Genomic DNA, 245,949 nt, shown 5'->3' with positions numbered 1-245,949 from the left:
TTAGCTCACACCTGAGAACCAGCACATCGTCCTCACCTCCTTCTCCTCACCTTGTGGGGAACATCAGGCCTTGCACTGGTTAGCATTGATATGCTACAGGCTGCTAACGGCTGATTTCACATGTAAACAATGCAGCCAGTTTGGTGTCCATGCCCGACAAATTAACCATACAAAGTAATGACCCACTCCAAATACAAAGATGATCAGAAGACAACATTTTTTTTACAATGAACATATAAAGAAGACAGAGCAACTAATTAATGAACCAATAGTAAATTTGTGTGTAAAGCAACAGTAATGTCTTCTTTCTTTGTTACACAGGGTGAGATAAATGAACACCTTTACATAACTGAAAGATTTATCTGCCCCACAGTACGTCCACAGCTCGTAACTTACGCTCTGCTGTGACACAGGTGTCTCAAAGTGATGCAGACTGGAGTCTGCAGGATGAACTACTGATCAACATTTATCAGTGACAATCTGTATGGTTCTTGAGACTTGAATGATGCAAAAAGCTCAAAGTTCTTCTATCAGAACTTGAGGTTTAGTGTTAACTTCATGGAATAAGCAGTGAGTCATGGACCCTCACTATGTGTGTATATTTATGGCTCCAAGACATACATAACTGTCTCTGCCCACGTCAGCAATCATCAACACATCATGGTCTGACATCAGGTGTGTGTGAAGGTATGTTTCATCACTGCACTGCACATAACACCCAAACTCCTACTGATGCTTCTCACCATGAGGAGAGAAAGATCAGACGTCTGTCCTTCAGTATTATCACACTTCTCACTTTCTCCTGTTTGCTCCACTCAGTGTTACAAACAAACTGAAAAAAACTCTCAGTCAAACAAACTGCAGCAGAGTGATTAAAGGAAAAACTCCATCTCTTTTTACTCCTTCCACTTTTGCTGACAAGACAGACAGCTCTATTCATGCACAGTAAATAACTGTAATAGTGTTTGGACGTTTAAAACGGCAAACTGAATTACCAGTTATCAGTCTCTGACAGGAAATCAATAAAGAAAAAAGACTCATGGGTCTTAAAGGAGAAAAAGCCAAATCCTGACTCATTCTGCTCTTAGCTCTGTCAGATTTTTGTGGCTGTTATTATAAAAGTTTAAAGATAACATCCACCAAGAGGAGTATGTGTAGTGAAGACATTCAGAATTCATGTGACATCAATAGATTAAGTGTCACATTGAATCCTGTTGATGTTTTAGTCCTTGCTTTAACTGGACTGAGCCCCCGAGCCGGGCATCAGCTGGCCTCCGCAAACACAAGAGTCTCTGACTGATCTGGTTATTTGGCTGCTTTGGAACATCTGACAGCTGCTGTTGTTGAGAAAAGAGCCACAAACAAACCTGGAGAGATCTCTATGTGAGAAAATAAAAAATACAGAGGCTGTTTGAAGTTTCAGCGGGAAATGAAAGGTGAGTCGACGGCCTTGGGGTGAGGGTGTTGAGAGAGGAGTCAGACTCAAACTGAATTCTGTTTTCATTTTTACATGGGTTGATGAAAAATGAGAAACTCACGGGAATCATGCCTTCACTGTCCCCAAGTGTTTCTTTCAAATTCTCATTGCAGCAGCAAGGATGCAAGAATATGTGATATCATATAGCCTACATGTGAAGGACAAAAGTGAAGGATACAAGTGGAGGGTACAAGAAAATAATGGAAGTGAAGGATACAAAGGAATGGTGCAAGAAAACAATATGAAAAGGATTCAAGGAAACAATGCAAGTAAAGGGTGCAAGGAAACAATTTATGCAAAGGGAAAAATACAAGGAAATGATGCATGTGAAGAATGCAAGGAAAGAAAGCAAATGCAGGATGCAAGGACACAATGCAAGTGAAGGATGTAAAGAGAAAATGTTAGTGAAGCTTTCAAGGAAACGATGCAAGTAAAGGGTGTAAGGAAATGATTTATGCAAAGGATGCATGTGAAGGATAGAAGAAAACAATGCAAGTGCGAAAAACAAGGTAATGATGCATGCGAAGGGTGCAAGGAACTTATGTAAGGGAAAGATGCAAGGGAAGGATACAAATGTGGGATGCAAGGAATTGATGCATGTAAAGGGTGCAAGGGCATGAAGCAAGGACACAATGCATGTAAAATACAGTGCAAGAAAATGATGCAACTGAAGTACGCAAGGAGGAGATGTAAGTGAAGCTTACAAGGAAACAATGCAAGTAAAGGGTGCAAGGGAACAATTTATGCAAAGGATGCATGTGAAGGATAGAAGAAAACAATGCAAGTGACAAATACAAGGAAATGATGCATGTGGAGGATACAAGGAAAGAAAAACAAATGCGGGGTGCAAGGAAATGATGCAAGTGAAGGATGCAAGGAGGAGATGTAAGTAAGCGTACAAGAAAACCATATAAGCGAAAGATGCATTGAAACAATTTATGTAAAGGATCCAAGTGAAGAAGAAAAAAAAACAATTCAAGTGGAAAACAGGAGGAAATGATGCATGGGGGGATACAAGAAGATTCGACACCGGATTGAGACGTAATGCTTATTTTTTGTATTCTAAGGAAGTTTAATAGTAATTTTATTGCCTTTGTTTTCACTGCTTGAGATGCCCCATATCCTGCTTCCTTGAGACAACCCATCTTCTAGCCTCCTGATTCTTCAATAAGCCTCCAGACCCTTATGTCATCACATCTTCTGCCCAGCTTTAAGGCCCTATTGTGTAACTGCAAATTCATTGCTTTTGTTTTCACCATTTGAGAACCTTGTCTGCCCATTTCCTCAATAAGCTTCCTGATTCTTTTGTCATCACACCTTCTGCCCAACTTCTAGGCCTCTGTCTCAATGTGGATTCCTGCAACAGACAGAGGGGCGTTAAGAGTACCTGTTGGGGCGTTTCTCTCAAGCATAAATGTTAAGCTCGAACTATGTTCGAGGTCTTTTCTTCACTTTGACCGTTCGCGTGTTGACTGACCTTTTTCTTTGCAAAGGAAAATAAAACCTTGCTGGCCGGCAGAAGTCTCTATTTCATTCTTCACCAGAAATAGAAAAATTTCCACAACAGGAGAAATCTACTTTTTTAAACAGTCATGCATTCATACACTGCTTTATTCTAATTTATGTATATTTTTCATTTTAGCAGGTCTGTTTGACCTGATTCTGCTTCAAACCACACCCTGCAACCATAACGCGAGGGGCTTATTGTATAGGATCATCAAACCTTCTCTAAATGCAACCTTAACCATAATAACGTCACTTTCTGCATGTATTTGAAGTATATCAATGCAGCCTAGCAGCAGATAACTGCAGTTAAAGAGCTACAAATGGATATTTTCATTAAATATTCATCCTGCTGGTCTAGAAAAGAAAAGACTTCATTGAGGATAATGACCTATCTGTCAGTCTGTCAGGTGGATTTGCATGGATGTGAGGTAAAAAGTGAAGATAATTTCCTCCTCTTTTGGCTCATAAGTGAGGCTCTGGGACCGCTCTTTTGAGCTGGGTTATTAAAATGGATGAAACTGTATCAAAAGATATTTACATTTCCCTGGAAAGCATTTGCATTTTATCTGTGAGTTATCTGTTGAGGCCTTTTTCACATTAATTCAATTCAGATTCATGCAGAGACTGGGAAACTGAGCTACCACGTGTCTGTGTTTTTCATCCTGCTGATCCATGTGGAGAAACTTTACCTGGAAATTGGAAAAAAATGTCACTTCTTAAAGAGCAGATAAGGAAGTTAACAGCATTAAACTTGTAGCATGAAGCCAAACGTGAAGTAACTCTGGCCTCAGCAGTTGTATTATCTGTTCCAATGAACCAGGGATCATGTGCTGATCATCTGAGACTGGGCGCCCCTCATGCTGTGATTATAACAGCTGAGCCTCAACTTGAACCCGCAGAGTCACATGTGGGTGATGGAGCAGACATTATCTGTTCAAGTGGTGAACAAATGTGGACCTGCAGCAAGAGATCAGATCAATCCCGCAGCCGTGTGACAGCGCTGAGGCGGGCAGGAGTTCAAACAGAGATGCTGGCAGACTAAACAGACAGAAGAAAGTCAGGGACCCTTCAGAGAGAGGCGTACAAATGGGAAAGGAAAGAAAGGAAACTGAGGGGCAGAGGGGTCTAATGGGAAACTGTGAAGACATATGAGGAGAAGGAGGAGTGTCAAGTGATGGTGGAGATGGGACAGCTCTAGAGACAGCTGGTGAACAGGTTGTGAATGAAAGGAGCAGAATGTTAGCTCACCGGCAGAGACAGGCGGGTGAGACCAAAGCTTTGATGGTACTGTGTGAGCTGCAATGTATCGACACAAGGTGTCAGAACTTCTCTGTGACTAAAAAAAAAAAAAAAAAATGATGGTGATGTCTCAAGCTAAGCAAAGTTATTGGTGCTTTCTGCAGTTATTAGTCCAGACCAGGGGTGGGCAACCTAGGGCACAGGTGCCAAAGCTGGCATGTGAGGCTATTAATGATGGCACGCAGAGAAAACTTACAATGAGGGGGAGGACAAAATAAATAAATAAAATGAATAACAACAGAATTATTGTATTTTACTGTATCACATTTAACACTTTATAAGGAAATAAGCACACTATAAATGTTCTTGCTCAAGAATATAGCAAATTACATTTAGTGCACAAATGCACAAATATGACTTGCAAGTGCGTCACCACAAATCTCTTGGTAGTTCAGTCTGCTAGTGCGGATCAAGAGGAGACCGGGCAATATGAATCCTTTGCTGTCAAAGTGTGAAATGTAGGACAACAAGTGTGCAGCATCTTTTTGAGACCACACCCGAAAAAAACCTTCAGAGTTGAGACAGATAAACTGGAGTCAGTAAAAATAGATTAAGCAAAGTACGCTAAACAAAGCAGCACTTTTCACATTTTATATTCTGTACTGTTATACACCAGGCAACAGAAGGAAGTTAAAGCATTTCTCACAGCACAGCCAAGCATGGAAAACCATTCATTGACTGGAAATACATAAAGGAGACTTTCCTATCGAGGCTACAACAACAGGCCAACCGCAGCTAACATTAGCATCCTGAAGCTAACACAGAGACAAGAGGGACACTGAGGAAAAGCTCTTACATCTGCTCCACAGCACACAGCATTTTAATACTCACATTTCCAGGGTCCGAGGTTTGTTGGCGGATGGTTGGTAATGCGCCTGGATTCAGGACCAGTCTGTTTGCTAGCCCTCTGTTGTACTGTCCAAAGTTGGAAAAGCAGTCGGCCGTGAAGTGACTAGCACACACATGCACAGTTTTACTGAGTGTAGCTGGCACATTTCCTTGATAAATTAACTCTAGCCACTTAGTCTTATCTTCTTCCGAGATGGGAAGATTCTGTATGGGAGTGGGCAGGGAGGGGGTTTGGGGGTACCTGCTCCGGTGGACCAATCAGGTCGAACTGATTGGTCAAAAAAGGGAATCGCTGAAGTCAGCACGAGTCACGGGAAAGGTTGCCTACCCCTTGTCTAGACTTCAATGTACCTGAGCCCCGTACTCCCCCGTATGTAATAAGGGAAGGTGAGGTAAGGAACCTGCTGCAAAGACAAAATAGCAGAAAGGTATCTGGCCCAGATCAGAACTCACCTGCTTGTTTTACACTGCAAAAACTGAAATCTTATTAATTTTTTTTGTCTTATTTTGAGGAAAAACTGTCTTATCATACTTAATATAAGCCACACTAAACTAGAATAACGTCTTAATACAAGTTTCTTTTCTCTTGTTCCATTGGCAATATTTTTTTAAATTGTTACAAGCAATTCAGAACTATTTTTTGTCCTTAAGTAACTTAAAATAAGACACTTTTCTGGACTTGTCAGATGAATGTGGCTCATAGTAAGTATAAAAAGACATTTTCAACCAAAAATTAGACAAAAACACTTTATAACATATACATTTTTTTTTGTGTGAAAATACTGTGCATGTGAACTGGCCCCTATTCTAATTGTGATTTTTAGCTTCTTTCATACCTCTGCTCTTTACCTTAAGTATATTTTGCCAAAGATTGAATATATACTGCAATGTATCAGAACAAATGCTGATGTTTTCATTCATAACAGATATATATATATATATATATATATATATATATGTATATATATATATATATATATATATATATATATATATATATATATATATATATATATATATATATATTTTTTTTTTTTTTAAACTTTTCCATGTCGTAAAACTTTAAATAACAGTTATAAGCAGTGATGTTATGAGTTGCGAAAGCCACCAGATGTCGCTGTGTTTGCTGAGTTCATGTGTTGAGCCTTTTTTGGCAAAAAAAGAAAAAAACGCTCCAGAGTTTGATGAGACGTTATGTTAATAACTTTGATTTGTTCAAGTCATCTTCTTCGAGACAGTTATCCATACCTCAGAGTAAAAATAAACTTCTTTTGTCTTCTCTGTGTCACGTTTTGGTGAAAACAAGTTTAAATGATTATTCAATTAAGTTTGTAGGGTTGTGTTTAGGCCAGCTGAGTTTGACAGTTTGAGGTTTTGGCAAAAACATGCAACCAGAGAGAAGAATTCAAATACCAAATCACTGCTTTCAAGGGTGTTTTTTCCTCTCTCATGCAAACCTCACTTTTGGTTAATCCACTGTCACCAAAAAGTACAAAAGTTGACTTTTTCCTCCAAACAACTTTGATTGTCCAGTCAGTCTTTCTTGCGCTCACTGTCTTCCTCTCCTGAGGATGAAGACGTCTAACTGTTGCAGTGTACCTTCTCCACAGCTCGGAGGTAAAGGTCAGCGGACTCCCCATGGAAACAATAAAGACATCAGCCTATTGAGGTGGAACATTACCTGAGGGAGTGATGAGAGGAGAGCGTTCACATCCTACTGTGTCTCAGTTACACACTCAGATACACACTCATAAAAGTGAAGGAAAAAACACAGATGGGTCAAGAGGTGATGGTACAGAGTGAGAGCGTATCATCATGCTGAGATTCTGGTGATCAAAAACAAGAAGATGTTTTCACTTTGTCCACACCTGAAACATCCGCCTGAGTGATGTGTTGGTGAAGTCTGAAAGCTGGTGTACAAAATGTTCTTTTCACACATTTACACCTCCATCCACCTCTCTCCTCTTTGTCCCCTGTAACATTCAGTGCTTTTTAGGACACCACTTCAGATTTCATGTCATTATCGCCTTAGAGCTGGACATTTTTTTCCAAAATGATGCATTAATTGAAGAAACCTTTGTCAAAACCTCACAGGGCTTTCTCAGGTGTGCTGAAAACTCTGCGTCTGTCCTCCTGACAGTTTGTCACTGTGACTGACGAGCAGCCGTCCTCAATCTGTAACCACATTAAACCCTCGTCAGGAAGGATTTACTCCGTCTAATTGAATTGACTGGATGTGTGGGCTGACTGCTCCGCTAACTTCTCTCCCCGCTTGTCTTGTCTTTATGTCTCTCTTTAGATTGTGTTTACCCAGCTTGTTTCTGGTAATGTCTCTTTTCCTTTTAACCTGCGGGTGCTTTGTTGGCGTGGATTTTAGATACCTTCGAAGAGTTTATACAACAAAGGGAGGACCGTTAAGCCTGCAAAAACAACAGATTGAACATTAGAGGAGAAAGATTCAGTATCAAAGAGATTAAAAGTGACTTGTACTTCATTTAAAAACATATAACAACTATTTTATTTGCCAAATATTCCCTAGAAATAGAAGGATCCCCTCTATTATCTTAGCTATGTTGAAGACCCTGTGAGGACTTAACTTTTATATATTTTCCAGTTTATAACCCATGATTTATAAAGAGATTATGAGTGCCAAAGTCTGGTATTTCTAAACGCTGTTTCTCCAGGGTTAGGGTTAGTATCCAGGGTAAGGCCGGACACTCCTGGGAGAACACAAATCCATTTCCTGCATGTACACCAAAAGTCCTTTTGACAAAAACACAACAGTTGGCAAAGTGTAGTAGTGGGAATCAAGATTTCTCTTGAAGAAAAGGATTTCTAGGAAGAATTTTGTAGTAATGACTGACCTCACATCACCTTTAAACAATAACGCCATATGATACGTGAAAAACTATGTTACAAGAACTCTTGTTATCAGACCCAGCAGGACTGATCAGAAAATCTGACTGGCATAGAAACAAACTGCCCTCTAATGTTTGCTTCTAAAGACTGTCAAATATCAAACCATTCTTAGGAAACAACGGGACAAAGTTAAGACACTGCATCCTATCTCTGTCCTTCTAAAAAATTCAGCTTGACATGAAAACTCTTTTTCTTAGAATATTTATCCTCAAGGTTTTCATCGCCTCAACGCTCTGCAGAAATCACCCTCTGGAGATGAAAGAGTCAGAGATGAATCCAAAACTTGCTGCCGGAGCAAAGTCAAGCTTAACACTGAACCATGACGTTAAAGCCCAGTTTCCACTAAGCAGACTGGTTTAGCAGTTAACCCTGATCCTGTTTGAGTTTCCACCAAGCAGAGCGTGCCCTCTAGTGGTAGGGGGCGTGTAAGCCGGATGCCAATAGCCACGCCAGTAAAGTAACAGCGTGACCACATAACAGCGCGACATAGTGTACCTTGCAAATAAATCAAAGGGAGAAGAAACAAGCAACACGGCAAACAAAGATCATAGGAGACATCCAGCAATTAGTCCTTTTTGTGATTGGCATGTGGCTCTTTGTTTCAAAGTGCAATCAAGCTTTGTTTCAGCAAAGACTGTGTGCTGCAAGGAGAAATACAGCTACTGTTGCACAAGCGACGATTCTTTCGATCAATCAATGGACTGTAGTGCTGTAGCTCCACCCTCTGGGGGTTGTATCAGTTTAGTCTAGCCCTCCAACAGGAGAGTCCCAGAAAGTGTGATGTCTCGACTCAGTCATTTGGGGATCTGTTCTGGGATTAGAATCACCACAAAATGTGTGCTGTATCGATACAAACCAATTTAACCTGCTGGGTGGAAACGAGGCTTAAAACTCAAGATTTTCTGCCAGGGATTCTCCAGCAGTCAGCTCAGGAGACATGTGATCCTGTGTATTCAAATATTGGCTGTTTGACATTGCATTAAACTCACTATAGGATAAGTTTGGTTTATACAGCTTTTACATTGTTTATAGAATGAAGTAGAACAAAATACTCACCCAGAAGGCTTTCCTGATTCAAGCAGTGCTTCGGGAGATATTTAGATCCAAAATCGTGCAGCGGACGTCCGTATAATGGGATCCATCGGGGCAAAGACAGCGCCGCTCCTAAAACTGCATTAATCGTTGAAAAAACTCATGTTTTTCACCCATATTCTATCATGGTCCGCTCCGGGTCAGTCCTCTGCTGCAGTCTGTGTCACTCCAGACAGCGCTGTGTGGCTGTTATGATCACTGAACTGACGAAGACTTTGTTTACGTTTGCCCCTCCGCGCATGCGCAATACTCTCTGAAGAGCTGACTCCATTTCCTCCTTTCTTTGAGGGGCAGCAGAGGACTAACCCGGAGCGGACCATGATGGAATATTGGTGAAAAACATGAGTTTTTGGACGATTAATGCAGTTTTAGGAGCGGCGCTGTCTATGCCCCGATGGATCCCATTATACGGACGTACGCTGCACGATTTTGGATCTAAATATCTCCCGAAGCACTGCTTGGATCAGGAAAGCCTTCTGGGTGAGTATTTTGTTCTACTTCATTCTATAAACAATGTAAAAGCTGTATAAACCGAACTTATCCTTTAAGGGGCTTGTAAGTTAAGGCATGTGTTTGGTATTTCTCTGTATTGATGCACCACATTGCAGCCCGAGAGGCCCCAAATTCTGACACTCTACAGGAGCAGGCTGGCCAATCAAACCCTGTGCACTTACCATATTTTTAGCAGCAGCTTTAAATGAATGTTTCTGTTCAATACATTAATGTTCTGCTTGGACTTATGCATTTTTTTGTTTGGGTACGGAGGCCGTAGTACCTGAAGTTCATCTTGATTTGCATCCCTCTCTTGAGTCTCCCACTCTCAGATACTCTAACAGATCTTTGTGTTGTGAGGTAACTACTGTTCACTGGCAGAGCTCTCATGAATTTCATACCTCCCACTGTCAGGACCTCCTGGTGGTGTTTCCCTTCAAACCTGTAAATCTCATCAGCGTTCTCAGAGCTTGATGATCGCACACTGAGACGGGAGCTGAAGCCGTCATACACAGTCATAAATTTGTGAGTTGTGTTTTCCTAAAAGATCTGTTCAAGAGATATTTCTGCTTTGCTTTGGAGGCTTTTCCTTATTGTACTAAAACTTAGTGGACGCTTATTTTAAGAGAGTGTCAAGGAAGAGCAAAACTTATTGCACCAAAATATATAAATCTAGAGCTTGTTTTCTGAGACTTCTTTGTGGTATTTCAAAGACATTTTTACTAAGATTTCTTGGCTAAAAGGGTTGCTGAATAAAAACATCTGCAGGATTTTTTGATTTTGTGTCACAGCAAGAAGTTTTCTTTACCCCTGTTCTTGTTTTCCTTTTCATGTAGTTCATTACCTCCAATGTGTCAGACAGTAAAAGAAGGCAGAATGTTAAATGACTATCCTGAAAAAAAATCTGCTTTTATTTAACTGAAAAAACAAAAAACAGAAATAGAAAGTTTTTGATCAGTACAGGAGCTGAATAACTTTTCATTTTCGGTGTCAGTAGAAGAAGAAAACCTGCTCGAAGTCACCTGGCCTTAAAAGCGATAAACACAGAGAGTGAACTTCTGGCCCTGACAAATCTGTTTGTGTTTCTAAACACTTCTTCCATTCGTCACTTTGCAGCATCTCAGCTTGAAGGGGCCTCTTTATGTGCTTTATCTTTATGACTTTTTCTTCTCCAGCTGCCATCTAAACCCTCCTGAGAGGGGGTCTCACTCTGAAGAGAAAAGAGACGAGGCCTCGGGTGAGCTCTGTGAGGACGCTGACATCCTTTGAGTAAAGTGAAGAGTGAGCTTCATGACACAAAGACATCAACAGCTGGATTATCAACATCTCTTTAATCTTTAATTAGCCTTTATCAGAACTGTCACATAGCAACAGAAAAGTCATACACATCTCAGCTCCCGGAAAGAGAAGCCTTTTTATGTTCTTTAATACATGAAAATACTGTTCTGTCAAAATAAATACTGAAGAGTTTTATCAAAGTTTGTCTCTCATCTCCTTTGGACAGTCTGTGGGAGTTTTTGTCTTTATGTACACATTCATGCCGTAAGCTGCAAACATAAATGAATAAATTAGAATAAGAAATGAAGGAATGATGAGGAGGGAGCAGCTGATGTTGAAATCCTGCATTTTGCAACACGATAATGATTTAACTCTAAACTAATCATAAATCCCTATAAATCAAATAAATATCCTCTCTGTTGAGATACCAAACCTCTACAGGCTAGAAATGTGTTGACATTGTTTCTGCAAAACTTGTAATTCACAACAAGACTTTAGGGTCACTTTCATTTTGAGAATACGACAGGTAAAGAGGCTGCGCTGAGAACATCAGTACCAAATATTACCTCTGAGGTTACACGACGTTCATAATCCAGCATCATGTGCAAAAAAAGACAGATTATTTCTCTGCATAAACTTAAATTTCTGTGACGTAGTGTTGAAGCAGGGACAGCCTCTTTCCCAGGAAACAATATGGATTTAGAGATGATCCAGACTTGTGTACAGTTTGTGGGACACTTGAGAGGCTTTTGAACGCTACAGATTCTGCTTAGAGAGACGACTCTTGGTTGAATTGAAAACACTGTTTACATACATACATGTCTCATAACCATCTGACAACCCTCACCAATCACCACTTCCTTTACCCATGAGAGAAACCTCTCTTCTGTAGTCTGAGGACTTACAAATTGTTCTGTGTTGGTCTGTAGAAGAGGCTGCTGTTGGACTCAGAAACACTTTCCAAGGTCAACTTGAACACTCTGGAAAAGTGGTAGCGTAATATCTCACAGTAATCGCTGAAATCTGTTCTACGGTGAGGCTAACAATAAATACATCAAATAAAACTTAATCAGAAGATTAATGATTTCTTTTGTAGTTGGACTCCTGTTTTAAATCTCAGTTTCTGTTTGCTTGCATGGTTTAGGTGTCATGTTTCCAGCTCTTCTCATACAGTGCTTAACAGATTTATTAGACCGAAACTGTGATTTGTCAGTTGAAAAATAATGAAGTGCTTCATCATTTTTTCCTGCTGTTTTTTTTAAAACAGTACATTTGAAAATGCCTGAATAGGAACAGAAATATATGTTTAAAGATACTCTGAGGAGGATCTGTTTTAATTGCACTCCCTCGCCACCTTGTGGCCTGGAGTCTCCGCACACTGTCATAAATTACTTTCAGTGCAGTGTGTGTTTGTTTTGGGACTTAAAAGGAGATCAGATCAAAGCAAATTTTCTTTTTCAAAACAACATTTTACTGGATACAACACGCTGAGGTAAGGGACTTAACAGTAGAGTTACGTACCGCTATGATTTGAAACGTGACATCAAGCCAGCTATATGTTAGCACTATAGCCAGCCCGTTCCTCCGACGTATCAACAAGTAAACACTGTCAGTTTGTAAGTAGTTGAGTAGCCGTTTACATTTAGCGCAGCTGGCAGTCCGGTGCTCTAAGACATGTCCGTAATGTGTAACGTTAGTAAATCCTGGTTAACTATGTCCTGCCAGTCATCTACCAAGCAGAGCTAACGTTACCTCATTCTTCATTTTATTGATAGACTCAAGTTTGACAGACCACTGCAGAATAACTGCTGACTGTGGGTTGGAATGAACATTATCACAAACAGTTTAGCTCCTGTGTTATAGAGTGATACAGCCTGAGCTAAAGGCTAATTAGCCTTTAGCTCAGGCTGTATCACCCTTCCGATAATCTTTCTTCTGCCCTTCTGTCCTTTTACTGTCTGACATTACGCTTCTGTGTCCACCATCACTACAAAATTAGTCACAGAAATAGTTTTCAGCAGAGAAAAAAACAGAAACTGTGTTTATCTCTTCTCACTACTAATCTTTGTCAGCCAGCGTGATGTTGTCATAGAGACCTAGACGTGCTTTAAGTCAATCTGGTCCTGGTCGACCTGAACTGGAAGCTAAGAAGTAGCAATTTAAAAAAAAGCTGTAGCCAGCACTATTGGCGTTGATATCATTTTAAAGTGTGGATTACGATCAGGCATATACCGATAAGGGAGACTTTTTCAAGATCACTTTCAAACCCCTCACAGCCCCTTTAAACTTTAAAGATATCATTTTGATCAAAGAGCTTGCACATCCTGGTGGATTAACCATCACAGGAATGGTCTAATAGATTTGTTAAGCACTGTACTTGAGCCTTAAAACCTTTGTAAGTAAAGCTGAAATGTGATCAAAGAGTCACAGAAAAAAGCAGCTGGTACTGTGAGCTTTAATGCTATCTTGTAAAAGAGGGTCTGTCCAGGTAATTGACCTTATTCAAAACTCTTGGTTTGGCTCAGCTGTTGATCCCTTTGTAAGCTTCCCTTTGTGAAAACCTTCATAAAGTTTTTGCTAACCTAACTGAGAAATAAAAAGTGAGCACTGGTTAAAAAGAGCTTGAACTTTCTTGGACTGTTTCTCGCTTTGATGCCTGAGAGGATTCTGGAAAGCCAAACCGGATGGCACAGGACGCAGACAGCAGAGGTCTTCTTTCCTCTGACTCTGGCAGATAAATTATCACACTCTTCCAGGTGACCACAGCTCACCTCCAGCACCCTGAGCTCACTCTATTTTTAGCTCTGACTCTGTGCATCATACACCGCTGATGATCTCATGGAAACATCACGCTCAGATAACGCAAATGAAGCGAGGAGTCTGAGGACTCACAAACACAACTGGATTCCAAGTTGCTCCACAGGTGGACGGCTGCTCTGAGACTTTCTGAAGAGGAGAAATAAAGGTTACTCAAACTAAAAAATATTTTGTTTTAGGGCAGAAGAGTTTCCATCTGGATTCTTTTAGTTTCATTTTACTCTGGCTGGATGTGTCACCCTTTGTTTTTTTCACAAAAGGAAAGGTGAGCTCAGGTTTGCTTATTCAAGACAGTTGAGGAGCATCCCACGCAAACACACACACATCCACACACAGGAGTGGACACACACATGGGGTGACATTAAGCCAGCACAGATGTGGGCGCTTAATGACCAGCAAAGCAAGGAAACAATAGACTCAACGTAGAAAAACAAAAACCATAACACTCCACAAACACGTTCATTTGACAGATGCTGAAAGCAGGGATGTTATTGTTTGCACAAAAAGGTTAATTTGCAGTCAAACAAAGGTGAAAATGTTGAAGTTATCTCTTTTCAAATTGTTTTGAAGGTCTAAAAAAGCCACATTTAACATTTTGTGCCTAAAATAACTGACAAAAAACAATCTATAAATTTGTTTCGACTCCTCTTCTAACAGAAAAGCCCCAAACTCTGCCCACTCCACGAGATAAATGTCGGAACATTTCGTCTTTTGTTCCTAAGTCCAATTTAAAGCCTCGAGTCCAGCATCATCCATCACGCTGAAGTGTCCTTGAGAAAAATACTAAATCTCCGAGAGCTCTGAAAGGATTCTCAGTCCTCAATAATAACACGAAGATAGCTTTTAGAGGAGTTAAAGAAGAGGGAGAAATCAGCTGTCAGGTCACCAAAACCAAATTCAAAACTGTTCACCAGAAAACTTTTCAAACAGCCTCAACAGACTCTTTCATTTCTCTACTGTTGAGTTGTTAAGTTGTCTGAATCAACTGCTCGCATGTCAGCCTCAGCTCGCCAGGATGAACTACACAAACTTGTTGAGATTTAGTGAAAGCTGATAAAACTGAATCTGAACACAACAGCAGAACTTGTTAAAAAATGAATCATACATTAAACAAACAGTTCAGATTTTAGGATTACTCATTTCGAGCACTTCATCATGATAACACATACAGGTCAGCAGGATCGCTCCTGTGTTAACACTGTTTTCTTTGGACAGGGACTGAGGCTAATTGATTTTTTCATATTTTGAGGCAGATATATTTTTTTTTAATCTACTCTTATAAATCTGACAAAAATAAGCTCAGTTTCAAAATAAAGTCAGACATCTTGAATTCTAGTCAGAATTTTGAAATTGAAGTTAGAAAATTTGAGATAAAAGTTAGGACTCTGACGGTAAAGTTTAAGATCTGAGCTCAAAGGCAGTGTTGTGAAATAAAAATCAGAGGTTTTCAGGAAAAAAGGGCAAAACTTTGAAATTTAATTATGAGAAAAGGTTGAAATTTTAAAATTTAACCTCTAAACATCAGAGCTTTTGTCTGGTGTGCATTTTTTTTATTTCTCCTTGCTATTTGGGAAAAGTAAGACCTAGTAAGTATAATAACTAAAGTTGGTCTTTATACTAGAAGTTTTCTAATTTGTGTTACGAGTTGTTTGCTATTGGTGTTATTTAACTCAAATGTGTTGTTTTTTTTTCCCACTAAATGGGTGTAATGTTGTGATTTCACTGAAAAATGATGAGAGCAGTGTCCCTAAATGTGGCTAATCTGTCAGAGTTTAAAAAAAAAAAGAAGTATCATGGGTCTGAAAGGCAGAAAGTGGACGCTGGGTCTTAAGAGGTTAAGTCAGAGTTTATCAAGAATAAATAAATAAATAAATAAAAAAATTAAAAAAAAATGTCCTGATTCTGAAATAGTGTGAATTTCAAAAGCAGACTGAAATCTAGTAAGTAATTAAAATCTAAATTTTTAGATTAAAGTTTGAAGTCTAGGAAAAAAAAGTGAAACCTGAGATTATCTTGTTTCCGGGAGTCTAAATTTAAAGCCTGAAATCTGAATTTGAAGAGTTCTGACTTTAATCTCAAAATTCTGAGTGTTTTGGCCCAAAGATGGTTATGTTTCAACACCTCACCCCAAGTGGACTTATTACTCCTGAAAGTGGTGTTTCAATAACCTCAGTCTGTTCAAACCTGCGTGTCTCCTGGTGTCAGATTACACTGAGACACGCTGGGTCAAGTTTGAGGTCACAGGTTTTTCCAGGAGAAGAGAAACCTCACAGTGTTTTTCTTCATTCTGTTCGTTTATCATTTCTTCACAGCTGAGTTTTACATAAAGATGTTCTCAGTATGTTAATCTTCTTTTTTGAAGCTGGGTGAACTGAAAAATCTGGATGGAATATCTTTGATATTCTCATACATGGGTGAATAAATGAAGAGCAGTGAGGTCGTCTTCCTGTCTGACGGCCTCATTCAACCTCCTGACCTCCCTCCCCTCTCGCCGTGCTGTGCTGTAATATTAGACGCTCATATTTATGAATCTGGAGTAACATGAGAGATGGTGTCAGTGATGAAGTTTCAGTCTGGATTAGAGATTTCCTCTGAACTGTGACTTTTCAAACTGGGTCAATGGGTTTGGCTCAGTGGGGATTTGTAATTACCTCGCCTGGGCCAAGCTTTCCGGATTTTCTTTGTGCCAGTGAATCGATGCTTGACAGTGTTTTCATCTGATTATCTGATTTTTGGAGGGCTTTGTTTGTTTGTATGCAAATATTTTTAGAACGTCTGTCTCTCTTTCTCTGCTTGCTTTGGCTCTGGAGGACACGGTGTTCACTGTTTGTCTATATTTCATGGCAGAGCTCGGAAAACCAAAGCTTGTGTTTCCAAATGTCAGATTTAATCGACTTAAGAAAAGCCACAAGCATTGAAGTATTTTATAACTCATAAGTAATCAAAATGATCAATTTACAGGAAATTCAATTCAGTCAATTTGGAGAAGCAGGGTGGTCATGTGCTTAAAAAATACTTCAAACTAAAAAAGAGAGAAATTAGTCTCATTGCACATCCTGATACTGCAAGAAACTGTTGTTCCATCTTTTTCTTAATTCAATGTTAAACATGCGCAGTGCGTCTATTGTTTAACCTTCTTCCTGACCTCCTGTAACTTCATAAAAACAGCATCTTTCAGAGGGGAAACTTCACAATGCTGAGATGCCCCTGCATTAAAAGGGTCTGCAATGAGTTTTTTTTACACTAAAAAACAGGAGCACCAGGGCACACAGAGCAACATGATCCTGTTTATGCTGCGTTTGTTATCCACTCTTCTTTTAGCTCTGGTTTGATCACCACGACCCATGTAGTTGTAGGAAAACTCTTCTTTTAGAGGATTTTCTGCCTGAAAAACTCTATGTCACTCAATCAAATACTGATTGATTTCTCATAAATGAAAGGGAATCACTATTTTGACACTTTTAGTTAAGTTTGGTCCCATTTGTTTTGTTTCCATAACTTTGCACATTATTCCACTTTTTAAAACTTAAATTAAGTTTTATTTACTTTCTTTTAGTGCATATTTATTTGAACTGATATTGAGTGGTTTTACATAATTGTTTTCCAAATTTTGTTTTCTTGTATTAACTTTCGAGAAGGCTTGCAAGCACTTTGCGGAAAACAATGGATATCTAAATAAAGAATAAAGCTGTAGAAACTTGTTGACACAAAGACAATTGTTAATACACTGCAAAAAACTTGAATCTTATCAAGTGTTTTTGTCTTATTTTCAGTAAGAGAAGTGTCTTTTAGACTTGATATGAGCCACATTCCCCTGACCAGTCCAAAAAATGTCTTGTTTCAAATTACTTAAAGACAAAAATGAAAAAGTAAAAAAAAATATAGGAATGGAATTAGACATTGTCCTAGTTTTAAACAAATTTTCTAGCATTTTTTTCTTATTCCATTGGTAGATTTTTTTTTAATTTGACCTCATTTTTGTCTTTATCCATCCATCCATCTTCTGCTGCTTATCCGGGGTCAGGTCGCGGGGGCAGCAGCCTAAGCAGGTAAGCCCAGACTTCCCTCTCCCTAGCTACTTTGTCCAGCTCTTCCCGGGGGATCCCCTAGGCATTCCCAGGCCAACCGAGAGATGTAGCCTCCCCAGCATGTCCTGGGTCTTCCCCGGGGTCTCCTCCCAATGGGACGTGCCCTGAACACCTCACCAGGGAGGCGTCCGGGAGGCATCCTCATCAGATGCCCGAGCCACCTCATCTGGCTCCTCTCAACACGGAGGAGCAGCGGCTCTACTCCAAGCTCCTCCCGGATAGCCGAGCTTCTCACATATCTCTAAGAGAGGGAGCTTGGCAACCCTACTGAGGAAGCTCATTTCAGCCGCTTGTACCCACGATCTTGTTCTTTCGGTCACTGCCCCAAGCTCATGACCATAGTTGAGGGTGGAAAGAAGATCGACCAGTAAACAGAGATCTTTGCCTTGCAGCTCTGCTCCCTCTTCACCACCACAGACCTGTGCAGAGTCTGTCGATCTCTCGCTCCATCCTTCCCTCCCTCAATTTTTGTCCTTAAATAGCTTAAAAAAGACATTTTTCTGGACTGACCAGTTGAATTTGGCTCATATCGAGAATAATAAGACAATTTTTACTTAAAACAAAACACAAATATTTGATAAGATTTCTGTTTTTTGCAGTGTAGGAGAATGAGCAGTGTCTTAAACCAGAGTGATTGGGGAACTGGACTTCATTGTGATCTTACTATTTCTTATTTGTCCAAACAATCCACTGTTGTATTGAGGCTGCAACACAACTCCAGGTGGAGCCTCTGCTATCTTGAAACATAAATATCAAGACATACTTAATACCTATGATTTCAAGCTGGGATGCCTCTGATGGAATATCCACAATAACCAATGAGAAAAGCAGACAGGTGGGTATCAGAAACCGGATGTGGACAAATTCTTTCCTTGTGTTTTGTTGCCATGACAGCCAGCAGATGATGTTGACTGCCCTTCGTGTTAATTTATCTTCTTAAGTTTAACGTTTGATCATAAAAGCTTCCGTGAGACTGTTATGTGCTCTGAGCTGTCTTTATGGTCACCCATTATTTTGAAATTGGTTAAGGTTTAAAAATCACCTAGTGTGTCTGGCCTAAGCTTTCTGATAAAGGTCATGGATAGGCAAAGGTAAACAGCTGGTTTAGTGTTCTCTGTTTCTATGAGCAAATAGAAACAGGGGGTTTACACCGTGAAAGAGCCTTGGCTGTCGGCGGGAAAGCAGAAGCTAATCGGAGTGTCAGGGTTAGCAATGTGTGGGTCAATAGGGAAAGGTTATTTCAAACAACAACACACATAAACACTCAAACACTCACTCACCATACACTGCCTGTCAAATAATTCAGGAGCATCTTTTTTGTGTTTCTGTCCTCGAACATCCTGCTGCATGGAAAACCTCGGGAAGTGATGAACATGAGTGTGAGCTAGCAGCCTCCATAACGCCAATCGGACAGTGTGGGTCAAGGATTAAACGCAGCCTTGCTACCACATTTCAGCTTAGCGGGGATCGAGTGACGCTGTTAAGCTTTGACACCAGGTTATTTCTGTCTGGATCCAAGGCTTTGGAATGTGATGTCAAGTGTGTGATGCTTTGTAAAATAAATATTGTTCTCAACTCTGCCTCTTTTCCTGAAAATAACACTTTGTTTTCACCCAGATTCTCTATTTTATATAACAACTCTCTAAGCTCTATCATCAATCATTCTGATTTTTTAGGAAAACAACAAGGAGATTCATATCATGATCAGAAATAGGTCCTATGTATGTAAAATAGCTTTGGCAAAATAATTCACTTCATAGACTCCCAGTCATTAATCACATCCACAGCTGTGAAACTCTCCTTAAAGAACCACCCAGGCTGCTGGCCCTCGAGATGAGCCGGAGCTCACAGAGCCGCGTTCGGGCTCTGCTTCAGTTCAACCAGGACAGCTCAGCCGAGAGGACCAGCACAACAGACACAGCGTCAGAAAGACAGAGAACTGGTTATGGCTCCAGTCCACTGCGTCCCTGCCGCCTTTAGGGACCGCTTAATGAGTCACATTCCTGGCCCAGGTCTCTAAAGTCCCATCAGGGTTTTGTTTCTGGAGCTGTGTGCTTGCTCTTCAGGTCTGTGGTGACCGTGTTTGAGCTGTGGTCTTTGGAGATGAGACTGAGGAGTCATCGAGGGTCACAAGCAGGACTCGTGGGACTCAATGTAGGTGTGCAGAGACTTCTTCTCCTGCTCCACGTTGTTCCCGTTGTGAAGGACAGAATACCTGAGAGACAGCAGAGGAAGGAGAGAGGTCAATGGTTTGAATCAGGTATAAAGAAGATGGCAAATGTTTTCACTGTCATCTGGATTTCTCTATTGGACTACAAGACAGCTACAGAGTAATCATCTATAATTCAGATTTGTAAATAGTTATTAGAACAGATAAGGAACATGTTTACTTCTTGATATGTTTATGGATACTTTAAACCTTGGGAAAAAAAATAAAGAAAGAAACAGGCTTTAATCTCCTTGGCAAACAGCTACTACACTCCTATCTGTCAGTCAAACTCTAATTGTAAGATGAGATAAGAGCTGCTGATCCCAAATGGGAAATTAGGTGGCTGCAACAACATAGACATGGAGAGATAGTAAGATAAGACGAAAGAGTAAAAACAGGAAAAATACGGGGAAATAAAACAAACAAAAAATAAATAATACATAAATAAATACAAATAAATAATATCAGAGGTTTACACAACTGGAAGGGTAATATGGGGCAGTTAGGATGTGTGCTTTGATGGAGGGACAGTTATACAGTTATACAGTTATACATAAAGCTTCCACTCTAAATTTGACTTTCAAAGAAATATATGGGTGACACATTTATTCACACAATTATTTTTGGTATCCTCAGGCAGTGGTTTTCGAAGTGGGGGCTAGCCCCCTGGGGGGTCCCCAGGGAGCACATGGGGGGGCCTCAGAAAATTGGAGGGAAGGGAAAAATATGATCTATTTTTTTTTAATCCTTTGTATTACCTATATAGATTGTTTTTTTTTTATAACAATTTGTCCTGAACAAACATCACGAAAAGTGCCATAACTGTTGGGTTCACATGATTCCAAATGTACCTAACCACACCTTGTGTGATGGCTGCAACTTTGCCAGTTGCGCCTTTTATTAAGCTATGTAAAAACTGTGCTGAGCTTTGAGACTCTTCTCTTGCCTAACTACTCCCTACATGTAAGAAAGGAGTATCCCACCTTGGTTGACAGAGCCCTGAAATGCCCTCTCCATTTCGCATCAACCTATTTGTGTGAGTCTGGCTTTTATATGTTAACAATGTCCTATTCTAAACAAACGTAAAAATTATTGAAAAAGTAAATAAAAGTTAGAAAATACATTCTCAAGGTTGACATTTCTTTACATATTCTGACGCATTATCTGTTGGTTTCCAAAGGGGGTAAAGTCTGGTACTCTAGCCCTAAGGAGTTTCCTCATCTACAGGAGCATGCCCCAAGTGGACACCTGGGGAACTGCAACTTTTTTTTTTTTTGCACGTCCACATTGCTTTCCATTAAAATTAAATAATAATAAAAAAGCTTCGATTATTTTTTTTAGTTTTATTTTTTTTACACAAAGGGCTTTTGACATGTAACTTTTATGCCGGGAAGAGCAAGTCAGCCCTCAAACTGTGATTAAAATAAACTGAAACTCCCTGTGCAAGCGTGGGTTCTCTCCAGGCACCCCGGCTTCCTCCCATAGTTAAAAAACATGAAGGTTAATTGATCACTCTTAATTGTCCGTAGGTGTGAGTGTGTGTGTGAATGGTTGTCTGTCTCTGTGTCAGCCCTGTGAATGACTGGTGACCAGTCCAGGGTGTATGCCGCCTCTTGCCCAATGACAGATGAGATAGGCTCCAGCCACCCACAACCCTGAACAGGATAAGTGGTTAAGAAAATGGATGGATGAATGATTATTCTTTCCTGGTTGTTGCATTGTAAGATCCAGCCACTGCACTCAAGCTTAAGACCCTTACTTCAACCCCAACAAGCTGTACTTGATCCAGTCTGAGTGGGTCTTTGGTCGATACAAAAGATTCATCCACATGTTAAAAAGCCTGTAATTGTCCAAACCACAGCTCCAGCAGACGTGTACCAGACTGAGAGCAAGAGTAGAAGAAGCATACTCTCCAAGCTTACCCACATTAAAATGAGAAACAGAAATGTACCCCTTCCTCTGGTGTAGTTACTGTCAAAGTCAACCTCCTTTTTTCAAAGAGGTAATATCATTAGTTAAACCCTGAGAACATTCTCCTGATGGTGAGTGAGTCATTTCTCAGCATGGTTTAATTCCTGCTTACTGGAAAGGTGATCAGACAGTCTGGGTTACAGGAGGGTGACGGAGAGCTGTTGTCAAAGCTTGCAGCAGGTTGACTTTATTATGAGATATTACGGGAACTTTAGTGGGAGTGATAGGACACAACAGATACAGGAGGTAGAGACGGTTTGTGCACAGGATAAATCCACGGTCACTCAATAAGCTGTTCTGACTTCTAACTCTAAAACCAAAGATGATCTCTTTTGATTTCACAGAACAAAAGGTTAAAGTTCAGACAACACTAAAAGAGTAAACTTCACCCCTGAGTGTTAATCTGAGTGTTAAAATGTCATATTATAATATGATCAGGACAGTTTTCAGCATAATAAAGCAATCTGAGCCGAAAGATGTGCGTGGGGAAAAGTTAAGTGATTAGAAATCAGAGCTGCCTCATTTTTCATCATCCTCAATTATGTTTTGATGAAAACCAATCAGAGCTGGATCAGCGCTGAATGAACAGAGGGATAAATTGGTCTCTAAGGAAGATTTATGAGTTGGTGGAACGCCACAACGTGCAAGACTTCACAACAGGATCCAAGACCTGATCCGACTAAGGAAACAAAAACACTTTGGTTTGAATAATCTTGAATATCCGTGCTCTAGATCTCTGATCTAATGTGTTTGACTTTTTGCACCAAGTAAGATCCAAACAGTGTTCAGGGTATTTAAGAATCTTTCTAAATCTGAGATCTATAACTTTTACCATTTTTGTCTCTCAGCAGAGATTCTTCCCCAGGATCAGGGGATCTTTTGCCACTAGCTTTGTGTTTGCATGTTGCCTTTTCAGGCACATACAAAGTTTGTTGTAGAGTTCTTAGCAATGGGAAAGTTGCTTTTTACTAGGGCACAGTTTAGATTTTACCCTCACTTGTCCTTATAAACAAATTTAAAGTAACACATCTGTCTCTAAAAGGCTTTTAGTTGAGCAGCTCTGCTGTTTTTGGCTTTTCCTTTCAAGAACTTGAGGCTAATGCTGCATTTATGGGTTTTCTGATGTATCGAGGGGAATATCAGAGTTGGATATCTAATCAAATTGGAAAAACATTTCAGAAACTCAACACAACTGTGACTATAACCTTAAGACTATATATAAATAATCTACGCTGCAAAAAACTGAAATCTTATCAACTGTTTTTGTCTTATTCCAAGTAAAATTTGTCTTGTTATACTTGATATGAGCCACAATTAACTCGTCAGTCCAAAAAAATGTCTTGTTTTAAGTTGTTTAAAGACAAAAATTAGGTCTGAATTGTTTGAAACAAGTAATAAAAATCTGCCAAAATATGAATGAATATGAATACCCAATATGAATATGGAAAAATATGCTTGAAACTAGAATATCTTAGTTCAAGTAACTTGTCTCTTGTTTCATTGGCAGTTTTTTACTTGTTACGAGCAATTCAGACCTCATTTTTGTCTATAAATAACTAAAAACAAGACAATTCTCTGGACTGACCAGGTGAATGTGGCTCATATTCAGTCTAAAAAGATATTTACTACTTAAAATAAGACAAAAACACCCACTACACTCTGCTTGTGAAAGACGCCAGATGCTCCCAGCCCAGTGCGGCTCTAAATCTCTAGCCAGACTTTTCTCCTCTATTGCGCCTAAATGATGGAATGAATTACCCAACTCAATACAATCCACAGAGTCCCCTTCTACTTTCAAAAGATGTCTGAAGACACACAAGAGATGATGATCATGCACAAAAGATGAGCATGACAAACAGTGCTTCATATCTAATGTGTCGCTTTAATTGGTTCTGGCAAACTGTGTTGCAGAAACAAATTTAAATGTGACATTAGTGCACAACAGCAGTCAACACAGCTCTCCTCAAACAGCAAACCTGTTAAAATGAAGCATCAGAGAAACTCATCTGGCAGCTGTAATGAGTCTCAGTTGTATACAGGCTGAAGGCTTTGCTGCATTTCAATGGGAACAATCAAAGTCTGCGGTGCACATGCAGGAATTCACGTATGCATTCATGTGCATTTCATTTGTGTGTGCACAGAGGAATGTGTGTGTGTGTGTGAGCAGTGCAGAGGTCTCTGTGGGCGAAAACCATTACGAGCTGTTTACATAAACACCCTGACCAAAGACACTTCCTGCCGCCAAACTGGCCGTGAAATTTACCGTCCCGACGGCCGAGAACATTAAAAGCTTTTCAAAAGGAAACAAGCAGCAGATCCTCGTCGGAGCAGAACCCAAAATTGCTGCCATGTTGTGGCGTATAAACCCTCAGCTGGTCTCCTCTGAGGGTGTGATGGTATTCCTGCTTACGCTCTTTGGCAGAAACAAAGATGTTTCAGAGATTGTAAGGCAAGCTGAGAGTTACACATGCCTTTTTTGTGTATATCTTCATGAGTAAAGCCAAGCAACACATTAATTCTCATGTCATGTTCATCTCTAACCAGTACAAGCTAATTAAATGACTACATGTTGTGACTGATGGTCTCTGTAGCTCGGTAACAGTGGGCTTCGCTGAATTCATCTCAGAGGGTTAAAAAATGATCCTTTCATGCCTGGATGATAACACATCCACAAAATTAAACCAAATGTTGCCACAATCTGTAATGTGACGCCACAACAAATGGTATTTTTCGGATGGTGGCTGTGGGGAAAATCTCTGCAACTCTGTTAAAAAGCTGACTTTGGTGCAAATTTTGAAGAAGTTGAACAATTCCTCGTCATTTGTCTTCATAAAAAGTAGTTGGATACAAGTACTTGAATTTTGTCAGAAACTGTTTTTTTGTACTGGTGACTTGAAGCCTTTCTTTTGCTCAACTGTTAATTTGCTCTCGTTTTGACTATTGTTTCATTTTTCATGCATTTTTTACATCTGTATTCATGATGCTTATTATGAACACTGGCATGTTTTTTTTGTCTCAAAGACAGTGTGAGGAGTTTTATTGATTTTGGCAATCACTTCGGATGAAAGCAGTTGTTTTTTTTTTTCAGTATGAAGACTACGTTACCCATGAGCACCAACCCCCACTGTGATAAAGATGCACATTTCGTCAGGTATTCAGATTTTCTGATTGATACTACTTTTCTTGACTTATGTGATTATGGATTTGATTGTAGCTGTGAAAAAATACCAACTGTGACCTCACAATGACTCAGGTTTCTATATCATGATTAGTTAGCCTATGGGCAGATGTGGTTGTAGAGTTTCTCAGTCTAAAACTATACTTTGAAAGATAGCTTATCTCTAGTGGCTCCAGTATCGCCTATTGAGGACAAAATATGTCATGAAGTTTTTCATAACTTAGATCTTACTGCAAACTTTACCAGCAGGACACCGAACGGAGACACTTCAGGGTGAGTCATTAACAGTGAGGACAGACCAAAACGCTGATACTACAAATTCAGTCCTGGCTAACGTGTCCCTCTTGGTGTCACGAAGAGGCATCAGTATAAAGGTGGGTACACACTATAAGATAATTGGGCTGATTTCTGTCCCAATCTCCCTCTTACAATCAAAGCCAAGGGGCAACATTCGGTTAGTAAAAATGAAGCCTATGCGGAAGTGTTAAAAGTTGCTGTTTGTCCAGAATCTGCTTGAGGCTGGCTGCAAAAAGACCGGAAGTCACGTACACACCCAGCCATAAAACAGACTTTTACAGCATAAAAAAAAAACACATTTACAGGCTGGTTCAAAAACTGGCTTGGGTCTGAAATGCTGATTTCACTATCAGCACAGACTGTAGAGTGAGTGAATTTTTTTTCTATCTCAGCAGTTTGGAAGTTATTAGGATCGTTTGATTGACGGGTGATGTTGCGAGGCTACGTCCATGTTTTAAACAATCTATGTGGGGTGTTTTAAGAGTGATTTTTTTTCCATCAGGAGTTGCTCCAATTGAGAGATGTTTAATATCTGTGACTAAAAATCCTGTAATGTGTAGGGTGATCTGAGAGGAGCTGAGCAGGTACAACGCGTAATGTCACGTGCACCAAAGCAAAGCCAATCCAGACGCGAGCTGACTCAGCAGACTGACCAAAGAGGAAGTAAGAAATCTATCTGTAATACTTGTGACCACTTTACTCACCTCCAACTCGCATTGTTAATAATACAGCCCATATCCCTGCCATCTCCACAACTTTTCCATCATCATTTTTCTTTTTTTATGTGTGTTTGTTTTTCAAAATTTTGGAGGCTGAAAACATCCATCATTGCGTTTTCCTGTTCGTCCATCATGTTTGTTTACATTGAAGTCACATTTTACTACGCAAGATTTAGAATATTTAGCATGAAGAAGTGAATACTCTGCTGAAGAATCAGTTTTTTAAGATCATTAGAGAGAGATCTTGTGCGATCTGTCAATTGTTATCATCAAGTGTGTGGTCTCTAAATGTGTGAAGGTTTGGAGAATCAGACAGAATCAACAGAAAAAAAATGAAGCATTAAAGGAAGTAAACTATGCAAAAATACATCATTAAGCCCACCTTTGCATGGCCAGGTAAAGACACTAGAACTGAAATCAAATAATGACAAATCTACAAGAGTGTGTTACCAAGTATGTTGTCTTAAACACACGCCTGCACTTGAATTATTTTCACTTTTATTCAACCAGAAAGCAGTTTAGGACCTCACAATTACTAATTCAACATCCCAAACTCTTCAGAGAAATCTAGAAGGTTAAATTATGTGTGCATGTGCAGAATCGTCACATTAAACTCTAAACTCTGAGTGCACTCCTTCGGATCAGATAAATGTTTGGAGCAAACATGTGGTCATGTCCATGCATGTGTTTATGCACAGTGTTGTTTGTACACAGCAGAGCCACCAGGCTAACTGGCAGAGCGGTGTGGAGGTTTGTGTTATGAGACCAAAGGACAGAGCGACAGACGGCTTGGATTACCAGCAGACTAAACATTTCTGCACGTTCTGGGCACAAATGTGGCAAACATTCATCTCTACGAAGTGCTGCTCTGCAGGATTTCACGTGTGAATGTTCTGGTGTGTTCCTGTGGAGGAGTGAGACAGGGAATAGAAGAAAGAAGGGAAAGTTACTTCATGACCAAGCTATCAACAAAAGTGCTCGATAGTTGATAAGAAGTTAAGTTTCAGTAAACTGCCTCATAATGAATTGACACTGAGTCACTCTCGTTGTTGCTCTTATTGGATGCAGAGGTTGTAAGCATTCTGGTCTGCGCCTGCTGATAACGCCACAGTGAAGTCCAAATGAACTGTGAGGTTAATGCGAATTGGTCTGACCATGTATTACACCACTGCATTAACCTGAGAGTTAACCTCTGCAAATGAACACTTCTCTGATAGAGCAGAAACTGTCGTTGCTTTAGCGTGTGAAGGAGATTTTCACTCAAAGTTCTTACAAAAGCTTTTCAGAGGTTAATTTCTGGGCTAACACAGAGGACGGAGAAAAATAAGAAAGAAAACAACCTTCAAGTTTTCAAGCATGCTGGCCTTGTTTTGACTATGATAATTCTGAAAACTGTGATTCATACAAAAAAAAAAAAAACCTCAGAAAAGCAACAAAGTCTACAATTTTTTTAAAACTGAAGTCTCTCTCATGTTACTAAAACTTTTCTTTTTTTTTTTTTTTTTTAATCTTAGCAACTGATGCTGGTCTTTTGATGAGGGACTGATGGATATTAAGTTTCTACAGTGACTGTTTCTGCCCCAACAAATCCAGGGATGTGCTCTCACAAGGCTTTCTCCTGTCACATTTTCCTTCTCCCCTTCTAAGCAATCATGTCTACCTTTAAAGTGAAAGAATATATAGCCTATGGAGACATGTTTTTATGAACAATACTATACAGATGTGCTTTTACTAACTTGGTTGTACTCATTTTCTCATTGTGGTGGTATGAATTGCAGGACACTTGAGGGTGGCTGGGGGTTCCTGGGATTTTATGGAGCACCCAGAGTAGAGAGTGACCACAAGCAAAGTTAATGTTTATACCCAATAATAAAAAGAAGTAACTATGACTTTACTATTACTATAACTATTACTATTACTTTTTTAGTGTCGAGGTGTTTCAGTTGAAATGAAGGAGGTAAATAATTAAAGGAGGAAGTGAGAGACGGATGTGTTTCTAACAGTTTCTCTACACATAAGTGAAGGGGGGCTGTTCACCCACTTGATGAATGCCAGTCACAGACAGAGAAAGAGGACGGCCAGCAGCCAATCAGAGGGGGACAACACCTGGAGAGCCAATATGAAGATGAATCAACCTACATTCTTTGGAAAAACTCTGTTAGTGACTATATATTGGTGCTGAGAGAGAGAGTCGGTGTGAGTCTCATGAACTGTCTCTGCAACATGTAGGGAACAGGGAAATGAAGCTGCACCAGAGATCTCTGTAAATGCATATTCTTGTCTTATTGTTAATAAATTTGTGTTCAACTGAGAACCAGGACGCCTCCTGATCCTTCCCCATCAATGAACTATGCGGAAAGAGGTGAGAGGAGAATGGAGTCAGATTAATAATTTTAAGGTATTTCGGTCAGAAAGATAGCACCACATTTCCAACAAGAAGTAATTTTAATATTTGGGTAATTCAGAACTAAGACATCATTTTGAGTGACAAACTATATCTGTAAGGTACCCTTCATGGTTTGAAAGGCAGCAGCGTGGGAAAAATGGCTGGACCTAAAGTGAGGATAGCAGTGAGGGAAAATGACTGAGCGCACAGTTAAAAGGTACCCTGCAAGGGTGTGGGAAAAGTAGCTGAGTTTACAGTTGCATTGTACCTTGTTCCTTCAAACAGATGTTGAAGTGTGGGAAAACAGTAGAATTGACACTTAGATGTATGTCGTACTTCTCACCTCATTTCCAACAAAAGCCATACTCATTCCTCTTTCATGACATCTTCCTCACTCAGACTGAGATTCATAGTCACAGATAAAACTACATCCCCATGTGCCAGGAACTTTTAGTCTTGGCAACTACTTTGGTACACACTTGTTTCAAAATATGCCCATACTGGGGGAAAATAGGGCCTGAGTCCAACAACAGACTCTTACTTTTGTGCTGGCAGCACCAAAAAAAAGTAAACTTAACCGTGCCTCTGTGTGGTACCTCCGAGAGGTGCAGAATCATACATGTCTGGCCATTTATCAGTGCCAGTCCCAAGCCTTGTTGAATGGGAAGGATTGTGTCAGAAAGGAAGATCAAATGTAAAACTTCAAAATCAAAATGTGAAACATGAACCAGAAATGATTGATACACTGGGCCGACACCTTAAAGACAGAAAAAGCTGAAAGACAAGGAAGATTCTCAAGCCCAGAGACATTAAGATCTTCCTCCCATGTCAAAAATGTGCCAGCAGCTTTGTGGCTTCAAACATCTGACTCACTCAGTGTCACAGCTAAACTGAGATCAGTCTGAGCTTGTGGTGTTTTCATGGAGCAAAAACAAGAATCCAAAGCAGGAGACTGTAGAGCTGGTGCACAATTTCTGTGCTCCATTAAAGTCAACAATTGCTTCACACTTTATAAAAAATGTGTTTGCAAAACACAATCTGCTTCAGGGTAGCTTAAAACCCCTGCTGCACCGGTGTTTGGTAGTGAAATTGTCTGTAATGTCCCAAAAAGCTGATGGTCAGGTCCAGTAATGAGGGAGTTGTGATTTCTTTATTTATAGGAGCACAAAAGAGCAACATTTGTCCCCAAACAATATCCAGGGTTTTTCCAAAAGCATGCACAGCTGAATTTAAACAACTGTATTTGGGCTTTCACCTCCCAAGACAATGAGTGGTGATATGAGGGCAAGGTGAAAACCAGATCCCCCCCCAAAAAAAAAAACTCATGCAAACTCAGAGACAGTTTGCTTTGAGCTGAATGTCAAGATAAATAAATAAGTTTTCCTTACAGAGCAAAAAATATCCATTAATCTGTTGGTGTTTACACTTCTGTAACCTTGGAGGTAGATTTGTTTGCAAGATCTGAAAGTCTGCACAGGTAAGCAAAAGCACCAGGATTTCACTGTAAAACAAATTACAGTAGCTTTGTGTCATCACCTCAATTACTGAGACACTGAGCAATGTTTGCCGTTACAGGTAGGTCGGGGCGAGAAGAGAGGGCAGATAAAGAAGAAGGAGAGAGAAAATTAATTTAAAAAAGGACAAAAGCTTCAATGTTTGGAGGAAAAGTCAAGCCGTCCTCTTCTACTGGTTTAAAAAATTCATTCAGGATGTACATAAAAGAATAGATGACTATAACTTGGGAATTTAGCACATTGGCTTCAGGAAATCGAGTGTTATCAGCTTTAAGTTCGCAGACATTCAGTGCTGACTGACACCAGGTCTGCCAGAGGACTCAGAGTCGCCCTTTCCTGGGATTAAATCTGCAGGTCTGTCTTCTCCTCCCTGTTCGATGAAGCCTGTCTGAAAACGCGTCAGAAATCATTAAGGAGAGCTGTGAGATTTGAGCTGGGGCCAAAGAAACCCAATCTGTACCAAACAAACAGAGAGAGGAGTGAGATGCTGAGGGAACACGGCCACACTGATCCCACTGATGACGCTGCATGAATTCAGAGAAACTCAGGTGGAGGTTTTCTCATTTTCCCCGCCGAGAGGAACATTCAAAAAGTTTCTTATGACTTCCTGGGATGGGTACCTTTCACATTTGAGACGATAAGGTACTGATCCCCGGTACCTGGCAATCCATATCGGTAATTTTCAGTTCTTCAGTGTGTGTTTATGTGGTGATGATTATTAATCAAAGTTTTCCAATTTAACATATTTATTTCTCAGTATATAAGCTTGCAATGCTGAGTTCATGTCCAGTATGGAAGATTGCCTACTCTTCCACTCCCTCACAGTCATAAGGATGTGTTTAAGTATCTAAGTATGGTACCATTGGATTTTAAATGAATTGGTACTTGGTTCTTTAGACAGAATTTGGTTGGTACCTATAAAAGTACTTAATTCATTACCCATCACTAGCTTCTTTTCATCCTTTGTTTTTTTTATAAAGAGTGTTTTGCTCTTTTAACCGGCTGATTGATTCTTCGATAAAGGGAGTTTTTACGTCTCCAGGGTAGATTTCCAAGAAAAAATGTTTTTCTTCTACAAAAAACAATTATTGTATTTGTAAGAGTTAGGTTGAAGAAGCTATGGAAAAAATAACTGTGTCTCAATGATAATATTGTAAAACTTTTTCTGTGTGTTTAAAATTCAAATGTGCAAGAATTTCTCTGTTTTGGGCTTGTTGTCAATCCAGGTACTTTAACATCCACTCAATAATAAAGCAATAAAAGTGCCAATTCATTTAAATCTTCCCTTACATTTCTTCATAACTTAAAAAAGAAATGTGTTCATTTTGTCCAATTTGCCATCCATTTATAGTTAAATATTGCTGTCCCTCATACTTCTGTCATTACCATCACACTCAACATTTTACAAACTAATAAAGTTTTTACAAAAAATTATTGACATTGTTGCATGCTAACTAGATGCTCCAGAGGAACATCCAAGACATGAGGCAGAAGCTTCATTTTTTAATGCCAACATACATGAGTAATTTGATCTTGTTTACACCCTGATGTTTATTAGGTGTCATTACTAAACAAGCTGCTATTTGAATATTTTAACTAATTAGTAGGAAATTTCACTTTATTTTCATATATTTTGTGTACATTGTATGCTAGCTAACCTGTTAGCTTAGCAAGTCTGAAACTGAAACCACATTTTCCACAATAAGTGAAATCTGTCATTACCATCACACAGGCAACAAGCCCAAAGCAGTGAAAATCTTGCACATTTGAATTTTCAACACACAGAAAAAGTATTAAAATATCATCATTGAGACACAGTTACTTTTTTCATAATTTCTTCAACCTAACCCTCTGAATTTTTTTTTTTTTTTGTAAAAAACTTTTCTTCTTTGAAATCCACCCTGGGGACAGAAAAACTCCCATATTTGAAGAATCACCCTTACATATGTACTCATGACTACAATGAGGTGAACGTGAAGATATATTTCGGCCGTTAACTGGAGCTAACTCAGGCATAATTTCCCAGGTTCTGTTGGGAAAGAGCCAGTCTCAGGTGTTGAATAATGAAGCTAACGTGGAGTCGTAAATGGTTGAAGTTCCCTGAGGGTTTACTCAGAGGAATAGTTTGGGATTATCAGTTATGAAGGAACTATTGTTTTAGCAAATCAGTGGCTTCCCATGTCCTGACCAGAGGTTGCTGCTTTAAGTCCATCAGCTGTGCACCAATTAAAGCGTGTTTACATGTGAGCTGGATGGTAGAAAAGAGATTCAAGACTCGATCAAACTGTGACTTCTGCAGCTGAAAAGATGAAAAGAGCAAAGATGAAAAGATATTGAAGTTGGGTCGACTCTCTCAGGACACATCGTCCAACTAACTGAATACAAAATGTTTCTCCAGGAAACAAAGACAGGTGTGATTCTGACGCACTACTGAGAGGACAACTCCTCTGAGCCTGACTTTAACGTCCCAACTCCAGCTGCTCCTCTTTTCCTCGTACAAAGCAGCACAGATTTCAGCGGCTCTCCTTTCAAAGTCCCTCGTTTGGATCTGATGACAGCAGCTCCCCCGCTGAGCCTTGTGGGATTAGACGGCAGAGCCGAGCTCGCTTTGCAAAGAGTCACTCGCTTGCTGCAAACAAAAACTTCCTTCCCTTCTCTGTCACTGTGATGCTATCTGTAACACGGAGCTTAGTTTCACAGATGGAGAAAGACGGAGGCAGGGTGTTGAACATGACCGTATAAGGCCTCCTTAGGTTCGTACCAGGCCACGGCTTCAGAGCACAGAGGTATCAAGATGGACATCTGATATCAGTCTGTTATTTCATGTGTTTTTCTTCCCTTTCTTCCTTTTTGATAAGAGTTTTAGCCCTTTGGCTCAGGAGCTCAATCGGATGCACCAAGGGTGATGGACCTGAGCTGTCTTGGTGAGAAAACAGTTTAATCGGAAATGGTGCTTTCACTGATAACAGGGACAATATTTCAGCAACGTGATTGGCAAAGCAGCTCTTTTCTCATCTCTGGCGCACAAAAGTATATCTGTATTCCGTCTTTAGCTTTCTCCAAACTTGTAGTGGTTAAAAATAGTTTTATATCAAGCATCAATCGAAGGCTTGAAAGGTGGCGATAATTCTTTTATCATGAAACAAGACATCACCATTTTGAATATTAATAAAAAAAAGGGCAAACCACAAATTTATTTAGATCTGCATTAAGAAGTTTGTCAGTTAAGAACACAAGAGCCTGTTGAGGTTGTGATCATACTCATGCAAGAGTGCTACCTTTTTCAACATGGTGGCCCTCTGCTGCTGACCATGCCACTTACTTCAGACTAGAGCAATCATAAAAAAGAAGCCACAGACTAATTACACAACACTGTGAAACACTTAATCAACAATTTCCATGCCCGTTTTGTCGTGTGTTGAGTTCATGCTCTCTCATCTCACATAAGCTGCCTGACCAGTAGCACGTAGCAGGACGGCGAGTAGCTGGACCAAGGAGCTCCTTTTCCTTCACAGGCTGCCTTCAGAACACTTGAATTGAAATCAAGTTCAGATAACTGCAGAACAAACAGAAAGTGAACTCCATATGACAGAAGACAATCTGTATGGAAATTTGAAACTTCTGCAGATCAAACAAAATCAGATTTTCTTTTCCTCTTTGCAACAGAAACAATCTGAAGAACCTTTTATGTCGAGTACGTTTTTTGTTGAGTAAACCCTGTGACCGGCTCGCAGCCGCACTCAGCTGACCTGCACTGCAGAGGTTGAAAACATTGAACTCACTGCTCTGTTTGAGACAGTTTAGCCTTGACACAAGTGTGTGTGTGTGTGTGTACACATTGTTTTCGCAACTGAATCATGATGTCAGCTAACACAGTGGTTCTTTAACTTTTTCCAGCCTTGTACCACCTGTAAAATGTTTTGTTCTGCCAAGTACCCCCTAACAAGCACAAAGCAGTTTTGGTTGGAAAAAAAGAAGTAAAATACAGTGCTATTGTGAGTGTCTGACTTATGGGATATTATTTTTAGCCAATAACATCCTTGTAAACCCTGAGAATCCTCATGGGCACAAAACACTACAACTACTTTAACTATGAAATAAAAAATGACTAAAGACGTTTTAAAAAGGAAGGTTTTGTGCGTAAAGAAATAATTGTCACCTTTAAGTGTCCTCTTCTGGTACCAAAACAAAGAGCTGCTCTCAAACCGAAATTATTTGACCATAGATGAACATTTCTTCAGAAAAAAACCCACATAAAATTAATTTCAGATAAAAGATTTGCTATAAATAAATAAATGATAGTAAAAACAACAACAGAAAAAAAGCTGCTGAAGACTCCTTGGGTGGGTTGCTATTTGTGGATGTAAATTTATTAAGCATATTTTTCCAAATACTGGCAAAATTTAGCTGGTTCTGGTTCTGCCTTCTTCAGCACATCTCTTAGTGTTTTCAATAGCATTCCTGGTCTGAGGGAGACTCTTGCTTTTAGGGGGTATTACGGAATAAAATTACCTACTGGATAAAATATTTGATGTATGGACCTAAACTTATGTTTGATTCAAACACTGATTGAATACATAGGGCTCTAATTTCGTAGACCAGGCGCAAGCGCAGGCGCACCTGCCCTGCGCCGGCCTTCACCGTGCGGCGCACTTTGCAAGTTTCCTGCAGTGCTAAGAGAGGCGCAGTTAAGGCACAGAGGAGTGCAGAGGAGCGCAGAGGAGCGCAGAGGAGCGCAGAGGTTCGCGTCCACGCCTCCCTCTGCGCAAATGGCAAAGAGGGAGGAGAAAAGCCGTGAGTGGGTTTAACACAGCCGAGAGCTGTTTTCACCAATCGAATGAACGCCTCTCCTCCCCTTTAAATTCCCTGCGGCCGAGGCGCAGCATCTGATTGGTCTGAGTGATCCCCAGCACTGTGGAAACTGTGCTGGAAAGAGCCGGCAGCGGAGACGATCAGAGCCGCTGTCCCTGCAGCAGGAGAATGGACAGCGGGGCGCATCGGAGGACACACAGCACATCATCGTGTGGGCCAACTCCCGGAACAGATGTAATCTGTTCCTTTGTCATTAATAGGAGTACAAAATTAAGAGACAGTTACACAGCTGGCTTATCCATTCAGAATACTTTTGATCCACCTGCACTCCTGGTTTGTCATCGCCAAATAGCAGAACCTTTGGTGATATACTGTATACTCTCCTGGTGTCTCCGCCTCATCCCCCTTACAATAATGTACTCCATCTTTTTAGATCACATTAAAAATAAAGACTTAAAACAGAGAAATATGGGAAATCACGGGTAAATCCTGAGTGACATACATTTATTTTGTTTCTTTTTTTGTCATCTTTTCTCTCCCTCTTTTCTTTGAATTAAATGAAATGAGAGAACCAGATATACTCAGTATTAGATGTTAAGGCTGTTTATTGTTTAATCGTAAGATGTGCATCAAACTTCCAGCTGCCGTCAGGTTAACTTTCCATTATGACAAAAGGCTTTAATCTGACATCAGATGCGACGGGACAGTTAATATAGATATAAATGTATATGCTGGTCCAGACAGTTACATTAAATAGTGATTGCTGTGATTGTTTATTGCATTAAAATGTGCCTGAAACTCTGGAAACCTGCCTCTGAGGCTTTGATGACATGTGCGCACATGTGCGCCTGTCACCAAATTACAGCTGCGGAGGGTGTGCCCCGCTTTGCGCCGAGGATAGACCAGGTTGGAGCTGGCGAGCTTTCAGCGCACTTTTTTGGCACAAAATCGTCACTGCGCCAACATGAATCTGCTGACACCTCCCCCTGGTGCGCCGTCAACTCCCCCTGGCGCGCAGTCACACCCATCTCTGCGCAGACAGTCTACCAAATTGTCAAACTGGCAGTGCACTGTGGTGCACCGCACAAAATAAGCACTGCGCAGGGTGCGCCAGGCTGCGCCACAAAATTAGAGCCCATAGTGTTAAAGGAATTTTTGCTTGGTTGCTATTTGTGGATTATATATTTTTTAATCTTGCGTACCCCCTGGAGTGCCCTTGCATACCCCAGAAGCACTGAGCTAACACACTGAATGTCTACTTAAACTGTCGGCTTCACCTTCCACTGTAACAGGTCATTATGTGTGTTTGTGTGTTTGTGTGTCTGTCTGAGAGTGAATTCCAGCTTTGATTATTTCTGGATGACTGACCTCTGATATGCACCCTTCCTCACTTAATAGCTTCTTGACTGTAAGGAGGAGCAATCACCACTAAGTGTCTATTTGTATGCTTGTGTGTGTATGCCCCCCCCCCCCCCCCCGTGTTTGTAGTGTGTATTCAGAATCTGCATTGTTTCAAGGATTGCAAGAGCATCAAACATTTTCTTAGATCCTTTCTGCTTTTTGAAATATGAGTCAGAAGATGTACAGAGAAAATGCTCTGTTTACTCAGAGGTAAATGCCAGGCAGCGCACAGAGGCTTCAGTGTAGGTATGCAAACTCGGGCATATGCAACAGAGATTCAGTGCAGGAATATAAAAACTAACATCAACATGGAAAACATTGATGTGCTAAATAAGATGATTTCTGGCGATCAGATTAGATTGTAAAAATTTTACAAGAGGAACATTTTAAAGATGTGAAATAAAAGATTAAAATTCAACTAAAATCCATAACATGATATATTCTGAGCCTTATGTTAATGTGATGTAAAGGGGACCTTTACGTGGCCACTCCGAGCCACAGCCCCCTCCCTCCAATTAAAACACTTTCTGCAACTAAATCGTTTTATCTTCACATGGCTGCCTGTAACATTCATTATACTGTACCTTGAAGGATAACCAGTCAATCGGCTGTCCTGTTAATGAGCTCCTCGTCCACTACCCAGAGACGGTTTTCTGTCTTCATCTAGTGGGAGAACATCCGCATTGACACCCCTAACTACAGCACCCACAGAGAAGGTTGCACGGGCTGTAAGCAGGAGGCCAGAGGCATCAACAGGAGCACTGGGTCAGGGTTCGAGCAGAGCCGACAGCTCCTTGGAAGGCACTTATAGAATCAATGACAGATTTTCTGTCTCATATGTATTTATAATTCATGTGGGCTTCATTTACAGCGGGAGCGGTTACATATAATGTTTGTCTGTGTGTAGTAACTTCACACTTCTGCACTACTTCTTTCACTTAAAGATGCTATGAGGAGGATCTGTTTTAATTGGAGCGCCTCGCTACCTTCTGGCCTGGAGTCTCATGTGACACGTGTCTACAATCCTGGTTATCTATGTCCTGTCAGTCATCTACCAAGCAGAGCTAACGTAACCTCACTCTTCATTTTATTGATAGACTCTCAAGTTTGAACAGACCACTGCAGAATAACTGCTGACTGTGGGTTGGAATGGACATTATCACAAACAGTTTAACCCTTTTAGCCTTTAGCTTGGGCTGTATCACTCTCTTGTTTTGCTTTCTTCTGCTCTTCTGTCCTTTTTCTGTCTGACAGTTAGGCTCCAGTGTCCACCATCACTAAAAGAAAATAATCACAGAAATCTTTTTTAGCAGAGAAAAACACAGATGTCTCTTCTGGCTACTAAACTTCGTCAGCTGGTGTGGTGTTGTCATAGAGACTTGGATGTGCTGTAAATCAAATTCGGTCTTGCCCGCCCTGATTGGGAAGCTATGAAGAAGCATTTTGAAATAACCTACATTTGCGCTGATAATGCCACTTTAAAATGTGTATTATGATCAGGCAAATATCAAGAAGGGAGAGATTTTCAAGATCATGTTGAAACTCCTCACAAGTACTTATTCATTTTTATGAATATTTGGTACTACTTTTAATTAATTTTATGGTCTCTATGATTAAGTTAAGGAAATATCAAATGTATTTGTGTAAATTCAAAAGAGGACAAAACCACGGCCCACATTTTTACCATCGCTGCTCAATAGCAGTACTAGTATCAGAATCAAGCACCAAGTACATTCGCACATACAAGAAATTAGACTTGGTGTGTTGTTGCTAACACTTAACAAGAAAATAATGAAAATGCAGATAGAATATAAAAAAAGTTAAGATATAAGATATACAAACATGCAGAAATATACAAAAAAAATAATGACAACAAAATAAATCAAAAACATTAAAATAACAATAAAAATTTTTTATAAGGGAAAAATTACAGAAAAATGAAATGAAAATAATTATAATGAGAAACAGAGGATAAAAGGTGCAGCTGGATTTGTGCAATTTTAAGTTCAGTGGGAGTTAATGTAACAAATACTAGTCAGAATTCACAGCTTGGCATGATAGGTGCCAAAGATACTTACTGCAACACCCATCAGCCCCAGAAATAGAAATAGATATAGAAAATACTTTATTTATCCCCGAGGGGAAATTCAGGAGTCACAGCAGCAATCAATAAAACAAAAGTAAGAAAGTGTATTGAAAGTGCAAAAAGGTCCACAAGAAAATAGATGACGACATCCCAGAGCAGAGCAGATGATGTTCTATACTCTAGCTAGTCTTTGACATCAAACTCACAGTTTGACACTCAAACACACAAGATGAAACAGACCTACAAGTGCAAGGAGCTGAGGTTTGCAGAGCCTGCAGAAGCCACCCAGTAATGAGGCATAAAAGAAAAGATCTTAGTGAGAATCAGAGGCTTCAAAGCTTTTCCAGGATTCACTGCTGAGCTCTTTGGGGGTGTCTGGGGTCCAACAGCAAAACATTGAGGAAGGAGGGAGCAAACCTGACAACCTTGAAGATGCAACTCCTTACTCCATCACAACTGCAGAGTTGAAAAATGTCCAACTAACGAGGTATGTTCTGATTTCTTCCCAACAAGTTATTAAACCGCTCACAAACTGTTGCACAGACAACCGTATTGTGCTCCCTACATTCAGTCCTACGCTTCCTTCTGCAGAAACAGTCTTTTTATTTTTCATTGTGACTTCAGAATGCACCAAGAGTTCATATGAGTGCACTAAACTCCACAAACTGTTGTAACTTCAGTTGAGTCAGAATCCTGAGACCATGTGGTCAGACTCATTATCTTTAGCTGTTGTTGAGAAACATGCATCTTTTATCAAAACACCAAAATTGCTGGGTTTTAATCTAATATCACACATCGATGGCATAATGCATTTAAAAACCGATGGCACTTGAGGTCAGCAGTGAAAGCTGTGATTACTCACCAATTTTCAGGCTTTGAAGGAGAACACGACCCACATCAAAATGTGGCACGAATGAAAGAGTTTGTTCGTGTAGGTATTAAAAAGTCATCTGATTTCACTGTAAGCTTTTGTTTTGAAATGTGCCTGTAATCATCCCAATATTTAAAACCAATGTTTGTCCTTGACCAGGAACAAACTGAACCACAATGTAGCAACAATCTTAAAACCTGATGATAGTTTCATAGAGGAGCCTGTCAGCATCAGAACAAAGAGTTATTTGAGTTTGACTGTAAACACTTGTTCTGACATGTTATTGTAAATCTCGCATGTTTGCCAGAGTTTTAAAACCGTTGTTTGGTGATTCTCCTGCATGACTGGAGACAAAATCAGCCATCAGTTCCTCTGTCAAAGTTCAGAACAAACACATGACGAGGGTTTAAATAATAAAACATGTCTGTTGGCAGCGCTGTCCCCACAGACACGCCTGCCAGGACAGGAATCATAATGAGTGGCACACAAGGACACACGTACAACACACCCACATCAGGCAGACACTACCCCAAAGAACACACACAAACACACAGAGGCAGCTGGTGTTTACCTCTGAATCTCGCCAGCAGAAGACTCATCGAACATTTATATCCTGTCAGAGTTTTGTCCTGATGGCCTCGCCAGGTTAAAACTCAGGCCACACATTTATCAGCTCTCTCCTCAGGGTTATTGACCCAACTTCAACCGGGTAGATGTCTGGTCTTGAGGAGGAAAACAGCACTGAATAACAACCAAAGTTTTACTGAAGATACTGAAAGAGCAGCTCTGGACTTATGTTTCATCATGAAGAAGCCTTTGGCAACATGTGGAGGTAGCAACCAGGAAAAAAACTCAATTAAGAGGAAAAAACATTGAACAAAAACAGACTACAGACAGCTGACTGCTATGACTAGATGAACCTAGAAAGTGGGATGAAGGGGGAGACAAAACGCCAGGAATGGGTTGGGTCAAAACAAACAAAAAACAAAATAAACTAGAAAAGCACTCAGAGAGTACAGACCTCCACCAAGCATAATGTGATTGTCACCAACACTTAAGTCCTACTTTAATGTTATACTCCCTTTCAGCACTGTCTGCTACAATTTGGTGTTAGATGCAGGTTTGTAATTTGTTACCTTACAGTGTTGAAAATTATGATGACCCAGTACATATTTCATATTCTGGACCTTGGTATCCAGAATACTGCCAGGATCTAGATCGTACTTTTACATCTGTCAGAAATTATGGTGACCTTGTCTTGTATTGTTTTGCAAAGCAATCCAACCATTTATGGTGGAGTTATATACACATATGGTGAAAACGGCCCTATCTCACAATGATAAAGAATCCTTAAAAAAATTCCAGGATCCAAACGGTGATACGGCTCACCTTCAAAATTTAATCACTTCTTCCTTATCCCATTTTGAACATTTCCTGAAAATTTCATCAAGATTTGTTTGTTACTTTTTGAGTTATGTTGTTCACAGACAAACAAACTCTCCCCAAAACATAACCTCCTTGGCAGAAGTAAATAAAAAACCCAGATGATAATAAGACAGGCTTTTGTGCAAAGTTCTATTGTTGTGATTGAAAATCAATTTGTGTTACTTCCCAAGGATGTCACCACTTATATGTAAAGCAGGGGGCTGAGACCTGCTGCCATTTACAACTACAGCACTAAGAGGATAAAAGATGTTGAGACACAATGAGAGTTCAGAATGAAGTGTCTGATTAACAGGAGAAGTTATTCAACAGCTGAGGAAGTTATGATGCTCTCTTCAAGAAAACAGTAACCAAAGCAGCAGAGATATTATAACAAATTAATGAACGCCTTAAAAACTGTACTACATAAAGGTTGTCCTAAAATGTGCTTGTGAGTGTGTTACATTCAGCTGATGACAGGCTGCTTTGGTTAGCCTTTGAATGCTCATTTTGTAGTGTCCATGTTTTTTTTTTCTAATTTTAGAAGCAATTAAAAACCTGATTTCAGTTATGAAGTTTGAATTTATCTTCAAAAAGCCATGGCCTAAAAATTTGTCAATAAAATATAGGCTGGGTTAGCTAAAAAGCAGCCTGATAAAAATACATGTATCAGAAATCAACAGATCTGTTCAGTGCTTTACTGACTTTGATAACGATATGGGTCAAGATTTACAAAGCATTAAATGTCCACATCACACGTTTTTAAAAACCAAAACGTTACTACAAGGATTATCTCATTAAAAATTGTTAAATGCTCTTGGTTTTTACCGTGGCCTGGTTAAAATACCATACCCCCATCAAACAGTGGCTGTAGCGCCTCCAACAGCTATTTAAGGGAGAAAATTGCAGAGACTGAGCATGTACGGCTTTGACCAATGTGCAAAGCATAGTAAAATAAGCCAAAGTGAAATAGAAAAGAACAAATTGAAAAAAGAGAAGTTTCAGACTTTGACCCATTTTGTTGCTAGTGTGTGAATTTCCCAGACCATGAGCAAACACAATAATTAACATCAAAATCTAAATTCTACACTCTTTATACCTCTCTGTTTTCTGTTATTTCACACACTTCAAGTCTCTGAGTGAGCTGCATTGGTAGCAAAGAGGAGGGGTTGATGTTTTGCTGCCAAAGAAGAGCTTCCTACCTGCAGGGTAAAGAAAATTACACTTTGTAAAAGCAGAGAGTCCCGTGAGACTGGAGGGGAACATCATCATATTTATAGGATGCACAGACAGGAGTATATAAACAGAACTTCTCCATCATAGTCGAGGTAATCATGAAGAAACTTCAGAGAGACTCAGTCTGTGTGTGAGTGTGGATCTGTGTGTTTGTGAGACAGGACAGCCAGGAGAAAGATTCAGCGTGTGTGCTCCACAATGAGAGAAGGAGAAAACAAACAGGTTCTCTTATTTCTGTCTCACATGGAGCAGCCAAGAAGAACGCAGGAAGAAAACTAGTCGTCCTAGTGTCTGCTGGCGATGCCAACCACATCTGCAAGATCATTACCCTTGCACCACCCAACGTCTCCACCAAGACGACATCAGGAAAAGTCTAAATTATTTCTAGCTTCAAAGACGTTGCAGTTGACCTCTTTCACTCGCAGCATATGACGCTGCTGCTGTGGCGGAAAGACGCAGGGGGTCTCTGTGTTTCTCAGTTCTAAAAATAATCATCAGGAAGTGGGAAAAAGTAGAGTGAACAAAACTTTAGCTGTCTAGTTAAGGCAGGAAGGGTGATGCATCGATGCATCTAACACGTAAGAAAGATAAAAGCGTGCTGACGTTCAGGAGGATCTCTCTGCAGAGCTAAATAGTCACAGTTTAAGATCGTCATGGTAAAAGAAGGATCCTAAATTACAGGGTTTGTTTGAAGAAGGCATTAACAATGTGGATTTCATGGCAATTCAAAGCAATTAAATGAAACAGATGTTTTGGGTTTTTGCCCAATTTTCCTCAAACCTTCCTGCGTTTTGAGATAAAATTAAAAGAAACAGAATGAAATCTCTCTTGCATTAACCAATTGAACAATTAGCCCAGGCTCTTTCTACTTTTCTCTCGAAGACTGAAGATCATAATTCAGTCAGACAACTCATGTTGCATTGATCAGAAGTATTTCTTGTGTGTGAAAATCAGAAAAATTTGAACTTTCAGAAACAGAAAAAATGTAATCTGTGATGAAAATAAAGTAGGATAGTAAATATGAAGAATAAATAATGTTATTTATGTAACAGAACAGACATGATTAACTTCATTTGTGTGAGATTATGGACACCTATAAGTCATTTTAATAAGATGTAACTGTTCTGGATAACCAGATGCATGTCTGCAAACAAGGACTGTGCATTAACTTGAATAATAGACAGCAGCTGTGACCCACATATAGATTGTTTATGATAAATTCAAACAGCGTCTCTGTGTAAGCAGATGTTGGCCACATGCATCCTTATTGTTTGTGGTTATTGTCGTCTGATGTCTTGGCAGAGCCGACCGGTATTCTGTGTTTTGGAGAAGGAGGCAGACACAGAAACAAACAGAGGAGTGAGACAGAGCCGCGCAGACCGAGATGGCCAAGTTAGCGTGGCAGAAACCCACAGAGCCGGCCAATTCAATTAGGAAGTGAAAATCCTTCCTGAACAGTTTAGCGTGGTTACTGATTGAGGACAGCTCTCTGGATGCTCGCTGCACATTTGTTTCCCCTGCAGTCCTGCCACCAGTTCTCCTGGGGAAATGGCTGCACAGATACTGGACTGTTGAATTGACAGGAAGGGGTGCTTTGTTATGGAGGCGGAAGGATCTTCACTGTTTAAAGTCAGTTTTACATTAACCAACCTGCCTGGTTCACGATGTCTCAGCCACCAAATCCAGCACTGCTGCTCTGGTTTATTCTCATCATGGGGAATTCTTCAGCTGTTTGGCTCCTTTAACTCTTTCTGGGTGCTTGGGTTATTCGTGACCTGTAGTAACAACCAGTATTGGGCAAATTACTTAAAAGTAATTCATTTTAGTTGCTTGTTACTTTCTAAAAAAAAAGTAATTAAATTAGTAACAGAATTACTCCTTCATAAATGTAATTCGTTACTAGGAAAGGAATTCTTGTGTTACTTTTTTTGGAAAAACCATTGATTTTGCAAAAGAATTCAGTCTTTGAGCAGGTGTTGCTATGAGGCACAATGTAAACAAGTATGTTCTTGCCTTTTACATCTGTTTTGAAGTAGTGTAGTATTTCCAACATGAAAATGATGTTAATGTAATGCCAGTACTTCCATCCTGAAAACGCCAGTTTTAACCCCACAGACCGCTACAGACTCATGCGTTTTTGTGTCTGGCTGAGAGAGCCAGGGTGGATAGACTTGTCAACATTTCTGATTTAGGAGGGATTCCCCTGTTTTTTAAATCTGTCTCGCACTCAACTCCAGATTTGTAATTTCTCCAGATTAACCCCTTACTTTAAAGTGCGGTTCTGTCATCTCTAATATTTTTTCCAATCAAAACAAGTCAGCTTCCTAAAAATCTGGGGACCCTTTATTGAATATATAAAAAAGGAGAAGGAACAGTCTGTTAACTGACAAAGTATGTATATTTTTTGTTGTTCTGTGAGGTTTTGATAATGTGTATAAGTGATGTCATCAGTTATACATTCTCGTTCCATGTATCTTAAACAAGGTCTTCCATTTTGGAATTGATACTTGGACTGTGCGCTTGGATCTTCAATTTCATCTCGGACTTAAGGACTGTACTGTCATCCCTTATAAATATAAATTCTGGACTGGCATGGATTTTGACCTCTCTATCAATGTTGTATTGTCTATGGTACTTTGCTTACATGTTTTCTCCATTTTGTTTGTTTTGTTTTGTTGATGTTTTTTGTCTCCTTTTAGTCTCTAGTTTTTCTTGTATTGTTAAACAAAAAACTATAAATAAAACAAACAAAAAAAAAACCAACAACAAGTTGGCTACTTGTGCCTTACATTTAAACCTAAAAAAAACAATCCACACACGGACACAAACAGGTAGCTGTGGGATATTTGTTGCTCATGCGTTTACTTAATCATCAGCTCTTGGTTAAGATGTGTCAACATGATTGCACTTATTGTTACTTATGTTTCTGCGCGCTATTCCCCACATTTTATTTACATCTCCTCTCTTGTGCCTGACTGAGCGAGCCAGGTTGGATAATGGTAACGGTAACAGCCGTTAGTTCTACCTCCATTATTCCCAAAAATGGTAATAGTCCAAAAAAATTGAGGGTCTGTGGGTTTATGTTAACTTCGTGGGGGAAAAAAAGCAATTTCAGCAATGAATAATGGAAATTATAATTTTACTTCTGAATAAAGTCTAAAACAATTTCTAAGTTTTCACTTTGTTTCAAACTGAGCCGCGTGCTGCTGTTTCACTGTTGTATCCAAGTGAAATGACTACAATAATACAGCCTCCATACAGATTCTGTACCATTACAATAGACCTATAATATTGTCCCTGCATGTTTTTTTGCCAGTAGCAACACACAGCTATAAAAACCAGCATGCGTGGTCAGTGGAAATGAAAAACTGACCATAATTGTTTTGCTGAGCTGTAAAGCTTTTCTCAAAGTCTCCTCCAGGGCTCAGCGAATGCCAAACGGCAGCAGAAACACACACGACTGACAACAGAGAGAACACACACACACACACACATGCGATAAAAAGCTTCAAAATGCACACATTCCCATAAAATGCTCTCATCCTAAACACATGGCTGCTGGCCAGCAAAGCATCCATGTAATAAAAAACTGCAAAACTGCAAACTGTGGTGCAGATGAATCAAAACTCTTAAAATGATGCTCGATGTTTCAGTTTTCAAACCAAACCAGTGTTTCCTCTACTTCTACTACCATTTTTTCTTTTGCATAAATGATAACTTGACCAGATCATCCAAAAAAACTCCAGTTGCAAAAAGAAACTTGGTATAAAACTAAAAGTTCAAAGCCCTTTTGATTAGTTTAAACTGGTTTTGAAACAGATTTTTTATGACATACTGAAGAAAACAGTTGATTAGCAATATCACTGACATTTCCTGTGCCCTAATTCCTGCAATCACAGAAAGATCAAAGGTTTCAGATTGGAAGATTGACACTAAATAAAAATATTTTTTTTACCGTCTCAATTTTGTAACTGTGAATGGCACATTTGACTGTTAAAGCAGCATTAGACCTTTGGGTACAGGGCAAGATCAGGAGAGGGAAAGAGAGCTAATTTAGTCCACAGGGGGCGCCACAGTTGACACAAGTAGGAGCTTTCAGAAAATCCCCCGATGTTGAAGTTAAATGTTACTTCACTGTAACACATTTCAGCTTTTAAATTTACACAAAATAATCCAAATTTGCAGTTTGACATCAGAGAACTTTGCTGTCTTCAGTTGATTTCCCTCAAGTATGAGACTAAAATTATAAAAGACAACATTTCCAGTAAATCCTGACCTCAGCATCCATTCACTGAACTCTGCAGACAAAGTTTGACTTCTGCAACATAAACACTCTGGATTAAGAGTAATCCCAGCATGACAGCATGAGAGTGTCACTGACTGCCCCGGTCTCTGCTGCCAGGGACGATGTCACTTCTCGTTTTTCTGATTCTGCTGGAAAGACTTCCTTTGCATGTTCAGTCTGACGGAGAGGAAGGAGAGGAGCTAAATCCCTCATGAGGACTCCTCCTCAAAGCTGCAGGCCACGGTGGAGTTCAGGTTGTTGGTTAGCTGAGTGCGTACAGCAGTACCATTTAAAGAGCTATGACGACTTACACACTAATAGCTCTGAAAATGGCGCTACCATCTGCAACAAACAACTGTTGTCCACATGTTCTCCATAAAAGCATGAATGGTGTCGGTACACACACATCTGGATGCCTCGGACTGTGATTCCCTGCACACATTTGTCACACACACCAGGTAAACACCTCTCGGACAGTCTGGACCGCATCCGTCAGATGGCACAGTGCGGTTCATCTGTTCTGTGCAGAGGTCTGGAGTCCGTGTCAGGATGAGACAAAATAAAAAATCACAATGGAAAGAAAAACAAGAGCAGAGCAGCGGAAAAGTCAGTGACAGGTTTTTAAACATTGAGACATGTTGTGTCTGTCAGCGAAAAGTCTGCGGGAAAGTAAATACTGTTTGGGAAAATCTGAGCAGGGAAATCTATCGTCTTGATTCACCCACGCACACACAAACTCGACACAGCTCAGTCTTTCTCTTTGCACAATATGACATATACAACACTATGTAGCATCAGTGTACACTCTGGGAGAAGTTCACGTGTATGACTCTTTGTATTTGGACGAAACTGGTGTCTAGTTAAATGTTTCTGATTGGTGCACCTGTTTTTATTTCTCTCTGTCCACAATGACATCACACACAGCTGTGGCTGTCTTGGTTTAATAACTCCTTAACAATGGTTTTCTTTGAGCCTGGTGTGTCTTTGTGACCTTGAAAACTGGAGACCCTGATAATGCCGTCCTCATTTTTGAGTGGTCCTGTGTTTTTCCAGCAAAAACTGTTTCGGGCTTTCTGAAAATGGCTTTAATCTGACTTCGTCACGATCTCCACTTGTCTCCTTCAAAAAATTAACCTGGGTGTGCAGATGGCCTAATGGTTTAGGTTGTGTTTGAGGCCAAAATATCCCCATCACAGGCTCAGCCATTGGCAGCAGTTGTGCAGCTAGAGTCTGCGCAGTAGAGACGATGAGGGATTCTGGGAGAATCTGAGTGGAGCTGGGTGACAAAAATAATATATATTTTTTCTTTTGAGAGTCTAATCACTTTTTGACCCTACCTCCTGACATGTTTTACAATTCTCTCAAAAACATGAGAACGGCAGCTGTCAATCATTGTTAAACCTTACGTAAAGCCTTGTTTTTAACATTGTATAACTAATGAAAACAAAACTTTTCAGAAAAAAGAGGACTTGAATACAAGGCAGCCAAATAATATCTTCAAATCACCACAACAATCGGATGTAAGAAACATTTCTACAAAGTATATTATTTTTTTAAAGTTTAACCACAGCCCATCTGGAGCGACCAGGGAGCTGGATTCTTTTTACCTTTACTGCAGCCAGTCACCAGGGGGAGCAGTTTTTGCAGCCTTCACTAGCCGAGCAAGATGATATTCATTCATTTTTCAGTGTATGAAAATACCTTGAAAAAAAAAAAAAAAAAATCACATGCCGTGCAAAGAAGCACAATCAAAACCAGCAAAGGCTGAATGTCTGCCATGCTAACAAGCCTCTATAGTGTCATTTTTGCTGAACCGCCTTCGTCGATGTCTTACTGCCCCTTACTGTCATAAGCCTACTTTACATGTCCTATCAAGATCTTTAGGTCTTTGCACACTGAGTCTGTTTTTTTTTCTTTGTCCAAAACTTATGCACTTTAAAATATAAATTTGATCCTATGTTATGTCAGTCATGTTTGTACACTCACTCCGAAACTTTTGTCCGTCATTACTTTTTTTGGAACAGGTTTGATTTTTTTGCATTTTTTCGCATCCACCCAGCTCGTTTCCTTGGTAGTTTGACTCTCCAGAGATGCTGTAGATATCTGTGCATGATGTTTTTCTTGGATTACGGATCCAGAAAAAACGGACTGGGTGTGCAAAGACCTTTAGACCTGTGTCGGAAATACACACTAACCATGAACCACAGTGACCATGTAGTACCTCGGAGTGTTGAACCAGGACCTACCTCAGTCTGTAAAAAAAAATGTTCGTCCTCTTGCTCGGCTTGAAGTGAGCTCACTAGAAACAGTGCTCCCCCTGGTGACTGGCTGGAGCACAGGTCAAAAACTCTGTCTCCTCTGTTCATTCTAATGGAGGTGGGGTCAAACTTTAAAATATAAATACCCCCTGTAGAAATGTTTCTCACATCCATATGCTGTGGTGATGAGAAGATTTTATTGGGCTGCATTGTGTTTAAGTCCTCTTTTGTCTAAAAACTTTATTTTTTCATTGATTGTTAAAAACAGGGTTTACGTCACATTTCACAATGATTGACAGCTGCTGTTATTGTGTAATTTTTTTCTGGATAGTAAGATACATTCGAAAAGAGAGCCAAGAAGAGATTAGACTTTCTAAGGAAAGAAAGTAGACTTTTTTCGCAGCTCTATAGGAACTACATAAAGGTTTGAACTTCAGGTTGAAAAAGACCCAGATATTGTAGCTTGAGAGCATTACAATTACAAGTCTCATCACTCTGAACATTTCCATGTTTTTATCTACTGAGGATGTCTCCTAAACCAACGACAACAAACATCAAAACGTCACATTTTATTCTCCAGTAATCCTGAAATGTTCACCTCACAATGACATTCTGAAATGAGTGTTCATCACATCCTCAGCTGTCAGACACGGAGAGAACAGGCAGGGATTTAGAGAAAACACAAGCATTTATATAACAAAATATTACACCCAGAATCAGTGTTGATGAAAAGAAGAGCCGGCATCACCACGTTCAGCCTCAGGGGAAAGGCAGCAGAGACGGCAAAGCAAAGCTCACATTTGTTTTTCTGATCATCTTTTATAAACAGCAACTCTGGCACTTTCAGAGTGATCACATGATCTAATGATGCAAGACACAGAAACTGGGTAAATATATCTGAGTGGTTGTGTGAGTGTGTGTGTGTGTAAACCATTTAGCGTAATGACTTGAGGGAATTACATTTACATGGGATTACATTTAGTCCACGGTCATTTAGAGTCAGCTCCAATTTACAACAAATGAGGATGATTTAAGAACGAGACTCTTTCACTAAAATGCAGATGCTGCAAATAGCAAGCAGGCTGAGATGATCATTACATCCAAAGTGCTCGTATCACAATAAGGTTTGTTCTTTATTTTAGATTACATGGAAATGAGTTAAAGGGAGAGAGGACAGAGAAGAAAGAGGGAGACAGAAACCAAACAATAGCCACGGTTACATGACGAGTTTTTCGTCTTTCCGAATGGAATCTTTCCGAATGACTTTTCTGAAAACAATAGTATACATGGAAAGAAATATTCCAATCTCTGGTCTACATGCGCCGCTGTAATCAAACAGAATAGTCAATGGGGCATGCGCAAACAAACGTAAACAAATTGAGGAACGTCTCTAGATGTGTCCTGCGTCATATCTGAGCATACGCTGAGAGAACACAACCTGACAACTTTCCATTAGAGTGGATACATGATACCTCAATCGGTTTGGGGAAAAGAATATTCCACCCCTGTGAAACTGATTACATGTCCTTTTTGATTGGCACTTTTCTTCCAAAACAAGGTGTATACAAAGGTTAAATTCTCTCCGTTTGAGCAAAGAAACCGAACGCAAGCGGAATATTTGGGTCCTTGTATACGTGGTCAATGACAGGGCCTAGGTTCTGCCCAAGGGGCAACATCCGGCTTAGGAAAATGAAGCCTATGTGAAAGTGCTAAAAGTTACTCGTCATTGAGAATCCACTCAAGGCTGGCTGCTCAAAGACTGGAAGTTACACCCAGCCAAAAAAAACAGACTTTATGGCATTAAAATGGATATTTACAGCCTGGTTCAAAAAACAGTTTGGACCTGAAACGCTGATCTCGCTACTATGGTGGGTGATTTTTTTTCTCAGAAGTTATAAGGATTGTTTGATAGTCCATTTAGAGACACAGCAAAGGTTGCGTGACTGACGGGCACCCTGTAGCTGCTCGAAAGGAAACTCAAAGCCGGCGTCATAACCAACGTGGCTGCGTCCGTGGATCGGCTGTATTTCACAAAATCAGGAACAGACAGGTGTTGTGGTTGAGACTATCTCCATGTTTTATACAGTCTATGGTTCTGCCTGAACTTATGAGCCTGGGTGACTGGTATCACCTATGTCTTGAGCCCAGTCTGAGTATTATTTTTCCGCTATAGCCAATGAAACCTTGCTTTAAAATACGAATGTGCAGGATCAGACAGTAAAGCAGCTTTTAACACAGATTATTTGTGATGGTTTTGAAGCGCCTGACACTCCTTTTGGTCATCCATGAATAAGTGATAAAGTTCTGATGAGCTAAAGAGAAAAGGGTTGATTTGAGACGTGGTTGTAGAAAGGATTCAGGATAGTTAATGATGTATTCGAGGACTGGAAGAGAGGAGTTAATTTAAGCTCGAGCCACTTTCCTCCTCTCTGGTTCACTTGTTGCTACTGGCAGCCTGCTCAGGTCTAATCACATCCCTTCTCTACACAGTATGTCTGCCTGGGGGGTTATTAGACTCTCACATCCCTGCGTCTCCCTAACACACACACCACCAAACACAACTTATGCACACATGAAAACATTTCTGCTTGATTGCAGAAGACTTGAAATTTGATTCAAAGAGGGTCCATCACACTGAAATCACATTTTCCATTCAGAGCACGGAGGAAACAAACAAAGAAACGGCCGCCCTGTTCGTCGCAAAGCAGAGGCTGCTTTCAAATGAAACAGACAATTTTCTACCAGCACTGAAAAGTCCTGGAAAAGAAAGATTTAAAGATTTTATCTCAAAAGAGTGGAGGTTTATCTTGACAATAAGTATATGACAATGAAAAGGATAAACAAAGGAGGTCTTTATTTTTTGAATGTAGATATTGTGCAAGGCATAATAAACTGTTTGGAGCACTATCACCCAGCAATGCAACCAATTACACCTATGCATTGAACTTCACCAATGCCACAAACACCCAGCTATACTAAAAACCACCAAAACAGTAAAGTTGAGGCCATGGTGTAGCCACCTTACAAGCAGCTACAGTATGCTTACCTGTCAATCAAATCAGCATCAACCTTTTGATGCTAAATTACACCAATTTTAGGGTCTATTCACACCTGTGGCTCGTTTGCTTTGTTTCAATTCAGAGACAGAAATGATATAATTGTAGCGGTTGTTACTTGGTTTGTTTGTGTTCACAAGTCAAAAGTCTCTTGCGGTCAAAATTGTAAATTTTTTTCTCTCATTGGACGAAATCATACCCCGAAAGGCCGAGGGTTTCCTTATCTGCATTCATTTTTTGCATCATTCATTTATTCATGTTCTTACCCGCTTTCCAAAGGGAAGAACAGCCATGGAGTATCAAGGTGTGTGGCTAGTTTGCATTAGAGCGTTTATCTGGCTCATGAACAACATATGTAGTTCTTTCAAGAGTACCAACAGCATTTCAGTGAGTCACTTTACTTCTTTACTGCTCCACGTGAGCCCATGACTCATTTTCCTCAGTTTTTCGGTCTTCTCTTCTTCTGCTGCTGTGGTTGATTCTTCTACTCCTTCTTCTTCTACTGTTTGAACTGTTGACAACTGTAGTTGTCAACAGTTCTCGGGCACATCTGAGTGTGATCGCTGCTTTCCAGTGGCGGCTGCTGGTCAGTCAAGGAGGGAAGCTAATTTTTTTCCAGCTTCATCATAAATTTGTTTATTTATCTAAACGTAAATTCTACCCTCCGTTCCTTTTCTAAAGAAAATTATCTGTGACCCTGTTGTACCAACCAGGTGTTTTTTCCAGGGATTTTACCAGTGTTCTCTCAACACTTGTCGTTTTTATGAAAGGTAAACTCGCTAAGGATCGATAAAGCCTCCGGATCAGTCCAGAACAAGTGAGAAGATGCTCCAGTGGAGGGTTACACTTCAAGATCGCTGACTGGCTCATTTCACTGGCAATCAAAAAGGGATTCGGCCTCAGACAGATCATCCAGTCATCATGCAGAAGCCCAGTGTCCAGGCCAGCCCAATCCTCATAGACCCCCATAGACGCTGAGCGTCCGATGGGCGGGACAAAGCCCAGCGTTTATCCAATGACCGTCCAGTTTCCACAGTGGAACAACCCACTCAACGTCCGGCTGTGTTTAAGCGCTGAGACGCTGCGGGGATGAATGAGAAGGAGGTCGAGCCAGTTACCTGTGATAGGTAGCTGATTCTGAACAAAAGATGGAGGAATTCTAGTGCATATTTCATCAATAAAATGTACACAAAGCAGTACATATCACCTCATATTTTTTGGGGACATTTTACGGGAAGCTGAGCTTCCCTTGCAGTCTTAGAGCAATCACCACTGCTGCGTTCACATATGCCAAAACAAATCAGGGTTTCAAGGGGGCTGCTCACTGTTTCAGAACAACTGCCCCAAAAGATCCAGATGTGAATACATCCTTGGAGTGGATTATAGAAAGTAAAGCTCTAATAAAAGACCTAATGGGGGTCAACACTTGGAGTCAACAGGGAGTGTTTAAGTGTTGTTGGAGTGATGACATTTTTGTACAGGCCTTATTTATCATCACTGAAGGTTTCTGCAATGGTCAAAATCTGACCTCTCATCGTACATGTGGAGTTCCTCAGGGTCCACTACTCGAGCCACTTTTCTCTGCATATACATCCTAAAGGATAACATTGAAAAGAATGATGCTGCTCATCATGGCTGTGTAGATGACACTTGGTGATACTATTGGAATCCCAATTTTAATGCCTAGAGCTAGTGAATGGCTGCATTCAGTTACAGTTTTCTCTACTACAAAACAAAGCAGGTATCATAGTATGCAGAACAAAAAATGGAGGACTGAACGTCATCGCTCAGCCTGATTCCAGCTGGGATAATTGTCAGAGCAACATGCAATACACGTTCAGGTTTTGCAGCACCAGCACCAGAATTCCTTCAGAGTGTATTTTGTATTAGTGTCACTGTGTGAGGCTTACAAATGATAACACAGTCACTCCAGTCGATTACACACTTTTCTCTGCACAGAGAAATCTATTGTCAGGGCTGTCTGTTTGAAAAAAAGAGGCTGCCAGGCTTATCTGCACTCCAGCTATCCTCTGTCTGTCTGCATTTCTTTGTCCTTCTCACAGCGACAAGTAACAATCAGAGAGTCATTCACAAACAATTCACCCAAAACATTTAACTTGACCGCTTTTGACAAAGGAGAAAGCTTCTGCAAAGGAGCTGTTCAGATTTAGAGAAATCAGTTGATGATGGCTCAAGCTACATAGAATTGGAAGTTTTTGATTCACGAGTAAACAAAAGATGATTCTTTCAAAGTTGTTGAGGCTTTTTAAGCCGAGAGAGGAAAGAGATCAGGGGCTAAAGGAGCTCAGATGCTTCAGGGTTGTGCTTTGTTTGCCACACGGCTCGATAAAACCAGTCAGATATAATTGGTATCAAGAGAACGGTTGTAAAGTTTCTGTTTTGCAGAAGATTTCTCTCCAGATTCTGTGGGCACTTCCACAAAAAGGGAGTTTGATGTACTATTAGAGTCACACAAAGTAAACTAACAGCTGATGGACTTCTCTATGTCATGTCTTCATTAAGCAGAACATTAACACTTAGTTTGTGCTGCAGTGAAGGGCCAACAGATCTGCAAAATCTGCCCACTGAATCTGTATTACTCCAGGAGTATGAAACTTTAGACTCAACATACCACCCTGGTCTTGCTATGACTATGTTTGGAGGGTAGAGTTTAGGGTATATACTTGCAGAAGTGTCACACAAACACAACAACAGCAAGAGACTTAAATACAAAAGAAATTCTGGTGAGAAAAAAGGGACGAAGACAGAAAATTGAATTAGAAAAGAAGAGAAAGCTAAGGTGGGAACACAAACACACACATACACTCATGCACACACATAGTAGTAATGGAAAACACGCCCAGGAAGAAGATGGAGTGATCCAAACAGTGCCACTTATCTCTAAACCACACAGAGAGACACACAAACCTCAGGCAGCAGGACAAAATCAAACTGTCGCCTACAGTGATGAAAACTGCTCTCACAAATCACAGCTTGAGCCACACTGATGTATCCTTCAGTTCTCAGTTCTATTTATTTACACACAACATATCAAAAGCAGTCATTTATGAGCTCAGAGCGAGGAAACTTAGTGTAACTGTTGAGCTGAAACTCGACTGTTTTCCATGTTTTTTTAATTGAGTTTGGTTTTTGAAATTCAACCCGTACACAATTAAGAAAGGTCGAGAGCTCAGATGTCAGATATCAGGACAAGATGATTTTGAACAATAAGTTACCAACTCTGTGGCTAAATGTTTGCTCCACTCAGACCTTTTCTAGTTGGAAACACAAGCTGGAAAATGGAAAAAACAAAAGGACAGGACAGCTGTTTGCATGAAACGAAATACAGATGTAACCTGTAACCTTAATGTCACCAGAAGTACACATGTTTTGTACTCTTCATCCTGCAGGCATCACTTTTCTACATTTACACACACTTCTGATCATGAACATCTCCAACCATCTGGTGTGTTTGTGCAAATCTGGGTGTGTTTATGTGTGTATGTAAATGTGTGAGGCAGCAGACTCACTTGTTAGAGCCTTGAGGGGCTCAACACACACAGCAGCTAGACAGGCACTGGCCTAGTGTTGCAGAACCAGAGGAGCAGTTTGGAGGCAGAGGAGCAGCCACTGGAGAGTCCGAAGGAGCAGGAGGAGGAGGAGGGAGAGAGCAAAGGGAGGGAGGATACATGGATAAAAAAGTAAAGATTAAGGGTGGATACGGGTGGAAGAAATGGTTAAAGAGGACATATAAGATCAGAAGAGGTGAGGAATGATATAAAAGAAAGTCAGAAAAAGATGCGAGAACATAGAAGAAAAAAAGAAGAGCGAAAGGATGGGGAGGAGGAAATGATGATGGCCAACAAAAGAGAAGATATGAAAGAAATGACAATGAAACAGAAAAAAACATTAATGAGACGAAACGAAAGGTTAAAGTGGGGCAAAGAGGGAGAACACAGTAAGTACGCAGCAACAAACAATTTGATGCACAAGAAAGAGAAAAGTAAAAATAGAAAACAGGAGTTAGAAATAATGAAGGTGACAGACAAGAGAAGAATAAAACAGAAAAAGCAAAGACAGAAATGTAACAAAAAGTGCACTCAAAAGGGAAGATGGTTACAAAAAGGAAATTGGAGGAAGAGGGTATGAAAAGTAAGAAGAAATTTACAAGATTGATAGAAAATTATTAAATACCAACAGAAATGGGAAATGAAAGTAGCGGAAACGCCGTATGGAGTCGAGGAGGGAGGTAGGGAGGTAGGGAGGGGGAGGGAGAGAAAAGGGGAAAAACAAGGTTAGTTCACACCCAGAAGACCCTCAGACAGCCGGCCAGACAAAGACTGTTTTGTTTGTGTGTTTGCAAGTGTGTGTTTGCATGTGCTTGTGATGGTGTCCTGCTGATGTTTGCATTATCATTAGAAAACCAACAGCAAGCATCAACATCAGTCAAAATCTAATTAAATTTTTGTCATAAGAGTCACATTAAAAAACAATTCAGGACACAAACATACACAGTGTGATTATCCTTAATGTTACCCACACACTTAAAAAGACAAGGTGCATGTTGCTTTTATAAGAAGCGAGTCTGTGAGTGAATTTTAGTATTAGAGTGCATATGTTGCTTTAGTCCTATAGAGTAAGATCCTTATGTTGTGGGCACAAAATAACAATGTTGTAACAAGTTGTCATCTTGTGCGCATAAGCTACTTTTCTGTATGAAAAATATACCATTTACTATCTTGTGGGAGCAAGTGTACACAAGATAATAATAACAATAATAATAATAATAACAATAATAATAATAATAACAATATCTTGTGCACACAAGAAATGTATCCTGAGGCCACAAGATTATAACTTGTTCCCAAAAGACAATTTTACTGTGCACACAAAATACTTCACTTGCCTTTGTACGATTACTCACAATGATTACTTGTGCAGAGAAGTTTACCATCCTACACAAAATATAATTATTCAATTGGAAGAAGTTGCTATCTTGTATGCACAAGATAAAAAAGGAACGTGCCCATAAAATGCACTTTCTGCACCAAAAATAGTAAGTTGCAACTAGAAGATATTGGACTTATGGAAACAATCCTTTCGTGAGACATTTTGATTTAAATGTCATGTGTGCACAGTGTAAACTATTTATTTTTGAGACTTTGGGGCTCTGTAAAATATATCATGTCCATAATCATTCTATGAATAATGCTTGTGCAGTGTGTTTTGCATTGTAAGATATTACAGCTTCCACCTACACCTGTTTATTCTGCAGCAAAAAATAGGTAATTGGTCTTGACAAAACAGACTTTTTTGTGAGTATAGAAATAAGCTACAAATGAGCTTCTGGCCAGCAGGAGCCAAGTTTCAGGCCTGTGGGAGAGGAAGGGTTCAGGTTGAGGACAATGCAACACCAGCCTGGGGTAGTTTGAGGACAGGTTACACAAACCTGAGATAACTCTCCTGTTGGATTTATGTTCTGACGTCTGAGGGACTGTTACTGTAACCATGCATTTTTCTCAGTAAATACGGTATTCCTCTTGAGGGTGGCACAACAGAGAAAGGTCATGATGGTCACTTCAATCACAAGGGTTTACCGAATGAGATGAATGAACAAGAGCCTGGTTGTGAAAGATAATCTTGTGTGCAGTGATAGAGAGAGAGAGAGAAGCTCAATGAGAACCAGGAGGTAAAGGTTTTATTCTCTGAGATACTGAAAACAAAACAGTCAACATGGCCAGTAGGTGAGATATTTAATCAAGAGTCATAATCAGCCTCTTTGGATGTTGAATATGAAAATCTAGGTAAAGAAATGAACAACCCCAGGGACATTGGAGGAGAAAGCAACCTTAACATGAATGTTAAAAAGAGATTGAATTGATCATTTATAACCAAGGACTGATTAACCCTGATGACACAGTGTCAAAAAGACTTGTAGCTATGGCAGCATGTAGCTCAAGGGGCAACATCGGGTTTAGAAAAAGGAAGCCTATGAAGAAGTGCTAAAACTTGCTGTTCATCAAGGATCCACAGGATGGCTGGCTTTGGAAAGACAAGAAACCATGTGCACACCAAGCCAAAAAAAAAAACAGAAAAAGACTTTTGCCGCATTAAAAAAAAAACATATTTACAGCCTGGTGTAAAAAAAACGGTTTAGGTCTGATTGGCACACACTGCATGGGGGGATGTTTTTTCTGATTTGGCAGTTTGGAAGATATTAGGATGGTCTCATTGTCCAATCAGAGACACAGCTCAGCTCACGCAACTGACAGGCACCCTGTAGCTGTTAAGATGGAAGCTCAAAGCCTGCGTCATATCCGATATGGCTGTGTCAGCCGATTTGCTTCATTTCTCTGCTTTAGGAACAGACTGATGACATTGCAGAGACTACATCCATATTTTACACAGTCTATAGTGTAGCTGTAAGATTGTTAGCTGACTTCAAATGTACCAAAAGAAACCAGAATGTTTTCCAAACAAGAATCCAAACTGTCAGTTACTTCTTTTTACATCTTCGTATGAAATCTGTGAAGTGGGGATAAGAAATATTGAGCAGCCACAGGCTGTGGTTGAACTAACCCTTCTTTTAAACACAGCACAAAAGAAAGGTGATGTACCCGTCAATAAGATACTAATTCATCCATATAGAGCACACACTTTATTCATATTACCATACACACCAGTAATCTCCTCCAGCTGTGGTCAGACTTCATCTTCTAACTTCATAAAGTCCATCATATAAACTCTGATCCCTTCCACATTAAAACCCCCAGTATTTTGGTGCAAACTGTGAAGTTTTGGACAAATCTGACATTTAATGAGCTCAAACCAGATCTGTCAGCTTTTGATAACGAGGCTGAGAAGCTGTGTGAATGTATTAAGAACAGAGTCCTGCTGGTGGACACAGAACGGGAGAGACAGGCTGACAAATTAGGGACCACATAGTGACCACGAGTCCAGAGAAGCTGTCACAAAGCAGGAAACGCTGGGAGATCAGCCGCCCAAAATGAAAAATACGAGAAAGCCAATCCAGAATTCCTGAAATCCTAACAAAATTTGAGGGTATTTAATATTTTTCTGACATGTAGAGGAAAGAAGCTGGTCTCTTCATGTAGTTTGAGAAACATCTATTTATGAAAATTCTCAGTCTCTGTTCTATACACAACAAGAGTGGTGCACTATCACTCCACCCGAGTCAACTGCTTATCATACACTTACTCATACAGTAAGGATTAAGCCAATTGGAGGCCAAAGATTACCAAACTGAAGATTATACTCGATAAAAAAATATATATTTCTGCATGTACATCATGAATAAAAGTGCTTCCAACAAACTCTAATTCAGTCAGGGCTACTCTCATCAAAAACAATTTATTTTGTGCATGCAATATTACTTTTTGCTGGCAGGGCGAGCATGAGCAAAGACTACAAAGTCAGTGAGTAAATTATCAGATTGAAATGCATTCTTACAGATTTGCGCTTCGTGCCCTTCAGATGTCATTGACAGCTGAGGTTAAGGTTTCAAAACAAAAGTACCCACTTTCAAGGCTTAACGCCATCTTTATACTATAGCCACGTTTCCACCAAGCAGACTGGTTTAGTTCGGTTCGTCTCGGTACGGCGCGCTTTTTGCGGCGTTTCCACTGACTTATCCCATGACAGATCCCTAAAAACCGAGATGAGCCGGCCTACTTTTTTGTGACCCTGGGTGCCAGGCTGAACCAATCTGCTCTCAGAAGGTGGAGCAACAACACTGCAGACCGTTGATTGGTCTAAAAGAATCGTCACTTACCCCGACAGCAGCTGCATTTCTCCTGGAGGTACACAGACTTCTCTGAAACAAAGCTTGATTGCACTTTGTAACAGAGAGCTTCATGCCAATCACAGAGAGGACGAAATTCTACATGTCTTCATCTGTGCTCTTTGTTTACTGTGTCGTGTTTTTCTTCTTTGTTGGATTTAATAGCGGGGTAAGCTGCTACGGCGTCAAGCTATTGTCTAACAGCTGCGGCTTCCGGCATCTGGCTTACACACCGCCTACCACGAGAGGGCACAGTTTGCTGTGCAAACGCAAACGGGATCAGGCTTAACTGTACCAAACCGTACTGAACCGACCCGGACTGCTTGGTGGAAACGTGGCTTATGTTACCCAACTTACCCCTTTGTCACTATTATAAAACATGTTTGCTGAAAGTAGCCATCAAAAACAAAAGAAATGGGTCTTTTAATGCATTAATGGAAACGCATCATTTCCAGATTTCTCTGATAATCCATTTCTTAACACATCTTCTAGTCCTGCGGTTCACACTGTTCTCTGATTTTGCACCCAACAACTCCTGCTGCTATGGAAACAATACAAACCTATATTTAAGTGAACAGCCTTTTCAAGTTACCTGCACACCCTGCTGGAGGTTTCACCTTCACAGGATTTATTTTTCATTACACAGGTGGCAGTGAGAGCAGAGCAATTAAAGTCTACAAGTCTTCGGTAAGCTCTACTCTGACAGGAAAATGTGAAAATATCAGGAGCCCGTAAAACACCAAGGAGAGCATGCTGTCCTTTCGTTACTGGGCTGTTCTCAGTGTTGAATAATGCACTTAATGGATAAGCAATGTGTTAAATTGGAGCTCTGCGCAGCATTATTAGGCACCAAGAGCTCCTGCTCAGACATCCATTGTTTGAGAATTCAGGTGAGGCAGAAAGACAGATTTAATCACTGTGAAAAGGAGAGTGAGGTGGATTGATGAGTCAGAAGACCTTGACAAGGAGACATTAAGGCTTTTGGGAAAAAAATATATGTGAAGTTGTGGTTCAGACAGGGACTTTTAATACACAATATATGAAACAATATGGTACTGATGGCCGTTATCGGTACTCAACCATACCAATTTTCTGTACTTAAGTGTATTTTTACGAGGTAATAAATATTAATTAATATAAAAAAGGATGTTTTTAGGCACAAAACACACCGTTTGACTGTATGTGAATCGGTACCCGGTAGTACAGTCAGAATTCAGACGGTACCCATAAAAGTGCCCATCCCTAAATACTGGTTCCAAAACCAATCTGTTGTTTCATGATCGATAGATAGTAGAACACTAACAACCCCTAACAGGCACAAAAGACGTATCTTGAAACAAACACAGGTTAACTGATGAGTGGTTAAAGGGCCTCAAAACAAACATCATGCATTATAGGTAGAATGCATCCAGAACTAAGTGAATTTCCTTAAAATGCACAAAAATTGTTGTATGAAGATTAACATTTTATTCTGCATTACCAACAATGAGAAGGATTTAGAGTTAATTAGGGCTTTCAGGGCTTCATTTTAACAGATTAATGTTAAACTTTTGATTGATAAAGGAGGAATTTTAAAAAAATGTCCATGCTTAAAACTTTTCCATGCTCTTTTTTGATGCATATGTAGCTGTACGTTTTCTCCTAAACAAAAGAAGCTACAGTTAGTGCATTTCAGACAGGAATTGTGGTGTGTAGGGTTTTCAAAAATAAAAATAGTCCCAAGAACAATTAACCAGTTAAGAAATGTCTCTTGGGGATCCAAACAAGTTTCCAACATCATCCACTGTTGAGAGATGGAAATCACTGTAAATCCAAGATGCCAGGATCCCACTAATCCACTCAAATAAAAAATGCCAAAACAAAACATAAAACTAATACTTGTCAATAACTTGTTTGCTTCGTTCCTACCTGATTCCAAAAACCTGCAGCCTAGGCTTCATGTTAAGCACCCGCCTTTCTACCTCAATGTCTAAACTACATGCAAATATTTGCCACAAAGTATTCCACTGTGTCCCAAGGAGGGATGAAATAAAGTGGGATAAAACACACATTTTTGTACCCCAATATGTGTCAGATAATAAATTCTATCAGTCAGATTTGATGGTTTTTGATGTGGTTCATTTATACTTTTAGTTTGTGGATGGTTTGCTGAGGAAGACTGCCCTGATCTACACCTCATGCAGACTCAGCTGAGCTGTGCACTCCCTGATTTACTAAACTAGAAAAACAAATTTAACTCAGATATATCAGAGTGAAAGTCTTGCAGTTCAGAATAAAGTTTCCCACTGATTCTAAAATCCACTGATTCTTTTTCATGTCAAGATTTCCAATCTGTCACGAGACCAGGTCAACGGACCACTGGTGCGGTCCAGGTCAACGGTGGTGGAGGGGATATCTTTAAGCAGAGCAGACAAAAACAATGGAAAGTTCTTACATAGATTTAAAACCAGAGGATGATGAAATAAACCAGAAATATCTGCAGTAATTGTAGACGAATAACAAATTAAAGTTGGGCTTGGAAAAATGAGCATTTTGAAAACTTTGTTACAGTTCTGGCGTCAGGTCTCTGGGGATTTGTTGCTCAACTCCAGCTGCTGTTAGAGCTGTTTGGGTATTAATCTTTTTTTTAAATTCCTGTCAAATAATAGCTCTATTCTTTCACCTATATTTACCTGTTGTTAAAGATATTCTGAGAGAGAGCTTTCAAGATTTTGCTCTTCCCTCTAAGCTCAGTTTGTCATGACTGAAAGCAGATCCAGACAGCGAGCATGTGTGCGGGGTGAGCTGCAGTTTGTTGTGAGATTGTGGTTTGATGCAGCTGACAGAATCATAACCCGACAGCCTGAGAGCCCCCTGCTTCCTGTTAGGATTTTCACTGTTTGTTTACATCCGCAATACAATGCAGTCCAGACACACACACAAGCAAACACACACAGCACTCCCCATATATGCAGACACATGTACACATGCAGTAACTGATGCAAAAATAAATGTAGCCCGAGGAATGAAAATGCAAAGAAATAAACACACCTTCCTTTCCCTCACAGCCCAACACCTGTTATCTTCTTCTCTTTGTATCCGTCAAACACACACACATTCAGCGCATGTATGCAAATATACACAAACTGACAAACACACTGAAACATGAGCACGAGGGGACAGCGTGTGTGGTACTGCTTCAAGTCAACAAAGAGATGCCACACACACTGAAGACTGCGATAAGAAAGAAAGTTACACAGAAACACAAAAAGAAGAAGGGAGAGTGGAACATTTTGAGGGAACAATTAGAAAGGAAAGAAATAAAGGTTAAAAATGTAAAACCACAAAAAAGGATGAAATAGGAACGACAAAATGGGAGAACATTCTGGTTATCGAAGGAGCAACAAATCTTTACTATAACCCTGAGTGCTTTTTGCATCAATACTGTCTCAGGCCTTTACTGTGAAGCAGTGACAAAACACTGCTTCAAAAGTGAGATAAAATAAGTCAGAAGAAATGCTTTTATTTCTTTTTCATCAAGGCAAACATCTCTGACAACAACAACCTGGGTTCAACTTAGTTTAGTCTTTAAATCTCTTCACAAGTGTGCTGTACTGTGACTTTATGGCAAAATGCACACTTTACATTCTCTGGGTTGTGATAATCTTATGTTTAATGACTGAGTATGCAGAATAAAGAAAATAAAACACAGGAAATAATGATTCTGCAAAGTTAAAGTTTAACAACCAGATTCTACATAATTTTGTACATTTTGGGTGTGTCGCTCATTCCTTTGCTTCTACAAACTGTACAGAAAGGATTAGCTTTGACAAAACCAAATGCTATAAGTTAAAGATACATTTGTTTTATCAGGGGCAAGCTATATTCATTGACGGATTTACCTGCCTCGACCATAAACTGTGGAAAAAAAAGAGGTCTCAAAAACTGCTCCCTCTGGTGGCTGGCTGCAGTGTAGGACAAAAAATCTGAATACACCTTGTAGAAATGTTTCTCACGTCTGATTGTTGTGGTGATTTGAAGATATCTTTTGGCTGCCTTGTATTCAAGTCCTCTTTTTTTCTGAAAAGTTTAGTTTTCATTAGTTATAAGAGGTTAAAAACAAGGTTTTATGCCACATTTAATGATGATTGACAGCTGCCGTTCTTGTGGATTTTTGGGGGGATTGTAAAATGTGACGGAAGGGAGACCAAAAAAGAGATTAGAGTCCCGAAAGAAAAAAAAATGGCACCTGGCTCCACCCAGATCCTCCCAGAATCCCTCACAGTCTTAACTGTGCAGGCTGGCTGCACAACAGCTACCAATGGCTGCACCTGTGATGGGGGTATTGGCTTCAAAACGGTACAATGGTAAATGGCGGCGCCATGCTGTCCACTTTATATACAGTCAATGGTCTCGACCAAGTGACAACTTCCGATCCAGAGGATCAAAGCTGATGGGGAAGTGCTGAACACAGTCTAGAGTCTGTTGCTGGATTTGGAAGTTCTGGATTATGAGTTTATCTGATCAGAGGCACAGCTGACCTGACTGACAACCAGCACCCAGTGATTCGGCTCAAAGCGTGCTTCCTCTTTACTGCACACTTCCTCAACAGAAGCAAGGTTGATTTTAGCATTTCATGTATGGCTTCCATCCACGATGGGCTTCAGAACTCTGTATGAAAAACATATGGGTGACATCAGGGATATCACTGTCATATACAGTCTGTGGTCTAGACTGGATGAACTGTAGGCTGAGTCAGATTTTCCATCATGGTGTCTGCTTTTGTAAGGTTCCAGAAGTTTCCAAGAAGCCATTGGCTGATGTCACAGAGGCTACATGCATGTTTTATACGAACTCTGTAATTTACAGAAACCACTATAGGTAGATGTTGAGCCTTCAGAGCTAATGTGCAGAAAAAAAGCATTACAATAATGATTTTTACAGCTTGTTGTATGAGTACAAACCATATGTTCGTCAGCATGGAGAATCCATTTGGTGGGAAGGACAGCAACTCATAAATATGCAGATCAACCTCTCTAAAGCCACATTATGTTAAATACTTAAAAAATAACTCACTGAAAGCTGTTAGCTTTTTACAGGATTCATGCAACAACTCTTGAACAGTTGTGGGTGAACATCCTGAGATGGCTCTTCTTTGGTCCATGCAACAAAAAGTATGAATAATGCAGTTTATACTAAATCAATCAATCTTTTCTCTCCTCTTCATTTCTACAGAGTCCTATGAGCTGCCACATAAAATTAAAGAAAAAAACATGTCATGCTCTGTTCATGTGTCCCTACAACCTCTACATGCCTGTTTGTATTTATTTGCATCTGGCTGTCTGATCCTCTCTTCCCACTCTCTTCCAGCCTCCTGCATACAGAACAAACAAAACAGCAGGAGTCTGAGCAGCAGCCCTATATTTTCAGCCAAAGGTAATATTCGCAGCTGGAGAGAACTCGGGGAATAATGAAGTGAGGCAGCTATTTGTTCCGCCAGTCAGAACTGGGCCCTGCTGGGCGAGATAACATTTTCACATCTATATCACCTCAGAGTGTCTGAGAACTCCAAACTTTAAGAGTGAAATCATCAGATGCTGATTTTAAACCCATTTCGGTGGGTCGTCTGTGCACTCTAGGTGGAGAGTGTTACTGATGAAACCACTTCTGTTTAGTTTGCATCGTAATACGTCTTTGGTGGCACAGGAGGAACTCTGAGTTCTGGTGCCGCACTGAATTCTAAATAACTTCTGTTCCTGTGGGTGTACTTGGCATCTCTTTGGTGATGGATTTCTTCTGCATAACAAACAAACAGGCACAAAGTGGAAGATTTTTCTGGTTCAGCTAAAAAATATTGCTTAAAAATTGTGCCGTCATGAAAAAAGAAACTGGAGATGAAGGCAGCAAGGTGACTGTTTTACAGATGACTGTCCAAAAAGCTGAGCATTCATTCTCATACATCCCAACCCATACCTATGTAAGGTTTCTATCAACAAAATTTAAAGCTTTCTAAGTGTTCTGCACAGTTGAAAGGTTTTCACAGCCCTGTGTGTTTAACCACCTGTGTGTTTTATTACAAAGCAGCTGAAACAAAAACTTCAGTTTAATAGCGTCACTATGAGTCCATGGTGAAAGACTTCAGCTCTGTGTTTTCTCTGCTCACTGCAGGCGGTGAGAGCGTTCGTACAGAGCAGCAGCACGTCACACATGATGGAAAGTGTCTATTAAGTCAAGGCTTTCAAGCTCGCTGACATAAATCATGTAGGCCGTCAGTTTAAGGAGTGGAGAAAGATCCAGAAATAATATCAGAGTGGAGAAGTTCTGGCATTGTATGCTGATCGCTGCTTTCCTTTTCTTTGGCCATGTCTTTCATTCTCTCCTTTCTTTGTCTTTTCCCTTTCGCTATTTCTCCAGCTCTTCTCTTCTTTTGACCTGTTTGCTCTCCTTCTCTCTTCTTGTTCTACCTCTTTGCTCCTTCTGCACGCTTTTATCATCCACTCTCAGGGAGTATCTCTTTTCATTAATCTTTACTCCGCTCTCCTGTCTGCTCTCTCCTTTATAATCTTGGCCTTCATCTCTCTTTTCCTCATTCTCGCCTTCCTCTGATTTTCCTTTTAACCTTTTCCTCTTCCTTTACTCTTATCCATCAGCCAATCAGGGTTTAGGATTTGGGGCAGCATTGGTGTACTGTATCAATGGGAGGCCTAAAACCTGATTTACACTGGATGTATGCTGAAGCATGTTGATTCATGTATCCCTACACCTGCACAGAAGCCTCAGGTGCATTGACTCAAAAAAAAAAAAAGCTATAATATGGATACAAGGGATGTGATTGGTTCACTGTGTTGCAGCAGTGTAGTTCTTCACTTTAAAAAGGTTACTGTTAAAGTATTTAAAAATGCAATGAGGAGGATCTGTTTTAATTGCACTCCCTCGCCACCTTGTGTCCCGGAGTCTCACGCACACTGTCGTAAATTACTTTTAGTGAGGCGTGTGTTTGTTTTGGAATTAAATGGAGGTCAGATTAAAACAAATTTTCTTTGTTGAAGACAACTTTTTACTGGATACAACCTGCCAAGGTAAGGTATTTATCAGTATACTGTTATGTAGCGCTACGGTTTGAAACGTGACATCAAGCAAATATTGTAGGAACCAGCTATATGTTAGCGCTATCGGTGCTCCAACATATCTGTAGGCTGTAGTGACAACATGATGTAAACACTGTCAGTTTGTCTGTAGTTTGGTAGCTGCCTATATTTAGCGCAGCTAGCAGCCTGGTGCTCTAAGACATGTCCGTAATGTGTAACGTTAGTGAATCCTGAAAAGCTGTGTCCTGCCAATCATCTACCAAGCAGAGCTAACGTAACTTCACTCTTCATTTTATTGATAGACTCTCAAGTTTGAACAGACCACTGCAGAATAACTGCTGACTGTGGGTTGGAATGAACAATAGCACAAACAGTTTAGCTCCTGTGTTATAGAGTGATACAGCCCACGCTAAACGCTAATTAGCCTTTAGCTCAGGCTCTCCACTCTCCCGTTTAGCTACCTTCTGCTCTGCTGTATGTTTTCTGTCTGACAGGTAGACTCTTGTGTCCACCATCACTACAAAATTAGTCAAGTAAGTCATTTTTAGCAGAGAAAATCACAGATCTCTTTGTTTTATCTCTTCTCACTAGTAAACTTTGTCAGCTGGCGTGGTGTCATAGAGACCTAGAAGTGCTGTTACTCAATCCGGTCCTAGACGACCCGTCCTGGAAGCTAAGAGGTAGCAATTTAAAATAACCCGTAACCAGTGATATTGGTGCTGATAATCTCATTTTAAAGTGTGGATTACAATCAGGCATATATCTAGAAAGGAGACTTTTTTCAAGATCACTTTCAAACTCTTCACAGCCCCTTTAAAGTGTCACAATTGTATCTTCATTCACAGTACCATTTCTGTTTTTTTTCCCCTTAATCCTTTGGTGTTTACATTAAAAACAAACAAACAAACTGAAGATATCTTTCCCTGTGAGTTACAGCAGATTTTTGGGTAAAATACTGCTAAGGTTACAAAAAAAACCACAATTACAGTTTTGCTTTGAACAACATTTCTGCTATATGCTATTTCCAGACTCATCCAGAGGTTTTACATTAACTCTCATCACCTTTCCCCTCTTTTCTTCTTCGCTGCTGCTGATCAGCTGCTTCACAACATTTATTAGTTAGAGATCAGATTAACTTGCCGTGGTTTCCTGCATACAGTCAAGCAAAGAATGTAGCAGAACCGGAAACTGGCTAAATTACAAGCATAGAATTCGCTGATGCAAATTAACTAAATATGATGGCATAGTTGATCCAGAAGTATGAATGATACTTTTATTCTTTCACCTCCTAAATTATTTTTTCACTTCCTTAATAGTTATTTTTCATCCCCTTCCCATCATTCTTGTTTCCCTCCTATGCTTCCTCCTGTATCTCATCTTGTTTCCTCTTTACCTCTCTTTTCTTCTCTCTGCATCTCTTTCTTTTCTAGCCTCCCCTGCTTCATCTAACACTTAAAAACTTCCTTTCTATCTCTTCTGAATTTCTATTCCTCATCCCAACCTCCTCATACCTCAAACTCTCCAACTTCATCCTATATATTTTTCAGTTTCCTTTTTTTTTTCCCTCTGAGGTTCTTCTCTGTATTTCTTCCTTTCTTCTTTCTCCTCTCCCTCTCGTCTCCTCTTTTCTCTTTGGGCTGTACAGAACAGTGTCTTGAATACAATTTGTTCTCCCTTCATGGACATCCTTCAGATATACGACTCCTGTGAGACTATAAACACTCTTCAGTCGTTCAGTTGGTGTGTAAATGTGTGTGTGTGTCTGTGTATCGCAGTGTGTTAATATACCCTGGAGGATTGCAGAACTATGTGTGTGCTTGTCTTGGCTGCCTTTATCGGTCTGATCCATCAAATTCAACCTGTGTATTGAATAAACAGCTGCTCTTCACACTCAGTGTCTGAAACAGTCTGATTTATGACACATTACCTTCATGTTACTGTGGCCAGGTCTCCATGGCTCTTTCACAGATGTAGTGTATTAAAATTTACACTCAGCGTCCAAAAAACCTCTGGGCAATCAAACTGTGGAGATGAGATTTTAATTTATGTTTATTTGATTCTTTCACATGTTACCCTCCCCTGGTACATTTCCATTATATTTAAGTGTGTCCTTATCATTGACACCAATCTTAATGTTGTCCTGTATGTGCATGGATTCAAAGATTGGTGCAGTAAAATTCCTGTAAGTGTGACGTAACATCGAAGAGGACAGCTCCCATCAATTGTGCAACCGGCTGTGATGGTGACCATGGGTTTAGGTCAAGGATTCTGGATGTAGGTCTAAAATGAATAGGAGGGTGTGAGTTTAACCTCTGCTTACATAGGGGGTTAGTGGTGTTAACAACAAAGAGAGGCTTGAAAAAATGAAAACAAATGTTCAGTAATGTGGTATGGATTCTACACAACAATTTGTGATAACTTTTAATTCAATTTCATCTCAAACTTTGTTTGGTAATTTAATGTTTCTCAATATGAATAAATATTGTTCACTGCAATTTATTCTGTACTCAATATAAAGTGAAATATTGCAAATATTTTTGTTGTTTTAACTTTGATGTTTTTTGCCTCTGGGTCAGAAAAATCACAAATCCAGCATCTTAAAGGAAATATTAGGTCATATTTTTAAGAATATTTCCAAAAATCAAACAAAGTTTGATTTAAAATCTAAGGTTTTCTTAACTCTGAAAAGTTCATTTGTTTATAAACTTAATGTGACATGTTACTTTTTCAGTGTTGTTTAATTTAACTGTTACTTTGATAGCGACAGTCAGTGATCCGTGTTTTGTATTCAGGTGTTACTCATCTCTCTTTTGTCTCTGCCTTAGTGAGTCTTCACAGGGTTTAGATCAGTCAGGTTGGCCAGTTAGACAAGCACAGTAGTAAAATAGTCAGCTGATGATTGATAGTTGGTGTTGTGGGCAGGTGTTTGGCTCTGCTGGCTCCATTCAAATCAACTGTCACTGTCTTTTTTTATTATCATTATCATTATTTAGGTTGAGTTTTTTTCTTCTGGACAGCTGTCAGGTCAACAGTCAAACATTTGTAGCTGTGTTAAATGAATTAAGGCATTAATATTAAAAGTATCAATTGCTGGGTGCCCTCTTGTTGTGGATGGCTACTACAGCAGCTCTCTCTTCTTTGTTTCTTGTAATTTTTTCATCCCCTTTTCATCATCTTTGTATTTGTATTTTTTGGTCGTGGACAACAAACTGGTTGCGTCTTCAGTGACAGTTTTACTGTTTTTGCCCCTGGAGATCCTACATATAACCATGGCTAAACTGTTTACATGTGAACTCAGCTGTTAGAAGCATGCTAACTGGTGCAAGGCCTGATGTTTCCCCACAAGGTGAGGAGGAGGAGGAGGTGAGGATGAAGTGCTGGTTCTCAGGTGTGAGCTAAGAAGCAACAACATCGACCTGTCCTTCCACCCATCATTATCGGGAACGTAAGATCTATCTCCAATAAGATGGATGAGCTAGCCATGCTAACCCAGCAACAGAAGAAATACCGGAAGGCAGAGTAGAATCATGCTATTCACAGACATGGCTAACAGACCTAACACCCGACACCAACACCACATTGGAAGAGCTTCACCTGCTGTGAGCAGACAGGATCCAGGAGACAGAGATGGAGCATGACTGAAGAGGCTATACACTTTCTTACTTTTGTTTTCTCGATTGCTGCTGTGAATGCTGAATTTGGTTGTACTTGGCAATAAAGTTCTATTGTATTCTATTCTAAATACACAAATGAAGTGTAATTAAATACTTTGATAACTACTGATTATTTGAAAAAAATCTGATTAAGATAGCTCGACAACTGCCTTTGTAATATGTTTTTAAATGTTGAAGAGACTTTACCACATATTTTTTATTCTGATATTTATGTTAAAGCAGCTTAAGTCCATATTCATTGAAATCAAAAATAATGCTTGCAAATTTTTAGTTTTTGTGTAATATGTTGTATAACTCTAAAATACATTACACTTTTTCTCTGTAGAACAACTGATCTACAATATTACACTTTATCGCCTTATACTAATTTAAGTTGCACCTGCAGTTGATTTGATGACACATTCACAACATTTCACATGAAACTGTCTACAATACCAAAGGAAGTGCAAAACATGGAGGGTGTTATTCTTTTTACGGCTTGATTTGGCTCATTCTGAATCAGCCACTATTGTTCTTCTGGCTATTTTTGCATTTCTAAACCTGTTTATTGACAATTAAATTAATCAGAGCCTTTTATTGTATGAAAGTCTTATAATTTCATTTTGTTCAGAAGTATTTCAGAACCCATCATTTTTTTTTCAGATGCCCTCGCAGCCTTCAAAACTTTTCCAACAACAAAAGGCTTCATTACTGTTTGTTTCAGAGAAAATGTCAGTGAAACAAATGAGTCATGACCTTTTTAACTCTTACTCATCCAAAAGCCACAGAGGGTCAAAATGAAACATAAAAAGCTGTGTCGAAAACAAGAATTTTCTTTCTGGATGGTTTCCCAGCATGCATCAGCTATATGTCGTACAGTTATTGTGAGCAGAAGTATTTTTGTCCCTGCCTGGTTGCCCACACACTGACGCATCCCGTCTGAGATCAACGTGACCCTCGTCTTCAAGATCCTCGCTGTGAGACTTTCCTGTTTGACGTCAACAAGTTGAATGATGGGAAAACATCAGATGTGGAGCCCAGCGATAACCTGCGTTTAACACCGTGTGTGGCTCAGACATGCCTTCATCCGGCTTGAGCCTCACTCCTGAGCTTTTCTTGTGATGTGGCAGAGTCTCAGGTCAAGCTGACGCACTCCTGGCATTTTAAAAGCCATTACCCAGCGGTGGGTTTTTCATCAGCACTGAGACCTCCACTTCCACAGTGAGCCTGAATGCCCTTACTGTAATTGCCTGTGGAATAAGGTTTCATGAAGAAGGGTCAAATCCATAAAATTCCCCAGTGGGAAGCAGGATCGCCTGTAAGCGACTGAGGAGAGGATATAATTAAAATGCCCTCTGATACTTCCATGGTGTCCGTCCCTGAGCAAGGCACCTCCACCGAGCGGGGCTTTTTAAAGTAGTGACCTTACAGATCCAAAAACATCCTTTACACTTGTAAAGGACAAAACCAAACACAGAAGAGGCACCACTTTGTCCACGGGGGGCGCCAGATCTCATAGCTTATGGTCTTGTTTACTTTTGCAGATCAAAGAGTCAGCAGTATGATTATCAAAACTGTTTCATAACCATCTTAAACTCCTCACAGGACCTTTGGCCATGACTGAGTTCCACATACACAGACAACACAATACAGTGAGACTCAAAACTCTCATCTATCCTGCAATGACCCCACTGGAATAAACGCAGGTCAGACGGGTTAAAGACAGATTACGACCTCCTCATTTCTGTACGAGCCAAAGATCAATTCATCGTGAGGATTAATGCGCCCCTCACACCAGAGAAACATCCGTCTGACTGCTCAGTGTCTGCAACGAGAGCCTCAATTCACTCCAGTTAATCTCAGACTGCGACCGTCTGTCAAATCATAATTAGCCTCCGCAGAGTTCAGGCTGGGACTCATAATAATTCACTCAACAACTGGAACTGGAAAGGAAAATTATGTAAGCTGTTTTGTTCACAAATCTGTCAGAGGAAGTAGGTTAAACACTGCCACTGTGCTTACAGCAAAACAATGGTTTTTCCTTCAGCAAGGATCACTCGCGCTTAAACAATATTATCATTAATTTTTTCACTTTATTTCTTTGGATCTTAGTTCATTTTGTGGAAAAAAAAGATTAAAACTGAAAAAAAGAAACCACAGTCTGATGATGAATAGTGTAACATAAAATCACAGCATCTCAGTGTTGGGTTGTTGGCTCCTTTTACATTATCTCATCCACTGGTGAAAGATCTTAATCGAGACACGAATTCATTGTGTTTTACTTTCCAAACTTCTTGTTCAATCAGCGACAGAAGGGTAAATGTTTTTTGTATCTGTTCATCTCTATTCTGTAACAGAGTGATGCAAGGAGATGTAAGAAAATTCAAAGGGCCAATGAGATGAAGAACAAGAGAAGGAACTTATTTTGTTGTGCAGAGCTCACTCCAGCTTAGATTTTGTGATCTTGATACACTGTATCAAAAATAATCTGACCCATTTGAAATGATTTATCTTATCAATGAAACATTGATTATTCTTAACACAAACAATTCTATGTGAGGAGGTTACATCATGCATCAGCAAACTGTGGAAAATGATTAAACTAGTATTCAAATCAACAGCTGCTAAGGAAATCTCTCCTTAAGTGATAAAACAGCACATATGAGTTATCTACAATCTTTTTATATGTTTGGTTAAAGGCTCTTAAGTTGGTTTTCTTGTTCAACCTTTACTGGAAAACAACTGAAATCTTAGCGAGTGTTTTTGTCTTATTTTCAGTACAAAATGTCTATTTAGACTTGATACCAGCCACATTCACCTAACCAGTCCAGAGAAATGTCTTGTTTCAAGTTATTTATCAATAAATATGAGGTCTGCTTCCTTGGAACAAGTTAAAAAAATCTGCCAATGGAACCAAAGAAAAGATACCTGTATTCAGACATTGTACATTGTACAATTGACAACAATTGACTACATTTTCATTGTAGTTTCGAGTAAATTTTCAAGCAAATTTCTCTTGTTCCATTGGCAGATTTTTTTTTAACTTGTTACGAGCAATTCAGACCTAATTTTTTGTCTTTAAATAACTCAAAACAAGACATTTTTCTTGACTGGTCAGGTGAATGTGGCTCATATTATAGTTATATATTATATATATAATAATATATAATATATAATATATAATAATAATATATATATATTATAGTATAGCAAGACAAATTTTACTTGTAATAAGACAAAAACACTTAATAAGATTTCAGTTTTTTGCAGTGTTTAAAGTGTGTTTATTAAAAGTGTTTATTAAAAATCTGCTTTGTGAGGTCCGTAATTGGCCTGCAACATCTGCAGACTCTGATCTTGAAAGATAACAACGCAACAATCTGTCAGTTGATTCTTTGAGTTTTTTCCCCTTTGCTATTTCGTCTTTCAGTCATCACAACAAATCAACAGAGAATGAGATGTAAATTAAAAAAACAACAACAAAAAAACAAACAACAAAAATATTTTTATGCAATTTAAGTCAGAGCAGACTTAACTGAACTCATTTCCAGCCAAACTAAACTGTTAAAAAACTTTTCCAGGTATTTGGTTCTACCATTTCATTATTTGTCACAAATAAGCATTTTCAATATGAAAAGCAATTTTCTTTATCCGAGAACTGTCCGTCTCTGCTGTTTCCTGTTGGTCCGTCACATTTAAATCCCCCTGTTATACTTTACATTTTGTTTATTAGAAATACCTCCGCAGTTAGTTTCTCTGCATAAATCAGAGAGGCATTTACAGCCCTGTTGCAAAGATCATGCTGGTATTTTTAAACCATGGTGACTCATACTGTTTCATTACGTGGGGCATATTAACCGTAATTATCACTCACCAGTTTGTGGTTTTATTTTAAGCTCAACAAACCTGATGAGTCTTTGCATGCGTGAGTCCCCAGCTTGATGTAAAAAATGCAAAGCTCTGCAGGTCATCAAATTGTTTAAGCTGTGACATGACAGACATCATGATGATTTATTTAAAACTAAGGACTGAAAATGTTTTTCATTCTGTCAATTAAAGCAACGTACTGTCAAGTGTTTTATTTCAAAGACGCTATTTACAACTACAGCTCTCTCAAGTAGGCACTCAACACTCTATTGTTCTGTGCTGTTTCAATCTAGTCCATGAAACTTAGCGTCATTAACAAGTCATCAGAAGCATCCATCAATATCCTCCACACTACTGCCCACACTTACTTTTCATCCACTGATTTCTGACCCCTGTCAATTTCTATCTACGCCAACAGCAAACGCAACATACTGTTAGCACCCTTTATCTCCTCCTACACTTGTATCTTCACGCACCATTAATCAGTGATCTCTAAATCAGGGATGGAAAATTATAAGCTGTCCTGGTGATAATGAGATTTTTGGTATTGATGCACCATCATGTCAACCGCCCACTGCTGATTATTTTGTCCCAGCGGTCACTGAAAATCTCTCTCATTAAAGCAGAAGACATGGTCTTACTCTCACTGTGACATTAGAGAAGCAGAGGACACATCGGTCACACATTGCACTGACACAGAGTTAAATATGACTTTGATTGCCATCATGTCCAGTTTTCTTTCTCATCTTTGGCTCTAAAATGTCTCTCTATAACCGCAGAAGAAAGGACTAAAAACCTGAACCTGTGACCCCGTCACTGTACCGATATAGCAGATGTTCATGTTTATCATGTGTGTTTTCTGAGTGGCTGTAAAGACAGACACTAAAAGGTTGTGTGATGATGTGAACATTATCCCGTCTAGCCTTTGAACAGTGCACATAATCTGTCTCTGTTCCTCTGAGTCCAAAGTAGACTAATGGATGTCTTCCAGCATTCGGCTGCAGACCTCTGCGGTCCAGAGGTGTCTCTGTGGAGCTCCTATCAATAGCACAACAGGGGATAATGAGCAGGAAGGAACATTATGTGGAGCCTAACACCTGCTCTAAATAAGCACAAACATTATGACTGAATATGCCCAGTGGAAGATTGCCTGTTTCAAAACAGTACGACGTGTCTCTGGGCGGAAAATGTAACTTCTAATGACTTGTTTTATAAACAGAGTTCCTACTTTCTCTGACTAGAATAAAACAGATATCTCTGAACCTTTCAAAAAGCTTTAACAGTGTATTTCTGCAGACTATAAACTGAATTGTCTATGCATATCTTTTTCTTATTTCTGACTGTAATACATCCGACTACTGCATGATTCAGATTATATGCCACAATGCTAAATCAGGCTTTTTCCTTTACACCACTGCAAATATACCAGAACATAGACGTAGGGAGAAATGTGTTTTTTTAACTGTTGAGGAATTTTTGATTTTGATGTCATTTTGGTGTCATTTGACACATATTTTCAATTGGTTAGTCTTTTAAGTGCCTCAACACAAAACAACAAACAAATCGAAACCAATGTCTGAAGAAATATTCATACTAGGGCTGCACAATATATTGTTTAAGTATCATCATCACAATATGTGCTTGTACAATAGAAAAGAATAGAATCGAACTTTATTGTCATTGAAACAAGTACAATGAAATTGAAGTCACAGCAGCAATCAAGAAAACAAAAGTAAGAAAGTGTATAGAAAGTGCAAATAGGTGCATATGAAAACAGATGATGACAGCTTGTCCATCATCCTCCAGTTCAGCCAGCCTCCACCTCCACAGGGTCCAGGACTGAGCTTCTTCAGCAGTCTGTTCAGTCTCTGTCTCCTGTATCCTGTCTGCTCACAGCAGGTGAAGCTCTTCCAATGTGGCGTTGATGTCTGATGTTAGCTCCGTTAGCCATGTCTGTGAATAGCATGATGCTACTCTGCCTTCTGGTATTCCCCCTGTTGCTGGTTTAGCATGGCTAGCTCGTCCATCTTATTGGAGATAGATCTTGCGTTCCCAATAACGATGGACGGAAGGTCCGGTCGATGTCATCACTTCTTAGCTCACACCTGAGAACCAGCACGTTGTCCTCACCTCCTTCTCCTCACCTTGTGGGAAAACATCAGGCCTTACACCAGTTAGCATTGACATGCTACAGGCTGCTAACAGCTGATTTCACATGTAAACAATGCGGCCATGGGGATCTCCAGACAAACACAGGAGAAAAAGTAGTAAACATATCGCTGAAGCCACAAAAAGTTTGGTGTCCATGACCAACAAATGAGCCATACAAGGTAATGACCCACTCCAAATACAAAGATTAAGAAGAAGAGACGAAAAATTACAAGAAACGGACAGAAGAAGAGAGAGCTGCTGCAAAAGGCAGCAATAGCCAACAGGGCGGCGCCTAGCCTACCCTACAATATTTACATCGCAAGGTTATGCGCTACATGCAATATGCTTTTTTTTTGTTAGAAATGTTTTTTTTTTGTTAGAAATGTTTCTAAACGTTAACTTTCATTGATTCATACCTCTGGTAAAATATTCAAGCCTACAAAAAAGGAAAAACACGGGAGGAGGACAAATTTGTGGCCACTACGTGCCTGCTCATTTTTACTAAATTTCTCTGTTATATTATTTGGTCACAAAGGGAAACCTAAAAGACAGAACCTTTGGAGGAGTGAGTTATGAAAAAGTCTGACCTGAAGAGAGGATAGTCACTTGCAGGAAATATTATGGATCAATATCAATAATTAATGAATATCATCATGATTGAAACGCTTTGCTAACATAAATAACGTTCACAAATGCAGAGAGAGACAGAAACAATAAAGTGAGAGTCTCACATCATCATTTCAGGAGGAGCCAGGGAGAAATCAACTTTGCAATACATGTCAAAATATAACAATATGGTTTTTTTTCAAATATTGTGCAGCCCTGATTGATACAACTGAAACACATATGTATCAGATCACACCTGTTTACCGCTACTTATCCATCAGATAATCACTGGTGATAGGATTATGAACACAGACAAACTGACACATGAACCTGATGGTCCACAGGTGTTACCTCCCTCTGTGTTCATAATTATGGTTTCACTGCTGGTGTAATGACCACAGAGTGTGATAACAAACATAAAGACAAGCTCCATATGGACGCGCTGGACTATGGACTATTTATAGCTTCTTTTTTAAGCCTCAGCAAAGACTCACAGGAGGTGGTCCAGAAATACAAAAGAGGAGAAGAAAATGTGTTGCATCAACCAACAGAAGGGAGTTCAATAAAGAAAGGATTAAAAATCATAATACATATCCTCTTTGATGCCTTTCATAAGCTCTGATGGTGAATTTTCTTCCCTTAAAATATAAAAGAATCATAACAACAGTTTTCAGCGCACAGTCAGATCACTTTACCAAACTTTTTTTTTTTCCTGAGCTCAGAGGATCTGTAATGTCAGGATGAAAAAAATAATGCTTCTTGTGTCACGTTAGCTTAAGAGTAGACTTATTAAGTGTGTCTTTGAGCCTTTAGTGTACAAGTGTTCTGATCGTATCTTTCTGTTGAAGGAAATTGCTAAACCAGTTAGTTTTCTCTGAGGGGAAGCTGAATTTAAGATAAAAAGAGTCATTACTTTTCAGACCACAGTAGTTTGACCTTTTCAGTGGCTCTCCCAGTTATTTCTGGACTGCTTCGTAATAAAAAGATAAATCAAATGTTTAAAAATAAAAGTCCTCAACACCCTGCTCCAGTCATGTCATATTGTGTAGGGTTTGCAGGTGTGTTTTGTCTCAGAGGTTTTGTTCCTTCATGAAGAAACTTCTTGGAAACTGGAGAGAAGGAGTATAAAGTCGTCTCTGACCTTTATCAGGTGCACTGGATGGAAAAGGACCTTTGAAGAAAAAAAAAGTACCAGCAGAGCGTGAAAAGGTTACTTACGCTGGAAAGGCTGCTGTAATGAATCTGTTTTGTAGGAAGTAAAGTAAAACCTGTTGCAGCACTGTGCTTGTGTTGGAAAAGTCTCCATATGCTGCGAGAGATGTTCGAGGATCCTGAAATGACACCAACTCTTTGCTCCCTGATGTAATTTCCAAATATTCTTTCAATAAATATTTTCAGATCCAGGCAGAAGTATGTCCAACAGAAGTGAAAAACCCTGGTGATTTAAAGGGCCGTCCCCTGGAGAGCAGTTGATTTATCAGTGCTTTTAACACCTACTTTAGCTAGAGATCTATAATCTGCCTTATTGTACCTCCTTTTTCAGAGAGAAGAGCTCCTGTATCAGCTGCCAGATCCTGGGAGTGTTACACTTAAAAACTTGTCTACATAAACAAAGTGCCTCCTTACTTAAAATAAATCTCCAAAATAACTTAAAATTCCTGAAGAGTGATGAAATTATCTTCAGTGCAAGATGATTGCCTAAACACTTCACCAGTCTCCAGAAAAGGAAAAGCCTGTCTCCAATCTGTGTTTACAGAAACGACACAATCACCCAAGACCATCATCTTTTCTCATGGTTGGGAAATTCAAGCCAAGATCTTCTAAAAATACTGAAAACAAACCAAGGAGTAACTTCAACCTGGCATGAAAATATGCCAGTGTTTGCTGTCCTGAAGTGTAACTAACCAGTTTTGCTATTACAGGCAAAGATACCAACTCAGTCATTAAAATTCATAGCAGGGTCAAAGGACAACGCAGCCTCGTTACTCAACCTGTCACAAATACATGTTGTCAGATAAATGTTTGATTTAACCCATACTCAGGGAGTAACAAGCTGCTGCATGGCATTCATTATTTGTGGATACAGATAAGATCCTCCTCCCAGATATGGAGTCAGACATGGGGGAAATGTGACGATGAAATATGAGTACATGTTAGCATCATTGTTATCTCTGTGAAACACATGTCCTATGTTTAGAAACAGCAAAACGTCGGCAGAATAATGAGGCAGCTCAGAGCGCAGAGTCTGCAGGTTGTTCAGAAACAAGTCCCTAAACACACCTGAAAGCAAACCTTATCAAAATGAGCCTTTACTACTTCTTATTTGACCTTGTGAATGTTATTCTGGAGATATCTGCAGTAATTATTCTGTACGCAGAGCAGAGGACAGATAAACAGCTCCCTCTGTGCTGCTGACGCCAACACAACCATGAAGATTGAGGAGAAGAGGAATATGAAGGCCTTCTCACTCATTAACAGATACAGAGGGACTTACTTGAGTACATGTGTGGATCCGTTGATCTGCGTGGCTGTGCAGGCAGCACCGGACCCCAGGATGGACGGCCTGCGGTACCTCTTCCTCCCACAGCACAGGATGATGAGGAAGGCACGGCGGAAGGACTTGTTGAGGAAGGCGTAGAGGATGGGGTTCAACATGGAGTTAATGTAGCCCAGCCAGAGACACGCGGCCCACAGCTGGTCCGGCACTGTGTAGTCTATAAAGGGGTCCACCACGTTTGTGACGAAGAACGGCGCCCAGCAGAGGCAGAAGCAGCCCATGATGATGCACAGAGTCTTTGCTGCTTTCGTTTCTGTTCTCATGCGGTGGTTACGTTGATGGTCGGCAGAGTCTGAGTTCGAACCAGCTCCGACCCCGGCGCCTGCACCTGCTCCACCTGCTCGCTGCAGCATGCTGATCTGCAGGGCGTGTGCACGGGCTGTGACGTAGATCCTCTGGTAGGCCAGCACCATGAGGACCAGGGGGATGTAGAAGGCTACCACAGAGCAGGTGAGGGCGTATGGCTTGTTGACCATGAAGACACAGGAAGTGGAGTTGCTGCCCTCACTGTGACGCCGCTGTTCAATCTGGTCATGGAAGTCAAATCAGACAGGACGATTAGAGAAGGAAGACTTTACTGTTGTCATTTCTGCACAGCATGACACATAAAAAAACCAAACAGGGCTTAATGTTTTATATCTAGGTTTTGTCTCTTATTTAAAACAGAGAAGTGAGATTAAAGTGATGCAACTACTCGAGTAAGAAAACCATCATAAGGAGATGGTTAAGTCCTATTCAGCCCTCCCTGGATTATTGAATTGGAATAACTTTTGAGATACTTAAAATGAAAAAAAAATTGACCTACCAAACAAAACTACAAATGGACAAATTTTACCAAATTTGGAACAACTGGATTATATTTATTTCCCCTAAGGGAGCAGACTTCATTTGATCTCACTGTTAAAATTGTGTTGTTATAAAGCATTAAATCTTTACTTGATTCTTGTAAATTCCTTTTCCTTATTTTTCTATGACAACAGTGGCAGAAAACCACCCTAGTTTTTTTTCTATAGTTCTATGTAAACTGTTCTATCTTTACTAAAGACGTAATAGAGCTGTCTTTATTTGAGCTTTCAAGCTTTATCAAGAATTAACTAATATTTCTATTGTAAAAAGGTTGAAAAGCATCCACTATTGTTGTTTGCTTTTTTCTTTTTTTGTTTTTGTTTCTTCCGAACTTTTGGTTGAAATTTAACATATCCTGGAAGAGTAAACATCCAATAACATTCTGTCAATGGACTGTGACTCTGCCTCTCTGAACTCTGTCAGAATAATTGATGACGCTTTTTTTTTTTTTCTCTGGACCCCCCAAAAAACTGGAAGGACCCTGATTTCACCTGCAATAATAGTGTAATACTTTTGTTTTAATCTCTCCTTTCCAAACAAAAATAGAATTTAAAAAACTGTAGAAAGTAAACACCTGTGTGGCTGTAACAGATGTTATAGTGTTTTAAGCATGATACCATTTCAATATAGCAGAGGTTATGTGTGTAAATGTTGCTCTGTTTCAGGATTAGATTTTTTTTCTTGGACCTTGGTGTAAAAACAAAATGTGTTGTTTATGTTATTTCATGCTTTGTTGATGGCAAATGAAAACACAACCACCCTGAAAATGATTAGTTTTCCTTTCATGCACAAATAAAGCAGCTTCCCCATGTGGGAATGCATATGCTGGCACAAAAGCTGGGATTCTGAAATTACAGAAATAAACCCTGAAGTAACTACATTCACCAAGCTGCTGCTGGACAGCGCTGCCATGAAACGCCTGCAGACTGCACAACAACCCACTTAAAATCCCTCACTCCCCTCAGTCTGAGTCTCTGTAGTAAATGAAAGAGGAACACAGGTCCTGAGGAAGAAAGGAGGCTGTGCACCTCACCATTAATCACAAAGGAGTCCCAGTCCTGTGCTCCCTCTATCATCTCACCTCTGCTGGGAACTAGAGCTCAGGGCTAACAGATGAATAACACAGGGATCAGTCTGCAGCGCTGCAGGCACACGCTCAGTCGTGTGTGAGCTGGAGTCGTTTTCATGAATGTGTTTGTAATGTTTTCCATTTGAGCTGCTAGGTCACCTGTTCCTCAGCATGAATGCACACACAGATAAGGGTAAAAATATGCAGGATAGGATGAAAAATAGATCACATAGCTCTTTACTGTCATATGTGGAATTATTTAACATAGATTCTTCCCTGAGGGCACCTTGGAAGCTGGTTTGAAATATGGTCAAGATGCTGCTTTAAATGTCTTTGAAGCGTCTCAGTCGGTGCATACATATTTAACTTTACCATATGCTAGTTAACCGGAATAAAAAGTATGCTCTAGAGTCATTTTCACCAAGTCATTAATGCGAACACTACATCAAATACTAAATAAATCACAAGATTATTTAATGATCTGTCTATTTTATCAGACTTCAAATCCATGCATGCTGTAAAAAACACTTTAGAAAATTAATTATTCAACCTTTAATGAGCAGGTTTATTTGACCTGTCCTGTATTCAAATCATGGTGGAATGAAATTTTACCAAAAATAAGGGAGCACGATTCACTTTTATAGGGAACAAGTTTCCTAATTACAAGATAAAGCTCTTTTGATTACTTGTTCCATTTCCTAGTTCATTTTTCAAATGCCAAACCTCTGTGAAAAAAACTCTTTGAGCAGAAATCTCCTGAAAACACATGACCTCTATAATAGCCCTGATCTCTAAATACTGAAATGACTTAAAAAAATGATTCACTTTTTATCGAAAACATGAAAAGAGCTTGTGTCTGAGAGATAAAAAAAATTCTCAAATTCATACACGCATTTCCAGCAGATCTGAGTCGGTTGGAGAAGCATTAAGTTATCTTGAGATCTGAAAAACGAACACAAAGTACCCCACATTAATGGAAAGTTTAATGATTGTTATACACTAGTCCTGTGACTCAAAGAAGTGCATCACTTTCTTTCTGCTTGTTTTGACGGGTCATTGAGGTCCGTTGACCTTAAGCTAAGAAAAAGCTACTGAGTTGAATGTCAGAGTCAAAGGATGATTCAAGCAAACACAAGATTTCATTCACCAACTGGCTACATGACTGACATCTTCGTTAAAGTAAATGTCCATTCAGCCTTTTTTACAGTTTTGTTGTACATTGCTGGTAATGTTACATTTAGAGAAAGACTAATATGTTTTTCTAAGGGCTGATACCAATACCAATTGAAAGTAGTCAAGGAAGCCGATAAGTGACTTTTGGGGGCGATATTCATTTGCAGTAAAAGCGAAAAATATTGGTGTCAAAATTTGGGATGATACACACCCCAATACTTAACTTTGTCTTTAAGCATATGTCCATCAAACAGCCCCCAGGCTAAACAGCTGTCTTATAAAGGTAAATGAAAACTTGTAAAAATAAATAGCTCCCTAAAGTTTTCTACAGTGAATCAGTTTTCCAGAAAATGGCTCTGTGTGTCACCAATCAGATGGTACCATTGGTGGGACAATGCTTGAAACAAAGTAGTGACTGTATCGGGGCCAAGATAACAGTCTTTAATTTAACATCTTATCCGCCACAGGATTAAATCAAAAGGCAGATGCTGATATGCCTCAAAATGCTAAATATTGACGCCAATAATTGGCCTGACAGATAATCAGTCTATCCTTAGTTTCAACTAAAAAGCACTCAGAGAGCACAGACCTCCACCAAGCATATTGTGATTGTCACGCAACAGTTTAGTCCTACTTTAATGTTATACTTCCTTTCAGCAGACTGTCTGCTACAATTTGGTGTTAGTTGCAGGTTTGTACAATAATTTGTTACTTGACAGTGTTGAAAATTATGATGACCCAGTACATATTTTATATTCTAGATCTTAGTATCCAGAATATTGGCAGGATCTGGATCGTACTTTTACATCTGTCAGAAAGTATGGTGACCTTGTCTTGTATTGTTTTGCAAAGCAATCCGACCATTTATCGTGAGGTTATATACACAAATGGTGAAAATGGCCACATCTCACAATGATAAAGAATCCTTTGAAAACATTCAGGATCCAGATGGTGATCTGGATCACCTCCAAAATTTAATCACTTCTGCCTTAGTCTGTTCATACCACACTTCTTCTCTTCCTTTCCTTAACTCCACCTCTTTATCTTAACAGTCAAACAACACCTGGCTTATTCCTCATTTCTCACCTTACAGCAGGAATTTTGAAGTCTTTTGTACTTTGCTTTCTTGTGTCTTTAGATCTGCATGCACAAAACCTAAAACCTCACATTTTGTCTGGCTTTGCCTTCCTTTAGCATTTAGAATTTTGCGTTTTTTATTTACATTGGGCCACCATTTAGTTTTTTCGCAGATATAGACAATACGTTGTCACATAACCTTGTGTAAATAGGGTGATGTCTTTAGCTCATGTCTTATAGATACTAACCTCCAACACCTTTCCTGCCACAGAAACAGGGTTATTGGGTGGAAAACACTGCTGGTGGCGATGAAACTAGCAGAAGGTACCATTAACTCCAGACAGTGGCCTGGTGTGTGTGTGTCTCTGTGGTGTCTGTCAGGTTGTTTTGTTCAATATCGAAGGTTTGGTTCAAGCCAAAACTTCCTCACTGGCAAAACTATTCAGAAGCGCTAATTAGACCCAAAGAGAGATGCAGCTTCCCCTGCTGCATGGTGCAAACATATCATTGTGCTGTACACTCCTCCCTCCATATTAAACATATAAGAAGACACAAGGTGAGCAGTTGTTTATGGCAGACTCAGGATTTATAATTTTAGGCCCACATGTGTGAAAGTGACACAGGAATGGGCGATGCTGCAGAGTAATGTCCTCCAGGGTGCACAAACGACAGCACTCACCAGGTGGTCGATGCCGATGCTGTTCCAGCCCTGCATGATGGGAAGGAAAGAGATGAAGGTGGGAATAACCCAGCAGCCGCCGATCATCAGAGCCACTCGCATCGGAGTCATTTTGTTCCTGTAGACCAGAGGCTGGCAGCAGATAGCGTAATACCTGCAGACAGAAATGGCACACTGATCAACTCATCGGTACAATGAACGACATGATGGACCGACATAATCTCCAATCAAACTCACACAGTTCCTTTCTATTCCGTCATTTCCTCAAATTTCACATTTCCACATGTCTACATTTCTTTTGAAACTTGAACATTTTGGCATATTCTAATTCCTACATCACGACACTCTGCCTCCAGCCAGTAAGTAGGGCTGTAAATGGGCTGTGATTGCACAATGGGACACATTTGGAGTGCATGTTTATTTCTGGTGCTTCCAGTCCCTCTGTTCTGTTCTCCTCGTCATTTTGAATGAGTTCTTTGGCAAGACATGAGGGTGTCTGCTGCCAGAGCATTTGCAAAAATATGCAACAATTAAGCACTACAACATTTTCCAACACATTCTTCTTTTGTCTCTTTGAGGCCCTCCCCCTAAATCCCACCTCGTTGTCTCTGTCTGCCTCTTTTTGCATTGTCATTCCTACATCCTTGTATGCCTCCTATTACTTCTCTTCCTCTAGCAGTATTTCATGTTTTTCGGGTCTTCTACATCTTTCTCTCTGTCCTTCAGCATCTTATCTTTAAAAAACAAAAAAACAGCAGGTCTCCAAAATCTCACCATGTCTGAAACTGAAACGAGGTCTTAAATAAAACCCAAACAGGAGATAAATAACTTTTGTAACACCTTGTTCCATCCGATGCACATTTCCTCCTCTGTTAGTCACTAAATTGTCGGTTGGCCTCGTCTGCTGCAGGAGACAGGATGTTCAGCTGCAGCATCTCATTACTTCTCGCTCATGACAGTTATTAGTCGGAAAAGAGGCTAATGGAGAAGCTGGCCACCAATTAACTCATGTCTTGTGGTGCATCTGTTGTCAGCGTATACTTTTATTGTCACAAACATTTGACTTGCGAGGTAAGACATGCTAGGTTTTCCCTTCACTAGATGCTATTTGTGTTTTGGGGTCATAAAGTTTGTAGGTCAAAATTAAAACCAGAGACACTTTTGAAACTATGAAAAATCTAAAAAATACTCTTTGCCAAAAAGCTTTGAGGGTCCTATATTGTGCAAAAATCAGTTTATTAAGACGCTTAGTGAAATTTGTGGGTCTTTGGCTTTCCTCCTAGGCCACAAAATGTGATATTTAATGACAAAACCTGTACTTAGTAGTGCTTGTGAATGTAAAATCCTGACCTAAAACTAGCGGTTTGGATTTTGGGGATTTGCTGCTGTGCTTGATTATTGGCTTTTTGGACCAAAACATGAGAAATCTCTCCAGCAGCGGGCAGAAGAATGCTGAAGTTAAAGAGCCACCACTGCTCTGTTTTTGGCTGTAAACAGCCACATAGTTCCATGCACAAGCTTCCCATCTCAGAAGAAGACAAGACTAAGTGGCTAGAGTTAATTTATGAGGGAAATGTGCCAGCTACACTCAGTAAAACTGTGCATGTGTGTGCTAGTCATTTCACGACTGACTGCTTTTCCAACTTTGGACAGTACAACAGAGGGCTAGCGAATAAACTGGTCCTGAGTCCAGGCGCATTACCAACCATCCACCAACAAACCTCGGACCCTGGAAATGTGAGTATTTTAAATGCTGTGTGCTGTGGAGCAGATGTAAGATCTTTTCCTCAGTGTCCCCCTGTCTCTGTGTTAGCTTCAGGATGCTAACTGTAGCTGCGGTTAGCCTGTTGTTTTAGCCTGTAATGTTACGATAAACAAGCTTCGCTGTTTTCCAAACATTGTGCACTCAGAGCTAGGTAGTCATAGTTACATGGTGCCGCTCTCAGTGACACGGCGGTATCAGCGGTGGCTCACTTACATATGAAGGCCACGCCCACTAAATCAGACCATTCTGAACAGAGGGGCTATGAGAGCCTGGAAAAAGTGGTGCTGTGCTTGATTATTGGCTTTTTGGACCAAAACATGTTACTACCATTTCATGAAGTCATCAATGATTCATATTAAACTGCAGAAAAGGAGCAGGATATGGGACCTTTAATAGACCTTGACTTGAGAAACAAGAAATGTGATCTTAAAAACTACAAGTCATTGATTTTATTGACTAATTGTCATCTTAAGGCAGCTCACAAAACTTCCATTTTTTGAGTGGAGCCTAATCATTAATATCTGTGTCTCACTTAACTCGTAACTTTCTCCCAGAGTCACACACTCATTCTGACTCTGACACCACAGAGTGTGAGTGCTCTGCACATGTGCACAGAATCACACACTACAGCAGGAACTCCTAGCATGCTGTCAGGCTGTGATATTGCTCCAACGACGCTGGTCCTGAACTGCATGAATGAAATCACACTGATGAGAGGGAAAATGTATGAATGAGCGCTGAGAGAAAAGGGCTGGGAGCAAAAAGGGAGGAGAGAAACGGAAAGGAAGAAAGGACTGAAGGGATGGGAAAGACAGAGCGAAGGGGAAGAGGAAATGCGAGGAAGAAGAAAGTTTAAAAGCGTAGCAGAGGAAAGAAAGAGGACGGGAAACGGGAGAAGGAAAAAGAGGATGACTCAAAAATGAGAGAAAAGATGGATCCATATTTAGAAAAGCTCGAATGACAGATGCATTGCTTACTGTACAAATCCTGCATCTGCAGTTTCACCTGGGTCAATGACTCTTTCTCTCTTTCTGTGTGTGTGTGTGTGTGTGTGTGTGTAGGCACCAAGCACTCAGGTCTGTTCCACTATGATAGAAAACAGATGAAGTCGACCAAGCGAGCCACTCAGACCTCCATTACCCTCTAACCTAATGGGTCCACGCGTGTTTGTGAGTGTGTGTTTGTGAATGTGCTTCATGATGTGTGTGTGTGTGGGTGTGTATGTGTGCGCTTTTTTGGCATATCTGCAGACACTTATGTCATGCTTCAGTGCGTTTATGATTTCCTGTTTGTGTAAGATCAGACGTAGAGATGCGAAAGGTTTGCAGGATACAATTTGTGTGAGTAATTAATGCAGCCTTCTGTGTGTTTGTGTGTGTGTGTTTGAGTGTGTGTGTGTGTGTGTGTGTGTGGTGACTGGATCAGTGTTAGTCATTTGTATACCTCTTAACTGCCGCCGTAATAAAAATGAATATGAATGCCTTTGATTAATTCTCTAGCTTCCTTTCAAACGTTTCGTGTATGTTGATAATTTGCATTATAACGACTTCTCCTTCAGAGTTTCACTGCATGAAGTCAAACACTTTGTGTAACCTTTGCTTATTAAACCAGCAAAATAAAAACAGGTGCCATGCAGTGTGGACCAGAAGATAAAGACTTCTTCGTCATCAAAATGGAAGAAAGAAAACACAATATCTCTTATTTCTATAAAACTATCAAACACATCAACATGAGAAAGCAACACGTCTGTTGACCCTTGACTGGTTTGAGCCATCAGAAAGGTTGAAATTTGCTTCACTGGCTGGATGCACCTTGAGCTAAAATCATTGGCTGCATTTACATGCAGTCAGTATCCCTTTCACATTCACCGGCAGCCATAACCTGGATGCGTACGGCCAAAAACCAACAACCTTTTTGAAAATGCAAAAAACACCCCTGGGCTACTCCTTTTCTAACCTGAATATTTGGTCTTTATGGATATCCCCATCGAAAGGAACATTCATTTGTGTTCTGCGTATGCTCTGTCTGAATCTCGGTCTTTTGAGAACAGGAAGTGTGCCGTGTTCCTGCTGTTGTTGTTGTTGCTATGGATACAGCAAGACGAAGCAAAGATGCGTTCTCCTTGCGTTGAGATGTTGTCCATGTGTTGCAATTTTGATCGGTGTACCACGAAAAAAGGAATATCTTTGATTGCTCAGGCGTGTAACCAGGTTATACCAAATGTTTCAGAAATCAGAATATCAACCTTAACCTAATGAGTGCATGAAAATGTAGCCAGTGTTAAGGGTGTTAACCATCAAGCCACTACAAATGCAAGGGCGACCATTCCTTGAATGAGGCATCATGGGTAAAAAGTAAACACCTGAATATGGATAACTGAGCTTTGCAATACAAAGAAAAAAACTTCAGATCCATCCATATGTTTTACCACTTGGAGCCTATATTAACCATCATTTGGGGAAAATGCAGCTTTACAATCAAAATCAACAAAACTCACACTTGAAAACTCAGCACTGAATTTGTACATTCATGCTGCACAAACATTTGTATCTTTCATCTTACCAAGATGAAAGATACAAATCATCTCTGCGTTTGCTAACTCATCAGCCTGTTTCCTACAGCTTCTGCTCATAAGAGTGCTGTTTTAGCCCATCGGTCTTAATTTTCTCAGTAGATGTTTCAACTTTGTTTTAATTTTTCATGGCTTACGAGGAAGGTGTCCTGAATGAAAATCCTGTCTTCAACATGAGTAAACCCCTCACCAAAGGTGGGAAATCACCCAGTGAAACCTTTTGTATTCAGGCAAGTTCCACTTTTAGCTCACAGGAACTGAAACGTATCAACAGTTGAAAATCTTTCCCTCAGTTTAATCCTTCCTGAGTCAATATCTCACCAGCAGAATGTGACTTTTATAAAACTGACAACTTTTTCCAACCAGACAAATTCATACTGGTTATTCATCAGTGCTAACCATTCTCCAAGTGTGACAACTTACAGCCCACCAGGCCAGTGCACAGGAACCAACTGAAGTACAATACTTGAAATGATGACAAATATTAAGCTGGGGTATATTTTCAACACAAAAGTGTTGATCCTGCCTCATTTCCCTTCAGAGGCTTAGTTTTTAAAGATAAAGATAACGGTCGTCAGGGAAAACAAGTCTATCTTCCTTAAGATTTTTTTTTTCTTTTTTCAGAAGATGGTGGAGACAAAGTCCTCACTTAATATTCACTACTTAAAAAACACACGTCTCCAACTCTGATGCATTCAATGCTTTAATTCTTTGCAGTTTGTTACAAAACATCTCTTTTACTGAATTAATTACCACATCTTTCTTTGGAGGTCATGTCTTATCTTTTGATTCATATTCCGGTTAAATAACAGTTGCATCTTTTCTTTAATTAGGCACATTTTGATGCCTATGCTCAATGAAGTTTAAGAAAAAGTAATCCAAACTGAGATCACTGGTCCTTTCTGTTTTTGTTGCTGCCCTCTCATTGAGTGTCTCATCTCCTCCTCAGGAGCTGAATTTACACTTTTTCTTAACCTTTGCTGATCCTCAGAGGGTTGGCTGAACACTGAGCTCTGCAGCAGCAGTATTAAAGCTAATCCACTTCATCCCATCAGCTGTCACTGTTGGTATTTTGCTGCCTCCCCGGCTTTGGTTCCACATCATTACCTGTTTTCAGTGTGTGGCATTAAACAGGCATCAGTAAATTGGAGTTGCTGTGTATTCTCCGTGTGGTCTGCATGTGCCATGGCATTAATAGAGGTCAACAGGTTCTCTTCATTTGAAAAGCCAAAATGCTTGTGTTCAAAGGTTGCAAATGGATTCTTAAAGAGTGGATGCAAAAGTGTGAAGGACAAAGCTGCCTCCAGTAAGAACGCTGCACAGAGGCACAGCATGGAGACTGAAGCACACACAAAGAACCTATAGTATGCATAGATGCAGATAAGTGTGCACACACACACCCACACACTTTCACACACATTAACCTGGGAAAGATTAGAAGCAGACGGAGCGCGGTTGAACGGCAGTGTGTCCTGACCACAACACTTTAAATGGTCCCTGTATCCTTTTGATCTACAGAACCTCGCTCTGTTTATTTCTGACTTTTTGATTCAAACTTTATTTGTACAACGCTAGTTTCTGAGAAACCCTGAACACTGTGAGCTGGGAATGTTTTCCGACTTGCTTGAGGACATTTGCTTTTGTCTGCACCTCCAAACTTGAGGGAGCAACCGGTTCAAATCTGCAGCACTGAGTGTCAAACTTCAGACAGTCACCAAGTTTTCAAAAAATGAGGTAACAGCGACACACAAAAAGCACACAAGCTTCATGTTAACTCCAGAATCAGATTAAGGTGGATTATTCCAGCCGTCAGACCACAGATCAGACGCTCTGATAGCAGGTTCCCCAGCTCTGCCCCCCAGCCTTCTTTCATGGTGTCCGGATCACAAACACTTGATCCTGCTAAACAGTGAGGGGGATTAAGTCAAATGCAATTACATGTTAGGTTAAGCAGCACCCTTGATTTAAGCGTTGGGTATAAATAACCAGCTTCAGCCTGAAGAACCAGTGTCAGAGCATGATCTGTGGTGACACGTGTCAAAACTCAGCGACACTTTAAAACAACGTTGCCCTATCCTGTCAGTCATCAGCATCTGCTCCTCTTCTCTCAGGGGAAGCTTATTAATGTTGGCAGGTTTGGACATGATGGGGGCACATAAAAGAGAGAGGGGGTATCAGGCAGCAGAGTGGCACAAAGAAGCAGCAAATAAGACATATCAGACATTATCAAAGAAAACAAACAGTAAGACAAAAAGCTGTCATCACTGGAGAGGCTTTTCTAAAGAGGTGTGTGCTGTCACAGCAAAGGTTTAGTTTGTCCTCTGAGTGGAAACAATATCTTTGTCACAGATTGAGCCACTCACTGTCACCGGCCTTTGTTTCTCTTTACTGTCACTCATTCCCCCAACAATTGGTTTCTTGTCTCTCCCTGTGCTGTAGCTGAATCCTTTTCATCCCACAATACACATTTACTTCCTATTTGTGGGTATCTGCAGCTACTTCTTTTGCTGTTAAAGTACACTCACCGGCCACTTTCTTAGGCAGATCTGTCCAACTGCTCATTAACGCAAATTTCTGATCAGCCAATCACATGGCAGCAACTCAATGCATTTAGGCATGAAGACATGGTCAAAGCAATCTGCTGCAGGTCAAACCGAGCATCAGAATGTGGAAGAAAAGTGATTTAAGGGACTTTGAACGTGGCATGGCTGTTGGTGCCAGGCGGGCTGGTCTGAGTGTTTCAGAAACTGTTGATCTACTGGGATTTTCACGCACAACCATCTCTAGGGTTTACAGAGAATGGTCCCAAAAAGAGAAAACATCCAGTGGCCAAATTAGTTGGAGCTGATAGAAAGGCAACAGTAACTCAAATAACCACTGGTTACAACCGAGGTCTGCAGAAGAGCATCTCTGAACACACAACACGTCCAACCTTGAGGCAGATGGGCTACAGCAGCAGAAGACCACACCGGGTGACCCTCCTGTCAGCTAAGAACAGGAAACTGAGGCTACAATTCACACAGGCTCACCAAAACTGGACAATAGAAGACTGGAAAAACGTTGCCTGGTCTGATGAGTCTGGATTTCTGCTACCACATTCAAATGGTAGGGTCAGAATTTGGCATCAACAACATGAAAGCATGGATCCATTTTGCCTTGTATCAGCGGTTCAGGCTGCTACTGGTGGTGTAATGGTGTGGGGGATATTTTCTTGGCTCACTTTGGGCCCCTTAGTACCAACTGAGCATGGTTGAAAGTCCACAGTCTACCTGAGTATTGTTGCTGACCATGTCCATCCCTTTTTGAGCACAGTGTACCCATCTTCTGATGGCTACTTCCAGCAGGATAACTCTCCATGTCATAAAGCTGGAATCATCTCAGACTGGTTTCTTCAACATGACAATGAGTTCCCTGTACTCAAATGTCCTCCACAGTCCCCAGATCTCAATCCAATAGAGCACCTTTGGGATGTGGTGGAACGGGAGATTCTCATCGTGGATGTTCAGCCGACAAATCTGCAGCAACTGTGTGATGTTATCATTTCAATATGGACCAAACTCTCTGAGGAATGTTTCCAGTACATTGTTGAATCTGTGCCACGAAGGATTAAGGCAGTTCTGAGGGCAAAAGAGGGTCCAACCCGTTACTAGCAACGGGTACCTAATAAAGTGGCCAGTGTACGTATGCCTTCTCTGACGTCTAAGAGCATCTTCTGTCCTGCAGAAGTAAAAAATCGAGTTCCCCTATTTATAGTAATACGATTTTACATACTTAATAGCCTGAAATGGTCTTGTATTCAGAAAAAAATATTTTCCAGGGCTGTCATGTTGCTCAAAGTCATGACTGTCTTTCATTAAATGACCAAGCTGAGTATTTAAAATAAAAAAAGACATGATTTCTGTCTTTGAAGCACTAAGAACTCATCACAAAATTAGTTGTCATTGGAGTATAACTGCAGCGTTCTCTATCATACAGCTTTATCCCAGCAGTCAATGAATACTCAACAGGTTGTGTAAACATAAACTCTGTCAAAGGATTGTTTGTTTTAACCTCAGGCGCTCCAATCCTCAATGTTAGCATCATTCAGCGTATCCAGCCATTCAAAAAGTGTGAGCCTGTATTTCCTTTAAATGTCTCTATCTGGTTTACAGTTTCCTGACTGTCACTCCGTCGTACTCCGAGTCTTCCTGTTTCTTTCCTACTCGTAATGCCTCTTCACGATGCTGCATCCTCCTCGTAGCATCTCTTTTGTATTTTCAGTCTGATTCATTCCAGTTCAGCCTTTTTTAAACCGTCTTTAGCGTACAATGAATGAATGAAGAGCTTTTTCCTGCAGCTGTTCGCTTATTTCTCTCTGTTTTCATCCCTGTTTCCCTGTCTTTTCTTGGCATTCCTCTCCTGTCTTTCTCTTCCAGTGCTGTGCACAGAAGCTTGTATTGTCTATCAGCCAAGTTCCTCGAGCAGAAATTAACTGGAGGCAACAGATGTTTCCTTTTATTGCACTATGAGCATCAAGTGAGGTTTCAAGCTGCCTCTTTTCCTCCCGCTTTCAGACCGTGTTGTTGCATTTCAATCAGTTCATTCAGCTCTTCCTTGCTCTTATGTGACCCCTGGGATTGTTTGAGGTCTGTTTAGTTCACATAAGGTGAAAAAAATGAACAAAGGGTTAAGCTTGTGGATACAGCAGCATAAGCACAAGTATGATAAATCGGTGCATTTGCAGATGGAATCATAGTAAGGTTGAGAAGTAATGTGAGCAGAAATCAAGAGGAGATAAAGTACCCAGGTTGCACTGGTCAGGACATCCCAGTGATACCTTTATCTTTACATTAATTTACCTTTTGTTTATAAAATACCCATATTTCTTTGTGCAATCTTTACACAAGTTGAAAACTGACAATCTTAGATGTCCCTTAACAGAATGTGACAGTGAGCACAGGAGACCCTGTTAGTTCTCCCTCCCACGTTTGTCTGAAGTAGGAAAAATTGTGATCGTTTTGCAGGCACTGAAATGACAAATGGAAATAGTTCATGTACATTTTTCAACCCAGTGCATGTTTATGTGCTTTATGCCCATTTTCATCTTGTTTCCCCACTTTGCTAAAGTGACTCTGTGTTGAGTCTTCTGCACTGAGAAAGCGAGAATGACTCAGGTCTGTGTTTTGATGCAGAGAATGAGCACTCATGCTGCTGCTCTTATGGGTAATGGTAGACACTACTGTATTTCATGCAGCGCTTTTTCTGCCATTGAATCAACCACTCAGAGAACTTTTACATTTCATGATACGTTCAGCCGTTTACATATTCTGATTGCAGAGGCTGCCATGGAAGCCCCCTTTTAAAGTTAACTGATCCCATTCACAAAGCCCAGACACAACAAGCAGAGGAAGTTTGTTTTTTTCAGTTTGCTCCTGAACGTTTTGACTGATGATGGACCTACAGCTATGTCTGCATCAGATATGTTTGTCCAGATGGGTGGAAAATGTGGCTTGTAGCTTCAGATAAAAGAACAAAATTCACTCTATTTTGATGTTTCTACTGAATCAAATCTTAGTAAAGTCACAGTGTATCGATCAAAGCTTTATTCAGCTCCTCTACCCCCACGCTCCTGCACGGTGACTCAGATCAGCTGATCTGCTGCTCCTGGAGGTACCCAGGTCAAAGCGTAAGCTCAGAGGGGACAAAGCTTCTTTTGTGGCTGCCTCAAGCCTGCTTTTAACCCAGCTTGAGACTCTGCTCCTGATTTAGTGTTTTATGGTTTGAGTTGAGTTATTCCAGCAGCAGAACAGAGTTTGTGTTTAGCATCCATGCTCCAAACCTCATCACATTTTGCAGATAAACTTTAGATGCAGATATTGAAAAGTGATGAGATCATATCTTAAATCTCCTGCATTTGGAGGTCTAAGGTGGGAGCTGGGGAGGTGATGGGGCTAAGCATATTTGAGCAAAGCAGTGGCAGAGTCCATGATGGTTTGTCATGTAATCTAATGTGAAATCAGTGCAGTCTGAGTTACCCATCTAAAAAAAAAGCAGACACAGGTGGCAGACAAACAACAAGACTTTTGTCAAACGCAGGTCCTAAACACCAAGTTCAAAGTCTTGAACAAATTATCACTAATAGATATTTTACAAGAGTGATAAAATGCAATGCAAAAACTTTTGATTTCATCAGGGAATTTAATGTCCTGACTATCTCTTGATACTTCCAGTGTTGCATCTTTTTGCTATATTAAGCAACTTTTCAGATCCCCTTAGTGACTCTTTAATCAAAAAAGTGGCCAGTGACAAGTCTAGCGACTCTCTTTCTGGTGTCATTGAAAACTTTTTGAGACCCTCAAGCTGCTCCTGGCTGATCAAACCCTGTTTTAAGTTTATTTTGATGGTCTAAACACATTTAGATTTTTTTTTTCAGCTCACTTTTTTGTCTCTCATTACATTATTCCACAATTAGGAACTTTAACCCATTTATGCCCAATTTTTTTCAGAGTTGTAAAGCATATAGTATTATCAGTTGGGTCCCTCTAAATCATGTTATGTATTTATTTTTTCCATTTTGTACTTTGTTTTGAGGAAAATAGGATTTTTGTTGACTGGCAACAATTGTTGCCGGTGGTCACACAGCTTTGTCACTAGGTCACCTAATAATTATAAAGAAATAATGATTATCATAGTACTAATAAAGTTATGAAAAAATAAAGTCATAATAAATAAAAAAGTAAAAAAAAAAAAAAGTACATTATGAGCAATCCTGCAGGCAGTGTTTTCCTTTAGTTAGCGACTAGCTATGTGCCCACCGGCAACTTTTGTTCCCACTCACAGGAATAAGCCCATTAACAAAAGAAAAAAATATTTACCCCAGGTACAAGTTTTGGGTTAATCTAGAGACTTGAATGAATAATTAATTATAAATATCATTGTAAGGAAAATCATAAGAAATTTATGAAAATTTACTTTTTCTAGAACAATTTGCATCCACCATGTCTTCCACCAGAACGAGCAGGAAGCAGATGATGTAATGTGACAGGAATCACAGGGAAACTGTTTTTTTTTTTTTTTTCTTTTTATGAACCAAAATTTTTTGTCTAAGTTGTCTACAAGACTATATGTGGAAAAAGTTGCATTAGTAACTCTAAGATTTTTTATTGCGAGTAGAAAATGACAGTTGTATACTTTAGCAACAATTGTTGCCAGTGGAGCAAAACACGTTAGGGGCCAAAAACTTCTTCTCTTCCTGGAGTTGGCAACACGAGATAATCCTGTCTGGGTATGAGCGACATAATGTACACTGAACTCTGTCCCTCCTTGCTTCATTCTCTGACTACTGTCCTCTCCTCCCCAAATGAAGTCTTAAAATTCTGATAATGTACATTAAATAAAAAAGACAACAGCCTGTCAAATTTATGTCATGAAATTTTCCTCAAGGAAATAACTGAAAGCCTCCTTTCCTGACAGCTGAAAGCATAAATTGTTCTGATAAGAAAAAAAAAAGATATACATTAAATGTTGAGTTAGTGAGCAGGACTTTGGCTGAGGGGATTATATCTCTCAGCTGATGGTGGAATAATGATAAAATTCTGCCTGAAGAAAAAGATGGCTGTGTGTGTGTGTGTGTGTTTATCCCCTCAGATGTTGTTTACTTCGTGCTGTGTCTCTGTCAACAGCTCAGCAGAGAATTCGTTTTGGGTCACAAAATACCCGAGTTCAGTGAGAGTGTTTGACAGTGGTAAAAATAATGAAATAACCTACCAGAATATGAGATGACGTCTGTCTGCAGGTGAAAACGTGAGGAAGAAGTTCTGTTCCTTCTCAGCTCTCGTATTTGCTACCCAGAGGTTTTTATTCTTTCCTTGTGTGTTTACAATCCTTCACCTGCAGGGAGTTTCTCAGCAGATGCTTCTTTTCATAGAAAATACCTCAGAAAAGTGTTTACCTCATTTCACTCTGACCTCATCAAACTGTTTTTGTTTTCTGATGCTGGAAGCTAAAATAAACTTCAACAGTAAGTCCTCTTTTTGATCGATTCCTCATTTTTCAGCCCGTCATCATGAAAGCTCTGTCTGAGTTCCTTTTAAAGAATAAAAACACGTACCAGGCAGTCCAAACCAAATCCCATAATCCTGGTTGGGCTTGAATTGATTGTTTTTAAAGTTTGTAATTCTTAAAATGAAAAAGAGATTGATTTTCTAAAGAACAGCAGAGCCTCTTTCTCACTTGAGGTTGCTAATTTCATCAAATTTAGATGTACAATTGGATGTTTTAGAGAACAACTAATGATCCTCTCTCGGGTCATTGATAGTAGAAACTTTTACATGTATCTCTGGGGTCCAGAAATCAGAGTTGGACTTCTCTGGTATGGGGCTGACAGGATACACACTTCAATTTAGTATCCTATTAAAGACACACTGTATATATAAAGGAACTCACGGTGTCTTTTGATGATTCACATCCAAACCATGATGCAGTGCAAGCTGATTCAACATAGTGCCATCAGCAACAGCAATAAGGTTTTTTAGAGACACTTTGTTTTACCTGCTGTCTCTTTAACTCATTGGCTGCCAGCCATTTTCAGCGCATATTGAATGATCCTCTAAAAGACCCCAATAACATTGTTTTCTATGACCATGTAAACACCAAAACTACCCAAGAAGAGTGGACCTTCTTCTTTTATGTATCTCTTTATGTTTTTGATAAAAAAAACATAGAATTTTTTTTAGATCATGCTCATCTCACATCTTCTCATGTCTATGCTGATCTTTCATCCAAAGAGCGCACAACTCTGACCCACTGATAATGCCTGATATTGATTGACAAGCTCTGCCAGACCCCACCTCCCCCTGCTGAAAAACATAATTCACTTCTATAGACGCAGTAAATGGTTGAAATCAAACTGACGTCTATAGACGTCAAAGACAGGGAATGAGTAAAGGCTACCGTGCAACAAACCCCTGTCCTCTGATTGGCCTGTTGGGGGCAGAGCTAGGGGCAGACCTTGATGTTTGGGGACCACACCTCTTGTGTCATGAACCAGTTAGATCTCTGTTACCCCTTTTCCACCAAGCTGGTTCGGAGCTAGTGCAAGACTTAGCACCAGTTCTTTGGTTTTCCATAGTCTTAGCACCACCAGTTGGCTCTCAAAACTGGTGCTTGGCAAGCACCAACTCTTTGCTGGGCCAGCAGAAAGAACCACGGCTGGGGGCTACGGGCCCACGTCAGGAGGTAGGGGCGGGATTATTGAACAACCAAAGTAGAGTAAAAATATGGAAAAGGAAACCGTTCTTAACTGGTTTGCACTTGAACCAACTGCGAACCAGCTCTAGCACCAGCTCTAGCACCAGCCCTGGAACCAGGTTGGTGGAAAATGGGTATATGTGACCTCTTGACCTCTTGATTTTAGCGAGTCTCCTAACGCTCTGGTGTTATATTTCAAGGCAGGCCAATTTAAATAGTTCACTGTCAGACTAAGGGATTTCTATGACATGTGAATATTTAGCAATTCTCAATTTTTTCAGTATGTTTAGTGGAAACACCCAGTATTGTAACTTAATAATCATGTTTAAAATACAGGAAAGAACAATTAGAGCTCTTTAACCTTTAAAATTCAACACCACATTTGTCCTCCAGTGAAAAAGAAATCAGTCACAGGAACTGTCAGAAAGCCTGGCTCAGACAGGAAATGGATTGTTTTGAATGATTTTTAGATCCATAACAGGTTGGGTTTGTTCTTACAAATATCTGGTGGCCTGCTTTCTTTGAGTTTGCATTAAGAAGGTATCGTTTCACATCAACAGCAGCAGAGGTCAGGTCTCTGCAGATGAGATGTTTCGATTCTTGGGCTGTAACGTGAAAAGCCCAAAGCTTTCTGAAGGCTAAAGCTTTGAACTATAATCCTGAATAAGCCCAGAGGTGAGCAGAGAAATAACTCACCTATGTTTTTTTTTTCTTTAAACATTTTTTACCACCTCTATCTCAAACATTGAACCTTACTTTAGCCAAAAAAGGCTATCTGGAGTTTGGACTGCCAAAGACTGAAATGTTCTCCAACACCCCCACAGGGAGCTGATCAGCACAATGATGAATATTTTTCACTGAAGAAAGCAGTCGGGCTTTACTGTGACTCATGGTGTCTCGAGGGGTTAAAATAAAGAAGAGGAACAAGTCTGTTTTTGCTCCGTACCTCTGACCTTACTTTTCTTAAAAGTCAATCATTAAAACTTAAAGATATCTTCAGGGTTAAAAGGAAGAGTTGGGTCCCCTTTTCAACATCCTGTCTTGGATGCAGACTCTGACGCAGGGAGAAAACACTTTGAGGGTCCATATAGAGCCCAGAATAAAGGTTCCTTTAGAAACCTTTCATGGAGAAATGTATTTCAAACAGAAGTGAAAAGCTTGAGGAACGCCCCCGTTAATGTTTTATGAGGGCTGATGGAAGGACATACACGATGGAGAGGTGACTAACATGCAGAGGTTTGTCAAGGATTTATTTGAGAAAAGACCCAGGAATAGTGAGATGAAGAAACGAAAAATTGCACGAGCAACTCTTTTTTGTAAGTTTCCTCCTGACGTACAAACAGGCAGTGGCGTTTTCTCCCAGAGGCCAAGGGAAGCCATGCTTCCTCTCTTTTTTCAGACTGCAGCTGTGTTTTAATGAAAACCCTCCTTTTAAACAGTTTTGATAATTCTTCTGTGTTTCATCACTATCATCTCTTCCTTATTTCTCTCCTCTAGTTATTGAGCATTTTACGATGTGTAAAACAGCGCCCTCCTAAATGTTATGTGGTGAGTGAGTGGTGAAAATACGATAGTGCACACTGTTGTCTGCAAGAAGGCCAGGCCGAGTTGGCGTCCCTTGGTGAAAAAAAACAAAAATGAGGCCCGTCTTTGGCCTCAAACCAATCAAATTACACCATCATCATCATCATCAAGCCACTGAATGAAATCAGGGAGATTAGCATGTTAGCAGTGTGCACGAAGCGGTTGTGCGTTTCAGCGGGCGGTTGAGTAAATTAATACGATGTTTAAGCTAAGTCAAAAGGATAATGTACATGTGTGAGTGAGTGACTGAGGGTGGGAGCGTGAAAGGGTGTGTGTCGGTGTTCAAAGTAAGTAAAATGAGCGCTCTCTGGGCGCTCTAACAGGTCATTCCATTACATGAATAGCGATATACAAGCTGCAACATAGTCTTTTATGTACCCCACTCCCCCAAAAAAATACAGATTGGAGGCTTTGTCTCACTTGGCTTCCTCAAAAGAAATTCCCACGCCACACCACTGCAAGCAGGATGAGTTGTTGCAGATGGGTTTTCAAACCACAAGAAAACTCAAAGTCAGACTCTTTATTCTCACTGTCATCATTGAAAAGGATGTCTTACAATTTTATGATTTGATGCCACACATTTCCTAATTTAAGTATCTTAAATCAACACTTCATGAGCCTACATAATGCCTCTGTCTTAACTTTTTATCTTTGCATCTTAAAGTTGAAGACAGAAATCTTGTTCCTTGAATTAGCTGAATTGTCAATAAAACCTGCAACAAGACTTAAGAATTAAACTTTATCTTTTAAATCCTTTCAACCAAAGCTTGCTAACTAAGATTGTACATTTAATACGCTTTGGATGTCCAAACATAATTCAAAGATGATACAAGCTAATTCTAGTTAAGGTATTTATTAAGTAACTATTAGTTATGTTGTTGAGAGAGCTTGACCTTCTTTCTGCTGGTCACCTGTGCTAATTTTTTTCAGAATTTCTTCACTTTTTCTGGAGGCTAACAAACACTAAACAGTGCAGTACCACATAAAATCATGGGGGGAGCCACAGCTCTATCCAGATCATAATATGGATGTCATCTTGCTCGGCTCGAATTGAGGTCGCCACAAAAACTGCTCCCTCTGGTGACTGGCTGCAGTACAGGTAAAAAAAAAAAAAATCCTGCTCCCCAGTCATTCCAGATGGGCTGTGGTCAAACTTTAAAAAATGAATACACTTTGTAGAAATGTTTCTCACGTCTTATTGTTGTGGTGATTTGAAGATATCATTTGGCTACCTTGTATTCAAGTCCTTTTTTTTCTGAAAAGTTTCATTTTCAGATTTTTATGGGTTTTATTTTACGAGGTTTTATGTCACATTTGAAATGATTGACAGCTGCCGTTGAATTTTTGCTGGGATTATAAAATATGCCGGGAGGTAGAGTCAAGAAGAGATTAGACTCTCAAAAGAAAACAATTATTATTTTTGTCACCCAGCTCCACTCAGATTCTCCCAGAGTCCCTCACAGTCTCTACTGCGCAGATTCTGGCTGCACAATGGCTGCCAATGGCTGCGACTGTGACGGGCTTCAAAACTGTACAATGATAAATGGTGGAGCCACGCTGTCCACTCTATATACAGTCTATGATCCTAACACATCATGCGTTTTTCTTTTCAAGTGTAAAGAAAGCAGAAAGAAGTATTTTGTGTCCTCTCTGTAAAAATTAGTGTAAAACTAAATGCTATGACTTATTCATGTTTTGAAGAGCTTGGGCTCAATATTGTAAGCATCTTGGATTAGCCCGATAGACCATAAACCTCGAGCTGTCTGGGGAAATTAAGGCCCATTTCCCTCCTTGTGCTGTCAAGGTGCCCTCCCCCATGGCACTTAACCCCTGACGGTCCTCCAGAGAAACTCGGCAGCTCTAATTGGAGTGTTATGCTCCAACTTAAGTCTCCAGAGCAGAATTACCGCACAGGTTGCTTTGTCTGTAAATGGCAGAGGAGAGACCCAACACCATGATCAACCATAAGGTCTAAACACAGACAGGCTGGGAGGTTCTGCTCTGCTGGGTTCAGTATCGGGTCAAAGCTGTTTGAATTTTAATCGTTCACACTTCACAGCTTTGCTATGTCAGATCCATGCAATCTTTGTGTCTTTTTACTTCCTACTGAGTAATTTCCTTCTCATTAGTTTCTTTGGTTCATAAAAATCACACGCCTGTCTTCCAGAATTTACTTGGTTTGCAAAAGTCATGCAGTGAGAATTCATTACAGCTGGTTAAGAAGTGCCCCTGTCATGCTCCAGTGTGCTGTAACCATGTTTTCATGTCTTGTTAAAAAGAGAAGCTTTGAATTGAGACGACTGATGATATCCTCATTCCTGGTCCCTTTTTTTTTCATTACCATGTGCTTATAGCAGCAGCACACTGAGCTGGAGCCGAGGTTATCTGCTGTTCCTACCCTGGTTTTAACATTAAGGTGACTCTGAGGTCGGCCTTCCCCTCGGGTTAGTGGAACTTGTTTGGGATTGAAGGTCAGATGTGCTGCAACAGCTCAGGAGTGGAAAAAGTAAAACAACCTTGATTGCTCTCCACAAGATGTTTGGACTCAAAAAAAGGAGACTGCACTCTTGTTCAAGAGTCATCTGTAGTTGTCAGGTTGTTGTACTTATTGACCGATATGTGTGTGATGGTAGTCTACCTCAGAATGAAAGGGAAAAGTTTCAAAAAAAAATCTGAGCATGGATTTATTTGACACTGGAATTTATTTATGTGTGGGGGAAAAAGCCCTTTCTCTCTCTATGCTCCAAATCAAAGGGCTTTTCTGTTTGTGACTCACTGTGATTCCACTTATCTCATCCTGACAGATGAACTCCTGAACAAAGAGAAAGTTCTGGCTCTGTGTTTGGGTAATGAACAAGGATTAGCTGCAAATCCAGAACAAAATCTGTCAGTGTTTGTTTTAATCTTTGGTGCCTTTGTTTATGTTGTTGTGCAGAATGAGAGTTTTAGCTGTTTGTTGGAAACGTAAAAATATCCTGCAGAGCGCATTAATCTGGGCTCTGAGTCACTGGGGACTCCAGACTCTCTGCTGCATTTTGCTGCAGCTGACTTGAGTGGCAGTTTCATTAATTCTCGGTCTCATCCTGCAGTTTTCCATGAGGACACACTTTGAGTCTTCCTATCTGTCACTCTGTGTGGTACTTTTAATTTAAACACAAACTTCATCTCCAGTGGTCTGAAAACTTGTCATTACAGTCTGACAGTTTACAAGCTATTTGGAGCGCTTAAGTGATGCTACTCGAGATGATGACAGCGACTCTTTCTGGCTCTCTTATCATCCAGTGCTGCAGCTGGGTCAGGGCTCATCGCTTCAGAACATGACTTTGAGTTACATAAGGTGTGTGACTTACTCAAATCCCACAAGTACATAAACAAACATTAAAACCCCAAATCGGAATCTTTCCCAAAAGGATTTTTGTGGATCTTTTGCAACTTGATCTTCTGATATTACACGTTTACACTTCCTGGCCACTTCTTTGATCCACCTTATGGGTACCAGGTTGGACCCCCTTTTGCTTTCAACACTGACTTGATTTATTCAAAGATAGATTCAACAAGGTTCTGGAATAATCCTCTGAGAGTTTCTCCTTGAAAAAACACATCCCAACGATTTGGTGACTGTTGAGGCCACTGTAGTACAGGGAACTCATCATCACATTCAAGAAACCAGTTTGAGAGGATTTTAGTTTTGTAACATGGCGCATTATTCTGCTGTAAGTAGCCATCAGAGGAGGGGTACACTGTGCTTATAAAGAGATGGACATGGTCAGCAACAATACTCAGGTAGGCTGTGGACTTTAAAACATCTTTGATAGGTACCAGGGAGCCCAAAGTGTGCCAAGAAAATATCCCCCACGCCATTACACCAGCAGCAGCAGGCTGATTTGTTGATACAGGACAGGATGGATCCATGCTTTCATGTTGTTTACTCCAAATCCTGAGCCTACCATCTGATTGTGGTAACAGAAATCCAGGTTCATCAGATTAGACAACGTTCTTTAATTTTCTGTTCAGTTATGGTGAGCCTGTGTGAACTGTAGCTTTTTCTTTTTCTGCAGTTACTGAAATACTCAGACCAGCCCATCTGGCGCCAACAACCATGCTGCTTTCGAACTCACTTAAATCACCTTTCTTCTCCATTCTAAAGCTGCCATGTGATTGGCTGATTAAATGTTTGTATTAACAAGCAGTTGAACAGATGAGTGATAAGTTGCTGATGAACGAATCTCAGATTCTCTCTGCGATCACTGCAATTTATCAAAGTGACTAGCGTGTTCAGGCTTCCAGTGCAGGAGATTTATGAGACAAAAGTGTAAGAAATACCAACTCATAAAGGAGAAGGGGAACACAAAATAACTGCAGGGGCCACTGTTGAAAAGAATGAGGAGAAGTGATATTATTTTCTATGGACGTAGTATTTTGGGTAATAAATGCTGAAATTGTTTGGGCTGTATATATCAAAGCTCCTTTGCACTGATAACTGCATGAAGAAACCTTTCCCTCTTTCTCTGTTGCTGGGCTTTGAATCTTTGCTCCACAGTCTAACTCGGAAAATGATCTCGCATAAAAAAATCCAGATAAGTGACATGAAGCTCATGATCATCATCATAAGGCATTTTAAAGTAAATTGCATTTTCAGTGAAAAGTTAGCAAGGTGAAGTCTGCCTTCTTAAAGATTTTACCAGGAGTGTTTTTGCAGACACAACATTAAGGCAAGAAGGAGGATGAAATTGTAGCACAGCTCCCTCTCAGCATCTCTATCTCTCTTGTATTCAGTGCAGAATCCCATAGTAGAAACACGTTTCATTTACTTCAACACAAAACATTTGTGCTGCATTTTCTACAAAAGTCAGTGACCATAAATCAGCTTTAGAGGTGTAAAAACACTGATAAGACTGGCTGTTGCTCACACCTTTATTCAGACTGATGCATTGTGGAGTTTAATCCAGCCATCTGTATGATAAGCTTTACTCTGTCTGCTCTGATTTCCTCGCATCCATGCTGCTTCACACAGCCTGAACACACAGCAGATACCAACAGAATAAGGTGAGCTGTGGGAATAATCCATGAGACTTCCAAAAAAAAGTCACCAGGAGAAAGGGACTTTAAAATATGGGAAATGCTCCTAATCCAGTATCCTTTCAACAAAACCCAAACAGGTATTGCCCTAAAAAGAAAACTGTTCATAAGATGTGTCTGTGTCACCTGCGTCTATCTAGTGAACATTTGTTTGCTGCATCTTGACTGGATTTGTCAAGTCACACCGGCTGCTTGTTCAGTCCCTCAAGCTGCATGACTGACAGACAGCAGGAGTCACGAGACCAAGAAGTTCCCACAGATAAGTCTCTCTTTATTCATGTTGGGCTGTAAAACCTCAAACCTGTTAACTCCTGGTCTGGCTCCACTCTTTATGTCCATTTGTTGTCATAGTCAAGCTAAATATGATCTGGTTTTTGACATGGTCTGTTTTATTTTGAAAGTCACTGGGTGTTTTTAGGTAGTTTTCAGTAACAACTTCCTGTACTGCTCAATCTTCCCATCGTAGAGGTGGGCGGGTCAATCCAAATATCCATAGTATTGATACCAACGTTGGTATTGATATTGAATGATACCAGTGTAAAAAGATTGATACACAGGTTTAATTTTTTCTCCTGCATGCACTGACTGCTGCGGCTTTACACAAGTGGCGAACTGACTGTGTCTGTGTAACTGCAGCTGTGTCACAGTGCTCCTCCTCCTCCTGATTTTTGATGGTGCACAGTCACTTGGCTCAGCGGCACTGGGGAAACATGCTAGCAGACTCCAAAAAAAGGACGTTTTTTAAAAATTTCTTATAACATTTGTTTTGGAGTGATAATTCTTTATACTTTGGTATTTTAAAAAGAGAGTGCTATAATGGGGTAACTTTTTTTGTTTTTGTTTTGTAGGCTTCAACTCTCTACCTAAAAAAAAAGTTTTAATTTTACCTTAAAGTGATAATTTTTTGCATTTTATTTTCTTAAGAAAAGAATTCCATACAAACATTTTTTGGGGAAAATTCTTTTTTTTTTTTTAACTGTAAATGTTCAGAATGACACTCAAGTAATCAGTAATCCATAGTCACCTTTAAACTTTGCCCAAATTCTGTCCTAGGTTTTAAGAATCATCAATCAAATCAATCAAAAGAAAAAATCACAAAAACACCAAAAGGTCAGCAGTTTGATGATACATCAACCTTAAATATTCAAAAGCATCAGTATCAGTATCAGTATCGGTATGAGCGATACTGGCCCTGTATTTACTTGGTACTGGATCAATACCAAAATTCCCAGTATCGCTCAACTCTATCACTACGTTCTGCGTCTTCCAAAAATAGGATGGCTGTGTACTACATGCAACAAGACGAAGCAGCCATGCAGATGTACTGCAACAGAGCAGATCCTGTATAAGCTGACACACTTAACGGAACGGAGAAGCACTTCAGATGCATCTGGTGTTTTTTAGCCGTAGCCCTTTGAAAGTGGCTAACAGATCAGCAATGAGTCATAAAACTTGATCAGTGACCAGGATCTGCTTCCTATACACAGAACAAAATGCAGATCTTGACGTTTTTCAGGTGGGTTATTCCATGCTGCACAGCAGCACAACATAAAAAAAAGAAGCAATCATAAACTAGAATACTTAGTAGGCAAGATTTACTCTGACATATAAACAGCATGTGCATGCACTTTAGGGAGCCTGGAGGACATATTTTTCTATGCTTCCTTGCAGGTTGAATTATCTGTTATGTTTATGTCTGCTGCTGTGCTGAATTTTGTCAGGTGCTGTAAATGCCAGGCAGCCTTTTCTCTTTCTTTTTTCCTCCGTCTTGAAATGAATTCTATGAGACTGGCTGCAGAGAAAATAAAGATAATTTATCCAGTCTGCATTCTCTCACAGTCTGATCTATCAGTGTGGAAGCCCTCTCCCCCTTAAGTTAATATCAGAGCTGTCAAAATGAAGGCAGTGCTTAAAAAGAGGGCATCGTACAGGATTCTGCTGAATGTGATCAGAGATTCACAGAAGAATAATTCTGCACCTGGAAATTCACATGCCTTCACTGACTTTCTCTTTTTTTACAAAGTAAATTATGCAATCACAGCCTCAACAGGTTTAGTGTTATCTCATGTCAAATCAAACCCTGAAAGGTGATCATGCACTCAAACATTCAAGGGAAGGAGGTCTGACCTGTCCAGGGCGATGCAGCACAGGTGCAGTATGGAGGCTGTGGTCAGTAGGACGTCCAGCGAGGTCCGGACCAGGCAGAAGGTCTCCCCATAGATCCAGTGCTGGTGGACTAGCTCAATGGCACCAAACGGCATCACCAGCACTGACACCAGGAGGTCGGCAAACGCCAGAGACACGATGAAGTAGTTGGTCTTGATTTTCCTGATGAAAAAAGGATCGAGGAGGGAAATACTTCATCATTTGAACACAATGACATAAAGGAAGTCATAGTGCAGTTTCTGTATTTGTTTGTAAGGTTTTCTTTTAACTTGAACACAGAGGAATAAATCACTTTGACATTTCTGTGAAAAATAATTAATCATACTGCGGCGCGGAGACGACAGCTGAATGTTTTAGCTTAAACAAAAGTGTTTGTTTATTCTTTTGTCGATTAAGAGAGCCATTCATGGTCGTAGAAAACAAGACAGCTTCGCACATGTCCTTGTTATTATAAAAACAAAACTATTAAAGCTCTTAGTGTTTTCATTGAATGGGTTCAAATGCATTTAGATGTAATTTCAAAGAAAAGCCAAATGACAGTTTTAATCAACTTTAAGCACAAAAAGTAGATTTTTAGAAAATGTTTTTCTCAGTTGGGAAGACAGAAAAATGATAGTTTTTCCAATATTTTACCACCAATATTGTTTTACTTCTTCTGTTCTGTAAAACGTTAATGAATGCAACTGATTTCAGCATGAGCAGGCAATAACTTTTCAACACAAGTCAAAGTCCCAAACAAAAAGTATGTTATTAGGAAATAAAGGAAATAATAGGGACAAAAAGATGTTGATTGTGTTAGATTAACAACAAAACTCTGTTTATCATATGTTGTTTTCGGTGATTTATAATGAAACTCATTTGATTCAGTAAATTATGTAGAAGCTGTACCCGAGGCAGAAATCTGCTGAAAATGAAAAAGTGTGACTCAGTTTTTAAAGGTTTACAGAAGCTGGTATAGATATATCCATTTCCATGCTCTGACTCCAAATAACAGCAGAGAAAAATGGTGGGAGGAAACATTCACAAACAAAAAACAAAACACAGAAAAGAGGTCGGAGCATCCATCTTCTAGTTTAATGGTGTGTGCGGAGAGGAGACGGAGCATTGTGAGGTGTGAAAAGATGAGAAAAGAGTCCTCAACCCGACTCAAACACACATACTAACTTGAAATGAGATAAAACCCACAGAGAGACAGAGAGAGATTAAGGGTGATTCCCTCTTCAGTCTGCTGTGATTGCTGTCTCTAACAGACTGCAGAGTCCTGATCCCTCCCCTGTGGATGGAGATTTATCATCCCGAGCAGGTGCAGGTGTGACAGGTGAGGGTGGAGCGCTTTCTTTAGGGATATGCATGAATAAAAAAAGACAACGATGACAAAGTCTAATGGCTCTAACAAATTTTTGACGGGTTTAAAGACACTCTGTCACCTTGGGTTTTCTCGAATGTTGATATGTTTATTTATTCACACAGCCTCAATCCTCCTACTTCCAATATCTCTGATGTGATGCAAAAGTTTTTTTTATGGTGTATGGAAGAACTCTGTGTGTAATTGAACTGCTTGCTTCAGCTAACACAGGTCATCTGTGCTCCACCTACATGAGCAGATTCTGCAGAGTGTTGAGTGTTGGAGGGAATGAACTGAAATACAAAGCACCATCTGCTGTGAGAATGAGACTTCGGCTTTATCAGTGCAAAGAAAGCAGTGGGCTACCAAGACCTGAGTCAGGCTGTGAAATCTCATCCTCAGGACACACACACAAACATTTAATGACACAGTACACTCAGCAGTTCTTTAAACAAACTCTACACGCACATTTTGCACACACACTGTATGCTAATATTACAAGATGTTGTGGTGATTAAAAACTTGATGTTTATGACAAAATATAATCAAATGTCAGGTGGAGTGGTTCCCTCAGAGCTGTGGCCAAAATTATTTGAATATTTCTGTGGTGGGTAATTTGAGCTGTTGACATTAAAGGTAGGGTATGCAGTAAAATTCGATCTGGGCTCCCCCTCCTTGGCTCAGTGCCAGTGGCAGCACACCCCCACAGCCTCCAACAGTGACTATGCAAACACTCTCACTAGACTAGTAACCACCAGCAGCATCGAGTTTCTACGTGGGAGAGACTGGAGAGCCGTGCACCAGTAAACACAAATTCAAACCGGGCTCCCGCTTCTTGGCTCAGTGCCAGCGGCAGCACACACCCACAGCCTCCACCTGTGACATGTGAACACACTCGCTAGCTATGCAAATACCTGCAGCATCGCGATTCTACGTGGGAGAGACTTGAGAGTTGTGCGCCTGACTTGGCACGTTAGCACAAGCTAACCACAGGTATTAGACACATACCTGCTCAGTAGAAAGCAAACTCGCGCCACCCTTCATCCCAAAATGCTCTCCAATTTCCTGAGTGACAGTTGAGCTAAGCTTCACCCTCGTTTATTAAAAAGCTGTATCTGTTTGGCCTTTTGGTTGTTTAATCTTGCTTCATGCCACATCCATTACTGTAGCCACTTGTGACAGCTCCTTCCATTCACGACCATCATGATGCCAAGTCACATGCGCACTGGGCGCACTGTCATTGGCTGATGTAGCCATGCTCACTCTCCACCAAGAAATATCCTGATACAACCAATGTAACAAGTTGTTACATTATAGCATTTATTGTTATTACTTTTTTACATTTTACGGTTTTGTTACATTTTGAGCCATTGTTGTGTATCAGGGTACCAAGTGTTAGTAATGATAAATGTATGTTTTGCGTAAAATTAAGCCGTTACACCTGAAATCAACCCATGTCTGTGAAAAGTCATTTAATTAAGACTTCAAACTGAGAGGATAACTGATTGCAGGACACAATTCTCTCCATTAAAAGGTAGAGAAATATAATCATAGAAGCATAAATTAAAGATAATCATGATGACTAATTTGTCCCTTTAATGTGTTTGTTTTCTCTACTTGCGTCTGCCCACATCTTTCATTTAATGAAGCTAAATGAAGCTAATTTACATATGTTTTGTATTACACTGAATTAAAAAGGAGTACATATTTTTTTTTAAAAAGATAAAGGGATGTGTGAAGTTGTAGCTCATGTTGTTCTTCCAGAGCTAAGGTTTCCCACATCTCAAAACAAGGTTAACAGTGATGAACCTGACAGCATATCAGGAGTCTGCCAGGCACAGCCAAACACCTCACTCACACACACACACACACACACACACACACACACACACACACACACACACACACACACACACACACGCACACACACACACACACACACACGCACTCCTGTCTCTCACACAGACACATACAGCCGGATTCTTCCTGTGCAGCTTTTTGCTTGACAAAGACCAGAAGTGAGAAGATAGCGTATCTCTGCTCGCTGGTTGTTGAGTCAGAAGCTTTCCGGGGTGATGTGTTTCTTAAGTTTCCATTCAATCATTTATTCTGATTTATGAACAATATTAAAATTTCATCAGTGAAATACTGTTAGGCAACTCATTTTGGATGTTAGCTGCATGTCCTGACCTGGGCATATTTGTATTTCACACAGAGAACATCAAACCAAGAATAACAAGAATATATTTCATAATGCGTAGACACATAAAATGTACTGTGTTACAAATTCTACTCTTAGAAAACAGTTGGACGCCCATACTAATCTTAATTAAGGGTAAATCACCAAATTAGAGAAAGTTGGCCATTATTGTTGTAACTGCTGTGCACACCAGATGCTTACCATCACATATTGACCACAGTGGAGGTTAAATGTGAATATTTCCATACCGTGAGAATAAATATATTTTAGTTTTCAGGCCGCCACATTAAATCAAGTCTGATGACAGTCTGAAACATGACTTGTGGCACTATTTTTCAACAAATTCACATCCAAGCAGCTTCTGGTGAGCAGATGTCAGAGTGAGACTTGGATGTGCGTGCATCCTCTTCGTAGCTCCAGCGTCATATCATCATATCACCACTAAACAAGCAAAAGCCTGTGAGCTAGTTCAAGAAAGCAACTCTAACTACACTGAGTTCACACTTATCTGAAGTCATTCTCACAATCACTTCAAGCTCAGCTGTCAATTTAAGCTGCAAGGTTTCTGGTCATTTCCCCTGCACTGCCATTGCCAACACTACTCAGCCACAACACCTCCTCAGAATCTGCAGGCTCTGGCTAAGAGGTTAAAGATATAAACCCCCTTGCTTCTGACAACAAGTCTGCACAAGGACAACAAGGAAGTAAATATAATCAGAAATACTTTATCTATTCTCGTGGAGAATTTAGGTATAGCTCCCTCAAACACAGTTAAGTATGAATATCAACAGATAGTACATTAGATTGTAAAACAATCTCAGCCCAGATGTTCAAGAGGCTGTCAGTAGTGACAGTATGGTTGGTAATATCTTACTGCGGTCCTTTCTCTATTTAGACCAGGGGTCTTCAAATTAGCCATTTTACCAAAGCTGACTAGAATTAAAGTCATCATGGAGCCAAAAAAACTTCTTTATCTTTGCAATAAAGACAATAAAGTGTATGAAATTCTATACATAGTTAAAATCTAGTAATTATCTAAACAAGTTTAGTTTTTTTTTCTTTATTTGGAAAACATGTGATATCTAAGTTTTTTTGTTTTTAATAAATTTGCAAATTGAAAAAAAAAAAAAAAAAAAAAGGATTTTTTTTTAATTGAAATTTCAAAAAGTTTCAAGAAATTTCACAAATACACAAAACTTTGAAATAATTTTGATTTGTCAAAGCTTTGCAAACAAAAACAAACAAATAAACAAACAAAAAAAATCTGTTTTTTGTCTTGTCAACTTTAAGCTGCCACATTAGCAGTTAAATGAATCCATCCACACAGAATTAAAATCTGCCTTTTCTTCAAGATTTGTCTTTTTGTAGATTTAGTTATTTTACCAGGGCTGTAAAACTTGAGTTTAGCCACAGGTGCATGGAAAGTTGGTGGGCTGTTGATGTTGTACGAGGTGAAGTAGAGCGGTGGCAGGCTTTAATGCAAGATGTGATTCACATTTAGTCCAACAAAATGTTAAATCAGAACTTAATTTAGCCAATGTCTTTAAGCATCAATACCCTTTGTAAGAAAACACAAATTCTTTATTTTAACATTTTTTGAAGCTACAGGGAGCCACTGCAAAGGAGTCAAAGAGCTGCATGAGGATCCAGAGCCGTAGGTTCGAGACCCTTGATTTAGACCATGCTGTATTCTCCAAACTCTGTCTGACTCCTCTTTCCTGTGAGCTCATCCATCCTATTTACAAGAGATTTTACGATGTTCATAACGACAGAGAACAAAAAGGTTATATGTTGTCTCCAAAAGCCTCTGTCGTGTTTCATTAGAGCTCTTCCCTCTTAGTTTTTGCTTCCTCTGCATCCGTAGTGCATCTTAAATATTGTCTGTTCTGCAGGAATCTCCATTGGTTTGGTCAAAGAGAAAACAAACAAGAGCAACAGTAACAGGCTGCTTGCATGCACACTAATACAATATGACAGACAAATGAGTCCCAGTTATTAATGTACATCTTGACTAACAACCCATCCAAGTGCAATCGATGTGTGACCAACAGCCTAATACGATATGTCATATGATGCCTGAAAGCATGACCTCAAGTTCTAACAGCAGAAATAAACTCATCAGTGATTTAAGCTGTGAAATGCAAAATAAATCTTGCCTAATGGGCTTTATCAAAGATTTGAGATGATGGAAATTCTCCTTTCTGTTTTTGGAAATCCTTTGCATTCAAAGATGAACCAAAACATTGGCCGGCTAATCAGACAGTGAGGGAGAGCAGTCTGATGGCATGCTCACTGTGGTCTGTGGTCTATAAATATCTGCAGGAAGAGTGGATGGCTGTGAGGGTTTTCCATCAGCCTGTCAGAAACCCAAACAGGCTGTTAGTGCTGGAATCAACCAGCTGTCTGCATGCCCTGCTGCACGAGGGGCGACCCTAACTCATGTCAGACTGTAGCACACACATGTCCACATGACACACAAGCACCATGAATAGATGTAGCATATAAACAAGTACAAGTACCCATAGACACCCACACACATAGACAGCACAGTTACCTATAAGTCACAACAGTTTAGGAGCCACTAAAGTGCCTGAGACGATGACTTCATGTTTAGTTATGACATTTCGTGTTTGGCTTTGAGTGCAAAGAAAAAATAAACTTTATTAAAGGAGTTGTGTTACAGAGAGGTTGGTGTAAATTACAGTCACACGCTATCATTTCTGTGACATGGGAAGCATTGAGGAGATAAGAGGACCTAAAACGAGGATGTTAATTAAAATGTCTTCCACTACAAATTAGTGTTCAACAAAACAAAAGGCAGACGATGGGGATGCTGAGAGTTTGCTTACAGTCACAGTCATGTTCAATCAAAGTGCTTCCATATTTCATGGTCTGTTTAGCTTGTCTAGTGTTCCTCAGTGTGTTAAGTTTCAAAGTTGAAAAATATGTAAATTAAATGACCTGAAGAGTTACAACAGAACGACTCCACTTCTAATAAATCCATTAAAATATCACATTGTTTGTTGAATATTTCCAAAGGCAGTAAAAAGCTCTGCAGCGACTCTTTAATCCTAGATTATAACAACATTTATGAGAACAGAAATGCTAATATGAAGCGTCCTTCATTCTTCCAGAGCCAGCTCTTCTGCATTCTAACAATGACTTAGCAAAAGCCGGCATTACCAGATATTTATCACCACGACTGCATACAGATCTGCCAGAGTCCGGCATAAACAGTGTGCACACTTTGTGGCAGCTTGTGTCTGTGTGCGCAGTGTGAGTTGTGCCAGTGTGTGTGAATTGTGTGTGGAACAGGGGGGAGGATTCCAGCTCACACACACTCAAAACATGACACACTTAGAGAAACAAGAGGTGATTGGTAGCAGTGCTTGTGTTTGTGTGTGGTAGTTATTGATGAGGAGTTTCACTCTTTCCCAGCCTTCCTCTCTGCAGCAGTCTGCACTGGAACTACTCCACTGTAAATGTTAGTTATTGGTTCGGACTCATTGGAAACGGTGCGCAAATAAATGCTAATGGGAAAAGGAGCTGTAAAACCTCCTATTGCTGAAGTAACAGTGTGTTAGTTGTGTTGGTGGGTCCAGCTTTCCCAGACATCTAACACAAATTCTTAAATGCTTCCTCTTTTCTGTCACTCACTCACTTTATCACTACTTACTCACTTTTTTTATAGGGAGGTGAGTTTTTTTTTTCAAGTAGCTATACCCTTGTTAATGGGTAAGTTATGCAGTTATGATCCATTGATTATCACAGCTCAAATGCTGGTTGAAAAATTGCATTGTGCATACAGGAGACATTCATGATAGATCAAGTGCAATAACGGAGTGGAGTTCCTGCGTGCACTTTCATGACTTGAAGAAAAGATCTGTTGCTGATCTCATGGGTTTCAATGTAAGTCAGTGTTTAAAATTACACTGGCTCCTTTCCAAAGTGTTCTGGCAGTGTCTCAGCAATTTGCACCGAGCAGACTGAGTAGGACAGGAACTTGTGCACTGACACCACATCAAAACATCCAGTGACTTTCAAAATATAAATATAAACCAAGTCGACACAAGATTGTTGACAAGTTCATTTATTCATTCATTTTCCGAGCTGCTTATCCTGTTCAGGCTGCAGTCTACCCCAGATGTCATTGTGCGAGAGGCGGGGTACACCCTGGGCTGGTTGCCAGTCAATCACAGAGCTATGAGACAGGTTGTAGTTGTTTTAGTGCGGTATTGATATTGCGCTCTGCATAAATTTTGAATTGTTATTATTTTCCCAAAAGAAATGGGTTTGTTGATACAGCCAGAACTTAATTTTGGTGTGATGTTTGGCTGCAGATTTTGGGACTTGTTCGAGTTACTGTGGTGTTGGGAGGAAACTGATAGGGGTGTGGCTTGGGCGTAGTTCAGTTAAACAATAGCCAGCAGTGGAGTCACCATTTATACCATGTCCGTGTACGTGAAGTTTTTGCTTATACTGAAGCTTCAGGATAATTTTGTGACACTTCTGAAAATATTTTTTTGTGTGTTTTGAGCCTAAAGAGACATAAAGTGGATTAATGCTGGGAGGCACAAGAAGACGCGTAAACTACCTTTACCAGCTAGCCAACAGGTTTTGACTGTACTGAACTCTTCTGTTGACAACACACCTACACAATGAGTGGAATCCTTAAACCCGCTCCATTACAGGTTAACATGAGCATCCTGTGCTTTTTTTGATGTTTGTTTTGGTTTTTCTCTCACTTGTGTGTTTAAGCGTGTATGCATATGTGCACGTTTCTTCTTACTTATCAGGGTCCTGCACATTTGTATCAATACATTTGTATCTTACATTTTTTGCAAGGATGCATGTTTGCATGTTCATGAACAAATGTGCATCTGCATGCATATGTATCTTTGAAGGCATATGAAAATGTATGGGTGTGTATAGGTATGTATTTTGCCTACTGTTTTGTTTATTCTTTCTTGTCTTACTTCTCTATCCTTTTGTACTTTCCCCTCACTCGTTTTCCTTTTTAGTATTGCAATGGAAAGCTTTTTAAAAAGAAGAAGTTGTTGTTTGTCCTCAAAATGAAAAAGTCTCAAATGAAGATTGCTGAAAATAAAGCAGGAAAATTGCTGCAAACAATTTCAAAATACTGACTGATTTTGAAAACGTCAGCAGACTGGATAACGCTGTAAAAAATAAACTGAAAGTTTAATGGTGGTTATGCAAACACTGAGCAGTTTTGTTGGTTTGTAATGACGTGCTCAGAGAAATGTTTCTGTATTCTGCCACCCATGGGACACCATCACCCAGGAGTTGTTTCTGAACCTGTTTTTGTGTCTTGCAGTTTGTCAGCATATTCTGCATGTGGATATTTTTCACATCTGCAAGTTTGCTGGTGGATTTCTTGTTCTATTTTTCTCCTTATATATGTGTGTGTGTGTGTGTGTGTGTGTGTGTGTGTGTGTGTGTGTGTGTGTGTGTGTGTGTGTGTGTGTGTGTGTATGTGTGTGTATGCATGTGTGTGATTGAGCGCACATGTCCCACTGGACAGAGAGACAATGAGGCATGGAGGAACAAATATGGTTTGTCATCGTTCTCTCCTCAGGGAAGTGAGAAATCACAGCGGTGACTTTGTCACTCATCTACATTCTTAAATACACACACAGTTTTATACACACAAACACACACACACACACTGCCTGTAGGCAATTATACACAGGAATGAAACCTCACTTCAATTACTGTCATTCACACAAAAAGCACAGGCATACACAAAAATTCTGCCCGTATAAAATCTCTCTTTCTTTCTTTTCACAAGCACCCGCTTTCCACCTGACACACACAAACACACATCTTACTAACATACTGAGAAAAAAGGTCATCGTGAGCTTTCAAGTGACACAAAAAAAGAAAAAACAGTGAGGGGGATCTGACAAGCTGTTTGACACTCAGCGACAGGAAGAGAAAGAGGAAGAAGAGGCAGAGAGGCATATGGGAAGAGGAGAAAGAGAAATAATAGGTGGAGAGAAGAGGTGGAGAAGAAGAATGAATCATCAAGGTGACAGCGGCTCCCTCAGCACCAGCCGTCCTCACGGTGACCTGCCTGCTCTGCCTCTGTCGTAGTTTGGCTGTACAGCAAGCAGATCTTTGTGTAGTGTGTCTTCATAGATTGTGGGACATGTTTTCATTTCTTTTATGTTGTTTTTGAAATTTATTCTTCTGAATGTTCACCGCCGAGGGAATTCACGTCTTAAAGTCTTGTTTTAGAAACCGCTGATGTATTACTCAACTGTGTTTTCTTCGCTCTACTTACTTTACACTCTTTCCCTCTCACAAGCATCCTTTCTAAATTTGTCTCACTTTAACACTCAAATGCACACACCCATTCATTCCCTTACCGTGACTTTAATACACACAGACAATCTGAGTGCAGCACACCAGGGCATCAGCTTTACTCAAGCTCAAAGGGAGCCTGATAGGAGCCTCGTTCTTGATTTAGATCAGACTTTATGTGTTAGTAACATTTTAATAGTCCCATAAGATAATGCGAATCTAATACAGGCAAGAGTTACAACCAACACTGTTCAACTGGCTGTAAACTCTGATTAAAATAGTGCTGAGGTTTCAAAGCTAAGATTACTTAAAAGGAAAAGAGGGGAAATATATTTTACATACGTTATGAGAAGGAGAACAAAAACTTAAGCCAATACTTTACTTTAGCAAACTATAGGCACTCAGTTAATCCTGCATGCAAAAAACTGTATTCTAACTTCATCTGACTCAGTGTGACTGTCAATATGTAAAAACCTGCAGGTAAAACCATAATATAGTTGTTCTCTTTGGTTTTGTAGTTTAAGTGAAAATGCCCACATGAAGTTGGCAAAATTACCAAACATTGTCAACCTGAGAAGCTGTCATTGCAATTACTTGTTGGTTTAAAGAGAAGTGTATATTTTTCATTACTGAACAGAAATAATGTCCAAATGTTCTATCCAATTTATATAGTACACTGGAAAAAAATGAAATCTTATCAAGTGGTTTTGTCTTATTTATAGTAGAAAATGTCTTTTTAGACTTAATATGAACCATATTTACGTGACCAGTCCAAAAAAAAATGTCTTGTTTCAGGCTACTTAAAGAAAAAAAAGAGGTCTGAATTGCTTGTAACATGTTAAAATAATCTGCCAATGGAATAAGAGAAAAGTTACTTGTGTGAAGACATTCATCTAGCCCTGGGCAAATTTTTCTTATTCCATGAGCAGATTTATTTTTACTTGTTATAAGCAATTCAAAGCTAATTTTTTTCTTTAAATAACTAGAAACATGTCATTTTTCTGAACTGATAAGTGAAATGTGGCTAATATTAGTATAATAAGACATTTTTTATTTAAAATAAGACAAAAACACTTGATAAGATTTCAGTTTTACAGTCTGAAGACCTGCCACTAGCAGGAGTAGTGGCAGCCAGTATAATGCTCAACTACCTCGATATAAACAAGCACAGTATTTTGTGATTATTGTGTTGTTTAATCAAAAAAGCTCCACACGATTTACTATTTTCTTTTTATGTCATTTCAAGGTTAAACACAGGACTTAAATTTCAGAAACTTAGTTAAATCTTATTACACTGTTGCATTAATTCGGGACCAAACTAATACATTCTGACATTATGATTAACTCAAATCCCCGACCCCACCGTCCAAGGTCAGGGAATATTTTTACCTTTATGAAAGGAAAGAAATAAACAGTATATGTCAAAACAAAAGAGAAATGAATAAAGATGTTAAGGGCAGGAACACAAAGCATAGCCTTACCTGAGTTGTCTGTCTTTGCAGACGGCAACCATGACCAGCAGGTTTCCCAGGATGCTCATCAGCATGACCAGAGACAGGAAGCAGATCAGGGCCATCCGCTTTGGCATGCTGTCGCTAAAAAAAAGACAAAACAGCAGCACATGAGTATACATCTGCAAAGTGAGACAACAGTCTGTTTCCTTCAGTAAACCTAATGCTTGATATAAAAATCTGTCTATTTTTTTATGCATCATTTTCCTTGTGTGCAGCTCCATCAACAGAAAGTAATCCTGGGTCTCTGATTGCTTGACCCAACTATTTTAAATGAAGATCAGGTATTGGTGCAGTCACTGGAAATGAAAACTTAAATGAGGCAGAGAGCTTCTTCAGGAGCTGGAAGCTGGATTCATTTGCAATACAGACCCCGTAGCTTATAAACTAAATATAAATCAAATGTAAATCAACATGATTAACTTTTAATGATACATCTGCAGAGTATGATGGATGTATTGCGCTGAATTTACTACAGGTCCAAGGTCAAATGTTGAAAACTGATATTTGGTCCGTCTGAAGGTGGCCTTTTTGGTCAACCATCAAGGGAGATGCAGGACTCAAATTTTTTTGAGTGAGAAATGTTTTATATTTCATCCACCGTCTATATTTGTGCATCTATGAAATCACCTAAATATGTGTATTCATCAAACAACAGATGAAAGCATTTTATATTTGTGTTAAGCTAGTAATAAAGAGAGAAGGAACTGGCTCAAAAGCATGAACTTTAACAACAACAAAAGCTGAACACAAGCCCAAACAAGCAATCTAGCAATTCTGGTAAATACCATACGAGTTGGCCCACCTGCAGCTATGTTGGAGGCAGAAATTGTAACAGCCCCTGTGATAAAAAGAAAACTCAAAAATGATCAGAATAGGCAACCTGTCCTTTGCAGAGTCAGGCCAATTCATACACTGGTGGCAAAGAGTTTTTTAAAGGACCAATCAACACAGACTAAATCCCATCCACACACCACTGTCTTTTACACAAGAAGCAATTCAGGGTCCAGTGCCTTGCCTTTAGATCTCTTTGGCTTGTGACCTCGGCAGGTGAGATTGCACTGCCAACCTTTAGACTTAGGGTCAACTGGCATTAACAACAAGCAATGAAATGGAACAATATAAGTGAAAAGGTGCATCAGAAAAGAGCAAAATAAAGCACCCCTCAACTGGTGCCACATTGAGTTCTACAGTCTACAAGCCCCAATCTTGGAGGTGTAGGAAAATCCTCAGCTCAGCAGCAGCCTGATTATAGAAGCGAACGTGAGGGAAAGTAGAGCCGCTGGCTGCTGAAGACCTCCCAGCAGGTGGTTCATGTAGTGACAGTGTTAATGGAGCTTTTTTGCTGTTGTGCTGCTGGCTTGAGTTGAACGTACCTGTGCAGTGAGTCCTGTGTGGTAGTTACTACTGGTTTTACACTCACCGGCCACTTTCTTAGGCACACCTGTACAACTGCTCAGTAACGCAAATTTCTAATCAGCCTATCACATGGCAGCAACTCAGTGCATTAAGGCATGGAGACATGGTCAAGACGATTTGTTGCTGGTCAAACTGAGCATCAGAATGGGGAAGGAAGGTGATTTAAGAGACTTTGAACATGGCATGGTTGTTGGTGCCAGACGGGCTGGTCTGAGTATTTCAGAAACTGTTGATCTACTGAGATTTTCACACACAACCATCTCTGGGGTTTACAGAGAATGGTCCCAAAAAGAAAAAATATCCAGTGAGTGGCAGTTCTGTGGGCCAAAATGCCTTGTTGATGCCAGAGGTCAGAGGAGAATGGACAGACTGGTTGGAGCTGATAGAAAGGCAACAGTAACTCAAACAACCACTGGTTACAACCCAGGTCTGCAGAAGAGCATCTCTGAACGCACAACACGTCCAACCTTGAGGCAGATGGGCTACAGCAGCAGAAGACCACACCGGGTGACCCTCCTGTCAGCTAAGAACAGGAAACTGAGGCTACAATTCACACAGGCTCAACAAAACTGGACAATAGAAGATTGGAAAAACGTTGCCTGGTCTGATGAGTCTGGATTTCTGCTCCACATTCAGATGGTAGGGTCAGAATTTGGCGTCAACAACATGAAAGCATGGATCCATCCTGCCTTGTATCAAAGGTTCAGGCTGCTGGTGGTGTAATGGTGTGGAGGGTATTTTCTTGGCTCACTTTGGGCCCCTTAGTACCAACTGAGCATGGTTTAAAGTCCACAGCCTACCTGAGTATTGTTACTGACCATGTCCATCCCTTTATGAGCACAGTGTACCCATCTTCTGATGGCTACTTCCAGCAGGTCAACGCTCCGTGTCATAAAGCTAGAATCCTCTCAGACTGGTTTCTTGAACATGACAATGAGTTCCCTGTACTTAAATGGTCTCCACAGGCCCCCAGATCTCAATCCAATAGAGCACCTTTGGGATGTGGTGGAACAGGAGATTCTCATCATGGATGTTCAGCCGACAAATCTGCAGCAACTGTGTGATGTTATCATGTCAATATGGACCAAACTCTCTGAGGAATGTTTCCAGTACCTTGTTGAATCTATGCCACGAAGGATTAAGGCGGTTCTGAAGGTAAAAGGGTCCAACCCGGTACTAGCAATGTGTGCCTAAGCTAGTTATTGTGCTTTTGGCTGAGTCTGTCCTTGTAGGCTCATGCAAATCCTGTTGAGGTGAGCATACAGTATGTCTTTGTTAGTATGATGGATGTATAAATAGTAAATTCTGAAGTAACAGTTCTCACAGTCCCTTCTTCAAGCCCAACTTTTTGTCCTCAGTGACATACAGTCAACTTAATTTTTCCCTGACTCACATCTTGCTCATGCAGAGTGACTTACAACATATGGATCATTTTTCAAGGACTCTTTGATATGAATCCTTTTTATCTCATGTGACAAAAAATACCAAGGTCATATTTCCTCTCATCCAGGATAAAGAACGATAGAAGAACAGATGCAGGGCGCTGATTCACTATTCACCACGGGGTACATTATATATATATATATATATATTATGGCATGAATCTGCCAACTTTACATTTTAGCTCCATTACATCTAACCTTGGCACGGTTTCAACTATACGTCTCAAGGTAGCTTCAACATGAGTAATGAATCAGAGTTCTCAGAAAGAGAGAGCTGTGTGGTTTGAAAGCACTCTGGAAGTGAGTTGTTTAATCTCAGATTTGTTTGACATTGGTAATGCATTACAGTTATCCTCCTGAGGCTTGTGGGCGCGTGCATTTGAAGGATTGACAGGTAGGGAGCGGGTGCAGAAATGCACTGCTGCTAATGTCTTCAAACAGCAGGAGCAAGGTCTCCAAAGCATATTCTGGCTTTTTCATTCTGGGCCTGTTTGATTTACACTAGAAGTTTTCTGTAATATGCTAATACACGTCTTTACTTAGTGATTCAAAGCTTGAGTCGAGAGCTACACACGACATCCTTATCTGCCAAATTATCTTACTCACACCATCAGAAGTTCAAAGGCAAAGTGAAAGAGTGAAATGAGGCTCATTCTTTGATCAGCAGTGCCAGCGCTCTAATCAGACCAAATGGGAACACTGACAGCTTCAACACACTCATCAATACCAAAATAAGCTGCTGGCACCACCTCACTGGTGTCACACTAATCTTCTTTCATCTCACATTTGTCGGCCACACAGTCCGACCTTTCCCCTAAATGAGACACTGATAGGAATATTATTTTCATGAGCAGCTTCTGACACAGCAGCAGCGGCAGCAGGAGGAGTGTTAGCCTGCATACAAATGTCCTCTTTACGCTAGAGCCGGGCCTGACTGATCTGACAATGCAAGCGGAAGGAGGAGTATCTCCCTAAGCTTTCAGGACACTAACTGATCAGTAGTTGCCCGTCAGCATTGGACTTTAAAGCTGCTGGCATCTGCTTCTTGATTCTTCGAGAACAATTAAGCTCAGCACCCAGCTGTCTGATGTTAAAGGTTTGGTAAAATAAGATTTATTAGGCAGGAAACTCTGACTCAGCGGCAACATTGTTACCTGGAAGCTGCATGGGAACAACCGCAGTCCTCTACACTGTTGAAGGACAAGTGAGGAGTTTTTATTTCTTCTCGCTCGTAGACCTGACCTTTGTAATCTTCCAAACACAAACACACATTTTTCCCTTGGCTGGTTTTTGTTCACAGCACTTGATTGTAGGACTCTCCTTCAGCACATCACATCCTTCTTTTTTAAAGCAGAGGCAAACACTGGTCCTGTACTGGTCTATTGCACTTGCAGTGTGGGAAGTCATCCAACCCACCATCTCCAACCAGTTAACCTCCTAATGGAATGAGCCGTGGGTTGACATCTGATTGGTCAATGCCAGGGATGAATCAAAATTTTCAAATACTCAATAGTCATTAATCTGTAAAGAAACAAATAGCTTGTGACAGCTGGCACACACTGACTGTTACCTCTCTGAGAGAGCTGCTTGCCAACTACCAATAAAAAAACAGGAGAAGAAGAGAGCATTAATACTTTGTTGACCAGTGCATATAAATGCTTGAGATGCCCATAGCCCCTAGTCAATGCCTTGACCTTCAGGCAGAGCAGCATATTTGACGAAAACTGGATATCCCTCACGGGTGTAACCAGAAAACTTTACTGGTTTAGTCTCAAATTAAACAATTACTTTTTACTTGTGAGACAGGAATAACTGCCAGCAGGATTTGTCTCATTGGAGCCAACCTGCAGAATTTTAAGCCTGCTGAGCAAGCTTCAGGTAGAGGAGAAAGTGAGACTTTGTTGCTTTGCATGATTACTGGTAAATTACCAGGTGATGTCTAATCAAGTTTCTGTATCATGCACAGTTTCTATCATGCCATCTTCTTAAACAGCAGCCCAAACTCTACACAAACTCAATAAATTCACAACAAATAAACTCATTTTGTACTCTGAAAAGCACAATCTTGCAAAGAGCTTGCTTTATATATCTCTCTTCAAATTGAATGTGCGTTTAAAAAACATCAACCCATACCTCCAGAGGGCTGAAACAGACCTGCAAGAAAACAGTCCACAGTGTTGGTGCCTTTTATGGTAGCTGGTATGTTCTAATCTTATATTTTCTTTTGCCCTTTTTTTTGGACAGAACCCCATGCTCTAGATTGAATTTCCAGATGTATGAAGGTCTCCTGCACACCGTTGCTCGGTCTTAAATTTGGCTTTAATATAACTGAGACCGTTTGTTGAAGAGAGTCTGTTGAAATGAAGAACCATTGAGGTACTGATTGAAACTGGAAACTTTGTCAACATCTGACACATGAACTTTGACCTGCAGCTAAGCTGAATTTCTGGTGGGCAATCACCGAGCAGCAAGTCCAATTAAGGGTTCAGAGACAGACGAGAGGTAACCAGGAAAAACCCTCCTCCAGACATGTAAACTGACAGCTGATTCCCTCAGCTGCTGCATAAAGACATGTTATACCAAACTTTAAGCTTAATCTTCTCAGAAGTAAAGAAAAATTCTTAAAAGATTTTTTTCTGAATGTGAAATGAATTAACAGATCCTCTCACTGCCTCAGAATAGCTTCCATATCACTCCTGCAGCTTCTCTGGAGCTGGGCTTTAGCCTTTGGAGTGGCTCCATATCAGGTGTCGGTTCTGAATGAGCTGCTGAAGTGCTGCTGATTGGATCTAAAGAGCAGAAGCCTTTTTAAAAAATGACTGGCAGCCAACGAGCCTCTGTGGTCGGCACAGACCTCCTGACAGTTGAGGCTGCATGCCGAGGGCTCCCTGTGTGAGCCAAAGTGAGAAATCACAGGTCCGACAGCTCGACTTGAGTCATTCTGCATGAACTGTTGAGTCGGCTGAGGTGAGCTGATTGCACAGAAGTGACCGTCTTCTAAGGTCTCCACAAATCAAGGTGAATATGGTAAAAATATCTGCACATAGATCAGACTTTAAAGGTGATAAAAGCAGCTTTTTTATGTCATGCTAGGTAATCAACTGCTCAGTCAGTCTTAAAACGAGTTAGCAGTTGATTACCTTTCATTTCATCTGCCTTTCATTTTCTTCTTACTCACTTCTGTAGGCTTCTTTTTAAATAAGTTCTCTGACCAAAGGATAGCTTAAAAAATGTAGCATTAAAGTGGGAAAAAGTGCAGTGCTACTAAATCAAGAGTGTCGCCAGAGCTATGCTAAGGGGCTGCTTACACAACGACGGTTTTAGGCTGAAATGCACAAGTTTTGTTGCGTTTCAGCCTCGCGTTTACACGGAAACAGTGTTTCAGCCGACCTAAAATGCAAACTTTTAAGATTTGTTGCCCCCAGAGTGGGATTTTTCTGAAACGCTACCGACATCGTTGCCGTGGAAACAGAAACGCCTGCGTTTTCAGTGGAAATGCTGACATCACACTCCGCTTCGCGCGAGCACATACAACAGGACAACAGTACAGTTGTTACGATCGTCGCAAACTCCTGTGTTGTGCTTGTGCTGCTCAATCTGCTGTATCTGCTGACTGTCCTTCAACAAAATGTGCAACTGTTACTCCACTTCTGCACTTAGTATTCCTCAATACACTAGATGATCGGCGAAACTCTACTTCGGTGGAGATCTCCCAGAAGCTGCTTCTGGACAAGACAGTTATAGCACCACCTGCAGGCCTGGCATGCTTACTACAGCACTTTCAGTCCCTCAGCGTTTCCGTGTAAATGCAGATCTTTTTCACTGCGTTTTAGCGTTTTCAGGTGAAATGTTGTCATGTTAACGGGGCCTAAAAGTGGTGGAGTTTCAAACACTCATTTGGAATAATTTTGTGGAGTAGGAAGATGGATGATTAGTGCTTTCTATTCAAGGTGGATGACCTTTGAGTCCAAATCAATTACCAAAAAGTAAAACGCCATCCCCCGTACATCATTTTGCGGTGATTGGTTTCTGTAGCAAAGAGTAAAAGAATTAAGAGGTCCAGTAGTCATTGTTTATGTAAAATAACTTAAAAAAAAGTTTGCAACAGTCTCAACTCTCTCCTGCTGTAATCCGCTGAAGCCGGCTTTCTTAAGATGTGGTCACACCGGGCAGGCTATGGTTGGAATTTGTGTAAAGTTTCTTTACTTTCTTTCTTAAATGTACATGAAAGTCAAAGTAAACTGGGCTTCTTGGTTAGAACGGGGCCAAAAGCTTCAGCTGAATGTAGAAAACATATGATGTGTGTGTTTAAATGGAAAGCTCAATCCTTGTTAAAGCCCAGTCTCCTGATGAAGTTCATGTGTCATTTCCCCGGCAGCCATCAAAAGCAGTCTGTAGGTCTTTATTTCATGACACCAGACCACACGTGCCTGACAGCTGCGGTGGTTGCTCTGAGCCTCTCATGTGGCTACAGATGGGTCCAAAATGGCTCAAGATTACGTGGGTTTAATAGAAATTAAAGTCAATTACCTCTCATGGATACCAGCAGTGATGAGGAAAGCCTTCAACAGCTCCCAGAGAAGGAGCACCAGCCTGTGCCAGGAATACATTTTTACCCTGGGGCTGTTTTTTTCATTAAGACAACTTATATTGTAAGTCATCTGAGAGGCTGGAATGAGTAGATTTATTACTTGTGAGAGGTGAGTCAGTGTAATTTGGAACGTAAATTGTCTAATCCCATGACTTGGTCTCACACTGTCCCACATTTCACATCATTCAAGCCTGTTTTCTTTTCTTTTTTTTTGTTGCTGCTCTCCCAAACATGACGTCATTGGATACACCAGACCCCTGTCTCAGACCCTCAAATTTACATTGTCTCTAAAAAACAAACAAACAAAAAAAAACAGCTCAGGAGGGTGCTGAGGACCTCAGTAGGAATCCCTAATTACAAACAATGGATGTCTGGACACTGACGCTCCCTCTCAGCAGGAAAACACAAGCACGCTATTATACGGAGTGCAACCAGAGGCAATGGGTGCCATCCAAAGTCTCATCAAACACCGCTTCTCAGCGTCTAAAACAGGAGAAAATGTGTCAGAGGGGCAGAGGGTCAGCGAATGACAGATTCTCTCCTGCCAGCTCCAAACACGAGAGATGAAAGTGGAGTCCAAAAGAAGAGAATAATTACAGGAGCACAGCAGCTCGGGAATGAAACTAAATTATGAAAGCAGGTGGTTCACTCAGCTGGAAAATATTCACAAAGGATGATAAATCAGAGGAAAGGAGTTCGCTGCTTTGTTGATGAGATTTTTTATTTAATAGGAATGAACAGAAATGAGCATTATCCCGCCTGCATGCTAAAAAGGTTTTTTGTGCTCCTTTTTTATTGAGATGACCTGCTCAGGTATTCATGTCGTTTTCCTCAAATGAAAAGAAGAAAAAAAACTCACCAGAGAAACGATAAGTTCTGAACTTCAGTACAAGTTCATCATCCTCGATTAATCTGAAAACCTTGCACTTTTTTTTTTCTAACCAGGGCTTAAAAATAAACCAAGCAACAAACACAGGCATGAAACTATTCAACCCAACACCTGAATGTTATCTTTTAAAATAAACTTTAACATTCCTCTAGCTCCAGGATCAATAAATCAAACATCACTTATAGCTTTTTAGTTTCATTACGATCTTTTCTCTGTTTACCTTCTGACATCTTGTTCAGCTGTCTAGCTTAAAATTGCTGTTCAGTAATTCGTTCTCACACCTGCATTATATTCTCCTGACCCCAGAAGCTTATTTTTCTTTTTGTGGTGAGAAATTCTTAAGCAGCTGCTAGAGCTGGGGTTCACCTCTGAATAACAGGTTTCAGCTTCTACACACAGCTAAAGGAGTTTTGTTACTGTTACACTTCTTTTAAAAAAAATCTTTCCCTTATTTCAGAAAATGAGGCTTAAAGTGTAAATAAGTGCAGGAGAAAAGAGTTTTGATGTTAAGTTTCGACAGAGGAAGAACCAGAAAGAATATCCCAGTTTCTGTGACAGGTGGAAAACTGGCAATTTAAAGCCTGACAGCTGTGACTCATGGTGTGATGAACACTGTTAGTGACATTTAGTCCAGTGTGAGAGAAAAGAAATGGCCGTCCTCTCTCTTTTTCCTGATAGTGACCAGGGACTGTGAAAAAATGGAAACACACGACCAGAATAACATCTTCTCCTCTGAAATGCAGCACATTTCTGTCCTAACATTTGAAGATTATAGAAAAGTACAGTATGTGTGCAAGATCTGCTTTTAAAGATCTACTGGTTCCCTTTTCAGACATCGAACAAAGTGATTCAGCAAAACAAAACAAGGAAATGTAGCACCAGTAACCTGACTTGACATTTAGCAGCCATCATTAACAGGATGTTCTTGGCTGCAGTGAGGATTTGTACCAGCAGAGTGTTCATCCTATTGTTTACTCAGCTCAGTGATGCCCATTAAAACCTGCTCTGTGCACTGATCGTTATGATTGTAAATGTCAAGTTTGTGCAACTCCCTCGACTTCCCTGCAGCTCCAAGCTGACCTTTGTTTACCGTCCAAAACCCGATAAGTCCATCTTGTTGTCTCAGAGTTCTTTAACAAAGCATCAGTGCAAACAGATCACTTAAAGATATAAAGGCTTAACATCTTTCTAAACATAAATTCTTCATTATGACCTGAAAAGGTGTTGGTGGTACTTGTGCACAAGCAATGAAGTAATCAGAGCATTTGAGTTTACTTTGTAAGCATGAAAACAATCAAAATTCAGACAAAATTTTACAAAATCAGAAGAGATCTGTTTGAAAAGAGATAAACACCACCTGCACAAGATGAACTGCAAAACAAGAGGAGCAATCATTATCATCAAGCTCTCCGAAATTGCAATCAGTCACATACACACAGTTTCACATCATATATTCAGACTCCATGCAGGCTCACATATTCAGCTGAGCGTCAAACAGAACTCAGACCTCCACAAAAACTTTAACAGTGACTCTCACAAAAGCTGAGCAATGAAGTTTTGGTTTATACTAGTTTGCTTTTCCCTTACTGTGTAACTCAGTGATAGTAGCCAAGTCCATTCAGGCCAATAACACTCCTGAGATGGTTTCCTGTGCGTAATGTGATGACCTAGACTTCCTGAACAGGACAGTTAATGATGTGTGACCAGTGGTGGAGGCAGAGGACGATAAATGTCCACAAACTGTCCTCACACTTTACGCTCCAGAGAGTGTTCAGAATAGAAACGCACCCCTGGGTCATGTGAGTGTCTCTGTGTGATATTTGTCTTGTGGTAGAACTCAGTTAAGTCTAGGACATCATGCTGGTTGGGTTAAATAAGGACAATATCACCACATTATGGATTTCTTTTTACAAACAAATGCACCAATATGCTGATTTCGACGATTTTAACAATTTGTTTTAAAGTGAATCAAATAGCAAACGGGACCTTATGTGGACAACAGTGAATATGAGTAATTAAAATAAAAAAAAAACCCTACAGCATGAGGTTAAAGCCTTATGTTTTCAAGTGTTACAATAGTTTACATAATTAGCACAAATAAGCAAAGGAAAAGCAAGATAAAAAAAACGGCAGGATACCTGTCACATACTGGAAATGCTGCACAAGCTTCATAAATATTTACATATCTACTTCAGTTCTACATAAATAATTTCTCTGAGTAAGACCAGAGGCAAACATAGCAGTATCTCACTGGGTCAGCTGTTGTAGCTAAATGTGAAGAAACAAACTTGCTGCTCAGTCAGGACTGCTTACAATTTAGGGACAGGAAACTTATTTTAAAAAACAAGTCAAACAAAAACAAACAAACAAAAAACAAAGAACCACAGTTTTCTTTTAAATTAAGAAAAGATGGCTATAATGCGCCCATGCTAGGACTTTTTCAAAGCTCTTGTGAGGAATTTCCTGTTAGTGTTCACAAGTGCCCCCTGTGGACACAACAGTACCTTTTTTTGGACCATGTCCACACATAGCCAGGTCTCTAGGAAACAGCATATATCTTTATAAATTTACACCTGTCATCCACACAAAACTGCAGCTTTATGCCACTAAAAACAATGTTTTTGAAGATTTTGGAAAACTATGGTTTCATGGTTTCATGTAGACGCTGGGATACAAAGTTTTTGGTTCTCAAACCTCACAGCTGAATAATGGGGGCTCATTGTGATTGGCTGGCACCCAAATATGTGTTTGGCATGCCTCAAGCCGCACTTATCAGCTGATTTGCCTGCTGTGTGTGGACGAAAGTATTTTTTAAAAACGAATGAGAGGGGGGATAATAGTTTTTAAAAATGAAAACCTTTATTTCTTTGCTGATTTAGTTGTGTACATGTGTGAGTTGTGTTTTCTGTCAAAAAATCCCATCCTGCTGGCTTTAAACCTTTAAGTGGCTTATCAAAATGCATCACTGTTGATTTCAGCGAGATTTCCAGACCACATAAAAACTCCTGGGTGCTTCAAAAAATAATTGATGACACATTATTATCTTTTTTTTTTTGCAGTTTGAGTAATTTGAACCTGGGTGTGATTATGTTATCCATCCTTAGATCTTTTTTATTGATTATCCAAAATATATGCAAATGATATCCGAGCAGACAAAATGACTGATACGGTCATTCTAGTAGTTGCAAAAATTCTGGTAGACCAAGATGTGCAAATATGTGCTTTTTACAAGTGAAAGTACAAATACAGCCTCTAATATTTGTTGGTGATTGTGCTGAAAAGCATTCGTAATAGCAGCTTAGTCACAGTTGTAGACCAGTTTTTGGTATGTAGAAACAAACACAGCTCCACTAACTAAAACAAAACATTTAATTTAAGGATAATGAACACGGCAAGAGCAGCACCAGCATTGTAATTACGCTTGATCTCTTGAGTCTGTGTAATTGACCCCTAATTCAGCAGTCCACTTCTCTTAGCTGTGAAGACAACTGTAATTGACACACTGAGCTGGTTGAACCCCAAACTTGTGGAGGAGGTCATGCTGTGAATTCTATAAATACCACTCACTTAGAGAGGTCAGTAAAGGCCACAGATGACTTTATGTTTCTTCAAATATGACAGAAATAATGAGGCTCAGGTGGTTTCTTCATCTTGCCCTCTTTGGTTTCAGAGCAGGTGAAAACAAATGTAAGAGAGTGTCTGTCCTGAATCTAGAAGCTACATTTACATTTTCCTTGTGTGTTTCATGCTCAGCTTAGTGTCAGAAACAGGAGGCATTCATTCGGAACAAGAGGAGCTGCGAGTTATTTGACTTTAATTGACTTCATAACAGTTTCCCAAAGGCTCAGGGCGGGAAAGCTTCCCACACACTTACAGACACGTGAACACACCAATTACAAGCCTTTTTTATTTTTTTAGACTAACCATGATGTTGACTTTACTCCTAATGCAACAAGAGAAATCTGGGAATGAGTCCCACATTAGGGTCAAGTTTGACTTCTGACCTAACACACCACCAAATCCTCCCCGCCACCCACAGCTGTGTCAGATGGTCACGACTAAACTGCTAAATAACTACCGAGTCTAAAAGTCATGATTGACGTCTCATGCTATTTCAAAGTCTGAACAGCCTTTTTATTCATGAGGTTCAGTTGGCATTAAGTCACCAAGAGGCTGAATTATAAACCAACTGGCAGCATGAGTCAGAAGAGTCAGCTTCCAGTGTGAGGTCTCATGTTCAATGTTCGTGATCTGACAAATTTATTGCAGAAGAAACACTCTCGCTGAATAAGAGTCACCAGGGAAATTATGTCAAATTGCATCATAAACAAGAAGAAGACAGTCTTAAGTCAGTCTGGGATATTAGAAATACTTTCTCTTGGTACATCTGAAAATGAGCCTTCACTCATAGCTACAGCACCAGAGGAACGGAAGATGGAGGGACACAGTGTCATCTGGAGAAGAGTGGCTCAAAAGCAGTATCTCAACAGCTGTCATGAATGCAGCAGAGACAAACAGCCGTAGGCGCCGATTTATGTTTGTGTTGGTGGGTGCTCAAAATTTACATGACTGCCGCTTTAATAAAGCTGCTAAGCACATTGTGTTATTCAATATCATCTTAAGTGCACAGGCTAGCACAGACACTACAGCAGCAACTGGCATAAAAGCAAACATGCACATAGTCAAATAGTCTCCTGCAAACTTGACGCACAACACCAACAGAGTTTTCTTTTTTCTTCTTGTGCTATTTAATCAATGCAACAGACTCTAGTGGACAGAGAGAATACAGTTTGAGCTATAAGAAATCTAAAAACAGGCTCCCCAAAGACTTGATAGTTGAAAAATGCACTGTTCATGAAGCCATCAAGGATGGAGCTTTCTGCAGTTCTGAAAGTTATTGACACAAATCATGACATGCCAATCTGCCAGTTATCAGCTGCAGCAGCTTGCATGATCAATCAGCTCTTATTGCTCATCATGGGGCTTAAAAGAGACCAATTACAACACAAAGTTTATAGCAACAGAGGCTAAGAAAGTAATGACCTCTGCATTTACATGATTGGCATACGTATGTGCTCTGCACTTTGGGTTCTTGGGATTCTCCGTTGGTGCTCTACAGCCCCAAAGCACCTACGGAGAATCCGTGCCTATGCAAACAGCTGTGACTGAACTGAAGAACAGTGACACAGAACCTGACGTCCAGAGATGGTGAGCCCATAATGCGTGATATACACCAGATACATCTGCAGTGTGACTCCGTTGCACTGTGTCTCTCAACTTACACCGGCTGCACCGGTGTTCAGTCCGACAAGCTGCCTGACTGACAGACAGCTGGAGTCACAGACCGAGGAGTTCCCGTGCTTTCCACTCCATCAATAAGTCTCTCTTCATTCATGTTAGGCTGTAAAACCTCAAACCCGTTGACTCCTGGTCAAGGTTATAATAGTTTTGCATTTGTCATTATAGTTTAGTTTTAGGTAGTTTTGACATTTTATTTTCCATTACAGTTTAGTTTTAATTAGTTTTAGAGCAGGCGTTCTAGTTTTTATTTAGTTTTGATTTTGCAACAAGGCTTATTTTTAGTTTTGTTTTAGTTAACTATTACAACCTTGCTCCTGGTCTGGCTCCTGATTTTGACATGGTCTGTTTTATTTTGAAATAACAATCTGTTTTTAGGTAGTTTCCGGTCACAACTTCCTCTCCCGCTTGATCTCCCCTGCCTAACAGCTCCACATCCTTCAAAAATAGGATGTCTGCGTATTACCTGCAACACAAAGCAGCAGCCACGCAGACATACTGCAACAGTACAGATCCAGTGTAAGTTGACACATTGATTTGAATTAAACCTATTTGATCTGTTTGCTGTAACAGAACAGAGACACACTGCAGATGCATCTGGTGTATTTTAGCCATAGAGGCTAAACTTCTAAGTCCTAATACACTGTTCCTCAAAGCAACCATATTAAACAGACTGACTGGAAAGTGAGAACTACTAAAAAATGTCAGAGCTCTATCCAGCTGAAACCCTCTAGATCTGGTTGGTTTTGACTGTAAAGGATGACCTTATAGCTTAAAAGCATTAGGTTCCTTTGTTTTGTTAAAAAAAAATGATAGAAAAGCTTCGTATGGGATGAACTGCATTTATCTGCTTGAATATAGGCTCAAACAGCTAACAAAACACTGTCTATGCAGTAAAAAAAATCAGTGTTATTATTTCAAGAATACCCAGGACAGAAGTATAATAAAATGAAGAGGAGTAAGAGCAGCAAGTGTATGTTCAAACTCTCTCCTGTCGTTTTAGGACTCTCAGAGGTTACTTTGTTCTGAGAGTGTCCTGCCTGGGGCTTAAGTTTAGAGTTGAGTGCATTATTGAGTGAAGACACAGCCAAAAGGAATCCCAAAAATGAGCTCAGAAAAAAGTTGAGGGTGTGCCAGAGGTACGTTGAGAGGAGAGGCATAATACTTGCAGAAATGGAAAGAAACACACAGAAAGTGAAGTTATAGAAACCAGACAAAGATCGAGATGAAGCAGTGAGAAAGAAGTGGAAAAATGCACATGAACAAAGAGATGACGGAGAGAAGAGCTGGAGTGGTGTCTGCACACTTTTCTCCACCTCACCTTGGTGTGAATGACCTGCATGAATTCATCATTCTGTCTCAGTGCATTTGCACAGTCAGAATCTCAAATTTCACTCTAGGTAGGAGGAATCAGGGTCAACTGATGTGAAAATCTCCTTTCTCTTTAGCACCCAGACCTTCCATCTGTCCAAAATGGATATTACTTTACTCTTGAGCCAGTCCTGTACTTTGTTATTTCCCCAGGAGACAGACTGTAAGAGTCATGGTTTATAGGAATGTTCCAGCATCCAGCTGCCGCTCTTAATGATCCTGTGATAACAGGCACAGTGATGGAGACAGAGCCCGGAAAGTTGACTGATCTGGGGGATTTGCTGCCGTGACACATCGACTCTCAGCATGCAGCAGCTTTGCTGTAATAATCAATGTAAGCCAGCACACCACCTACAGACACACACACACACAAACACACACGTCTATGCCGAGTAGCAGAGCCAAAGTGTGAACTCCTTGTTCTCTGCAGGGTGTTAACATAATGCGACACATCTATTATTGGTAGAATTTTGATTGCATGTTTGCTGGATCAATCTGGGAAGACTCCGTGGTTTGCTGCTGGGTGTGCTGAGTGACATTTGATTTGCAAATGACGTAAAATATGGTCAAAGGTTTCAACAACACACCTCACACCCGCTCAACCTCTGAATTAGCTTCAACTCGTTGGTTTTAGGCTGAAAGACCAAAACACACCCACACTGGGTGCCCCACTGACACTCTCAAACACAAAAAGTAAATTTTTTCTTCTCAAATAAATAAAGATCAAAACACTTTAAGTCATTTACCAGAGCAAACTCTCTCCGTCTTTCAGGTCTGTGTTAAGAGGAGTGAAAGTATATTAGAGGGTTTTTATTCAGACGTCAAGGCTAAATATGAACAGTATTTCAGTGACTAATCCGGTTTGCAGTAGGGTTGCCCTCTGAAATAAAAAGCTGTTATATAAAGTGCTTGTATAGAAAATAAACACATAAAAGACACTTCAAGGTTTCATACATACATTTTTGGTCAGTTTCAATCTTGATGTGGGGAGAAAGTTTCTTTCCTAAGCACAAAGAGATCACAAGTTTCTCTCATCTTCATTAAGAACTTGTGTTGAAGATGAACAAAGAAACGTGTGGAGGAAGACAGTGTTTTTTTTTAACTTTAAAGATGACTGCCATCTGCTCTCCTTAAGTGTAAATAAAGGTTTAAAGACTTCAAATACTCACACAGACTATTACATGAAATAAAGCACTGGGGAACTAGTTGAAAAAAAAATCTGTTGAGTTACATTTTTATGCTGAGTAAAACTAAAATTGGCATGCTGATTCTAAAATTGCAGTTAGTATTTCTAGCATGTTAAGTTTTTCTCTCCAAAGCTTGCCCTCCAGATCAGCAAACTTCTCCTGATTAGCTGTAGTAAGACTTAACAGCTGTTCATGATTGGACTCGTCTAAAGCTTCGTGGCAACTTGTTTGTGCAGTCACAGCTGAGACAGTGCAGTGAGAGGTGTGAGCAGCTCCCGATAGGTCAGTACTGTCAATATCTGCAAACAGAAAGCTAGATTTAAGCGTATTAGTGCTGGCTTTTCTCTTAACCTTGTAATTATGGTCATACCGTCCCAAGTTCTATTTTTTTAAATGATGTTTTTTTTAGTTTTCAAAGCTTGTTACTATTCCATCTTAGTTTTTATTTACATAGGTATATATGCAGCTCCTCCAGTAGCCATATCCTTTGTAAAAACATAAAATAGTTAAATAAACATTGCAGTTATGCCTGTTTCTTTCATATTTCATTATATGTCAATATTTGAAGATTTTTATAAAACAAGGACGAACCTGTTAAGCAAAGTATTTTTCATACTATCTAAGAAACGGGGATCCTGTAGGGGCTGCACGGTGGTGCAACAGGTAGCGCTGCAGCCTCACATCAAAAAGGTCACAGGTTCAATTCCCTGCTCTGTGTGGAGTTTGCATGTTCTCTGTTCTCCTTGTTCTCCGTGCATGCGTGGGTTCTCTCCAGGTACTCCGCCTACCCCCCACAGTCTAAAAACATGCTCACCAGGTTAACGGAGCACTCTAAATTGTCCCTGGGTGTGAGTGTGTGCGTGAATGGTTGTCTGTCTCTAGGTCAGCCCTGCGATTGGCTGGTGACCAGTCCAGGGTGTACCCCGCCTCTTGCCCAATGACAGCTGGGATAGGCTCCAGCCACTCGCGACCCTAAACAGGATATGGGGTTAAGAAAATGGATGGATGGATGGATGGGACTCTGTAGTTCAAAAACTTGTTGTGAAGAAGAAAAACTGACATTTGTTTTGGATTCCACACCCAAAAATTAGTTAAAAACAGCTGTCAGACCTAACTAAAAAAAATGTGTTTCCCATTGTCATTAATTAAAAACAGCAGCCATGGCAAAACTTATCAGCTGAGAGAGTTTGTATAGAGCAGTCATCAGCCAGTCCAAGGTGTGAATACCTGGACTGGTTGATATCCATGAATAGAAGTTAACTCAGAGAGGATTTAGGTAAAGACGAAAAAGTCTGAGACCTCACTGTTAGAGCAGGGGGGAAGTAATCAAGGGACACAACTGTATCGAAGCGCAAAATTCCACATTAACCTCCTTTAAGTTTCATCCTGAGTCTCTGATACTTGGATTCATAGTTACCGTTTATTTCCCCAAACACATTCTTTGTTTGTGATTCACTCCTTAATGCTTCCCCTCCTCACCTGCTGTCTTTACGAGTTATTGTTTTTACCGTCTCATAATTGTTTTGCTCCAATCATTTTTTATCGCTGTACGACTGCTGAGCAGTGTCGCTGCGGCCTTGTTTGTCTCGATGATAGTTTTTAAACCCAGCTGCACATAATGGGACAATCAATGGCTACACCTGATTTGACTCCAAAAAGAAAAAAATCTGAATGAAGTTTGTGGGGTTGATCATCAGCTCTAGTTTTTGGAATATGTTGTAAAAACTGTTCAGAAACCACTTGTTGCTGTCTATGTGTGTGCTCTGTCAGGCAGAAACACCAAACAAGGAACACAAGTTGGGTAAACAATTGGGATGGTTTTTAGCAAAAAAAACTATTTGATATTCAATCGCAACTATTTAAAACTTATTTGAAGATCTTTCAAACTTATCTTCACCAAGCTGGACTAGAGTCATCATCAGGTGAGAAAGGCACTGTTTGTGTGAGGGATTTCATTGTAACAATTGATTTCATTGGGCTCCTTCTATGCTGTTCGATCAAAAGCACATTAATAAACACCTCTGTAAATTTAATTGTCTTATCTAAATGCTTAACTAATCTGTAATGTTGTTTCAAATTGGATTGTGTAGCTGGAATTAAAGCCTCCCTGAGCTGTTCCATTCATCAACTGCCTGTGATGATTCATTGAAGAATTAATTTGATTTTGTTTGTTTTCTAACATGAATCATTTATGAAAGTGAACACCAAGAGGGCGACTGGTTCAATCACTAAACTGCTGGGACTGAATCAGATTTTCAGTTTTAAAAAAATTACAAGACTTTGGACTCTGAAAACTTTTCTCTGAAAAGCCACATTAAAAGTTAGAACTGGAGAAGTCTGCAAAGCTAAGTCATAGTGTATAAAAAAAAATGTCAACAAGTTGTTTTCCACTTGGTTGCTAAATGCATTTAAACATTTCTGCGAACAGATCAGATCAGCAAGTTCATCCAACTCTGGAATTAAATCATTTAAAAATTGATGGAAGCAACAACACACACACAAGATAAAAGACCTTAGTGTGATTTTGTTCAATGCTTTAAATATGAAAAGACCCTCAAACTGCAACCTAAACCAGTGTGATGTTTGTGTCTGCTCCTCTTAAACCCTGTGCTGGATGAGAGGCTGAAAAACATCTGGATAGGAGCCGATATTTGGCCAGCTATTAAAAGAAGAACAAAAACACAGACAGCAATAACGGGTCAATAAAGTGTGAACACTGTTTTGATGCTGTCTTTCCTTTAATCTCTCTTCAAACGAGCTGGAGATGGAGAGAACAGAGCTGATGGACTGCAAAGCATGTCGACACAATCAACACTGTAGAGGCAGAAACATATTGGGATGGGAAATAAACTCTACAACTCCATGTACTCCCTCTTTCATAAACTGTCAGAAAGTTAAGAAACAAGCTTTGGTGAAATGTGAAGAATCTCGGCTGGCAGCCCCTGAGAAAATGAAGAGCATCAGTAAATCTGTTCCCAAAGGAAAGAAATCTAAACTTCATAACAAAGAGTCCACCTGCACTTTGCATCCTGCGTCTTGATCAGAGCTGAACTAACATGACAGAAGAGCAGCTCTCTGCATCCTTACTGCCTCCCACTCAGCTACAGTCAGGCTGGCACAGAGTCACCCAAAACATCAAACACATGTAGGCGAGAAACAAACCCAGAGTATGTACACTTAACTAAAACGCCACTTCGCTGGCTCGGAGCCGCGCTGCGAGTCGTGAGAAGAACAGCACCAAATGCTTAAACTGGCAGAAACTGCCGGCCTTGCTTAGAGCTGCGTATTGGATTTTAAATGAGGTGGGATCAAGGAAGGAACATTGATTTTTTATCTGTTTATAAAAGAAACTGTGACGCAAACCTCATGTTTTGATGTATTCATTAAATGGGGGGGTGGATGTGTGTTTTTAGGAGTGCGTCTGAGTCGGCTCTTCGATTTTTTTGTTTCCTTCATCACATCTTTATTTATCTGGTTCGAGGCTGCTCCAGACTCTCTAATGGACTTTCTAATGAGACTCTGCAATTATTCCCAATTCATGAATAACTGCACATAAATCAAATTAAATAAACCAGTGAATCTCAACATTTGCATAAACTTTCATTCTTTATTTAAATTAAAGTGAAACAAGAATCCCAAATTGGACTTCTGTTGATCTATAATTCCCACCTGCTGTTTAAAAACATCTAATTTATTGTTCACACCCTTGATCCCAATAGAAGGATTGTTTTTATCACCAGCTCATGTATTAGCTCACTAAATAGGCATTTCATGTCGTCTACTGTGCAGGGACATGAAGTCGTAGATACCTAGATAAGAAAGCCTGTGAGGTGAGCAGGAAAGATTAATTTCTGAACGTCATGAATGAAATACTTTAACCCTGAAAGACAGAAAAAAATCATCCACTGCTTCTCATGCAGTAATCTTTACAAATCTATTTCACACAAATTATCACCAGGATGCCTTTTACAGACTAAACTGCTCACATTTATGTTTTTATCAGAGATCAGAGTCAGGTTAGGGCAACACACCTTCAGGCTGCACAGGACATCAGTTTCTCCCACAAGGACACCTCAGCAAGATTTTTACAAGCTGCTCCTTCTGTTGAAGGACAGCCAGCCTACTTACTATTCCTCCCTGCAGCCTGCGTTAAATAGATTTTGGAAAATGAGCCTTAATTTGGGGTCAATAACTTGCCGGCTCTCATCCAAGAGAGAAGAGATGAGATTTGCCTTTCAGATTTGTAACCTTAAGAAAGGGACACGGTCCGTCGAGACGTGCTGGAAGGAAAAGGCCACAAGATAAAACTCAGAGGCAAATTACTCAGCACCCTCCTTAGAAATTTACTAGAAATGCTGAATTTTTATTATATGGTGTTTACGAATCACATCAAGGCTGAGGGTTTTATTCATACACAGCAAAAAACTGAAATCTCAAGTGTTTTGTCTTATTTTAAGTAAAAATTGGCTTGTTAAACTTGATATGAGCCACATTTATCTGATCAGTCTCGAAAAATATATTGCATCAAGTTATGTAAAGACAAAATAAGGTCTTAATTGCTTGTAACAAGTAAAAAAATTCTGCCAATGGAACAAGAAAAAATTGCTTAAAACTGGAATAATGTCTAAATGCAAGTTTTTTTTCCCCTTATTCCATTGGCAGATTTTTTTAAACTTGTTTCAAGCAACTCAGAACTCATTTTTGTCTTTAAATAACTTGAAACAAGACATTTTTTCTGGTCTTGTCAGGTGAATGTAGATCATATTAGGTCTAAAAAGACATTTTCTACTAAAAATAAGACAAAAACACCTGAGAAGGTTTCATTTTTTTGCAGTGTAAACTTGTCTGATTACTTTTCATACATCTACAAATTGTCTCCATGAAAAAAAAAAAGAAAGAAATCAATACAGTTGCACATTTGGTTGTAAAACTGAAATCTCATGAAGTGTTTTTGTCTTTTTTTTAGAAAATGTCATTTTAGACTTGATATGAGCCACATTCAACTTGTAAATCCAGAGAAATGTCTTGTTTCAATAAATTTAAGACAAAATGAGCCCTGATTTTCTTGTAACAAGCAAGAAAAAAAAAACTGCCAATGGAACAAGAGAAAAGTTACTTGTATTCTGACATTATTCTGGTGTCAAGCAAATTTTTGAGCAATTTCTTCTTGTTCCATCTGCAATTTTTTTGACTTTTTACAAGCAATTCAGACCTCATTTTTCTCCTTAAATGACTTGAAACAATACATTGTCCTGGACTGGTTAGGTGGATGTGGCTCATATCAAGTATGATAAGACAATTTTCACTTAAAATAAGAAAAAAACACTTGATAAGATTTCAGTTTTTGCAGGGAGCACACAAGCACTGGGTGCTTATATTTTACCTTTAGATGCTCGTTGAGTACAATTAATTATGCTCCAGTCAACAGTGTTTTGGAAGTCAGGGGAGTCTAATGAGTCATAAAGCAGGAGTCTTTTCAACTGTTAAGACTACAAATAAGTAGAGGTGTCCCAGTCCGATATTAATATCGGATATCGGTCCGCTATCAGCAAAAAAACAAATATCGGTATCCTATCGGAATGCATCTAAAATCTCTGATATAAGCAGTCCATTGCAGACTCTGCTCCTGCTGTTTTTATTTGATTTATTTAAGTTATTTTGTGGGTCTTCTAATTTATTCTTTATTTTACTCATTTACTAGTATTTTTATGTTTAATGTTAAAATTTCTGTTACCCATTGGTTAATGATAAATGGGTCAGTTTTTCCTCATACCTACTGTTGCTGATTACTGTTCTTTGAATAATATCACTTAATCAAGCATTTTCTAACATGACAGACATACTACAAAATAAGTAATAAAAGTATGCATGTTTAATGCTGATATCGTATCGGATTAATATTGGTATCGGCCAATACTCAATGCTGCAGTATCGGTATCGTATCGGAAGTGAAAATGTAATATCGAGACATCCCTACAAATAAGTATCTGGGGGGGGTAGGTAAATCTGATTTTTCAGGTTAGATCAAGAGAAATAAATCCACGATTCAAACTTAAAACAAAGTTAAAAAATGTGGTGTTCTGCTGATTATTTCTCTGTTGTAACAATACTTCTTGGCATAAATCTTATACTGCCGTAAATCCTGTTTATTTCTTTTTTAAATGGTGCTACTTTTGTAAGGAGCATGTATTTGTGGGGTGAGCAGCAGAGCTGAGTATGTGTGTGGCATCCATGAAATATTGGCCAAATCTTCTTTGCTGATACCAAACAGTTTATTCTGCTGTTGCTACTGACTTTCAGTTTGAGCTTTTGGGATCCTCAGGTGTACACAACCAGGAATGTGAATACACAAAAAAATGCAAAGGTTTCTACTTTGGCACAAAAAAAGAAGACACAATTCTGCTTTTGTCAGAAAATAGACGTACCACTGCGAGGACAGCTGAACACTGGGGATGCTACGTGCAGTTGAGTCTTTGATGAGTCGATACATTTAGCCGCATCATGTGCTCAGATAAGAGCTGGTTTTAAATAAACTATGGCGCCTGTCTACAGTTTCATCTTAGCTCATGTTATTTAAGAACAGGTGTCTTCTTCTGGAAGGGACATCTGGAGGAAACTGTACACCTGGTCTTTGTGGTCAGTGCGCAGGCTTTCTAACAGCTTCAAAGTGAGCTTTAATGAGCTTTCTGCAGAGATATCTCAGTTAATGATTCTACCACAGAAGATAACTGTGATTTGAAATACTAACAGTCCATTTTTAGTGCTGGTTATCTGTCTGCTACATTCTTATCTTAACCACGAAGCTCAGTGATATTCAACACACCTTTCCTTTCCCGCAGGATTTGAATATCTCTCTGGTCTCTCTGCATGTAATTGATGGGATTTGATTTTTTACAGGTAGACTGAATATGTCACACCTTTCTGATAATGATCAGGAAAACATGTCGCTACTCAGCGTGCTCATTTCTGATCTCCTGTGAGGATTAAACGTGAGAATAATCCTGAGTCTCTTAAGATGCTACCACTAAAAATTCAGAGCTGTGATGCACAAAAAGAAAATTACTCTCAGAATGGACAAACTATCAGACGCTTGTTGGAAATCCCCTTAAAACACATCAGGTTAAATCGTTGAGCTTAATGCACCATGGAGCAAGTTTGGTATCCACATGATCTTTTCTTTTTGTTTCAAACTGGGTTTTTGGGCTGGTATCTTTTCATTATTTGTGTTTTTCACCTCCTTTAACAGTGACACTAAAGTCAGACTCTCCATGCATCCTTTTCAGAATCATTTCTCTCCACCTGAAGAAAAAATAGATTCTCTGCAGAGAAAGCTTCAAAAAGAGATGATTCCTTTGATTACTTTACAGATTAAGCTTTGCACTGGCTGTGCAAACTTCAAAAGTAAATTCTTTGTACTTATAAAATCTCAGCTCAAAAGAATCATCTGCTGCAGATTTCTGCTGGTGATACAGAGACGGCTGGTGATGAGTCAAACCACAACACAGAAACCAGAAGCGAACAGCGGGGTGTCCATTTTTCCTCCCCATCATCAAAATACACCCCGCTCTTCAGCTTGAAAGTGTGTGTGTAAGATGTGACTGTATTTTTGTGTTACTCACAATGAGTCTGTGTGTGTAACACTGTGATTACTACACTCTTAGCAGCAGTCCTTATTAAGTGAGTATCAAAGAGACCAGCTCTGTGTGAAAACAATGGGTAGACTTTATCTCAGAGCTACTTGTCAGCACAAATTAGCTAATTGTTCCACACTTCAACATGAAGTGTGACACATTTATTCTACGAGAGAAGCAGGCAAACAATCAAAACTTTCCATTCTCACATTTCTGTGAGTTAAAAAACAGAGCTGAACTTCTCCTCTGCATCTAAAGCAGCGGTGACATTTTAGGAGAGCAGCTCGCTTCATTTATCCTGCTTCTGTCCTGTGCTGTATTAACGCAGCAGAATGAATATTCAGTGTTTCCGAGTGATGAATGGTTTGGGAGTCTTGAGCTTGGTGAGGGATGAAAGTGGGAAAATGAAGATTAAAACTATTCAGCACAAAAGTTTTTTTTGTTTTTTTTTCTGAAACTAAAATGCCTCCCTGTGCAGAGCACTCTGTGGTAAGGAAAGTCTCCTATTATTTGAAACTTGAACATTTTAACACATTTTCACCGCATTTGCACTTTTAAAAACTAAATACAATAAAAGAAGCTTTTTGTGAGCAAGCAGCTGTGCTAAGGGTGGAAACTGTTAGCCGCACAGCTAACAGTACCATTAACTTTCCTTTCCAGCTGCCAGGTTCTGAACACAGAGCGCAGCGTGGTCCTGCAACTTTAATGCTACTCCCTGTGGTTATACAACTAAGACCCCTTCTCATCTAGGCTACATATTAAACCCCAGTGAAGTGAACCAAAGTTTAACTGAGGAAAAGAGAGTTTGTGCCGCAAATTAACCTCCCCACTGAGGTCTGGAAAACTGGTCCAATTTTTTTTCTTTTTTCTTTCATTTTTTGAATTTTTAATCATTTCTGAATGCGTAGCACATAACTCCAAAAGAAGAGTGTTATGTCCTCACAAAAGGGTCCTATTTTCTGTTTAAACAAATTTATAATGAAACAGCTTTTACAAATAGTGAAATAAGTGTCAAATGGATCCTTCCATACTTTTAACTTGGGATGTCCTAATCCAATACACTGATTGGTATTGGCGCCCGCTTTGGTGACGCTTTACGGCTGCTGTAAATCAAACCAAACCTGTCCGCTGTGCGAGACTACTTCTCTCTGGAAAGCAATTAAAAGTAAAACAGCATCTTGCAACATTTGTAAAGTGAGTGTTCCTTGAGGAGGTACCAACAAGACTCACTTTAATACAACAAATATGATTTGTCATTGGCAAAGTAATCACCCAACGGAGTACGGGATTTATCAGAGAAAGGTGACTTATTGGATCGGCATGGGTTTCAGCAAAAAATATCATAAAAACATCAGATCAGAAGTTAAAAAATCTGTATCAGGACATCCCTACTTTTAACCCTTTAAATCCTAAGATCCCATAATTAGGGACTTTGAGGTTGCTCCACAAGAAAAGGATTAAAACTAACACTGATCGGTAAAACTTCACTTTAGAGGTCCACTTAGGTAATTATTAGACAGTTTTTTCTTATTTATTTGAAATTAGCACACAACTTCTTTAAAATAATGTCCAAATTTATTGTCGCAAGTCACAATTGGTAGGTTACAGGTTTTTTTTTTTGTTTTTTTTTAATTTCTTTGAAATTTACTCCAAATTAAAAGGTAAAAAGGTGACTAATGTATTTGAAATTAAATCACAGCCCACCACAAAAATTTGTTTGAAGTATCCCAACATTTCTGCCATTTCCAGAGAAGCAGGTGAAAAATAGCTGCTTAGTTCTTGAATACAGAAGTTAGGTTTATTGTTTCCTCTTTGAAATGTTAAGAGAATAATTCAATTTCCCAATTAGCAGTTGATAGTTAGCTATTTGTTGTTTAATTTCACAAAGTTCTTTAGTACTGAGTTCGTTGATATGCATGACTGAGGTCACATGCAAAATGATAAACCTTGATGATTCGGCCTATAATGTTTTGCATGATACAACTGAAGGCTTCAGATGTGATATTCACCAAGAGTGGGGTTGTAAATTGGCCTTACCTAATTGTAATAAACACTGTGAGTACAGAAGCACTGCAAAACAGAATCTGGCCAGAAGTTATGTGCTAATTTTCACCAAATTCTAATGAATTTTCGGGGTAATTTTAAAGAAATGAGAAAAAACTCTGTTTCTGAAGTAAAGTGTTACCCACTTATCATGTGTAAACATGTGTAAATATGGTCATATTGCACATCAGATCAAACAGGAGAAACTCGGCTACTAACGCAATCAAGTCATACTTCAACCAAACTTCCTGTTTGTATGAGTAGTACATCAGTTTTACTTGAATCCAGTGACATAAACACCAATACTGACACCCCTGAACAAATTTCACTGTTCTCTTTATTATTACACCAGAATGATTCAACTAGACCTTGTAGATGCAGAGACATACTCTTTTTGATTTGGGTATGTCAAATTGAACTTGACTGCAACAACACTCTGGGAATGTTTGAGACCTTTCAGATCAGAAATGTTGAACTTTCTGCCTCTACTTGTCATGACCCCAACTTTCCTCCTTTTTGACAGTTCTAGCTGCACTCATACAGACTGTTTTTGAGGACGATGCCATTAAACCTCAGAAAGAACTGTCTGATTGAGGATCTTGTCAGGATGTTGTTTTCCAAAAGGATGATCAAAGAGCTGAGGGAGGCTCTGAGGGCTGGACCTGCAGGTTCCTGGAAGTACTTCTTCTGACAGGTGGGATAAATCAACCTGTCAGCCATGACTGGAGACACTGTATGATGGAGGTCTTAACTCACACACACTCTCCTTAAGACTCATGTCCATTTGAGAGCAGAACAGACTTTGAGGCTTGGCAGATGTCACATCCTTTACCTGAAGTTCTGACGGCGTCTTTAGTGTTTTTTTTTTTTGATAAAGACACAAAACACAGTGGAATAAAACCTGGGCCTCTTCCTTTTCTTAGTCTGTGCATGTGTGTGTACGTTCTCGGCTCACTGTTACAACAAATGTGTGAATGGTGGATTCCTTTTTGGGATTACGTAAGTAGCCGCTGAATGAAATATTTAGACACGGATGTGAAAAAGACGCTACACTGCGTGGGCTGCCAAGTCTGCACTCTGTAACAGAGTCACCAAAGGACAAAAGTAGCTCCTCAGTGCAGGGACAGAAGCAGTACGGCAGACTTAGAGACAGTGCTCTGGGCTACAGTGAAAAATCAGTGTTTTATAATCATTTAGCCAGTTGAAGGAGACGGATGTTGAATGGATCCCTGAATATTATTTCTTATTTGGTTGTGCAGAATTTAGAGAGGTGAAACCTGCAAGTGACCTGAAATGCAGCCACTTTAAGCTGCTTGATAGATTCCTAGAAATAACAATTTCAACTTAACAAACAAGGACTTTGGATACTGTAAGCATTGCAATAATCTCCTCAGGGCACAGTTTACTCCCCTCATCCATGCCTTGCTCCATCTGTGAATGCATGTAAAGATGAAACATCAGATTAACATCTAAAGGAACTCAACATATGAGCAAACAAGAAGATGAATGAGCAAACAATCAGCAAATGTACTGTAACAACACGGGGAGGCAGGGCCGACCTGCTCTTCCCATCTCTGTTTGGCTTCATGCTGTCAGAGGCCTAACCTCCCTGTTGAAGGCAATCATCCAGAAAACAGGATCTGTCACAGGACACCTGAGGTGCTGAGGAGAGGGAGGCAAACAGAGGGGCAGAGGCGGCTATCTGATCTCCAACTGACTGCTTGGTATCGACGTATAGCTCAAACATGTCGGCCTGTTCCGGGACGCTCACACTCCGCGGCTGCACGAAAGCCTCCTGTGATATGAGCTATTGCAGTGCAGGATGTGTTTGACAGGCAAATGTTAGTTGTTGGTTTAAGATTGCGGTGTGTGCAGCACTCAGGCCTTTGTATGAGCTTTTCTAAGGTCCTTTCAGGGGGTAGCTGAGGACACAATAAAAACCAGGGCCTGTATGCATGTCCAGTCATTAAACAAACAGAACCATAAGTCTTAACATTCTGTTATGGAACGGCCCGTTTGGCTGCAGCTTTAGCCGTATGCACGACTGAAATAATTGGACACTTAACTAATTCCACCATGAAAGTGACGCACGTGCAGATTACATCATAATTAAGGGGAATCTCCTGGAAAACCCCATCAAACAAACTCAAACTGCGCATGTCTACAGCTCATAAACAGCAATAAACCTGGTGAGCGGTAACGTCGTGACTGAGAGAAGATCAAGAAAAACATTTTTCAGACGGAGAAATGGAGATTTTATTCCAAGAATACATATGAACAGCTGTTATCCGTGAGTTAACCAGGTAAACAAAGAGAAAGAGGAAGTTTGGCGATCTTGATCACAGTCAATACGTGTGGTGCTTCCAAGCGCACAGTAGAAAATCTACAGACTGTTAAAACATGGACGTAGCCTACAAGAAGTCACCCGTCTGTTCCTGAAACCGTGCAATGACACAGCCACATTCGCTACGACGCAGGCTGTGAGTTTTTCTTCGAGCAGCTACAGGGTGACACGTGACCTAAGCTGTGCCCCTGATTGGAAAATCAAACAATCCTAATAACTTCTAAACCGCAGAAGTAGAAAAAAAATCACTCATCATTAGGGGTGTAACGGTACATGTATCCGCGCCGAACCGCTCCATAAGGCCGTTCGGTTCGGTACAGTGCTGTATTCGAATGAGTACAGTAAGTTTACCTTAGCCGCTGCTGGTGGCTCTTTAATATTCACGTGAGTACTCGTCTATGATTGGCTGAGCAGGGAAGGCGTTTTAATATTCATGAGGAAAGTGGTCTCTGATTCGTGCTTTGCGATCATGTGCATATCATGTGGACGTGACGTCTCACGGTGAGCCAATCAGAAGATGAATATCAAAGAACTTACGTAGCCATAGGAGCTTGTGTCTGAATTGTGCATCGTGGCTGCTGCTAACGACCAACCAGAGCTTGAAGAGCCTCCCCCCTCGCTGTATAATGGAAAGTTTTTGGTTTAATAAACATGCTAAACAAGCAAATGGTTTTGCGATGTTCCATACTGTACCGAAAATGTACCGAACCGTGACCCTAAAACCAAGGTACGTACCGAACTGTGATTTTTGTGTACCGTTACACACCTACTCATCATACAGTGTGTGCTAACAGTGAAATCAGTGTTTTAGACTCGAGCCGTTTTTTGAACCAGGCTGTAAATATGCTTTTTCATGCCGTACAAGTCCCTTTTTATGGCTGGGTGTGTACATGACTTCCGGTTTTCTGTAGCCAGCCTCAAGTAGATTCTCGACAAACATCTACTTTTAGCACTTCCGCATAGGCTTCAATTTTATCAACCTTGAGAAAACCTCAATAATAAAATCAGTAAAATGAAAGCTGCTTTGCGCAACAAGCTCTGCAGCAATGCCCTGGTACCTTGATGAATAACTCTTAAAGCAGTTTAAAAACTCCAACATTTCACCACACACAACTTGGAAGGACCCAGACATACAAGTAAAGAGTGAATCAAACTTGTAAAACTGACAGCAGCCTCGCTGGTTTTAAACTTTGATTGTCTCCCTTATCTCATCTGTTCACTTAAAAAATGTCTCGTCTCCTAATTCAAAATTTTCTGTATGGCTACAAATCGCCACCTTTCCAGAATTTTTTTTCCAATCCTTTCTCCGTTCGTACAAACAGTCCGTTTTCCTCCCCAATGGCCTGTCAAGCATACAGCCTGGGTCACTTCTTTTAGTTATTTATTATTTTCCATTAATCTAAGTGATGGATGTAACAATGAAATGGGCGATATTTAGGTCTGTCTGGCGTATCAGAGTCTGAACCCCGGAAGGCTAAGGCCCTGATCACAGTGGTCGATCTAAAGTCCCTTCTTTGCATATTTCATCTCTCCCTTTAGGCTGTCCTTCTAATTAAGGAAATTAAGGAAAGAAGAGCAGACATCCCCTAAAAGATAGCATCTAAAGCTAATTACTAACAAGATTTCACAGGGAAAAGGAAATGGTAATGCGTTTTTTATGTAAAGCTGCTGGGGGACCTAAAATATAACATGACAACAGCCCTAAGATCTGGATGGTCTCCTCATAAGCCATGTGCAAGGAAATGATTATGAAGTGGTCTATTGCTAACATGCTGGATTTTGTTAATGGAAAACCATAACAAAAACTACTACATAAGTTACGTATACGACAAATCTTGTAGAGATAAATATGAGATAAAGAGATCTGTGTCTCCTGCTCTGAAAGTAGCTCTGTCTCCATGGAGAATGTGGGTAATAAATAAAAACTAGGCTAAAGATGCTAATGTGGCATTAAAGACAATCTCCCTGCCTGCACTTATGGATGTTCACATGTGTCACCTGCCAACAAACAGCACACCGACACATATGTGCCATACTTAACATATGTGATGCATGCATGTACAGTTGGTATGTAGGGGTCTGTGTGGGCAGCTGTGACTCTTTGTCATGCATCACACTCACCTCCTGACGCTGTTTAGACCTGTTTAAGTCTGCCGGAGGCTCCATGTGACAGCTATCAGATCCCATTCATAACATCAGAAAACTGGGTCACATAGTGGAACCACACTATCACATAAACAAGCCTGTATTACACTCTTAAAGACATTATCCTCCCACTGAATTCATTTAATCCAATTCTTCACCAAACCTACGCAACCGCCTATCCTTCTGCAATAACAACATCTGCTGCACAGTGAAGTTACCATAAACTTGAATGAATGTTCTGCTTCTTAGTGGAGTAAGATGAACAGTGTTTACACAGATTTAAAACCCCTCGAACATATGATGTGTGTCCCCTTGGTGGATGGGCTTGATCTACTCCTTTTTACATTTGTTGTCCCTGTCCAGCACCCAGCCCTTCCACTATTTCGCAAAGTAAGCAGTCAAAAGTGTCCTCTAACTGTGCCTTCATGGTGATGACCTCAGAAAATTAAAACTTCATTCTCACCCTCCAGGGCAAAGGGCATTAGTCGGGCAGAGATAGCAATAAAACCACTCCTTGCATTCCACAGCAGAGAGGAAAAAACACATCCAACAGTTTCAGCAGGATCCCTGTTTTAATCAAACCAACAAGCCTGAGGGAATAAACAGCTACGGAGTGAGCAGCACAGAGTAAAGCTCCACACTATCTTTGTTACCTCAGCCGAACCAAAAAACCCCAAAGACGAGGATGTCCTTGAAAAGGAAGGTAGTTTATTTCTTTTTAAATCTCCCCACCTTTGAGACTTGTTTATCTCAAAATGCAGCGGCTGTGTCTGCTTTTTCTCCGGATACAGTGTTTTTAGAGACAAGCCAGAGTTTGTGTGCAGGAGGATGTGAATAATGCTGTGCACAGAAAAAGTCTACAGGTGATTTGATGGTTATTTTCAATATGTGAGGCTTTCCATTTTTTTTTAAGAAAACAGAAGAAACTGAAATATGTACATTGTGTATACTGGAATAACTGGAATCTTATCAGGTGTTTTTGTCTTTTTTTTCAGTAGAAAATGTCTTGTTATACTTAATAAGTCCTGAAAAAATGTCTTTTTCAAGTTATGAGGTCTTATGCCACTGGAACAAGAAAAAAGTTACTTGTATCAAAGTGATACTCCTGGATGGAACAAGTTGGGTCCTATCACAAGGTTTAGGGCAGAAATTACCCCTACAGCAGTGTTTTTGTGCAGCACAAGCCCAGGGCGCACGCACCAAACACCCCCTCCCTGCTCCTCTGCCGGTTTCCTCTGCACTCAGACGGGGCCAATTTTACTTGAACAAAAACACAAATAAACGCACTCCCACCACAAAAATCTGATATTGGTCTGCATTCACACTTTATGTAGAGAATTTTCAGCGCATTACTTTCACACAAAAACACCGCTAAATAAGGCTCTAGTTCTCATTGTGTCGTAAAATGGTGCTACCTCCGCTGCAGAGCCACAGCTGGCTACGAGGCGCTCACCACTTAGTGTATCGGTCCGCGCGCGCGGCGTGCCAGATGCCAGCAGGTAGTCTGCCAGGATGAAGAGTCACGATGAGAACTAGAGCCTTATTTAGTGGTGTTTTTGTGTGAAAGTAACGCGCTGGAAATTCTCTAAATAAAGCGTGATTGCAGACCGATATCAGATTTTTTCGGTGGGAGTCCGTTTATTTTTGTTTTTGGTCAAGTAAAATATGTCCCCGTCTGAGTGCAGAGGAAACCGGCAGACGAGCAGGGAGGGGGTGTTTTTTAGCGTGCGCCCTGGGCTTCTGCTGCACAAAAACACAGGAAATTGTCCATCCATAGACCATCAGGGTCTAGCAGTATGAGAGCACAGTTAACGTACAAGATTTTACAGTTCCCATCACAGTGGTCGTTTGTTGGACAAACCATTTGTTTGACATCTTCCCTTGATACTCTCCTCATTGCCCTATCTCTCTTCAGCTGCTGGTTACAAAAAAAATTGTAAAAAATTCCCAGAAAACAAAACTTTAGAGACAAATTTATCGTCTTTAATGGCTCATTCTCTCTAAGCTGAGCTTCTTTAATGCTCTGTAGTAACACCAACTCTGTCTGATTTCTTATGTGTCCTAAAACAGTTTGCTAAAACTGTAAAATTTACTCTGATCAGAGGAATCATTGTCCCGCTCTGCATCTTATCTATCAAAATAAATATTTCTATATTGTTAATTTTATTGATGTTACCTTTACTATTGTTCTATTCTATTGCAGTTTTTCTCTTACTTTTGCTTGTAAGGTGATCTTGGGTGCTTTTAAAGGCACCTATAGATAAAATGTTGTAATAATGTTATTTGTTTTAATGGGCAAATTGGAAGATGATACTTCTCAGAGCCATCATAAAATGCTTCATAGTGAGAAATTAAACTGACCCCTGGACAGCCGTTGTAAAGGTGAACAAAAGATTGCTGTAGTTCCTGGTCTCTTTCTACAAATCACCTTGATCTCAGCCGCTAACTTGGGCGAGAATAAAAAATTCACACAACTCAGCTACAGCCTAAGCTGTGTCCTAAGCAACATCACTGTAACATCCCTCTTTTGCTTCTTTCTGCTCCACAATGTGGAAAATTACGCACTACAGCAGCATCCTCAGGAGGAAAGCTGGTGTGATGTCAGGTTTCCTTTGTGGGGTTACTGTGGGATACTGTTTTGAATAAAGTTCATTCAAGGACGTATCTTGTTTTTAAAAACATTATAATTAAATGTCACAAGTTTGCATTCAAGTCCTCATTAATTAACAAACTGCTGAGACACTGGAGTTTCTGATGTGCTGTGTATTTTTCTTATCATCAGGCAGTGTTCAATCAAAAATCAGTGGTTATATGAAAGTGAAGTTGATTACTGCTCACCTCTCACTGACAAGCTCCTCCATCACCGGCATCTGGCCTGCAGCGCTGACATTCATGTAACCATCAATGCAGGGAGTCCCTGTGGACACAAAAAAAACAGATAACAATTAAGACTATCATTTTATTATAGATTGAACTTTGAATAATAGATATAAAACTTTCCATGCAGTCATCAGACTCAGCAGATTACATTAACATTAAAGTAGTTTGACATTTTTAAGAGCACTGTAAATTGACCTGCCTTCTGATCTCTGCATTAAGAGGCAGTTATTGTAGATTTACTATGGTCATTTATACAAAAATCTTTATTTATGACGCATAATAAAAGGAACTTATGAAGTTCTTCTGACTGTATGGATGGCACACTTTCAGCTCTGCAGACGTATTGTTGATGTATTATAGAGTAAAGGCATGCACCGATGTAATCTGGGAGTTTGAGCTTCAGGGCTGACATCACTCCTGATATAAAATCTACCAATGAAACAGAAATCTCTCAGGTTTGTAAGGTCACACTCATGAGCTGTCTCTGCAGAAGTCTTCTTTGCTTGGCTACAAATGATGTCCCACCTTTTCAGCCAGGGGCAGCCTTGATTATTTTGGCTTCACTATTAGGGGCTGTCGTAACATTCATCTTTATATTCCAAACAAAACACCTCTTGGTAACAAAAATATAAACATAATGTCAATAAAATAATAACAAGTCATAACTTGTGTAATTATACATCCATAAATAAATCTCTGAAGAATAAATTGATAGCAAGGGAAACTGAAGTTATGTAAGAGCAACTGAAGGTTAAACTGCCTTTCAGAGCAGCAATAAAAACAGTGATAGAAACTGCACTCAACTGTTCAGTTAATGCAAATTTCCACAGACAGAGAATAAATACAGAAGGTCAGCTACACAAAGAGGTTCAGGAACAGACCGCGGAGGATCATGACCTGCAGATTTACCCCTCAAATAACAAAACCCATTATGTTCCAGCAACACAGGCAGCTGTCAGAGCCAGTTTATCATGTTGGCATTTAAAGCTGAAACAATGCTGCAAAAATCCAACATGGGAATGGACCAAAATCCTAATTTTATCTACAGCGTTCACAATAACTCTGGCAGAGCTCAAAGCCTTGTACAATAGGTGGAACAATCTGTTATGCGCAGCATGAATACTTATTTTTTTTTCTGCAATGAAATAAGCAACAAAGGAGGAACACATTCATTCTGCAACGGCTACCACAAAGACCCACACATAAGCGTGATTGTTCTTTCATTTTTCCTCTGTTTTTGTGGTTGTAACATGGATTGGGCTCAGTGTTGTGACATCTGCAGTAATTGTGTTGCACATAATCTTCTTACAACGTTTTCATTCTGTTCCTCTCGCTCTGAAACAAACCCACACACTCAAATGCATGGGAACCAAAAACATGTAATCATGTAGACAGTGAGTTCAATTACATCATGGTACACTGGATTATACTCAGCAGATGGCATATGCTCAAAAAGCCAAACAGTCCCACTCTGAATGGATGTATTTGGAGTCTGCCGTGGTAAAAGATGATGTACTCTGGAGAATTCAAAGACTGCTAGCCTCCTGTGAAAGGAAGGCCAGTTATGTTATCAACCACATACCACAACAACTTTACCATTTTATCTACAAGGAATAGAAAACGAGTGGTAGATAGCTGATGTTGACGATACTTTTCCATTTCTAATGTTTCCACAATAGCAGAAGTAATTTAAGGTAACCTCTTTCAAAGATCAGGACCCATACTTACAAAGCTTCTCAGAGTCCTCACAAAAAGCTCCTAACTTAGCCTAAAAATTCCCCAACATGGAATCTTAGCTTATAAGTGATTCAGAAAGATCTGAACAAGGAGGAGACAGAAGCTTTGATCTTAGTGAGAAGGTGTGATTGACCCTGTTGCTGGGTATATTCCAGTCTTCTAAAAGCTGATTGTTAAAAAAAAAAGGGAAAACAATGAGGGGAACCAATGTGCTACGCGCTCCTAGTAATGAATGGACAGAAAAGTTAACTGATTGTATAACTTGGACTACATTAAGAAATTTGAAATGGCGACATTAATTTTACAAATTGATGATGAAACTCTGCAAAATCAAGTGAGTAGTGACACAGCTTCAAAATATCTTGGCGTACCTCATTCCTTTTTTGATTTTATTGATTTTCTTAATGTCAGTCTATCCCCCAAAACAACAAATGAAATGGATAAAAAAAAGAACTAGAAAGCAAAACTGGACACAGAGCAGTGGCTGCTGTTGGCACACCTCCTGGAGGAGAATAAAAGAGTATTAAAAGGGAAATTAGGATCATTGCACAAGGGAAGAGGCAGACTTTGGATTGCATTGCCCAACAAATCAATGAGCTGTTCCCTCTCCTTGTGCACACATTGCATGTGAGTGTGAGAAGTGCTGGTACAAGTTGTAATCCCAAATGAGAGCAGAGATTGCAGCACAAAGCAGCTACCATTTAGGCTATGGCGGCTGGCATTGCTTTCTTTAACTTTAATAATCCTAGGATAAAATAAATTTATTTTCCTCATTTACTGGACTGTTTAGGGGGGTGGATCACCGACCACCAGCTGTTGTAGGTCTCTGTCCACACCATAGAAATATCTCTGTCCATACGAAGAGGCAAAACTGAAAGCGATCGCCTCTGAAGCCTGCAATTCCATGACTGGCCAATTAATGGCAGGTTAGCAAAATATGAAAACCATAGAAGAAGAACGTTATGAGCATGCGCAGTCAAAAACAAAAAGAGGAAGCAGTCAACGGAGTAAGGAGATGGCGAAAAAAACAAATAAAATTGAGTCGTTCATGTGGAAGGACGATGAGGTGGACTTGTTACTTCACGTACGTTGAACGTCAACAACAACATCCTCAACTACATTACATTTATCTGTAGAGCTGTAATGAGGGCAAAAAGTGCAAAGAACACAAAAATAGGGCAGTAAATGTCAGCAATCGTTCTTGTTGGCAACCGTTGCTACAGTGACTTGTTGCTAGGTGCTTGACGTCATCGTGTCAACATCAGCTTTGTTTAACACCGCTACACGGATCCACTCAACCGGATATTTTTTTATTTCTTCACTTTTTTATCCGTTTTAAAAAATCTCTGTTTATGTGGGTGAAATCATCGTGTTTGTGTGGTTGGGAGGCCCAATTGGACAGAAAAATGTGCGTTTAGGAATGTATCCATACTGGTGTGGTCCAGGCCTTAAAATTTGTCAAATTCTAAGATTTTTTTTCAAAGAATGACATCACTAAGAGCTAATTTTAGCCTTAGGATACTTTGTGAATACAGGCCCAGGTCCACACCTAGCCCTCTTATTGAACAGATGAAATAGTATTTTGTTATTAATGTAATTTAGATGACGTGATGTCATTTCTGTTTCTAAATGGTCGCACATTCACAATTTGCTTCTGCTCTCTGTACCACCCATGGCAGATTTCTACCTCCATGCGTACACACATACATGCACACACGAACACCCACTTACACACACACACACTGTATAGTAGACAGATAGTTGGGGGGAAAAAAATGTTGCAACCAACACAAGAAGCACAGAAAAGAAAAAAAAAGTGTTCAGTGTTCTGTTTCTGCAAAGATGGTGACATTTGATCTCCTGTGACTGACACATCAGCACCATGCTATCTTTTGTTAAATAATTAAATAAAAGTGACTCAAGCACTTCTTAAAATCTCAACATTCTTTCTGTAATTCAAAGTGACAAACCCTATAAATCTGATTGTGTTTAAGTCAAACTCAGAGGTTTGTCCCTCCTGTTGCCACTGCCAATCCCAAAAGCTATGAACCTAGGGGAATCACTGCTCTGGATAACACACATTCACACCTAGAAATAGAATATATAACCTTGCAAAAGGGTACAAACAACCTACAAAGCAACATTCACCTAATGTCATTGGACTGCTCTGAATGAGAATTTTTTTCTTAAAATTTTTTGCAAATATCTCATTCCAACCTTTTTTTTTTCTCCTCTTGCTCTCAATCTAAAGAGAGGATTTGATTCAGTGTCTGCAATGAGAGCTTGTGCTCAGGACCTCACTCCTGCTCTTTTCAGTGTTGTTAATATAGAGACAGAGGATTTACGAGCATCATGTGGTTATGTGAAAACTTCTTTTCAAAGGAAAAGATGGGGAGCTGAAAATTTGTAAAATCTCTCATTGCATTTAAAAACTAAATGTTGCACAAATGCAACAGTACCAGTGCAGGATGCAACCACCAACTCTAATGAAATAAACTGGTCACGCATTTGCTTTATCTTCTGTATTTATGTTTTGTATTTTTTCTTTTTCTGATCACTAAAGTAAAGTAATTCTGATTTTCATTGCAGAAAAAATCTGATAAATATTAGCAAAACCTAAGGTTTGGGACACATACAACTTGTCTACAGGAGGCCAGTGAAACAGGTAACTATGTAACCAAATAGGTTGCTAGGTAACCAAATACACTTTATAGTCAATTTACTGGATTCGACAAAAAATGAAGTAAGAAGACCAAGAAATCTAATGAGCTATTTAATAAAAGGGGGAAACACCCCCCCCCCCCCCCCCCAAAAAAAAAAATAAATAAATAAATAAATAAATAAATAAATAAAAATAAAAATAAAAATAAAATAAAATAAAATAAAAAACTGTAATTAAAAAAAATACTGTAATATCCTAGTAGGAAAAACTGAAATCAACAAATTTGAGATTTTTTGGATAGCAGGATTGAAATTTATGAGCAAAACAAAGAAAGACTGAAAAACAAGGGTTTAATGCAGTTATTCAACACAAGGTCAAAGGTCTGCTGTACACACCATGTGGGCAAAGTGACATATAAGGCCGTCTCTATGAATAATCTTCATGTAGAATCTATATATGCTGCCGTCAGATGGATTAAGCCTCAGCAGTATTTGTAGCACACTCAGAATAAGGGCAATAGCTTTGGTCACATTCATACAGAAGGGTACAGGTCACTGCTGATAAATGCCATCAAATCATATATATCCATACAAAAAGATCCAGAAAAGAGCAAAGCTTGAATGTTCTCACACACCAATGGAATCGGAGAAGAGCAGTATTGTTAGCTTTGGATAAAAACATCCACTAAATGGCGCAGATTTCAAAGGAGAAGAAAAGCAGGCAATGCTTTTCAAGCTTCTCTCAACTGGTCTTTAAAGACTGTTTGGTTCTAAATTCTACATTTTTTAATAAGTTGGACATCAGATTTAAAAGCAAAGCACTTTGGGTCAATGGCAGAGGGCACTGAATAAATCTCAAACTCAGAAAAACAGATTCTTCTCGTTCCCACTGAAGGTTAAAGGGAGTGAACATTATGTTCAGCTGGAAATTGCATTTAAAATAAAAATGTTTGCTAAATTCAAAGGTCCTTGTCAACCAATAGGATCACAAGTATTTGCAGTAATACACCGAAAAACACTGTCAGCAGCCAAGAATACCATAAACGTTTTCCTTAACCTAGGCCTTATTTTGACTTATCTTTAGACCTGAATCAATAAAAAATATTCACACGTACCGGTATTCTTTTCACCAAACTGCTTCAGGAAACATTTTCACAACAGGCTGTTTATGCTATAAAACGTGTTTATGCAGACTCCATTAAAAACATTCTTTGTTTTTCATTTGCAGAATACGGGAGCTGCTACCTCAACCGGCAAACATGAGGGCAGAAGTTCAATATCTTCTAATTGCACACATGTGGGACCAATTAAGTGGATTCTGGGTGTGTGTTTTTGTGTACAGTGTCAAGTTGGATCCAGACCAACCCATTAAAACACTAAAATCAGGACAGCACTAACCAACAGGTTGAGGCAGTGGGGCACCAGCTGATGTTTTTGTCATGTGAGTCTTGTAAGTTTGAAGAGAGTGATTTTAAAAGCTGTTTTTTAGAAAGAAAACACACAATTACACTCTTAATATGCAAGTCTGTGTCTGTGAGGTTATTTCTGTAGAGTTAAAAGAAAGTTCCAACAACCCCAGAGCCTGTTAAAAAGTCAAAACACACTTTTTATGAAACAATCTAAAAGAGTAATTTCAAAACTTTGTGCACCTGTCAGTCACACCCACAGTCCCTGACTCCAGGTAACCAGTGGTAACAATGAGGCAAAATTAAACACAGACAAACATGGAAGTTTTTTTTCTTTTCTTTTTTTTAATCTCTTTAACCAAACTGGATTCATGAAGTAAACGCATCTCTCTGCACGGCACATGATGCAACAGCCTCTGCACATACTACCACAGCTTAGAGTCTTCACACCATGAGAAATCCATTAAAGTGTTTCCACCATCTCCTCAAAATAACCACAGCATCTGTCAGTTTGGCAAAAGTTAAAAGAGCCTGATGTTTTAATGACATTTATTCATTAGTAAGCACGTTGCTGGCAGCAGCGTGAGGCAAGTAACTCAACTGCTGATGGCATTTCTTCATAAACTGGATCTGTCAAAGGTGCCCTCAAACAACAGGAAATCCTTTAAACCTACAAACACCTTCTGTATTAAATTCGTGTAAAGCAAAAACTGAGAGATGCTCCTTCATAATCCAGCCTTGGATGAAACAGCAAAAAAAAAAATTGAAAACCATAGTATTCTTGTGGGATTTCAACTTAAAATTAACTTACACATTATGAAGATCATACACAACCAACAAACAGGTCTCTGTGGGGATATAACTGATCATGAAACTAGGGGTGCACAATTTTCTGGCCGATCACCAATCTTTAAAAAGCGTGACCTGCCAATACCATTTTTGGTCGATTTTTATTCTTTTTTTTTTCTCTTTTTTTTTTTTTTTTAGAACTGACAGCATATACCTTTAATGTTCCAATCTTATTTTATTGAAAATCATTGAACAATACCTGTGAAACAAAAAAATGTTTCAACTTTAAAAAACAATAAAGTGTCCTGAGTTTTAGGTTTCAGAGCAAAAAGCAACAATGTCTGGCTGTCAGACCAACCCCGAGGTATATAAGTTTCATATGTAAAGATGAGCCGATCATCGATTCCTGTTCTCTGATCACCTATCTCCAAAATCAAGGATATCGGCACCGATCGATCGATCAGTCGGTGCATGTCTACGTAAAACACTGGCTCTTTCTTAGAAGAACAGATCTTTTCAGTTTCAACTAAATCTGAAGATGATCTGGATTGAGAAGAAGGGAAAAAGTGTAATCACTAGGGATGTAACGATACACCCAACTCATGATTCAAAACACAAATGAAATATTATAAACACAAAAATAAATAGTATAAAAGCGACAAAATATATTTTCTCTTTTTAAAAAAAAAAATTAAAGAAATTACCTTTTTAATTCTCTGAGGTAGGGTACACTGTGCAAAACAATGTCATTTTTCTTAGAAGTGTGGGAAAACGTCTATTTTATCTTGATTATCAAAAAATACATTTAAAAGGACTTTTTAAACAAATCTCACATCAAAGTAACTAAATAAATAATACAATTAAACAAAATCTCTTCAAAGAAAAAAAAACAATCTCAGTTTGCATGTGTTCCTAGTTTCAGATTTACCTGTTTCTTTTTTGTTGTTGTTGTTTTCTTTCTTTTTTTTTCAGGAAAAACAGCCCTCTGCTGATTAAATAAGCAATTGCAAATTATCTTTTTATTTCAAATAATATGAATGGTAACACATAAGTATTGATTTTTAACTGTCTTGCCTTAACAACAAAATCACAAACAAACGAGACTCTAATGTTTTTGGGACATCACACCTGCTCACACTGCCTAAACCCAAACAGTAACAGATTCTTCTCACACACACATAATGTGGGTCGTGGCACCCTGCGCGTTCATCAATCCAGAACAGATGATTATATCATCATGAGACTGTTGGGCCACCGCTCTGAAACCTCCTTGGTACTCTCTTCAGGTCACGGCAAGCCCAATGTTTTTACTCTGCCTGTGAGTTGAGGTGGGCTGAACGCATGACAGAGCTAATGGGCTGGTCTGCCGAGAGGGTTTCATGGAGTCTGTCAGCTCTCATCCAGTCACACACAGAGGAGGGGGAGGCAGGGGGATGATGACAGGGTGAGAAAGAGATGGAGGGAAGTAAAGGACAGAGGAAGAAAAGAAACACAAAGACTGAAAAGAGAAAGACCTGATGTGAAATTTAAAGGAGTGATTATTTCCTCCAGCAGGACAGAGACAGAGGAAGTGTAAACAGAGACACATTTGCATGCATAGACCCCAGCAGAAAAAGAAATACTGATAAGAAATCTCATAAAAGTAATAAGGTTCAAAAGTTCAGGCTCTGAAATAAACTTTTCCTATGGGAAAGCTGTCTCAGCTGTTTCTTTCAGCTGGTTCTGCTCAAAGCAAACCAAAGCTTGCATGCTATTTGGAAGATGATCCCACTCAAACTTCAAATAATACAAAAAAGACTGAAATAAGAAGCACTGACTGCTCCAGTTTGGAAATCTGTTGGATAATGATTGTGTGGCTGCTCTGAATCTTCTCCAGCAACGTCCTGATTTCACTCTCATCCCCTTTGCATCTTCTGGAAATTTACATTCAATAAATATTTCTCCCTGATGTGTTTGTTTTGTTTTGATACAACTCCCAGTTTTTCTCTATATTTTTTCAGCTTCTTGCAGATGAATCTCCACATTTGTCATCACTGCTGACACTATTTGTACTCATGTGTGTACAAACGTGTCATGCAGGGAGGAAGCGGTTTAAGAATGAAGGGAGAAAAGATGTGCATTTACTTTGAAGGGAATCCATCTCGGTAGAGGTGGAAAAAGGTGAAACTAGAAAAGCACTCAGAGAGCACAGACCTTCACCAAGCATACTGAGATTGCCAAGCAACACTTTAGTCCTACTTTAATGTTATACTCCCTTTCAGCAGACTGTCTGCTACAATTTGGTGTCAGTTGCAGGTTTGTATGATAATTTGTTATCGTATACATATTTCATTTTCCAGATCATAGTATCCAGAATATTGCCAGGATCTGTCAGAAATTATGGTGACCTTGTCATGCATTGTTTTGCAAAGCAATCCAACCATTTATCATGGGGTTATATACACATAAGGTGAAAACGGCCCTATCTCACAATGATAAAGAATCCTTAAAAAAAAAAAAATCCTGGATCCAGATGGTGAACCGAATCACCTACAAAATTTAATCACTTCTTCCTTATCCCATTTTGAACATTTCCTGAAAACGTCATCAAGATCCGTTGGTTGCGTTTTGAGTTATGTTGTTGTTAAAAACATACTAAAATGTAGTGTTTAGGACAAGATGTGCTCTATCTTTCCAGTTTTTAACTCTATCCACCATCTTATCATCTGAACAAGGGCATTAAAAGCCTTAAGTCACATTCAAAATGAGATATTTTAGAGTTATCTGAACAAATTCATACCCATTCTGATGTTTAAAGAAGTAATAAATATGTCATTCGTGCTGTGAAGTAGAAGACAAAGGTAGATCTGTAAAGATACCTGGCGTCTTTCTGCTGCAGTGACATAAAAACATCTCAAAGTCTGGACTCCTGCACATGATGCTGGGTACATCCTGGTAACAACAGAAGCCATGGAAACAAGCAAAAGGCAGCAGAGCCAGGAGGAAGAAAGAGAGAGCAGAGCCATGTCGGTTTTTATCTGGCAGGCTGCTGAAGCAGTGGGCGGGACATCACAAGTGGACAGAAATATTCTGCTAAGAGGTTTATTCACAGCAGCATGAATGGGGGACTCAGCTGCGAGGAGTCAAATGTGCATCATAACAGTTCAACATTATAGTCCTGCTCCAGAGTGCAGCTGATGGCCCAGTTAGAGCCCATAATGTAAACACAGCCTGTAATTTTATGAGAAAGTGTCACTGCTTATGTTTACTCCTATGAAGTAAAAGTGTCTATTGGTCCTGGAGGAGCTGAGGTCTGTTTACTCTGTGTCGGAGCCTCCCTGCAGCCATTAAGAAAGCAGCTGACAGGACGCTCCCGCCTGCGGGCTGAATCTCATTAAATATTGAAGGTCCAGCAAACAGCTGCCCCTCTGTTTTGGAGAGCTTCTCTGGGTGGTGTCATGGGTCATCCCAAGTTCCTTTGTTGATGCAACATTCAAGATTTTTAGTCTTTTGCAAAATTAAATGTGAAACTAGGCGGTTGGTCACAGAAGACATGTAGAAAATAGGGACAGGGCCGGGACAATATGCTGCAGCCGCAATTTGATTCTATTACGATTTGGGGGGTGCTTTTTTTAACACTAGACCATATGAAAAAGTTAATGATGATGATAATGTCAACAGACTACGTCAGGAGCCATACGTTCCTATAAAATGCACATCATGTGAGTCAGAGAGAAACATTTCACCCTCTGCTGAAAAAAGTTGCAACTTTTTTTCCTGTCCAGTTTATAAACAAAGACTGAAATGAAGGATTTGAATTTGAAAAAAAAGAAAAGAAAAAAAAAAAACAATTGGGGCAAAGAATTTCAATTTTGACATTGTCAAACAAGAAATACAGATATGTATTGATTTTCAATTTTTTCTCGCACCCCTAGTAGAAAACAAATAATAAGATGTGCCCTAAAACCTTTAACCTGTTTTAAAACCCTGATGAAGACCAAGCTTGGGCAGCTTTAGTCCATTTCTCTTTTCACTGATTTTGTCCACAGCAATGATATACTCCTGTTCACTCATGCACAAACAGTAGAAACACCCTCACAACTCAAAAAACTTGAGGTAGGGTGTGTGGTTGGAGTGTTTAGGACTGTTTCCGGTTTATTATCGCTAAATCACACCTTAATAAATGCTCTCATGTGAGCAGAAGATGGTAAATGTCTTTGTACAGGGCTGTCTTCTAACCTCTCAATGGGCTTTTACACACAAATCTCATTCATTCAACAACAGTTATACACTGATGGAAGGGGCTGCTACAGTATGTAAAGCCCAAGCGGCAACCTCCGGTGTAAAAATACGAGACAATGCGGAAGTGCTGAAATCTGCTGTTTTGAGTGTTCACTTGATGCTGGCTCTGGAAGTACCGGAAGTCACATACACACCAAGCCAAAAAAAAAAAACTGTTAAAAAAAGCAGCAGAAATTAACGTATTTACTACCTGTTTAAAAAAAAACCCATCCCTATCTGAATCGCTAATTTTACTATTGGCACACAATGTTGGAACAGCTCAGCTCACAAGACTGATGTGCGCCCTATGGCTGTACTCGAAGCTCCCATCAATTCCAATATGGCTGAGATAGCCGATTTGCTTCCAAAGTCTGTTTTAGAAACAGATAGATGACATTGGGGAGACTATGTCCATTAGTTTGTGTAGTTACAGTCTATGGTTAAGCCCAATCTTTATAAACTCATTCTATACAAACTTAAATGTTGAGGTGAAATGTATTGTCCAAGGACATGTCAACATGTAGACAGCCGGACCTGGGATCAAACCACAGATTTTCCAATTGAGAGACACCCGACACTCCCACTGAACCACAGCTCAATCAGAGATTTGAAGAGAATAACAAGCAGCAGGTGACTTGTCCTCCCTGGCTGTGGCTTTTACCTGCTGTCTTCACACATCTGCACAGCTTGACTCCACTTGGATATTTTACAGGTAAGCTGGCGCAAAAGCACCCAAATACAGCAAGGCTGGATGGAAAGGTACATTTTCAGGTACTTGGGGTGCAGGGGTTGTCCTCATCTTTATGGCCACTCTGAAAGTCAGTGTTGCATTATTGACAGTTTTGTTTCTGATGGCAGCACAGTCTGGTCATCATTACCAAGTCTTTTTGCAGGACCTGAACTGTCAGTGATATGATATGTGGATTGCTAACAGCCTCCAAGCATAGTGGGTAAGAGGTGTCCCATGTAAGAGGATATAACTCTTGTCATAGTGGTCATAGGTTTGACTCTCAGAAGTTTATTGAATGTTCCATAAATAAAGGAAAAATGCACCAAAACAACTTTGAAAATGAAATAGGAAAGCTTACTCAGTGAGCTATTTTTTTAAGCCGACAAAATGAGACATCAATTTGTTTACAGTTCGTTCTGAGAAGAGCTCAGATGTGGGATGGGGATTAGAGCAAAACAAAATAATGAGTCATTTGGATAAAAAAACATCGATCAGTTTAAGGCAGAGTTGTTGGTGTAAGAAAATATGATGAAGAGAAATGTGTTTGAAGCACACAGCACCCAACAAGAAAGGAAACAGAGAAATAATGAGGAAAACATTGACTGATGAAGATCAAAAATCTCCTGCAATAAGTGAACAAACTTGCAGACTAAGGGCAGACATCAGAGGTGAGTGAGCACAAATACCAGACACATCAAGAGAAGTCCAGACGGGCTGACCAGAGCGTGGTGGGGGTGGAGGGCTCGTCTGTGTTTGTTAAACTGTGTGGTGGAGCTGGTTCAGGTCTTCTGGGGTTCAGCCAAAGGTCTCCGTTAAAGGTGGGGCTAATCTCCTGAACTAAGCTCCAGAGTTTTGTCAGCTCAGCGGCCTCTGGGAGGTAAGAAACTCAGCTCCAGAAAAAAATAAAGACTGAGTGTGGAAGCCTTAGAAATTTATGTGAGCAATATAGTGAGGATCTCTGGCTGGGAAAGTTTAAGGTTGCTGCAAATATCTATTTTTTATTGCATAAACAGATCACATATGAAATCGCATGGTATTAATGTCACATGTGCTGCATGGGTGATTTTGTCTCTTAAAATTAAGACCACATTTACTTCAACTTTCAGCCTTTAATGAGGCAGTGAACCATGTTATATTTACTGCTCTCTAAACATTTGTGCTCCAGCCTCTCTTTAAAGAACACAGTATCAAATATCTGAGTAAGAAGCTTTAATGTTGAAGTGTTTTATTAGTGTTTTAATCCTGTAAGTGTATTTACAGCACTTACATATAATCTCTAGGTATTTAAGTACATGCTCCGAGTGAGATGTAAATTTACTGAGCTAAAATGATTATGAGTTTCTGCAACAACACTCTTCTTACATGGACTGGTGATTGTGGAGTTTATGCATGGATGAACACAACTAACGAAGAATACTTTCATAGTAGATCCATTAAGATTTAACAAAACTCTGGCATACATTCAAGGACTGCATTTTTGTGATCAGTGAGAAAGTGCAAGACAAAGTACAAAGATGACAAAGCAATGTCACCTCAGTCTGAACAACAAGGGGAATGTTTTCAACTTTTGAAAAAACTTGTACCAGTTGAAATCAAACATGCACAACTGTTGCTCTGGCAGTATTTCCTTTTCCTCACTATCATCTGTCTACCACAGGGGTAGGCAACTTTTTCCACGACTCATGCCACTGTAAAATCCATTCATGCCCTAAGTGCCAAGACCCACTTCTTTCATAAAATTGACAGTTGATAGGAGAGTCTCCTTGAATGGTTTTCAATGCTTAGCTATGCAGTGATAAATGGTTTAACTTCCCATTATTGCCTGTATTTTACCAGAAAGTTTCAAATGTGTCCCTCTGTTTCACATACTTTGCTAACGCTGTTTTTGTGCTTGGTCTCAAAAAGACACTGCACACTTGATGTCCTACATACCACACTTTGAGTGGTGGCTGCTGGTCAGTTAAGGATGGGGAGCGCATTTTTTTCCCGCCTACATCCTGAATTTATTTATTTATTCAAACGTAAATTCTACCCTCTGTTCTTTTCAAGAAAATGATCTGTGACCCTGTTGTACCAACCAGGTGTTTTTTTCCCAGGGAGTTTACCAGTGTTCTCATAACGCTCGATGCTTCTAAGAAAGGTAAAGTTGCTGGGGATCGATAAAGCCTCTGGATCAGTCCAGAACAACTAAGAAGATGCTCCGTTAGAGGGTTGTACTTCAAGATTGCTGACTGGCTCATTTCACTGTCAATCAAAAAGGAATTTGGCATCAGACAGATCATCCAATCATCATGCAGAAACCGAGAGTCCAGGCCAGCCCAATCCTCATAGACCCCAAGAGACGCTGAGCATCTGATGGGCGGGACAAAGCCCAGCGTTTATCCAATGACCGTCCAGTTTCCACAGTGGAACAACCCACTCTACGCTTCCCCGCTGAAGTCAGAAGACGCTCAGAGCCCGACTGTGTTAAAGTGCTGAGACGCTGCAGGGATGAATGAGAAGGAGGTCGACCCAGTTACCTGTGATAGGTAGCTGATTCTGAATAAAAGATGAAGGAATTCTAGCACATATTTTGTCAATGAAATGTACACACAGCAGTACATATCACCAGTTTTTTGTGGGACATTTTAGAGGAAGCTGAGCTTCCTTTGCACACTTTCCCTGCAAAAGGTGCATATCGCTCGATCTTCAGCCATCTCTGGCAATATCCATACTCCCTTGTCTAGCTATGTTGGTAAGAATAAATGGAACATGGTTTGTTTGCCTTGATATTGCTGCTAAATGGATGCAAGTGCAAGCTAGCAGACTGAATCAAAGGAATTTTGAACCAACATAAAAATAGCCTTGCATACCAGCTACGGCACCCTTGCCTCAGGTTGCCTACCCCTGCTCTACCAGAACCCACTGCATCAACCTGTACTTGAAAAAGTAAACCATGACTTCTCTGATGGTTGCCAAAAGCTTTGTGCATGTGGCGTCTTTGTTGTTGTTCTTTACTGCATGTAGGTCAGATCAGGGTCATTTCCAGGTCACACATGTATCTGATTCAGGCCATATTTAAAGAGTGAACAGCCAAGCAAACAATAAATTTACTAGACTTTATATGTTTGGCTCACTTGCCGGACATCTGTCCACACACACCTCACCATAAATGCAACATCATAAATCCAATGGTTCCTAAATTTTAAAAATTAATGGTGGTTTACAACAGCCTATTGTACACCAGGAGATGCTTTTGAATTCCTTCTTATTCTATTATAAGTTTGAATTTGTCTTGTCTTTCTCTGTAGACTTAAGTCTGTGGATCTTGGAATTACAGCACCTATAGTGACACAGACTGCTACATGTAGCATAAGTTTTCTACTCGTTTCTTGGAACATATTTGACTTCTAAAGAAATTTTCTCACAATGAAAATCCAAACAATATTGTTGGGGTGTGAACTTTTACAGCACACTGGCACTTGCACATGTATTGGAAAGAGAAACTATTTGCACTCTGTGACTTAAAGCATTAAGCTACTTCTACACTGCAACACAGACAATATGCACACACTCAAACACACATATACACTCTGACAGATGGAGTGGAACTAATTAGCAGACAATGAAAAGACACACCACACACAAACCTGGAAAGCTCTCTGAATACAAGCATCCACACGGTCTGCAAATCCTCCAGATTTGTCAGTTTAATTATGTTTTTATTTTTCATTCAAATGGGTCCAGGAAAGCATCAAAAAGTGTTGTCTGCTACCAAACTGTGTTGCTTGTTTTTTGGACCACAAACCAATTTTCCACCAAATTTGTGGCGTTAGTCACAGTGAAATCACCATTTGTCTGAGGGGGCTTACATGCCGCTCAAGAATGTAAGAAATAGAAAACAAAATAAAAAAGTTTTGCCTAGAGATAGGTTTATATTTTTTTAAATCAACGAGCAAAAACAAGATGCTCAAAACAAGATGTGAGACAGGATTTCTCCAGGGTAAAAAAATAGCAGAGGATTTAAACATTTTTTTTAGGTGTCTGATGAGTTTCCCAGAATATTTTACAAGAAATCTAGGAAATGAGCCGAGTGAGAAACAAAGAAAGAAATCAAACATTTTCCCAGAGAGACTAATTATCCACTCACATGAGAACACATCGACAGACAGGAGAGAGAAGCTCTGCGCTAATACCGAGATCTGAGGGACTACAGAAACGGGAAAATTATTCAAACTTGCTGCAACAGAAATGTTCATCATAACATGGTTAACTTTAAGTATTAACTTTAATATCTGCTTCGTGTTAAATTCCTCTGAAGAAAATGGTGATAATTTGGGAGAACATGACATTTTGCAGCAGAGATTTTCAGGTGTTACAGTACCTCACCTGCTCTAACCACCCCCTGTTTGAGGATAATGTGTCTAAGCTTCACTGAGGCACAGGCGGCGAGGCAGATGTGAGAGGCCATGACGGTTAGTGATCAATACTCCATGGATCTGTGCAGCTGAAGGTCACTCTCTGACTCACTCTGTGTTTAATTAGGCAGGAAGTGAAAACTTGACCACTTAATTCCAGTCATTTAACACAATGTCAATTAGATTTCACTGTGGTCTTAACTAGCTTAATGTCCATATCAATCACCATTTTTAATCTCATAATCACTTCGAGCCTGCTGAGGATGTGGATCAAGAAACCACTGATGACTGTTAAGCCCAGATATTTTTTTCCCCCTCTGCTTGAGCCAACAAGAGTTTTTCACATTAGCAGACTGCATTCAGATCTCAAGTTCAAATCAAAGCTGTTTGTTAGATTGCATGGGAGTTAACAAAACCTCCCAGGTGTTAGAAAAGGAGAACGTTCACCCCAAAAAGGCATACGACTAGTATTTGTTTTGAAATAGTGCAATTCTAAATCACAAAAGAAACTCAAGAAAACACAGAATGAGGGCTGATGCTTGACATACCACGGAAAACTACATCAAAACAAATCAATAACCTCTGGTGTTAACAAGTTTAAGTACCATGACCCGCTGTTTATTAAATGCAAATTGAAGTTGCCAGATTCCTTCACAAAAGCAAAGGCATACCCTTCAAGTCCTGAGGAAAATGAGTCGATTTTCAAAGCAAAAATAAACATATTAAGGCCAGGAGGGAAAAAAACAGCTTTGGATTGAAAAGCTCATTTTTTGATTTGTATACACAGCACTGGGGGATTTTTATTACTCATCTGATTTGATCTCACGCATAATTAGGCACAGACCCAATTCCTCATCTTGGTGAATAAAAGTTAATCTATGTGAGCATCTTAATATACAACTGATATACAATATATATATATATATATATATATATATATATATATATATATAAATATATATATATATATATATATATATATATATATATATATATATATATATATATATATATATATATATATATATATATATATATATATATATATATATGATATACAACTGATATACAACATATACAATATACAACACATAAAGGTCTTTCTTTGTCCTTGTAGATACCAAAAAAAGAGGTTAATCTGCCTAGTACGATATTTTTTTTTTGTTATTACAAAACACTTGCTTAGTTTTGAGGTCCTGCAATGTAACAAGAGATTTGAGGACAGATTTTTGGGGCGCACAAGCATGTCAGCACATGTATTAAGCATTTGTCTACATTGACTGTTAGGCTCTTAACAGTTGGTTTTGCTATGCTTCATCATAAATACTATAGACTATATAAAACATGGACGTAGTCTCGCCGATGTCACCCGTCTGTTTCTGAAACGGAAAATGAAGCACATCGGCCATAGCTGCCATATTGGTAGTGGCAAGGGCTTAGCCTACAGCCATAGGGCGCCTGTCGGTCACATGACCCTCAGCTGTGCCTTTTATTGGAGGAGCTCGCAATCTTAAAATCCTCTGAATGGCCCAGTTAGAAAAAAAAATCATCCCCTGTACAGAGGGTGCCTGTAGTAAAATTAGCGACTCAGATAGGAGACGTTTTCTGAACCAGGCTGTAAATACGTTAGTTTCTGCTTTGAAAATGGCTTTTTTTGGCTTGGTGTGTATGTGACTTCCAGTACTTCCAGAGCCAGCCTCAAGCGAACACATGAGAAACTGCAGATTTTAGCACTTGTCTCATATTCTTAGACCGGAGGTTGCCGCTTGATTAATACTCAGTATAGTGGGGATGAATCTGGGCAACTGGGTTCAAAATTTCTCAAAATTCATTTTTTCCTCAAATAATATACCGACCAAAGTAAAAAAAAACTCTGATATGTTTGTGTTTGTGTCTACTGAACGTACAATAAGCCAAATGAAGGGGCAGAAAAGTACACACAAACACACACAGTCACACATACATACTCACTTCTAAGATTTAAAATCATCTCCATCATAGATCAGCTGCATGAGTGACTGCACCGTGGCTGTGTAATGGTCCAGCTGTGTGGGTTGGCCCCCCACACCATCTGTTGCCTGTCTCTCCACATAGAGGTCCATTAATTCTTACAGCAGGACCCACCGTGCAGGAAGGCGACCTGAGCTGGGACCTGTCATAGGCCGATGAACCCGACTAAGACCTCTGACAGCGAGAACACTCCCTAAACTGTGAGCCTGACCTGCTGAGGGAGCCGCAGGTGAGAGCACGGGTGCAGTAATCTGCCAGCTGCCTCCACTGATAATAACCCAAATATGAAACTGAATTTTCATTAAGAGCAAGCATCAGACTACTGCACAGAAAGCACGTGTGTTTGAAGAACTGTTAAGGTATTTAAAAGACACTTTGGAGATTTCACTCTTTCTTTAATTCTTCATTTACATGCAGATCAAGTCCTTATTAAAGCTGCGGCCATTAGCATAAATCACTAAACATGTTTTGCTGCGTTATACCTTGAGGCTGCCAAATACACTTCCCACAAGCCTGTGCAAGCAGTTTACAAACCTGCTGATCTGTCCCTTCAGACACACCGTGGTACATCGCCAATTCTTTATTACAGTGAATAAAGTTCTGCAGGTGCATGAGGGAGCAGGCACTGCAAGCCTCGAGGTTCAGGTTACACCATGCTCAAGGTATTCACTGTCAAAATACAATATGGATGTGTCAACTTACTTGAAAATCCTGGGTATTATGTTGAAATGATAAGGAAACTCGTCCAGAAACATCCTAAATTCAGAGAACTCATAGACACAACAGCACACCAGCTTTCCACAGATATAACCTTCCTGTTCGTTTAGCTCACATCACAACAACTGTGTTTCTTGGAAAACCTGAGAGTTAGCCGGAATCTGTGTGCAATTCTTGTGTGGCTCTGTTCTGCTCATTGTTTCCTGTTTAGACAGTCAGAGCTCTGATCAAACAGGGGTTTTGTTTCTGTGCATAAAAAGCTAACAGCTGGAGGGATGTTCAGTTGATGTTCAATTTGGACAGCTTATTGGAAAACAGCATCAAAACGTCGGATACACGACAATACCTGACCCTACATGCTGCACAAACAAATCAGACCTTTTGTCAGTAATCAAAGTGACTAAACAGAGGAATGTTCCTGACATTAGATATTTATGGAAAGCTCCTGAAACTAGCGTCGTTTTCCAAAGTTGTCATCCAGTGATCTTTGCATGTCAGGAAGGAAGATGGAGCAAACTAATGACATTAGCTTGAAGTCTTTGTCATTTTACATTAACTTAAATGTCAAACACACCTCAACATCTTCAACAGAGCATGGAAACTTTCATGGTGTCATATCAGAGGAAAAATCTGCAACAGGTTGTGAAGTTTAACTGTGGACCCAAGCTTCTATGTCCATACCACCAGCCGCCTCACCTTGAGTCCCCCTTTCTGTTTCAATTCACTTTAATTATGTGTCTGCTCCGTTGTGCGGAGGCCTCCTCCAACCAAACACTCATCACTCATAACTTTCCCCTTCGCTCTGTTTTAAGCAGAGGCAGAAATTACCCTTTAGACACCTGGTCTGACTTGCTCCGGAGTTTTCCATCCAAGTGCAGACACACAGAGGACTCTGTTTGGATCCATTTGACAGCGGTAATCAAATCTGCCTGTCTGTCTGTTGTTGTTGAGGTGGAAACCTGCCGCCAACTGTGCTGCTCTGCAGGCGAGGAAATACTTCACTTTGAGAGCGAGTGAAGCTCCTGCGAGCCAGTGGGTGGCTGGCAGAGGAGACAGCATTCTCCTGCACCCAAAAGACAAGGACACACACACTTCTAAGTGTCTTGATGAATTTCCCAGTTTAATTTAAATGCTAATAGGAGTTTGATGGCAGACTTGAGGCTCCTGTCCCTCAATAGCATGGTGATGGATGGATGCTTCTCTTTAAGTTTCTGGGTGGGATTCAGCCTCCTGTTCCTCGTACCTGTTCCAGTTTGCTTCTACACGTTTAGGTTTTGGCTGATCCAGCAATCAGAGAGCTAAGCCCAATTTGCCAGACAGATAATAAAGAACATCCTGCAGTTTCTGGGTATGCCCGCAGGAACACTGTGCAGCTGAAATAGCCTATTTACTCCACACTGATGAAGTCCAACAAGGCTTATTGGCAATTTGAATTTGCATACACTGTCCAAACTACTGTTTAAGGTTCATTAAGGTATCGATCAAAGACTTGGGATGACAGTTTGAATCATTCATGTAGGATGCAGTGGTGGAGAGGGTAGTGAAATGAGGTAACAGGGAGCAATTTTGAAAAAAGGAGAAAAAAGCATAAGAAATAAAACCTGCGATAAATGCAAAATGAAGCTAGATGAAGGACTTTTAGTAAACCATAAGTCTGATACCTACCCTACATCAAAGTTCAAGTCTGGGATCAAAACTTTAGACTGGAAATAATAAATATTTATGCTGATGATCTCGATCACCTTTTGTAGCTCATAATTGGCTTAAATCACCAAGGGTAGACAAAGAAAGGTCAAAAGAAAGAGACAAAAAGTAACGTGCCTGCAGAGAGATAGTTGGCACATTTCATTATTGATTGCAAAAATCATCTGACATCAGATGGTTTTTCACAGGTATTTGTCTTGTCGAATGTCAGTATGGTCACAGTCCAGTTAAAGAAAAACAAAACCTTCTCGAGAGAAGAGGAAGGTCGAGGTGGGCACTCTTCTACAGTTCTACAGTTCTACAGTTTCATTTGGCAGGTGTTTTGTCCAAAACGACATACAACACAAGCAAGACTTTAGACAGAAGGAAAACCTAGCTAGTGTGACAAAAGTGTTCAAAGTTATTTGGCTGCAGGTGCTGCCATAAAGTGCAAGACTTTTTTTTAAATAATGTAGAATAATCTAGCCAACAAACCACAATTAATTGCTGCAACAATGTAGTTCAACCTTCAACAACATTCAGTAATTAGCGCTGATAATTCACTAAGAGCTGGGTCTGAGACCTTCTGACTCATTCTACCCCTGAAGACAAAGAGGAGAAGAGTCAGATTAAGAGCTGAAGTGTTCCCTGAACTGATGAGTCTTCAGACATCTCTCAAAAGTAGAAAAGGACTCTGCAGATCGTATAGAGTCAGGCAATTCATTCCACCATTTGGGCACAACAGAGGAGAAGAGTCTGGCTAGAGATTTGGAGCCGCGCTGGGCTGGGAGCACCAGGAATCTTTCACAAGCAGAGTGTAGTGGGTGAGAAGGAGTGCAAACCTGGATGAGAGACCCCATGGAGGCAGCATTCGTTCTTATCAATGTTTTGTAAGCCAGAAGAAGAGCTTTGAATTTGAACCAAGCTGCCACTGGAAGCCAGCGAAGACAGATCAGCAGCTGGGTGACGTGCTGTTTTGGGCTGATTGAAGACCAGATGTGCTGTTGCATTCTGGATCATCTGCAGAAGTTAAACCAGTGAGTCTTTTGCTTGAGAGTAGCACACTATTTTGATTCATAGTACCAGAGCTTGTATGAAGCATGAAAGGTCACATGACCTCTGAGTTATCACAGAGGAGACTTACTCTGAAAATAATGAATAAACCATGAAGCCCAATTCACCATGAACAGGTTAATTTATGTTTGGTATCAGTATCAAAAATTAAATTTAAAGTCTTTGTGACAATGTAATGTGTTTGAATTGCATGAGGGAACAAATATTGATTGCAAAAAAGAACAAACATTTCACTTTACTTTACTCAGGCTTCTCAGACTTCTGCTTCTCACGTATTGGGACTGCCGCAAGTTTTTAACACCACATGATGCCAGTTTCATCATCAGGTTTAAAGCAGACTGATCATTTTACTACACCAACACAACTCTGTACCCACCATGACTGGTAGAAGGTTTCACAAGGTCCAAATTTCAAAGTCACCTTACTTTTGCACATCTTTCCCAACAGTAAAAGCAATACTGTACTCACCAGTCTCTCACTGACAAGATCTGGAGATGTGCAACATCACAGTGAGCCTCTCAGCATTCCAACAAGTCAAGCAACCAAGGGAACTTAGGATACATAACTAGAGGAGACTTCAGCTCTCGTGCAGAATTCTGTCTAGCACTGACTAATCTGGGGTGTGCATCAAAAGTGTGCAAACAGGAAACACAGACAGCCAAAGATGAACCAGGAAGCAGCGCTTAGGGGTTAAATATATGCTTGACACTTGAGAACAGAAAGTCCTTGACTTGACTTTTCACTTCCTTATAAATCATTTTATAATTCAGTTCAGTTTTGAAAGAGCCCAGTGTGAGTTACTTTACTTCTGGTTAACTTCCTGTTCAAGAGGGAAATTCACCAAAATAAGATGGCAGAGTGGTCTTGAATACTTACTTACTGGTTAAAACATTACTGGACTGTCTGGTTCTTGGATGGATCTACAGTTTTCTGCACATTTGTTGAGATTTACTCTTTCGAGCAAAATGTATGCCAGTGATGTTGGAAGATTCTTTCGCCAAAGTTGAGTTTATTTCCTTATTTTTCATTAAAAATGTATTCATTCTGTTTCAATGGCGTTTTTTCTGCTGATCAGTCTGAATCTGAACAAAAATGAATCTTTATCAGTGAAATTAAAGCTTACTTGTTGAAGCCTATTTTCATCTTTTGGAGGCAGCTCAGAAAAAAAAAAACCTTAGCTATTCTTTGACATATTTAATTAATTATGCCACTAATTTCCTATTTGCTCAAAATAAAAATCAAATACACTTCAAAGGTGTTACCTTCAGATGCTACAATGAGTATTTCTTTCTCTAACTGAGGTACATCTTTAGACAATTAATAACTAATCTGTGAAAAAGGTCTGCAATTGATAAAAACCCATTTGTTTTAGGCCTCAGATAGACGCCACCTTCAAGGACAAAACCCCACCAGAGCTCTTGATCAAACCCCCACAGAGCTCTCGTCTGACCAGAGAAAAATCTCCCGAGTGGAGGATTAAACGTCGTGTGGTATTTGGTTCAGATATTGGCTTGAACTGAATGTCAGAACACTCAATAACATCAGCAATAAGGAGCGGTCCCTGAGCTCTGAGCAGCCATCAAAAAGTGACCTTTCAACACTGCTTCCTGTCCTCTGTGTCTGTCCTTCAGCCTGTCTCATTATCTGAAATAAATTTCCACTGGAACTTTCTCCCAGTGTCACAATGAAGACCTCAGAACAAATATCATAAAAACCACCCGGACTTTCCAAAGATCACCTGCAGAGAGACAGACACAGAGGACACACACTCGGGGGGCCGACTGTGAAGGCGGGTAAAGAATGGCAGCTTCAAAACATCAGGTCAAGGATATAAAAGTCAGGAGTGGCTGCTGCTTGAAGAAAAATCTGGTAGAAATTTAAAGCAGGGAAGCAAAAAGAGATGTCAGAGGAGAACAGGAGATAGAGGAGACGTGTGAAGGGTAGTGACGATCATTTAATAGAGCACACCTGAAAGCCTGAATGATGTAATGTGTTTTCTTGAGCTCAGTGAGCACACAGGGTTTTACAAGTATTCCTTTCGTTATCAGTAATCCTAAATGGTCTTCAGTTCTCACTTTTCAGAGAAAACAGGAAAACTTGAGTGTGTCAGGTCTTCATGGTGTGTTACAAACATTTACAGCACATTGAAAAATCTGTTTTTCCAAATAAAGCAACTCTGGTTTCTACTTTAAATGTCTACAACAATTTCAAACATATCTTGATCCCCAGTGAGTGTGTGTTTGATCAAATATCAGGCTTGTACACACATCATGACCACCTGTCTGATGTTGTTTAGGCCCCCTCTCAGCACTTTGGAGCCAACACAGTCCTGACCACAGGAGACATGGACTCCTTTAGACCTCTGAAGGGGTGCTGTTGTTTCTGGCACTGGGACATTAGCAGCAGATCTGTTAAGTCTTCGGAGTAGTGAGGTGGAGGCACTTCACATGCAGGACTGGGATAATCAAAACTGTGGTTAACAGATTATACAGTTTTTAAAGAGTTAAGGAAGTTATTGTTTTAATCTGTAACAAACCAAAAAGAAAATTCACCTGTGGAAAACAAAACTACTCCACTTTTATCTTTTGCTGTTTGGGATTTGATTCTGTTAAATAAACCATGGAGTGATTTTATGCTTTCCCACTTCAGATCTAAATCATGTATTTATAGAAACCTCAAGAGAAAAACTAAAATGTACCAAAGGAGCAGTAAAAATACCCATCTCAGAATTTAGGGAATTTTGTAGGACAATAAAACCACCAACTTAGTTTTTACTACAATCTGAAGGCTTCCAGTCGAGCCACTGCTCATAAAAACACAACCTTTATTCCCCTCACTTCTGAACAATGCAGCCTCTTGTTGTAACATTACTCAACGTCACAATTTTACAACATCACACCTTCAACATTTTCACAAGTCACCACACACAGCCCCACTTCCTCTCATTCAGGTTTTCAGGGGGCAAAGTACATGGCCAGAGCGGCAGCCCAAAACTGTACAATCTCCAACAGCTCACAGGCTGGTTGTATGGCCCAACAACCACCAGTGTTTTTATTACAAGAGTTCACCACCAACCTGAAATAAAAAATTGACGCGTAAATGTTTTAGTTTAGAGGCAATGAACTGGAAAATCGGTAAATATTTGCAGCACACACAGCAGGGTTTATGATCCCTGTTATGATTTGACAGCATGGGTCTGACTATCACCAAGGGACAAACACCTTTTCAGGTATTAAAAACAGTGAGGGAAAGACACACACAGAGCAGGAAAAAAATGACACAATAATATCAAAATTCAATTATAAGGAGACATGACACCACAAAAATAAATCTTGAAGCCATCTTCATGAAATGTTGAGCTGTTGGGCAGTGTCTTTCTAACTGATTCAAATGAGCAGTTTAATTCAATTGTTGCCAAGGGGAGTCTGATCCCTTTAGGTAACCAGATACATACCATAAAAAACGGTAGTAAAAAATGCACTTCTGTTAAGTCTTTTAATCAAAAATATGTGCTGGATGCACAAATCAACTACAGACAAACTTCTCCCAGAACACATAATTGCCAAAAAAAAGAACTTGCACTTATTTATTTGAGTGTTCCCCAATCATACTTTGTGCTTCTTTAGACCAACCACACTCTCAATCCAGAGGATGTAAATCAACATTGACCTAAATCAAAGAGAAAAACTAATTTTAAGTTTTGTCAAATAACTAATCAGTCATTTATCTGTGCAGCACTTACTCTTCTGATACTCTTCTCCTCCCTCACCTCCTCTCTGTGAGCTTAAACCAGACCAGAGAGTCGAGCCGTGCCTCCAGAACAGCGCTGCCTCCGAGGATTTGTTTGCAAACTGAAAATCCAATAAAGACTTTATTAAAGGTTGCCATTAAAAGTGACATTCAGCCCCGTGTACATAAAGTGACCTCTTAGAGAATCAAAGAGGGGAGATGACTCCCTCGCTCACATTAACCTTAATGCTTGTTTCTGTAATGCATCATCGATAGGAGCATATAGGTCACAGACGTGCTCTGACATCAGTGCAGCAGCTCAGTGGAGATGGAAAGTGCCACCTGTGCTCCGTTTAAGGAGCCAGGGATCAAATCCTGACCTGAAAACACAACTGCTCAGAATTCTGGCTGTACATTTCAGCATAATCGAGACACAATGACTCACCAACACATTTCTCTAACAGCACTAAAAAAAGCTAAAAGCTTGAAAATATAAGTGTTGAGTTCCTTAAAGGTTAATATGCAATGAGTAATAATAAGAAAGATCAAGTTGAACACTTTTCAGGAGCTAACAGCTTTAATTTTAAAGGGGCAGTGAAGAGTTTCAAAGTGATCTTGAAAGAGACTTCCTTTTAGATTTATGCCTGTTGGTAATCCACACTTTAAAATGAGATTATCAGCGTCAATATAGGTAATTCTAAATGCTACTTCTTAGCTTCCCGACCAAGTCAAGCAGGGCCAGGTTGATTTACGGCACGTCAAAGCCTCTTTGACAACACTACGCCAGCCAACAAAGTGTAGTAGTGAGAAGTAGTAGTGAGAAGTGAGATCTGTGTTTTTCTCTGCTGAATTTATGTGATTCATTTTTTAGCAATGTTGGACACAGGAATCTAAATGTCAGACAGAAAAAGGACAGAAGAGCAGAAGAAAGCTTAATGGGAGATAAATAGAGTATGAGCTAAAGGCTAAAACATGAGCTAAACTGTTTGTGATAATGTTTATTCCAGTTATTCTGCAGTGGTCAGTTCAAACTTGAGAGTCTATCAATAAAATGAAGAGTGAGGTTACGTTAGCTCTGCTTGGCAGATGACTGGCAGGACAAAACCAGGATTCACTAGCGTTACACATAACGTCTTAGAGCGCCTGGCTGGCAGTAGCGATAAATATAGCCGGCAATTAAACTACGGCACAAGCAAAGTTTGCTTGTTGTCACGTTTCAAACAACAGCGCTAGGTAACTGTACTCATAAATACCTTACCTTGCATTGTATACGATACAAAGTTGTCTTGAACAAAGAAAATTTGTTTCGATTCAATCCCTATCCATTTACAAAAAACCCAACACGCCTTGTCAAAAGTCATGTCTTCACGACAGTGTGTGCAAGACTCCGGGCCAAGAAGTGGCGCTGCGGTCCAATTGGAACAGATTCTCCTCACTATAAGATCACAAAATAACCCCCTCTCCTATAATCCAATGAGATTATCAAAACATTTTGAAAAGATCAGATGAGGAGAAGTTACAGATTTTATGACCCAAGAGAGAAGAAACTTTGCAAAACTCAACATAGTTTCTTTTTACAGGAAGGATAATGGTTTAATGAATTTTTTGGACAGTTCTGAGAAATTGTGAAAGTTCATGACCAATGCTTTATCAACGGACGATTGATGCATTGGTTGTTGTGTCTCCTTGTCTTTCATGAGTATCAGTATGAGCAGATAAACACACCCCAGTGTGAACTGTGTGTGTCGTTTTATTGCAGTGCCATAACCCTGGTAATCTTTGGCAAGCTGTTCCCGGCACAGTGGCACATCAGGGTAAATAAACGCTCTTAACCTGTGAGTCCTGTAAAGCTTCTATCTACACAGCTCCTATCTGCACTCTGGATCCTTCATTCTGCTGAGAGATGGAAACTTGGAACAATAAAAAGATAAAAATGAGCAGATATCCTTTCATGCTCGCCAAGAAAGCTTTACTTAGAAAGGTGCTGCTTCCTTGGATAGCCTTGTTTCTGAGATAAACTTTTATATAATACGTTTATTATCAACCGAACAAACTTTGACCTCAGACACAACCTGCAAAGATAATCAAACAAGTGTCCCCTTACTGTGTGAAAGCCTGGTCTATGTATAGAAATGATCTCATTCAGAAGCTTTAACCCCACTCTGTCTGCAACACCCCAATGTATCTTCAAAGCTCTTATTCTAACACTGTTTGCTTTTGCTATCTATCATTTCATCCTCTTTGTTGTTTTATCTTCATGTTCTCTTCCTTCATGACAACTATCATTTTGTAGATACACATGTGAGCTAACGTTTAGTTTGAAATGTCATTTTGGCACACACACAAAAAACTCCACTTACATCGACTGACTAGGGCTGGGTATAGCTAAAAATCTTTTTTTTTTATTCTTAAAGTTGCAATTCTTTATTGATTTCAATGCTTTGATTTTTGATTTCCATGCCCATGTGAACATATTTGGTATGTCAACTCACGTTTTGAAGCAATAAAACAACCGAAATGTTGGACTTTAAAGCTAAAGGAGCAGGCTTTATGCTGCTGCTTTGGTTGCCGTTAGATTGTTTGGTCTTGTGCAGCCCTTGTCTATACAACACAGATTCAGAGATTCAGAGGATTTGCTATATCGATATTGAATTGGGCGAGGAAATATCGTGATGCATCAGTTCCCCAGCTCTAAGACTGACAGATATGCACAAACTTTTTGTCCTAAAAGCAGCAACTAAGCAATTATTTCTGTTTCTTTTACATCTAGAAACTTTTTTGCAGGGCATGGGGTGCCCAGATTAGAGGAATGTGAAACCGAGCCAGTTCAGATGTTTGGAGGAGAGATCTTCAAAGTGAACCAGTCTGCACAGCGGGAGCTCGGCTAAAAATAGGATCCGTTACATTAGCTCATCTCGGATGCTCTGACTGGGCCGGCAGTGTGACTCATTCCAGCAGGTCGCTGATGAAACACTGGGCCTTGAATGAAACACAGACTCAGCAAAGCAGAGCTCAGACAAAAAAGCTGGAGCTGTGGACAAAGACGAACCCCCCCCCCCTCTGTGTTTGTCTACGATCTGATGCTTCCCAACCAGACGGGATGATTCTGCAGAACCAAATGCTGAGTTTAACTCCACCAAAGCGGTTCTCAAGCATGCAGAGAGGCTCTGCCTTCAGGGAGAAGTTTGCATAACTAACTCTCTGTCCTGCCCACTTAAAGTAAATATCAGCCTCGATGCTCTCAAATTGTTATGTTCAACACATTCCTGGACATTTTTCTGTGAGGTAATGGTGTAAATGACCTAGTTTTAGGACCAAAGCTCACATTTGTGTGTTTAAGCTCCATAATCTACAGTTTGCATCAAGATTTAAGGCAAGTTAATTACTGAACCAAGTATGAAGGTAATGATTACAGGAGAAATAAGGGAGGTGGACAAAAACACACTGACCTTTATTATATTATAGTATTTTCTCCAAGTGATGAAATGTGTGGGAGGACATCTCACGACTCAAAAGACAAAACCATAGAGTGGCTGTTTGAAAAATCACTTGAAAAGACTCATGAAACCATAAATCATTATGACCAAACAGTAGAAGTGCATTTATACAAGGAAGGACTAGGGCTACTTGGATAAATACAACAAAAACAAGATTATTGGTCAAATTAGGACTCAAATTCTTTTTTTTTTTACCAGCCTCACTGCTAAACATTTTTCTTCCCTGGCCCTGATAATCCTCTTCATACATTTCAGTTTTAATGAAGATTTTTAATTTCTGTCTCAGTCTAAACCCTACAGAGAGCCTTAAAGTGAAACCATGTTATTTATGTGACTTCTAGCCAATAAAATGCTATTTTTAGAGTAATGTCCCATCACAGACTAGGGTTTTTATATGCTCTGAGCAGGATGACGGCTGGCAGCTGTCGTTAGTGTCACTCGCTGGAGAGCAGTGAGTCAGGAGAGAATGACATTTGACAGAGAGTTGTTTGTGTCTTCCAAGAGGAAAAACCTTGAAAACATCTTTGCTTCACTTTGTAAAGTAAGACACAAACGCAGAACCAGCTCTGGAGCTGTGTGTCTAACAAGTGGATGTGCTGCAGTAAGGGAAAAGATGCTTCAAAGAGTTTGAGCATGAAAAACAGGAGATTTATCTTTTTTTTTTCTTTTTTAGCAGGGAGACCAAGGACTTCCTCAGTTCTCACCCAAATGAAGAGCCTCTCCTCATTCATTTTAGGCTATAAAATGTCACACCTGTTGACTCCTGGCATGTCTGCGCCCATTATGCCAATATGATGCCATTGTCAAGGTAGAAGCAATCTGATTTTGACTAGAGATTGGTACCCTTCACACTTGGAACGATACGGTACAGATGTCCGGTACCTGGCAACCGATACTGGTACTCAACGGTACCAATTTTAGTACTTTTTGTGTTATGTGGTAAAAAAATTATTTTTTTCTTGTGATAAAATGTGATATTTTTTCAATCTAACATATTGATTCTTCAGTATATAACCTTGCAATGCTGTGATCATGTCAGGCATAGAAAATCGCCTACTTTTTCACTCCCTCACAGTCACAAGGATGCATTTAGGTACCTAAACATGGCACCTTCTGATTTTATGTGAATCGGTACCCGGTACTTTTGACAGAATTCTGTCAGTACCCATGAAAGTACCTAACTTGGTACCCATCCCTAGTTTTGACACAGGCATACCTTGGCAGTCACTGAGGTGTGAGTGTGCGTGTCTTCTTGCTTGATCTGCCTGTTTGTAAACTGATGTGTCACAGCTTCACCATCAAAAACAGGAGTCTTGCATACCTGATGCAGGAGCTGCAGCTTGCCGGAGCAAGGGCGCAGAAAGAGTGCGACGTAGTGGGTCCAGTGTGCATTGACACATTAACTTGAATAGAAAACCTATCTGATCCAGTGCCATGACTGTGTGGAGCTTGACCTGAGACTCATCCGGTGCATTCTGGCTATAAAACCCAAGAGGTCTCAAGTACAAATGAACAATTTTTAGTAGAATTAAAAATACTTACATACATTCATTCCAAAAAAAAAAAAATGTTTCGGCATTCATTCACATGTCATGGTTTCCATACATCAGAGCTCAGGGAGCTGAGAAGATGTCCCACTTCTTCTACTTTGAAAACATATGGTAGTCTTACAGATCATGTATATAAAATGGCTTAAATGCATGGATGACTTTACGGAGCTCCTCCCAGTGGGACTTAAGTCTAATATTAGAGAGGAATTATTTAGGAGGACCAAGAGAGAATTCCCTCCTTTTCAGTTTCTCACAAATTAGCACACAAATTATCTCAAAGTTCTTCAGTTTTTCTTTTATTTACAACCACGCTGGCTCTCAGGTCACAGCCATCCCACAATTAAACGAAAAGATTGTATTACAGAAGAGTTGTAAATATATATGCAGATGACATTTAAGCTCTCTTAGGGACCAGCTCGAGCTGGGAACCATGTCATCTTGAGTCATCACTGGAGCTCTGCTAAAATAAGCACACAGAGAACGCCTCAGACTGGATGCAGAAGGGACATAGAGGGAAAACAATGTATGGGTAGCTCATTTCTTCTGTATGTTAAAGATATGACATCTGAGTGATGTAACTCAAATTAAGTGCAATCATGCTTACAATCTGACAACCTATGGGAAACTTTTAAAGCGCTTGATCTTAGCTCTTACACTAACTGGACTTTTCCAGTACCCAGGCTCTTAAAATGGTTAGTTCGCCCACCTGCTTCAGTCCTGGCCAGCATCCCAAAGAAAGAGTTCAAGCTGAGTACATCAATCTAAGTCCACCTTGTGATTTCTGTCTTTTCAGACTCGGGTTGTGCGGTCATAACGGTGCCATCTCAGCCGGCTATTATTGACTGCCCTGACGGCCCTGCCAGGATAAACTGATGACTTCTCACCAACCTAACAACCTAAGGTAAACACTCAAGAAGTTTGCAGAGGGCAGTTCGTGGACTGATGTTCAGGTGTCAGCTCCATGTTTTGCTCTTTCAGTCTGAGAGACGAGCTCTCCTTTGGCTAACTGCTCTTCTTTTCCACGTGACAGTGGGGAGAGTTTTCTGTGGGTTGTTGCTCTTTCGGCCCGTCCAAGCAGACACAAAGAATCAACGATTATCAGTTTCCTACTTTATTCTGAACTTTTTACCTTTGCATTGCCAATTTTTACTATTTTAGCTTCACCTTACTCCTTGTGACTGACAAAATACATCTCAAATCTAAAGTTTCATCTCATCTCTGAATTGTCCCTTCCCTCATCTTTTAGTCTAAATTGCTTGTGATGAGCATGAAACCTCATGTTAAGGGCCAAAACAAACAAAACAGCAAAGTCACTCAAAGACAAGTGAGGAGGAAAGAGTTAAGTCAGAAGTTTACCACAAGTCTTAAGATTGTTATCATCATTGTTGAAATAGGTAACAAATGACACTTAAAGGACATGGGAGTGAAAATATTTATGTTGAACCTAAAATCTTTTGCAAGATCTGAAAAAATTTGCAATACTTCTCAGGATCGACCAGCTAACATCCGTATCTCTTTCAGTCATTTCACATCTGCTAAGAGTGCATTTTCACAGCAGTTTTATGCAGGGACAAAGTGGTTTAAGAGGGTTTGCATTTTCCTACATGCTCACTGACCAACACAAACATGTATTTATGTCCTGAAGGCATCCAAAGCGCTGATCTGCACTTTAGAAGCTGATATCGGGCTCCAACATGTGGATTTGGCTGTGCAGGAGTGGCTGTTTAGGCTGCAGGGGGACGTTTTTGTCCATCTTTATCTCCCTCTGGACAGAAACCTGATTGAGCGTCAGCAAAAACTATCCTTGGCCTAATTAAAAGTTGATTTTACTTCACCTGTTTCTCGTTGTTTACCTGGGGAGCTGATGATTCAAACCCTATTAGAGTCTGTCGACTTGCAGGGGTAAAAAAAAATAATCAAAGTCGTTCATCAGAGAGCACCGAGATGACGTTTATTACATCAGGAAGAGCGGCAGACAACCGAGACTCTTGTAAAACTTAATCTGCAGACACTCCCTGGGCTGAGAAGAGACGTCTACAAGGTGGTGTTATCTATTCATAGTCCCTGATTAAGCTTTCATTAAATACAGTTAGAGGTATTAAATTACAGCTTGTCCATGATGAATGATAAATTGCATGTTCATTATTGTTAATTTTTATTTAACATCTCCCAGCAGACAAAGACGTTAAAGCCAGAGATGCAGACAAAGAGATGGAGGATTTTTTTTTCTTTTTACCGATGCTCTACGTGCTGCAGCACTTCAGCTCAGACGACATGAAGAGCTGTTCGGAAAAGTCAAGGGTCTATTCTCAGCTTAGGAACTAAAAATGCTCAGTGGAGAGACTGTTGACATTTAAATCTTTATGTTTCCTGCAGCTCCACAGCAGCCTTCTCTCTACAGGTAATTCAACAGTTGTTCAGGGGAGATATTGGAGTAGTGACACAGGCACAATGGACCACAGTGACAAGTGAAGAGTTTGAAGTTGTCAGACTTTTCCTCCAACGCTGTCAACAACTCAAATTTTTAAACTAATATTGTAGAGTCCAACTGTGCATCTGTGGGATCTGATAGAGTAGGGTAAAACACATCATTCTGTATCTTTCATATTTGAAGAGACATTTGAACAGTCTTTATCTAAAGAAAAATAAATATTCATTCTTTGTGTGCAAACTCTGCAAAGACAAATCCAGCTTCAGCTTCTGTGTTGTGTTTTCTCTGCAGTAACCCCCGCAGCGACTGTATCACTCAGCCATATCTTATTCCCTCCACAGAGCCTCCTGAAGATTTAGGTGTTTACCTTCCAGGGAGGACTGCAACCTCAATTAAAAAGTTCTTTTTAATTATTCAGCAAGAATTAATTAGCTTTCAGTTCAGTCTGTTGAAAGACAAAAAGCACAAGGAGGAGGAAGGGTGTTTGTGCAGAGTCTCCATGTTAACAAAGGTGGAAGTTTTTAATGCAGAGGTCAGAAAATGTTTTTGTTTCTCTTTCATGAAAACTTTTACTGGACATTTTTGAGCAGTATTATGTAAAAAGCACACATGCAATTCAAGATGGATTTGTCTTTGTGTCTTTTTTACTTCCCTACCTTGTGCTGTCTCATTTTTTTTATTTTTATTTTAATGGTAGGTGTGCAGCATTTACAAAAATGATGCACCCCAATCAACACTGCAATAAAACAAAGAAACAAAAAAATTACCCATCAACAATCTAGGAAACACCAGTTGGTTATCTGATTGGTTGAATAATCTTTCAACAGCCGATCAAAACAGTTGCAGGTTGCAGCCTTACTAACAGTTTTGATTTTAAGACAGTTAAAAAGTAATTTCTGCTCTCTGATTTAGACCTTCATCCATAATTGGCTTTTTTTTCAAGATTTTTTTTCTGCCTTTTTTCAAGAAGTCTAAAGTTTGAAGCACTTGCAGGGCTAGCAACCTTAAATGGAAAGAAATGCCAAATATTGTAATAAAGATAACATAAAGAATTGATTAATGTGTTTATCCAGTGGAAACTCCTTATAAACCATAGATATATAGGCTTATATCTTTCATCATAGGGGCTGAAGGTTACACGTCGACCCAGATGATCATCTTCCAAAATAAAGTTTCCCAGCTCCTCCTTGGGGACAAAGTGTTCTGAACCCAGAAAGGATATATGATCCCATCCATTTCGCTCTGGGTCTATCCTGGGGTCTACCCCCAGGTGAACAAACCCAAAACATCTCCAAAGGGAGGCGTCAAGGAGGCATCCTCTCCAAATCCAAAACCACCTCACCTGACTCCTTTGATGCAAAGGAGCAGTGGTGTCCAGGAAGATTTTTCAAAGATTTTTCTTATTCTTTACATCCTGAAGTTGTTTGTCAGATTCACACTCTGAACCCTTCAGGTTGACATCTCCATGTTTTTATTCACAATATGTAAATCATCCTTTAAGCAGCTGAATAAATCACAGGCGACAGTAATGTGCCCCTGATGTATACATTAAAGATATACGTTCTTTCCCTCCGTCACATTAACATACACATCATTTCTGTTTATCACATTTACAGGCTGTAAACTGATAGTTATCGCCTCTTCCGTTTGACCCACATCTGCAGCAGCCTGAACATCTGTATCTGTATCACATTACTGCCTGTGCTGCTGCTGTGCTTGATGCATATATTATGTACATTACGTAAAAGCTCATTTTGAAAACCATGACATGTTGATGTGCCCTACAAATGCTGTATTCATGTATCAATGTGAGCTCAAGTGGTTGAGTCCTCCATCACTTCTACAGCTGGTTTCTGAGCTTTGATGGTGTCCCTGATGACTGTTGTCATGAGTCACAGTTACAGCTGGGATTTTTTGTGTGTCTGAGATAAGATTTATTAAGGGACATAAAAAAACACAGGGGCTCCAGAGCACACAGGTTGATTTGCAGCTGAACACTGTGTCACTGTTTGGGTGTAAACACGCTGAATACAAACAAGACTCAGGCTGTCTTCCCCCTTGCTCATTGTATCTTGTCTTTGTTTGTTTCCTGGTTGTATTTTCTTTTTTTCTCACTCTACTTTTTTTTTTCCTTTCTAAAATCATTATAAAGCAGAAAACCCTTGTATTTATCCCAGCTACAAAACAACTGTTCATCCTCAATTAAAAAGCATCAAAAATCTAAAACTGGGCATTAGGAGAAACCTACTAGTTTGTGTTGCAAGTGGAAGCAAATCTAGTTGTTTTTTTAGTTATTGGAAAATGTGTTGTGATGGACTATTCCTATGGGTCTATTTCCCAATTTTTGATCTTTTACAAATCCTTCAATTGCAGTTGTGTATCCCAATGATTTTAGGTGTTTTCTCTGTGGTTTGTCACTTGGTGTTAATTGCTCCTTGCTGAAATGTGTTTCAGTTTCTAAAGCAGTCTAATGTTAGAAGCTTTGAACTTTATTGCAGGTTCTGACCAAGGGGCAGAAGGAAATACTAAAAGTTGCTGTTTGTCGAGAATCTGCTTGAGGCTGGCTGCAGAAAGACTGGAAGTCACGAACACACCCAGCCATAAAAAACAACTTTTACAGCATTAAAAACACATTTACAGCCTGGTTTAAAGAACAGCTTCGGTCTAAAACGCTGATTTCACCATGGGCACGCACTGTACATTGAGTAAATTTTTTTCTTTGTCTGTGGTTTAGAAGTTATTAGGGTCGTTTCATTTTCCAATCAGAGGCACAGCTCAGGTCACGTGCCCACCAGTCGCCTTGTAGCTGCTCGAGAAAAACTCACAGCCGGCGTCATAGTGAAGGAACAGACGGGTGACGTCGCGGATGCTTCGTCCATGTTTTATACAGTCAATGGTTCTGACATTTTTTTTCTCTTAAACTGTCAACTTTGGGTCAGTACTGAGTACTATTACTACTGGTAGTAAATATTACTGTTTCTTTTAAGGGTATGCACCTCATATTGAAGTATTAACCCTTATTCAAACTCTTACTGAACATGTTTGAAACCTTAACCTGTTTAATCCTAAATTTTCCCCTTGCAAAATAAATGCATGCATTTTATTTCCTTAGATCTCCCTTGTACATAATTTGTATGATTTTTCATTCCCATTAAAAAATATATAAATAAATGATAATAATTCATATTTATACTAAAATTAGCTACCAAAAGTCAAAGCAACATATCAAGAGATTCCAGAAAAGGAAAAAAAAAAAGTAGCAACTATTGTTGACAGTGGGTTAATGAGGTCATTTCAGGGTCAGACCACCTATTTTCACAACCTTAACAAGGTTTAAAAGACTGTACAGCAGAGCCGTGTGTTAGAGATGAACCTTGATCATCATGTTGTGAAGTTTATGAGCTCTGGCCAAGCAGCTCTATTCTACACAACTTGAGAGAAAAAATGCCAGTGGGATAGATTCTATGGATTGTTTTTCTGCTAACAAAAAGGTAACAGATAAACCATGATGAGGCTGTAAACTGCTTGATAATATCTTCTAGTGTACTCAGGGAGGGGGAACATAAAAGTTGCTTTTAGAATATAGAGCTCCCCCATGACCCAGGTCTCCAACTGTTTGTTAGAAAGAAAGTCAGAGTCAAAGGTTTAACAGTCTCCAGACTACAAAGGTGAAAAGGTTAGAGGTTTATAGCGTCTTGCTTTCTCTTTATCTTCATCCCCTATCGTTTTCTTTCTCCCAGTAAAAGCTCCAGTCTGCTCTGGTTAAAACAATCTGGTATAAACATCTTTCAGGGAGTGGGGTTAGCACAAGCTTGGGTTTCCCATCTGAGTCCATGTCTGTGCTGCTCACTCACAGTAAAACTGCACAAGAAAACATCACAAGCACAAAACTGTACATTTGAACTTATAAACCCTGAGCACCTCTCAAACCCTCTCCATGTTGTCGGGTATAAACAGGAGCACTCAGACACAATGTGGACCTTGTTGTTATGCCACTTATTCTAGTCCATCGATCTTTGCTGGTCAGACATTTATGAAAAATAAACAAAGCAGAGCTTTAGTGCTTGACTCCTGGCCTCCTCAAAGAGTCTGAGTAAACAGTTGATTTAGTTTAGACTAAATGTATCGTACAGAATCTCAAAAAAAAGTCTGTTTTTGAGGCTTTGGGAACTCCTACAGCAGCATGATTCAGCCGGGACAAAAACTGAGCAGGCCATGAACATCGCCCTCATAACTGTTACACACATATGGAAAATTAATTTGAAATCAACCAGCTTCAACTAGCAATGTTTATCACAGAAACTTCAGTAAGCAGCTCCAGATGCTGTTCAGTGTGCAACTTCCTCACAAACTTTTGAGGCTTTTTTTATTTTTAGGTCAAAATGGTTCTCATGGTGGGAGTGGATGGAAACTTGCATATCTTTGGCATTTGTTTTGCAATTTTTGCACTAATACAGCACAACTTTTGGATGAGAACTTCTCACTGAAAGATGCTTTCATAAAAAAAAAAAAACAGACTCATACTGTACTTGTTTCAGCTTGGCCCTGCCCAGGTTTTGGTATCAGACAGGAACCAAGAGAGTCACTGTGGACTTCAAGAGTGTTGTACTCGTGTTTAAGCATGTGTTTGTCTCACTGTGAAGGGGGTTACACTTGGCCAGAGGTCGTCTGGTCAAAAGAATAAACCCGGGATTATTTTTTTTTTAACATAATCCCTTACAAAAATAGCATCCCACTGGACAATCCGCACACACTACACACCAGCTTAATGTGCTCGTAACAGATTTTAGAAACCCATCTCTATTTTTATAAAACCATGTTTATGTGACAGATTTTCTCTCTGTGTACTCGAACATCTTTATTCCTCGCATCAATGTGAGTGTGTGTGTGTGTGCGTCTGTGTGTATGTGTATGTTCACGGAGTGCATGCAGGTGGGCAGCCTTTAGAACAATGTACACACACTCTTCAGTCTGTTTGATGAGAGCTTTGATGTGAGGCGTCTGAGTAACACACTTCAGGATTACAGTGACACATACCAGGACAAACACTGTCAAGCACGCATGCATGAACACAATATCAAACACTTACACACATGCACACATCTGTAGTAAATATTAGGTGATGTCCTAATTCTTAGAAATGAGCAATGACTTTTGACCCACTGTTACAAAAATTACAGCTTCTTTGACAAAGCATACACATAGAGGTGTAGGAACCAGTAAATGAAATCTGATGAGTGTGGCAGCAACTTTTTACTTTGATATAAGTTGAAAGCACTGACTGTATAAAACATGGGCGTAGTCTTCCTGAGGTCACCTGTCTGTTCCTGAACTGGACAGTGTACAACTATAGGGTGCCCGTCAGTCACGACGATGACCTGAGCTGTATCTCTGATCTTAACATCAACTGGACTGCCAAGTTAGAAAAAAAATCACCATCCGTACAGTGTAGGCTGATAGTAAACTTAGCAATTCAGACAGCAGACATTTTTTTGAACCAGGCTGTAAATAAGTTAATTTCTGCCTTGAAAACGACAGGTGTGTATGTGACTTCCTGTACTCCCGGAGCCAGTCTCAAGTGGACACTCAAGAAGCAGCAGATTTTAGCCCTTACACATTGTCTCATGTTCTTAGACCAGAGATCAACTGATGTGTTTTTCTCAGGGCTGATGTCGATACTGATTATTAGTAGTCAAGGAGGCCGATAACCAATACTAGGAGCAGATATTCATTAGTGACCAAAGTGAAAGAAGCATCAACAGACAGCTCCTGTAAATTTGCAGTTTAAAACATTTCTTACCATTTTAAGAACCAGGACAATTTTTTCCTGTGGATATTGTTCAGATGAGATTTTTTTTATGTGTCTGTGAAAGTTAATAGACTGTAAGAAAGTCACGATGCTACTGGCGTTAGCCTGTTAATGGGGTGTCCAATTGATGTTAGCATTAAGCTAACAGACTTTCGTTAACTGAAGTCAGCTGGTTAAGAATCAACTTCCTTTGCTCACTTAGACTGTGTTATCATTTTATATCTGTTTTACTGTGCCTCTGTGCGTTGACTCTCAATAAATGACCAAATCAACAACGACGGTCTCTCATTTCACCAAGAACTGTTCAGCGATTTGCTGAGCGGAGCACCTGCGTTCAGGGAGGGCAGAATAGAGTTCATGAGGTTTTTACTTTTCCTCTTTCTCTCTCAAGCACATACTTCTACAATCATGGACTATTTCCATGTCAATATTATCAGCAACTTTGATTCAAGTGATTTATAGACACGTCTAAAGGGACTGCCAGCAAGCACAGCTGCCACTGATGTTTACATAACGTTATTGGGCTCACAGTAATGATACTGGTAGTTGTGAGTTGCTGAGGACTGGGATGCTTTTAATAATTTCGAGTGTGTTAGTGTGTGAGATTGTGCATCCACAGCTTTGACTGCTGATTGGTTGTTACTTCAGCCATGGAACGGCTTGGAACCAATCAGATGGTACTGTGGGTGGGACAGGGTTGGAGACAGAAGAGTGACTGCAGACAGTGGCAGCGGCATCAGAGCCAAAATATGAAAGTTTAAAATTGATTTCCTATCAGCTGTTGGATTAAAAAAAGGCCTCAAAATGCCGATAGCCTGATCCAAAACTCAGCTGAGACACAGTTTGACCTCTTCAACCACAAAGAATCTTCTAAATTGGCACTTTTTGCTTGAATTTGAAGACATTTTCAGGGCTAACACCTTAGCCTGTCTTGGTTCAGTTTATTAGAAGACATGTGAGGTCACAGGCTCACTGATCTGTCAACACCTTCCTTTTCTCCACTACACCCCAATGACACAAAACAAAGACACAAGCAGCTGAGATGCTCTCTTTGGCAGGATACGCTGGAATCTATGACACAAAAAGGAGCCGCAGCAACAACAAAGTCTTCCCTCTGGCTCAGTCCTGCTCTACATGGATTATATTCCGATGTAGGAATCTTGTAAAAGTCAAAATCTTCCTCGACTTAACTTCCCTAGAGTGAACATGAACTGAAAAATGGAGTTGGTGTCATGGATCATTGGTCAGGTCACATCTGTGTGTCACAGTCACTGAAAGAAACTGCCAGACGAACACATGAGGCTCAAGACTACAGATATTTTGGGACACTACCAAAAAAAAAAAAAGTGAAGCCAACCTTTACTGAGTGCGTTTGCTGAACATGGAAGGGAAATTAAAAGCTTGGGAATGAAATATAATGAAATTCAAAATGTAAATTGAGTTAAAGAGCAGCAGGCAAATGAGTAAAATGGAAATTAGAGGAGACAGAGAGCAGCAGAATGGAAAGGTGTGCTTGCATGTTCTCCTTAATGTGCGTAAAAGAGAGAAAGAGAAGGTCAGCAGAAGTCAGTGTTTGTCAGTAATCAGTCCGAGCTGAACCTGCAATTTTTCATCCTGAATAATGTGACATGTTTGACAGCTGGAGTCAGAGGTCTGATCAATAAAAGGTCTCACGCCATCGTTGATACAATTTTCCACAATCAAAAGTTGCAGTAAACAATAAATATTAAAGCTCTGCAAAGCCCACTACTTCACCATCCGCCAGAATAATCTTTAGAAGACTGATTTCTGAAAAATAATCGATTAGTGCAGCTAGATTATCTACGTTCATTATCAGGTGAAACAAGCTAACCCCAATATGTTTGCCACGTCCGCGCATTATGATCATAGTCCAATAATAAAGCCGTTGATAATGTCAGGGACAAATCTATTTAAAGAAACTCATAGAGGTATAATATCTCTACATTTTACCCTGCACACAGCACAAAAAATAAGAAATACATCCTACGGGATCTCCTGAAATCTGATGACACATTTAACAACTCCTAGGCATGAGGAAAACAAAAGATCCGTAAACCACACCTCTGCAATATAAAGAGAAGCATCTCAAGTGTCTTAACGCGCAGGCAAACAAAAGAAAATGAGGTTGTAGCCTTTTGATGAAGAACAAGTCATTGGAGGAGGAAACAAAAGACCTGAGAGACGGTGCTCTTTGTGTTTCGGCTTGAAGGAAGTCATACATATGGAAGTCTCCATCAGCCTGCAGACAGCATGCATAAATTATGAGGGGGTACATTGTCTATCCTCTACTTAAATATCACTAACTCTAAACAACAAAAATGCAAGTGGTTTTTGAGGTCTGAGCTCAGCATATCTAAAACCAAACCGAAAATATTATTCTTGTAAAAGCTCAAGAGAGAAGCTGTTACAAAAAGAAAAAAAATACTCACAGTTTTGGGACCTTGACAAGAGTTGGCTGGTTTATTAAGGATTAAAAGGTTAAGAATAGGATTATTTCAACAGTTTCAACAGTTACAAGTGTAGAGTAGGAATGCATCGATCCAACTTTTCTGGTTCCAATACAGGTACTGATACCAATACCCGGGCTTTGGGTATCAACCGATACCAATACCATTGTTAAATAATAATCTGCATGCTCTACTGTGAGATAAGACTGGAATTACTGATGTAAATTTATCTAAACTATAAAATATTTCAATGTTTACCATCAAAACAATTCTTCAGAATATACACAATTTTTTTCATATGTCAACTTTTATAACCCTGTTAGGCCTATCACGATAACAAATTTTGCTAGACAAGAATTTTCCAAAATATTATTACCGATACACGATATTATTGTCAATATTATTTTGTTTTTTGTCCATTTTTTCATTGATGTAATTATGATAAATGGGATAATAAAGTGAGTACACCATATCAAAAGCAAGAAACTTTAATTTCTTAAGAGTATTTAACTGTAATTAAAAGGTCAGGATCTTTTAAATAAAATAAATTAAACAAAAAATATAATAAATTTAACAAACAAGAAAGAGAAAAAAAAATGCAATGCAAATGAAATGGACTCTTTTTTTGGAAAAAAAATTCATGTCAATGAAAATAATTAATACTTATCAAAAACAATAAAACATAGACCCTGTCTCTAAAGAAAAAACGAAACTCAAAAAAAAAAAGAACAACAATAAAAACTATAGCCTAAATAAAAGGGAGTTTATACAGTTCCTGAATTGTTTGTAACATGTACTTTTTCCCAGTCAATCCGTACTGTCTGTCAAACATTTTTTAACATTTCTGGCTTTCAACCGTATTGAAGGGCTGCATTTCTTTGGCAATGTAGCTGTCTTTGAGCGCCCACCATTTGGCGCTTCTATTTCTATTTACTTTGCAGACCAAAAGCCTCCGTAAGAACAAGGCTCCACTGCACCTCCTCTTCTTCTTCTTCGTCGCCACTATTTTCAAACAAATGTGACATATCAGCTCGTTGGTGTTCATGAGCTCACACTTTGTTCATTCTGATAAAAAACAAAATATTCCCACACTGGGACTGTGGCAGGCGGCTTAAGAACCGTGTCTTTCGTGCCATCACTCATATTTGCGTGTGTTTCCTCCTTACCCCTCAGGACGCTCGCTTCAGCTCTCTCCGTGTGTACGCGCTAGCAGCTCCTTCACAAAAGATGCCAAAGATCGCATTTTTGACAGATGCTCACTCCGCTATAAATCCGCTAAATCCGCTATAGAACCTATGCACCGCGATGTTAGGAAAGATAGACGTAGTGAGCCATTTTCTCATTCAGCCTCTTTGGTCGAAAGAGAGGAGGAAAACAAACATGCATGCACGTGTCAGTTTATCGAATCTGGCAAACTTACCGAGGACGTTTTTATTTATCGTTCGGTTAATTGATTTATTGATTATCGTGACAGGCCTATACCCTGTTGACTAGTAATGCAGCAAAAAAGAAAGCAAGTGAATCAGAGGCATCATTTCAAATCAAGTAGCAAAGAGCGCTGGTTAAAAAAAAAAAAAAAAAAAGGCATACAGCTGTTTGCCTGGATCGGGATCTCTTCCCACTGATACCAATCGAGCCTTGAGGGGCACCGATAACACCGATAATTTTTACCACCAATCAGTATTGGTGCATCCCTTGCGTAGAGGTTAAAGTTAAATAATTGCACAATTCATAATTTAAATATATATTTGTAAAAAGGGCATGTATGTGAAGAAACAAATCCAAAACTTTCTTTTTATGGATACTTGACCATATTTGTGTTAGTTCCTGCAAACCAAAACTCATACCTGTTTTATGTAAAGGAGCAAAATTTCTGTCTGCCATCAGTTCAGTACAGCTCCTCATAGAAAACTGACGACTGTGCATGCAGCGTCTGTGTCACTTGACTGTAAAATGTAAACTGTGACCGAGAGCTGTTAGACATGTCACGGCTGTATAAAAGCTGCAGGTGTGACAGATTAAGGTTGACACACACTGTGCAAAGACGAAGAAAAATAAAATCCACTACATTCATGAGTTTGTGAAGCGTTTTAGGTGTTAGTTTGATTTGTAAGGTTTAACTGCCGTCAAACAATCAGGAAATTTACATTTATTTTTCTGCTTTCATGATTTCCTGACAACTGCTTCCCATCTTCATTTCCCTTACCTTCTATTTCAGCTTTGGGTTGTGTAAAATGACAATAGATTTGGAGTTTTTGTTAAAAGCTTTGGTTCTTTATCATTTTTGGAACATCTGGTTTTAAATCACTTAGAGAAGGACAGAAAATTTGGGCAACCATGCACCAAGTGCTTATCCAGTTAAATTTAAAATCTGTTCTTACAAAGACTTCATGAGGTTTGGATTCAGACCATCTCTTTTAGGATGTAAGGTGCTTTCTCTGATTTTTCACAGACAAATTCGTCTCAGATAGTAACAGCATCCACTCATTTCATCTTTGGTCAACTGTTTCTTTGCCACAGGAGCTATTTTTGTTCCACCCACTGATGTTAACTACCATGAGATTATTTCTGCCTCCAGAGCAGTTCTGCCTCAGGGAGATGTTTGTATTACTAAATCTCATCTGTGTGTAGTGTTTGATGTAACCAGCCTTAAAAGAAAACATTATCACAGGCTAATTCACCGCCAGAGGAGAGTGCGGAAACATTTGGGTGGCAAGATCCAATTAATCTGCATCTGAAAGTCATTTTAAAGTTAAGCTCTGCTGCATTTATTAGAGCAGGCTGTTAGAGAATATGTGTATACAAACACAACAAACAAGATGTATAAATAGATACGAGCCCGTCAGGCACACCGGCATTACTACTGAGAGAATTAACAACTCTTGGCCGGTCTGTGCATAAACCAGATTCAGCTAATCACTGGCTCTCTCCGCCTGGAGATGTTCAGCCCCGTCAGGAACTCTCTGAACATCCAGGACGTCATGCGTGTATTCAGCACCCTGTTGCTAATGTTGTTTTACACATGTAAAACGACATGAGCCAACAAGGTGTAACCTGTGACACACCTATCAAACAAGTGACAGTCCTTATCAAAAGTCTATTATCAGATTACTCATGTCCTTGTGTCCTTCCTTAAACAGCATGAAAGTACATACAGCAGACCTGCCAAAGTTTTCAGCTTATTCCCTGCTGGATTTATTTATACTATCGACCTTTGTCCTGTCCCTCCGTGCCTCCTTAATCTCCAGCACAACAGCATGATTTGAGCAGAAGCTGGTTGGCACCAAGCTGGTTTAACCCTGAATGATACTGCCACAACATAAGACACATCCCCACCTACATGTCACAGCCTGACAAGGAAGTCTGCAGTCCCAACAGGATGACGCACAGACTCCTTTTGACCTCTGAAGCAGGAGTTTGGTACCTGGCTCCAAGATTTTAGCAGCAGATCCTGTTAAAGTCTTGGAAATTCTGAGGTGGGACCATGGATCAGGGTTCATTGTCCAGCACATCCCACGTATTGGATTGAGATCTGGGGAATTCAGAGACTCAGTCGAGTTACGTTGTCTTCAGTTGCTCTGTGGTGCAGTTTAGAAACATTTTCAAAGCTTCTTCCTCATCTGGTTTGATAACTTCTTTCAGTTAAAAGCCATTTTTAACTATGTGTCTTTGAGTTTGGAAGTGTTGATTTAACCGAAAAACTGGAAAAGCACTCAGAGAGCGCAGACCTCCACCAAGCATGTTGTGATTCTGACGCAACACTTTAGTCTTACTTTAATGTTATACTTCCTCTCAGCAGACTGTCTGCTACAATTTGGTGTTAACTGCAGGTTTGAACAATCTGCAACTTGTTACCAGACAGTGTTGAAAGTTATGATGACCTTGAACATATTTCATTTTCCAGATCTTAGTATCCAAAATATTGGCAGGATCTGGATCATACTTTTACATCTGTCAGAAATTATGGTGACCTTGTCTTGTATTGTTTTGCAAAGCAATCCGACCATTTATAATGGAGCTATTTACACTTTCGGTGAAAACGGCCCTATCTCACACTGATAAAGAATCCTTTAAAAAATCCTGGATCCAGAGGGTGATCCAGATCACCTATAAAATTTAATCAATTCTTCCTTATCCCATTTTGAACATTTCCTGAAAATTTTGTCAAGATCTGTTCTTAACTTTTTGAGTTATGTTTTGACAAAAAGGAGAATGTACTCCTCAGTGGACTCAGAAACTGATAAAAACTCAAAAACCAAGGCTTTAAATCTCCACCATCCAACGACCTGATCCAACTTTCACTGATTATTTTTTACTGAAGTTTAAGAATGTGAAGGAAACTCTTTTCCAAACACAAAATCATCCACAACATGTCCCCCACAGTCACCTCTCTCTTGGGTGAAGGTGATAGTGTTTGTGTGTTAAGCTGAGGCTGCGTTCAGGAGCAGATCTGACAGCAGAGCGCTTCAAGGACCTGAGGTAATTACCTCTATTCAGCAGCTGAGGGAGAGAGAGTGAGAAGGGCTCTGAATGATAGTGACACAGCAAGACAACATGCAAACCAACCTGATACTGCATTCCCATGCCTGAATCAGTCATTGTTGTTGTCATTAAAATCATCTGCATGTTAGGTCATAGACACAGCTATAGAAAAGGCAGATTTCCAGGGGCTTCCTCAAAAGCTAATTTTCAAATAAGGCTCAAACCACACAAAGCTTGATTTGGTCATTTTTGTTTGTCTATTTAATGAGTAAACATCTTGGTTATACATCTGTCTGTTGCTCCAAGGTTTGTACACAAGTAAACAAACTGTGCATGACGTGGAAAAACTACGCAAAGCAAATTTGGGGATGAAAAAAGCTACGGACTTAGTCTTTATGACCTGCCTCTGGGGACACCAAAGGTCCAGAGAAAACAAACCATCAATCCCAGAAGCAGTGGGATCTGATGGTAGCTGATTGGCTCTTAGACTAAGCTTCATTTCACTCTCAGTGGGGCTTGTTGTTTTAGTGCACATCTCATAATGAAAATCTGAAATTAGTCCTTTTCATTGGGTGGACCCTTACACGATGGTATCAGATCAGTGCATTTACTGGCGCACTTATCAATACAGCAAAGGTATAGTCACAGTCAGTGATCTGCAACCAATAAACAGAGGAAAGGAAAAATAAAGCCATGTTTGTGGAAGAAAAAAAACTTTATGCACTGACTTCTAGTGTGAGAGTCCAGAAACCAGAGACACCCACTGCTTCCATTGTTCCTTTATCCCTGCAGGACATGAGCATCCCACTGACGCCTCCACTGGCACAGAACAGTGTGGGTCAGCATTCTGTTTGCCCAAAACCAGATCATTAATGCAGAAAATTTACATATGCACATAATTTAGAGAGTAGACTTGGATGGAATTTTTAGTAGCAAGCACATTATGGCATAAGTCCAGCTCCTGAACTCCAAAACTTCAATGTATCAGTGGCCATTGAGGTTTTGAGCTAAATGCAAATAAGGAGTGACAGAGGGGGATGCCTCTGAATAACACATCCACTTGCGTGTCATTTGTCCCAAAGCTTCACAACGTCCAACTTTTAACTCTGGCTCGACTTCAAAACTAATATTGATGCTTTCAGTCTGGTTCACCCAATTTTGTGCTTTTTTGTGTCCCTGTCTCAACCTTCTCTGACTGCAGCCGCAGACTAACTGCACATGAATGCATATGATGGCAACATGTAGAGTTATGTTCTATCTGTAGGGATGGGTATCTTTCACATTTGAGATAATAAGGAAACAATGCCCATATCTGGCAATCAGTATCGATACACAACAGATTAATTTGCTTGACAATAAAATCTCAAAGTTTTTTAGTTCAACATTATTATATCTCAATATATAAACTTGCAATGCTGTGTTCATGTCCAGCATGGGGAATCGCCTACTCTTCCACTCCCTCACAATTGCAAGGATGTGTTAAGGTACCCAAACATGGTACTGTTTGATTTCACCAGAATCCGTACTCAGTAGAGCTGGAGCAATATGTTATTCTCGGGATTCGATTCTATTACGATTTTTTTTGGCCTGACGATTTAATTTACATATTTTTTGCGATTTTTTTCTACCAGGATGTAAGATGCTTTCTATGATTTTTTTGCAGCCAAATTGGTCTTGGATAGTGACAGATGAGCTAAAAGAACAGCATCCACTCATTTCATCTTTGGTCAAATATTTCTTTGCCATGGGAGCTATTTTTGTGCCAACCACTGATTTTAACTACCATGAGATTATTGTATTAGCCTCCATGTGAAAAATCTAAATGATGGTGATCATGTCTACAGACTGAATCAGGAGACATATTTTCCCATAAAATGCAGATCATGTGAAATGTTTTACCCTCCGCTGGAGAAAAGTCGTAACTTTTCCCCAATCCAGTCATAAAAAAAAATGAAATGAAGAATTTAAATTTGAAAAAGAAAAAAAAAAAAAAAATATATATATATATATATATATATATATATATATATATATATATATATATATATATATATATATTGACAAATAATCCTGATTTCGATATTGTCAAACAAAAATCCTGATATATCCATTTTCAATTTTCTCTCAGCCCTAGTCCTCAGTACTACAGACAGAATTTGGTCAGTACCTATAAAAGTACCTAATTTGTTACCCTTCTCTACCAATATGGTTCACTGTCTTTCTTTATGAGCAGTGGCAGCATGTGGCATTAAACTGTTCAATATTGAAACCCTTTTCATCTTTTCGACAGCTGCATCGACTGCTCTGTGCAGTACTCATGCATTCAGTGACTCTAAATATAGGGAACTTGCTGTACTGGAAGAAACATCGGTACATTAAAGACAACAGTTCAAAAAGTTAAGGTTGGTTGGAAGAGAACGTTGCTTTGTTTTAGATTCAGTATTAAGTTAAGAATGTTTTATCCCCAACACACTTTAAGTCAGTGCACAGAAAAACTCTTAAGAGTCTTACATCACTTACAACCAGCACCTCCTGGCTTCTCAAAGCTCTTAACCACTTCTACCAGAGTGCTCTGATGTGCTCATTTGTCACTGCATTGAAAAGTTCAAACAACCTGGTTGAACAAGATCTGCTAACAGACATTCAATGGTAAACCTGTGAGCTGTGGTATTAGCCTAAGAACATAAGTAAACCTTCTTAGCTAAATATTCAATCAAGTAATCTCTGCAAGATCAGTTACGAAAACTGAGCTGCACCCATTCACACATCTCTTGAAGTTTCCATGTGTTTTGTGGCTCTGTTATTGCCACTGCAGCCTTGCACCAGTTCAGTTCATATTTATGAAAGTGAATCTGGAAGTAGTGATGAGCCCAGAGCCTTGGCTCTAAACACAAACCATGCTTTGCTGCTGTAATGGGCATCCCAAACCATTAGGAAACTGTAGTGCAACTTGCAACTGAGCTGTGTTTTGTCTGCATTGCATTACTGATAGGACTGACCACTTGCAAAAACAGAGGGAGTCAAAAAAAAAAAAAAAAAAAACAGAAGAAAAAAAAAAGTAGTTAACGCAAATTGCCAGGAGACGATATTCGCTTATAAAGCCATGGGTCTTAGGTGACTTCTTCAAATAACAGATTAATTATCTAAAACATAATTTAACTACATTGAGTTGTTTTAATAGTTCTTAAACTATTGGAGGCACCAGCCCAGAAACACTCATGCAGTAAAGTATAAATTTCTTTGATTAGTCATTTACATTCAACATCAGTTTTCAGGGGGTTTCAAAAAGCGGACAAGTTTGCACAGCAACATTTTTCAGTGTATCATGCAGTCTATGATCTGCCCTCTGGTAGAGCAAAATCAACTTGTTTTATAATTTTCAGTGAAGAAAAAAACTTGAAAGAAGAATCATCTTCCGTTCCATGGCTTTAAAACAAATGCTAATTATGTACAACCACCAACTTTCCAACTGTTATCACCAACGCTTGATCCAATTCAGCATTAAAGCCCTACTGGACTACAATAGCAACATGCGAAGCATCTGCCTCAAACGAATGAATTTAAAATCGCTCATCCTTGTGATTTCTTCTGGGTCACACAGTCAAGAAAACTGATCTATCCTCCCCCTTTGTCCTCAGGGATGCCCAAAGCATTCCCATGCCTGGCGAGATATACGATGTCCCCAGAGTGTTTAGGATGCTTCCCAGGGTTCCTCCCAGTTAGACTCACTTAATTTATGTCACAATAGATGAAAAATCCCCTCCAGAGTCTGTTAGTTCACCCTGCCATCTGCCAATTATAAGCTATGAAAAATATACAATACAAAGAAAAGGAAAAAAATAGAAGCTGCATCATTTTTTAATGATAATTTACAAGAACGAAAAAAGGACACTGCTTTAAAACCTGTGAAATAGTTCACTTATATGAGCATAATAAAGACTGAAGAAATAACTTGAGGGTTTGGTCACACCTTGTGTCATGGCAACAAACTGAAATGGACCACTAATTTTTCTTTCAGGCTTTTTTCTAAAGCTGAATGCAAATAAAGCCTCAGTCCGCATGCAAACACCACTGCACAAATGTATGCGCACACACAACCTTGCATACTCTCAAGGCAATCCCCTGCAAAGAATTCTCACATACACGTATTATGACTGTACACAGACCTTCAAATAAATTCAATAGCACAACTCAAGCTCTGCAGAGAAGCGAAGAAGTAATACAAGTGGATGTAATCAAAGGGACATCTGGAAGAAAGCTTCCCTATGTTAGAGCGTAAGTGGAGAGATTCAAAAGTCCATTCCAAGTAAAACTGGAGAGATGCTGCAGCACAGGGATGATTTCTTATTTATGTTTTCCAAAAGGAGACATCCTGTGTGCTCTCTGCTTAACTTTAAATGTACTGCTCCAGTTTAAACACAAGGTGTGTGCAATGATGTGTGTATGTGTTACATAATCAGAGAGAAGAAACTTTAACAACAGACCTCAACTTTGTTTTGCATCAGTGATCTGGAGTCAAACAAGGAGCCCTGTTGCCCACACTTATACATAACTTACACCTGATGGGATCTGCATTGACTGTTAAATTACAAGCGCTCTGGCAGCGCTCCAAACCATCTCTCTGAATCTGCAGCTCTGTCTGTGGGCGAGCAGAGTGTGAACAGTGAGTGATACAGCTGCCTTCCTCCGTTCATCATATCAGTTTCTACAGGGACACATTGAACCTGCACCTTTGATCCAGGCACGTTGTTTTTCTGCACGTCTTATCCATAAATATTGCACAACCGTTATAAAGAAAGCCCTTTAGTAAGTGCAGAGTTAAATAAGTCACCAGTACAACTCAACAAATGGCACGCACGCTCATTACTGCTCTTCAAAAACTGGTTGCTTGTCAAACACTGATGTCAGCGATGGAAAAAGAAGAAAATTGTAATACGCTACTACATTTTAATATTTCAGGATGAGAGACACACAAGAGTTAAATTATAGAACAACCTGACAGAGGAGTGAATCACCAAGCAGCCAGACACGCTAACTTAGATTAGGAATTTTACCTCAAAACACAAAATCGATGAATAATTAAAGTGACCTGAAGAAAAATGTGACTTTGACATTTATTTTGTGAAGCTGAGGAAGGTTTTTGAAGATGAGAGAAAGGGTCAAAATTTTGATTAAAAATCCTCAAAAACGAGAAAAAAAATCCAAATGAATTCTAATTTTCTTTAATTATTTCAAATTGTGTTTTTCTGTTCATAATCTTAACTTTTTTTTGGTAATTAAAAAGGTTTAAAACCATTTTTTGAATCAAATTTCTCACCCAGAGAAACTATTTTCCTGTATTTTTTTCATTTCATGAAGTAATCTTTTGTGAATGAGCGACTATCTGTAACAATGAAAAACAGAGAAATTCAATTAAACCACATATTCACAAAAATAAAAGGAGTACAAAGAAAAACAGAGACCATTATATGTCAATAACCAAGCCATATTTCATGAAGTCTCTCAACTGAAACCCAATAACCTTCAATGATCATGCGATAAAAGTGATTTTCTGTCAGTGCTTTCCTTTACATAATCCCATTTTCTTTACTATCTTCACGACCCACACCCTCATACACACTGTTCACACACACGCAGACACAACATGTGACATCTGACAGTCAATCAGCTGGATCTATAGCCCTCGTTATCGATGAACTGCTCATTGGAATAGTCCTCACACCCAGAATCACATGTATGAGAGGCAATAATTCACATCAGAGTGGATCGATACCAAGCGGGGAAAGTGAAGGTTTCTGCACGCCGAGGTCAAAAGTCTCACACCATGAAGGCTGCAAACTACATTCATTCTTCTGAGCAGTTCCACACTGACATGCAATCACGCTTTGGTGACTTGACACACTGGTTTAACGTCATGGTTCTCGTAAATACCGCCACATGCATCTATACTTAAACATCCCAATCTTGAACAGTGCAACAATAAAGGAAAAATGAGAAGATTTACAGAAGAACTCTGCTCTGTATCTGAAAATGAAGTCTGATAACGTTGAAGGTGGATTCCAAAATCCCTCCAAGGTGACATTACAGCGCTACAAACTTCACCTTTCAGCAAAACGACCACGAAATTAACATTGATTCCCTCTGAGGAAGGTGACACTTGCTCCGGCTTATGACCTACAGAGGTCAAACACTCACTCCAAAGCCAAGCAAGCTGGGGACGCGTACAGCAGTTGTCCGATAATCTGCAAAATTAAAGCGGCTTGAACTCACCATGTCCTCGTGGAGACGCCGGGTCCTTAAAGCATGTCACGACACCAAATCCTCATTAGCCAGAATCACATTGTTTGTTCTTCTGTCAGAGTTCAACGCGAAACAAATTAATCAAGCTTTAAAAAGAGTTAAGTACAGTACAGCCCTGAGCTGTGACACCGGGGAGTCTTCAGAGGAGGGAAACGATAACTGGGAGCGCAGCGGGCACACTGTGGGAACGTGGGGATAAAGTGTCTGTGCGCAAAGAACCAGCGTGGAGTGGAAGTCCGTGCGCCTCTGGAGACACCGATGAGAAGCTGAAGACAGCGTGACTGAAATCCCGTCGAGGGTTCGTGTAGAGGTGAGGAGACCCCGCAGATGTTTGGAGACACGGCGCGCGAGGTATGACAGCAGAGGAGGCGTCGCGCGCGCTCTGCCGCTCTCCCTGAACTCACAGCGGACATTAACCGGCTCTGCTCTGGTCCCTCCTCTTCAGCCCCAAAGTGAAAGAAGCATCCGAGTCCTTCTCTCCCTCCCTTTCTCCCTCACTCACTCACTTTCCCTCCCTCTCTGTCTGCGTGTGACGCTGCGTGTGCGCACTCATGGCGAAGACTGAAGATGTTCCTGTAGGTCAAAAAGGGCACAGACGCAACGTATGTTTGCGATCTTTTTGGATGATGTCATGGTCAAAATTTAAAGAAACCTCTGACCAATCTCTTCCTCCTCTTCGTGTTTCACATGTTTTGACGAGTCTTCTCAGTCTTGCACCTGCCTGCCCATGTTTGATCTTCTTTTAGGGGTGGGCGTGGCCTCTCATTCTTCACACCTGCATGCAATCAACTGTAAACTACTCCCACTTTGCTCACCTGCTCCTGTATCCTTTTGTTTGACAAACCAGAAAATGTCCATCCTTGCAGTAAGAAGCTCTGAAAAAAATACAAAAGATGTCGCCACTTGATGAGTAAAAATGAACTCCTGGGTTGGATAACAAGCAGGTAAAGAAAAAGATCAATGCTTTCTCAGTTTTTGATGTAATTCACTTTGAATTGTGAGTTGCAGTTGATTTCATCTCCAATCAGTTGGCAGATTTATCTGACTAGCTGTTGAAGCCTAGAGGCAAAAGCACCCGTGCCTTACTGATCAAGATTCCAGTCATGAAGGACAGTTCCCCTGGGTTGGAGTTGTAGCAACAAACTTTTTTTTACACCCATCTCCCCCTTTTCTTATTTCCTCTAAGCTCTGTAGTTTGTTATAAAATAAATGCGCTCAATCTTACAAAACATCCTCTGAGAAACAATGTTCTTGGCACCAGTTACCAACAGTCCTCACAGCTTACAGTTATCTCTTTCTTCTCCAAAAAAACTGGAGAGTGAAAAAATATTGAAAGCAATGTCTGTTGATAGTAGACAACAAACAGGATTTTGTTTGTAGATAGAAAATGCACATTGGAGAAACAATAGAAAGGTCAGGAGCCGTAGATTGACAGTGGGAAGTCAGAATTCATTTTTTTGAGAACTTCAAGGCAGTGTCTGCAGGATTTCCCTAAAAAATAAAATGCCAACTTTTATGGAAATATTTCTGCTCAAATGTCTCCTATGGGCCTCTTTGTATGTATGTCACTGTCTGTGTCTGCCTCAACCCCCTCCTCAGCCTGTATGTTGATGTTTTGGTTGTACTGGGACATTTCTGGTTGGAAATCAGCCAATCACTGAGCGCCCAGGGCACAAGTCACTTTGCATGTTGATTAACGAGTGGAAGAAACTATTCTGAGTGGCTACCATAGTGGGCGCAGCACGGAGGAAGAAAAAAAAACAACAACAACAGAAATCAAACGAAACACCAAACAGATAAAGCTTTTTTCCTCAACAGGGTTGAAGCTTGGTTTGACTTTTACTCTCTTTCAGGAACTTAAAGAGCAGCTCATTACAAAGGGCAACGCAAGTTGGCTTTCTGCTGAACAGGTATGTGTCAAAAAACCTTGTGATTAGTGTGTGCAAACATGTCAAGTCAGATGTACGGCTCTCCAGTGCCTCCCAAGTAGATATGCAAACAAGTAACAAAAATTCCTGAGGACCCTACCTTTAATGTCCATTTGGTTCTGTCCAGCTGTTTTTAATAACATTGCAAAGCTGGTTAACCAAAAAGTTGAATTATCATATCAGTTGTCTTTAAGATTCTCAAAGTAATCTGTGTATTGTAAACCTTGTATTGCAGAAGAACTTGATTTTATTTTTTACGTGTATGTCTGTTCTGTTTGTGTTATCCATAAGTTAAAAAGATTTGAGCTCTCATCTTTGACTCATCCATCCTCGAAACCGTCTGATGTCAGAGAGTGTCTCTCCTGCAGTTTGATGATTTGTTTCTTTGCTTTCAGCTGTCATTGTATTTCTATTTTGAGCTATATAATTAGAGAAATGATGAGTTTTTCTTAAAATTGTAAACCGTGTGAAGCACAGGAATCAGCTAAAAATGGTTCCGGCGGTTCGCTACAATGTCAGAAATAAAAAAGATAAAGCCTTACTGCCAGAGTAAGATAGGCTTGGGTAAATGGTTGGCAGAGACTTTAAAAAGTCAGCAGGTATAAAGACAGGAATGTGGAAAGGATTTAACTTTTATTATCGAGATACGATTCTCAGTCTGCAATGCCCAAAACAATAGAAAGCAGCCAAGTCGTGAACTGAGCTTACAGAAAAAAAGAAAAAAAAAAATGCAATTAAACTCTTTATTACAGCCTTCTGGAGCAGACTGTAGTAACCAATCAGAAACAGTAGCAATGAAACTTAACTCTTTCTATTTCCATTTGCCTGAGAGCATCCACTGCCTGTACCTCTGTCTTCCTCTGACTCATTCTCCAGGTCAGATGCTGCTCATCATTTCTTTATTACTCATCTTCATCATCCTAATCAACCATTTACAAGCTTCTCAAGAGGGATCAAAAACAAATCCACAATTCTTTTTGAGCGCAGCAATCTGATAAATCAGTTCAGAGGAGACTGAGAGCAGACAGACTCCTGCATAAGTCAATTTGAACTCCGAGAGGAGCGACTTGAACTGGTTGTGCTTCTATAAACAGCCTTTACTGATATCTTTAGACTGTAGGCTAAACTCTGCTGCAAGGTTTGGGGTTCAGGAGATCAAGGCCCAGCTGCAGCCGTTTTGTCCATCAGTGGTGGAGGACAATAAATTAAATAATCTGTGATGATTCAATCTCACAGCAGTTACTATTTCAAAGCTCCTAGAAAAGTTGCATGGATGTTAGCTTACAGAGTTTTTATTTCTCATTGTGAATTCTGTCATGGTGTGTGTGTTTAAGTTAGTGCTTGACAAACATGGAGTAGTTTGCAGGTCCTTAGTTTTTGGAGCCATAAAACTTAGAACATTGTAAAGCATGAAAAAAATCTACGGCACACACTGGCTGCTTTAATGTTATGTGGTTCCCTTAATACTTCCAGAACTCTTGCAACACAATTTATCGAAATTGCCTGACTTTGTGTTTCAACTTAGCTCAACTCAGCTTTATGTTGCAACACTCATTAAAAATATGCAACACCAGCATACGCATAAATAAATAGATAAATGGTTACAAAAATAAATACATAAATAAAAATAATAACAATGGTGATAATAATAATAATAATAATAATAATAATAATAATAATAATAATAATAATAATAATAATAATAATAATGGTGATAATAATAATAAAAATAATAACAATGGTGATAATAATAATAATAATAATAATAATAATAATAATAATAATAATAATAATAATAATAATAATGTTGATAAAAATAATAATAATAATAATGATAATGATAATGACAATAATAATAATAATAATAATAATAATAATAATAATAACAATAATAACATTTATTATTATCATTATTATTGTTGTTGTTGTTGTTGTTGTTGTTATTATAGCAAAGAAAACTAAAAAAAAACACTGAGAGCGCAGACTTCTAACAAGCATATTGTGATTGTGGTGCAACACCAAAATGGCCCAATCCCACAATGATAAAGAATCCCCTAAAACAATCCTGGATCCAGACGGTGATCCGGATCACTTCCAAGATTTATTCACTTCTTATTAATCCCATTTTGAACATTTCCTGAAGATTTAATAAAGATCCGTTCGTAACTTTTTGGGCTACGTTGTTCACAGACAAACAAACAAACAAACTCTACCAAAAACATAACCTCCTTGGTGGAGGTATTAACATCATTAAAGACTAAAAATAAAATACAGCTGTAACACTGGGAATTACTAAGTACTGGCAAAAGGTTAAATATGAAAATAAAAGGACAAAGCTTCTATTTAAACAATATTCTAAACATTGGTTTGTGGCCTCCCCTGGTTGAGGTGTTCTTTGTATAAATTCAAATAAATATGGTCTTGAGCAGTGTGCAGTAAAAGTCTGTGTGGTTAAAGGCTGCTGGTGCATTGATGTTTTGTGATGGTCTGGCTGGCTCTGTAATGTGAACTCCCTTGGATAAACGGCATCATATTGAAACCCAAATAACAAAATATGAGGTGCATTAAAAGTTGGAATAGAGACACAGAAAGCACAAACTTTCTCCAAAATGATCCCGGGCTCTGTGCATCTCTGTGGTCTGCTGTAATGGCTTCCTGTGATGAGCCGGCCTTCCTCACCATTTTTCTTTCTGTCCTCTGATTTCACAGAATTCATTATTCGCAGCTACAGCTTTTTTCTCTAACCCAGTTTCTCTTCAGTTCAGCTGCATCATATCAGCCTTACAGCTCAGATAATTGTCTTTACCTCTCAAAGGGTCGAACTCACTTTGTTACAGAACATTTTGGGGGCATACTGGGAAAAAAACACTGTGAAATAGTTTGTCCCTCTAAGTTAAAATTCTGACATTATGTTTGTCTTATTTATTTCTCTCCTGACCTTTTAGCTCTTGCTCCATTATATATTAATGTCTACAGGTGCACCAGTGTGCATCCTGTCCAAACTTGGCACAAAGATAAAGGTTAGTTTTTAACATTTATAGCCCTCCATGGTCCAACTTATATTATAGTATTTATCATTGGACCTTTGTCTTAAGTGCTGTGCTAACCTATTGAAAAATCTTAATCTTTTATCGGAAATTCATTAAATGTGTAACTAAAAAATAAAGCAGGTCACACCTGTTACTCATATTCTAACTCCTAATGTTTATCTGCCATGAGCAAAGCACAAAATTTGATAAGTACAGTAGCATTATCAGGTAAGGTTTTTAGTTATTTATCTATTTATTCAACCTTTATTTAAAGAGACTTTGAGGAAGATCTGTTTAAATGGGCCCAATGTTGCACACACATTGTCGTGAAGATGCAACTGTCACGAGCCACGTTTGTTTTGGAAATGAATGGAGATCAGATCAGCTTTTTTCTCTAACACTTTCTTTAATACTTTTCTGTATTAAAAACTTTTTTTATTTATTTATTTTTACCAGATACAATGTAAAGAGGTAAGATATTTTTTGGGGGGCAGGCTAATCCTAGAGCAGCATAACTCAGAGCTAGTCCAGGCCTGACTGTAAGCTTTATCAAAGAGGAAAGGTTTAAGCTTAATCTTTTTATCCTTTTTCAACCCTGATTGGTCGATGATACCATAGGAGAGGACACTGATAATTGAAGTCTGGACTAGACATGCTCTGATCCATCAGCTAACCAATAGATTGGTGCCAGTTCCCTTAATTTTGGGGGATCGGTGATCGGTAATTGGTTAATGATGATCGGCCCATCCTTACATATGAAACTGATCTTGTATACCTTTGGGACGGTTTGACAGCCAGCCATTGTTGCTTTTTGCTCTCAGACCTAATACTCAGGACACTTTATTGTTTTTTTTTTTAAGTTAAACATACAGATCTTATTGTATCACAGGTATTGTTCAATGATATTCACTAAACTGAGATTGGAACATTGAAGGTATATGCTGTCAGTTATAGAAAATAAAAATTGTTATTGGCCCAAATCGGTATCGGCAGGTCAGGTTTTTTAAAAGTCTGTGATCAGTAATCAGCCAGAAAATTGTGATTGGTGCACCCCTAGTCTTGACCCCAAACAACCTTTTGAGATATTTTGGTACCTTGAGCAGGCTGCATGCTGGGACCATAGAGCTCCAGAGTGGTAACAGGGCACTGTGGGCTGATATGATGATGTCTGAACATTAATATGTTGTTTATTTACATCATTTACAGTGTAAAAGGATAGCAGAGTCTATTTTCCTCTGCTTACATTTTGATCCTTGGATCAGTGTTCATGTTTACATCATATTGATTTTATTGGACGGCTATTAATGGCTGTAGGGGAAAGCAAATACTCTGGCACATGAGCTCACTGCTCATTTATTTTTAGTCAGGAGTACAGGTTCAACAGAGACTACATTTAATACAGTTCTAGAAAAATTGCCACAGGTTACAAAGAGGGAAGGCATTTATATTTCTCAGGTTCACTTAAGCACAAGAAAACATTATAGATTGCACCAGTTTTATGTGATTTTCTTCACTTGGCACAGTCTAGCTTCATGGCCATAAAAAACAAACGGGGACAAATTTGAAATCGTGGCCTAGTTTCAGCACCTCAAGGCTTGCACGAGTAACCATCTTTATCTCTTTTACAAGTTATTGTACTATCATTATTATTTTACTGTATTTTGGGGGTTGGAATGTCACAATTCTCCCTCCACTGCGACTGTTTTGTTTGCTTGTTTCTCCAAGCAGCAAAATATCAATAAGAGCCACATTCTCATTAATATTTAAAGAATAAGAAAAAAAACTTTGGAGCAGTGAATTTGACCTTGGGCCAGACCTTATTTAGAGTTTGCACTGCCAGCCCAAACAATGTCAACGGGATTTGTGCTACAGAACAGCAGTGCAGCTCATTAAGAAGGAAAACAACAGGAGAAGAGTCAAAATGCAGGTTGGGCGTTTTTGACAAGACAAATGCTGGTAATAACAATAGACCTCTTACACAGCGAACAACATGACAGTGAAAGTAAAAACAGGAGTCTAATAAATGACATTAATAACATTTGAGCCAGTGTTCATCAATGAGGATGCTATAAATGGCTCACCTTTGTATTTTGCATAGATTGTCGCTGTTAAATCTGACCATTTGCTTTGTGTAACGTTGTGTTTCAGAGAAAGCAGCGTGCACACTTTAAGCTGTTGAAATTTCTATTATTGTTGCTCGGATTTGACAGAGCCTTTGACTGACAGGGAAATAACCGGGCATATTATTAGTAAGTCTGCTTGTTAACATAAAGGTCAACTGAGAAAATGTCAGCAGAACAGCGCAGGCTGTAATCTGAAACAAACTCAGGAACGAGAGTATCAAAATTTGTGACCTTTGAGCTTGATTAAATGTGGCCTGTTGTTTGCTCTTGTGGTATGAAGTGTGACTCTTGTTTCAACCGATCAGAAAAGTTGAAAAATATTAATTTTACATGCATCATTAATAAATCATCATCATATGTCTCTCACCTCTCTCTGAAACATTTTGTTTTTTCCTTTCCTCTTTTTTTTCTCTCTTCTCATCCAACCCAGATCGACTGAATCTGTGTCTGACATTACTTAATGTCAGTGAAGTACATTTGTGACCTGGCAGTGACACCCTTTAAACCAGACTTTTAGCTGCTGCAGACAGTAAGTGAACCCTCGTCTTGCTGCGTTGCACACCAGAAAAAAATGATTTAATTACTGAAGCTTTTAAACTGGGTCACTTCTAATTCCCATCAGTGGATCTGACTCATTCATAATTTTGAAGCAGTGTTCCCTCAGACTTTTAGTGTTATGATCACATGAATGTATGCATGCAGAGTCGTGTTGATATTACAACTGAAAGACTTGATGAATCAAAGAGCTTCTCGTGAAAGAAGCTTTCTTAGTTTGGTAACTGACATGTTTGAGGAGAAAGAAGAGAATAACTCAAAGACCAGCCAAAGTGTTGTCCTTGATTCGCTTTGTAAACCTCAAATTTATTCTTTCTCACTCCTCACCCTGAGTAATGGGTGAATATAATAGATTCAGACAGACTTTAAAAACCTCTAATCAAAAGAAAGAATCATTATGTTTCATCTCGTCCAGCATCAACCTAACCTTGCAGAGCAGATGGACCTGCCTGATTCAGTTTCTGAAATCCTGCAGATCCATCTTGCCAGGCTCCATTGACCAGCAATTTCAGTCGATTTTTCTGAAACGCTTACTGTTGCCGTGTAAGCAGTAAGCCAGCGTTTTCAACAACAGGACAACAGTTACGTTGTCGCGAACTACCGTGTTGTGCTTGTGCTGCTCAATCTGCTGAATCTGCTGACTGTCTTTCAACAAAATGAGCATCTGTTACTCTACTTTTGCACTTAGTGTTCCCTAATACACCAGATGATCGGCTCAACTCTACTTCTGTGGAGATCTCCCAAAAGCGGCTTCCACCTTCAGGCCTGGCATTCTTACTACAGCGTTTCCGTGTAAACGCAGATTTTTTTCACTGCGTTTTAATGTTTTCAGATGAAACATTGTCGTGTAAACGGGGCCTAAATTCTTAACGGCCCATTCAGGGAAGAGAGGCGGGAGCTGCGGAAGTGATGAGAAGATGTAACATCAGCAGCAGACATTCATACTTATCAGCGTTCCTTTGATTCTTGAGTTCACTTTTCAACAACAGCAGCAGTCGTCTAACGCCATTATCACTGCTGGTTCTCGTGTTCCTGTAGTTGTTCATCTATTGTTTCTCAGCAGCGGCGGACATAAGCTACGTCATACCGTGGCTTGATGTGGATTTGTCTGTGGTGAATGTGTCAATCAGAAAGGTCGTCCAATCACCAGCTGCTGATTTTTTTTGAAGGTCCCCCCTTTAAAAACAAATCTGAAGAGGTGCTACCCAATAGCACTAGTGCAAAATTTCCGTGGCGGATAAATGAAACTGTCTGTCTGGTGTGTCATGTTAGCATCAACCAGCATCTGCAGAAATCACTTTGAATGAAACTTCAATTTTAATGCTTCTCATAACAAAAGCTGCAGGAAAAACTTCACCTTAATAACTGATTGGACAAAACTGTACACAGAAAAATTGTATTACTCGCAAAAGGGTGCAAACAAAGCATAAGTTAGAGTCAATGTGGCCTTCAGTCATGTGGGGGAACAGCATTCAACCTGTAACCAAATATGACATGGAGGCCAAAACATCCATAGATGTCCTACTTGGCATCTGTGTGGATTGTCACAAGACTTTGGTCACAGTGTCTGTCTTTTTGAAGTTGAGGAGATAAAACTCTGGAATAAGAAAGGTTTGGTATCCGTCAGTGAAAGGTACCTTAGTATTCAAACCACACACTGCACCACGGCTCAGTGCAGCCGTGTATTTAGTAGAAATAGAACAGAGAGCGTCATTCCTCTGCACAGGGTCAACATGTTGCCTAGATTACAAACACAACAGGTTGTTCCATTTTTATTAAACAGGAATAAGGACAGAATCGTATTCTTAGCTCATGTTCGTGGACTCCTTGAACATGTTTTTATTTTTTACCAGCTCTGTCGTCAACCTGCTGACCCCCGACTGGGATGTTGTGTAACATCTCTGTGTGTATCTTTCCCCTGAAAGCCCTCTGCGTCAGTCAGTGTTTTTCTAAGCGAGCACGCCATTTGTAATAATTTGTGGGGAATCTGAGTGAGGCCAGCAGACGTTTAGTGGAGGCGGCGTGGTGCTGGCAGAGATAACGACCATCAGACAGCTTTGATTGTCGCTGCAGAGGCCTGTATCGCTTTCTCTTTCAGGCTGCCATCCAATTCCCCTCCTCTCTTTATCTTCTCCGTCTCAGCTTTTTTTCTCCTCCATTGTTTTTTTGTTCTCATTCTTTGCTCCATTTCTGATTCTTCTTCTGATGTGTCTGCTCTGTCATAAACTGTGTCTTCTCATTTTGAAGGCTTTCATTGAACATGGTTGTGCTAATCAAAATCTATGCAGGGACAGATTTAGTCATGTTTACGGTTTCATCAACAGGTCATTTTTATTGACCTACAATTGTCACGTAGAGATGGTTTTAAGTTTTCAGTCTCAAGGAATACTATAGAGCTGCTAAAAAATTAAAGGAAAAAAGAAAAGGAAAGAAAAGAAAAGAAAAGAAAAGAAAAGAAAAGAAAAGAAAAGAAAAGAAAAGAAAAGAAAAGAAAAGAAAAGAAAAGAAAAGAAGTATCCTTCTGACCCAGTCTCCAAAGATAAGCCCAGCCATTTATCAGAGAAAGCTCACTTTGTCCACTTTTGTCTGGGATCTCGTTCTTTCAGTCACCGCTAACCTGTGGTCTGCTCATGACCAGAGGCGAGGGCTGAAATGTGGACTGGCTGGTAAATCAGAAGCTGTGCCTTCAGGCTCAGCTCTCTATTTTCAGAATACTGTTGACACTACAGAGTGGTCTGTCGACCTCAGATCCATTTTACCCCCAGTGTCAGGCTTGGGGTGTAACCGTTTACATGTGAGGTGTTACGTAACAAGGAAAAACAAAACAAAACAAAACTATAACCAGTCAGTATAAAAAAAAATAATGTTAATAATGTCAGATTACTGTTTTATTTGATAAAAGTTGGTTAAGCTTTGAAAAAGTATATTTTCTGTCAACTTTGTAACTATTACTGCTTTGTAGGAAAAAACTTGGATAACTTGGAATCAGTAGGTGTAGTGGCACGATTTGCTTTATGGTTTTAATTTTCTTTTTCCTTTTTTTTTTTGATCAGGAAATGGACACCTGATTTGATGAAGGTGTAAAAGGAGATTTTATCATCTGTTTCTCTTAGAAAGTGGACTCCTGCACACTGTCTAACTTGCGAGAAAATCATTTATTTGCAACGTTTCGGTCTCAGACCTTCATCAGGCAAACAGTTTAATCAAAAGAGCAGGACATCTCAAATAAGAGGTGGCGTTCATACCTGTGGCCAATCATCATCATGACGTAACATCTGCACCAGAAAAATAAATACACAGGACAACAAACACACATTGACTTCCTGAGTAAGATAGTCATCATGGTGAAAGACTTGGACTTGGAATCAGTAGGTGTACTGCCTTGATTTGTTTTATAGTTTTAATTTTCTTTTTCCTTTTGAAAAAAAAAATGCAGTAAATGGACACCTGATTTGTTAAAAGTGTAAAAGGACATTTTATCATCTGTTTCCCTGAAAAAAAAAAGAAGAAAAAAAAGAACACTGAGCAGATGACACAGTTTTTATACTCTCTTGTCTTTATGTGCATGTTTGTTATTGAAGTAATCCAAAAGTAATTAAAAGTAATTAGGTACATTACTTTAATATTGTGATTTTTAGAGTACGTTTCTGATTACATTTTTAACAGGTAACTTGTCGTTGTACTGGATTACCTATTTAAAGTAGCCCTGCAGCTGCTGTCCAGCCCTGCTCAGCATTGAGATAAATTATTTCTGTACACTTCTTCAAATACTTGATGCAGACTGAACCCCTTTTATCTGCATTTTCAATGGGACAGATTCTTACTGATTGATTCATTTGACAGTGAAAATGAAAGGATGAGACTTGTTTGTGAGACAGGACTCACTGATGTTGGAACAAAAAATGTACCCAATCTGGGTGATATGATTTATTGATACACAGAAGCTAAATATCTATATTTGAATTTGTAAGTTTGACCACATCACAATATGACTCCACATAGTGGAGAAAATGACATTAGCAAAAGAAATGTAGACAGCAATTTATTGACCGCAGAGGAAGATGACAGCAGCTTGATACCAGAAGAACATATCAAAATTTTTAACAGCAGCAAAAAAGATGCTAAAAAAAGAGGGACAGGTGATGCAGCTCTGAAAGGTAACAGGAAAGATGGAGGACACACTCAGGACTTAAAAACTTTCACATATGTTGTTTCGCATTACGATTCACCCAGTGATCCCCAACTCTTCCACTTATTCATTTAGCTCAGCAAAGCTCCTAAGAACTCTGTATAATCTCCAAAAGCAAAGAAAAACATCAGAATTATACCAGCTGATTTCTTTATCATTAGTTAGTTAGTGGAAGTGACTGAGCTGAAAAACACTTTAAGTTTTTAGTATTTCCACAACAAACACTCTTGATGACTTTTATGTTCGACCTTCAGGACTGTCAAAACTGTCTCAGAGGATCTTTAAAACACTTCCTTTCCAAACAACAATAAAATTATCAAGATAAATATGTAAAACACCAGAAAGAGAAAAAATATGTTGAAGCTCAAAAGGAAACAGACCAAATAACACTGTCAAACATGTCTTCTCATCCCTTTTCTGTGTTTAGAAACATCTTTTATACTTCAATGTGTTAAAGCTGTGGCAGACACCCCACTTTCTTTTTGTCCCTCGCACTCTCATTAGCAGCTTTTCTGGTCAAACTTTTGGTCACCATGGATTCAGTCGCAGTATTATGAGGACTCAGCAGGCTGCTGCTCAGCGTCTCTGACTCCACAGAAACACATCTGCTGGTTTATATCCTCATTTGAGTAGATAATAATCTTTATCTAACTGTGTATTATGATTGAACCCTATCCCCTTTCATAAAAATGTTTTCACGCAGTTTTTCTTCAATATCAATGCAGAGAAACAGCTCTACTCTCATCATACGACTCTTTAAGTCCCATAGCAGGTCATAAGCTGTGCGCAGCAGAGTGTGAAACCATTTCTGTTACCAAGAAAAGTTATTTTCTATGTGGGGAGATCTATTGATTTCACTTAGTTTCTGCTTCCTGCGTCTCGGTCACAGTTTGTGAATCATCTCTGTGATGATTCAGCCTGAGCAGAAGCAGCTTCATGTGAGGCTGCTGCGTCCTCACAGCTAAGAGCTCAGAGCAGTGAGGGTGAGTAAGACGTTATCACAACAAATGGGTGATGACAAAATGAGGTGGATAAAAATGAACAAGTTCCTAGAAATAACAAACAAGATTTAAAACAAACAAACAAACAAATGTTGTCAAACGTATTACAGCAAGACTTATACAGACCAGTCGTACACTTTTAAAAAAAAATAATACTTAGCTCAGAATTCATTTATCTTTTAAAAATCTTTCTCAAACTATAATTATTACAGCTTCCTGTAAAATGAGAAAGATTTAAAAGATTTAAACCAGAAGTACAAGATTAAAACCTTTCTCTAAACTTACAAGAAAAAAATGTGGATTTATGAACCTAAAGTTACAAGATTATGAAAATGAAGTCTTACTAGACAATAAATCGGAATATTAGCCGTTGGTTATCCTTGTGTCAGGAATCATCAGGAGCAGTAAACCAGAGGTGGAGGACCCAATAACAGATTTAACACAAAGGTTTTATTTAACTCCACTCCAATCCAAAAACTCTTTCAAAAGGAACAAAATCCAGAACTCAAGAAAAACTTACTTGAGCCTTGTACACACATATCCTCTCCTCATTTGCTTTTAAAAATACTTTCATCCACACACATCGGGAATATCAGCTGGTGAGTGAGGCTCAAATCATGACAAACCCATATTTGTTAGTGTTTTTCAGACGTCAAACCTGTGTCTTCCAATCAGGGTGAGCCTCCATTATTCAACTGTGATGTTTTAGAACTAACAACTCCATTTACTGGAGCCTACACGAAGCTGAAAATTCAGTTTCCCTGACATCTACACAAAACCAGAGTTTTCTGAAATCTTCCCTTTGGCCAGAGTTTTTCAGAAAACACCATTTTCAATGACGTAAAACTGCGGTTTTGTATTGATGACAGGCATAAACGTATGAAAATATCTGCAGTTACCCAGATACCTAATGCATGATGGGCAACAGCAAACGATGGACCGACACAGAACTCAAGAAACAGAGACTCTGGCCATGTCCACACATAGCCGGGTATTTTCAAAAACGAGTATCTCCCCCCCTCGTTCGTTTTAAATAATTATTTCACCCACATGCAGCGGGAGTGCGGCTCCAAGCACGCCAAACCCATAATAGTGAGTCTCTTCCTGCCATAAAACCCATGCCAGCCAATCAGAATGAGCCCCCTGTCATTTGGCTTTGATGTTTGAGAACCGAAAAACTCTGTTTATCAGCATCTACAGGAAACCATGAAACCAGAGTTTTCCAAAATCTTTCCTTTGGCCAGAGTTTTCAGAAGACATTGTTTTTAGTGACGTTAAGCTGTGGTTTTGTGTGGATGACAGGCGTAAACGTATAAAAACATATGCGGTTTCCCAAATACCCTGCTACGTGTGGACATGGCCTTTTAAGGCAGGAGAGTGATTTAACACAGGTATGAAGCAAGACACAGGTGAAACTCATGAGGGGCAAACAAACAGCAGGGAAACACAAGGAAAACTAAGGCCATGTCAACAAGTAGCCGGGTATTTGGAAAACTGCATATATTTCTATACATTTAGGCCTGTCGTCCACACAAATCTGCAGCTTTACGTCGCTAAAAACGATGTTTCAGAAAACTCCAGTTTCATGGTTTCGTGTGGACGGCGGTAAACTGAGTTTTCGGTTCTCAAACGTCACAGCTGAATGACGGGGGCTCATTCTGATTAGCTGGCAATGGCTTTACGTCTGGAAAACCCTGCCAAATATGGGTTTGGCATTCCTCAAGCTACACATCTCGGTGGATTTGTGTGGACGAAAGTGTTTCTAAAAATAAATGAGGGGGGCATACCTGTTTTTGAAAATACCATGCTACGTGTGAACATGGCCTAAACCAAACAAAAGGAAACCACAAGCCAAGAATAACAGAAAAATAACCAAGGTACATAAAATATACAAGAACACAAGTGAGACAAGAAAACCCCAATACCTTAAATACACAAAAGAAAAAACAAAAACAAAACCAAAAATCATATTACCTTCGTGTTATTTCTCAAAAAGCAGCTACAAGAACTGGAATAAGGAATGTGGAACAGGTTTTTTGAAGTTATACTCTAAGAACTAAGTGTGTCGATAGAAGGTAGACATGGGTCAAAGTTAAAACATGTTTTTTTTTTCAAACACCCTTTTAATTTTTTTGTTATATCACACTGAAAACGTCAGCAAATCAGTCAGGTTCAAAAAATGTATCAATCATTAAATTCAAGCTGCATTGCTTCAAGACAACTTTATGCTTATCTGAGTAGCCAAATGATTTTCTATAGGCTGAAGATGAATTTTCAGATCCCTTTTCACATCATGTTAATGCAGGGTAACACAATAAAGTGACAGAAAACAGGCTTGATTCTCATGTTTTCAAATCATTAACAAACAGTAAACATACATCCTGCAGAAAAACAAGATATTCAAACGCATATTTGTTAGTGCTGAGCGTATTAATCTGTAATTTAATGAAACAGATGAATACACTTAAACCGAAACTTACACAAATTCATTTAAACAGGTGTAAAAAAAAAAAAAAAAACTTTAGGACATAAATTTGCATCTGATCATCTTTAATTTCACACATTTCGATTCATTCTAACAAGTATTCCCCATCATGACACTGTGTTGAAGTAAAACTGTGAACTTAAATATCCTGCTTGCACTGACAGACTGCTCTATCAAAGCCTTCAGGAGCATTGTTGTGTCTTCTGTTCCTGCAGGGTACAGCTGCTGGTTAACCCAGTCAGTAATGACCAACTATAACCTGAGAGGTCATGAGTCATGTTAAAATGGGGACTTAAGTGCTAAACAGAAATGTTATGCAGAAAATGATTCATACCTCTTGTTGACTCATCAATTTAATGTTGTGAAAGTTCAACAAAATAGTCACAGCCAACATTTCCCTCCTGGAATAACAATTTTAGAGATCATTACACAAACTGGAAATCATCATGTTAAATTAAACACACAACTCATGTTGACAGCAGCTGACATTATCATTTGACGACCATTACAGGGATTGTTCTAAGTACCAGCAGTAATCTGTAAGAAGGAGAAAGCTTTCATGTGGCTGTTAAACCTTAAGTATGAGTCATTGATGCGGTCTCTTTCCCTCATAACAATTATTTATTTCCATGTCTGTGTGTAACCACATGCTTGCTGCCACTAAATACAGAAAACGACTGAAGCACCCCGCAGCTAAGAGCACAAATCACTGCTCTGCAGACAACCAACAACAAGATGTGGTCAATACATTCATTCATAGAGTCATTAATTAGCCTCCATGAGAGTCACTTTCTAATGGAGGCTCATTTATCCTCAGTATTATCACGACAAAACCCTGTTTAAAAATGGCCATTGTACAACCTGAGCGTGTCTACTGCAAACAAGTCAGGGTCAATCCGAAATAAAGGTCATGTAATAATAGCTTTTAGGGGTTTAAAGGGGATACAATAGCCAACAGCAAAGTCAGGGTATTATATCTTTTCATGAGTCTATTGCAGTGAAAGAGAAGCTGGAGAGCCAATAAAAGTTTTTTAATCTGATAAACAGAAAGTGCAGAATGGGACGATCCTTAGAAAAATACTTGTTGGAACAAAAAGTAGAACATTTAGAGAGCGCAGACCTCTGCCAAGCATATCTTGTGATTGTCAGCAACACTTTAGTCCTACTTTAATGTTATACTTCCTTTCAGCAGACTGTCTGCTACAATTTGGTGTTAGTTACAGGTTTGAAAATTATGATGACCCAGTACATATTTCATATTCCAGATCTTAGCATCCAGAATATTGGCAGGATCTGGATTGTACTTTTAACATTTGTCAGAAATTATTGTGACCTTGTCTTGTGCCAGCAGCAAAACATCCCGATCTCACAATGATAATAAATCATTGAAAAAAATCCCTGATCCAGACGGTGATCTGGATCACCTCCAAATTTAAATTACTCCTTCCTTATCCTTTTTTAAACATTTACTGAAAATTGAATCAAGATCAGTCCATTATTTTTTTAGTTTTGTTGTTCACAGACAAACAAACAGACAAACTCTCCAAAAAAACACACACATCTTCCTTGGCAGAGGTTATAAAATACAATAAATAAATAAAATAGAATAAAATACAATCCAATAAATAAACATAATTAAATTAAATTAAATTAAATTAAATTAAATTAAATTAAATTAAATTAAATCAAATCAAATCAAATCAAATCAAATCAAATCAAATTAAATTAAGGACAGTCTTTGTTTGGATTGAAGGATATGCATTATGTCGTGTCAGGGATACATAGCAAATGACAACCTCATGTTATGGTACTGATTTGTTTACACTATTGGTAAATAGACAGAGATAATATATAAATCAAATGTGGAGGAAACAAAGTCTTCTCTCCCCCCCTCCCCTTCTCTTCCTCTTTTGTCTCATTTGCTTCACCACATTATCGTCAGGAGCGAGTTGAAGAAGTCTGGTTTAAGTTCTTCAGCTGAAGTCCTGCACACTTGATTCCCAATTAATATCTGAAGGCTCGTCGAGGTCAATGCGGTTTTGCCTGAGCAAACACATCACAGCACACACATGAAGCCAAGGTAATTAACTCGAGTTTGTACGCACACAAACCCAAGACACACGTGCTTTCTTATAACACATACACTTCTCTTCTCATATGAAAACACAGATAATTAAAAATGAGGATCAATTCGAGCAATCAGTAATATTCCCCTTTGTATAAATACCACATGTGCTTCTCTACCCATAGCAGACACCTGCATTCACAAACACACACACTCTCACATTGGAAAAGTGAAGGAGCAGGGTGTAATTAGACCACAGTCTGCATTGCAGATCCATTAAAAGATGAGCTGCTTTATTTAACTTTTTTGTCATGCTGACCTGTGAGATGGTCTACATCACAGACAAAAACACAAAAAAACACTCAGCAGGTAAAACCTGGAATATTTTACTGAAAGGAGCTCTTACTGTTGTATGTTTTTCTATTTCTCTTCCTCTATTTTCTCTGTTACGGTCTTTATCTTATCTGTTACAGCACTAATCTGTATATAGGTCTATACCATCATACAATAAACAACAACAATAAAACCATTTGATGCTTCCGCTAAAACTTTACTTTTTCTTTCCTCATGCTTTTCCATCCTAGTAACACTGACTCTAAGGTGCTCTTTTTTATTTCAAATATTTTTTAGCACACTTTTTTTTCCAATAATGCAAAACATGAAGTATCTAGTGTGACTGAAATATCATTACTTTTATGATTATTTTTATATTTGTTATATTTTCCCTTCTGTGTTTGATGCCTGCTAGTTTTATTCCTGTTTCACAAAGTGTCCAAACTTTTCCCACATTGAGAGGTACTACCTGTAGTTGTTATAGTTGGAGTTGTTTCGCAAGTATGTACAATAGGGGGTCTTTTCATTGGCGTGGTGCTTTGTGCTGGCACAAAGACCTATATTCTTTTTCTTTTTCTTTCTTTTTTTTTTTTTTACACCAAACTAAAGCATTCACAGCATTCAAGCCTGATTTATACGTCTGCTCCAAATCCAGACATAGCAAAAGCTGTTAGTCTGAAAGCCATATATCTACACAGAAGCCATCACTCACAGCCTGACATGAACTTGTTCAAAAATGTCACTTTGTCCTGGAACAACCCAGACCAACAGACATGTGGTTGGTCTGGATGGCACTGGCACTGATTCAGAGGATCAGTCTATCTCCTCTTCTCTCCTCTTTTTCTTCTACAGAACTGCTCATTTTTTTGACAACCTGTTACCATGAAATCTTAACATCTTAAAAGAAAGAAAACAAAAAATAAACAAAAACTGCCCCATTATGAATCAGCACCATGGACAGAGCCTGAAGGTACCGAACTAACAACTGCATGAATGTTTTTTTTTTTCTTGCCCCTGAAAGAGGGGCAGTAAGACGTTTTTGGATGCTCTTTCAGACAATGGGGTATTCAGATAACGTGTTTGGTTATCAGAATAACTGACTGAAGATGTGCTGGGCTATATAGATGATGTAGCTGCAGTAATACTAGGCAGTATCTTACACCGTATTCCATAAATAAAAAATAATAATAATAGAAATGATAAATAAATACAGAATTTAACTCTTTTTGAGGTCAGAAATTAATTGATTAGTACAAAAAACCCTTTTAGGTTCCTTTGTGAGGGCAAACAAGGTCAGCCTTCATACAAGCTTCACACAAATTTGTAGGGAGTCTTCATTGACACCTCATTAAGTGAGGAAGTCTTCCTCAAAATCCAGAAGAGGTATGTTTTGTTACCCTTATACAGTCAGGCATCAGGACCAAGCGGCAGCCTCCAGTCCAATAATATGAGACAATGCAGAAGTGCTAAAATCTGCCGTTTCTTGAGTGTCCGCTTTAGGCTGGCTCCTGAAGTACCAGAAGTCACATACATACCAAGCCAAAAAAAGCAGTTTTCACAGCAGAAATAAGCTATTTACAGCCTGGTTAAAAAACGTCTCCTGTCTGAATCGCGAACTTTACCATGGGCACCATCAGCGGCTGAATTTTTTCCAAACTCTTGTGATCTTAGGATCACAAGTTCGCCCAATCAAAGGCACAGCTCAGGTCACGTGAGTGATGGGCACCATATACCTGTACACCATAGACTGTATAAAACATGGACGTAGTCTCACCGACGTCACCCGTTTGTTTCTGAAACGGAAAATGTAGCACATCGGCTACAGTGGCCATATTGGTAGTGGCGAGGGCTTAGCCTACAGCCATAGGACCTGTCGATCACGTGACCCTCAGCTGTGCCTCTTATTGGGTGAGCTTGCGATCTTGATATCCTCCAAACGGCCGAGTTAGAAAAAAATTCACCCCCCGTACAGTGGGTGCCAATACTAAAATTAACGACTCAGACAGGAGACGTTTTTTGAACCAGGCTGTAAATAGGTTAATTTCTGCTTTGAAAACTGCTTTTTTGGCTTGGTGTGTATGTGACTTCTGGTACTTCAGGAGCCAGCCTCAAGCGAACACTCAAGAAACAGCAGATTTTGGCACTTCCACATTGTCTCATATTCCCAGACCGGAGGTTGCCACTTGCTGTACACAAAGCTCTTGCCACTTCCAATATGGCCGTGATTCTACGATTTTGCTTTATTTTCTTTTTCAGAAACAGATGAGTGACGTCGGGAAGACTACATCCGTGTTTTATACAGTCTATGGTCAGGACACGTGAGAGTTGCACATTTATACTGTAGAAGCAGCTACCTCTAGAGAGGACATGCATCACTTCATTCTTGCTTTCTTGCCTGGAATTTGAAGGCAAGGAGGTTTTCACTATTTTCTAGTCTGTCTGCTTGTTTAACTTTATCTGCCAGAAGTAAGAGTACAAGTGGAGTTTGCTGCATGTTAGATTTGTTGGCTTGAGTGTGTGTTTTTGTGAATGTGTAGTGTGTGAGTATAGATTGCCTGGCCTTCTGCTCACAAACATAATTAGCTCTTATATCTGGGTCTCTGAGCAGAAACACGGGGGATTTAAACGAGCTGGCAGCCCCCTGCTGCCACTTGATGCTGAGAGAGAACAGTCTCACGTTTCCCATGAGTCCCCTCAGTAAATGTTGGACATGTAGCTCTAGTAAAGACAATGACCGGCAGCTGTTAAAGAGAGAAACAAACTTTTTCAAACAGCCCAGAAGTTCTTTACCTGACTCATGAAAGGAAGCTGTGTCAGAAAACAGAAATGAAAATATTAAAAAAAGGCCCTTGGATAGCAAGCAAAACTGACATACATCAAAAAAAATTGGAAGCAAATAATCAAGAAACAGGCGCAGGCAGGTAAAGAGACCAACAACAGGAAAAGTGTTTTTCATTTCTAGCTCTCATTGGACACACAGCTTTGGGCTATTATTGAATTCACTCTCTGCTATTTGTTAACTTCACTCCATTTCATTTGAGTGTCTGAATGTTAAGTGTTCGGCTGAACAGTGCGTGGAAAAGACGTGATCAAGGTTTGTTTATTTGTTTTTCCCAACAACGACATTAAAAACAGCAATTTAGAGACTCAAAACTCACTTCTATACTTTTCTGATGGAAATAAACCTTTCAGCGTCTTTAGAATTAGCATTGATAGTTTAACACTTCCTCATCAGTGTTTTCATGGTTCAGTCTCTAATGTTTGTTTTTAACTGAAAGGTCCTTGATTAACCCTTTTGTTTTGATTTTGATTAGCACAAAAGACAATTCAAGAGCCTGTAGAGAAAACAAAAGTCACATTTTCAAAACAACTTCAAACCCGTCTGTTTCCAAACTTTTCTTCTGTGATTTTAGATTTTGTCGTGTTTTTTTAACTGTAGCTCCAGCTGAGAGTAGCTTCAGAAAAACAGGCTGAGATCTGATGGTGTTTCATCATCCTTCAGGGCAGTTATTTCATGTTAAATCAAAGGGAGCCAATCAAACATTGGAGATACAAAAGTTATTTTTTTCCTCTGCTGGGGTTGAAAAAGCACATTTTTCCACTATCATTATGAAAACCAATAATTTTGTTTTTCTTTTTCTGCATCTCTCTCTGCTGTTTTGCTTCATCTCATCTACCTGCTTTTTATTGTGTTGCAAACCTGAGAGTCTTGACTTAAACACATTTCCTTTTTAAAACTTCTCTTTTATCTCTGTTTCAGTCTCTCTTTATCCTGCTGGTCTTTCTTCTTTTCCAATTTCCAGCTGTGTTGAGCTCTTTCTTCCTCTTTTTCACTCTGGCTCATTTTCTTGCCTCCCTATTGTTCACTTTCCAGTTTTATCCCCAGTGGAGGCAGAAATGTGTGATAAGTCTTCTACTTATTTCACATACTGGTGCAACATGTGCAAGTTTTCAGGTTGCAGCAATCCTGTTCATGTTCTTTCTGCAGGACATTTTATATACCTTCACACGTACCCTGCAGTTATGAGAAATGTGAAGGTGCATTCATTCATATCCACCTTCTCTGGCTAACAATTTCCATGTCAAAGCTCATTGTTCACCCATCAGAATTTTTACTGCCTTCAGAAACTTAAGTCATTACCTTTTTAAAGAAAGGAGTGTGAATTTTAAGTGCACTTTTACAATCACATGGCGTCAAAGAACAGCAGTCACTCTTAACTGACAACAATAGAGCCTATTGCTCCAAATAGGGCCCGATCTGCTGAAGGTTCCCCTCCAACTCCATGGCTTCAAACTTCATTATTCTTTTACGATGAAACCAAAACGTTTGGACTTATCTCTTCTATGTTAACAGATATAGCATAGTCAACAAAATGAACCCGGAGGTATTACAGTATATCTGGTCTGAAAATGCCTCAGGATCCTTTAAGAAGAGCTGGAAAACATCCTGGGAGTGACATGTCTGAGTGTGCTTGTTAAGACTGCTGCCCCTTGATTTGATCTGGGATAAGCAGATGTAAAAGGACAGATGGGTGGACATGGTATAGGATGAGTGCGCTTCATAAACAGTAACAGGTCTGGAGTAAGTCTGATGAAAAACCACATTCTCACCAAGCAGTTCAGTTCAATTTGTCTTAGTACGGCACTCATTTTGTGGTGTTTCCACTGACTGACCTTGGAACAGATCCCTAAATAACCGAGACAAGCCGTCCCACTTTTTGGGACCCTTCTATTGGGCTGCCAGACTCAACCAATCCCGTTCTAGCAAGTGAGCTACAACACTGAAGTCTGTTGAAAGAATCATCACTTATCATGCAACAGCGGCTGTACTTCTCCTGGCAGCACACAACCTTCTCTGAAACAAAGCTTGATGGTGCTTTGTAACAAAGAGCCACATGGAAATCACAAAGACAACATGCTATTATGTAACTGATGCGGCTAGTGGTATCGGCTTACACACCGCCTACCATGAAGGGAGGGGGCACAGTTGGCTGTGGAAATGCAAACAGGATCAGGCTTTACCAAACCAATCCATACCAAACTGTACTGATCCAAACCAGACTGCGTGGCGGAAACGAGGCTTAAAGGGATAGTTCAGTTTTTTTGAAGTGGGGTTGTATGAGCTCTATGTGACCACTAAGGACATTAGATACAGTAGAAAGTTGTCTCCTCTCCCTCAGTAAGACACAGACTGTAATCAATGGTGACAAGGAAATAGGCGCTAACAGGGAAAGACCGTACCGGATTCAAAGGCTATTTTCTCTGCCTTCGAGAACTAAAATCAAAAAGTAATACCACAGTTTAAGAGTATGCTACATAAAATATTTTTTAAGTGCATTAAGTCTTCGGAAATATAAACATTTATCCAGACCTAACTAACTGGTCATGTATCCTTCCGCGCAGCGCTAGTGCGCTCCGTCCCCCTTCCTCCTTTCATCTGTAGGGAATGTAAAAAGCTGTGCTTCGGGCGCCGGTTGTAGCCTCGTGTAAGTTTGATCAAGTATCGTAATTCTTTTGTTTGTACTCTAAGGATTGTGAGGCAGCGTAGGAAATTCAAAATGAGTGACTATGACAGCGACGAAGTTTCATTCACTTTGGAACCAAAAGGATACCTGTATGAACCGGAGTACACAGAAGAAGAGCTGCTACAGATGGCGACTGAAAGGAATACAGAGGAAACATCCACGGACACTGGACATCAAGATGCTGAGTGTTACTGCTGCCACGGCTGTTGTTGTTGTTGTTGCTGTTACAGGACACTCCAGAATTTAGAAGAGCAGGGAAATCTTTGTGATGAGTTATACAGACGGCTTGAGAGCCAGCAGTGTCCTCAGAGAAATCCTGAAGAGTGTCTGTAACCAAGTTCCACTCGTGGCAGCAGTAACACTCAGCATCCATGGGCATTGAGTCACAGCTCAGACATTTACACCACTGAGTATTTCCGACTCTATCTTGACAACTTTCTACTGTATCTAATGTCCTTAGTGGTCACATAGAGCTCATACAACCCCACTTAAAAAAAAAAAACTGAACTATCCCTTTAAGACTTCATCTCTCAACACCTACTCCATTCATTTTTAAGTCAAACAAAGTGAAGGGCAACAATGAAAGATCTGGCTTGGACCCCACTAGGGTTGAATCTCGGGAGATTTCTGGAAAAATCTAATAAAATCAGTTTCTTAATTCCTGGGAAAAGTAACCTCAGAATACAGGGGAAAGAAATTGTGCCTTGTAGTGCTGTGGTAATGTTAATGCAGGCTACGATGCTTCACTGTAATACACGCAGCAGAAATTTTGTGTTAACTTTGAGTGGCACCTCTTGCTATCTAAACAGCCATAGAATCGACTTAGGCTATATTGTAGGCTATGTTTTTGTAAAAAAAAAAAAAAAAAAAAAAGAAGTAGAAGAAGAAAAATATGCCTGCTCCAATATAGAAATATTTCATTTAATACAAATTCCAATCATCCAAGGTCAGTCAGTGGAAACACCACAAAATGAGTGCCGTACTAAGACAAATTGAACTGAACTGCTTGGTGAGAATGTGGTTTTTCATCAGACTTACTCCAGACCTGTTACTGTTTATGAAGCGCACTCATCCTATACCATGTCCACCCATCTGTCCTTTTACATCTGCTTATCCCAGATCAAATCAAGGGGCAGCAGTCTTAACAAGCACACTCAGACATGTCACTCCCAGGATGTTTTCCAGCTCTTCTTAAAGGATCCTGAGGCATTTTCAGACCAGATATACTGTAATACCTCCGGGTTCATTTTGTTGACTATGCTATATCTGTTAACATAGAAGAGATAAGTCCAAACGTTTTGGTTTCACTTTCTGGGAGCTGTCATGTCTTTCACCTTAAACATAGCCTACTCTTGTTGAATGAAAGAGTTGTTGGTGTACCAGGCTGTTTCCTTTTAACAGTGTCATATTACATGATTCAGAAGAAAAATGGTCTTTTTACCTTCCCCAAACACAGAAGGAGACTGAACCAGCAAAACATCACTTTGAATGCACGACACCGCACTGCAGAGCTTTCAAACACGCAAGACAAATTGAACAAGGGCTCTTGTTTAAATCATGCTTCAGGCTTGTTTCCTAAATGTCTTTAAAAAGTCCAAACAAAGAACAATTTCTGAACCAAAGCTGGTAAAGCATTCAGACAGGAAGTCAAACAGCCTCCTCCACACTTAGTAGAGAGTTCAGCGTTAAAGTTCACTAAAAGGACAACAGAAGTTTCTTTTTACCTTTCATTTTCCTCACCAGCATTTTTCTCTACCTTTGCTCTGTGTAATTTCACCCACCACCCAACCACATCGTTGTAAAGCATCCGCAATTTCCCTCATTACACCTCCTCCATTTTATCCTCTTCTCTTTTCCAGGTTACACAAATATTTTCATACTTAGAGCAATCATTTCCTCCACAGCGCAGGGAGGAGGTATCGTAGTTTGACGAAGGCCAGAGTCTCACGTGTGATTGAGCGACTGTAAGGAGACACTTTCCTCCTGCTGCAGCTGAACTGTGTTTGACTCTTTTCAGGAGATGTGAGGATTTTCTGATTGCGGCAGAAATATTTTGGTGCCTCCATGTCTTCACAAACACCATCTGTGCCGTGTAGGTGGCATGAGGCAGAAGAATGAATTGTTGCATTTATAATTTTACAGATTTTCTCTCTGAAGAAGATGATTGGGTATCTGATGAGTCACGTTTACATACTGTTGGTACAAGATAGAATGTTACAACTTTGTTCACTGAACCTTTCCTGTAGTCTGCTCTCCTGTTGTATCATTTACAGGCATTTGTAACTTAGCTAAAACAAAAGATCTTCTTTGTTTCATCCAATCCTTGGTTGTGGCGTGAGCCCCAGGAAAGTAAATGAAAATGTGTTTAAACTGCATCATTAATTTTGAGTTTGGTCATTTATTTCCAACATCACATTTCAAAGTCGATTAACTGTGACTGTAAACGCTGCGGTCTGGAGCTTTTACATTATTTATCTTGTAACTTTGACTATTCTATCACTTAATTAGAACTTACCTTCTTAAATTTTGACTTCTTGTCATATGATTTTGACTTAGTATCTTCTAATTTTGACTTTTACCTAGAAATTTCTTCTTACCATCTCAAAACCTGAACATATTGTTAAATTTTGACTTGTGGTTTTTGGAAGAGTTTTTTTGTCTGTGAACAACATAGCTCAAAAAGTTACAAACGGATCTAGATTAAATTTTCAGGAAATGTTCAAAATGGGATAAGGAAGAAGTGATTTAATTTTGAAGGTGATCCGGATTACCGTATGGGTCCAGGATTGTTTAAAAGGATTCTTTATTGTTGTGAGATAGGGTTGTTTCCACAGCGTCAGTGGCGATTGCTCTAAGACTGCAAGGGAAGCTCAGCTTCCCCTAAAATGTCCCCAACAAATGTGGTAATATGTACTGCTGTGTGTACATTTCATTGACAAAATGCACTAGAATTCCTTCATCTTTTGTTCAGAATCAGCTACCTATCACAAAGGACGGAGGGTAGAATTTACATTTAAATAAATAAACAAATTTATGATGAAAGTCGGAAAAAATGAGCTTCCTCTCTATGACTGACCAGCAGCCGCCACTGCCATATGTGTATATAACTCCACCATAAATGGTCAGATTGCTTTGCAAAACAATACAAGACAAGGTCACCATAATTTCTGACAGATGAAAAAGTACGATCCAGATCCTGCCAATATTCTGGATACTAAGATCTGGAATATGAAATATGTACTGGGTCATTATAATTTTCAACACTGTCAGGTAACAAGTTATCATACAAACCTGCAACTAAAACCAAATTGTAGCAGACATTCTGCTGAAAGGGAGTATAACATTAAAGTAGGACTAAAGTGTTGCGTGACAATCACAATGTGCTTGGTGGAGGTCTGCGCTCTCTGATTGTTTTTCTAGTTTTAACATTTTATCTCAAAATTAAGACTGAGCACCTTGAAATTTTAACTTTCTATCTCATAATTGCAACATTTCACTTTATAGTTTTGACAAAGTATCTGAATTTTGACGATGCATGCACAGCATAGAGCAGTATAAACAAGACATGTAGTTAGAAACTGAAAAAAACAAAACAAAAACATTCTATTCATTTTCAGAATAAAACACTCAAACTGATTACGAGTGAAAAAGTGAAAGTTTCTTTAATCTTTTTTTATTTTTTTCCTTCACACAGAGGAGCAATAAACAGAAGGAGAGCATGCAACTTAGCTTGGAGGGGATAAGGCCCAGTCCAAGCTCACTTGATACTCTGGTTGTGTCTCCCGTGTCTTCTTCCCAACGTCTTCATACATTTCTCTCCAGTCTATCTTCTATTCTTCTCTATTTCGTTGTGTATGGTGGGAGGTGTGAGCTGGAAAGGAGGGGGGTGCCACAGCTAACTCTTTAGCCTCTCTTAAATCTTGTGCTAGATCGAGGAAGAAAAGCACTGGATGAGTCAGTGATGTACTGTTGATCTATCAACCTTGTACTTTAAATGATGGTTCAGTAAAGTTTCAGGATATTTTTTGCAATATTTTTGATTCTTTTTCTCTTCATTGAATAAGTTTGTTTTTCTGCCAGTCGCAGAGAAATGGTTTGGTACACAACATCCACAAACCTTAGTGTAAGTTTTGAAAGTACGAATTCAGTCATCATGAAACTTCTCACATGCACATGTCAGCATGTCTGCTCCAGTAATTACCCACATATGGATGTTCGGCTGCATTCAGACATAAATCACTCCGTCCTTGAGTCGGCTGGGTAATATGCTTAAACTGTGCCAGAGCAGCTTCTGTGTCATGACGGCGTTTATGTGTGTCTGTGCTGTAAAAACTCTCAGACGGATGACGCATAGACGTTTCTAATTAACCATCCAGTGAAGCATTATTGTTCCTCTCACATCACATTTGTTTACAAACACTTAAAACAAGACAGGCTTAAAACGTCTGCTTCTTAATCAATAAGACCTCCAATAAAATGTCGCGATCATTTCCTCTTTTGACTTCATCTCAAGTAGACTGGTCGGTCCCACTCAGCTTTGTCACACTTTTGTGGTGATCTTCGAGTCATAACAACTTTGTCTGTATCATCATAGTTTAACTCAAAGGTTCCCGGCATGAGTGCATTTTGTTCCTGGTTTAAATTGTAATTCTGTTTAATCACTCTGATATCCAGATATCCTGCATGGAGCCAGGTTATCTAAAAGGAAACAGATAAGAAAGACTGTAATCACATATAAAACAAGCATGAGAAGTATTACCTGGAGACATTTGTATCAAAGATGTCATTTCCAATCATTTAAGCACTGAAAAATCTTTTATTGTCATAGAGGATCAAATAACTCCTAAATAAAGTAGATTGTTTAAAACCTTAAAAGAAGAAAATCAGAACTGACGCTCTCTGTCTTGAGACTTTCCGTCTCTGTCTGATGGATCCACGTTTGAACACACTTCCCATGAATCCTGACATTTATCTGCCAGAGCGTAATAGCTGTTATTCAAAGCCCTGAAATGATGATGGAGACAGAGTGTTCCAGGAGTAAAACCTCCATTAAAGGCCTGGCTGTTATTGCCTTCCTCGCAGACAACATGCATGGTAGCAAACATGTAATGTGAGCATGTGGTTTCACTTTTTCTGAGCGTATAAAGAGCAAGTCCAGCAAGAATTTTAAGCAGTTTGACGACGATTATGAAGGAAAATTTAAAGAATGTTGAGTCATTAAGGTAATCCTGAAAATGAGGTACATTAAGTTAAGCAATGGTCCCAGACTTTGGTTAAGGCTACTCCTGGACCTTATTAATATCTCCTTTTTTGGTTAAGTTGTATTTAGATAAAATCTAAAGCCTTAGCTGTGCAAACAAAAGAAAATAAAAATAGCATTACTCACATAGTGAGCCCGAAGACACTAGTTACATCACACACAAAGACTTAAAGCTATGGTCTACGATTTGAAAGCTTCATAATTATTAACACCATTTATCAGGTCCTTATAGTCCAATGGTCCGATCTACGCGATAAAAAGAAAAAAGACTGAAAAAAATCCACCCAGTACATCAGCTGCAAAAAGGCATTATAATTGACCAATCTAAACTGCCGTTCCCCTCAACAGGGGTTTGTGTGTGAGTCCATCCAACCAAAGTCTCCTTTGCTCCGCAACGTCATGCCCATGGTCCCACCTCGTCCTTCCCCACTACCCCTCTCACGTCAGCTAACTGCTCAGCTACTTAAGTGTCATGGAGCCTGGGAAGACCGAAACCAGGAAGCTGTTACTGTTACCCTCTACAGTGAAGGGAAGAAACGAAAAAGTTTTGAGGAAAAGGCTGAAGCAATGAAGAATTATAAGCATTACAGGTGCCAATTGAGACTGAAAATTGGAGAAATGTACGACCGGTGGCTGTGGAGGGATTTGGGACTGATGACTGATGCTGAGACAGACAGATTTCTGTTGAACAGGTGAATATTTTGTTTACCACAGTGGGAGATGTCAGCTGAATAACTCTGGTTAGTCTGTACAGATATTGGCTAATGACTGAACGTTGCTGGTTGGAATGGGTAGGCTCTGTCAATAGATTTTAGCATAAGTTAGCGACGCATCTTTAGCATTGTAAATTGAGATGGTGAAGACACACTGAGAAAGGTAAAGCCTCGCTCACAGCCAGCTCTGCTCTGATCAGCTGACAGTGGCAACGCCAGACTCGCTTCTATGTCACCTATGGTTTTGACCGCGCTGGTCCAATTGATAAAGCTACCCCCCTGTGTTGCTAGACGGAGGGCTGTTGTGTTTGTTATATTTTCTGCCGACTGGCTTCTTGCTCTGTCAGAGGGGGCGTGTTGTTAGGAGGCGAGGTAGGGCAATACGAGCTGGGGGGCAGGATCTTGGAACATGACAGGGGGAGGGGTGCATGCGTTTTTCAAATGTGTCTCATCAGTCAAACTGGGTTTCAGATCGTAGACCATAGCTTTAACAGATGCCATAATGAAATGTGTCTTTACCTGCAGTAGGTGGTAACCAACATTATACTAAACGTGTATTAAAAAAGAGCATGGAATAAAATGGAAAATTATCGCAGAATAAATGCAAAACAATATAACACAATGTGATGAAATAATAATACTTTATTCCCACACATTGCTCTCTTCCTAGCATAAAATATCAATACTCTGGTGTTTAAAACAATTATGTGTTTGTTCTTTTTGGGATGCTCATTGATGAAGTGCAAAATCTCTCCAGGTTAATCTGGTTTATATTGTGTGTGATGAGAAAATTTTATCGGAAATCAGATTAACACATGTAAAAAAGATTTTAGGGTTTTGCAGTAGTCTCCTTTGTATTTTCTCCAAGCTGTGTATTATTGCTCTATTAATTTAAGTCTCCTTTGAAGTTGAGCTTTCTTGAAAAACCTCTTAACGGCTGTGTTTGTGAGGTCTTATTAGGCCTTATTTAGTCAGTTAGAAAGTTTAACAGAGAAGCACACAAACAAGCCCAAAACTACACATTTACATTCATTAATACTGAGTTGTTTGTCGCTCTGTACTAAATTATGTAACACAGACTAGTTAGTGCACCAACTGTAAGTGCCCTCCAGCTCTCCAGATCTTATTTAACTAGAGTTTGTGCTCATGAAGCACTCTGTGGATTTCACAGATGATCCGTAGTAATGTGGGAAGAGGAGGTTCAAAGAGATGCTGGAAAGAGCTGCTGACCGTCACTCTGGTTCAAGTCTTTAAGCTCGGAGGGATCCAGGGACTCATATCTGGGTCAGTTTTACAACAAAGATGACCAGAGGAGAACTTACATTACAGTGTATGTTGGTTCATCAGTGGGAAGCATGTCTCTCAGGCTTGCTCTGGATGGTTTTATTCCAGTCGAAAGAAAAGGCAGAGAGAAGCCATCTGTTTCAAAATATCCAAGAGACTGAGATAAGGGTTTAAAACAAATTCCTGCAGCCTCCACATTCACACTGACTGTGAATGTTTTTGATTTATGTTGTGTCATATCTGAATAAACCAGCTCGGATATATCATCGGCTGCATTATAAATGTTTTCTGCTGTATTTCCAGCTGAAACAACAAATTTGTGCCCCCTCTGCTGAGCTGCTCTGATGCTTAATGATAAAACAAAAACATCTCTTTCTTCCATATTTTAGCTCCCATCAAGCATCCATCAACACTGCGCCAAAGCAGAAAACAAAATGTGTGAAATGTGTTTACTAAGTGCACAGACAGATGTCTGATTATACATCTGATGTTCCTTTGAGCTTCTTCACACACAATGGAGGGAGTGAGATGAAGCCCCAGCTTCAGCATCTGTTTCTCGCCCTTTCAAAGACAATGGTGCAAATGTTTCAGAGGCAATCAGAGAAATGAATCCTTACTGAAGTGCGAGGACAGAGATGATTTTTCACACTGCACATTTGAAGATTGGATTATTAACATGTGAATTGGAGCTAAGGGTGAAGCTGCACCAAAACAGACTAGAATAATGAGCTTCCTCTAAAGAGTGGCTCAGTGTTTGAGACATCCCAGAGTTCAGGTGTTTTTTGTTTTGTTTTTTTTTTGCATCAAAAGTAGCCAGTTGAGGTAGTTTGGGGCATTTGATGCATCACATCGCATCAGACCTGGGAATGCTTCTAGATTCCCTAAGAGGAGCTGAAAGACATTAATACTGAAGGTGATGTCTGATAATCAACTTTAAGTTGATTACCACCCTAATGCAAGGGTAGATGTCTTGTGACTTTTTGCGCACCTTGATCAAACATAGCTTTTCTGGATTTTTGTCCAGTTATATGTCTTACTAATTCAGTTTTAGCTTCTTTATTTAAAACTGTGTATATGTGTAAGGTCCCTTCTATCCTTTGTACAAACTTAAATCCAGGGTTTGTGGGTTTCTTGACTTTATCATCTCTCTGCCCTCAACACAAGAGAAATGGAGAGGATCTTATGTGAGACAAGATAGATAACGTGGAAACTCTACCAACTCTATTGATAATGTCAGATACTCTGGTGCAAATACACAAGGTTATTCAACAGGTAGAGAAACGATGCGCTAAGTTAGTCCTCAGTAAACTTCCTCATAGAAGAAGGTCAGAGGTCAGGGTTGGATTGTCGCAGTACTTTTTGTGTTTGATCAAAAAAAAAAAAAGGATTAGTTTGAATTGGTTTTCCAAATTTCAGGGGGTTGCTTGTAAGGTTTCATGGCTGTTAATGCTGCACAGAAATGACAGGAATACATCTTGTTGCAAAAACTGCAGGCATGCAAAGATATAATGAAGAGAAATTCGTGTTTTCAGAGGTTAAAATTTCAAGACAACTTTAAGAATGACAAAAAGGAACAACTCTGCAATTAAGACTTGATGCTGACACCTGTCAGGTATTGCTTTGATTACACAATGGCTGCAGAGTTGACTTACAGCCGTTCAGGTGACCTTTACCTGCTGTCTGAAAACCAGTTACTTGAAGCTGTCTGGCTGACTGGTTTCAGCTGATTAAATCTCTAACTGGTTGTTTAACTGAGTGGTTGAATGACTCTTTGTCATGATGAGGTCAGAACTCCGACATGCCTGACATTTGGAAGACAGCTCTACAAATAGCCATGGCCTGGAGCACCCATAATGCATTAGTGTTATTGTTGTGGTGGAGGTCTCTGTAAGTATCTGTCCATACACGCTTCCAAATGTTTGCACATATTTGCTTTGACGATAATGTCCATGATTCCACCACTGCTGCAGAACATGCGACCCTTGACCTGACCTTATGTTGCTCTTTATTGTATCCCTGAGGCTGTTCGCCATTTAGTGTCCCTTAATGGTAGCACCATGTTCTGGTATTATGTGCTATTCAAAAGATAAAAAGAAAAAGTTACAGATGAGATACAAACATACTGTGAGACCTGGTTAGTTCCTGGACATACTGTATGTTCACAAATGATGCACCCCCACCGCTGAGGATACAGTTCATCAACATGTACTGTCAAAACTAGAAGAATAGAATAGAATAGAATAGAATAGAATAGAATAGAATAGAATAGAATAGAATAGAAAATATTTTATTTATCCCTGAGAGGAAATTCAGGAAGAGTTACAACAGCAATCAAGAAAACATAAGTAAGAAAGTGTATAAAAAGTGCAAAAAGGTCCATAACAGGATAGATGATGACAGCTTGTCCATCATTCTCCAGTCAGCCAGCCTCCACCTCCACAGGGTCCAGGACTGAGCTTCTTCAGCAGTCTGTTCAGTCTCTGTCTCCTGTATCCTGTCTGCTCACAGCAGGTGGAATTCTTCCAATGTGGCGTTGGTGTCCGATGTCAGCTCCGTTAGCCATGTCTGTGCATAGCATGATGCTGCTCTGCCTTCTGGTATTCCCCCTGTTGCTGGGTTAGCATGGCTAGCTCATCCATATTATTGGAGATAGATCTTGCGTCCCCGATACCGATGGATGGAAGGACAGGTCGATGTTGTCGCTTCTTAGCTCGCACCTGAGAACCAGCAAGTCGTCCTCACCTCCTTCTCCTCACCTTATGGGAAACATCAGGCCTTGCACCAGTTGGCACAAACATGCTACAGGCCGCTAGCCGCTGATTTCACATGTAAACAATGTGGCCAGGGTTACATGTAGGATCTCCAGACAAACATAGGAGAAAAAGTAGTAAAGCAAATGAACCATACAAATGATGGTCCACTCCAAATGTAGAAATGACAAAAAGAGATGAAAAAATCTCAAGAAACGCACAAGGAAGAGAGAGCTGCTGTAACAGGCAGCCACAACAGGGCGGTGCCTAGCAACAAGATGAAGAACAAGTACTCCACTCAAAAAATCAAATGACTCAGAGTTATTTCATCAAACAGGTTTGGTGCGTTCAAATGCTAAAAGCTAATAAGCAAAACACAGATGAGATGAATAAAGACACGTGTTTTGAAGAGTTTTGTTCATCAGCATGGACTAATTAGGAGACGTAGATATCTGCACCAACCTTCACCATGCAACATTCTGTGGCTGTGATGAGATTTCACTGAAAACTTAACACCGAAGAGGCTCTGTGAGGATATTTGCTTCTGGCAACCCTTCAAATGAAAAATGAAATTGGTGCACTCAAAAAAAAAAAACATCTTGTTGAATGAACGTAATTCAATTATGGAAAGAATTTCCACCTAACTAAATTTATTTCATTTAGCAAGATCCCAACTTGTTAAACTTACTATTTGTAAATATGTTGTGTGGACATAAAGTACTGGTGTTAGTTGTACTTGTCTGCAATGTGTTGGTCCAACTTAATTTGTAAAGGTTGTTTCAACATATCCACTAAGGTAAGACATTTGAACCGTGAGTGAGGAGGGTACACAATGGATACAAGACCTTGCTTTACATTGATCTGTGTTGTATAGCTAACATGGCTGCCTGTGCACCACTGCATGGACCAGCTGTGTAATCTCAAAAAACGTAAGTTTAAACTTTGCCAACAAAGCACAGCGTGTCAACACATTTTGTTTTATTAACATAAAACATACTGTAAAAATCGTTTGGTACATGGGCTGGGTCATATGGAGCACAGACCCCCAGGCTATGCCAGTTTAGCACAGACCACAGGTCCAAACAAAGGCTTCTCCACTAAGTATTAGATGAGTCTCAGTTAGCGTGTTCAATACTTTTTTCCTATGCTATCTTATTTAATTCCACAGTTGCTAGGTGCCGCCCTGTTGGCTATGGCTGCCTCTTGCAGCAGCTCTCTCTTCTCTGTCCGTTCCTTGTAATTTTTTCGTCTCTTTTTTGTTATCTTTGTATTTGGAGCGGATCATTACTTTGTTCGGCTTTTTTGTTGGTCGTGGACACCAAACTTTTTGTGACTTCAGCGATATTTTTACTACTTTTTCTCCTGTGTTTGTCTGGAGATCCTACATGTCACCATGGCTGCATTGTTTACATGTGAACTCAGCCGTTAGCAGCCTCTGGCATGTCAATGCTAACTGGTGTAAAGCCTGGTGTCTTCCCACAAGGTGAGGAGAAGGAGGTGAGGATGACGCGCTGGTTCTCAGGTGTGAACTAAGAATTGACAACATCGACCTAGAATAGAATAGAATAGAATAGAAAATACTTTATTTATCCCCCAGGGGAAATTCAGGAGTCACCGCAGCATTTAAGAAAACAAAAGTAAGAAAGAGTATAGAAAGTGCAAAAAGGTCCACAAGAAAATAGATGACGACTTCCCGTCCACCACTCTCCAGCCCAGCCAGTCTCCACCTCCACAGGGTCCAGGACTGAGCCTCCCCAGCAGCCTGTTCAGTCTCTGTCTCCTGGATCCTGTCTGCTCACAGCAGGCGAAGCTCCTCCGATGTGTCGCTGGCGTCCGATGTCAGCTCCGTCAGCCACGTCCGTGAACAGCACGATGCCGCTGGGTTAGCACGGCTAGCTCGTCCATCCCCCGGGGCTAGATCCCACGTTCCCAACAACGATGGATGGAAGGACAGGTCCACGTTGTCATCTCCCAGCTCACACCGGCACGTCGTCCTCACCTCCTCCTCCTCAGCTCGAGGGAAATCATCAAGCCCTACACCAGTTAGCATTGGCATGCTACAGACTGCTAACAGCTGAGTTCGCATGTAAACAATGCAGCCATGGTTACATGTAGGATCTCCAGACAAACACAGGAGAAAAGTAGTCAAAAATATCGCCGAAGCCACAAAAAGTTTGGTGTCCGTGACCGACAATGAACCATACAAAGTGATGATCCACTCCAAATACAAAGATTACGAAAAAGAGACGAAAAAAATGACAAGAAACAGACAAAGACGAGAGAGCTGCTGCAACAGGCAGCTACTTGGGTAGCGCCTAGCAACGGAAAAAAAAAAAAAAAAAAAAAAAAAAAAAACCTGTCCTTCCATCTGTGGTTATTGGGAACGTTAGATCTATCTCCAATAAGATGGATGAGCTAGCTGCCCCGGCAGAAGATAGCTGATGCCACCACAGAGTCAAAGAAGGACTTCAGAGAGCCCCTCCACACCACAAGACCTGAGTCTGCTCAGGAGGAAGAGTCTGCTTTGTCCCTTCTTGTAGAGTGTGTTTAAGATCTTACAATCTTAATAGCTATAAAGATGAGCATTGTATACCACTTTGATGGATTTATACAAAGTTAACCACCATGGTAGTGTATCAAGTGTCATTTGAAAGATAAAGTCATAAGTGATGTTATGCCGCGGCCTCACCAAACGCGAACACGCGAATTTAGTCTCGCGAATGGCCTGTCACGCGCCGCGTGAACGGCCAAGTCTCGCCGCTGGACTTTTTTGACAAGCTGAGGCGCGAACACGCGAATGCGCGGTACTGCGCATGCGGAGTAGAGAGCTCGTTCATTTAAAGACCGAAAGTCCAAAAGAGCAGCTGAAAAACAATGAGCTGTGGTTTCCAAAGCATGACAGGAGAGTGTGTGAAAGCTTTGGAGATCACAATCAATGCCTGCTGCCTCTCCCTGGTAATCCACCAGCCCTGCTTGGCTGTTCCCTGCGATCTCATCCCCGATCCCCCGAACCTCCGACCCCCCGTACCCCCGACCACCCGAACCCCCGACCCATGTTCCCGGAGGTCTCCCTGGGGATAATGAAGGGGTGGAGGACAGAGAGGAGCACAGAGAACTTCCATCTTTTCCCTGGCTCTGCCCCTGCCCCGCTCTTTCCTCCTCTCTATCAGGCTTAAAACTCCGCTGAGGAAAACACAGTCGGACTCAGTGATAGCCCGTGCAGGCAGATCCAGCTGGGAACGAATGTTTTCAGAACTTACATTCAAAACCTGTCTCCTCAGAGACTTTCACCCAAGCCTGCTCCTGTTTTTCCGGTCTCTGTAGAGTACACACGTCGTATCGTATAACTCTGGATGATGACACACCACACAGATTGTTTTCTCCTCCATCCTCCGGCGGAGTTGGAGCCGAAGCAGGCGGCAGTTGCCCCCCAACGTCGTCAAAACAATGACGTCGTGGGGGAATATTTTGAACTCGAGCGAATTCGCGTCTACCGCCCAAATGCGTGAACGCTCCAAACGCGCGAATCGCACCGCCCGAGGCGAATCGGCGGCTAAACGCGTCTTTGCATTGACTTTGTATGTAATCGCGACGCAAATTCGCGTTTGGTGTGGCCGCACCAAAACAGTTTAGCATGAAGAAGAATGGCCTCCACTTGTTTACATTTGAATTTGAGTTTGAACCTTAGAACAAACAGAATTCTAGAACCTCTCCTCTATGAGGTCACAGAGGGCTCCTTTCCACGCACTAGTCTATGAGAGAGCAGCTTTCAGAGATCATTTCAGACCCATCGTTCACTGGAGACACACGTGTCGGACAGAGAGCTACAAACTGAGAAAAATGTATCAGAAAAAGGAAGAAGGAAACGCTCAGGCCAAGACCTGCAGAAGAAAAACTGCGCATACCAATGCCAGTGATGGAAAAAAAGTGAGAAGCAAGCTCAACCAGAAGACCTTCAAACATCAGGTCCAAGGACGAGCTGCAAACACCAACGTGTTGGATGCAGGCAGGCTCAACATCATGTTGAACCGAGAGAGGAACACCTGCCAGCAAGAGAGGAAGGAGAAGGCTGTACTCAGCAAAAAACTGGATATGGCCAAAAGAAATGCTGTGAAAGAGAAAACCCTCAGAGAAGTGTACCAGAACAGGTGCAAAGAGCTGGAGGAACTACTGAAAAATGCATCAATACAAATTTCACCTCTGCAGCTGTTGCCGACCAAAAAAGAAACTAATGGTGGGAATAGCAGGATGGAGGTGGACAACGCTGCGCTGGACCCAAAGAGGGGGAAGAACCGACATCTGCAGCAGGAACTGGAAAATATCAAAGATGCTCACAGCCAGCTGCAAGTCTTCCACCAAAATCAAATGAATGAGGCCAGGAAGATGGTGGACGACCTCAACCAACAACTTCAGGTCTATGCCAACAAGGTGGCCCAGGACCAGGCCACCATGGCGGCTATGACAAAAGAACATAACGCCCTGCGGCAGAAGATGGCAGAAGAGAGCCAGAGCAACAGGAACAATATCAAAAGCGCGGAGCAGAGGATTGAGGCTCTACAGCGTGAGCTTGAGGAGCAGAGGAAGACCAACGCTGACAAAGCTTCCAAAGATCAGGCTGCTTTCTCATCTTTACAAGCTGATCGCAGCGCCCTGCTTCAAAAGACGACAGAGGACAAGGCTACCAAGGAAGCCATGACCAGGGAATACAACACCCTGCGCCAAAAGATGGAAGAGGACAGACAAACCTACCAGGCTCATCTCAGGCACGCTGAACAGGTGCTACAGGGGCTACAGCGGGAGCTCCAGGAGCAGAAGAGCAACAACAACAACAGTGCTCTTCAGGATCAGGGAGCCTTCGCATCCCTCAGAGCTGAACACCAAGCTTTCCTTCAGAGGACAGCGGAGGAAACGAAGAGGCACCAAGCTGATCTGCTCACTGCCAGGCAGACAGCTGACACCCTTAAACTAGAGCTTCAGAAACAAACGCAGGCTCACGCTGTCCAGGTGTCACAGGACAAGGCCGCCATGCAAGCTATGGCGAAAGAACAAAACGCCTTGCGTCAGACGATGGCAGAGCAGAGCCAGATGTACCAGGCCCATATGCTGCATGCTCAGCAGGTGCTACAGACCCTACAGCGTGAGCTTGAGCAGCAGAAAGATGGCAACAACACTTCCAAGGACCAGTCGACCATCACGTCCTTAAAAGCTGAACATCAAGCCACCTGCCAGAAGATGGTCCAGGAGATGACCTCTCTGAGGCAGTTTGCTGCCCAAAGAGAGCGAACGCTACTACAAGAGGTAGAGAAGCTACAAACTCAGCTCCAGGCCACAAACAAGATCCAAAAAGACTACGAGGAGCTTCGAGCCAGGACCAGCGCCACTGAGGAACAGTTCAAAGCTGCCGTCTTAGAGGAGAGGAAGCAGAACGCCGCCATCAGACGAGAGATGGAGATTTTTAAATCCGCTCACCAGAGGCTCACAGAGAGGCAGAGGCTCCTCGTCCAGAACAATAACTAATCTGGAGGACACCCTGGGACTTCCTGAGAGTGACACAGCCTCAGGAAAAAACTTAAAAAACAAAAAAAAAAAAAAAAAAAAAAATATATATAAATAAATAAACATATTTATGTATAAAATAAAAATATATATTTGTGTATAAAATAAATAAATGAATAATTTAATAAATAAATAACTTAATAAATAAATAAATAAATTAATAAATAAATAAAAGTTTCAAATGGTTCATTCATTTTTTTTATGTTTCTCTGGCATGAAGACTACGTTTCCCATGAGCACCACTGCGCTCTTTGACAAATGTGTCTCTTATCAACATGGTAAGTGTGCTGTAAAACCTCAACTAAACTTTTCCCTGAGAACTTGATGTTTTGCTGACTATAAACATTTGAAACTGCATTTAAAATGAGCTTAATCAGCCTGTCAGTGCTGCGTAGCCACGGGAGCTCTCCTGTCTCATCACGCTGGAGCTGCCTAGAAAAGAGCAGATTGTGAACGGCTGTTAAACATGATGCGCAGCTAATACTGCTGAATGTCAGGGTTGAATATGTGCTCTCGCTCACAGGCTGCTGGAACAAGAATTATCGGCTGTTTTTTGGAGTGAAGCCATTCGTCTCCTCATCTTCCTGCAGTGTCTGGGGTCTGTTCTCATATCCCTTGACTCGATGACTAATTTATTCCTCTTATTTCTATTCTGCACATGATTTTCTTTAGGTGTCAGGGATTGTGTTCACCAAAACTGTGGATCTATTAAAACCTCTTTGTTTCTTTTTTCTTTGTTTTCTTCCCTTTCTACAACTTCAGTTTTCCTTCCTGGTGATTAAAGGTTATCCAGAAGTTTGAAATTCTATTTCTTCTTCTTCTTCTCCAGTCAGTACAGAAGGGAGATTACTTTTTGGGAGGCGGGTTTATCTCTTAGCCTCAGGGGAATATGACTTCCTCAGTGAATAACGTTCATTCTACAAGGACAGAAAACATTTACGGAGCTCCTGGAAGAGAGGAAATATACTTTCCCTCTCAGAGGAAGATTGTCTCGTACATGTCTAGTCTATCCTGCAGTATTTGAATTTTATTTCTACAAAGCTCAGTTGTAGAAGAAAGAAGGAAAGTTTTTGATTTAGGCAGCTTAAAGCAGTAAGAAATATCTTTTCTCATTTCACAAGGAGAAACAGCTTATCTCACATTCTAGTTTTTTAAATCTTACATACTTAATATCAGTTTATCCAATAATAAGAGAGAATGTATATGACCACCGGGTGAAAAAAAAGGATGAGGGGGTGTTAGCTGCTAAACAGGAAATAAATAACTTTAGAAAACAAAACTACATGAAAACAGTATGGCCTTTTCAAAAGTGATTCATATTTTATTCTGCTCTCGCTGATAGTGCCTTAAAAAGTGTAGCATATACACTTTGATTTGCAGTGTTAGAAAAATAGTAGTTATTGTTAGGAATAATGTAGAAACTAACTATGTTTAAATTCACAAGAAAATATTAAGTAAATTTTAGAATAAAAAAAACATTTCATGAACCTTAAAACCTTCTAAAACAGTTCCTGGACCAAGAAACACAACAAAATCTGTTGTGTAGTGAAATTTGAAGCCTAATTATTTGTTGTACTAAATCTGGTGCATTAGCAGGGAATTTGTACCGGGCAGGTCTGATCATTGCTTATGCTGTTCCCGTTCAGAGATTAAATTGAGGCATAAACAAACCTGCCTCTCTCACATTATTCTGCAGAGCTGAGGAGTTTATCGAACCAGCTAGTGGCAGTGAAGTACGGCTCAGTTATAACCACAGTTATGTAACTCAGCAGACATTAGCCAGGCATATACGTCATTGTCTGCAGCATAATTGTGTTGTATGATCAAGAAAAAGTCTACGGTTAATTTCTTAAAGGGACAGTTCTGACTTTTAAAGTGGTGTTAAATAAAGTACAGCTGTGACTATATTCAGTGCATGACCCAATTGACCTATGGCTAAGCTACACCTCCTCCACTCACTCAGACAAACAATGAACATTCAGTGACAGGTGCTATGGCGGGCAGCACAGCAGGAGACATTTCAAGGGATACTACAGATGATTTTGGTAGACAGAAAGATCACATATTATCTAGAAGTCACCAAAAGGGTCTACACTAGACAATGGAGGGATGTATTCATCATTTATTGTTCAGAGGGTCAATAAGAAGCTTCAGTTACAAGCCAAAATTCAAAGATCCATGCATCTTGTTGCCATCACCATCTTAGACTACAAGATAGAGAATAAGCATTGGTCATGGGAAAATATAATGGCTTTTTTTACCATCTTTACCAAGAGTCTATCTTTGTTTATTTGGTGCTATGGTATTTACATTGAATTATTCAGCACAATGTTTGCCAACCTTTGTTATCGTGGCTATTACAGATCAGTTAACGAAGCTAAGCCCCAGAAGCTAAAGGTAGTTTAATAAGAGCCCTTTTGACAACAGGCTGGAGATGAAGCCTGAGTTCCTGACAGCAAAAGCCTTTGTGAATGGACCAATGAGAAAACACTGTGTGCAGGCAGTGCTCATGGGGGTTGTAGTGTCATAGTCTCATATTGCAATTGGTTTAGTATTTCAGATTCCGTTCCAGAAAACAACAATTAAATAATTCGGCCATCCAAAGTGGCTGAAGGAGAGGCAGTGTTCCCCGCCAGAGCTGAAATTCACCTGCATTTGGTGTAAAAGTCAAGCCATATATATATATATATATATATATATATATATATATATATATATATATATATATATATATATATATATATATATATATATATATATATATATATATAGATATATAGATATATAGATATATATATATATAGGGGAGAGTGTTTCGATGTACTAACCATAGCTGTTGTCAGGTAAAATCCTGGTTCATGTCAGCTGCTCACAAGGAAAATAGCTTTGTAATATCTGGATAGTTAAATGTTACTGATATCATTCCCAAAGGGGCTTAATGAGCCAAAAAAATTGATGAGCACCACTTAGGCGCTTAACACATCCTGAAGTAAAAAATATGTGAGGTAAAGGCAAAGAAAACTGACAGACTGCTTCATACAGCCAAGAAATAAATAAAGATGGAAAGAGACAGATGGAGGTTAAAAAAAGATTAACAAGAGGCGGTGATAAACACTGAAGGAAGCCAGAGATAATGACTCTAATGAGGTGAAATTAACAGGGCCAGGACACTAATGTTAGAGAGTGATTAACAGCATCAAAAGGCACATAAACAAACATCACATTCAACTGAAGGGAAAGCTGCCCGGCTGATGTTACTCACTTCTACAACCAACCATCTTTGCATTCCTTAAGGCTTTCAAACTAAGTGTCATCACTTTTACCTCCTCCATCAATTACTTTACACTTCTGTCAGACTCTATAGCCCTCCACAGCCTTCATCAATAACGCTGTCAGCCCCAATTCTCCCATCAGGATAAGCTCAAGCAAGCCCGGTGTATTTCCTTAGAACAGTAAATGAATTTCTACTTATAGTGCTTGCATTGTTTTGCAGTTTTATGGTGAAATTCACAAGTTTAATATGTAATTCAGATTCATATTGAGTGAAAATCTGATTATTTTAAGGTTGTCTTATTTCTGGAGGGTTTCATCATGATAAAGAAAGAAATCAAGCCATATTTCTTTCTTGGTTTTCTTCCTCCCTTCTCTCCTGGTACAGAAAGATAACATTTCACTTGTTTCAGATGCTGTGATGATGATGTGGAGGCTATTGCACATTTGCTGTTATTGTGATCACCAGCTCACATTAATCTTGGGATTGACACCCGCTCAAGAAATGCTGACATGTTGGCCTGTGTGGCGAAGGCAATTAGGCTGGGAGCGGTAGTTAGCGAGGCAAGAGGGGGAGAGCCGCTCCAAATCCAAACCTCATCACTCAAAAATCAAAGCCCCAAGCTCTGGAGGTGTCAACAGCATCACATCCTCTCAAAACAGATGATTCAGTGTGGAGTTTGAGTTTCCCACATAGACTGTATATAGAGTGGACAGTGTGGCGCCGCTATTTATCATTGTATGGTTTTGAAGCCAAAATACCGGCGTCACAGGCGCAGCCATTAGTAGCAATTGCATCCAGAGTATGTGCAGTAGACTGCAAGGGATTCTGGGAGAATCTGAGTGGAGCTGGGTGACAAAAATAATAATAATTTTTTTCTTTCGAGAGTCTAATCACTTCTTGACTCTACCTCCCAACATATTGTACAATCCCAGAAAAAAGTACACAAGAACGGCAGCTGTCAATCATCGTTAAACGTCACGTAAAGCCTTGTTTTTAATCTCGTATAACTAATGAAAACACAACTTTTCAGAAAAAAGAGGACTTGAATACAAGACAGCGAAATGATATCTT

The 245,949-nt window shown here is 39.8% G+C and overlaps 1 protein-coding gene and 1 long non-coding RNA gene across 4 annotated transcripts; one reads left to right on the top strand and one right to left on the bottom strand.

The window, feature by feature from the left end:
- Positions 1–17,653: 17,653 nt before the first annotated feature.
- htr4 (5-hydroxytryptamine receptor 4) lies at positions 17,654–203,543 on the bottom strand. Of its 2 annotated transcripts, XM_074674560.1 has the most exons (8): positions 202,779–203,543; positions 176,285–176,393; positions 151,037–151,115; positions 117,809–117,922; positions 106,420–106,620; positions 84,065–84,218; positions 79,158–79,747; positions 17,654–20,032 (listed from the first exon to the last, which is right to left on the bottom strand). In XM_074674560.1, the coding sequence occupies exons 1-8, from the start codon at positions 202,779–202,781 to the stop codon at positions 19,945–19,947; spliced, it is 1,338 nt and encodes a 445-aa protein (XP_074530661.1). In that variant the 5' UTR covers positions 202,782–203,543; the 3' UTR covers positions 17,654–19,944. The 2 variants fall into 2 exon arrangements, with proteins under 2 accessions (XP_074530661.1, XP_074530662.1); XM_074674561.1 differs by lacking the exon at positions 176,285–176,393.
- Positions 203,544–203,643: 100 nt separating this feature from the next.
- LOC141793023 (uncharacterized) lies at positions 203,644–229,917 on the top strand. 2 transcript variants are annotated; one of them, XR_012598381.1, is made up of 3 exons: positions 203,644–203,752; positions 204,662–204,718; positions 229,736–229,917. It is a non-coding gene; the product is annotated as an uncharacterized LOC141793023 (long non-coding RNA). The 2 variants fall into 2 exon arrangements; XR_012598382.1 differs by lacking the exon at positions 229,736–229,917 and adding an exon at positions 210,319–210,411.
- The last annotated feature ends 16,032 nt before the right edge of the window (positions 229,918–245,949 follow it).

This window comes from Halichoeres trimaculatus, unplaced genomic scaffold (genome assembly GCF_033239565.1).
Source record: "Halichoeres trimaculatus isolate MK-OKI-2021-1 unplaced genomic scaffold, fHalTri1.1 fHalTri1_scaffold_7, whole genome shotgun sequence".
NCBI lineage: Eukaryota > Metazoa > Chordata > Actinopteri > Labriformes > Labridae > Halichoeres > Halichoeres trimaculatus.
The sequence above is the reverse complement of the archived record's forward strand: the minus strand, read 5'-3'. Positions and strand labels throughout refer to the sequence as shown.

Bases quoted from the DNA above. Each gene is read 5' to 3' on its own strand.
- htr4 (XM_074674560.1), bottom strand. The intron at 84,219-106,419 runs GTCAGACCTCCT...TTCTGTCTGCAG, and splicing joins TGCTGCATCGCCCTGGACAG to GTATTACGCTATCTGCTGCC. The intron at 20,033-79,157 runs GTAAGTCCCTCT...GCTGTCTCTCAG, and splicing joins GGATCCACACATGTACTCAA to GTATTCTGTCCTTCACAACG.